The sequence below is a fragment of the Podarcis pityusensis genome (genome assembly GCF_964106645.2).
Source record: "Podarcis pityusensis genome assembly, chromosome: 1".
Lineage (NCBI taxonomy): Eukaryota > Metazoa > Chordata > Lepidosauria > Squamata > Lacertidae > Podarcis > Podarcis pityusensis.
Window position 1 is genome coordinate 47,274,779 of NC_138028.1, and position 288,358 is coordinate 47,563,136.

General features: G+C 43.5%; 3 protein-coding genes across 8 annotated transcripts in view; 2 read left to right on the forward strand and 1 right to left on the reverse strand.

Annotated features, from left to right (window-relative positions):
- Window positions 1-12,233: 12,233 nt before the first annotated feature.
- On the forward strand, window positions 12,234-184,920 carry SLC8A3 (solute carrier family 8 member A3). Of its 5 annotated transcripts, none has more exons than XM_080974894.1 (8): window positions 12,234-12,884; window positions 49,177-51,002; window positions 147,635-147,741; window positions 161,152-161,169; window positions 174,485-174,609; window positions 175,829-175,928; window positions 178,001-178,276; window positions 179,989-184,920. In XM_080974894.1, exons 2-8 carry the CDS (start codon window positions 49,234-49,236, stop codon window positions 180,363-180,365), a joined length of 2,772 nt encoding a protein of 923 aa, XP_080831020.1. In that variant the 5' UTR covers window positions 12,234-12,884; window positions 49,177-49,233; the 3' UTR covers window positions 180,366-184,920. The 5 variants fall into 5 exon arrangements, with proteins under 5 accessions (XP_080831020.1, XP_080831022.1, XP_080831021.1 ...); XM_080974896.1 differs by lacking the exon at window positions 147,635-147,741 and adding an exon at window positions 151,739-151,842 and having other exon boundaries at window positions 12,237-12,884; XM_080974895.1 differs by lacking the exon at window positions 12,234-12,884 and adding an exon at window positions 13,459-13,607.
- An 18,355-nt stretch (window positions 184,921-203,275) lies between these two features.
- Window positions 203,276-264,133, reverse strand: SMOC1 (SPARC related modular calcium binding 1). Of its 2 annotated transcripts, none has more exons than XM_081000678.1 (13): window positions 263,790-264,133; window positions 250,024-250,195; window positions 248,531-248,643; window positions 243,559-243,658; window positions 242,238-242,285; window positions 230,916-231,005; window positions 226,827-226,907; window positions 216,750-216,942; window positions 215,588-215,670; window positions 214,000-214,105; window positions 209,131-209,378; window positions 207,698-207,748; window positions 203,276-206,274 (listed from the first exon to the last, which is right to left on the reverse strand). In XM_081000678.1, exons 1-13 carry the CDS (start codon window positions 263,889-263,891, stop codon window positions 206,258-206,260), a joined length of 1,404 nt encoding a protein of 467 aa, XP_080856804.1. In that variant the 5' UTR covers window positions 263,892-264,133; the 3' UTR covers window positions 203,276-206,257. The 2 variants fall into 2 exon arrangements, with proteins under 2 accessions (XP_080856804.1, XP_080856805.1); XM_081000679.1 differs by having other exon boundaries at window positions 230,916-230,972; window positions 263,790-264,132.
- A 21,378-nt stretch (window positions 264,134-285,511) lies between these two features.
- Window positions 285,512-288,358, forward strand: part of SLC10A1 (solute carrier family 10 member 1) — a gene marked incomplete at its 5' end in the record, with an annotated part of 9,067 nt that continues 6,220 nt past the window's right edge. The window contains 2 exon segments of the mRNA XM_080981396.1: window positions 285,512-285,893; window positions 287,967-287,982. Coding sequence (XP_080837522.1) covers window positions 285,512-285,893; window positions 287,967-287,982 — 398 coding nt within the window.

Here is a 288,358-nt window from a genome sequence, read left to right on the forward strand (position 1 = left end):
CTGCTTGTATTCCATGTTGATCGGAATATGCTATTATTTAATTTTAAACACTGTAGTTTTACTATTTAAAAGTTAACAGAAAAACGATTTTAAAAACAAAACAAAAAAACAGACATCTTATTGTATTTGAGCAATCCTTTTGGCAGTTTTCGCCTTCCATAGGTACCCCTCTGGATGTGCTGGTTCCTGCCTGTTCTTTTGACAGCAGGACCAAAAACTGAAGCCTGCTGCTCTGGATTGCTGAGCTGACACATGATGCCAATTAATGCATGACCGGAATGCCATTTTATGGGAGATGATGTGATTTCCATTATGGTAGCTGTGCTTCTTTCTTTCTTTCTTTCTTTCTTTTTTTGAGACACTGCCACTGTGAATTTCACAGCAGCCTTGTATGAAGCATGTGTCATGTGCCGTGGCAGAACAAAAGAAAAAACTTTGAGGGTGGAGGGCACAGGAGGGGCAAAGAGCACTTTGGTTTTGAGAGACAATGGGTGCTTCCAGACATAATGACATGAGAAGACCCTGCTGGATCAGCACAGTGGCCCATCTCTTCCATCATCCTGTTCTCACAATCTCCAACTAGATGCCTGTGGGAGGTTTGCAAACTACCTGAGCCCAAGAGAACTTTTCCTTCCTGTGGTTTGCCGCAGCTGCTATTCAGAAGCATTACTGCCTCTGACCAGGTAAGTGGAGCAGAGCCGCCATGAGGCTAAATGTGACAAATGGGTCATTTAGATATCCCAAATGGATCATTGCCAACAGTTGGTTTTTTTTCTCTTTAACATAGCAGATTTTCCATGGGAAGGGTAAATCTGGATTAAATGCCAGCAGTGTCCTATGCTGCAAATGATAATAATAATGATAATAATGATAATAATAATAATAATAGTAATAGGATGCAGGTGGTACTGTGGGTCAAACCACAGAGCCTAGGACTTGCTGATCAGAAGGTCGGCGGTTCGAATCCCTGTGACGGGGTGAGCACCCGTTGCTCGGTCCCTGCTCCTGCCAACCTAGCAGTTCAAAAGCACGTCAAAGTGCAAGTAGATAAATAGGTACCACTCCGGCGGGAAGGTAAATGGCATTTCCGTGCGCTGCTCTGGTTTGCCAGAAGCAGCTTAGTCATGCTGGCCACAAGACCTGGAAGCTGTACGCCAGCTCCCTCGGCCAGTAAAGCAAGACGAGCACCGCAACCCCAGAGTCGGTCATGACTAGACCTAATGGTCAGAGGTCCCTGATAATAATAATAATAACAATAACAACAACAACAATAATGCCTGTATTCTGCATAAAGCACCTGCCTGAATGTACCCCTCCAAAAAAGAGAGAGAAAAATGTTTCTCTCTTGAAACACTAGAATTGGACAAGTGAGCCACTTAAACTGGTTAAGTTCAAACAAAAATAAGTATTTCTGCATGTACTTTACATTAAGCCTCAGCTGTAAGATGCAGTAAAAAGGCCAGTAGCTTAGATGGCTTTTTAAAAGATCAGGCCTAATTAAAACAGGAGAGCTCTACCAATAGCAATATCTCACAGCTACTGTAAATGAAATCTCCGTATTCAGAGGCTGCAGAGATGGCCATCCCTCTTGCGAGTTGTCGCTGGCATTTGAATATCCAGGGTCTGAGACAGGCTGCTGCTTGGAATAGACAGACTTTGGGTCTTATCGACTACCAGGGCAAATACAAGTTACTCTCTGCAAATACTATTTGGCTTATGCTACTTTTTAAAGTCTTTCCCACATCTTCAGCTCTGAAATAGCTACCTCATATTCTCTCTCTCTCTCTCTCTCTCTCTGGCTGGGAAGTCAGTTTCCCCTCCAGGGTACTGAAGGCAGCAGAGTGAAGATGACAAGGCTTGTGTGATCACTGTGGAGCCTGCATGTAAGCAGCTAGAGGAAAAGAAGATGGAATATTTACAAGGCACTCTATTGGTTGAGTCAAGAAGATGGTGTACTGATCTCATGGGAAGGGCTGCAGCTCAGCGGTAGATGCATGCAGAAGGCCTCCAGTTCAGTTCCTAGCATCTCCATGTACATGACTTGAAACCCCCTGGAGAGCTACTGCCAGGCTGAGTGGACAATACTGAGTTAGATAGACCAATGGTCTGATTCATCTTAAGACAGTTTCCTTTGTTCCTAGGTCCTCCTTGACTCCAGGATCAATTTCCTGTGGCCCTTCCTTGCAAATGAGTATGCTGCCTTTGTATGAGAACCAGCAGAGAAGTTATACTGGCTCCATCTCAGCCTGACTTTCCTCCTCCTCCTCGGTACTGACTCTGGGGAGCTTGTGGTCTAAAAGCAAAGCGGCAACCCTGCTTGTTTCTTACTCAGTTGTGCGTTGTGCACACAAGCTGGCATTTTGTTCAGGGAAATCTCCAAATCAACCTGTCTTCCTACTCCTGTTCTGTGGCTGAGTAACAGACATTAACAACTGATGGCAGGAAACTGAACAGGCAACCGCATGACAAAGGCCGAGGGGACTGGGATAGTGTTCACAGTCTTTCTGGTGATTTGAGGATCCTCTAAAAGACCGCACAGAGCCTTGTATCCAATTTCCTGTTCTTTTACTACTCTGTGCATGTCAGCTGAAGCCACTGCCTGTCATTATCAGACAATCCATCATATTAAAACAAGAGGGCTGGGGAAATGAATGCCTTGTAGCTTTTGAAAAGACATAGGCCCATGAAACTGTAACTCCATCTCATGCTCAGGCACGACTCCTGCCCACGGTGGGCTACTAGCTCTCTGTACACAAAGGGTGCTTCCATGCTGCCACTGTTTCCACGTGGAATTTGAATTTCACTACGAATGTCCCGGTCCTCAAACACTCTGCACTTCAATCGGGAGAAAGCTGCACTCGCAGAGCTCAGGCGATGCCGGATTTTGGCATCAATGTTGGCCCTTGTGGAAAGATAGCTGCCCAGGTAGGAGAAGTGATCAATATTTTCCAACATTACACCATTCAGTTGGATTTGTGGCGCTACAGAGGGGTTGTTTTGTGCTTGTTGATGCAGCACTTTGGCTTTCTGGATGTTGAGCGATAGGCCAAGATTTTGGTAAGCTTCTGCAAAGCTATATAGGATGGTTTGGAGGTCATCCTCTGAGTGAACACACACTATGTTGTCACCAGCATACTGAAGCTCTATGATGGAAGTTATGGTAAACTTACTCTTTGCAATTGACGGCTTCTCTCACAAGGATCATAGGAACATTCAAACCCACTCACCACAACAAGGTTATGATCCAGCGAGTGAGGTATTGGTAGTAAGCCTTCTAGAAATACTGTGGTGATGATGTGTGCGTTTAAGGTTCAGTCAGTGGACCTCCTTCATAATTTATAACAGCAATTCTTCTCTGGGAAAGAAATTCTCACCCCTCTTTGCTCAGCACCCCACAGGGTAACATACATAAAACTTGCACGTTTCCATAATGGAGGTTAGCGGAATGACTTGTCAGAGCGAGAACAAATTTGCAGCTGTGATTGCATTGACGACATTGAGGTTTTAGGTCTCCACCTTTCACGGTGAAAATTGCACTTATAAAATTAAGCAGCAATTTCACACATCTTGATATACTATGAAAATGATTAGCCACGGCAGCAGCTGGAGAGAGCGAAAGCGGGAAGGAGCCTGCCATGATAAGGTTCCCTCGAATGATTTTTGTTTTCTGTATGAATTCAATATTGCCAGGCTCTACAGAGGGAAGGTGTGTATCTGCTCACAGACGACGTCACTTTGGATGTCAAAGTCATAATTAGTGGTGGCAAGGCAGCTTTTCTGCTGCTGGGGCTAACAATTCTGACCCTGCAGATGCAAGCACTAGGGAAGAATGGAAGAATTGGTTGGGAAAATTCACATTACGATAACACGTACCTGAATTTTGGTAACACAGTCTCTGTTAAGAAAGTTTGTTTGGCAATACATTTTTTTCAGATGTGGGTCAGACATGGGTTTGTTGATACCGCCTAATAATAATAATGATACTACTAATAATAGGGGCCAGATGTCAGGCAGCAATGTTCAATGCCATGTTAGGGAGGAATGTGTGTATGTTGTCTGGGAGGAATCAAGACCTGTTTTTCTCAGGCAAAGTGTTACTCAAGAGGTATCAGAAGGAAATGTTTCAGAACTGATGAATGATGATTATAGTTAAAATAAAAGAGGATTCACTCTACTTGACTATTTTGAGGACAGGTTGTAACAAAGTATAAAAGCCATAGCAGAAACGTAATTGAACAGGTGATGTGTAGGGAGAAGGCATTTTGAAATGAAAAATGGAAAAGTTATTTTATAGGGAGCAGGCAGGAAAACAGAGGAGAAATCGGGGTGGGGGAAGTCAGCTTTTAAATTTGTATTGAATTTGTATGAAAAATCAATTAAATAATTGGAATAATAATAATAATAATAATAATAATAACAATAATAATAATATGCCGCTCATCCGAATGGGTTGACTCAGTCACTCTGGACAGCTCCCAACAAAATATTTAAAACATCAAACATTAAAAACTTCCCAATACAGGGCTGCCATCAGATATTTTCATTTATTGCATTCAGATGTCTTCTAAAAGTCAGATAGTTGTTTATTTCCTTGGCATCTGATGGAAGGGCATTCCACAGAGTGGGTACCACTACCAAGAAGGCTCTCTGCCTGGTTCCCTGTAACTTCACTTCTCACAATGAGGGAACCACCAGAAGGCCCTCAGAGCTGGATCTCACCCCAATGGGGGACCACAGAAACAAGTTGTAATGAAACAGCTTCTATTAATTGGCTGGCCAGCTTTCACACACACCCTTTTTTTCCTTGCAAAGTTCCTACTGCTTTTAATAGTTTTGAGTCAAACAGGAATTCACCAGCTGAAAGTTTTCAGAGTATGCCAGAAAACTTCTGTCTATAATGGGAGATGTCCATCTTGCACACCTCCCATTAAATAGCAGTGAGGCCAGACGCTCTCGCATGCATGCAATAAATCTGCTCTATGGCTGCCTCCACGGCTGCCTCAGAGAATAGAAATGAAAGACAATGGGTTCATATAGGCCTCACTAAGTGCCCAGCACGCTGTAAGAATCCTTCTTAATAATAACCCAACACTGAATTACTCCTGTGCCGTGTGCCAGTATCTAGTTCTAAAACTGGAAAAGGCAAGTAAGTGTCATCGTCACAGGAAACTGCTGTGCTGAGCTGAAGAGGGAGTTGGAAGAAAACAGAGAAGCGAAACTGCTCATCCCTTTAGCGCTTACATCTTAAAGATTTTTTTAAAAAAAGAAATAAGCAAAACCACAGCTGCTGCTGTTATTACCTTAGACACATCCATCAATAAAAGGCATACCGAGAGACAGGCAAAAACAGAAAAATTGGCTCTGTGCCACAGATCCACCGAAACAGTCGTATTACAAATATCTGTCATATAAATGTTTATGTCCCAACACCCAAAACGAACCATGACTCCTAGGTACCAGTTCATGGTTTAACAGGTTAGTGGATTCCATCAGAAATCTAAGAGAAAAGCAAGATAGCAGAGAAGGAAAAGGGGACTTGACCTGACATAGAGCAACAGTGAGACACCAGGATAGGAATGGGTTTCCAGCTAAGTAGTGCAGCACATCATTTGCATGCAGAAGGTCTCAGGTAGCAGTATTGGCAACTCCAGCTAGATGCATCACAGGAAGCAAGGCTGGGAAAGATCTTTGCCAGGGCCTGAACAGGCACTACCAAACACAGAAGAAAATCTAGGGCTGGATGGGCTGATAGAGGGTATGGACTGGCACATTCATATGTTCATGTTCAGATAAACATACTGAGTGTACTGTGCTCATGATCAGATGAACAGAAATAGGCTGAACAGATACACACCTGAGGAGGGAGGGGGGACAAGTTCTAATTACAATATTTGTTTTCAAATAAACTTTTGTGAGGTTTTCTGAAAAAATAGCACCCAAAATATTTCTGGAAGACAAGGAATTTCAAATGTTAATTAAAAAAAAAAATAGTCTGGGAGTACCAACTTAAAACTTTTAATTATAGTCTTGAATTATTTCTTCTCTGTGTGGATTATGTCCTGAACATTACTGTGCCCAAGACTAGCTCCTTTGCTGTAAGGTATGTTATTTGAGAGCCAAGTGTGGTATAGTGATACAGCTGTGGCCAACTCCCAAGAGACTGCGATCTACTTACAGAATTAAAAGCTGGGGGGGGGCGGTTCAGGTCAAAGTTGGTTGATCGGGAAGCCCCAATTTTAAATTGCTGGGGAAACAAACAGCCTCACTCCGTTTTCCATTCTGCAGATCATGCAAGAATGGAGGGAGGGCACGGTGAGGGGCTGGGACTGGATTCAATATTACCAACACTAAGGAAAGGAACCCAGCAATCAACCGTGATCTACCAAAACCTCCCAGGGATTGCGATTGGCCTGTTGGACATCCCTGGGTTAGAGTGTTGGACTAGGACCTGGGAAACCACGGTTGAAATCCCCACTTGGTGACCTTGGGCCTGTCACTCACTCTCAGCCTAACCTAGCCCACAGGGTTGTTGTGGGGATTATATGGGAGGAACTATGGATGCCACCTTGAGCCCCTTGGAGGAAAGGTGGGATATAATAAATAAATGAATGAATGAGCTAGCTAGCTAGCTAGACAGAAAGATAAGACTGCATCCAGGGGATTCAACAAGATGATCCTCAGGGGTTCCTTCCAACTCTACCATTCTATGAGTCTAGGTTAATTAAGATTTGATAGAGTGATTAATTCTTACCTCTTTCTATTTGTTCATCTGTTGTCAAGATTCAAAAGCTTCTTTGGGGGTTTGCAGAGATGGTGCATCAGGATGTGTCTTGATTAATGTTCTGCTCTGGTGTTTGGATGGTGGAAGATGCTGCTACCTTTGTGGGCTCAGGTAGGGCCTTAGCGTCAGCCAACTTCCTGGAAAACAGCCAACCAGCATTAGAGATGCAAAAGCCTATCAGGAGTTCTCCATTCTGTGTCACAGCAAAACACAGCATTTATCAAGGCTTGATTATGGCAAAAAAATGCATTTTAAAACTGCTTATGTAAGAGTCTCCTTTAATCATTTACACTCTGCAACTACTGGGACAGAAAGAAGATGCAATTCTAACCAGTGTGTCTGCTCTCGAGTGATATGGACTCAGACAATATTGGTGCTTTTTTTTGGCTTTGGGCCACTTTGGAAAAGTCTATTATTACGATTTGGTATGGGTGTGTTTTTGACACCCACATCAAATACAGTTGCAACTCAAAAGTAAGTCCCATGGACTGCAGTTGGACACATACTCCCTGTATGTAGGATCAAAGTATTAAGTGTCCAAAGGGCCCTTACCTGAATGTGGGGTAGTTTTACTATTATTGTGGTTGTAATAAATTGTATCAATCTTAAAAAAAAAAATCTCAGTGGCTTATCTGCATACTCAAGGTGGTTAAAGTAAAATACGTACCACCCATCAACTGCTGGCATATAGAGCGCTGTGTCTTGTGTCTGAATGTATCAACTGCTATAAATTTGGGCAGCTGGAAGAGGAGTCAGGGGAGGCAAAGAAATACAGGATCTTATGTGATCTCGTATTATTGTTCAATACAGACACACTTTGTGGATGTTGTAGCATTTTATGAAGCTGACAGGCAGGTTTTCATTTTACCTGTATTCTGCGCATAATGAACTCTTAATAATAATAATAATTTATTATTTATACCCCGCCCATCTGGCTGGGTTTCCCCAGCCACTCTGGGCGGCTTCTAACAAAGTATTAAAATACAGTGGTCTGTTAAACATTAAAATCTTCCCAAAACATTAGCTACATTTATCACTCTTTCTGGATAAGCTATGCATATACATGAGAATTAATAAAGGATGCCCTTATTTATCTATGAGTCAAGGGTTTTTATGAATTTACCCTAAAACAAATTATCTTGGTGCAGAGCCAGCAAGAGGAGAGGTGTTCTGCTTTGCTGCTCGGTTGGGGTGGTCTCCCCCCCCTCCTGGCGGTGTGACAGGGCTTTGCACCAGCTTTTCCTGAAGTGAGGAGCCAATGCAAAGCCCCACTGCTGGGGGGGGCGGCATCCAGAAAGGATCTCTGATCCTCACCTCCTGCCCAGCGGGGGAGACTCCTTAAGTACTTTGCGCCCCATAATGGGGCTTTTTTTTGCCTCAGGTGTTGAAATGCCTCAGGCCTCCTTCTAGGTACAAGGTCTCTTACAGCACATGCCTATGCACTTCTACTCAGAAGTAAACCCCACTGAATTCAGTGAGCATTTCCCCAGTTCCTACTCTCATTCCAAAGTATGACGAACTAGGCATGTGTGGGAAAGTGCTAAGGTACAACAAACAACAGGGCTGAAAATAAATTTCCCAAGAAGGTGGGAAAAATACCAACATTAAGGGAATGGCAGAACAAATTATTAGGTTACGCAGAAATGGTTCTATTGACAAATAAACTAAGGGGTAATACCAAACAATCATTTATTTAAAAATGGGATATATTCAAGAGATATTTACAAAAATGTAACAGTGATATAACATCTATGGCAGCATTTGAATGACCCTTGTGTAAAAGTAAATATTAAGAAATAAGGGGAAATGGTATGACATGTTGTAAGAAAGTATTAGAAAATATATTAAGAGGAAGGTAATTATTATAAGTACATTCAATATTGCAAACGTTAATTACATTGGGAAATGATGGGAAGTCTATTTTATTTTATTTTATTTTATTTTACTTTATTTTAGTTTAGTTAGAAAATATGTAGAAAGAGTTATTTAATATTTAAATGTAAATTTATGTAAGGTTATTTTTTTCATTGTATGTGTGGATTTAAGATACTGTATGATATCTATGAATTTCAATAAAGGATTTAAAAAGAAAGAAAGAAAATAAATCTCCCTAATCTAAGGCAAAAATATAAAACATATGATGCCCCAATCCAGACTTTCGTATGTTGTGCACATGGAACGAACGGCCTTCACTTAGGGATGCGTGACTCTTTCAATGTCTGTTTCTCATTTTTCCCAGTCTTCGGTTCTCACCCTTCCTGATGTTTCAGCACATCGTAATGGCTAGCTGATGTCCCCCTTCCATTTAGTGACTAGGAAAGTCACTGCAAGGTGGAGGAGAGCCACATGCATGCTGAGGTGAAGGACTGTAATTCAGCTCACAGCTAGATGCACTTAAGACCCATTTATTTTATTAGAAATGAGCAGCGTGCGTCTCTGAATGAAACGGCAGGCACAACTGCGGCACTCCGTAGACATCCTCTGAAGGTCTCCAGCTCCCTTTCTCATCTCTGCTGTTTCTCCCATGGCGCCCTCCCTTTATGCTTAGAACTGCCTTCCAGGAAACCTGCACATTTCTCTTCCTCCAAATCCACCTTTTCCATGACACCTTTGGCATAACCTTCTAGCTTCTGCCCAAGGGGAACCTGCAGTCCTCCAAATGCTGTTGAACTACAAAGCCCATCATCCCTGGCCACTGGCCACACTGGCTGGAATGGATGGGACTTAAGAGTGCAGCAACATTTGGGGTGGCCGCTGGTTCCCCAACACTGCTGTACTGTAACTAAGCATGACTGAAATGTGGCTGAAATAATGCACACTTCCCTTTGTCTTGCCTACCTCCACACATATCCCTTCTATGCTACACCACCAGGACTCGTAATCTGGTGAACCGGGTTCTTGTCCCTGCTCCTCCACATGCAGTTGCTGGGTGACCTTGGGCTAATCACACTTCTCTGAAGTCTCTCAGCCTCACTCACCTCACAGAGTGTTTGTTGTGGGAGAGGAAGGGAAGGGAGATTGTTAGTCGCTTTGAGACTCCTTCAGGTAGTGATAAAGCGGGATATCAAATCCAAGCTCCTCTTCCTCTTCCTCTTCTTTTTTCTGCTTCTGCTATTGTCCCCTTCTCTCTTTTCTTGTTCTGTATCCAAATATAGATGGTGAGCCCCTCAGAACCAGGACCCACTCTCTTTTCCTTGGAAACTGGACCACAGCCCAGTTTCCAGGTTGGCCTTCAAGATGGTCTGAGATCCCGGAGAGTGTTGCTCATCAGGGTAAAGCAGGCAGGCCTGAACTAACTGGCTCATGATGAGCTTCATGTTATGCAGCTCCCTAAGGCCTATGCACATTGAAGACACGCCGGCCAACTAAAACCAGCTCCATTAAAATGATTTTCAAGAGGCTGGCCTTTCACTGGTTTTCAGGGGAAGAAATTTTGGGATGCCACCAGTGCCTTTTCTCCCTGGGGGTACTTAAGGGTACGCATTACGTGCACCTACCCCCCCCCATGTTAAAAGTGTGGCACTTACTGCAACAACTTCATGGTGAATATCGGCATCTTTTTCTTTCTTTCTTTCTAAAAAAAGCACTGGATGCTGCAATGATACATATTAGCTCCTGAATCTCACACAAGGACAATGTTGCTGTTGAAGTCATTTAGGTTTGGCCAGAATAGCCTGCAACGGCCGTCAAACAGGGGAAGCCCCTGCAATGGGCTTGAGGCTCTGCAAGAGCTTCCCCTTAAGGAAAAACCCTTGCAAAGCCTTGCTGCCTGGCAGTGGGAGGCAAACTCTGCAAGGGCATCCAGAAGGCCCCCCTCTCGCTGAACCTCAGTGAGAGGGGATGTTCTGGAGAGCTTTGCCATTGGACCCCCTCCATCCCTAAAGGTGGTGGGAGACCAGTAGCAAAGCAGAGCTGCTCCAGTGACAGTGTTTGCGCAGGCAGGATGCCGCCTCTCGCTTTTCTGCCACCTGAGGCGGCTTCACCCTGCCCCATCTGTGGGCTGGCTCTGCTGTCAAAAATAACCAGTTTGGATGTGACCCAACTTTGCAGGACATTTCCTCTTATTTATGCTTTCATTTGGGTAGTAGAAGCTCAGGTTTCTGCACACACGAGAGGTCAGAGTTGGGAAACCATGAACACAAAGCCCAAGGGAATATAGTCAAGTTTCAAAGCAAGTTCTACAGCCACATGTGAGATGGGAGGAGAGGGAGGAAAGAGGAATCCTTGTAACTATTTGACACGCATTGATGTGCTTGGTTGCGGAGATGAGTTGAAATGAAACATCTGCGCACCTCAAATCACTGTCTGTCTTAGCATACTGCTGCAGCTGCAAAACACATCTGGAGTCCTGCTTCCGCCGACAAGAATTATGTATCTTTGTGCCTCAACCTACTTTCTGCTCCTGCTTGGAATTATTAAAGACACCTAGCACTGCTTACAAAGCACTAAAAATAAGAGGCTGAAACCACAGAGCATCTTCATTTAAAAACTAAAAACTGATAAACTAATGCAAGCTAAGATGGCGGTGCTTTTGCACAGCTCCCATTCATTTCTAGGGAGCCTGGGCAGGAGAACTTCCCCAGTGGATCTCTATAATGTAGCCTTTAAAGCAGGGATCGCCCCATGCCAAGCGGCAGGCCTCTTGGAACGGACTGATGCCATGCTTGCTCATGGCAAATTTAGAGGCAATTACAGGCAGCGGGGTGGAGATCTGCTCATGGTCTCCAGTTGCAAAACTCAAAAGCTATCATTCTCCTCCAGGCGGATGGAACCCACAGTTTGAAGCCTGGTCATTTGTCACTGAAGCCAAACAGCAATTTGTGAGGCAGTGGGTCATATTTTTAGCTTCCAAATGGTTGCTGCTACCTCCCAAGTAGTTATTTGACTTCGGTTAAGAAAGATGACTGGGCGCATTCCCACCAACTGCACCACGGCCACATGAACAGGCTGCATCCAACTGGTTCCCAAAAGCCAACACGGATTCTGCCTAAGCAGTTTTCAGCAGCTATATTTATTCTCTCTCAGATGTCCTTGGCAGATACTTCCAACCGAATGAAAGATTTGGGTTAGTTTGGGGGTTTTTTTCTTCTTCTTCTGAAAAAATAATATTCCAAGGGTCAGATCTTGTTCTCCCTCCTCCTTTTGCTACCCCCAATATAGAAGGTGCAAAGTCAAAGCCACATAGCTAAAAGGGGAGGAGGGGAGAATCTCTGCCCCCCCCCCGGGGGTCTCCAGTCATCTGTCCGTCCATCCACTCGTCCGTCCGTCGGAGAGAGGCAGCCCATTCATGTATTTATTTTGCACGGGGCTTGCCTGTGGTTCCCTGCGCTTCAAAGTACACAATCCAAAAAGCCCCCCCTCCCCCGCAGCGCTGCGAAGGATAAATATGCATGGCTTGTAATTCGGTTGCAGTTCTTGCTCCCAGCTGATAGGGTGACGTGGAGTTTGGAGAGGCTCGCAGATTGGCTTTTTGATTTGGCTTCTCTGCTGCAGTTGTGCACAAGGCTGGCTGGGTCTGCCTCTCATCCAGAAAGCAAACAGGCGCCGAGGTTGGCCCGCTTGCTGTCTTGCCAGGCTGCAAAGTCTCCCTCTCTCTCTTCTGAAGCACCAGGGATGGTGTGAGAAGAAGCCCACCCTGCTGTCTATTTTCTTTTGGAAGAGGCGGGGTGTGCCGCCACCACCACCTCCCTCCCAACCACCCCCGCCCTTCTCGCTCGCCCACCTTATCTTCATCTCCACTGTGCCTCCCTCCCTCCCCTCCAAATTACTCTGCACACACCACCGAGCATAAGCGAGGCCGGGCGGTGGGGAGGGGGAATCGCCCGTGTTTTTTAAACCCACGCACTTCCCCCTTTTTCAAATGCACTTCCCCACGCGCAGCGGTGGAAGAGGAGCTCGGTCCACCGGCGAGCCAGGCAAGTTGGATTGACATGCCAAGGAGGCCCCCCCTTCCCCCCTCTCCGCTCCACACCTCACCATCCTCCCGCCTGTCCTGGCAACGATCGGGCACGAGATGCAATGAGATCGCTTTAGAGAACCGGAAGGATCTGTAAACTGGGGAGCAAGGAGGACCCCGCCGCCCCCCGCGCAAAGAATCAGAAAGGTAAGTGGGCAGAGGTCCATTCCCATTTCAATGTAAACAAAATATGCAGGTTTGTGGCTGGGAAGTCCTAGTTTCGCTACTGCATGCGAATTCCCATATAGTTGCGTGTGTGTATGTGTGCGTTTAGGGAGAGGAGAGGGAAGGGTCTCTTTGCAAAAACCAAGCCCCCCATCAGGAAACTGCTGGATCAAATGTTGCAAATGCAAACAGGAGGGCCGTTTCCCTGCTTGGAGGATGGAGCTGTCGCTTGCCTGCGTGTGAGGCTGTGCATTTGTGAGTGCGCGTGTGTGTGTGTGTTGCACATGCATATGGAGATAAGCCGGGTGCTGCAGCCTCGCATCCTAGTTTTGCACGCAGACCGTTTGAAGGAGCCGGAGGAAATTGCAGGGAAGGAGGGGATCTGCTCGGGGTTTGTGCTCCGTCAGAAGGTGCATGAAAGCAGGCTGCCCCTGCTGGCTTTTGCCTGCCGCTCTCCAAACTCTCCTGCCACCCCACCCCCTCGCCGTAGCGGCTTTTGCACGGGGATCAGGAGGGAGGCTGGGTGGGGGCGGTGAGATTTTAATATAATAACAAGCCGGCAAGGGCTCCGGCGAGAAGCGTGCAGGGCGCTCCGTTTCACAGCCAAAACCCGGGGATTCCTTGATGCCTTGCTGCCGAACTTGCTGACAGCCTTTTGGAACAGATGCAGGAGGGAAGGGCGAGAGAGGTGGCTCAGTGCAGGAGGTGAGGGGAGACGAGGATTTGGGTTTTTTTCCCGGGGGGGGGAGGGAAGGGAGGCAGGAGCAATGGGCAGAATAGATGCCTTTAATGCAGTGGCCATAAATTTCTTTTTCTCTCCCCAAACGCCCTATTTGGGTCTTGTTTGGGTCTGGAGCCGTAGCTGAGAGCTTTGCACAAAAAGTGGCGCAAACGGAAACCCCATAAACGGATCGACTTGCTCCTTTAAAAAACAGCGATCGTGCTGGGATCACTCCACAGAACATCTATATGTCTGTTTTAATGGCCGAGGAGGGGTTGTTCGGGTAGAGAGAAGGACCGGCTGCAGTTCAAGGAAAAGGGATTTCCAGCCGCTGTTTGGGCTCGGGACTTATTTCAAAATGAAAGCAAAGGAAGCTCTTGCAGGCAACCCCCCCCCCAAATCCTCCCATGTGTTTGCGCGGGTCTCCCTTTCCCCCCTCGACTTGCGCGATTAATCTTAGGCAGCTGTCGTGCTCCATCCACTACCGCCGAGATCTTGTTTACCTCGGTTTTCAAATATAGCTCCTGTGCCATCCACTTTCCTAAATAGGGCAAGGAGGGCAGTTCACTTTGTAGGAACGGGAGGCAAGGGGGCGGACGGGGATCGTGGCTGCTTCCCCGGAAGGGGCTCACGCCTTGCCCCTTCCTGGCTTGTTGGGCCTACCAAGCCCATTCTCCTTTTCCTTAAAAAAAAAACCACCAAAATGTCAGGAGGGAGAACTGGAGCCAAAGAGCCCCCAAGCCTAGAGTGAAAAATCACGTGTATGCCCCCAACCCTTTTTTGAATAAGGGGTTCATCCCGTTAAAAATAAGGGACACTTGTAGATCAGGTGCTTCTCTTTGGAAGTGTAGTGCTGCTGCCTTATGCAGGAATAAATGAAAATACATACAGGTTAAGTTATTTTTTTTAAAAAAATGCTAAGGGCCAATTTTGAAAACTTAATACAGGAACAGATATTAGTTATTGTTTATCTCTTCTGAAATGTGATGTTTCCCCCTTCCTCTGCAGATTCTGAAAATGCACATTTGTCCTATCCTGACAGGACCATTTCCCTTTAACGAGAAGCATGCAAATGTGGTTCTTAGTTTGCCTGGCATAGCTCTGTCCTGTAGAACAGTCCTAAATAACACAGCTCTCAATGGAAAATGAAAGAAGAGAGATATTTGAAGAAGGGTTTTCTGGTGGGACCAAGATTGCATTGCTTGCTACTTCTTAATTCCGATGGTTATTCTATGTGGCCGTTTTTAGAATATAGTGGTTATGTGGTGGAGTCACCACAAACCTGACTTTGGCGTGGCGCCTTGGGGAGTTCTTTGGTAGATGTGTACTGAGATTGTAGATCCACACATCCTGATTCCATCTGCCTTTTGGAAAGCTTTTCAGGTAATGTGTACACTGGCTTTAACTAAACTTGCTGTGGTATTTTCTTTGGAAAGGACAAACTTCCAAAGCAGTGGAAATAAAACCAGCCTTCTCTGTATAGCCTGCACTCTGTTTGCTCGGGGTACCTGAGAACGCTTTCTGATTTCATCCATCTTCATAATTAGCCGTAATGGAAGGTCACCTGTTATCAGTTGGGAGGTAGACCAAGAAAAATGATCAAGGCTACCTACTGGCATCCAAACCCACTTCTTTTTAGTTCAACCCTCTAGTGCAGAACAACACTGGGTTTCTCTTCTGTTGTTCTCATTGGTTGCTTGCTAATAATCCATCTCTTGGATGGATTGAGACTGGAGGAACTCAAGTGGCTGAAATTCTGTGCAGTTGGAACAGGATGATCCCTCCTAGTCAGTAAAAGTTTCATTCATGAGAAGCTGGGCTATAAATATATATTTCATTTTTTTTCTGCATTGACTGGTAAAAGTATCCATTTGGTGTAACTCTGTAATTTCAGCGAACCTTTGGTGTAACACTGCAATTTCACATGGTAGCTATAACAAGCCGGTGTCCCACAATTATGGGAGTGGACCTTCTTTTCTGTGGGAAGGCTCTGTTCTTCAATTAGACACTGCTAGATGGTAGAAGATGTACATAGTGGGGATCATGTGTGTATTGCATGATTAAAGGACAAAATCTGAATTAAAGAGGAAAGCTTTGAGTTGAGCAAGTTAAAAGGAATGGTTTGTGGGATTCCACTTATGTACCCACCAATATTTTGTGACGTGACCTTGGACAAGTCACTCAAGCTTCTTCTGTGTTCTTGAGAGTAACCAGCCTGATATTTATCTGCTGCAGAGTGAAAGAGGAGGAACTGAAATCTATTCAGTAGAGGTTACATGTGTGTTTATCACAGCAGCAAAACATAAATGCTAATTTCAGAGTAAGAAAATGCCATATTCAGGTACTCCAAAAGCTGGGAGCCAAGAAAGTTCTGGTAATGGCTGGGTCAGCTCCGTGCTTGAGTGAGGTCCTCAACAATGTGGGTTCCCACTTATGTTGATGGCTGTGCTCCCTTAGGCATACTTGGAAGAAGTGGCAGCAGTGCTCCAAGACTGGCTCAGAGCTGGCATTTTAATATCTCACAGTGTCCCATGGCACCAGACATAGTGTCACGCTTGTGCTTTTATGGGAAATTGAAGTGGGGGGTCCCAAAGCACATGTCCGTTCCAGAGGACCCTGGCAGTTGCTGATGTCTAGCCAGGACAACAGCATATTAAAGCTGTTGCTATCTGTGGCGTGTGCTGGATAGGCTTTAGCAAGAGAGACATTGGTCAATTGTTTCTGTTGACAGCTCTTTTATTGGTATTGGGTGAATAATTTCATTTATTTGTAAAGAGTAATGAGCAACCCTCTGCAGCTTCCCTGAATGCTCTAACAGCAAAGACATTAGCAACCATGGAGGCAATGGAATTTTTATGTGTTTGGTAACACCACAAGACCAGCTGGATTTCTCTGGTTTTATGGCTGCTGGACAAGTTCCTGATAACATTAGATTGTGGATCACACTGTGGAAGAATAGGACACACTACCATTTTTGCATTTTTTCTGACAGCAGCAGAGTAGCACACTCAAAGCCACCCACCCCAGACATATATACCATGTTTGCATTCTCATGATATGCATCCTGTTTAGGTCATTTAAATGTACATACCTGTATAATAAACATTTGTCTCTTCACTTACCAGTGAGAATGTCCTTCCAATAGACTGAAGATCTGCCTAGTTTCTCTCAGTACATACAAAATGATTTGCTTCGCATTTCGAAGAAGAACACAGTGGGAATGCTGGCAGAGTAGCTAAGCCAGTGACATATGAATTAGGAAATCCCTTCGCCCTGAACTCACTAGTGACCTTAGGACAGGGTTAGCAGTTATGGTGCCCTCCGCTTGTTTCTGAACTACAAGTCCAGTCCCACCACCTCTGATCATTGCCCATGCCAGCTGGGGCTGGTGTTGGAATCCAAGAACACTTGAAGTGCATCATGGTGGCCACCCGTGCCATAGACAGACCTCTGCCTCTTAGACCTGCATTTGTAATACAGTCATACCTCATGTTGCGTCTGCTTCAGGTTGCTTGTTTTCGTCTTGCATCCCGCCGCAACCCGCAAGTACCGGAACAGGTTACGTCCGGGTTTTGCCACTCACGCATGCGCAGAAGCACTAAATCGCACTGTGCGCAGACACGGCACTTCATTTTACGTCAGTTCCGTGTTACGAACCATAACACGAGGTTCCACTGTAATGGATTAATGATACTGATCTACGTTACAGGATGTTTTGGTATGTGAAGTCCTTTGAACACACCAAAGTGCAATGCAAATATAAATATTATACCATGTGCACCCTATGTTTATTTGGGAGAAGCAGCTGGCCTATAATCTTCGTGAATTATGCTACCATGAAACCAGCTTCCTGGTTTTTTTTTTTTAAAAAATTGTATGGATTTCTCATCATTGGTTTTAAGGCAGCTGTGCATCTAAGATGTTATGTTATTTTTACATCTACCAAAGCATGAAAAAAGTCATTTTAAGTGGGCCTGTTCTGAGATGTCTGACATAGTACTTGTAGGCAGCAGAACTGCTTAAAACTCGATGTTGTTCATTTATGAATTCTGCTTGATAACTAGCCCTAGAGTGTGCCTAGAAATTGCCAGTGGCCCTTTGCGTCCAGGCAGAAAAATGCATCAAGAGCTTCTGGTGAAAATGCAAGCTGGAGTTGAAGCCTTTCTAATATATATTCTGAAGTTTATAAATCACAGTAACCATTACAGATAATCTGCCTGGAGACTACAGTTCTCAGTGCTGCTTCACCAGAAATGTACTCTTAACTAGGCATTCTACAAAAGTTGGGATACACTAAGAGCAAGAAGTCCAGGTTTGAGTTTATTAGTTTCTTTCAGAAACAACAATGAATGCTGCTACAATCTAGCATGACTATCCTACTAGAATTTCTTACACAGATTGTAGAGAAGTCATATAAAATAAATAAAATAAAATACTGTTTCAGCCACTTTGGGGAATTTCCTGAGTTTGAAAATGAGGCCTGCTAAATTTCCTCATTCACTAAAAGTGACACTTTTGCCGCATGGGTACTTGTTTAGTGCTGATTACTCTGTTCTAACGCTGGACTAGATGAAGATGGTGGGGGGTGATGATTTGTTTGTTTGTTTACCTATCCTTTGCCCTAAGGTTCCAGGGCAGGTTACAATATTAAAACACAGTATTTAAAAACTGTTATAAAGTGGGAACTAAAAATATACACCTCAAGTGTCAAAAGACAGGGTAAAGAGGTGCGTCATTAGCATTCGCCTGAAACTGTATAAGGAAGATACCAGACGCACCGCTGTTTGCAGCCACTTTGCTCCTCCATGGTCCCTTTGGGTGACACAACATGCTAAGCCAAGATCTGCCATAGTGTGTCATAGTTAAGCTGCCTCCAGACTAAACATGATTGGATGTAGCCAAGGTTAGAGCTTGGTTACAGCCAAGGTTCAGATAACATACTAAACCTTTGCTTAGCTCATTGAGCGGTAGCAGCAAAAAGGAGCAGAGAGGCTGCAAGATGTTCTCTGGGAGCTCACATTTTCTATCTAAAGCCACTGTTTGGCTTAGTGTGATGTGCAAAACATTGCCATGTTTGTTTTTTTCCTGCCCTCCCACACTACAGATCCCAGAGCAGGCCTTAAAAAAACCCCTCTAACTATATCCCTTTAGGATGTTTGAGTTTTCATGGCATACTGGCAGTGACTTAAATAGCAAATTTTATCTCCCTTTTTAAAAAGAAATGTTTAGATTAATACAAGCCCTCCTAAACACCTTTTCTGGAAGTAAGGTTTTGTTGCAGCTTTCTCGTAGTTAATTGGTGCTAAGGCCGGCAGCCTGATCCATCATTAGCAACCAAAAGAGCAGAAGTAGCAAGGAATAGTTTATTTTGTTTCAAAAGCTGTCATTGCCCTGTTATGATAAACTTATTTTAGACTGCAGCAGAATATCCCCATTTTGAGGAAGTTGCTGTGGAGTGTATCCTCAGTTTGCATTGCCCTAGAACATCCTCTGGTAGTTTATCCAAAGAGGGCACCCATTTGGATGAACATGGCAGGTTTGTAGAATACTCTAGGCCAGTCTTCCTTAACCTGGCATCCTCCTGATGTGGTTGGATTGCAACTCCTGTCGTAGCTGACATTGTTATGCTAGTGTCTGGAGTGATGGGAGATGTAGTCAAAGACATCTGTAGCTCATCAGGTAGAGGAAGGTGGCCATAAGCTAAGCCTACATAACATGTGACCAACCCAGCCAAATGCAGACCACCAGCCATGGGCAAATTATATTATTTGCCAGGGTGGGCAAGCTTGGAATTCAAGCAACGGCAGACAAGGAGATTAGCAGGTTGGGTTAAACTTGATGTGTTTATGCTGGGCAGGTCTGTTCAAGACCACAGAAAATTTAAAATACCCCCCCCCCCCGCAATCATCACAGTGGGTGTGAACATTTTAAATGTTTTATAGATCTCCAAACATAACTCAGTGGAATGGATTTAGGCCCACTAAAAGGCAAAATAAGTACTTAGTCATTTTAGATTAACAAAAAATCACACCATTATTACCCCTTATTGCTGTTTGTAATACTATAATACATAACTCTGTAATACTCAATACCATGAAACTGAAAGGGAGGAGGTAGTTAGGTAGTACTTGAAATCCCAAGTGCCATAGGGAGAGAACTGTTTAAAATAAGTAGCACTTATTTCCAGAGTAAGAAGTTTTAGATGCAATTGTTAGGAAATCAGCAGTTGTGGGTATTGGCCCCAATCCACTCAGTGTTAAACACTTTCAAGGTTCTATTGATCTTTTAGAAGAAACAGTCACGTGTCCCAGGGAAATCTGGAATATTAGGAAGTGCTTAAGTCTGGCTGAATTCTGTTTTGTTGTTGCATGTAGCAGATTCAGCAACCTTTTGAACAACAAGTGAGAGATCCTCAGCTAAACTGGCAATCCAGTGTGTTATTGCAGGCAATATATGATTATACAAATATAAAAATGTGCTTGTTTTCTCTGCCCCCCCCCCCCCGTAATAAGACTGTTTTTTTAAAAAACATTTCACATGAAAGCCAAATGAATGTTTTCTTTAGCTGGCCTTCTTCAGTGTGTTTTAACATGCTCCAGCTTGGGCTGCCTGCCAAATTTCATTTGTTTCTCAATCAAGCAATAATATGATCTAATTCAATATTTAAAGAAATTAAATAAACACAGGGATCGTTTTTATGTTGTGGCAGAAGCTGTAAAGTCAGGAAAATCATCCACAGATCTCCCAATTGAGAGACTCCATACTTTTGCTTCTGGCACATATTACTTATTTTGCAGAGTATTCCAATTGATTTAGCTAAGAAGAACCCTAATGTTTTGATGCAATTTGCTAACATATGGTAAATGGTTCAGAGTACCTGATGGGGATATCTAGGATCAGATGCGTTACTGGGCTTTTTTAAAGTGGCAAAGCAAGCAAGCAAGCAAGCAGGAAAACATTCTTTTAAAGTTACTGGCTCAGAAAATCAGTCCGTCTGCCCAAACATACATACATTAGACTGCAGTTCTCTACATACTTACTTGTGAACAAGCTCCGTTGAACCCAATGGGACTTACTTCTGAATAAATATGCATAGGATTTCTCTGTTAGTCATTTGCCTGAAAAAAGGAGCAGATGTAGCTCTTCCAGGTTATAGCAGTTTACTTTCATGGTCATCTGGAACAAATTCTCTCACCACAGGTGACCAGGCAAGAGGACTTTTTCACTGCTGCTTTTTGGCAGAATGTTTGTCACTGAAGCAAACATTTGTTCATTCACTTCAGTGAAGCAAGAGCATGCATTACATAAGGGCGCTGTGGCCATTTTGCTTATTAGAAAAGTCTCTTCCTCTTTTTACGCTGGAGGCGATGACTTGCGGCCTGTAGTCTTAAGACAGTGCTGTAGTTGTCGAACCACACCATTTCTCCAGAGGATCCACTAACTTGACTGTAATTCATGCTGGATAAAGAAAAGTTGTGGGTTCCAGCATAGCTGTCTTTAGAATAGTCTGTTGCTGACCGAGTCTGTGTCACAGTGGTTTCGGCAACAGCAGGTGTGAAAATGGAACAGGTATACCCTGCCACATTGTCTTCTCAGCTGAAGTTTTATTGGAGCTCCTAACTGCATTGTGTCAGATGTCAGACCCAGCCAATGGCAAGGCAAGAAGGGATATGGCACGGGCCATCTTCAGACACTACCACTCTGACAGGTGCACTGCTAACACCTGTGCTGAGGTTCTCTTTTATCTTCTTTCAGTGAGTATCCGGCAGCTGGGATCTTTGAGATACCATTATAATATCTCACGGTGCCCCCACAACATATTTCCTCCCCAGAACTCTGTGGCACAGTTGGGATCTAGGAGCTGCCGTTTTAGTTTCCCACAGAAAGTTGGTATCTGACACAGCTCCCATTACAACTCTAGTCCTCTTTACATGTTACGGTAAAGAATGATGACACACGTATATGAAATGGGATGCTGCAGACAAGCATGTCAGTCACATGGCTTTCCGACCCGTGGAAGGCGACCTTTGGGAGTCTTTCCTTTTCAAAATTAATTTACAAAATGCACAGTGTGAAAAATAATAGGAAGGACCCTTTAATATTAAAGAATATAAATAGAATGTTATGTTTATGAGGGCTGAAACCCATTAAGAGCACTTCCAAGAACAGGTCTGTCATTAGAAAAGATGCTTATCTCTGTGTTAATCTACTTAGCTAAAACTTAGAAAGCAGGACAAGAGTTACCAATGCAGGCTAGCTCCCTTGCTTCTTTTATACCTTTTAAAAAGAAGCCTGTTCTTGTTCAAACCCACTAAATCCATTCAAATCCCTGCTACCCCACAATTGCTTTACCCCACAATTGCTTTACCCATAGGGTATAGTGAAATTCCACATTTTGATGTGCCATTCTTGCAGCTGAGGAGATTGATTATTTTTCCAATACCTTAAAGTGTCCTCACCACCACAATCATAAATAACAATAATTTCTCTTTCACCTGTGAGACAACATCTTTAAAATAATTCAATAAAAGTAGTTTAGAGTCAAACTATAGTCTATATTTCAAAATCATTTGAACATTCTGAAAAATCCCCTGCCTATAATTCTTTGCCACGGGGCAGGTCCACCACCAGTGGGAAAAGTCAGTCTGCCCATTCCATATTTCCAATTATTAGAACGCTTGGTTTTATAAATCCTAAATAAACCTGATAAAGATTAGGTACCAATTTATCTACATTTTAATGCATTATCTATTAAGGTTATTGATGCTGTGTATCTGTTGATACTTAGCCAACTATATTTCCATATGCCATCAAAAACTATTCTCTAAATATTATTTCCCTTTTCATGTGTGGTATAAGTGATTTGGCTCTCTTCTTTGGATAATATAATTAAACAAATTCTAGATGGCGCATATATATATAGATATATATCCCAAATTTGTTTTTCTGAATCGATTTAACTGCTTCAGTTCACTGACATTCAATCTTAACCAATAGTTTAGAAAGTCTCATATTTGAAAATACTCAAATAATATTAAATTTGAATTTTCCAATCTATCCTCCACCTGTGTTAAAGCTACAATCAGAAATTTATTAAGACTGCCTTTTTGGCCATAAGTGAACTTACTAATAGCCCAATTTTTATAAAATTTCAGAGGCCAGTGGGGAAAATTGGGGGTTATCCCACATGTTCCATAACCTCAGGAAGATGCTGCTTGGCCCCTTGTCTTAACTTTGTTGTCGTTGTTGTCATTCATTCACAAAAGAGCATTTGGCAGAATTCCTACAAAATGTAGTTCAATATCATTTATGTAGTCTTGCCCTGCTTCTTGATGCCATTCTGATATCTGCACTAAATGGATGGCCATATGCCTTCTGTTATGTACTGAAGTTCTCACCCTGGGCCAGCAGGGGGATACTGTAGATAGTTATGCAAATGAAGGATCAAAAAGTGAAGTTCAGTGATTGGATAGTTTTAGAAAATGGCAACAGTTACATTGTTCTGGAGCTCTATATAAGCAGGCTGACTGAGCCCCTCAGCTTAGTTCTGTTCTGACATCTGAATAAAGAAGAGCTGTTTGAAGAATCGCTGTGTCGTCTGCTATGTTCACCCACACCTTCTATATTTGTGGATGCTCCCCACACATTTCAGAACCGCAGGGTAAATTGTGCATGAGTATAGAAGTCTCCCCACTTCAGAAGAAGTTGGGAGGTGTTGGAATGATGGGGGGGCAGAGCTAACAGTCTCATCTCTGCTGCTCCCCCTCATGTATTTACTCTTTACTTCAGTGCTTGAAGAAGGTTTCTTTCACATCTATAATCTCTTATTAGTTCCCATAATTCAGCTACTGGGGCCATGCTGGATATCTAAATCTAAAGAGAAATCTTTCTGCAAGTATTTTTTTTTAATGACACATTTAGGCTAGTTGCCTCAGAACTGTATTTCTTCATAACTGAACTCCAAGCAAAGTGAGATCGTGATTAATTAAAATAATAATAATAATCCCAAATTAGCCTTGTGGGTGGGTTGCTAGGCTGCCAGCAATGGGGGCAATAAACATAGATTCTTTGTGAAATTGCTCACTTCAGGGGCTTTTGTTCCTGATTTGCTGACATTTAAGGGCCATCACCATGGAACAAGATGGAAGCTTGGTAGATACAGGTGGTTACATTCACACCAGTTTTTGAGTGAAATGGTTGCTTTATCATCATCACCCCAATCCGCTTTATAGCACCCTAGATCACTTTATGAGGTGTAAGAATACCTCAGGTCTATTGGCCAGACAGGAAATCTGTTGGTGTGTTGACCAAGTTATCTCTGGGGCTTCACACAGGAGCATAAAATTATTTGACTGTTTTAAATAGCTCCTAATGTGAATGTAATCTCTGTGTAGATGAAAACCTTGACTTCAGTTTATGTTCAGTTTTTTTGAATGAGTTCTTTCCTGAAGTAATGTTATTCATATGTGAACTAACGCATGAAAAAGTGCAGGTGATGCTTTTTGGTGCCATATGTGACCTGAGTGGAATGCATCTGTGCTTACGACTTCCTTGATACTGTCAGAGGTCCCTCTGCAATGGCAATAGCATCACTCGCATCTCTAGGATCACGTCCACCCAGAATGGAGGGAGATGTAGCATTAGGAAGCGGGGATAGCTGTGATGCAGGAAACAGCTGTATTGTTGCCTGTACAGTGGTACCTCGGGCTACATATGCTTCAGGTTACAGATGCTTCAGGTTACAGACTCCGCTAACCCAGAAATAGTACCTCGGGTTAAGAACTTTGCTTCAGGATGAGAACAGAAATCATGCTCCAGCGGCAGGGCGGCAGCAGGAGGCCCCATTAGCTACAGTGGTGCTTCAGGTTAAGAACAGTTTCAGGTTAAGAACGGACCTCCGGAACGAATTAAGTACTTAACCCGAGGTACCACTGTACCTCTTAACAAAAAATCTACCTAGATCTGCTTCATAGGGTGTGAGATGGAATATTATGCATTTGAACCAAAGGACTGGGGAGGGGGTGGAGAATTAAAAATGAAGGAAAACCCAAGACAAGTTTACAAAATGGCAGGGCATCACTTTGAGACAGGGAGCCAATATGGTGCCTTATGGATGCTTCAGACTACAACAGGCTTCCTCAACCTTGGCTCTTCAGGTGTTTTCCCATCATCCCTGACCACTGGTCCTGCTAGCAAGGGATCATGGGAGTTGAAGGCCAAAAACATCTGGAGGGCCAAGGTTGAGGAAGCCTGGACTACAATTTCCATCTTCTCTGGCTATTATCCGTGGGGCTTATGGGAGTTGTAGTCCAAAACTTCTGGAGGGCTCTACACCCTGCTTTAGGGATAGGGATGGGAGGTGTCTGCTGGGGCTTAATGATGATGTGTTGGAATTGCATCCTGGGGGGGAATATATCCTTCCGATATTTTTATTTTTTTTAGGGGCAGAGCATGGGGGGGGGGGAAGGAAGAAGGGACAGTTGTGTCACATGCCATTAATTATGTGATAAGAAAAATCCGCTTCACATTCCTGATCCTTGTACAGCCACCTTCCGCACAGCAGTAAAAATTGCAATGAATGGGCTACTTGGGAGAAATAGTCCACTTTTTCAGCTGCAAATACTGTGAATTTAAGTGCTCCAAAATGTAATCCTGCTGCATCAGAGGTACGACTTGAGGGAAGGCACGCCAAATGAGAATCAAATGCACATTTATTGTAAAATAAACTGATTGTGCAGAAAGGCTCTGAGATACGGCTGCCAAACAAATGAGACCTATCTGAGAAGAGAAATCATCCTTCCTTAACTTTCACTCCATCCCTTTGAGATACCTTGTCTCATCTGATTCTCCCCAGATTTAGTTCAGCACAAATTCAGTTTATGCTGTCCTTCAGCTTGTCATGGTCCAAATATTATTTGTCACTCTTGACATTCCTGTTGATCTCAGAATTTCCCGTGAAGTTACTATTCAATACTTATAAGCAAAACGAGGACAACCAGATTCTACCTTGGGACCTGCATCCAATTGCTGTTGTCAGCCTATGACCCAGGCAAATAGGGGACTCTGGGTATCCAAACAGTGGTCTGTGCATACTTTTCTAGCTATTTCGTTCAATCCATCACCTGTTCTCCCTTGCATTGGCACCAGTGGGATGTCCCCCCAACCCCAATGCTAATTCCTAATTGCTACACAGGAGATGTGATTTTTCTGAAATTTCCACTAGTGAAGGAATGCCCAAATCTTTCCTCCATACACTGCAGTGATGATGACTATTTCCCTCCCACCAGGTATCTAACTAAGAATGACCAACAGCAGGATTGCTAAGCATGCTGTTAAGTGTCACATGTAGCTAGACCCTCACTGTTTCAGGTGTCTAGGCAAGGCAAGAGTTTCAAATATGGCTTAAACTCATAATAATTCAGGCACACACAAAAATAAAATAGCATTTCTACTATTTCTACAGGACTTTAAAATAGTCTAAAATCTGGAAAATAACCACTTTGAGATGAAAATTTTTAAAGAATGGGAAACTCTCCCTTTATTTTTTACAGAACTAAATACTTAGATCAGTGGTGTCCAAACTGTATTACTGGAGTCCTTGGATTCACCGGGACTTCCTTGATGGGAAGAATGAAAATGGCAGACCAGCTACCCATCATTATTGATCTTATAGGATGTATTATTTCAGTTGTACATTTCTATTTCAGTTGTACACTTCCATTAGCATTTTCTGCCATTGTTTATATGCAAGTTTGCCCAATATACATATTTTTTGCAGATAAATTTCCCCTAAAATAACACATTTTTTTGTGTTACTTTCACTAATGTGCGTTTTTACAGGCACTCAAACCTAGCATATCCATTTTTATACAAGTTACTTGGTTTGATAACAGCATTGTAAAATTTGGAGAATTGTAAAATTTGAAGGATAGCTTTGTTTCAGCCCCTGTTTTGTTTTAGAAAATACAAAGGAGGGGCTCTGTGTGATATGACAGATGGGTGAGACCCCCTCCCTCAACTCAGAGATAGTTAGAAGGACAAAGCCTGAATTTAGAGTTTGCAGTGATATGACCTAGAAGTAAAGCAGCTAGCTGGAGAAAGAATCGGAGGGCAATGTTTGATGTCTGTTTGAACCCATGGCTGTGGCTATCCAAGACCCTTTTGGGGTGCTAATGCTGCAAACCCCTCCATCGTAGGCTCAGGTTGCATATATGTGTAAATAAGCCATAAATCATGAAGATACCACTGTCTCTGCTGTGCCTCATTTCCAAAAGGAAACATGAACCCTGGGTAAGCGTCTGGAGCCCCTGGAATCTTGCAGAGCTCAGAGACTGGAGTGACGTGCAGCAATATTAAGACTGCATCCTAAAATGGCCTGATAGGGAGAAAGAAACACATTTTGCAAGCTAGATCTCTCATCCCCTATGAACAAGATGGTCCCTAGGTCGCCCTGTTGTAGCAGTTTGGGGAAAGAGAAGCTACCTCAGCTGGAATGTGAGGGGTTAGATAGATGGGCAGCTTGATAGGCTGTTCTGTCTTCTCCTTCCTCCCCTCTGAGAAAGGTGGTCCTTTGGCAGCCTTGTGGTAGCAGTAGTTCATTTTTAGAGAAGAAGAAACAGTTACCTGTGCATAGCCTGGCAGGAGATGCCTTTACGAACAGCTTGTGTCAATCAATTTATCTGTGAGCGATCACAAAAACGACTGAATCAGTCAAGACACACACCCCTTCTTTGTGGGCAGAACTGTCTCCAGCAAACAGGCCCATTTACATAGCCTAACACATGCAGGTGTCCTCCCAAGCTGAGGAAATTACATATTGGGATCTTGTTAAAAGATTCAAGCAGTTTGCCGTGATTACTGTGTGTCAGAAGCATTTGGGTAGAGAGATTTGAGTGACAGTGAAGAGAAGGCACAGAAGAAGAGGAGAGATACACGCTCAGGAACAATAGATAATATAGTTAGTAAAGCACAACGTTTTCATTCTGTGTAGGTTTCACAGTTGAAAGATAATTAATAATAAAAATAACAGCATGTAGCCTTGTGATGTACTTTACTTTGTTCCATCAACCGTTTCTGAAGGGTACCATCCATCTTGTGGTCTTGATCATCATTAGCACATGCATTCCTCTTTGCATGTCTCCAGTAGATCCGTTCCCCAAAAGCAGAATCGAGCCATTTCCAGAGTTGTATGAATAAAGAAGAGGATGCATCACTATGCTGCATCTTTCCCTTCCAATTCTGCCTGCCAGGGATCAGGTCACCAGGTCAGGCTTGAAACCTTGTCAGAGCCAAAGTGCTGGAGGCCGCAGATCCGCTAAGGGCAAGCCAATGTTCTGGTCAGAAAGCAGCTCTTGGTCAGAAGCCAGAGGACAAAGCTAAATGATAAACAAGGAGCTCAGAATGAGGGAAGCAGAATCTGTGCCAGGGGTTACGTGGGTGGGCAGACTGGATCAGAAGGTGAGGGGTTGGATTTCAGGGGTGGAGCTGGATTAAGGAATGCCGGAGTGAGAATTGTGCTGAGCTAGATTCTGGGACCCCATACCTCTGCCTGAACCCACTCAGAGGCCTGCAGGGTTGGTGCACGTGTTGATCACTTGATTGCCTATCACATCATCCCTTAGTACGCAAAGCTGAGTGTTTGAAACTCCACTGAAAAGCATCTTGCTTGAGATGAAGCTGATGGGTGATACGTAACTTCTCTGTGTGGGGTTGCATACATGATAGCACATTCATGTAAGCAGGTCATGAAATTCTTATTTTATCTGTAAGTTGCCTTGAGTTCCTGTTAAGGAAAAGGGTCAGAAAATAAACAAATAGATGAAGAGATAAATAATGCAGTCATCATGTGATGAGCATGCACGTGTAAACTGGTATTATTATCCTGCCCAGATGGCATGTGTGCACAGAGGTCTACATGAATCTATTTTCAAGTAACTAAAGCATGGGTAGGCAAACTAAGGCCCAGGGGCCGGATCCGGCCCAATCACCTCCTAAATCCGGCCCACGGAAGGTCCGGGAATTAGCGTATTTTTACATGAGTAGAATGTGTGCTTTTATTTAAAATGCATCTCTGGGTTAATTGTGGGGCATAAGAATTCATTCATTTCCCCCCCCAAATATAGTCCAGCCCCCCCAAGGTCTGAGGGACAGTGGACCGGCCCCCTGCTGAAAAAGTTTGCTGACTCCTGAAAGCCAAGGTGCAGTATCTCCATCCTGATAGGGTTGCATCTGGGCCACCAGCTGAAGCTGATGGAAGGCACTCTGCACTATGAGGCAACTTGTGACAGCAGTAGACCCAGAGGTATTCCCAAGCTATGCACCTACTCTTTCAGGGAGAGTGCAGCCCCATCCAGAACAAGTTGCACCCCCCATACAGTTTGAGGGACCACTAAGTGCATTAGTATATCTGGATTAAGCTTCAGTGTGTTGGTTCTCATCTAGTTCATTACCAGAACCTGGCATTAGTTAAGTACATCCTCTAGCCAGAAATAGAACTGCATACCAACAGCATATTGATGACAGTGAATTCCAAAACTCAGGATGACCCCACTCAGCAGTTCCATGTAGATGTTAGATAGCGTGGGATGTAAAATTGACCCCTGTAGCACCCCGCTTTGGATGAAGCTAAACAGCACCTCATAAGCACCAGCTTCTGGAGATGGCTATCCAAGTAGGACTGGCACCACCACAAAGTGACAATCTACTCCCAACTCAGACAGCTGCTCCAGAAGGATACCAAGGTTAATGGTATCAAAAGCCACCAAGAGATGAAGGAGAATCGATAGGGTCACACTCCCTGCTTTTTCTTTCCAGATGACTACACGGCAGTCAAGGTGGTTTCCATGCCAAAATCAGACCTAAACCTTGTTTGAAATGGATCTAGAAAATCAGTCTCATCCAAGAGAACATAGATCTGGTCAACAACCACCTGCTCAAGAACCAAGCCCAGGAAGGGGACATTAGTGACCAGGCAACAGTTATTCAGATCTTCCTGGTTCAGGTAGAATTTCTTAAGGAATGATCTTAATGCTGCCTCCTTCAGGCAGCCAGGGACTGCCCGCTCTCATATGGAAACTCATCCCTGGCTCAATGGACCATTCCTTCACTACTCAATTTTATCAGCCATAAGGGAAAGGATCAAGACTACAAGTGGAGTTTATACAAGCACCTTATTCACATCCTTGAGCTGTACCAGCTGAAACTCACCCAACAAAGAGGACCAGTGCCTCTTGAGATCTGTCTTCTATAACAGAAGAGCTAAGGTCCCGACGGATGCAAGCCACTATCCTTGAAATGCTTTGCAAACAATCACAGTGTACCACTGTGAGTTCCAAAACCCCTTTGGGCCAGCATGTAGGAAAATCCCCACTGGACAGCATAAAGAAGATGCAGTGGAGACAGCAAAGTCATTCTTGTTTGCTAGCTCACGAGGCAAGGTAAAATGGGAAGCAAACAGAAAACATTGGTGCTAAATAGATTAGCCAAATTCTAATGCACCCATCTCTTCATTTCTGGTAAATTAATCCATCTGTAAGACGTATCCCACATTACAACCCTCGTGTCTAACTTTACTGGGCATTTCAGGATTGCTACTTTTCCTCCTTTCCTCTGCTCTCCTCCTTCTCCCTTATGCAATCCATCTTCCCAAACCCATCCTGACAGATGTTGCCCTCCTGGTGACGTCCAGTGCACACAGCCTATTGCATGAAAACTAGTTTTGTGGGTGAATGCAGCATGAGCAGTGACCCTACTAGCATCCCTGCTAAAAATACAACTTGTTCCTTTTGGCAGTGCAGGGATTTGCTTTCAGATAGGTATGTAGACTCGCCCCCTGGATGCACTGTACTTTTGTACCCACTGGAGGGCATGGTGTAACCTTTTGTGCTCCTCACCGGGAAACAATTCAGAGGTGCGGGGCACCAGGTAAATCTTTTATAAACGCATAAGCAGCAAGGATCCCAGTGCCCTTGCTCCATTACTTCCCAGTAAAATACCTTTTTGGTCAACACACACAGCAATCCCTCCAGGCTTCTCCTTCTGTAGCTTATATAATTCTGCATAGGTCTACTGTAGATTTCACAAGTCTTGCTAACTGCAGCCCTTTGCCAATATAATTTGGAGATAACTACCATTGAATTCGGGACACGGGTGGCACTGTGGGTAAAACCTCAGCGCCTAGGACTTGCCGATCGCATGGTCGGCGGTTCGAATCCCCGCGGTGGGCTGCGCTCCCGTCATTCGGTACCAGTGCCTGCCAACCTAGCAGTTTGAAAGCACCTCCGGGTGCAAGTAGATAAATAGGGACCGCTTACCAGCGGGAAGGTAAACGGCATTCCGTGTGCTGCGCTGGATTGCCAGATGCAGCTTGTCACGCTGGCCACGTGACCCGGAAGTGTCTGCGGACAGCACTGGCTCCCGGCCTATAGAGTGAGATGAGCGCACAACCCTAGAGTCTGGCAAGACTGGCCCGTACGGGCAGGGGTACCTTTACCTTTACCTTTTACCATTGAATTCAGAAGGGTTTACTTGAACTACGCATGCATAGGAATGGACTGCGTGAATGGCTTTCTGTTTCTAACACACATAAAAGAAATCCAAATATCATTCATATGGCTATTTTAATTCAAATTGTCACCCCCTGAAATATGGCTGTTTAATTTGATTGCTATGGTAGAATCATACCGCTCTGCTCAAAGGTGACCACTTACACATCATATAGCTCAGTCAGTACAGCATGAGACTCTTAATCTCAGGGTTGTGGGTTGAAGCGCCATGTTGGGCAAAAGATTCTTGCATTGCAAGAGGTTGGACTAGATAATGGTCCCGTTCAGCAGTTAAGGAGGCAGTTTCTTCATGTGCTGGAGAGGGAAGTGTGGGGTAGATGGGGCCCGTCAATCTGAGAAGATAGCAAATCTAGAAGAAGAACTCTGATGCTAAACTGCTGCCTTGTGGAATATTTTTTGGGAGAAGACAAGGCTAAGGAGTAAATCCTGTACAAATCTGGAGTGGAGTCCTTGTACAGTCGTACCTCGGGTTAAGTACTTAATTCGTTCCGGAGGTCCGTTCTTAACCTGAAACTGTTCTTAACCTGAAGCACCACTTTAGCTAATGGGGCCTCCTGCTGCCGCCACGCTGCTGGAGCACGATTTCTATTCTCACCCTGAAGCAAAGCTCTTAACCCGAGGTACTGTTTCTGGGTTAGCAGAGTCCGTAACCTGAAGCATATGTAACCCGAGGTACCACTGTACAGCTCCTTCTGGCAATTCCTGCAGCCAAGCTGGTTCCAAACCTTTGGACCACATCAGCAAAGCTGAGAGGAGGATCTTGTCATCTGGGCAGCCCAGGACCTCCATACACACTGGCCAGGCTTGTGCCCTAAGGAGGTAACTTCAGTGATGCTAATTTAGAAAGCAACAATGTGGAAGGCAGCTGTTACCGGTCTCTGCAGCCACAGCAGGTGCTGTGATTCTCCAGCAGTTTGACTTCACCCCTGGAGGCACACTCCATTGTCTCTTGAGACAGATAGTTGCCAACAACTAGAATAGTGGTGGCATGGGAATATAAAAGACCTGTAAGGTTTCTAGGGTTGCCGTATGTCCAGATCTCCCCAGACATATCCGGAATACTGTAGTCGGCAGCAGTGTCCAGGTGGGAATTGGAAAAAATGTCCAGGAAAATCTGGACGTATGGCAGTCTTATGTTGGCAGTGCCGTTTTTCCATACAAATGTTCAAAAACGGCATTATTTCAAGATTTTTACCTAAAAAGCTCAACAACGTTGGGCAAAAATGAAATAAATAAATGCTCAACAACTTTTCCAGATTTTCACTGTTTGAAATATGGCAACCCTAGGTTTCCCAGCATCCTTTGATAAGACTGTAGACCAAAAGGGCATGGGTTGGTTAAACAAATGAGTAGTAGAATATTTGTCCTTCCTACTTTGCAAAATATGCAGTGTCCCCTGACCAATATTAATTGCCTGACATCTTAAAGACCAACTAAGTTAGTTCTTGGTATATTTATTTCGACTATGGCAGACCAACACGGCTACCCATCTGTAACTAATTGCCTGACACTTTTCTTTAAAAAGCTTGTCCATTTCCCACCTATTATCAGTTTCCAAGCTAAGGTATTGCAACAACTTTAAATGAGCTTGTATTTAAATAAATTAATGTTATGAGGGAGAGCAAGGGAGGACTGTCTAGGTGGGGTGGCAACTCTTAATTTTACGTGACTGCCGAACTTAATATTTTTTCTCGTGCAATCTCTTTTTTGCTAGTCGTGCATGGTTAATCTGACTTCAGTTAAATAATGGGAACCAATATTAAGAAAGAAATCCATAAGCATCTAATATATAAAAGCTATGAGCGTAAGCAGCTTGGGCTCATAAGAAATTAATCATGCTAGATGAACTACTCAATCACTAAAGAAAACTTAATTGCAAAATGAGTGTGTCGGAGAAGTTCAGCGACTGTGATGAAGTGGTGTTTAGCGAGAGTATCTGTTACCATGCGCCACAAAAGCTTACCTGAGATAGTAATTCTAATTGGCTCATATAGATGCATATTTAGAGCGTCTAAACATTGGCTAAAGGGCTGCGTTGCAACAGGCATGGCCACTGCCTTGAAATAAGGGTTGCCAAGGAGCCGCAAAGGCTGGCCCAAGCCAAGGCTGCCTTTCCACCATTAACTAGCTAAAAGAGGGAAAAATTCAATGAATTAATCTTGAAGATAATAATGTGGGAGGGGCTGCAAGCTTCAGTGAAGCTGTGGAAGCAATATGCAGGGTGTGGGATATTTTACGTAAGGAGAAGAAGGAAACAACATTAAACTAGGGAAACATACCGGCTATAGAGAAAATATCTCAAATGCTGGATATGCAAGTTCTGAATGGGTTTGGTGGAAGTTACAAAATGTCTGTGGTTAATTGTGACGGAAATGGAATGAGGATGTGACACTGGTGAACTAAAGTCAGATAAACAAATTCCTGCTCCTGCCTCTAAATTAGGATCTGTGTCTTTTTCAACTGGCCATCGCTCATCTGACCTATCCTTGTATGTTTCCATGTTCCCTCAGTCGGAGGAAGGGCTGGCCAGTTCTGTAAGAGTTTCCAGTCAGGGCTTGGCTGTTCTGTTTGCTGCACTCTCGGAACATCTGTGCTTATAATAATGAGCTCCACCCATTAACGCAGCCTTTCTATGGACTCATATATATTACTCCATGTGAAATGCCACTGGCAAGAACATTTATGAGGCCTGGTCTTCTCAAGGCAGTTCTGTAGCATGGTGTAACTCGGACTTCTCTAAAGCGTTAGGAGGATCCTATGCTGCTGCGGTTGCTGCTGTATTAACTAAGCCATGATCTGGCTTGGCATTATGTCCAAACTCAAACTTGTGGTTTGTTGCACCCCAGACAAACTATAAGCTATAACCAAGGGGAGATGAACCACAAGCCCAGATTTGCATAGAGTTGTGTAGTGTGGCTGCAGCAGAACTGGGAGAGGAGCACAGTGGAACCAGCATGTTTGCACTTAGACCTTCCCTCTGAAAACCCACTTGTTCCTTGTGAGCTGCGCCATTTTGTCCTCAGGCACCAGGGCCGAAACGACACATTGCCTTAGTTATGTATTTGTTCCTTTAAGTACAGTATTTGGTGTTGTTGTTTTTTACACAAATTGCCAGTGTAGGGCCTCTGATGTGAATTGGGATCCTGAGGCAGGGGCTTTAATCTGCCCCTCAGTATGGTCCTGATCAGGGGCTCCACATTGGCAATTTTTATTTAAAAACTCTAAACTTAAAGGCACAGCTACATAAGCTAACAGTACATGTACCCTGCCCCATAGTTTCTGAATGGCAAAACATGAGGGATGAATTAGAAAACCCTGAAAGAAGAATGATCCAGATGGCAAGGTTGCTGGCTGATAAAGTGTTATGGAAATAAGATGTTTTAGTTTGACCGAGGGATGCCCATTCCAGTTTATGACAATTCTATTCCAGAAGTATCTAGAGTGTTAAATGCCAAGTAATGAGAGACTGTCGGAAAGTACCAAGTAGGAAATAACGAGGTGGAATAAAATGCAATTGCTTACTTTCATTCTGAAGGCTGAAGTCCAAATCTCTGCGATAAATTAGATTGCGAGTTTAGTCTGCTGGGGAGGATGTGGCATTGTCCTCTTGTGGGTAATAGAAAAGTAAAAAGGACAACACATTAGAAAAATAGCGTGCTTAAGGGACAAAACAGCCCCGGCTGCTGTGAAGGGAAAGGGCAGTGGGGAAGAGGGATGGGAGCCGCAGACGCTTAATAGTTCTCTTCTGTCTCCAATTTCAGTAATTCTGCAAAATCCCCACTAATAGGGCTAAGCCACCGAGTGTTGGCTAACAATCCATAGCACTCTGCCTGCTTCACAAAGCATTCTAAAGCATTTTAATTTACAGCTGAGAATTAAATAATCAGTTCTTTCTTTTGTTTCTCTGAAAATATTCCCCCTCACCTTCTATTTCCTCACTTTCATCTATTCCCGTCATTTTCACCTCTGCTCAGACCTGTGCACATTTACTCAAAGGTAAGCAAATTAGGTACAATGAAGCTTGCTCCCAAGTAAATGAGCGTGGGGTAGGACATTTACACGGGAGTAAGAAATATGGAACGGGTGGGACTCACTTCTGAATAAATACAGATTGTGCGGTCCACCTCTTAAATATTGTATCATGTTTTAAGAATTTAAAGCTGTGTGTTCTTGAGCGGGTAACGCAGGGAGTGCGGAATTGCTGCTGCCAAAGCTTGAGATACGGCCTTCTGACCATGTTGCACATGTGTTTGCTTGGCACAGCATAAGCTTCAGCGTAAATAATTACTTTTCTTAAGAACATGACTGAGCCAAAGAAGTTCTTGCATCCTTACTCTTTAAATATTTATAAAATGACCGCATTCCCCTCTTTGCAAATGTGCGGCTCCCGCTAGTAGATTTGCCACAGTGATTAATGGGTATGTGCGTGTTTGCGCATCACTTCCTTCAGGTGCACTTTTCCCTGAGGAAAGGGGAGGGGGTAGCCTTTCTTTAAAAAAAACAACCCAAAAGAAAGCCATTATTCAAATGTCTATAGCTTTCTGAAATTGCCTCCTTCCAGTGAAATTGCCTCCTTCCAATTGCTGTCTCCTTCAAAAGGGATGGAAAACATTTTCTTATGCCCTATAATTCCTCCTGCTGCTGTTTGCTTATAAATCAGAAATGCATTTCATTGTCAACAATCCCCCCCCCAAAAAACCCAGAACTCCTATTTTGCTACTGCTAAAATGAAGAGATTGCTGGGATCTGAATCATTGTGAATTGTCAAGGTGTCTGACTCTGACTTAGCCCTCCAGCACTGCCTCTTTTTTTTAATATCTTGCTACGGCAGGCTATATGGGTGACCAGACAGCTCTTGAAATTCCATTGCCATAAACTCCAGGTCCTTGATATATTTACTTAAGAGGTACCACAAAACAGCCACAAGCTTCTGTCATGGGCTGCGAAGAGCTAATATCTGTAGAACTAATGGATGGAGTCAGATTCAGCACTGGGTCGGGACTGAGCAGTGCTGAACCGGTAGGGCATTTACAGCAGGTCTTAAAGATAGTACACAGCACAGAGAGAAGCATGGGCAGCGTCTTGCTTCGGATCTGGAGCCAACAAATTGTCTCAGAAGAAACACAAAATCTGCAAAACAGTTTGAGATATATTCCTTTACAGCCTTTGACAGGGAGATTCACATTGAGCTTTGGAATATTTATATAAAATATGTTGATGGGCCTCATTCCACTTCCTGCTGGACAAAGGTCCATTGGTTGGATTCCTCCTGTTCCATCAGCAGAAGCTCCATTGGACAAGTACTTACACTTGTGCAGTGGGACTTCCCATCTCCTCCTCCCTCTGGGTTGTCTCTGCAGCTCCAGAATTGGCTCTGCGGGATTGGGAGAACCCCCCAGAACAGAGCATGGGGGAGGAGAGGAAGGATTGTTTTGTTTGGCAAGCGAAATTTAACATTTGTTGAACTCCACCTCAAGTTTTTACACACAAACACATAAATACAAGGTGTGACCAGAAAGTTCAGTGAATGGTCACTGAAATCAGACAGTGGGAAATATATGAACATACATACCTTACAGGCCTTCAGAGTAGGCCCCCTATGATACAATGCACCATTGACAACGTTTGTAGAACTGTTGGAAACATCTGGAGAAGTTCTTTTTTCGTATTGCGTTCAGTTCCCGTGTCACAGCAGCTTGGATGCGTGAAATGTTGGAAAATCTGTGCCCTTTCAGGGCAAATTTCAGTTTTGGAAAAAGAAAGAAATCTGGTGGGGCCAGATCAGGAGAATACAGAGGGTGGGACAACTCATTAACCTCAGTAATGATTTCATGCAGAATATGCAGTTCTTCCACCATCATTCGGACAAACAAACGCCAATCTCACATCAATAACTCACGAACTCTGTTGACATCTGCAGCCATTCTGCTCGTCAGTGGTCTGCCAGACCAAAGGTCGTCATTGATGGTTTGCCACCCTTAATGGAAATGCTATAAACCACTCATACACTGTCTTTCGAGTTACAGCTTCATCTCCATACACAATTGTGAGCATTTCGTGGGTTTCCAAAGCCGATTGTATGTTTGAATATTTCTCGCTGTCCGATTTCTGTGACCATTCACCAAACTTTCCGGTCACACCTTGTATGTTCAGAAGGGTATCCGTTTAACTAAATCTGCTCACCTGGAAGCTGGTTCAACCAGGGCTCCTCAAATGTTCTGAAGCGAGACCCACTTTGAGATCTGCGGAAAATTTACTCATCCTTATGGGACTCGCTTGTAAACTGAACCTCATCTTTCAAACCCTGCTTTCCAGCTGCAAATCGGAGTGCCTTTTCTAATAGCAATTTGCCTGTTCACTGAGATTATTGGGCTCGCCTCAAGGTGCTCCTACTTGCAAAGGCTAGTTGACTGGCAACTCAGGCTAAGCTTTCTCTGCTGGCTCCGTGATCACGGAATAACCTTTCTAGAAATAGTAACTCAGCATCTCCTCTTCTGCCTTCTAGGTGTCGAGATAAAGCTGTTTTCTTTTCCTGAACATTTAGTGAATGACATTATGACAGTATCCTACTCTATTGCCGCTGCAACATTTAATTGGATCTTTTTATGTGGATTATATTGTGAAATGGTTTTTATTGATTTTGTAAGCCACCTTGAAGGCTTGGTATTGGAAAGGCAGGATATAAATGTTTTGAACAAATATATAAATCAACCCATTTCTGTACCTTTTTTTCTCCTTTTAAGAAGAATAAAACAGTTCCATGAAGGAAGTAAAGCAGGAAGTAAAGGCTTTCAAGCTTTCTGATGGGAGTTCATGAGGACTAGTCAGCTTGCTTCCAGGTGCTCTTTCTTCCCTGGAGAGTCTATTCTGCAAGGAGTGCCACAGGGTCACGCTGAGGGAAAGACAACCACTTCATCTTTTATACTTAACAATTGGCTCCTGCTGTTAGGCTGTGGAAAGCGGCTAGTATACACCTCTTATCAAGCAGACAAATAAATTGATCTTCCCAACCCGGCCCCCGTGTGTCAATAAAATTCTGACTAGGTCTGCCCAGCATTTGGGATGTTTTACATGAAAGCAAATGTGAAGCAAGACACTCGGCAAAGTAAGGATGTGGAGTACATTGGAGTGAGATTACTCTTCTTAAATGCTGTTGCAGTGGGGAGGATGTGCAAATAACTATAGTCTTCTGTCACTCGTCTGCTTTATAAATACCTGTGGCTGCCGTATGTGTGTGTGTAGTGGCTTGTGTGATGTGGCAGGGCTGCAGGGTGGTGGCAAAGTTGGGGCAACTGGATCTCCTAGTGTCTTCCTTCCCCCATGTATCTTCCAATCACAAGCATCATCCCAGATTGCAATCCAGAAACCCATAGTCAACAGCACCTTGGCGAATAGCAGTTTGAGGAAATCTCTTCTTCCCCCACCCTAGGAAACAAAAACCCAGTGGCAAGCGTTTCACGAACCAAACAATTTAGAAAATCCAGTCATGGTTCTCCTGTGTAATGTGTAGTTTTGACCCTGGAAGCACAACCACCCTTTTTGTTTTAGACCCCTACAATAAATTAAAAGGATTAGAATCCCCAATTTCAGCCAGAAGCAGGGGCTGAAAGGGCAGTGAATATCCTCCTTTATATGTACAGCCTTGATTGCAAATATGAAAAAAGTGATGGAAAGTGTGTGAAAGGGTAACAAATCCATGTCAAGTGATCCTTAAGTTTGCATATTTCTATTTATAAAAATGTTTCAGGAAGAAAGAGAAACACAAAGCCAGAGAAAGTATAAATACCATGGGGGTGTACACACTGTCGATCAATTGTGATAAAATCAGTCAAGTCTAGTCTTTCAAAGTTATACCCAGCTGTGCTCCTCCACTGATGGAAGCCTCTTGGATCCAGTGGAGGAATGAAAGGGCGGGTGATTCTCCCTTCCCTCTACAGTGGTGCCTCGCAAGACGAACTTAATCCGTTCCGCGAGTGTCTTCGTCTAGCGGTTTTTTTGTCTTGCGAAGCAACCCTATTAGCGGATTAGCGCTATTAGCGGTTTAGCGGCTATTAAAGGCTTAGCGGCTTAGCTGCTAAAAGGCTATTAGCGGCTTAGCGGCTTAGAAAAAGGGGGGGGAAAGCGGAAAAAAACCTCAAGACTCGCAAGACATTTTTGTCTTGCAAAGCAAGCCCATAGAGAAATTCGTCCTGCGAAGCAACTCAGAAACGGAAAACCCTTTTGTCTAGCGGGTTTTCCGTCTTGCAAGGCATTCGTCTTGCAGGGCACCACTGTATATCCTTCTGCATCTCAAAATTTACTTCAGAGGGTGGGAGGCATCTGGAGGTAGGAGAAAGGGGGAATTTGCAAAGATTGCCTCCCTCTTTCCGTTCATGGAAACAAAGAGCCTTTCACCAGTGGAGGGACACAACTGGATACAACCCTCAATATGTACATCTAGTTTGTTGCAGAAATCAACAGAACCTTTCTTTCTCCTTTTGGAGGCGGTTGTTCTTTTCTCTCTCTTGTGAGTGCTGTGTTTATCCATTCTTTGAAATAACAATTCTATGCCATTCCCTTGGTTGCTCGGCCAGTGATTCACAATTGAGGGGACAGAACTGTGTGTTGACTCAGCACACACAACCCAAGCATTGTTTGCCACTTAACAGCGATGAGGAGGCAGGGGAGATTTGGGGGCAGAAGTTGCTTAACCTCCCTCTCCTACTAATAATATTCCTACACATCCCCTCCCCTAAGTGACTTTTCCTTCTCAGCTGGGCTGCTATTTCTGGTCTGAGAGCTGACTGGCAGAAAATGGGGAAATACAGTTGGGAAGGGAGCGGTTTCAGAGAATTGTTATTGATAAAGAAATACTTATGTACTCCCTACCCATGGGTCAATGCTTCTTTGTAAACATCTCCTTTCCTTGCATTAGTCTTACAAGGCAAAGATGGGGGTTGCCTTTCAGCAGAGAGTTCTGAAGGTGCTTTTAAGTAGAGACCTCTAAGAACTTGAAAAGAGCCTGCTGGTTCAGGCCACTGGCTCCTCTAGTCCAGCATCCAGAAGTCTGGGGGAAACCAGCAAGCAGCTTCTAGCCATATTCACAAAATTAACTGAATAGCCTTGATAAAATCTGTGTCTCTCCTGCCATTTCCTCCAACTGGTATTCAGAAGCATTACATTGGTACCTCGGGTTAAGAACTTAATTCGTTCCAGAGGTCTGTTCTTAACCTGAAACTGTTCTTAACCTGAGGTACCACTTTAGCTAATGGGGCCTCTCGCTGCCACCGCCACCCAATTTCTGTTCTCATCCTGAGGTAAAGTTCTTAACCCAAGGTACTATTTCTGGGTTAGCAGAGTCTGTAACCTGAAGCATCTGTAACCTGAAGTGTCTGAAACCTGAGGTACCACTGTACTGCCTCTGACTGTGGAGGCAGGGCAGAGCTATGGTGGTTAGTAGCCATTAATAGTATTCTCCTCCATTAATTTGTCTAATCCTCTTTTATAGCCACCCTAGTTAGTTGGTTGGTAAGGGAGTGGGGGGTGCTGTGGTCTAAACCACCAAGCCTCTTGGGCTTGCCAATCTCAAGATTAGCAGTTCAAGTCCCCATGATGGGGTGAGCTCTTGTTGCTCTGTCTCAACTCCTGCCAACTGAGCAGTTCAAAAGCACACCAGTGCAAGTAGATAAATAGGTACCGCTGCAGCGGGAAGGTAAACAGCGTTTCCATGCTGTCTGGCACTTGTCACAGTGTCCTATTGCACCAGAAGCTGGCCACATGACCAGAAAGCTCCAGGTTGGAGAAGCCTGCTTTTAAGAAGTCAGCAGTCCTTAGTACTTCGCATGTGCCATGTTTCTACGTGGAGAAAATCTCCTTTGAAGGAGGGGAGAAGCCCAGTGTATCCCCCACAATTGGATATGTTTCGAAGATGTAGCACTCACAACAGTTTCTAAATAGGACAAAAAGGACATGGTGATGTTTAGATTTGTGATGCTGGACATTTCCTACATCCAAGCAGCATTTTTTAAACAAATAAATTTCAGGTTTTAGTTTTCCTGGAGAAAAAGCAGGATCCCTTTCTGCCTTTAGCTATTTATGCTACACTGGTGTCTCCAGCCCAGCTAGTCCTCTATCCACTGCAGGCATGGTGGAAAGATTATTTCCTACAGCAACCAGAGCCGAGGCTGGTGGTGAAGAGAGCAGCAGACCTGCTAGACTTCTTTCTGCCGTGAACTTCTTTAGGAATCCATCCGAGTGAGCATCTGGCAGTGCTGTTTTTAAATTCATGTCCTGCTTCAGGCTTAAAATGACACAATCCCTTTTTGAGCACTGTCCACAATCTGAGCTATGTCCTAAAATATTTTTTTTAAGAACTGAGCTGAAAGATATTTGTAAGTGATATGATTGTGACAGCAAATGAACAAGATAAACTCTTGGCTCCACCTTCTTCCTGATGTCAGAGGTTGTTGAAAACAGTTGCGGAGATTCAGGCTTCAATCTCGTGTGCATTTACAAGGGAGTATAAGCTTAATTGAAGTCAGTAGGACTTTTAGATGCTAGAGCTGCTTTACTCATTTGTAATATAGGGAGGTTGGATTACTTTAGCTGCTTTTTATTTTGATTAGCATTTTTGCACATTATTATTATTATTATTTTACAAGTGAGACCTGTAACAAACTGTTGCAGTGTGGAGTTTCCATATTCAGGGTGCCAGCCAGCCAGGCATACCTGGTTTTCCTGAATACTCCATTGCATTCTCCCCATTTCACCTGCAATACCTCAAGGACTACATCTATAAACCAACTCAGACTCTGCATTCATCACCTGAGGCACTTCTTTGTGTGCCTCCTCCACGTGAGGTCCAAAGGGTGGAAACAGGAGAATGGGTGTTTTCTGCACTAGCTTCCCATTTGTGGAATGCTATCCCCAGGGAGGTGCCTTCTTTATATATATTTAGGTGCCAGGCAAAAACATTCCTCTTCAACCAGGCGTTTGGCTGATTAATATTCTACAGCCTTTTAAATGTGCTTATGGGAGGGGAGAGGGCTATTGTTTTGTTGTGTTTGTTTTAATTGCTTTTTTGTGTTTTTATCTTGCAATTTTCTCTTCTGAACTCCCCTGAGATCTTTTGATTAAAGGTGGTATATAAAGCTAATTAATAATAATAATAATAATAATAATAATAGCCAGCAATTGTTGACCACTGAGCATGCTCAATCCTCATTAGATTCTACCCCCTTATTTTTTTTGCAAACATTGTGATCCCCCGCCCCTCCAAGCCTATTGACACCTTCCATTTCGGCTGCATAAATATCTATGCTTGAAGAATGAGTCTGCCATTTGTTTATAGGTTGACATTCTCAAGAATACTGGTATGTTAAATGGAAATGTTAGTGTAATAGTCAGTGTTGAAGACTACAGGCTGGATCGTGCATATTTAACAATTCTATGCGCGCCTAACAGTCAGTTCATCTTCCCAGGGAACTTTGTGGAAGTGTAATTCTGTGAAGGGAATAGAGGTCTCCTAACAACTCTCAGTGCCCTTAACAAACTACAGTTCCCAGGATTCTTTGGGAGAAGGCGCAACTGATTATAGGGGTATGACACTGCTTCAATTGTTTAGGGTCGATGGGGATCTATGGAGGATGCAAAATGATGGCCAGCAGGAGTGCCAACTTGAATATAATAATGGGGGGGGGGGGAGAGTAAGCCCCACACCGTAGCATTGATCACATGATGTGATGCATGCACGCCATTTGAATGGCAAAATGGCAATGCCCATCAACTTGGGGGGGGGTTAGGGTATTTTATTGAGGGGGTGAAGGGAGTTGGCTCCTATGATGGCCAGGCAGCTAACACTGGTGCTGGAGTGGGGGGGAGAAGTTAGGAAAAAAGAAATAAGCTGTGCAACTGCCACTGGTAATAGCGAGTCCCATCTTTTGGATGATTTCTCCTCCCCCTGGAGAAATCTGATGAAAAAATTCCCTGCAGGTTTCCTTCCCTCAAATAGCATAAGACAATTTTGAGAGTTGTGCATAGCTCAGCTGTTCTTGATCCTTTCCACACATTGGCCTGGTAGGAGCTCATGGACCACAAAATGAGAACCTCGGCTCTAAACTCACATTCTTTCTTAGAAATCCTGTTGCAACTCACACCCTTAGAGTGGCATCCCCATACCTGGTATTTCATACTGCCAACTCTAATTAGCCCTGGTCAGCATGGCCAATGGTTAGGGGTGATGGGTGTTGTAGTCCAAAAGTCTGGTGGACACCAGGTTGGGAAAGGCTGCTCTAGAGATCCAGGTTGTAACATGTAACTAGTTGTGATCACGACTGCTGTAACTTTGTGAAAAAGGATATGTAGAAATTCAAAACTTTTGTTTTCTTTTAGTCACTGGTTACTAGTTGTTTAGCAGAACATTCTAGAAATCCTCTCTTTAGGGCTCTTTTCAACACACAAAAATTTTCTCTAGGGTTTAGAGCCAGTGTGGTGTAATGGCTAGAATGTTGGGCTATCTCTTGGGAAACTAGGGTTCGGATATCCACTCAGCTTACTGGGTAACCTCAGGCCAGTTACTTTCTCTCAGCCCAACCTGCCTCACAGGAATGTTGTGGGCATAAAACGTGGAGGAGAGAACCATGTGTGCCTCTTTAAGCTCCTTGGAGGAAAAGATGGCATAAAAATGTAGTAAGTAAGTTCATAATAAATTTCTGGTGACAATTTGGATTACAAATTGTAATGCATTTTTTTTTTTAAAAAAAACTTGCCTCTCCCTTAAGAATTTTTGTTGGTTCATTTGCAGAAAAGTACAGATACCATTGCCAAAATCCAAGCCTAGGTTTTTTAAGTGGTTTGGGTTTTTTTGCAGGTACAATCTGTATGTGCATAATCATGCAATGTGCAGCGCAATCAAAGTAATTGCACATGCAAATTATGCATAAGAAGAACTCTCCTAATGTGGGCTTTAATATCCACATACTGTTAACAAGAGAACTGAGCTGTGTGAAAGCAGCTTTTCTTATTTAATTTACATATTTATTTTCAGCTGTTGGCAATACATTCACAATGTGGTTTTTATTGAAAAAAATTGCTCTCTGGTGAGTCTTTCTGCACAGGGTACACAAAACACACCCGATCTTTTGATCTTGCTCTCTTGCTTTGAACAAAGCCCACGAAAACAGGAGGCTCTGCTGCTTCTACCTCTCAGCTTAGAAACAGAAGCCGGTAATTAATTCCGCAGTATATTGTTAATGCAAAGACTCTCAAACTCATACAGCTGCCTTCTAACCAGAAGGACAATTTTCGTATGAGGTCAGTTTTAAAAGCAGGCCAACAAGATAGACATTTCTCTTCTGATGCAGTGTTTTTGAATCAATGGGAGAGAGGATCCCCTGTTCCCATGAATAGCACGATTTGGGTGGCACCTACGCAAGTGACAGCTTACCCCTTCAACTTTTCCTCTTCCATCTCTTTGCCCTGATCTGTGGGAAACAAATTCTCCTGGCCAATTAAAACATTGCTATTTCTCTCTTTCCAAATCCATTTAAAAACAACTGAAACCGTTGAGAAGCGGGATCACGTATGCATTCACATAACTGTTTTAGACATAAGAGGAACATGTGAACTGTAAATTAACACGTGAACTGTTTTTGTATCTGAGATGCAAGTTCTGCTTGTGGTGTTAAACCTGTGCTGGCCATGAGATTGTAACTTTCCTGGAGTCCTTTCTCTACCGAGCAGCACCTCTTCAGTTCACACATGCATGTGAGCTGATCGATTCCTCCCCCGCCCCACTTGATTAGTTGACACTGGATAACACGCAGCTTGAATGTGTAAACTCACACCACTGAAAACCCTTCTGCTTGTGGTGATGTGATAAAGAAGACCCATCTGTGGTGTTAGATCGGACAGTTCACACATGCAGGTCACCATCACATCAGGTGACAAGCATGTTATTAAGTAGATTTTTCTTTGCTCAGCTACATTTGTATATTCACTACAGACCACCTCAAAGGCAAGTCTTGGGGTGGGGATTAAAATCAATAATCAGTGTGGGGATTAAAATCAATAAAAAGTGTAAAAATGGAATGGGGAAAGGCTGGGGTTTTTTGGTTTAAAAACCCCAGCCCTTTTGGTATCATGGTATCACAGCAGGTGACCTGTAGGACAACACACACACACAAAAATAATGACAATTTTTGAGAGGTTTGCGGGTTATAAAAAAACCTATTGGATGTGGCCCGTAGGATAGTTCCCCCATGTGGAACGCTGCGTATCTATGCAGCCACATATTTTTCTGCCTCAGGAAGAAGAAGAAGAGTTTGGATTTGATATCCCACTTTATCACTATCCTAAGGAGTCTCAAAGCAGCTAACATTCTCCTTTCCCTTCCTCCCCCACAACAAACACTCTGTGAGGTGAGTGGGGCTGAGGGGCTTCAGAGAAGTGTGACTAGCCCAAGGTCACCCAGCAGCTGCATGTGGAGGAGCGGAGACGCAAACCCGGTTCACAAGATTACGAGTCCACTGCTCTTAACCACTACACCACATTGGCTTAGGAGGACAATGATCTTCAAGCCTCCCCCCCCCCCGCCAGGCGCTGTATTCTACATGAATACAGAAAAGGATATGCCTGTCTTAAAAGCTGGTCGTCATGGAACCTTGCACCAACATTTATCTTCAGTGATTAATTTGAGTCAGGGCTTGCAGAATTGGCCCCAGAATCCGCTTTACAACCTTAGCTTCTCTCTGCCTAGACTAACACCAAAAGTCAGGTCCAAATTAGAAAAGGAAATAAATAACTAGGCTTTCAGAGAGCCAGGCAGAAAGAATATGTCATGTCTGAATTAATCTGTGTAATGCCAAGGAGATGTGTTACTTCTTTCTGTCCTCATCTATCCCAAGGATGTCTGATATGGATTTGTGATTCTGATACCACAAAATCAATTCTCTCCATTTTTCAGGCCTGGTGGGTCTTTTTGTTGTTGTTCATTTGCAGCCGCTGTTCGTTCTTTTCTTCCTGTTTTGCTTGTCATTATATATACTTATCTGAAAGCTTATAAAAAAATTATTGGTCGTTGCTGATACTGGACAGATTATGCCTGCTTGGGGGTAGAAGCGAATGACACAACATGATGATAAACCTGCCATTTATGATGCATCTGTTCACACTGATAACATTCAAACGATTCCTGGAATATACTCAGCACTGCAAATTCTTTAGTCATTTGAGACATTTCTGGTCTATGATTATGCATATAAACTATTTAACTCTGGCCATGTGCGCAGGGTTCTTGGAATCTCTTCTAACCGCGCTAGTGAGAGGTTCAGAATGCATGACATGTGCCACTAGAGCCTGCAGGTGGGCTTATTCAGATTTATGTGTCAGCAAATTATAGATACAGCTTTGCAGCAATGAGTAGCTCACAGCAGAAGTAATAAGAACTAGGCTTTGAGTCAGCTTCTCAGATTGTTCAGAGAAGTGTAAGTTCTTTCTGTTTGCTCCCTCACCTCTGTTTTGTGGACTGGACTGGACTCTGTTTTGTGGACTGTTATGTGGACTGGACTGAGAGGCAGAGGTTGGGCTCTGTAGCCCACCGCCATGCCAAAGTCTCTTTATGAGTGATCAGCTTCATGCTATTGCAGGTCCTTTCCTTTCCCCAGGGATCCTTTCCCGCTTGACACTGAAAATATAGGCAAAGTGATTTTTAAGAGTTTTGGTGGTCGTCGGAACACGCAGAGGATCCATGTACAGTGGTACCTCGGTTTACGAACTTAATCCGTTACGGAAGCTTAATCCGTTCTGAACTTAATCCATTCTTAGACCGAGGTAAGTTCGCAAACCAAGACACTATTTCTGGTTTTGGGAGTTCGTAAACCAAATTGTTCTTAAACTGAGGTACCACTGTATACTGGTTGGACTGGGTAGTTTCCTAAAGGTGCTAGCTTAGCCATATACTGGCCATAGAATCAAAGAACTTTAGAGTTGGAAGGGACACTGAGGATCCCAGTGTTCCCCAAACTTGGGTCTCTAGCTGTTTTTGGACTACAATTCCCATCATCTCTGACCACTGGTCCTGTTTGCTAGGGATGATGGGAGTTGTAGTCCAAAAACAGCTAGAGACCCAAGTTTGGGGAACACTGATTAGTCCAATTCCCTGCAGTGCAGGAATATACAGTTGTCCCTCGCAGGGGGTCAAACCTGCTACCTTGGCGTTATCAGCACCATGCTCTAACTAGCTGAGCTACCCGTTACACTCTTCTTTTTTATGTTGTACTCTACTTACCTCTCTCCCACTTCCTTGATCATTACTTGTTTAAAATAAGCTGTGTAGTTGAGAATGCTGTAGGCTGGCTGGTTGCTTTAGAGCACTGTGGCTTAACTCCCACGAAACAGACAGCTCTGGCAACACACAGGGCTTGTACATACAGGGAATCTGGAGAAGATGGGTTGACTCTTGTGTCCAGCAGTGACGGGCAGTTTCCCAGGCCCCAGAACAAAAACTGGAAGGTTGTCTCCCCAGTAGGATCTGGGGTTCCTAAGCACAGTGGGGGAACTCCTGAGTAGTGGTTCGATCAGAGAGTAGTGCTGTGCCATCTCACGGGGTGAGTGTGCTTGGAAACTTATTGTGACAAGGCCATTTTGGGTGTGGAGAGACTCTGAGCTTTCATTTCATTTTCATTTTTATGTCTCTAGCCCTTATAGAGTGAGAATTAGAAAGCAAAATGTGCAGGAACCCCTCTAACCAATTGCTTTATGAGAAATGAGCGTGTCCTCACCTTCCAGTGTTGATAGTCAATGAATAAATTCAGAACAGTGATTGACAAGTGATATAGAGAAATCTGAGAACTCTCACAAACACATGAGGAAAATCCCCAAATAGCTTCAAAATAAACCAGGAAGTTTAGTTCTGTGGCGGCAAAGAAGTAGTATTCCTGGTGTGTGCCCATAGAAGTGGGAGATTTGCATCCAGTCCTATACAGACTTACCTAGGAGTAAGTCTCACTGAACTTAATAGATATGGATAGGATTGGGTTGCACATAGCTGCAATTTTTTCATCTCTATCTGCATCGTGGTAGGACTGACTCTTGTGGTAGAGTTTCCTTGATAATAATTCAATTTCCATTTGGGAACTGTTTTCATCCTGAAATAAAAAAATTAAGGTCTTATATATATAAAATAAATGTTTATAAATGTACCAACAAAGCATGTACATAGCTATGTGGACCACATGTCTGGAGCAGCACAGGAAGACCGCCCTGAAACCATTTTGACTCCCAAACTGACCAAATGTTTTCTCTGCAAGGAGGGAGGGGGTGAGGGAACCTTCCAATTGTCTCAGGAATTGGGAAATCACCATCTCAAAGGAATGGCCAGACTACCAGGAAAGGCAATCAAATAAGGCATTACCAGATAACCTGACAGAAAGGAAAAACAGCAACATTCAAATTTCTGTTGTAGACCACCTATGATGTTTGGGGGGGGTGGTCTTGAGCTCCAGGGAAGGCAATTTAAAATGTCTATATAAAGGCAGGCACACCTTTGTTCTGGGTCCTCCTCCTTTCCTGCGTGTGAGGGGAGCACCCTGTTGCAACAGTTCAATAAAGATCAGGCTTACTAGCTACTTTGCTTCTCAATATTCTCTGGTTGGCCTCTGTTATTTTCTCCTACCGATGGAGAACCTACAAAGGACTTTATAAGGGCTTGTGTCCCCCATAAGGGAATAAGAGCAGATTTTGTTTATTATAATCCAGAGACGGGTATCTAAATTAACTATACTGTTAGTGACTGTGGGATCTGTGTAAACATTTGGCCTCTGAATTTTTTGCTCATCAGTGCTACAATTTTGCCTGTGCTGCATAAACACCTCCAGATATTGTTGCTGTTTCCCTGTATACTTAATAAGTAGATGTGACTTGAGGTGAATAACAGTGAAGCACTTTGTTTATGTACGAAACAGCTTTCTTTTGTTTTCTTTCATCTCATACTTCTCATTCTTTTCTGTTGCAGGTTCTTAACCTGGAAAGAAGACTGTTGCCTCTGTACAGTAGAAGCTAAATCTTGTGTATGGCGTGGTTAAGGTTGCAACCTGTCAGCTCAGCCTTCCTCCGTTTTGGGCTCATTACTTTTGTCCTTTTTTTACATGGTCTGCAGGTGGACGCTGGCACGGGGGCAGATCCAGCCAGCATAGGACAAAACAGTACATGCTCAGGTTCCTCGGTGTGCAAGGAGGGTGTTATCTTGCCAATATGGTACCCAGAAAACCCATCTCTGGGGGACAAAATTGCCAGGGTTATTGTTTACTTTGTGGCGCTGATCTATATGTTCCTCGGTGTCTCTATCATTGCTGACCGCTTCATGGCATCCATAGAGGTCATTACTTCGCAAGAAAAAGAGGTCACCATCAGGAAACCCAATGGAGAAACCACCACCACCACCATCCGAGTTTGGAATGAAACTGTTTCCAATTTGACCCTCATGGCTCTTGGTTCCTCTGCTCCTGAGATCCTCCTGTCATTGATAGAGGTCTGTGGCCATGGATTCATTGCTGGCGATCTGGGACCTTCAACCATAGTTGGCAGTGCAGCTTTCAATATGTTTATTATCATAGCCATCTGTGTCTATGTCATTCCTGATGGCGAGGTGAGGAAGATAAAGCATTTGAGGGTCTTCTTTGTCACTGCAGCTTGGAGCATCTTCGCCTATATCTGGTTGTACATGATCCTTGCGGTTTTCTCTCCAGGCGTGGTCCAGGTATGGGAAGGCCTCCTCACTCTGTTCTTCTTCCCTGTTTGTGTCCTCCTGGCTTGGATAGCAGACAGAAGGCTGTTCTTCTACAAGTATATGCACAAAAAGTACCGTACTGACAAGCACAGAGGTATTATCATTGAGACTGAGGGGGAGCACCCCAAAGGGATTGAAATGGACGGTAAGATGATGAACTCTCACTTTCTGGATGGAAACCTAGTGCCTATGGAGGGGAAAGAGGTGGACGAGTCTCGCAAAGAGATGATCCGGATTCTCAAGGATCTGAAGCAAAAACACCCAGAGAAAGACTTAGACCAGCTGGTGGAAATGGCCAATTACTATGCCTTATCTCATCAGCAAAAGAGCAGAGCGTTCTATCGGATTCAGGCCACCAGGATGATGACTGGAGCAGGAAATATCCTTAAAAAGCATGCAGCTGAGCAAGCCAAGAGGAGTGCTAGCTTGCATGAGGTGCGGCCAGAGGAACCAGAGGACTTTATCTCAAAAATTTGTTTTGATCCTTGCTCCTACCAGTGTCTGGAGAACTGTGGTGCTGTCCTCCTAACCGTCGTTCGGAAAGGAGGAGACATATCCAAGACAATCTATGTGGACTACAAAACGGAGGATGGCTCTGCCAATGCGGGGGCTGACTATGAGTTTACAGAAGGGACGGTTGTCTTGAAGTCAGGGGAGACCCAGAAAGAGTTCTCTATAGGGATCATTGATGATGACATCTTTGAGGAAGATGAGCATTTCTTCGTGCGCCTCAGCAACCTGCGGGTGGTTGAGACAGACGAACCTCCTCCGGAGCTCAATAACTTGCCATACCCCAAGGCCATGCTGGCCTCTCCTTATGTGGCTACTGTGACTATCTTAGATGATGACCATGCGGGCATCTTCACCTTTGAGTGTGACGTGATACATGTCAGTGAGAGCATTGGGGTAATGGAGGTGAAAGTCCTTAGGACATCTGGTGCCCGAGGTACAGTCATAGTCCCTTTTAGAACAGTAGAAGGAACAGCAAAAGGAGGTGGAGAGGACTTTGAAGATGCGTATGGGGAGCTGGAGTTCAAGAACGATGAAACTGTGTAAGTACCTTGCTTTAATTTCTTCAGAGGTCAACTATTTATTTAACTCCAGAATTTTCTTCCATCACAGGTAAACAAGGGCAACATGTAATGGACTGTCCTCTTTCCCTTCCCTCTAGTCTCCATACTTATCTCCCCCCAGGCAAGAACCCTACAGCAGGATCTGGGCTTTTCTGCTCTCCTCCTAGGAATGAATAAATAGGGCTGCATTTTTCTTTAATGGCCTAATGGGAATACCTTTGAAACTTTACTTGAGTATTGTTAAAATTGTGACAAGATTAAATTCCAAAATAAAATTGGGGTCTTGGTCTAGATGAATATTCCCCAAATTAATTGTCATTGACTCATGCTATTATCAAATTGAATGAGTTATGGTTGTAGGACTAGATCCTTGGTCATCATACCCTGATCTTACTGGTTCATCTAATCAGTTACAAGATTCGGGTAGGTAGCCGTGTTGGTCTGGCGCAATCAAAATAAATTTTAAAATTGTCCAGTAGCACCTTAGAGACCAACTAAGTTTGTTCTGGGTATAAGCTTTTGTGTGCATGCACACTTCTTCAGATACAATTTTTAAATTTTTTTTTATCTAATCAGTTACTTTCTCCTCTGCTTCTTTCCAGCCCACAAATTAATCACTATTCCCTGCAATAATGATAGTTCAGTTTGAGTCTGAGTAACACATTGGTCGCTTCAAGAGAGAGATAAAAGCTTCTAATTAGGTTTTAAGAAATATGGTAGGAAACCCAAGCAGTTTTCATGTGCTCCCCTGCAAATAAAATTCCTTTACATACCAAGGGATTTCTACCATCTTTGATGATGCACATTGCAATTATTCCTGGGAACAAAATCTTCTGCTAGCCAAGTCTACAGCAATGTACATTCCTCAATAAGGTTTGGTAGCATGACCACCTCTGATCTACAGTTTAAATTAGCAAGATATTTTAGATAAAGTTGGAAGGTGGAAAAATCTGTAAGATGCCTTCAGTGTAATCATCTCTTTTAGCTTGAAGCTTAAAACAGACACAGCTTTATTAATCACACATTTAATTTGTTATACCTTCCTCTTAATAAAATACATATTAAGGCACCCTCTCTAGTAGATCTATTATGCTGCTCTACTTGCCCTGCCTCTGTTGATTCCTCTGTCACTGTGAGGGTTTGTTAGTGAATGCAAGAGGAACAGACCATACTGAGCTAGGTGCTCCAATGGTCTGACTTGGTCTCAGGAAGCTTCCTATGTTCCCCTGGGCAGAGGCATTTTTCTCTTTCACTCGCAATCATATAATTGCATTTTCTGTGACTGTCCCATGACATTGCAGCAAAATGCACTAGACATGTTAACATTTTCATGCTTAATTAATAGTTCTCTAATTTCCATTATGGAAAAAGCCGATCCTTCAGGAGGAGATTCTGGATGCTGTGCCATATTAAAAAAAAATGGCAAATGGCAACCTGTCATATGCAACCTAAAGGTCACCTCTATTTACAAGAAAAGAGTGGTAAAGCGAAACAGCTACAACTGCAAGTTGTTTTCCTTTAGAATTCTAAGTTGCTCTTTTCCAAGTCAGCACTAGGTTAGCTGCATTCACAAATGCCCCCCCCCCCCCCAATTGTTCTCAATCAAATAGGTATACAGGAAAAAATTAAGAGTCAGGAAATGGAGTTTGCTCTGTCCTGGAGATATTGCCTGCCACTTAGGAGACAATGACCAGAGATGATTGCATGGGATGCTTTTCCTTAAGTGGCAAAAGTTTGTGTATCATTAAAATATTTAAAAAGAAAAGAAACCATCCTGAATCCTTAAAAATGTTTATCTTGGGCAGAATATAGGGATAAAAAGACCCCTGAATCAAACTTCAATTCTCTGGGAAGCAGACGGATCCTGCTGCTGGGTCTTGCTTATTGCTTCTGTAATTCCAGTATGGTCAAAGTTTCCTCACCCATATTTAGGGAGGTGGGTTGGGAGAAATTATTTCTCTGTTGTTGGTGGAAAGGTGATCTTCTGTGTAACTCTCTTGTTGAAGGAGTGTGGAATTGAGGGGAGTTCTAATTTCTGTGACTCTGCAAGCAATCCAAATCCCACAACCCAGCTGTTCTACACAGGTGGGCTGGTACTGCCACCGGTGCCAACCCATTGATGGTGTGCAGCTTATATCACTGTTGCTCTACCTCTGCAGGCTTCCTCTTAGTAAGCATGGAACTGAGTTCATTTTGGCCAACACAGACTAGTGTTGACTTGTGTGGTGGTGGTGGACACAGTGGTATCCTCCTGTCAGCAGTGTCTCCAAGCTCATTGGATGGGATGGGGCAAGTTGAGGTGGCAATGAGGTCACAACTATGCACAGACCTGTGAGGTCTGCACCCTGGTGCTCCCCCCTTAAGCAGTCCCATCCACCATATTGGGTTGGGGCCTATGGAAGATCAACTAGCCTCATCCAACAGCTATAATTCTGCTGCCACCTGCTCTGCTCTATCAGCTTCAGAGCTGATTGGCAGGTAGCTGTGAGGTCTAGGACAGCAGTGCTCAAGCCTCTACAGATCCTATGTGCTTTATCCTTTCTCAGAGAATCCTGCCTTCTGGTGAGGAGTGCTAGGCCACTGGAGAGCACCCAGGCCACTGGAACCATTTCCCTCTGCCCCTGCTCCTTGTTGACGTGGGCCTCAGGCAGCCCTTCTCATATCCCTCTTATTCCATCCCCATCATTAGTCCAGGTTAATGCACTGAAGTGCCTTTTGGGAAAGTAGCATGCTCAAACACATTAGACATTTGGATCTTCTTCTTCTTCTTTTTTTACGTAATCCATTTAATAGTTCAAGAGCCAATTCTGCAACATTGAATAGCTGCCACGTTGCCCCAAGTAATGCCGCAAAGGGCAAATGTGAGAACTACATATATTTAGCAGGACTTGTGCTGTCACTGCGATGCCTGTGAACCTGCTAGATGAAGTTCCATTTTCTCCAGTAATTGATTTTAAAATTCAAGCCGCTGTTTTGGAGGACACATACATCACGGCTTTCCAGCATGGCAGATTTCCAAACATAGCAACTAGTACAGAAGAAGCACCCATAGATTGGGCTGATTTATTTTTCTCTTTTTTTAATCATAGAATATGAGCAAGGATTTGGGGTGCAAATCAAACTGGATGCCCCTTGTTGTCCCTTCCAACTCTACAATTCTATTACTTTTTAGCCCACTGGATGAAGTGACCACCACTGAAACTTTTCATCAAATCTGTGTACCAGTTCTATGGATTTGATATCCCACTTTATCACTACCTGAAGGAGTCTCAAAGCAGCTAACATTCTCCTTTCCCTTCCTCCCCCACAACAAACACTCTGTGAGGTGAGTGGGGCTGAGGGGCTTCAGAGAAGTGTGACTGGCCCAAGGTCACCCAGCAGCTGCATGTGGAGGAGCGGGGATGCGAACCCGGTTCACCAGATTACGAGTCTACCGCTCTTAACCACTACACCACATGGGCTCACATGCATGCTCTATATTCAAACGGTCCCATTTATAATTGGGGAGGAGCCCTTCAGAGATTATTTCTGAAGAGTGTAGAGTAATCCACAGATATTTGATTCAGTGCAGATGCCTGCCTACTTTAAGACATAACGTCATTGTGGTTTAGTAAGGGAATATGGTGGCAGATAAGTTACCAGTTTTGAGAGGCTGCCATGACTTTAGAGCAAGGACAGTAAGTCTGTATCTAATTATTGAGGACAGTAAGTCTTTATCTAATTATTGATAGAGATGCCTAAGTAGAAGTTACATGGTTTTAAAGAATATTTTAAAGAATTTCGTAATTGCAGACAGCATTGTCTAGCAGGGTGTTTGTAACTTCTGAATGTTGACAATACTAGATGCTTTCTCTCCATTCACTGCCTTACATCCTTGCCACTTATTTGCTGCTGCTGCCGACCTCCCAACTTCCCATCAGATTCTATCTTATAGGGATTGTGGGCCGCCCATTGTCAGCTGAGCTATTTAAGAATCATCTCTCATGCTTCTCTTGGGAATTCTCTGATTACCACAGTCAGTGCCCTGGAATTAATAATGTTAAGAAGGCACATTTCCCTCTTATGAGTTTACTGACGTACCAAGTTTAAATTACAGCTTCTGTAACTTTTTGTAAGCAGGCTGAGGTCTGCTTCCCTTAGCCAGTATTTCTCCTCTATAATTTTTTGTTTCACAAAACGACCCTTTTCAATTAAATAGTTCCAGAGAGGAGATTGCAATCATTTGAAGACAAGCCATTTAAATAATTCATCCAAAACATTGAGATACTTGCATGGTTTTATCAAGGAGTTTGTTTTGTGTTTATGAGAGACAGGATACACACAGGTCCTAAATATCAGTGTCATGTACCCACATATATAGATGTTTGAAGGTTTGTATAATAGGGGCTCCACAATGGTGGAAGCTTTTTTTGGTGGGGGGGGGTAAATGTTGGATTTATTCTTATGTCCTGCTCCTTGGATATGTGTCAAAGGTTGTAGATAAGCTCCCCTTCTTTCAGGATTTAATAATCACTAAGAAAAAAATCTATTTTCCCTTTGACATGCAGTGCTTATGGTACATACTTATGGTATGAAACACCATACTTATGGTATGAAACACTTCAGCGTGAATGTTGGCTGTGCATTGGCTGGCATGACTTGGGGAGATTATCCGTGGTGTTTTCATGTTGACTGGCTGAGGAGCAGTGTGTGTTGTGTGCGGCTTTCTAGAGATTAGGATCAGGTGATTGTGGTGGCGTTTCAGGAATGCATGAAATCAGTCTTCTGAAATGGGACACCCTGACAATTGCTTAAACAGGAGAAGCATTGGGTTGATCTTTACCCTCTTACAGCCTTTGCTGACAGGTGCTGATGGGGATTACATGCCAACTGTCCATGTGAAGGACAAATGGCATCCTGTCAGGGGTGGGTGGGTGGAAGGGAATGGAATGGCGTGTGAACGGATTTGTATGACAACTTCAAATGAGGGAAACTCCCAGAGTCCCAAATCGCCCATAGCTTGAGTGAAATACATTGACAGTGAAGATAATAGGTGAAGAGGATTCTTAGCAGCCCATGGTAGAAGGGCTGTAAGATTAATTCACGGGCCATGTGTTTGCATAATCTTAGAGGGAACTTATCCCAAAGTGGATTAAAAATGGCATTTTTCAGGTCAAACAACTAATTGGTGGTTGGTTTCAGAGTTCTGCTACTCTTGCTCACTGTGGTAAGGAAGTAACTTGTTATATCCTGTGTCTTAGTGACATGGAACAGAGATGAGATCTATCCATCGATGTTTAGAAATGCAGGCAAAAAGTCGCTTCCCATCTGCTTTTGCTATACTGGTTCATTCATGGTCTTGCCCATATTTCTTTATATACATAACTGTAGGTTGAACTTCAGCCTAGAGGTGATGGTGTTGCTTGATGATCTCATGGTTAGAAGAAGGTAAGGTTGGCCATTGTTGAAAAGGTGTCCTTGCCCCATTAAAAATAGATGTGTTGGGGTTAGAGTCCAGATCCAACCTTGTTCCTGCAGGTGGCTGGCTTTCCATTTCACTGGATTTGCAGAGTGCATACTTTTTTTGATCAGACAAAAAGCATCCATGTGATATGAGCCCTTCCATTCATTCAGGTCTGCAAAAGGCCTTTGTTTAGGATCCCTTTGCTACAAAGCTAGAAGGATTCAATTATCGGCCCTCCTTTACTGTGGCCTTGCAGCCTAAATAAATCCATCTCAACCATTCCCTCCAGATTTTGTAGGGAAAGATCTATTTTTATTTCACTGGCTTTCAATCAGATAAACACAGAGAGAGAGAGAAATCTGCTGCTGGGAGGAAAATCCCTAAAATTCCTTTATATAGAATTAGATATTTCTACAGCCCCATTTACTATCACATGCATGCATGCATGCGTGTGTGTGTGTGTGTGTGTGTGTGTGTGTGTCTGACTGTCTGTCTGTCTGATCAAAGACTAAATAATTTGAAAAGGTTACCCGGAGCTTCACAATCTTCTTTGAATGTGCTTTAGTAGACAAGTCCATATTCCTCAAGGCACTTAAATTATATTAACATGAATGGACCAGTCTGAATCCCGTGAGCAGTTGCACCAAGCCAAACAAGGCATAGACTGAAGGTTATATATCACAATATTGTGCCTTTACACCAAATCTTGCATTTGATCTCAAGTGCTCCTTCCAGATGAGCCGCACCAAGGGCTTGTGCTGCTTCAAAAGTGACGGGAAGGAGGCAGCAACAACTCTTTGCGCAGCGTCCCAAAGAGTGTCCCAAGATGATCTGGCAATGCCCTGAGATGGCAGAGCCTCATATGTGGGTTAAAGCTGGCCAATGGATAGTGGTTAACCTTAGATTTTCACATATTGAATATATTTCTGCCAGAATGAACTTTCGTTTCCAGTATGGATCGGAATGTCCAACACCTTTTCATTTTAGGTATTAAATAAGACTCTGGAAATATTAATGGGGAGCAAACCTGTTGATCTGATTTCTCATCCAATATCGTCTGGGAAGGATGCCTGATAGCTGCCTTACATTTAAATCTCATCTTCAAAAGCTCCAGCAAAAAGGCCAGTACATATGTTAATACAGCCAGAAAATGTGCCAGAACCTCATATGCTGTGGTAGTACAAACATCGTCACTGTCATTAAATTATCCACCAACCGAGTATTGCACCCCTGAATGGGAAACGTGCCAGGACCTCCTGTTAGACTAATGTAAGACTTCATGCTGCAGTGTTAACCCTAGTTTTACAAGGATTTGAATCCAAAAGTGCCCTTACAAATGTGGAAAATGTTTACCCAAAGAGCTTGTGCAATCATGAGAACTGCTTTAGATCCTTAATATTAAAGCATTATGTAAACCTTTGCACAACCTCTTGTGCAAGCTTTTGTGAAACTAGCTATTATTTGGATCCAACTCATAGTTACTGGTAGTAGTATTGTAGGGGCATCTCTACCACTCTGGGCCATCCTCTACTGTCCCCCCTAAGCCCTGGTGCCGGACAGAGCTGTGTATGCTACATGACCTGTCCTGGACCCCCTAGATGACCTGCAGGTGCAGTGGGGGGTGCGATCCTGCCACCAGTGTTGAAATAAGATGCAACAGCCATGCCAGTTAGCTTCCACACGTGGAACAAGGAGGGGTGCAATCTTGTTCTTTGCCTCAGGCAGCAAAATATGTTTGGCTGCCCCTGACCTAGACGTGTTTGCACCCTAAGTCTGCAAGAATGTGGTTTTTGCGTGTGAGGTGCATTTTCTCTTCACCAGCTTAGATAGCTGAATTTAGCATGTGCAATGAGTAGCAGTAGTTGCTTTCCTATGTACCTGGTAGTTTGGGTTGTACTAAAGAGGGTCTCCATGCTAAAGTCAAGGTTTCAGTCCAGAGCAAATGCATTTAGCACCATGGATAGCAGCAACAATGTTCTTTTGCTCAAAAGGTGACTTCGTTGTTAAGCCATTTCCGAACTTCAGAGGAGAGGGGGTTGCGGGACATCCCCTCCCGCACACGCGGGGGCTGACCTTTTGCCCCTGCGAGAACAAGGGAATCCCCGGGCGTGCCTGCGACCCTGCCCGCCAATCGGCGGGCTGGGGAGGCGTGGCCTAGCCCATTTAAGGCCAGGCGCGCCCGGGGACCGCCCTCTTTGCCCCGTTGCAGCTGATTGGGTTTTCCCATCCCTCCCACCCTCTAGGTTAGCTAGCTATGACCTTGCTATGGACTCCGGTTGGTCGCCGCAAGGGGCCTGGTAGGAATTTTTCCAACTTGGCGCACTTCCAGCCTTTTGGTTTTTTCGCCTACCTCGTAGTAAACGTCACAACTTCCTCGGTATTGGCGGTTAGGCATTGGCGGGGGTAATTGTTATGCAAATGAAGGGGGGGAAGGAAGCGCCATCACCTTCCCCCAATGAAAAGGGTAGTCCGGTAGAGGACTCCGGGGGGCGTTGCCTTGTCCGAAACCTAGGGAGGTAAGGGCCTCCGGCACGCCCCCGAGCGGTGACACCCGTGGGATTCTAGTTGGCGTACTTCAACAGGACTCCCACGGCTTGTGGATAACCCTTCCCGGTCTCCATGCCGGGTAGTCGATAGGAGCCAATGCCTAAGGCTAATACCTTTCAATTCCTGTAATCAATAAAGTTGTGGCCTTTTTATGCCCATTAACCTTAAATAATGTGTCCGGTGTCTTCATTTCACATGGGGGAGGGGACTTGCCACGCAATAAGGATTGATGTGCCTCATACAATCACTGTATTCATGGAATAAAATTACTGTATTTTCCTGTGTATAACACGTCCCCGTGTATAACACACCCCCTATTTTGCGGGACTCCAATTTAAGAAAATGGGGGGAGATGGTCCAGAGTTGTTGAGCTTTTTTGGGGGGGGGAATGCTAAATATCACTCACCCGACTGACAAACGCTGCCAATCGCACGCGTCGCCAAAGCCAACAGCAGCCATCAATTGGACGCAGCAGCAGCCAATCCAAGCCAGCCCTTGACGCAACCACCCACCAAATCACTGCTGATAAGCTCCTGATCACAGATGCAACCAATCGCCCATCCCCCCTCTGCACTTCCCATGTATAAGATGACCCCAGATTTTTAACATTATTTTAGAGTTTAAAAACCTCGTCTTATACACGGAAAAGTACGGTATTTTTTGTTGCCATGTTCTTAAATGAGCTGACAGGCATAGCTGTCAACTTTTCCCTTTTCTTGCAAGGAATCCTATTCGGAATTAGGGAATTTCCCTTAAAAAGGGGGAAACGTTGACAGCTATGCAGATAGGACAATGCCCTAAGACTTTGAGGCTGGCTGAAAGTGTTCTAGCTTATGAAAGTGCAATAAGTCTTGCAACTGGTGTTACCTCCCTATAAGCAGGTGAATAAAAAATAGGAGCATAGTTTCATTTTGGAGGCAGCCTCAACAGGAATAAAGAAAACACAATACGAATGACAATGGGATACTCATCATGCTGACGGAGCCTGTGAAGACATATGAGGAATGCCATTCCTTTTCCTCTTTCACAGAGCCTTGTGTACATTCCCATTCTGAATTGAAACTTTATCTATTCCTTGTAAGCTGTAGAAAATCGGATCTGCCCATATATGGAAAGAACTTTAAAAAACAACAACGCACACACAAGATTAGAAGAAATTATTGTCGCTAGTTCTGGTAGTTGAGATTTAAATTAACATTAGCAATATAGGTTGATTTTTGTTGGAATATGTAAATGCTTAGAGATCACTAGTAATATAAAATGGCATACAAATTAAAATAATCATAATAAAGTGAGTTGGCAGTGAATTCCCAAGGTTGAATTCTTGAAACGTAGGTAACATCTTAAAATATGCCAGGTTCAACATTTCATGATGGGTAAAATCAATATCATGAATTTTATAATTGGTGGTGGTGATGATGATGATGATGATATTTATATTTATATCCTGCCCACTCTGGGTGGCTCCCAACATAATAATAATAATAATAATAATAATAATAATGTGATAAAATATAAAAAATATCAAATATTAAAAACTTCCCTAATCAGGGCTGCCTTCAGATATCTTCTAAAAGTCAGATAGTTGTTTATTTCTTTGACATCCGATGGGAGGGCGTTTCACAGGGCGGGCACCTCTACTGCCCTCTGCCTGGTTCCCTGTAACCTCACTTCTCACAGTGAGGGAACTGCGAGAAGGCTCTCAGAGCTGGACTTCAGTGTCCAGGCAGAACGATGAGGGTGGAGATGCTCCTATCTGTATTTTATATACCACACTTTCTATTGCAACAGAAATACACAGGGTGGCTAACAGGGAATCGTGCTGGAAAGGTTGCTAGAATTCCTGACATATGTCAGTTGACTGGTGTAATAGTCATGATGATCAGGCCTTCCTTGTTGCATCTGGCTGCCCCTGACAGGTCAGTTATTTTGAAAGGGATGGGAAGAGGCAATTTGGAGGGGATCAGGGAGGGAGACTGGATGGAAAGGTTGGGGGAGATAAGGTGAGGTGGGCTAAGCTAGGAATTACTTTCTGGCCCACAGAATATTTTGGGGGCTCATAATGATTGTCTCATCTTTTATGCAAGCATCACTGGTACCCAAAGCTCATTTCTGGGATCTCTATGCAAATAAAACGGGTTGCCAATATTCAGTGTGGTTAACACTGAACTTGAGCAAATAGCTTCATAGTACATGAAACCAGGGCACTGGCTTTTTCAATTCCAGTTTCTTTTCACAAAGCATCACAGTGAAATTTGCCATGTATGCCCAGATTCATTTATATTGCTGTTGACGTTCAGCTGTTGAGGTGCACATTGTGAAATCTTCTCCTTTCCTCTGCAGCCCTCCTCCAGAGGGTTGTTGAACTCTCAACTCCCATGAGCTCCAGCCAACATGTCCAATGGTTAGGGGTAATGGGAGCTGTAGTCCAGCAATGTATGGAGGGTCGTGCAATAACTGTCCTTGCTTTTAAGTTAACTGCAGTTCAGGCTTGTGTTAAACCAGGTCATGGCTTCCTACATATTTATAGCTGTCCTCTTGCACTGTCTCCTTTACAATGTTGCAACAGACTAACAGCTACCCCTCTGAGGCGGAGCACTGTCATGAGCCCCACAATCCCGACTGACTGGAGGCTAGGATGACAATTGCTGTCAGAGGAGGAAGAAGAGGAGGGCTTGGAAGGCACTGTCAGCAGGGATGGGCTGAGGGGAAGGACTCTGGCCTTGCTCCTTCACCTTTAGATGTCAGGGAGGAGCAGTAGTCCTGCTGTCTCCCTGTCCTGCCCCATCAACAGAGTGGAGTACAGGTTCCTTAGCATTGAGGAAGGGTGTTGACCAGCTGGAGAGAGGAGGCTGGTCAGCTGGAGGGAAGGAGGAGCCAGAGGAGCTTCCACCATTAGCAACAGACACTTGTCCCTCCAAATGCACCATATTGTAAGGTGAAAGAGTCTCCCAAGACTGCCTTTAAAAGCTGCCTGGAAGGGTGTGACCATTTGTTGAGACACCTCTGCAGCTTTTGTCTGCTGTTGGAATCTGATGCTGTTCTTGAACTCTTTAACCATGCCTTTGGAATCTGTATCCATGGCCTGACCTGTGCCATTGTAAACCTTGAATAAAGCTTTCTTACTTTTCCGTACATAAGAGCCTCTTTTCGTAGCGTTTGGGGTGGGAGCCTTGAGACAGAGGACGCTATTTTCTTTGTGTAAAACAAACTCAGCACAGCCAGTTTGATTACAGGAGAACCTCGTTTTCAATTGAAGGCATGGTGGAAAATATCAGGTAGCAGGTATGTAATTAACTGTACGTGTAGTTTAGTCATTTAAACTCCTCATCCAATATTTGCAGACAGAATATATAATCTTTGTTCCTGGGTGAAAATAGCACCTCCAGTAGTGTCATGCTTTCTGACACAATCGCGGATGGAGGAGAAAGGGAGTAGGAGAGAGCTGTGCAAAAATAGCTATAGGCTTGCTCATATCTCAGATTTAAGCAGGGGCAAGCAAGCTGAGGATATGGGAGGGGAATCTGTGAATCTTAAGATTGCTAACTAAAAAAACAACAACAATCGACGTGTTTATAACAAATGACTTCATGAGGTAAGGTCACACTCCCCGGAGGGTACTTCTAATTTAATTACGGGGTGTGTCTCTATCTTCTTCTGGGCAAGAGAACGGCTCAGCTTCCTTTAACCACTGCCCAGAATGCTTGTGAGACACCCTATAATTCAATTAGAAGTACCCTCCAGGGAGCATATAATTATATCCTATCAGTGAAACCTAATGACAAGCGCCTCATATCACATGGTGAGTAACTCTATCCTGCTGCCCAGAACCTTTCACCGGTAAAGAACTAATCTGCTTAGCGCAGATTGAACTCCGTGGTGTGCAGCACTTACCCAAATGCTTCTGAAAGGAATCCCTGCCAGCGGAATAAACCTGTTAAAGGCGCGTGCTTGCCGTCCGTTGGGCTGGCCACCTCCTGGTTCCCAAGCGGCAGGGTCATTCATCTTTCAGATGTTACAGAAAACAATCTGGAGAGCGATTCTAAACTCACTGAGCTTCAGGGAAGTGGCGGGAACGCTGCTCTGGCAGTAGAGAAAGAGAAAGACTGGTGGGATGATAAGGATGCTGCCCAAAGTCCACTGGCCTGGTCATGGGAAGTTGCATGGTCATAGGTGTCCTGCCTGTGATCTTCTGCTGGCAGGGGAGAGGGAAACTGGGCATGCCAGGAGGTATGGAGGGGTGATAGGGCAGGGGTGGATATGCCACCGCCTGAACCCCTTTGCTTCTCCAATAAGTGCCAGGAACCAGTTCAACTCTCTGCCAGCCCTGGAACTGGTGTAAGGAATTCCCTCCGATTGCAAAGTGGAACATGAAGAAATTCCTCCCTCATGTCCTACCCATGTTGAAATGGCAGAGCGTAGGATGTGGCAGTTGTTTCACCGGTGAATCTTTTCTCCCCATCACCCCACCCGGTTAATATACAGTAGGATTACATTATGGTAGCCATTGTTACATAAGATAACCAAAGATTTCCAGACACGGTAAAGGTTAAAGCTTTTGTGGATGAGTCAGAAAGCAGTGCTAAAAATGAAAACCTGACTGAAATATCTGTTCTTTATTAGTAACTTTACTGGTGTTTATGCAACAAAAGAAGCTAAATCAGATACCAAGTATGTATTACTTGGTCTAAAAGAAAAGGGTATTGCCGCAGTGTTGACTACAGGGAGGAGTGGAAATGCCAACCATAGCTGAGTGTCACCTTAGCAGCTGTTGGAGGCATGTAAATATAACTTGTGCTGTAACTTGGAACAAGAAGTTTTGATCATTCCCTTGGAGGCCAAGGTATGGTAAGAGCAAATGGAAAGGATCGCTATTGCTAGAATTTGGGATAAGCATAGAGATGTGTTAGCCTTTTCTTTCTAGCTAATACAAGTCTATACATCACAAATATTTTAGCGTGGCAGACGCACAGGTGATTTAAGTACATGGGAGAAATATGCCTTTATGTATTTTTTTTTTTTAAAAAAAAGAACATGAAAGTATTGCATTCCAATAAATAAGAGAAATCATGCAGTCTGGAAGTCTGAGCAACAAAGAGACTGACGAAAGCATTATAACATAAATTGCCGTGGCCCAGGGTCCATTGGCCCATGGAAATTTGTGCAAGTCTTCTTGTGCCTTGAGACTGTTATTTTGCTGCAACAGACTACCTATGTTTAGACAGATCATGAATTTAACTGCAGAGAGCTGACCAAGAGAATAGAAAGATAGCGGGACCTCTTAGAGTAAACTTAAGAACTTCTAAACAAGCTCTCTCAAGTACCTGTAATATATTGATGGGGGTTCAAGATATACTAATATATGGGAGGAATATCTAGAGCAGCTGGGTGAACTCCAGGTATTCTTGCACGGCAACTCCCATCATCCCTGACCATTGGCTATCCTGGCTGGGACTGATGGGATTCGAGAGTCAAAAGCATCAGAGGGCACCAGGTTGGGGAAAGCTGATCTAGCAGTTCATAATCCCAGTATCTCAATGGTTGCATTTTTTGTTGTATCTCTAAATGCAGCAGTGCTTGGACATTTTTTTTTTTAAAAAAAGGATTTGTACCAGTGGCATTATACATGTGCAAGAAAATTAAAAAGAAGTTTGGAAATACATCAGAAGAATATTGAAGGGTAAAAAGATCAACCAGACTATATGAATAAATATACTGTATAAAGATATGGCAATTTTGGAAAGCTGCTAAGGATCATTTATTGTTTTATTGAGCTTGATGAAATACAGTATTAGCCCTGAACGCTGAGAGTTGATAGGTAATTTATTGGTAGCAACAAGGATGGATGTGTGTGTGTGTGTGTGTGTGTGTGTGTAAGTAAAAATAAAATTCAGTTTTGTGGCTGGAAGGAGAAATCTAATAAACTTACAGAATATAAATAGTTGAAGGCAATGTGGAAGAAGTTGTGTTGCATTATTGGAACAGATTGGAACTCATTTATTACATTTTACGTTTGACTTTTATTTGTACATTTTAATGAAAAAGAATGAAACTATAATACACGCACACACCAGCACCTTGATCTGTGCCAGACGGAAACAAGGGACCAGTTCAGATGCTGAACTTGGGATGAATGTGTTTCCAGTGGCCTACCCTATCGGAAGACGGGCTGCTGCTTTCTGCACAGGGGGAGACCTTAAAATTCTCATCAAGGGCAGCCCCATATTCAACACGTTACTGTAGTCTACTACAAAGGCATGAAAGAGATTTGCTAGGTCTGCCCCAGACAACGCAGTTGCGGCCTTCTTGCTGGATTGAGTTGGCAGAGAGAGCTCCTGGCCTCTGCAACAGCCTGGGCTTCCAGGGATAGAAAGAAATCCATGGATCCAGAGGCATTTTTGTTAGGCATTTTAGGTACAGAGATTCTGAGGGAGCAGAAATTATTATTCATGTACGCGACGACAGCAGCAAGGATACTGTTGACCCAGAGATGGAAAGAAAACAAAGTTCCAACCAGAGAGGAATGGCTGATGAAGATGATGGACTATGCCGAAATGGCGAGACTGACTAGAAAAATCAGAAACCAGGAAGAATTTTAAGAAGGAATGGGAGAAAATTATAATGTATTTAAGAGAACACTGTAAACAACTAAAAACTTTGGCAGGATTTGAGTAATGCTTGTAATGTATGAAAAACTATGGAAAATGGACTATTAAAAAAAAAACAAATCGGAGAAAATAAGATAAACAGATGGAAAAAGAATGGCAATGGTAACCACGGAAGGGCGGAGGGAAGTCAAGGAATTCAGAGAATCCTAAATGAGGAGGTGAATGATGTGTTTGAATTAAAATTTGTTATGTAAAAATTAATAAAAAATACATTTAAAAAAAGAAGAAGAAAGAAATCCATGGATGCTCAAAACCATTTCCCCACTTACAGCAGATCACTTCAACGGTTATGTTTTTAGCATGTACCCATATAATGCATTCTGAAAACAGAATGTTTCATACCACCAAAACAGTTGTTTTTAAAAGATACATTTGATGTACTGCAGAGATTTCCCAAATGACTTCAGATCTTTATAGTGTGTTCCCATGTGGGAAACCAGTCCCCCCCCCCACAAGACAGTGTGTGAAATGGCCCAAAGTAAGCCCCTTAAAATGTGCTAATCTCTTCTGTATGCATTAGCTGGAATCGTGTGTTCATTTGTCATTTCCAAATGCTTCCCTTCCCAGCATGTCTCAAATGTCTATTATCCTGTGGGTCTATTGCTCTAATGACTAGGAAGACGGTGTTTGTTCTTTCATCCTTTGCAATTCTCGCCCAGCTGAAAAGGTATCACAGGAATGAATGTAGCTGCCACAGTTTGTAATGAATATGTTAGCATTACTGTCCTAGTCCTGAAATTCAGCATATGCCTTTAAATCATTTTAATCTGTGGGAGGTGGATGTCATCTGAATGTTATCTTTAAAAAGAAGAAGAAGAAACAAATAGATAATGGAGACAGTTTTCGTAAAAAAGATGAGCAAGGGCTGTGTGTGGATCTCCAATTCCTTTCTGGAAGGGAGAATACTGAATGAAGGGACCTTGAAGATGGCAGATCTGAATCTCAATGCCAAACTGAACTGAGGACTGAGCCACTTGAAAAGAAGGGAAAGCAAGTAGGTGGGAGTGGGGAGCCTTTGAGGATGAGTACTTGTGAAATCACCTTCCAGCTGGGCCAATTTAGCAAAATATCTAGACCCAGAATGGTGAACTTGCAGCTCTTTAGATGTTGTTGAAGTCCCAACTCCCATCAGCTCCGGTTGCCTTGGCCAATAGTCTGGGATGATGTGAGTTGTAGTCCACAGACAGCTCCTAATCTTGCTACAGGTATGCAGAACACCAAGAAGGCTGGGGCAGAATGTGCATTTGAGGCCCCCTGTCCACTTCCTCACAGCACCTCATGTAAGGGTCATATCCCCAATCAGCTGAGGGAAAAAGTACGTATGGACACAATGCTTTCTAAAAGCTATGTTTGACACCAGAATGTTAACATTTTCAACTCTCAGCCTAACCTACTTTGCAAATGTTCTCTATAAATTCCTGGCAGAGATGTGCCAGATTCCAGAAAATAGTAATTGCCAGCAATAATTCATTGAGAGGGGATCTGTGGAGTGGGTGCTCACACAAACTACAAGGCATCTCAGACCTTTTGTCCTAGAAGGCATAAACGGACCTTCTTCAGCCACCTTTCCTTCACACAAAGCCTCCACTCTATAGCCCCAGAAATAGCCCTGAGAAGAAGAAGAGTTTGGATTTGATATCCCGCCTTTCACTCCCTTTAAGGAGTCTCCTTTCCCTTCCTCCCCCACAACAAACACTCTGTGAGGTGAGTGGGGCTGAGAGACTTCAGAGAAGTGTGACTGGCCCAAGGTCACCCAGCAGCTGCATGTGGAGGAGCGGAGACGCGAACCCGGTTCCCCAGATTACGAGACTACTGCTCTTAACCACTACACCACACTGGCTCTCAGGTCACACAGCCTAGCTCTGGATGTTACACAGAATCATGTGTTTTGTTTATATTTTTCTGGAGCCATTTCCAGAGTTCCAGTTCAGAAACCTGTGTTCCTCCCTTTCCAACATGGTGAGATGGATGAGCCAGATAGGGATCTAGAGCACAAACATTCTCAGGTTTTGGAGGAGATGGTTTGTGTGTGTGGTTATTTGTCTGTCCATCCATCCATGTTAAGAGAGTAAGTGTGGGTTACTTGTGCTTTGGAGCCACTCAAGGTTCCAGGTACAATCTAAGGCAGGGGTCAGCAACCTTTTTCAGCTGTGTGCCGGTCCACCATCCCTCAGACCATGTGGTGGGCTGGACTATATTTTGGGGAAAAAATGAACAAATTCCTTTTAAAAATAATAATAATAATAATATTTATTAAGTTTCCAACAAATTAAGCACAACACTACAAAAAAGCCAAAAAAGAAAAAAACATACAATACAATACAATACAATACAATACAATATAAAAAACAAACAAACATAATAAAAGAAACAAACAAGACAAAACAGAACAAAACAAAAACCATTTAAAATTTCAATTTCAACATCTTATCTTTCTTTCCCTTATTTCCTCGACCTCCTCACACCTCCCTTTTTGTATTCCACTTCTGTTAATTGTTTCAGCAATTCCTTTCCATCTTCCTCAGTTTTCTATCCTATAATTGTCTTAACACATTCTAACCATATTTTTCCCTTTAAAGCTCAATTAATCTATTTATACTTAATTCCAATTCCTATCCATCTTCCCCTGTTTTCTATCCTATAATTATCTTAACACATTTTAACCTTATTTTCCTTTAATACTCTATTAATCTATTTATACTTAATTCCTTATAACATTTCTACTGAAGCCATATAACTTCATTCCAACGTTCTTCTAACATTCATTAATTTTACAATATTTATATACATAATCTTTAAACTTTTCCCAGTCTTCTTCCACCGACTCTTCTCCCTGGTCTCGGATCTTGCCAGTCTTTTCCGCCAATTCGATCTAGTCCATCAACTTCATCTGCCATTATCCAACACTTCTGTACTTCTAGGAGACAACCATTCTCTCAGCCAGCAAAGAGCAGATGATTCACAACAAAGTTTAGGGGTCTGGCAGGGCAGGTCCACCTCCTTCTTTAGCATCCGTCAATATCTTAAGTTTTACTCGAGGTTTCCTGCCCTGCCAAACAACTCCAAAAACATCCCTCTGCCACCTCCTGATACAGTCCATCCCATCCAAAACTTGCACTGTTTGAAACGAAAGCAACATCCCCAGCATCACAACAACCCTCATCCCCACCACAACGACTCGGCCCAACAATAGCAACTTCAGATTTGTCCATATTTCCCAATCCCCCTTCTCTTCAATCCAACGACCTTGACAGTTACCCTTAAATAAATTCACATTTTTGGCGGTCATACTGGCCCCCAAAAGCCTCTCTTTCTCAACCGATGTTAGTCCAGTCTCCTCCTGAAGCTCTGTCAGGCTTTCCTTTCCCAATTCAGGTAGGGCTCTGGTCCTCAAATTCTTCTGTTTTCCTTTAAGTTCCATCATAACAGATGTCACATCGAATTGCCTTTGAATGGATGGGGCTCTTTCACACTCCAGTTGTATTGTTTTACATTCAGCAGCAAGGGTTTTCTCCCTGACTTCATCCGCAGTTTGCCGTGTCGACGTAAATTCCTGTATCGATCTCTGAATGGTTTCTGTGTTGGTGTTCACCTTTTGTCCCAGATTGTCTATTTTCCTGTGAAGCTGTTCCAACGAATCGTTTATTTGCACCAAAGCGACCACTAAGGCCTCTTCTGTCGACATTTCACCTGTTTTTTTCCTTTCCATTTACCATAACACTTGAGAAATTCAAGGTCAATCTCAGAGTCTCACAGTTCTTATCTTGCATCTGGAAGTCCCCCTAGCCCAGCTCTTATAAAGTAACCAATTTCAGAGATTACCACTAGAGGGAAACAATGTCCCCTTTAAACACAACTCATACAATCCAAAGTTAATTTCAGATTTCAGATACTTTCTACTCCTTTTTAGAAGCAGCCGGAGACAATAGAAACAATGTATTTCTCTTCCTTTGCTAGCTGTCAAGGAACGTTCTAAGTGCTGTCAATGAACATTCCAAAACGTCAGTCCTACTGGCAGCCCGTTTCCAGGGTCAGAGCGGCTTTATTTTAACTCCCTTCACTCTCTCCTGCAGGCATACTCAGTCCACAACTTCCCCCCCTCTTCTCCTGCCTCCAAGGGGGGTTTTGTGCTCTTTACCGATGGAAATTTAGGCTTTTACAAAAGGCTTTCCAAGACTTCAGCCTACAGCCTCCTTGCCTCAGTCTGTTTACAAGTAGGGAAGGCGGACTTCCTGTTTTGAACCTCCCCGTTTCGATGCCAAATTAAACTTTTAAAATCCGATTCTCCCGTCTCAGCTCTACTCACGGGTAATTACTTTGGAGTCAAATTGTCCACAGGAAAAAGTCAATGCTCTCCGGCAACAGCTATGCGGCTTCGCTCCATGGAAGAAGCAGACGATTCGAAGCACCGCGCCGCTCACCCCACGTCGCTCTGGATCCCCGAAACTGGGTTTCCCCGTGAGTAGGGGAGGCGCAAAAGGTGCCCGCCGAATCCCACGTTCACAGGCTTCTCCAGCCTGTGATTTTTACGGGTCTCCGCCTTCGCCGCGGCGGTACAGACCCAAATTCCCACGGGGCAAGTTCCTCCCGATCAGAGGAACTCCGCCATTGCTGGAGGCACCAACCCGGAAGTCAAAAAAGAACAAATTCCTATGCCTCACAAATAACCCAGAGATGCATTTTAAATAAAAGCACACATTCTGCTCATGTAAAAACACCAGGCAGGTCCCACAAATAACCCAAATATGCATTTTAAATAAAAGGACACATTCTACTCATGTACAAACACGCTGATTCCTGGACCGTCCGCAGGCCACATTGAGAAGGCGATTGGGCCACACCTGGCCCCCGGGCCTTAGGTTGCCTACCCCTGATCTAAGGGCTAAGTAATAAGGGAACATCTCATAGTTAAAAGACTCACATTCCCACTTGGTTTTTCTTAACTTAAGAATGCAATTAAATCTGAAATTCATTTTCTTGGATCTAATAGATACAAAATAGTCATTTCTTATTCGTTGTCATTCTTTTAACTGATGCAATAAAATTTTTTTAAAAAAAGTTTTACTGAGCAGGCACCTGCAACCCACTGAGGCCACCCTATGTATAAAAAGGGGGAAAGGCTCATATTGGATTCTCATTGGTGCCATATCTTGAAATGGACTGCCTCTCATCACTGGAGCACCTAGAATTCAGAAGCTCTTGCCATTGCCCTTGAGTAGCACCTAAAATAATACAAATTTGAAGTTTGTTATCTATTTGTGGATGCTTTACATCTCATGTACCGTTTTCTTTAAAAAGAAAGGTGTGGTTTGAAACTAAAACAACGACAGCATGGTGCCATCACAGAATCTCTCCAGTGCCAGTTTCTACCACCTCCTTTGGCACAGGGCAGGCATTGCTGCTGTGTTTTCATTTATTGTTTGCTCTGCCAGTTTTTGCTTAAGGGAGCAGTTTCCTCCTCCTCCTCACATGCTTCCCACATGCTCACTTCGCCTCCCTTAGCGCTTGCTATTAATTAGGCCCTTGATCCATCAAGTGCTAATTGTCAAGGGTTTAAATAGAAAAGAGGAAGGGAAGGGGGGAGAAGCAGAGCAGAAAACTACTGCTTCACAAGCAGAAAATCTACCCACTCCAAATGGGGTCTGCCGCTCACACATATCTTAATATTTGGTTAGATGGCTGGGGAGGAGTTCAGAGGGTGTTGGTGCAGAGTCAGGCAGAAGACTTATCACAGTTGCAATTCCCTTTGTCTAGCAGAAGAGTGTGAGTGTGTGTGTGTGTTTTAGCAGTTTGCTTTTCTTAGCAGCAACATGTATAGAAACTGATTAAAAACGTGCACAGAAATTGCCAATATGTCATGTTTGGCAGCCACAAACAATGCCCCGTCTGCATGCCTTCAGTACATACTTTGATGTTTCTATTTTGCCTTTCCTGGGCGTGTGTGTGTGGGGAGAGAGATGGGGGACAAAGAACAGCAAACAGATGAAAGAACGTATTGCTCTCTTCCTCTGGCAGAGTCTACACTGGGGCAGGGGGAAGTGGTTGAATGGCAGACGATCACTGCCAGATAATAATCTGCCTTTGACCTGGGCAGCTTAAAGGTAACAATGAGCATTATTAATATGATAATAGATGATATGAGCACATCTATTTGTCTCCATAAAAGCCAGTTTCTAAAGGAGCAGAATTCTAGCATCAAAGTGAAATGTGATTAAGCGCCAGGCTATATCTTACACAAGGAGTTCTGTGATAAATTGACCTATACACCCACACACACGTGTGGTGTGTGTGGTAATTTAGAGCTGTGGTGTTTCAACCCTTTCCTTTGTGTCGTTTTCTTGCTGTTAGGTGCCAGTATCAAGCCTGTGCATTTAAAACTGTCTACGCTCCAGGGTGTAGCTAGGCAAAAAATGTCCCCTTCCTTAGACACAGGTGTTACCAGAGGCATGGGGCAGACTTAACCCCCATCCAATTAGTGTTCCTCAAGTGCATCCCTTCTGCCCATGCAAGTGAGTGCCTATCATTTATCCAAGGGGGAAATGTTAAGTGCTGCCTGGAGGCAGCCTTGCACTGGGGGAACACCGCCAGCATCTCTGACAACACATGACCAACCTGCTACCAGCAGATGCTCAAATGGGGAGGTGTGTACAAGCCCCCCTTCCAACTCTCATCCTGCCTGTCATAATTATGGGCATTTGTCTATTTAGATAAATAGCAAGCTCATTAGCACTTGTTAGGATTCCTGTGTGGCTAACTTACTGAAACAGCCGTAGTCCATTCATAAGGACAGAAAGTAAATGAGCTTTGAAAAATTGGTTTTGTGAAGAAAAAAATGTGAGGTGCTCAGTTTGAAAGTGTGACGGGCTCAGCTGTCTAGCCTGCATTGATGGCAATGATCAAGGGGTCTTGAGAGCTTTGGTTTGTTTCAACAACTCTGCATAATCGTGTTTTTTAAAAAGCAGGATAGACCGTCTTAGGGTTGGTCCCAATGATGCTCCAGTTATCGCAGGCTATGGAACATTCACCCCCTTCCTGAAAGCAGTGATCTTTGAACATTGTAAAGCAGCTACCTCACACCACCTTTGATTACCCACAGTGCATTGGGGCTCATACACTGTTAGGAAATGATGCAGATCTAAATGTCAGCGATTGCTTCAAGGCTGCTTGAGGGATGTGGTTTCTTAGCAGAGTTTTGTCGTTTAAAGCATCAACCTCAAGCTAACCTCTCTGCAGCTGTAGAACTATTTAGTATTTATCCCCAGCCCCTCTCTTTTTTCATGAAGGATATGGCCTTCTCTCTCTATCCCTCTCTTGCAGACAAACATGTATACGAAAAAAAGAGAGATAATACATTTCCTCCATTTCTCTTCTAAATAGGATTTTGCATTTCATTGTGCATCTTCTCCAATTTTAAAAATTCAATTCCACAAGGCATGCATGATGGTTTTTGAGAACTTGTGTGTGTGCTGTCAGACCTTCTAGATTGGTAGCTTTGAAAAGTCAAGTCCTCTAACTTATGCACAGCAGAATATATATGGCAATAAAAACATTCCCCCTTCCCCTTTAGCAACCGTCTGTGAAGGAGTACCACCCTTTCCCTGCTCATTCTGCTGTTCTACACATTTCATTCCTGTGTCCATTCACACCAACCATCCCCTATGAGATTTTTTTTTTCATGCTAAACACTGTTTCGAGTTTTTTCCCCCTCTACAATCAAGCAACATATAATTTTTATGAAATAAATTTACTGGGAGGGATAGCTAATGCCTCAGAAGACAGAATCAGAATTCAAAATGACCTTAACAGATTGGACAACTGGGCCCAAACTAACAATATGAATTTCAGTAGCGACAAACGTAAGGTTCTGCACTCAGGCAGGAAGAACCAGCTGCACAAATATAAGATGGGAGGCACCTGGTTTAATAGCAGTACATGTGAAGAGGAGCTAGGGGTCTTGGTGGACCACAAGCTTAACATGAGTCAACAGCAAAAAAAGGTAATGCTATTCTAGGCTGCATCAACAGCCTTAAAGACCTACATTGGCTCCCAGTATGTTTCCGAGCACAATTCAAAGTGTTGGTGCTGATCTTTAAAGACCGAAATGGCCTCAGCCCGGTATACCTGAAGGAGCGTCTCCACCCCCCTCATCCAGCCCAGACACGACACTGAGGTCCAGCGCCGAGGGCCTTCTGGTCGTTCCCTCACTGCGAGAAGTGAGGTTACAGGGAACCAGGCAGAGGGCCTTCTCGGTAGTGGCACCCGCCCTGTGGAACACCCTCCCATCAGATGTCAAGGACTTTTAGAGGACATCTGAAGGCAGCCCTGTTTAGGGAAGTTTTTAATGTTTGAAGTTTTATTCTGTTTTTAGTGTTCTATTGGAAGCCGCCCAGAGTGGCTGGGGAAACCCAGCCAGATGGGCGGGGTATAAATAATAAAATTAGTAGTAGTAGTAGTAGTAGTAGTATAGTGTCCAGATCAAGAGAAGTAATAGTCCTGCTCTACTCTGCCTTGCTCAGACTACACCTGGAGTACTGTGTCCAGTTCCGGGTGCCACCATTTAAGGAAGAATATTGACACGCTGGAATGTGTGCAGAGGAGGGCAACCAAGATGATCAAGGGTCTGGAAAACAAGCTTTATGAGGAACAATTGAGGGAACTGCATATGTTTAGCCTGAAAAAGAAACTGAGAGGAAATATGATAGCCATCTTCAAATATCTCAAAAACTGTCACATGGAAGATAGAGCAAGTATTTTCCCCCTTCTCTGGAGTGCAGGGCTCAAACCAATGGCTTTTAAGTTACAAGAAAAGAGATTCTGACATCTCACATCTTCTGTTAGTAAGAACTGTTCAACAGTGGAATAGACTCCCTTGGAAGTTTATGGACTTCCTTGGAGGTTTTTAAGCAGAGGCCATCTGTCATGGATGCTTTGCATTGCAGGAGGTTGGACTAGATGATCCTTGGGACCCCTTTCAGCTCTACAATTCTATGAATCTATGATAAAGAAAATAAATTCAGGATTGGCCAGTATTCGGTAAATCCTTAGGTCTGGACAGAACCATGGATGACCCCACCAAATGCAGTGTCTACAAAACTCTTTGTAGGTCTTTTTACCCACTCAAAAGATGTTCTATCTCACTGCTATATATCTGCTTTCTTAAAAAAAAAATAATCATGTGTGTTGCAGTCAGATGCTAATATCATTCATACCTGTTTAATTACCTTTAAAGTGTTGTGTGGTGGGTTGTGCATTTAAATGAACATCACCACCCACATTCTACCTGAAATAGTCAAGTACACATGACATGGACATAGCCAGGATTTTTGTTGGCGGGGGTGGGGGCAGAACTGAGCTATCTGTGACTTGATTGGTCAGTTAGTTAAGTATTTATTTATTTATTTATTTATTTATTTATTTACTTGATGGAGGGCAACTGCCCTCCTGCCCCCCCCCCCCAGCTACACCCATGACACATGACTGAATCAGGTGAGGGAGGTTTGGCCCAGTTGTCTTGGCATTAAGGATGCTTTCCCTCTCTCCCACCCCATCCCCGCCCCCATGTCCCTGGTCCCCCTACCAAGCCATCTGCTTGCAAAGGGTGTTACACCCTTTCAACAAGGTGTGGGGAAAGATATTGTTGCTGGAAAGAGATGCATTTTACATGGGTCAGAAAACGTGTCTAAAACATTCATTGTTTTCACCAACAAGATTGTTTTAGTAAAAGGTTATCCCCCTGTCCTTTTGTATCTCTTGACATTTGGTGCTAATGGAAATTTGTGTGCCTGCAGTGCAGTCCTGTACATGTCTACGCAGAGGTTTGTTTAATTGAGTTTAATTGGACTTACTTCCAGGTAAGTGTGTATAGATTGCAATCTAAATCATATGTGCAAGTTGGAATTTTTGCCTTCTCTTTTCAATGCAACTGTTCTTCTTTCAAAAAGATTTTGACAGATGTAAATTATGGGCTGAATGAGTTATATTGGGAACTTACTCAGTGTCCTGTAAAAGTGCAGTTGGAGTAGAATAAATTTTTGACAACAGAACTTCATGTTTGCTTCTTTTTTTTTACACAGCATGCTAGTTACACACATATGGGGTTTTATGCTACTGTTTGTAAAATGTGAGAAATAGAGTCATAGACAGAAAGTCAAACAAGGCCAAGGTGTCCCAGGAATAGCTGGTTAGGAATTGAAAGGCACCGTTCAGGGTAGGATAAATCAGGAAGATAGCTTAGTTAGGAATGGTAGAAGACAAGCAGATCACGTGTCCCTGTTTTCCAGGGGCAGTCCTGGATTTATATAAGCCATCCCAGTTTCTGATTTGATCCTGGAATGTCCTGCTTTTCCTGAGGACATCCCTATTTTCATCAGAGAAATGTTGGAGGGTATGGAGTTATGTAATCCCCGAGCCATGGAAATAAGTAACTATACAACCTTTAGAAGACATGTGAAGGCAGCCCTGTATAGGGAAGTTTTTAAATGTTTAATGTTTTATTGTGTTTTTATATATGTTGGAAGCTGTCCAGAGTGGCTGGGGCAACCCAGTCAGATGGGCAGCGTAATAATAGTAATAATAATAATAATAATAATAATAATAATAATAATGGACATCCCTGCTGGGTGCAGTTGTCCTCATTGTTCTGCATTTGTCTGAGGTCTGAGATTAGCAGTATAGCAAAATGGTTTAGAATATATGAGGGGAGTTGTGTGACTGTACTGGCTAGTCTCAAACCAGCACCATCACAGTGGTTCTCAAAGGGTGTCCATTAGGGGAAATGCACACTAAAATGCTGATGAATTTTCACGAGGAAAAAAATCAGAAACTGATGCAGAAATGTGGGGAACTGAGCTTAATAGTTTTTTTTTAAAAAAGAGAAACCGAGAAACCAAAACTGAAAGGTTTGCCCATCCATCATCCAAGTAGGGTTGTGTTTGGTGTACATGTATAAGCTAGTAAAAGATGCTTTGGCCCACCAAGGACCAAAGGTCAGTGGTTCTCAAACTTTTTTCTCTGGGTCAAACTTTCAGAATAAAAATTTCTTCGCACCACATCGAATGTATTGGATTTGTGACCATTATGCTCATTTACCTTCAGTAGTAGCAGTAAAGCTCTGCTGGATGAAATATTAATTGCCTCTGGTCTACTTTTTGGGAATCCTGCAATGTGCTATGTTTATTTTACTCTGCTAACTATATGTTGGAATCTGCTCTGGACCAATATTGAGCAGAATTTATGACAAGAACATCTTCAGAGTCCCTTCCCACTAGCTGAAATAAGGCAAGGATGGGAGGTTCACAAGGGAAGGGGCCTTTTCAGTGGTGACCCCTTGCTTATGGAATGTCTGGATAATATAATGGAGTTGATATTTCCATCCTTGGCACCTTCTTTTATTTTGCTAGCTGTTTACAGGGTGAAACTGGGGGCATGGGAGTGAGAAGTGAGCTGGGGGCAACCTACAGAAGAATAAAAGGAAACAGCAGGAGGATGCAAATCAAACCTGAGCGTTAAGAGCCAGGGATGTGACATGGCAGCTTAGGCCTGAGGTCCCACTTGGCTCCTTCCCCGAGAATGGTATCTTATCAGGCAGCAGCTCCTCTGATTTTGATTACTGTCACTCAGGGCTGCAGGAACCGAAAGCCAGAGATGGGATGGGGCTATTGATTGGCAATCAATAAGGAACAAGGCTGTTTTCATCAGACATGTAGCAGTGAAGTGTATTCACCTGCCAGTGGAAATCTCCAATTCCCTGCTGTGTTGGCGCTGATATTGTCTTGACTGCATGTTATGCCCTCTAAGTCATGCCAGAGGTGCTGAGGCATAAAACTAGTCCCGTCAGTCTTGCCCTCTTTACAGAAGGGGATTCATGTGAGAGAATTATTCTCCTTTAAGCTTCCTCCCTTCAAATGTGCTTAGAAACAAGGCTAGGAATAGCAATCGGAAATGGTACAGAATGTATGTTGTGGCAATGTACCCCTTGGTTCAGCAAGCTCCCAGGTCTTTCTGCCTAGTCTTGGTGCTCAGTCTTACAACCATGCTAGCTCCATGGTTGAGAGGCCCCGGCAAAATGCCTTGTGGTCAGCTTCCCCGACTTCCACACACACTGCCTGGTCATAGGATTATTTGGTAGGAGGAGCTGAGTCTGGAAAGCTGCCTGCCATTTTCAATTCCCACAATGCCCTGGAGCAACTCCATATCTGCCCCTTTGCAACATTCTGGTAAATACAAAATGGTGGGTGGCTTCTTAGTTGCTGCCTCCAGTTAAGCCCAAAGGGATTAGGCAGGTTGGTGGTCTGGTACCATCTAGATAGGCTTTTGTGTGATAAGTCCTTTATGCTGATATATAAAGAAAAAGCTGGATAGGTCTCCCAGATTTATTTATTTTACCAGTGCTCGCCCTCAGCTCCATTTGCAGATCTATTTCCCAACTGTACATACAGGCCAACTTGTTTTTATATTTCTCTTCTGTCAGAATGAGTTGCTCTATATCTGAAAGCAGTCCTCTGGACCTTACCAGATTTACAGGGTGAATTAATGTATATAAGTCTTGTTAGGTCAGTTTAAAACTTTCCAGGAAGTCCTCGGGGAGTGGCTTCATCTCAGTGGCAGAACACATGCCTTACATGCAGAAGGTCCCGGGTGACATCTCCTATGAAAATGGCTGGTGAGGCGAAATACCTCTGCCTGAGACCCTGGAGAGTCCTGCTTGTCAGTGCAAACAACGGTGGACTCAACAGACAAATAGTTTGCCCTCATGTAAGGCAGCTTCCTTTCTTCCTAATTCCCAAACTGCTTGTTGCGAGTTAACTTAAGAACATACAGAGAGCCCTGGTGGGACAGGCCAAAGGCCTACTCAGCACCCTCTTTTCCACAGTGGCCAGCCAGATGGCTCTGCAAAGCCCACAAGGCAATAGCCCTTTCCCACTGCATATTTTATTCCTTAAGGTCAAATCATAGTCTGTAGAGAGAGAGGGAAACGGTTTCCCAGCAGCAGTCATTTGGATGTTGTGCTCTTCCAAGGACTTGTCTAAATGTTAGGTTCCTGCTCCTGCTAAACATTACAAGTCCATCCTCCAGTTATGGGTATGTTTGGGCTGACATTTGCTTTTCTCCTTGTCATACTGACTCTACATTTCATATTTGGTCAATGTGAACTGCGTACTACTCTCACTGAGCGAGATCGTCATAAAGTATTCCTCCCCCCGCCCACCTCCTCTCTTCTGGAGAAAATTGCACATTATAATAATTAGAAAGATTGGTGCTGCAGTGACTCTGGCAGAGCACAGCATGATTGCCCTAGCTGAGGATGGCCTGCGCATATGTTATCTGAAGGATGCGCTGGCAGAGAGGGCACGGCCTTTCCCCCCATAGCGTTCCACACACACTTACATGCCATGCCAACAGGAAGGGTGCCCCAAGACACAGATGTTGATTTCCTGAGGAAGCTGTTTCTAACCCAGACCTGTCAAATATGTGCAAGCCACACACCCCTAGCCATGTGAATTAACATGTATCACAGCCTTGATAAGCATTTGATAAACTTCCCCCCTCTTCCAATTTTCAAAACCCCAGGCAAGACTCCGTACATGCATTCCTCCAAGGAAGTATGTGTTTAATGGGCTTACTCTAAGCTTTCCGGACTACTCTTAAGAAAATGACCTACATTATAGAGCTAAAGAGAAATGTCGGGGTGAATTAGTCTTAACGTGCTCTGAGGCTTGTAAAAAATAAATATAATAAAATTATCTGTAGAGTGGTGCGAATAAAGCCTTATACATTAACCATAATCTATAGCTATATCTATGACTACACCTATATTTGCAAACAATTTAAAGGCATGGTGCAAGATGTTCCCTAAAAGCCACATTATTTACTGCTATTTGCAGTCATTTGTAGCTCATGCTGCCTTATTACACGGTTTTCTTTTCCTGAGAAAGCCCAACCAAGCGGGGATCGTGCAGGGAAAGTGACATCATCATTATATTTCATACCCTATAAGCAAACAAAGCATGTATCTGCCCTCAGTCTAACATGTTGGTGAAAACATAGGAACAAAGGAAGGGCTCTTATGCCGAGTCAAACCATTGGTCCATCTAGCTGTTAGTCACACTGAGTGACAGTCGCTCTCTGGGATTTCAGACAGGCTTTCTCCTAGCTCTATCTGGAGATGATGGGGATTGAAACTGGGAGCTTTTTCATGCAGGGGCAGTAATAGTGAGCCCTGGCCCTTCCCCAAGAAACATCCTCCTACCATTTCAGGTCAACTCTACATATTTCTAATATAGGTCTAAAGTAAAGTCTTGTTTATATCTGCATGGCATAGGTTTCATTGGTACCCATTTTGGACCGAAATGCATGTTTAATAATGAATAAGTTTGATCTTGCATCCTTCTATGGATTCTTCTTGTATGGCATTTATTTTGGGAGTCTCACTGTTGTACAACTGTGGAAACAAGTGGCAATATACCGTTTCCCCGTTTTTCATGCAGGCCAAACCTCCACCCACCTTGAAGCTCAGCTGACTGTATGTTGTAGCAATTTAAGCCTGTTCTTACTTGGTTACTAAACTTCAAGTAAGCCACCAAATAAGAGTCAAATTGCTAGCCTTCTTCAGCAAAGAGATTCGGTTTGCTGGACAAGAAGCATGGAATTGGTATTGTGTTTAGGTAGCATATGACTATTTTATTATTAAAAAAAGCCTGAGATAATTGTTTTAAATAATAATAAAAACCATTAGTGCCTCTGTCTCAGTGAAGCCACTTCACAACGCAACATTTTCGCTACTTCCATTTATTTTGGTTCATTGATTTTGAATAATAATGACAATATATGAAGATCCAAAGTGGTTCTGAAATAAAAATGAAGTGATTTAGCAACAGTTTTCTGTTGCTGGTCTGTGTTTGTAAAACTGCCCAGGGCTATTAAAAAAGCAAGTGGAAATCCTCCAATATACAGCAGACAGCTTTGCAGACAGTTTACTTCCTTCTTTCTCCTTTCATCCACTTCTGTGATGGGCAGGAGTCTACAGCTACATAATATTATATGGCTCTACGAGTTATCCCATTTGAGTTCTTGGTAGACCTGCAGAAAGCACACAGCTACCTGAGATTGCCCTGAAAACTCTTCTGGGTTGTGCATCTGCAGTGGGGTTTTCAGCTTATTTCAGAGTGCAGCATCTTTACTACCAGCTGAGCTGGATAAGGAGCAGAGAAAAGCTGATTTCTATAACAGATTCCAAAAGACAGCTTGCAGGGTTAGCACTTTCAAAAAGAAGGTTCCTTTGGCTCGTAAATGGAGCATGTTTCATATGGAAGCCAAATGAGACACAGAATCATAGAACTGTAGAGTTGGATGGGACCCCAAGGATCCGACGCGCTGCAACGCAGGAATCTCAACTAAAGCATCCATGACAGATGGCCACCCAATCTCTGCTTGAAAACATTTAAGAAAGGAGATCATACAACATCCCAAGAGAAGGAGACCTTACACATTTTATCAGCTTCCTTGCAAGAATATCTTGGGGGACTTTGTCAAAAGCCTTACTGAAATCAAGATACACGATGTCCACAACATTTCCCTGGTCCACCAAGTTTGTAATTCCATCAAAAATAGAAATGAGATTCATCTGGCATGACTTGTTTTTGAGAAACCCATGCTTGGACTTAGTAATCACAGCATCCTAAATGCTCACAGTCTGACTGTTCAATTGTCTGTTCCAGGACCTTTCCTGGTATTGATGTCAAGCTCACCAGTCGGTAGTTACCTGGGTTTTCTCCCCCCCCCCCTTTGAAGATGGATACATTGCCCACCTCCAGTAAACAGGGACCTCAGCTATTCTCCAATAATTCTCAAAGGTTATTGACAGGTGCTCTGAGATTATATCCGCAAGCTCCTTTAGTACCCTTGGGCTCAGCTCATCAGGCCCTGGAGATTTAAATTAATTTAAAGTAGCTAGGTGTTCCTTACCACCTCTTTTCCTATTTTGGGCAGCAGCTCCCTCCCTAAATCATTTATTATGTTTATAAGGTGTTGGGCATTGCTTTCCTTTTGGGTGAAGACACAGTCTTCCTTCTTACTGCAGGCACATTTTAAGGAGACTAATACATCTCTCTCTCTCCCTCCTTCTGCAGCTCACAAAGCATCTCAATTGCAAAGCTAAGATGTATTTTAAAAAGATCACCACTTGCTGTGAAACAAGACATATCTTACTTGCTGGCATAAATAGCAAGGTCACTCCTTCCCAACTACTCTTGATCCCCTACCCCCAAAATGACAGACTGGCAAGCATCTGCAATCTATTTCCTCTTGCCAGGATGTGACAGGAAAGGTGCACTGAAAGGATTGATGGCAAAAGAGTCAGGTTGAATTATTGCCTGTTGCGCATAGAATGGAGGTTTGCTTTGTGGGATGCTGGATCCTCTTAAATCATCCATCTCTCCCTCACCCCCAAAGGCATGCAGAAGAACATTCAGAAAGGAAAAGAAGAAAATTAGCCATTTGTTTAAAAGCTCCTGTCAGGGCAAAACAATAAGCATGAATGAAACATTCAAAGGCATCTACTTCATGCAATTTGAGTAGGAGAATTCATTCTCAGACAGGATACTTTAATCCAGGCAAGGAGTCAAAGCAGGATTTCTGTGAAGTTCTGTTTTACTCATTACTTTGGGAGTGAGAAAACCCCAACAGAAAAAAGCTCCTAAATTCAATAATTATATTCTTAAAAATTGCCTGAATCCCAGTTGAGCAGAATTTTTAACTGCAGGAATTCCTGAGTTAGGCCTGTTTAAACATAAGGAACACAAATAGCTAATTTTCTTCCTTTCTCTTCTGAATTTTCCTCTGCATTTCTTTTGCTGGGTATTGCATTTAGTAAATGGTAAACTTCAGCAAGGGCTGTAGTGGAGAGTTGTGTGAGCAGAGAGGCTGTAATCCTCACTTTGACCACCACTAGGAAATGGCCTCTCTGCTGTGGCAGAGGGACTTGTCGGGCCTCATGGCCTCCTTCCAATGTGTGCGATGTCACACGTGTGCTCCACAGGTGACATCACACACATTCAACAAGTCCCCCAATGCCGTGCAGAACTTGGTGCCTCTGACCTTTTCTGTAGCCTGCTGGTGTGTTCGTTTCTGTTTCCCCCTGTTGATCCATTAACGCCAACTGTATCCTTGCTTGTCGTGCTAGAGAGATGGTGAGTGATTGTTTAAGGCACTGTGCAATTGCACAGGAACAGGAGTATCTCTCAAGTTTTCTGTTCTCAGTGGTCATTTATCCTTTCTCAAATGGAATTAGAGTTGTTGAGCTTGTATGAGCTATTTTGGGGGGGAATCGGCAAAAATGGCACTGCTGCCATGGGCTGCCATATGTTCGGATTTTCATGGACATTTTACCGATTTCCACCCAGACGCTGCTAGAGACAGCACTATTCTGGATGTGTCTGGGAAATTCCGGACGTATGGCAACTCTAGATTTACCATATTTTTTGCTCTATAAGACTCACTTTTTCCCTCCTAAAAAGTAAGGGGAAATGTGTGTGCGTCTTATGGAGCGAATGCAGCTATCCCAGAAGCCAGAACAGGAAGAGGGATCGCTGCTTTCACTGCGCAGCGATTCCTCTTGCTGTTCTGGCTTCTGAGATTCAGAATATTTTTTTCTTGTTTTCCTCCTCCAAAAACTAGGTGCGTCTTATGGTCTGGTGCGTCTTATATATATATATATATATATATATATATATATATATTAAAGTAATTTTTATTAAAGTTTTAAACAACAAAGAAATAAAAGAAAAACATACACAATACATCTAACAAAAACACAAAGAACAAAAAAAAGCAAAATTCAACAATAAAAATACAAGAAACATAACAATTTAAAAAACAATATCTCTGTTTCATTTCCGATTTTTAGTTGCTTATTTTCTGGACTTCCTCATACCTCCCTCTTTTGTATTCCAATCCAAATTATTTGTCCAGCAGTTTCTTTTCCACTTTTTTTAATCCCAATCTTTAATTTAATTAGATATTAAAATATATAACTTCAACTTCTTTAAACCTAATCCTTGGTCTTAATATCATATACCATTAAAATTTTCCCTCTTAATATCAAATTTCCATTTCTTTAAACATCTTTAATCTTAATCTTAATCTTTAATCTTAGTCTATCATTAACTTTAACCTGTACAGCTGGAAACCTCTTGTTTTCAGTCCAACATCACTCTAACATTCCTTAATTTTACAGTGTTTCTGAAGGTAGTCTTTGAGTTTCTTCCAGTCTTCCTCCATCAACTCTTCTCCCTGGTCACGGATTCTACCAGTCATTTCCGCCAATTCCATATAGTCCATAAGTTTCATCTGCCATTCCTCCAGCGTGGGAAGTTCTTGTGTCTTCCAATACTTTGCGATGAGTATTCTTGCTGCTGTTGTTGCATACATAAAGAAAGTTCTATCCTTTTTTAACACCATTTGGCTGACTATGCCCAGGAGAAAGGCCTCTGGTTTCTTAGGGAAGGTATACTTAAATACCTTTTTTAATTCATTATATATCATTTCCCAGAAAGCCTTAATCTTTGGGCACGTCCACCAAAGGTGAAAAAATGTACCTTCAGTTTCTTTACATTTCCAACATTTATTATCGGGCAAATGATAGATTTTTGCAAGCTTGACTGGGGTTATGTACCACCTGTATATCATTTTCATAATATTCTCTCTTAAGGCATTACATGCCGTAAATTTCATACCTGTGGTCCATAACTGTTCCCAGTCAGCAAACATAATGTTATGTCCAACGTCCTGTGCCCATTTAATCATAGCCGATTTTACCGTTTCATCTTGAGTATTCCATTTCAGCAGCAAGTTATACATTCTTGACAAATTCTTAGTCTTGGGTTCTAACAATTCTGTTTCTAATTTGGATCTTTCCACCTGGAAGCCAATTTTCCTGTCCAATTTAAATACCTCCATTATCTGATAATAATGAAGCCAGTCTCGCACTTTGTTTTTTAGTTTTTCAAAACTCTGCAATTTCAGTCTATCTCTGTCTTGTTCCAAAATTTCCCAATATTTCGGCCATTTGACCTCCATATTGACCTTTTTCAAGGCTTTCGCTTCCATTGGTGACAGCCACCTTGGGGTTTTGTTTTCTAACAAATCCTTATATCTTATCCAAACATTAAACAGCGCTTTCCTGACAATGTGGTTTTTAAATGCTTTATGTGCTTTGACCTTATCATACCATAAATATGCATGCCATCCAAATACATTGTTGAAACCTTCTAGGTCCAAAATGTCAGTGTTTTCAAGAAGTAGCCATTCTTTCAACCAGCAAAAAGCTGCTGATTCATAGTAAAGTTTGAGGTCTGGCAGGGCAAATCCACCTCTTTCCTTTGCATCCGTTAGTATTTTAAATTTTATTCTGGGTTTCTTGCCCTGCCAGACAAATTTAGAAATATCTTTCTGCCACCTCTTGAAACAATCCATTTTGTCCACGATCTGCAAAGTTTGAAACAAAAACAACATTCTAGGCAATACATTCATTTTTATCGCAGCAATACGGCCTAGCAGTGAAAGCTTCAAATTTGACCAAATTTCTAAATCTTTTTTCACTTCAGACCAACATTTTTCATAGTTATCTTTAAATAAGTTCCCATTTTTTGCTGTCATGTTAATCCCCAGGTATTTAACTTTCTTAACCACTGTTAAACCTGTCTCATTCTGAAACCTCTCTCTTTCAAACGGTGTTAAATTTTTCTCTAGAACCTTGGTTTTTGACTTGTTCAATTTAAATCCTGCCACTTGACCAAATTCTTGAATCAGTTCTAAAACCCTTTTAGTACTAGATTCTGGCTCCTGTAACGTCAATACTAAGTCATCTGCAAATGCTCTCAATTTGTACTGTTTAGTTCCGACCTGTATACCTTTAACCATCTGGTCCCTTCTAATCATATTCAGCAGAACCTCCAGGACTGAAATAAAAAGCAATGGGGAAATTGGGCAACCTTGTCGTGTCCCTTTTTCAATTTTCTGGTGCGTCTTATAGAGCGAAAAATACGGTGCTTAATTCCTGTTGCAGGGACAGCATTCATATTTTGCTAGGAGGAGAGATGTGAAAGTTCTGCTTTGGAAGTACAGAGAACAGATGGCATAATTAGTTTGTGCTTACTGTTCTCCTTCCACTCACATTACACAAACTAACAAATCTGATCAAAGGAATAAGGTGGGAATCTTCATGGGGGCAAGAGTATTGGCAAAGACGTGCTCAGGTTTGGGATCCTGAATAGGTTGCATTGCTCAAAATGGACTGGCAGGCAGTATATAAACTCAGAACAGAATAGAACAATGTATCTACACCCCTAATTGTTACCCTGCTGTATAAATTTGATTGAATTAATTCATTTACTCCATTTCTGCCCTGCCATTTATGAACCTATGATCTCAGGATGGGTTACAGAATCGCATAATAAACTTGAAAGAACAGCTACATCTTTAACTGTTGCTTAAAAATCATCGGTGTCAGGGAAAGTTGTACCTCAGAGGAAAGGGCATTCTGCATTTGGGGTGCTAGCACCAAAAAGACCCCATCCTGTGCCTTGATACTTCCCCTGCACAGATTTTTAAAGACAGGCTGGTGATACATTGATATTAAAAGCACCCTTTAAGGTTTCTGGATTCGTTTAGGATCTTCTGATGTTAACATTATCCTCTTGAATTGGACTTGATAGTATATAGGCAGCCAGTGCAGATTCTTCAAGACCAGAGTTACCTGATTCCTGTCAGGTGTACTGGTCAAAATTGGACTAAATGATCATCTTCCTTGATAGCAGTATTGTACATGGAAACTGAGCATATGGGTGCAGGTACATAGTGAGCACACAGGGACACGGGTGGCGCTGTGGGTTAAACCACAGAGCCTAGGACTTGCCGATCAGAAGGTCAGTGGTTCGAATCCCTGCGACGGGGTGAACTCCTGTTGCTCGGTCCCAGCTCCTGCCAACCTAGCAGTTTGAAAGCAGGTCAAAGTGCAAGTAGATAAATAGGTACCGCTCCAGCGGGAAGGTAAATGGCATTTCCGTGCGCTGCTCTGGTTCGCCAGAAGCGGCTTAGTCATGCTGGCCACATGACCCGGAAGCTGTCTGCGGACAAACACTGGCTCCCTCAGCCTATAGATCGAGATGAGCGCCGCAACCCCAGAGTCGGCCACGACTGGACCTAATGGTAAGGGGTTACCTTTACCTTTACATAGTGAGCACACCTGCACACAACACATAAATGTGGGTGGGACTGCTACTTGGGCCATTTCCCTTTGAGGAATCCCTGTTGACCAGCCTCCCAAGAACCTGGGCTGGCATTGTTAAGAACAGTTTGAGGAGGAGCACCTCCTCCTTCTTCCCCCTCCTTTTCCATTGTTCTTTTTTTAATTGCTGTAATAAATCTCACAAGGTCTCCGAAAGCGGGAGGGGAAAGAAGCAGGTTTCCTGTCTCATATATTTCAGGTTTTTATGGACTGTCAAAAGGGGCAGTACATTTGCAGCGAAAGGTGAGCCCAGTAGTGGTGAGTAAAACACAATATGTTTCTGCCAGTGGCAGGTGGAGAGGCATTTTGAGTGACTCACCTGTGCCACGATGGAAGTTTTTTAGTGAGGCCCAAGGCAGCATGGAGTGGGATTTTATTCCTTGGTGTTGGTTCACACACTTCACCAGTCAACTGAGCCTTTCGTCTGGCCTGCCTGAAGTTAGGCCCTGAAGAATATATGCTTCTGCACATAGTGCCCAGGCCATACCTTACATTAGGTGCCAGGCAGACAGAAGGGAAGTGAGTCTGTTTCTCCACCACAAGAGAGAATCAGGCTTTGGACCTTAAGCTTTTAAAATCCCTTACACACCTGGAAATGGATTAAAGAGCTGGACCTCTGATACATCCGTTTCAGCAGAGGGATATACTCTCTGCCATCCTCGCATCTGAGGCTCAGATTTAAGTCTGCAAAATGCAGAAGCCCATGTGCGGCCGGCCTTTTAAGCCTTGCTGCCAGGCTGAGCATGGCAACAGCTAATGCTCAGCCAGCTGGCAAGGCACCACCCTCCAAGCAGAGCCTCTGCTTGGCCCATTCAAATTTGCCCATTTTAGCGAGAAGACTGCCCCTTGATACTGCTGACCAAGGGGAATTCCCCAGCAGCAGCAGCAGCAGCCTGTGAGCAAGCACGGCCTAGTTGCTGGGGATGAAGGCGGAGCGTGAGGGAGCCGCAACCACCACCACCCCAGACATGGTGAGCAACCATTTTGTGTGCACTTGACCCTGAAGCACTTTTATACGCCAGGGACTCAGTAATAGTGAGAATTGCTAAATGTGAGGTATGTTGGGGGCTTTGCATCCATTTTGCAAGGAAATACTATTCAGACTTAACATGGTCCTTAAGACTTCCCATGAATTCAGATCCATACACATCCTAAATATTCCTATACAGCATCAAGGTTAATTTCTGGTCAAAACGAGAGATTTCTGAGACCTCCATGCAACTAACACTACAACGATGTTTCTGTGGTAACAACACCCTCTGTTGGCTCAGACAAATGGCCTGTCATAGTCACCATCTTGTTTCCCACTGTGGCCAGCCAGATGGCTGGGGGAAGCCCACAAGCAGAATGTGCCCACAGGAGCCCTCTCCCACTGTTCTTCCCCATAAATAGGTATTCAGAAGGAGGCTGAATACATCATGGAGGTAGTACATCATGACCTCTTGCCAGAACTCATGGGACCAGGAAGTTAGCTGCCATAAGAGAGGATATGATGAGACAATCCAAGTAACCAGAGTGAATTCCAAGACTTATTTGGGTTATGACTGATGAACTGAGGGTAGAAAAGACAACCACGCTGTTTCAGAAATGATCCTAACCCCACAACCCCCGGCTTCTCCTTAACCCCATCATGACACTTACTTTCTGTTTAACCACTTAGAAGCTGTTCTGGCAAATGAACAGTCTGTGTGTGTGTATGTATGTATGTATAAATAGCAAAACTGAGGGTGGTAAGGGTGTGGAGGAATTGGGGCAACATGGTTAACATGGCAAGTTTATACTTGCTTTTGGTGTTAATTACTGTATGAAAATATGAGAAAAATCAATAAAACTTATAGCAGCCACAAAAATACCGTATTCTTTAGCCTGTTCCAAGAGCTGTTATTATATCCATTCAAAGAAGCCATGGGTGTCATAATGATTGATGGTGACTGTGTAGTCTCAGGAGAAGCTTATTTTTCTTTTCTCTATTTCAGGATCAATCTATTTCTGGTCTGAATCACTTCTACTTGTGTTCATTCATAAGTCTGCTCCATCCTGTTTCAACAATCTCTCTCTCCCATATATATCTATATATCTATATGCATGAATATTCATACTTAAATTCAAAATTGTTGAAGATATTTTCTCTCCAAATACATTTCTAGATGTATTTTTATCCTGAAATACAGTACTGTATGCATTTTTTGTATGTTTTGAAGTCCAAAACTATATTGAAAAATTCAGAGAAGTGCATGTTCCAATCTGCACAGTAGTCCGGAAACTGTTAATCAGGCCAGTTCATATAGAATTTTGCAATGTGTGAATTTCTCAAGCATTCTTACTAAAGTGTAACATGATATTAAGCTAATTCTTCTTGCATGCTTCAGATAAAAAGATGGCCACTATTTTGGCTAGACTTTAAACAGACATTTTGATTTCTCTCTTTAGAATATATTTGCCTGGTGCTTCTTGGAAAATTGTATAAAATTGCATAATAACAACATTGGCCCAGATTCATCTAACCTTGTGTGCTAGTTGAAGCCAGTACAAAGACTCCTCTCTACCGCAATAGGCCTTTCCAATATCTGTCATGTGCCCCCATGCCTCACCCAAATCTGGGAGGAGAGGGGGCAGGTCATTCCATCTGAAAAGTGGAAATGTTTGTGCTGGTGGAACAATCAGGAGAGGGTGAATTATAATTCCTCCCACAGGCGGTACTCTACTTACATGTTCCACCAGCGCAAATATTTCTGCTTGTACATCACCCTCCCCCTGTGCATGCCCTGAACCCTTTCTAAATACGTTCCAGAAAGTTGGGAGGACCCCAAGAACAGATTTAGGGGGTGCACAGGGGCAGGAGAGGGGAGAACATTCTGTGGCGCAAGCCGAAATTCTTGCACTGACAGAAGGATTGCCTTAGCTCTATGCTGGATTCCACCCAAAAGTTCCAAGACTACTTTAACCTCATCTGAAAATGGGGGGTAATAGGACACGTGGGTGTTAGAAAGGGGGCTCATTTATTCCTTAGCCTGTGGCTTCAGATGGCACGGATGGGAAATAGATTTGAAGCGTCAATTCTTGGAGAGCTACAGAGACATGGAGCTGGCAGTGCTGTCACTGACAGATGGAGATCCAACTGGGGATGGAAGGCAGTCTGTGTTTGCAGTTCCTGCTTTGGTAATTGTTTCTTGTCTCCTGCACAGAGTCCTTTGATTCCATTTTTGCTCTGAGCATTTGTATGAATTAGGCATTAGGATCAGACATTTCTGTGAGTAAGAATAGCATCTGCAGTAGCATTAGCCAGCAGTCATAATTACTGTGTCTTTGAATTGTCAGGCTTCAGGGCATGAGTTTCTTACCAGCAGAGGTCAGGAAGAAATCCAGACTCAGGAAGAGTGAGCCGGGCAGCTTTCTTTCTGAAGGCATTTCCACTTTCCTACACATTGGCATCACATGCTCAGGACATTTATCCACAAAAGCGGACATAGGATTTTCAGAAAGCGGCTCCAAATGATTTTTGCACATTCCATGCAGCCTAATACCAACAACAGACTGGGCTGAACTTCAGGTTCCACAGTCAAGAGTACAGCGTAATATTGATCTGGACCATTCTTGCATGTTCCACGTGCAGTTTAACTTATTTGAGCAACAGCTTGTGCAATTAAGCCACCAGTTTTGTTGTTTATATGCAGATTCAACAAAAACATTTCCCCAAATGACTGTCTGTCCTGATGCAGCGAATATGCTGTTTCCATTTTTGGAACAGAAAACCAGGGATATTCGCAGCATTCCCATTCCTAGGCTGCAGTAGCCCCATAGGAAAAACAAGTTACTATTTCTTCCATGGTCTGATCATTCCACTGTCCTTCTCTGACCTTCTGCGCTCAAAGGTCTCTTGACTCTTCACTTTTATTAATACATTTTAAAGCGAGCGGAGTGCTGAAGTGACAGTTCTGCCAACTTGAGGCATTTACTTTGCTCCAGGACAAGTAGCACACAGGCAGCAGCAAACGCATGCTGTTTCCCCCTCACAACAATGTGTTTTGCATTCCAACGAAGGGCAGGAAGGCATTTTCTATGGGCAACAAAACGGATGGCCTGGCAAGCTAGTTCCTTCATGTAGAGGTGGCCAACTAAGTAATATTTGATCTCTCCGAGCAGGAAGGAGGGGTTCTGTTCAGTGACCATGATCAGGGCCTGAAAAGCCAACCAGTTCTGGATCCTGAAAAACTCAGTCCACAACCTCACAGGCTCCTCCTCTAACCACCACCACCCTGGCAGGTCTACCCAATTCTGCCCCAAGGAGCCATTACTTTTTTAAAATTAAAAGTTGGCAACAGGCCCTCCACAAAACTGTACATTTGTTGTTGTTATTGTTGTTGTTGTATAGTCATTTAGTCGTGTCCGACTCTTCGTGACCTCATGGACCAGAGCACGCCAGGCATTCCTGTCTTCCACTGCCTCCCGCAGTTTGGTCAGACTCATGCTGGTAGCTTCGAGAACACTGTCCAGCCATCTCGTCCTCTGTCGTCCCCTTCTCCTTGTGCCCTCAATCTTTCCCAACATCAGGGTCTTTTCCAAGGAGTCTTCTCTTCTCATGAGGTGGCCAAAGTATTGGAGCCTCAGCTTCAGGATCTGTCCTTCCAGTGAGCACTCAGGGCTGATTTCCTTCAGAATGGATAGGTTTGATCTTCTTGCAGTCCATGGGACTCTCAAGAGTCTCCTCCCAGACCATAATTCAAAAGCATCAATTCTTCAGCGATCAGCCTTCTTTATGGTCCAGCTCTCACTTCCATACATCACTACTGGGAAAACCATAGCTTTAACTATACGGACCTTTGTCGGCAAGGTGATGTCTCTGCTTTTTAAGATGCTGTCTAGGTTTGTCATTGTTTTCTCCCAAGAAGCAGGCATCTTTTAATTTCGTGACTGCTGTCACAATCTGCAGTGATCATGGAACCCAAGAAAGTAAAATCTCTCACTGCCTCCATACAATCAGACAGACAGACAGACAGACAGACAGACAGACAGTTAAAGTTGACTTATGTGGATCTGCTTATGGGATGGAACATCTCTTTATTGGCAACTGGCTTGGTTACTAAGCATTAGGTAACAGGGATGGCCTAAGGCATTTTGCTTCCTGTGTTGAAGGACAGGATTCCCACACATAGAAGCCAGCTGGACTGGTAATTGACTCAATACTAGTGATGGGATAGGGTCTGCTCCTGCGGCTGAAGCAGCTGGCTACTTTAGGGGAGGGGCAAGATGCTGCATAGCCTGCATAGACCTGCTCTCCACCAGAGGGGAATGGGCAGGGGTCTTAGGAGGGATTTGCAAGAGTCATGAATTGAATAGGAACAAAAATAGGTTGCTCTTTGTTTTCTCCCAGTCCTTTGAGGCCTAGTCAAGAGGACAGAAACAGATGCACCAACTATGCCAACAAGAGGAAAGTCACAAGCAAAGAAGGAGTTGAATCTTTCTTTCTTCTCTTGTAAATGGCAGCACCCTCCACGAGGCAGAAATGCATCTTGTTCTTGCATTTGAGAGTTGTACTTTCACTGTACAACTCAGGACTTGCTTGTCCTCAGCGTGCAGGAATTGTAATGATTGGATTCTGTACATAGTTTTACGTAAAATTCTTTATGTTGCACAGTTTTAGAAATCATTTTTGGGGACTACATATATGAATACATTGCCTTAAACATTTTGTTCATCCTTCTCAACGTATTTCGTAATCCAAATACAGTCGTACCTTGGAAGTCAAACGGAATCTGTTCTAGAACATTCACAAACCGGAACACTCACTTCTGGGTTTGTGGCATTTGGGAGCCAAGGTGTTTGACTTCTGAGGTACGACTGTAGTCTCCCATTTAAGGGGGAAAACTCTTTAAACAAAGGGGGAACCCTCTTTTCCCCATATTGTTCTGGGTCCCTCCTCCCCCATGTCTTCACATCTCTATTCTCACCAAATTGCAAAAGGAAAAGAAAATAGAAGTTCACAACTGGTGAAAAACTTACTGCCAGCTGTCATTGATCTGTGCAGTAAAATGCTTGGTAAGCCAGCAGCTGCAAAGCTGAAAAGTATACTCTTATCAGAAGCCACAGTAAGTAAAAAATAAAAATGGTGACCTTTCTGATTATCTAAAAACACAAGTTGTTCATCATATAAACCAAAGCAAGCATTTTGCAACGCAGATGAGTCAACAGATGTTCAGGCATGCTGTTCTTGCATATAGGAGGTATGTATGGGGAGAAGAAATTGCGGAAGAAAGCCAACAACAACTACAGAAAATTATATTTTCAAAGCTTTGGACAGCTTCATAATAGAAAATTCAACAATGTGGAGCAACTGTGTTTGTCTACCAGCAGCTGGTGGAACAGCCGGGACAGGAAAAAATGGACGGATCCAGCTTGTTCACAAAGTTGTTCCAAATGCAGCTTTCTCCACAGAGAAGTGCTAGCTTCTAAAAGTATGAGGGAAGTCTGCATTCTGTTCTAGAAAAATGTGCAAAAATTGTTAATTTCACCAAAGCCAGTGCTCTTAATTTAAGATGTTTTGAAGTTCTCTGCACACAAATGAGCACAAAACTATCATTACACACAGAAGTGAGGTGGTTGGAATAGTGCTCACATGCCTGTTGGATCTTCAACATAAAGTTCTGAAGATTCTGATAAATAACAAATCAAAACTTGCTTAGAATGTTACAACTCATTGTGGCTTTTTAAGGTTGGCATACCTTGCAGATCTATCCAGCTGTCTGAATTAATTAAATGCAGCTAATTAATTAAGTGCAGAGAATAATTGTTGCCATTTTTGACTGTCAAAAAATGGAGGCATTCAAAAAAAGATGCTGAAACTGATTGAGATGTATATTAGAAAATTCCAGTGACAGGTTTCTAACTGTTGCACAGTTCCTTGAGGAAGATCAAACAGTAAAATTTGCTTTTATCAAAGGAGGTGTTATGCAACAACGGCTTCTGAGCAAACATGCATGGATGGGATTTCACTGTTAATTTCTTTTCTGCATTTACTGCATTCACATGCAGCACCTATGCTTGTTAGTATCATGCAAAAATGGTCTTCAAGCAACTTTCGATCTTGTTTAAGTAGCCCTGGTTAGCAGTTTACATCTCAGTGGAATAAGGGCACTGTTGTAGCAGCAGCAGCAATGGAAGTGCTGCCCCTGTTCCCTAATCTTAGATAACCCCAGTACTATGTGTAGCTTGTGTGGTATTTCAATGGCCCCATTAGGTTTGGACAGGGGTCAGCAAACTTTTTAAGTGGGGGGCTGGTCCACTGTCCCTCAGACCTTGTGGGGGGCTGGACTATATTGGGGGGGAGAGAATGAATGAATTCCTATGCCCCACAAATAACCCAGAGATGCATTTTAAATAAAAGCACACTTTCTACTCATGTAAAAACACGCTAATTCCTGGACCATCTGCGGGCCGGATTTAGAAGGCGATTGGGCCGGATCTGGCCGCTAGGCCTTAGTTTGCCTACCTCAGGGCCTAAGTCCAGTTCCCTTCAGCCCCCAAAGCTGAAGGAAACCCAGGCAGATGGGCAGGGTGTAAATAATAAAACTATAATTATCACAAGCGTCTCTATTTTCCAGGGACCTCCCTGATTTAGAAGAGCCATCCCGGTTTCTGATTTGATCCTGGAATGTCCCACTTTACTTTAGGATGTCCCTGTTTTCATTGGAGAAATGTTGGAGGGTATGGAGTTATTCAACCCCCGAGCCGCCTGAAGACAATCCTGTATAGGGAAGTTTTAAAACATGTTTAATGTTTTATTATGTTTTTTATATATGTTGGAAGCTGCCCAGAATGCTGGGGCAACCCAATAAGATGTGTGGGGTATACATAGTAAAATTATCATTATGGAATGAGACGTCCCCATTTTCATTGGAGAAATGTTGGAGGGTATGTTATTATTAAATGACCATCAGAGGCACTGGCACCTGATGGTGGAGGAAACAGGTGCCTCATGTCTCTTCCTGATTAATGTTTTTAAAGGGAGCCTTCTTGTTCTCCACCTCTGTGTCTTAGTTTATGCGGCAGGCAGGTTAGCAAAGACTCTGGTCTTTGGAGCAGTTGGGGAGGGTACGAAAGTGCCAGAGGACCCAGATGCGGGAGGGAGAAATTGGGCAGCAGTGGATCAGTAAGGACACTGAGGGCAGTGGGGGAAGGGAGTATCCCAGGGCAATATGGGATACTTCCAGACATCACCTCAGACCTGGCAGTGCTCCTGCAGCCATTGCCAAATATACTCCCCAGTCCCTGCCTTAACTCCAGCTCATTCATTTGCCTACTTGGAGTGAGCAAGTTGAGTAACAAGAGAGAAGGGCAAAGGGTGGAATCAGAAGCAGCATGGAAAAATGGCTGGGAAAGAGACCTCAGCCGTTAGTTGAAAACACACGCAGCAGTACAGGACTATTTTAGTCTTCAAGGTAGCTTGAAAATAGCCTTTCATAACTATCTGAACCATCTCAGCTGACTTAGCGTTCTCTCTCTCTCTCTCTCTCTCTCTCTCTCTGCCTGTCTTCCTTTTCCCAATTTCCAAAAGCGCATTGCTTTTCACGTGGAGTGTTTTTCCCCTTGAGATTTCCACTGCTGTGGAGTCCTTAGCAGACACTGATGTGACATGCGAACAAAAATCAGGGCTCCGGGGTGCCTTTATCTCCTCCTTCCCGAAATGAGCTGTGACATTCTAAGTTCTGCTTCTCCACAGGCCACCACTCACAGCGCTTTCATTAACAGCTCCCTGTGAACTGAGAGACTTGGGAAGAAGAAACCACAGGGTGGTGCCAGTCTTGAGGAGGGAGAGGACATTGTGGAAGGTTATATTCCCACCCGCCCACTGACTTGGGCACAGAGGTGGTGGTGAGGGTTCTTTCTGTCTGGACAAGCAAAGGGTGACCAGTTGGACCTGGGGTCATCCAGTCAAATTCCGTGGCAGGAGAGTCAGGCTGGACAACAGAAAGTACTTCTCCAACCAACCAATGTGTAATTGGTTTATGAAAAGGCTGCCACAAGGTTACTATGGCAGTGGCCCCTCACATTACTTGAAAAGGGAATTTGATATATTAATTGAGAATATGTTTCTTAGTCATGATGAATATATGGAACAGAGTTCAGAGGCAATATGGCTGAAAAGCAAGAAGGAGCGAGGGCTCTTGTTTTTATAATTATGCCTGGACCAGAGAAACTAAGTAGAGGAAAATCTCTCCCCCCCCCCCTCTCTCTCATAACATGAAGCTGAATGTTGGAAGATTCAGCAAAGATAAAAGAAAGCACTTCTTCATGCAGTGCATAGGTAAACTATGGAACTTGCTGTCACAGGGAGCAGTGATGGCCACCCACTTGAATGGCTTTAAAAGAGGTTTGGACAAATCCATGGAGGACAAGGCTAGCCACAATGGCTATGTTCTGCCTCCAAAAGGCATCATGCCTCTGAATCTAGGAATCACAAATGGGCAGAGTGCTGTTGCACTCATGTCTTGCTTGCAGGCTTCCCACAGGTTGGCCACTGTGAGAACAGGATGTTGGACCAGATGGGCCATTGGCCTGATCCAGTAGGCTCTTCTTGTATTAGCAAAATCCATTTTCTTCCTGTCTAGTAGATGGTGTATAGTACGAGTTTCTCAACAGCATTCCCTTCATGCAGGCAATTCACCTTTGGTACCACCTCCAACCCCACAGTATTTGTTCATTAAAACTGTCTGGCTACTACTTTTGAAGTAGCCTTTGCTGACCTTGACCTTTGTCTTCTTATATCTGCTGTTAAGAGAAGGCTGCACCAGTGGTATCACTATTTCTGAGCTCTTTGTCGTGCAGCTGTCTCCCTAGCTATTAAATAGAAAATGTTTCACTTCGAAGCTCCCGAGACTGGATATTGGTTTGTTTGTAAGACATGTTTTCCAGAACACAGTGCCTGACCTCCTGGGAGGCATGAAGAGATGGCAGGGGGAATTGTTTGCAGGATGTAGCAAATGCCTGGCTTTTCTGTGGGGAAAACAACAACAGCAGTAGAACCCAGGATAAACGTTAGAGAAAATATTTAAGTGGAAACCATGATGCTGTATTGAACAGCCTTTTTGTCTGCTTGTAACTTAGCATGAATTACTGTGGAATCCTGTAGCTGTCTACTCAGCAGTAAGTCTCTTTGAGTTCAGTGGGGCTTACTCCCAGGTAAGTGGGTATAAGATTACAGCCTTAGGCTGCAATTTTATGACTGGCTGGCCCATCCAGTGCCTTTGCCAGGCTCCTTTTTGTGCTCCTCCATTCCTCCTTCCGCTTTCCGGGATTTGAGTTGAAAAAGAAAAAAGAATGAGAAAGGGGTAAGAGGACAGAAAATGAGTTTAGAAATGCTGAGAGAAGTATCTACATTTCCCTCTGGTTTGGAGGAGTGATAGGAGACTGGGTAGGTTTGGGATCCCAGCCCCAGCATATCCCTCACAAAAATTCACTGTACTGGTGCTTACTAAGAACATTTATGTTTAGACAAGCCCTCCCAAATATGGGGAAATCCGGACATATAGCAGCCCATGTCAGCAGTGCTGTTTTTCCTTTTTTGCATAGAAATAGCTTAAAAATGGCTTTTTTGGTTTTTCTGTCCGAAAAGCTCAAAAACCTTGGGCAAAACTAAAAAGTTAGAAATATGGCACTGATTTCAATATTTTTAAATGGTTGCTTTAACTATTTTTACTGATAATTTTATTGTTTTGTTCATTTTGTAAACTGTTTTGAGGGTTGTTGAGGTTTTTTTACAATCTAGTGGTGCATCAATTTTATGAAACAAACAAAACAAATCAATAAGGGCCACAGCTCAGTGGAAAAGCATCTGCTTTGCATGCAAAAGGTGGCAGGTTCAGTCTATGGCACCTCCAGGTTGGGCTGCGAGTGCCTCTGCCTGAAACCCTGGAGAGCCTCTGCTGTTCATTGCAGGCAATAAGGAGCTAGATAGAGCAGCGGTCTGATTTAGTATATGGCAACTTTCTATGTTCCTATGAGGCCCCCACATGTACTCATGTACTTTTTCCGTGTTTGACTATTGGTCCTTCTAGCAAATCATCCTCTACTTTGACTGGCAGCAGCTCTCCAGGATCCCCTGAGGTCTTTTCCTGCTGCCTGTTTCTTTTAACTGGAGACTGTGTGGATTTCAAGCTGGAGCCTCCTGCATGCGGCACATGCCACAGAGCTATACAGAACAACAAACCCGTGTTGCAAACTTAACACAACAAACAACACAAGTGACCAGTATACTCGATAGCACTGCAATTCTTATTGCATAATATACATAATTTAGTACAACAAAAACAAAATGTTTACACTTGTAAATTCTCTAATATATTTGAAATCAAATGAACACACGTCTGTCCATTTTTGAAAGTCCGTAGAAGTATAATAAGTCTATAGTTGAAACAAAGTAATAGATACTATCATGTGGGCTAAGTGGTAAAACTTTTTGGGTGTTCATGGTGCCGCAGTAGTAAGTGAATAACAACGTAGGACAGTGATCCCGGATAATCTGACTGTTTCGCTGGAATCTTCTTCAGCACAACCCATAGATTAGAAAAATGCACAAGGAGCAGTGGTCATAAGGATATGTATCCCATAAGGATATGTACCTGAAGCATCTGTAACCTGAGGTACCACTGTATACATTTTAATCATCATCATCTCAGCTCCTGCGCTTGGGCACCAGGGCTCCACTTGCATGATAGCCCACTCTCTTTAGATAGGATGGGATTGCGTCTGTGGGTCTGTTTGTTAACAAGAACACATACACGGGATCATGCTGTACAAGCAGTGGCAGGAATGGGAGGCAGGGGTGAATGGAAGGCTCCCTCCTGCACATCACTCCTTCTGCACTGGATCCGGCCCTTACCTCTGACTAGAAAGCCGCAGCACAGAAATCTCTCTCCCCCTCTTCTTTTTCTTCTCAAAACTGCTTCCCAGTTTGGCTCAGTCTGGAACATGTTTTGCTTAGCAAGGTTCTGTGGTAGTTCAGCACTGAGGTGAATTGGCAGGAGAGCAGAGGGGAACAGCAGGTGCTGATGGAGGTCACAGCAGAATTGCATTGGCAGAACCGAGCCCAGGAAGGTTGCCAGCCTCCAGAGGAATACTTTGTGCGCCCACAGTGTGATCATTACAAGCAAAATCCATAAATCATCAAACTTCCTTTAGCTTGGTTGCATCAAAATTTGGGAAAAGGGTTTTAAAACACCCCGTTACGTTTATGCAATACTGCTAGATTAGCCAACAGTTGAATCTGATGGAAAAAGAACTTAGCAATAGTTATACAGTGGTACCTCAGGTTACAGATGCTTCAGGTTACAGACTCCGCTAACCCAGAAATAGTACCTCGGGTTAAGAACTTTGCTTCAGGATGAGAACAGAAATTGGGCTCCAGCGGTGCAGCAGCAGTAGGAGGCCCCATTAGCTAAAGTGGTACCTCAGGTTAAGAACGGTTTCAGGTTAAGAATGGACCTCCAGAATGAATTAAGTTCTTAACCTGAGGTACCACTGTACATAGAATGCTTTAACAAACCATTTATCCTTTCTGGGTGTGTGGCATAAATCTCAGACCGTGGGTTTTATATTCTCTCTCTCTCTCTCTCTCTCTCTCTCTCTCACACACACACACACACACACACACACACACTTGTTTTTCTTGTACTGTCAGCTGCTTTGAGTATTTTGAGGGGAGAAATGGAGAGGGAAAGCATGGAATGCATAGGAGATGGCAGCCTGGAGAGGACATTCTTAGTGGCAGCTCCCAAATTGTGGAGCCCCCTCTCCACAGAGGTGCATCAAGCATCTTCATTATGTTGTTTCCATCATTTGCTGAAGACTGCCTTTGACAGTTAAGACTTGTCTTAGAACACTTGGCTAGTCTGCCATGTATGGAGAGCAATGGGCCGGCTCATAAAAGAGTAATCCCTAAAAGCACCTTGGGAAATAATTGACAAAGATTAGACCAGAGACAAACACCAGCCGGCTCCCTATCTCCGCGGAAATCCGACATCATTAGATATGAACAGACTCAACCCTCACTCACAAATCAAGCAAAAGCAGTTCTTTCCTTGAAAGATGCACCCAACCCATCCCAGAGCCTTAAAATTGTCTCCTGGAATGTTAACGGCTGGGCGACAAAGCAAATGGATCCTGAAGCAATGAATTTCATCTCTTCTTTCGACATTGTGTGCCCCCAAGAGACCTGGTCCCAACAAAGTATCGCTCTCCCAAACTATTGCTCCTTTAGCTCCTGTGCTCGTAAACTAACCAACAGGGGTCGCCCCCAAGTTGGCCTCGCCTGTCTTATTTCAACCAGCTTATCCCTCACTGTTTGCGAGGAAATTAAATCTTCCCCTTACTTTCTCACTATAAAGATCCATCTCCCAAAGACCAAAAGCCCATGGTTGATAACTACAGTATATCTGCCCCCAGCAATTAATGATTTCGACCGCAATGAAAGGTGGTCTGAACTTTCATCTTGGCTCCATGATCTTCAAACAACTAACCCAGGACTTCCTCAAATCCTCTTAGGCGACTTTAATGCAAGAATAGGTCCCAACGACGATGATATAGTATCTCCCGCAGCACTCCTGGACAATCCCCTGCAGCCCCCCTGGGGAAACAGATGCTCTCTTGATCCTATAACAAATGCGTCGGGGAGGCTGATGGCCCAATTGGCCATGGAAAACGATCTCTGCATCGCGAATGGTAACATTACTCCCTTGTCCTCGGAGCAATTAACGTGCATCACTTCCCGGGGAACCAGTGTTGTCGACTACATTTTACTGACGCCGGAGCTATTCTCAATTTCTACAAAAATGGAAGTGGCTGAATATTTTGGTGGTGACCACCTTCCACTGACTCTATTGTTAAACCTAATAGAGCCAATTTCAGTCCCCTCAAACTATAGAACCACGGTACAAAGCCACCCTGTATACAAAACAAAGAAATGGACAAGCCTCAGCTCCTCTCTTGCCCTGGACATACAAAAATCATTTGATATGTCTGCAGTTCCCTCTGACCCAATCCTGCCCGCTGATCAATACCGGAAATTACTTGATGCTTTCTCAACAACTTACATAACCACCGCCTCGCCTACTCACCAACGCCTCTTCTCTGAATCGCCTTGGTTTGACAAGGAATGTAAAGCCCTAAGAAGGCGAATTAGGAAAATGGTCAGAATCATCAAATTTTCCAACGACCCCCAAACCCGTGCAAAGCTCATAGATATTAAAAGGACATACAGAAACATGATTCATTGCAAGAAACAGCAGCACATCCTTGAGGCTTGGTCCACTCTTCGTTCGGCTGTAGAGAGGCATGACTCCCGCTCCTTCTGGCGCTTAGTTAGACCTTCGGCACCATTCAATCCAGCTACCCAGATTTCCGCTGATGAATGGATTGCCTACTATTCAACCAGTTTCGCTTCTCCAAATCATCTTACAGATCTCCTTCAATCCCCGTCGGACCTCTGTTCCTGCTCTCTTAGTCCCACTTCATCAATAAACTTTACTTCAACTCGCATTTTCAACATCATAATGTCAATGCGAAGGAATAAGGCCCCCGGCCCAGACATGGTCCCGTTGGACCTTTTCCTGTCTGATCCTCTTTGGTGGAGCGAACACCTGACTCCTGTATTCACCGCCATCTCCTCCACCCTAGACATCCCCGACTCCTGGAGAGAAGCTATAATAGTTCCGATCTTCAAAGGCGGCCAGCCAAACATCCCTAGGAACTATCGCCCCATCAGTTTATTATCCATCCCGGGGAAAATATTTGCCGCTGTTTTACTGGAGGAACTTCTCTCATGGGTCCAGGAGAGGAACATTCTACCGCTAGAACAGATTGGTTTCCGAAAGTCAGCATCAACCATGGACCACTGTCTAACTCTCTATCACCTTGCCAGTAAATACACTGCACCAAGGCAAGGCCACCTATTTGCCGCTTTCATGGACCTGGAGGCCGCCTTTGATTCCATTCCTAGGCAGAGATTATGGTCCAAACTTGCCCATCTGGGAATTGATCCGCACCTCCTCTCCCTAATTATTTCCCTTTATTCAAACACCACAGCTCGCGTCCGAAGTGGTCCCAACGGCTCCCTCACTACTCCATTTCCAACGGCCAAGGGCGTCCGACAAGGTTGTCTCTTGGCCCCTCTACTGTTTAATCTCTATCTTCATGATGCAATTTCCACTTTGAAGCTAGCATCTAAGTACCCTCCTCACTTAGCAGGCCACCCCGTTGCTTCCCTTTTCTATGCTGATGATGCCGTCATCTTATCCAGAACAGCTGCGGACCTAGCAAATGCAGTTAATGCATTTATCGCCTATTGTAAGGCGGAAGCTCTTAATATTAATTATAAAAAATCGAAAGTCCTCCACTTCACTCGTTCCCGCAAACTCAAGTTGGAGCCGCTTAAGATCACAGGTGGCTACTTAGAAAAGGTAAAAGCCTTTAAATATCTAGGCTTAATTTTCACTTATAATCTCTCCTGGACCACCCATCTACAATCTGCCTTTCTCGCTGCAACCACGACCTCTAACGCCATTGTCCGATTTTACCACCAGAAGGGCGGCAAACACCTTCCAGCAGCAATTCAAATATTTAATGCCAAAGTTGTCCCTAAATTATTATATGGATGCGAAGTATGGACTACAGCAATATCAGGTAACTTGGACCGCCCACTTCATATGTTTCTGAGATCTCTTTCCGGCGTCCCGAGATGTGTCTCAGGTGCAGCCCTACGACTCGAGTTCGCCCAGCCCTCAATTGTTAAACGAGCATGGAGTCGAGCCATTTCCTACAGCTTCCACCTATTAGCATCGGATGCTCGAATTAGAGGTGGTTTTTCCAATCTGATCCTAAGAGATATTCATAATTCCCCTTGGAAAACTACAATTAACCTCAAATTCCGCTCTCTTCTCAATTTGAATTGTAAAACTGTTCTTAACTTAGAGTGTATCAGCCCGGCGGCCCTACCTCCAATTAAAAAGAAACTACAGCAACTTGACTTCTCTAACACAGCTTCCTATGCAAGAGGGCCGTGTTCAGGCCTAGCCCTAGCTATTCCACCCCCTGAAGGGATCCCTCTATACTGCTTCACAATTTCTTCGGAGGCTAAGCGAAGGGCCTTTACCTGTGCCCGTCTCAACTGTTTTCCTACAGCAGTTCTGTCGGGTCGTTATTCCAGAGTTCCCATCGCAAATAGAACATGCACCTGTAACAACACGGCCCTGGAGACTATGGAACATGTAATGCTCTTCTGTCCTAACTGGACAGATGAAAGATCTCGGTTTTTAACTCCCCTCGTGAATAAGCTTCATCTCCCAATCCAGCCTTGGATAGTGTCCCTCCTTTTGCAGGATTCTGATTGTTGGATTACCGAGATGACAGCTAACTTCCTGCTTAGTGTGATGAAGAGGAAAGCGGCACTAACTTCTTCCTTAACACCACAGCTGCAGTCGATACGCCGCACAATCGAACGAAGTTCCAAGTAGTCTTATTGTACAAGGACAATGGAGTTAGGATAAATCTGAGGAGCTGAAGGACCCTTTAACGGTCCTCCTCCAGCTTCAGCAGTTTTTTTGTTTGTTTGTTTCTGTACTATCTGTCGCTCAATGTTTTAAATCCCCTGTCGCTTTAGTAACCCCCCCTTTCCCCCCCTCTTTCTTTAAGTATTCGCCCAGGAAGATATCTACCTTTACCTCCCCACCCCCATTTCATGTTGTTATTTCAATGTATATCATGCTATGGCCACACGGCTAATGCAATAAAATCTATTGATTGATTGACTTGTCTGATTCTTTGATGAACATTATTGGTTTGTTTTAAATAGTTTAACTTCAGTAGACTTTAATATTATATGACCACATCGTTCTAACCTGCCCTGGGACCTTTTGGGAAAGGGCAAGCCAGGCTCATTGATCCATCCAGCTCAGGATTGTCTACACTGTCTACACTGTCTACACAGCTCTCTGGGGTTTCAGGCAGGGTTCTCTCATGGAGAGATGCCAGGGGTTGAGCTTGAGACCTTCTGGATGCAAGACAGATGCTCTTCCACTGTTTGCCAATATGAAGAAGAAGGTCAGAAGCAACCCCTTTCCATTCTATCATATATAAGTCAGTAAAATCGTCAATATATAAACCCAACTGAAACACAAGCTCTTTTCACAAAACCTAACCAACCAGTCTGTTTTCTCTTCTGTCTTTCATCATAAAATCCAGTGTGAAAGAACAGGGTGCTTGATTAGACATGCTTTGGTCTGATCCAACAGGGCTCTTTTTATCTACTGGCGGTCCCCTTGTCCTCTGTCCAGGCAGTTTGTTTGACTGCCCAATATCTCAGTCACCCTCAGGCTTCTCACAGTGTGTGGTATCCTGAGGCTCCTTTGTCAGGCTTCAAGCCACTTCTTCAATGTACAAATGCCAAGTGTCAGTTGCCCACCATGTGAGGTATGGGAGAGGAGACTATTCTTCCAGCCGCTGAAACTGCAAGAGGAACACAAGTTTTGTGTTTTGCTTTTGGAACATTCGGTGCATTCTTCTCAGTAAGTGGAGTTTTGCAAAACTCTTTTATATTGTACCTGCCTTTGTGCTGCAAATCATTTCTCATGTTTTCCCCCGTCTCTCTTTATTCCAAAAGTATGGGCAATACACAGGGAGGTACGTGGTGTTAGGAAAGGGATAGTATCTCTAGAGGGCTCACATTATGCTTCTTCTGGGGTAGTTTTGGTCCCCACCCTGTACTCATCTCTCACCTGTGGCTCTTAGAAGCTGTCAGCATGCGGCAGTGAACACACCTCGGGAAACACCTTCGACTGGCCAGCTAAACCAGATGACAGTGGCTGATGGGTCTCAGACCCTCAGAGGGTTAGGGACTTCCCTTGCATGTGACGGCAGGCTCCAGTGGACCCAATACTGGGTCTACAAGGCAGTTTCTGCACGTGCTGGAGAGGGAAGTGAGGGGCAGAGGGGTCTTGTCAACCAGGGAAGGTAGCCCATCTAAGAGAAGGAAAACTCTGATCCTAAACATCCGCTGCCTTGTGGGATATCTTTGGGAGAAGAAAAGGCTAAGGAGCAAATCCTATACAAATCCAGAGTGGAGTCCTTAAGACAGTTGGATGGTGCCATGTATGCTTCCTTCCGGCAACTCCTGCAGCCAGCTGGTGCCAGACGTATTGCTCTGCTTTCCTTTGGACCACACCAGTGAGGCCAAGGGGTGTGTGTGTCTGTAATCTAGGCAGCTCAGCTCCTCCATACAGACTGCCCAGGCCTGCCCCTCGAGGAGGTCACTTCGGTGCTGCCAATGCAGCGGTTTGACTTCACCCCAGAGAAGCACTCCATTGTCTCTGGTGCCAGCAACAAAGGCTAATACACTTGTTTTATTCTGGTATTATTTCTCCCCCACTTTTTCTTATCCAACACATCTTTCAGGCCCCCCCCCCCCTTTTCTTTTTTGTTGTCATTACAAAAGCAGCTGCCGCCAAAGAATAGTTGCCTCGTTCCAAACCTGGTACCAGGTGAATCTTCCCATTTATCTGTGGTGACCTGCTTTGAAGATTGTTCTATCTCTTGAAATTGCATCTTATCTTGAAGAAGGAGCCATGGATTTCTAAACGGAATGTTTTGGTGCATTCATTTTTTTTTTTATCCCTTTCAACAGAATAACATTATTACACAGTTCTGTGGTTGGGATAAGGCAAGAGATCTACTTGGAAGAGCATAGCGATGGCCACCGACCTTAAATGCTTGAGAAGATGAGAGAAATCCATGGAGGAAAAGGCTTCTTACTCATTTATTTATTTGCAGATTCCACAAGAAGCTGTACAATACAATAAAATGCAGGAAACTCAATAAACCAAAAGCAATAAAGCCATTTTTGAACTGAAAAGCAATAAAGTCATTCCATCAATGGCTACTAGCCATGATGGTTAAATATCACCTCCAGTACCTCAGGAATGGATGCTTCCGAATCCCTATTACTGGCGGAAAACTCTAGGAGAGTGCTGTTGCTCTCATGCCCGCCTTGCAGAATGCTGAACTAGCAGGTGGGCTTTGGGTCTGATCCACATCTCTTCTTGTGTTATTAATAGTGTGGGACAAGCCACCGCTTTTCATTCTTCTGTGCTTTCCAAATGGCTTTGTGGAATAACAACAAAGGGGCTCTTGCAAACCCTTCTATGGCGTCCCCTTCCCCACCATCTCTTTCCTCGTACTTCCCTTGAAGTTTCTTTGCTGGCCTACCATGAAAGGGAAAAGGTGTCACTGCAGTTCCATGGGTGTGAAGGCACAATGTTTACCTGGTGCTGTTCAGAGACAAAGTTATGATTCATAGGGAAAGAGCTGTCTTTGGGAATTAGATACTCTGGGCAGCGCCAGCCAAGGGCTACAAGAAGTCAAGCGAAAGCGTAGCATGACTCCAGGGGTCTTTCTCTCCCCCACCCACTTTCTTAATAATATTCAATTTCTGGCTTTGCTGTTTGAAATCCTTACAGACATTTCAAAAACAAAAAACCAAGCCTTCTCCCACCCCTACCCCAACTCAGTTCTCAACCTCCTTTTCTTTTTTTCCCCAGGCGGTGGCTGATGCTGATCTCGTTTTTGCTTAGGCATGGATGAGTCATCCGCATGCGTACGTCAAGTTATTGGGCAGCGGTGGGGCGGGGGGGAGGGAGGAACACATGTAGAGCTGTAGAAAAAGAAAGGGCAAAGAAGGAAAGAGACTCTGTTAGCTAGCAGTGCTTGCTTCTCATGGAGACCTGTTCTCATATGCAGAGTTGGTGCTGAGGGTCTGCATGGTCAGGAAAGCGCCAAGGGGCCGCAAACCAGCAGTGAACCCATTGGACCTGCTGCTCCTGTTTGCTGTTGCAACCTCTTTGCTCACCTGCCTCTCACTTAGGCCGAGACAACAGTGGAGGTGGGCAAGATGAAAGATCTGTAGATGCTACTGGGTAGTGTTCTGGTAAGTCCCATCATCCCAAGGGTTTCCACTTGTGCAATAGGATCCCCCCCCCCCGCAGTGCACCCCACAGCCTCCCCAAATCTGCTCCAGAGGGTTGGGTGAACCCCTAGAACAGATTTAGCAAGCTGCTTTGGGAGGAGAGGTTGAGAAGGCAAGTGGAGAATTCATTGCACTGACAGAACATTTTCCTCAGTGCTCCGTTGGACTCCACTCCAGCAGTGTATATGCATGCAGCAGACAGGACTGCATGTGCGCACCTTCGGTCAAATAATTGGCAGTAGCGCCATTTATTTGTGCATGAAACCCAGTCCCTCTCTTGAATAGCTCATTAATGCAGAACTGCAGCATTTGGGTGAGATGAGACCATCCTCCCTTATTGTATTAGCTGCACTGGCTTCCAGTCTGTTTCTGGGTACCAATTCAAGGCACTGGCTATCAGCCCTAAAGCCCTAGACAGCTTGGAACCAAGTAACCTGAAGGACCATCTTCTCTCAAGCAGATCTGCCTATCCTTTAAGATTAGCTCTTGTGCCGCTCTTGTGTATGAGGTTGCCTTCTGAGGCAGAGTTGGTGGCAGTGCAAGAGAGGGCTTTCTCTGTGGTGGCACCCTCCTTCTTGGTGTGGTCTCAGACTTTGAGTTTTTGATTTGCATAATGCACACTTGCTAAGCATTTGGGTTGAGGGTGGGGCTTAAGTACCACCCTACTGCTCCATGGACTGTGAGGGTATATTATAATAATTAGCAATGGCCCTCATTTGGAGGGGCTGGAACCAACTTGTAACCCAGGTCCCCTTCCATACATATGCCCAGTGCTTTTTTTCTGGGGGGACGCATACCCCTAAACATTTTGTGAATCTAAGTTTGGCCTTATTGAGGGGCAGTATTTCAATATGAGTAGGAAAATGAGAGTACCCCTAAACATTTTTTAAGAAAAAAAGCACTGCATATGCCACACATGTTTGTCATTTTGAAATTATGTTAATGTAGGGCAGGGGGTGCATAGAGTAAATGCTGACTTAGGCCAGGCAGTTGGGCTATAGAGTGTAAATGCAGAGTAATTTCAAAGGCCTACTTCAGATTGCGGGGGGGGGCGGGGGGAGTGTTTTCAGCAAGAATTTCCCCTGCATGTAGAAAAGTAGCAAGTCAGGGGGAAAGACTAGGTTTGAACCTTTCTCCCTGACAGGTTACTTTTTTGTGTGCAGGGAGATTTTTAGCTGGCAGAGCATTCCACCATGCAGTGCCCTGCCTGTAGTCTGAACTGATATTTTCCCAGAAGGCAAAAATACATGAATTCTCCTCATGTTGAGACAACGTGCACTTCATTTGCTGGGCTGCTTCTTCCACTGCTCTAAATATGAAACATTTAGGGAGGAGCACTTTGTTAACTTCCTTCCAAAATATGTCTATCTTCTACCACTGCGTACTTTTTAAAGAAATTTTGTTAAGATGTGCATTGCTAACCAAAACAAGACTCATTTCATAAGGCGGAGTGCGAATGATGGTTTTGGCTCCCTTCCTTCTTTTCTCAAAGGATACTTCATATTGAGGTGCTCCTCTTGAAATTCTGCCCTTCAAGCCGTGAGAGAGGTGACCTTTCTAAATCATGCAGCATTCATAGTTTCTGTTCCCTGACAGTGTTGCATTTATTCGATGTTGTGCCTGTTCGAAGATATTTCCGGAATCTTGAATCCAGCTACGAGACTGACCTGCAGGACTGCGGATATCCCCCGTCTCAAACTAAGAATGAACACTGAGCGAGAGGGTGGATATTTTTAACTCTGAGACATGTGGCTCGCTTGAGAAAACTGTGTTTTGCCTCAATGAGGGAACGTGTGAGGATTCACTGAAGGGGAAGGCACACGTGTGGATATGTTTTCCAGATCTTAGCTGATGAGACCTGGGATGTAGAACAAGCTGGCTGCACGTGTCCAAACCCCAGGGGGGAATCGACTTTGTAACAGAACTCCAGTGATCCTCACATGTTTAGGGCGAGCTTTGAACTGCGGAGGGGATGCAATGTGTTGGAAGAGTACAGTCAAACTGTCAGTTGAGAGGCTGGTGCATCGAAAGGTAAATGGCCTCTCCCACGAGGGAAACAAACAAAGCCGTGTGCTTCTGGGTTATGCCACAAACAACTTCATTTTTCACTGCTTCTTCAACGTATGAACATTAATGGGGATGTGCTTGTCAACAGTAATGAGGAAGGTGGGAGTAAGAGAGGAGATTAAAAGCAAGCCCTAACCACAGCCATGGATAAATGGTGAGGGGTAGGTGGCAACGGGTACTCCAGGCAGCGAGGGTTTGTACGGGCTTTTGTAGGAGATTCCTTTCTTTTTCAAGATGGAAGGAGTGATGCACTAAGCCACCGGCAGCTGAGCTTGCAACGGTTCGCCATGCAGTTAAACCAGGGGATGGGGTGGAGAGCCAGTTCTCTCACACAGAACTCCCCGTTTTTAATCTTGAAAGGGAGGTATGCACTCTTTCCCTGCGAGAAGGTAGAGGCAGGGAAGGGAAGATCTCCCAGGCTGGGAGGCTGGGAAAAGGAAGGGAAGCTCCCAAGTGAGAGCTGGGAAGGTCCACCTCTTTTGGTGTGAGATAAGGGTTAAGATCTACCTGTGAGAGAAGAGATTATTTGCAGCTCAGATACTCTAGGATATTATAAAAGGAGAAGGAAAGGGAGCTGTTTTTTGCCTTTAGCTCTGGTGCTACTACAGTGGTACCTCAGGTTACATACACTTCAGGTTACATACACTTCAGGTTACAGACTCCGCTAACCCAGAAATAGTGCTTCAGGTTAAGAACTTTGCTTCAGGATGAGAACAGAAATCGTGCTCCGGCGGCACAGCGGCAGCGGGAGGCCCCATTAGCTAAAGTGGTGCTTCAGGTTAAGAACAGTTTCAGGTTAAGAACAGACCTCCGGAACAAAATAAGTACTTAACCCGAGGTACCACTGTACTTCCTATGATCTTTTGACATGCAGGTTGTTGGGCATCAAAAACCACCCACAGACTGGTCTCAAATCTTCGGCCAAACCTATTGCAAAACAGAAAATACTTACAGTTAATAAGATTTCCTTCTGTTCCTTGACTCCGGAAAGTCCTTGACCATTGCCCCATGCCAGGCTAAAAACCATACCTGAGAGTACTTGGAGGGAGGAAATTGGCTTGATTTTACTTGCTTCACAGTTTGTTATTTCAGTGCTTAGTACGAACCTGTCTGTATCAGAGATAGTGAATTTCTGGAACTTTTACATTTGCTGGAATTTATCTCATTTCACTTGCTAACTTTCTGGGGTTTGGGGGGGTTTGTAGCAAATTAACAACTTGTTAAACAATACATTTTCTGGATAGTAAGGATGAAAGTCTGGTGGAAAACCCATCTGATGAAACTGGTAAAGAATGCAAATCAAGGTAAATGTTTCGCATTTTCCTTCACAGAATGGAACGGAACCTAAGTTTCAAAGGAGACGTTGCCATGCATTGTGAAACGTACTTATGAATCACAAATAGCAGTGCTGATCCGCTGATGTTGCCCTTTCTCAAACATACAGTATGTTTGAAGTAAAATATGGACTGAAGAGAGAGAATGGCAGGATCCATAAATTTCTTCTGTTCTGAGAATAACTCCAAAGGAAGTTCACACACTTCCTTAGCATTTTGCTCCTTCAGCTAAGCTCAGCCACCATGTTAATCTCTTGGGGGGGGGGGGTCGCGGCAGAGAGAGAGAAAAGGATGCTTATCATTCAGTTCTACACTTCTATCCAGAAGTAAGCCCCATTGAGTTCAGTAGTGCTTACTCTCAGGTAAGTGTGCATAGGATTGCAGTATTAACAGCCTATTTCCTTATACAATACTGTACAGTGTAGTTTATTCTTCTACTCTTTCACTTTCCTAATCATAGAATCATAGAGTTGGAAGAGACCACAAGGGCCATCGAGTCCAACCCCCTGCCAAGCAGGAAACACCATCAGAGCACTCCTGACATATGGTTGTCAAGCCTCTGCTTAAAGACCTCCAAAGAAGGAGACTCCACCACACTCCTTGGCAGCAAATTCCACTGTCAAACAGCTCTTACTGTCAGGAAGTTCTTCCTAATGTTTAGGTGGAATCTTCTTTCTTGTAGTTTGGATCCATTGCTCCGTGTCCGCTTCTCTGGAGCAGCAGAAAACAACCTTTCTCCCTCCTCTATGTGACATCCTTGTGGCGGTATTTTAGGTTTTTCATAAATCACTCCCTGAGATATCTACATGTTGAAGCAGTTCATGCAAAATATTATTTCCTGCAGGGAGGCTTAGCACACATTGTACATAACATTCTTGAGGGAGAAGAGGGAAATAAATATAGCTGCATTTCTTCCAGCAGAATGTAGTTTCACTCTGAATCTCATCCTAGTCTTTTGTGTCATTTTCTTTGACTATGTATATATGCCTACCTATCTCTGTTCTCAGAATGTGGCATGTGCTTTTCATTTTACATTCTTGAGGTAATCATACTTCGCCTCTTGTGGAACCAACCAAAGATTCTCTGGATTTCATGCCTATATATTATGTGTACACAGCAACACACTGGAAGAACTAAGGTTTCTATTTGGCTCTCTAAAGAATTATTATTATTCCTTTTTAAAAAAGAAGAAGAAGAAGAGGAGGAGGAGGAGGAGGAGATATCCAAACTCCTTGGAAGTCATGTCTCCTTACCTGAAGAGCATGGCTTAATAATAATAATAATAATAATAATAATAATAATAATTTATATATTATCCTTCATCCAAAGATCACAGGGACGTTTACAACAGAAAAACAAAACAAAATAAAAGCATAAAATACATAACAAAATAGCAAAAAAGAAAAAAGAACACATAGCCCGTCACATTTTAAAGGCCATAGATTGTTTAATCAGCCAGCCAGGTTTCCCATGCAAATATGTTTCTTACAATTCAAATAATAAACATACATGATTTCTTGAATTTAGAGACAATGTCCTTGTTGCAGAACTGTGGGTTTTGCAGTTATAGCATTGTATAATTTAACCATGGTGCTTTTCAGCATGCAGTGTTTTTTTTTTTACCTTGTACCTTCCACTCCCAAATTCACTTTTCTTTTCAATGCACCGTCAGGGCATATGCAGAATTTCTAATTCACAGATGCAGAAAATGTGCAGGTTCCCAGTTAGTGTGATTTCTAAGAATGTATGTATTTTGGCCAATGTGGAGGTGTCATGATTCCTCTTAACTTTCCCACCACATTTCCTACAACCTCATCAGCTGGAGAAAAAAAGCAGTGTGGTTATATCAAACTGTCAGGAAATCATGGCATGAATAAAGTCACAGCATGAATAAAAATGCAAATGAAATTCATTTAATAACTAATTCATATGCACATTTGGGTGCTTCTGCTGCCAACAGTGTTTTTCCTGATCCCTAAAAGTAGGTGTGGCAAAATCATTGATCCTCGGTTAATGATCTTCACTTTCTCATCTATCTGCTCAGGCAAACCTCCATTGCCAGTGACCTTTCAAAAATCCCTTTAGCTGCCCGGTGTTAACTTAATATTATGTCACAGTTTAATGGAATCTATAGCACATAGCGGGACAAGTGTGGAACGAATTAACATAGCAGCAGTTTCCATGAGGAGTCACAAGATCAGATTAAGCTCTGTGCTGCTGATAGATGCTCTTTCATGTCCACAGCTGATGCGCTTACAGGTCTGGATAAAATATTGCTACTGAACCCTACAGAGCTCTTCATTTCTGGATTTAAGGCACAATCCATGGGATATTGTACAGCTATAGTTCCTGGTGGATTGCATCTGTAGGTAAATTTGTAGTGTACAGTGCTTCACTTTATTCTGATCTAGCTCTCCTGACAGAATAGCATTCAGTGGCACCTCGGGTTACAGACGCTTCAGGTTACAGACTCCGCTAACCCAGAAATAGGACCTCAGATTAAGAATTTTGCTTCAGGATGAGAACAGAAACCACACGGCGGCAGTGGGAGGCCCCATTAGCTAAAGTGGTACCTCAAGTTAAGAACAGTTTCAGGTTAAGAACGGACCTCCAGAACAAATTAAGTTCTTAACCTGAGGTTCCACTGTATTTGCTTTTGACCCTCCGTTCTTGTGAACTGGATACAGTCTCTTCTTCCATGGTAGCTTCTATATGAAGGGAGTGCAACATTGTCCTTTCCTCCTAAGATCTTCAGGGACCTGGAAAAAGACCTTTTCAGAGGTTGTGCTGCACCTAAGCAACACCCAAGCAGCTTAAAACATATTTATTAATTCAGGCTTTAGTATGGAAAAGAGTACCCGATCCCCTGCCCCAGGTTTGTGATTTATTGCATTGCATCTAAAGCACCTTAGTAGTCATGGCTTCACCCAAAGAATTCTGGGAATTGCAGTTTGTCACAGAGCTACAGCTCCTATTTCCCTTAGCCGAGTGTGTTAAATGTACGATGTGATAGTGACCATTGCTGAGATATATATGTGTGTGGTGGCTGTATCCTCCTCTGTCTGCTTGGTTTTTTCTCTGTGTGCAGCAATGACACGAGGGGCACATATGAATGTGGATCGTCATAAATCTCCCACCCCCATTTCTTCTTTCTCTTTGTAACTGCTGTACTTGCAGCTTCTCCAAACTTGCAGCCTCGTAAAAGCCATAAATTTAGATCTTCCGCATGAGTATTGGGAGCATTTCCATGATTCCAAGGATGTCAGCGCTGCTGACTCACTAGAAGTACCGGAGGCCAATATGCTGTGATACTCAGTGCTGGTGGGGAGGAGGGAATGAACATTGCAAAGATTGGTTGGTAGATAAGGTCACCCAGTGCCTCAAGTAACCAAATAAAACTATCTGGGATGTTTCCCTCATGTCATTGCTCCACACAGAGAAAAAACAAACAGCAGCACTCCACGCATGATGTGTGGCTTAAAACAGCTTTAACTTCATTCACATACCGTACCATTTCAAAAGGCTTGTATCAAAATAGTTGCTGGAGTATTTCTGGTTAGATTTCTATCTCTTATCAACATGGTTTTTTTATATGTGTGTGTGTGTGTGTGTGTGTAAATGTTAGAGCTGTATCTGCCCTCCCACCAATGATCAACCTCTCAAGTTAAAAAAGAACAACAAATATGGTTAAAGCAGAAACTCATGAGTTTATATTTATATTCTCTCTCTCTCTCTCTCTCTCTCTCTCTCTCTCTCTCTCTCTCTCTCTCTCTGCTGTGTCTGCACAGGAAAACTGCCAAAATATCTCCTGACAAAAAACATTCATGTCAAATGTTAATAACTAAGAACAAACAAGAAAATCTAAAAAATAAAATAAAATAAACTTGTTCAGTTCCATTTATCCAAGCCATCTGAAATGCCACAGAGCCCAATCCTATTATTATGTGTTGGCTGCTGTGATGTGGCCACATCTTACTCACGTTGCTTCAGCAAGTGGGTAGTGCTATCTGGAGGGGAATCTTTTGTTTAAATCTCTTTCCCAATAAATAAATATTTTCTCCACATAGAGAACTAGCATGGCATCCTAAAATAAGTTCCCCAGGCACGCTAGCTTTCTTTGTGCAGGAATAATATATGTGTGTGTGTTTGTACACATACACAAACACACTATATACAAACAAACAAACAAACAAACAAACAAACAAACAAACAAACATGTAGTTTCCCTCCTGCAACAAGGAGACTGTCACTATTTTTTCCCTTTGGGATTCATTGAATCATAAAATCACAGAAGCATAGAGTTGTAAGGTGCTCCCAACCCCCTGCAATGCAGGACTCTCAACTAAAGCATTCATTTGCATACTGGCAAATTCACATTTCATAATTAAATTTGATTTGGAGCTCTTACACAACAAACTCACGACCCCCAAAATTTGAGCTTTTGTAATAGGGAAAGTAATGAGAAAATGCACCGGATAGTATGGGATAACATTTGCTTGACACAACATCAGTCTAACCTCCCCATAAACAAATCAGAATGGGTGCTCAGTGAATAGATGGTGATGTCTAAGCTCCCCGCAAACAGACAGCAAAAGTGCCCAGTAAAGAGGTAATCTAGAATCACCAAATGCACCGCATGATTCTGTTGATCATTTACAGTTGACTCACGTCTTACACATGGGTTATGTTGCAGGGACAGCACGTAAAGCCAAAATCACATATAGTCAAAGCAACCCCTTAAAATCTGGAAAATTGCCTGTAAAAAGCACAGCTCAGCACTTACCAGCAACTTCTCTTAAGCATTCGGGCTTGCTTACTGGGCTCTGGGAAGCTCTCACGAGATCTCGCGGGGCTGTCCAAGATCTTGCAAGAGCCCCCCAAAGCCTGGTAACCAAGTCAGAGAGCTTAAAGTTCTTTATGCGCCAGTAAAACCCAGCACAGAAAGAGCTTTTAAACTCTCCAACTCCCATGTGTTTAATTTGTGTTTCAGTTGGCCATCTTTCAACTGCGTAAAGTTGAAATCGCACATGTGAAACGTGCATAAGTTGTGAATCAACTACAGGGGTACCTCGGGTTAAGAACTTAATTCGTTCTGGAGGTCTGTTCTTAACCTGAAACTGTTCTTAACCTGAGGTACCACTTTAGCTAATGGCGCCTCCTGCTGCTGCCATGCCACCGCCCCGCGATTTCTGTTCTCATCCTGAAGCAAAGTTCTTAACCCGAGGTACTATTTCTGGGTTAGTGGAGTCTGTAACCTGAAGCGTCTGTAATCTGAAGCATCTGTAATCTGAAGCGTCTGTAACCCAAAGTACCACTGTATATTTATTAATTGCATTTACATGCCACCATACAACCAAGTTCTCTACTTATGTATCTCTGCTCCTTGTATTTGTAGAAAGTGCAATTATAGTTTGTTTTCTATCGGAGAGTAGTGCAGCCACCAAGAATGAGAATGAAGGCCTTCTTTTTATATAAGTACAGTTCATCAAGCAAACAAAGGTATCCGAAAACCCTCCCGTTCTTGGTCCTGGCTAGGATGAGCAGAAGGTGTTTTGGTGTGAATCCTGACAGATGCTTCGGCGTTGTGACAGAAGCAGCTTTGTGGACCACATGCAAATACTCAGAGGGGCATCCTTGTTCTGCATCCCCTCTTTTAAGACATACTTCCTGAAATATGGAGCTTTAAATCACAGGTTCTTTGTGTCCTTTAAATCACTCAATTATTTAGAGCCCTTTTATCACTTCAGCATTGGCCATTCTAGCTCAAAATCTCTGGAGAGCAGAGTTTGGGGCAACCCACCCAGATGGGAAGGGTATAAATAAGAATAAGAATAAGAATAATATGATGATGATACTTCCTTTTCCCCCTGCCCTGAACCTTCTTCCATTTGGCTTAATGGAGTGACCCAAGGTTACAGAGAGAGAAATCTCCCTCTCTGCTTTCTCCACACTATACATAAGTTCAGATTCCACTATCATGCCTCTCCCCTTGCCCTTTACTCAACCTTTCACTAAACTAAATCATCACCCCAACAAACCTGGAAGGGATCATAACCTAGGGACCTGAAGAAACCGGGATTTAGCCCATACAGCACCTGACGGACAAAATTCAATTCCTCCCAAGACATAGTGTCTGTGTATCTAGCCATGCCTGCTAGCAGACTATCAGTCTGGCACTGTTGGCATGGTCCTCGCTAGGATGTCCTCCTGGGGCTCAGATGACAGCATAGCTACTGCAAGCCAGAACTGAATGGCATTATTGGAGGGCCGCTGGATGGCCTTGCTTGATGGATTGACAGAGCGCTGCCTACTAGGATCAGGGCAGGAGAGCAGAGTGTGAGGTAGGTCAGAACGGTGTTGACAAAACTATGCTGGAAACCTTATATCTGCTGGCTCTGTATTTCCCTATATCATTTAGGATTGCATTTCAGTGTTCACTCCCTACCAGACCCAGAAGCACATGGCAACAGTGTTTAGCTCTTTTCCCCCTATCCCATTTTTATGAATTGTCATAATTGGGGAATGCATGGGTCTGATGAGGTATACAGTGAGTGCCCTATGTTTGCCCTGACACAGTTGCTCAAAATTGTAATAGAAACTAGGGGGATTTGGTGCCAAGGAACATCTCCTTTTTCCTTCGGTACACAGCCAGTTGGCTTACTGTCCTTTTTCCTACCTCCACAGTCCTTCTGAATAAACTGCACAAGCTCCCCATCTCAACAGTGGTGGAGAGGGCAGGTGGGTGTTGAAAGTTTCTCTGCCAATGAGCAACTCCACAAAAGTATGGAATCTAAAGTAGATAAGTGTTATTATTTCCCCAACCTGCAAGTGACTGAGAGCTCACCCACACTTCTGTTTGTGCTGTGATTTCCAGGCGCAGGTCCAAGGGCTTCTTCTTTTGTCTGCCACTTTCCCCAGGAAAACCTGCAGTTTACTGCTGAATTCTGGAGCAAATGTCTGTCCAGTTTTCTACGGATCGATGATTCAGCAGTAAATTGTGGGTTTTCCTGGGGAAAGTGATGGGACAACAACAAAAACCCCTTTCCGACACATGTTTGGCTGATCCAGTTTTCATCCACCTTCATGAAGAGTGCCCTTTGAGCTGTGAAAAATTGAAGAATAGCCTAGGCACCATCTTTCTCTGAAAGATTCTGCCTCCCTACAGAGAGCTGCATCTGGTACAGTTAAAGCACGCAGTATTTTTGCCTTACCTTCCATCCTTGGATCTGCAGTGCAGTTTTCTGCCTTCAGCTTTTATGAGATCCCAGGATGCCTCTTTTTACTGCCACTTCACACACTCACCCCTCCCAGCCAGCGGAGGTGGGTACTCCCCTTGCGTGTGCACAGACTTTATTTGTGCAGCTCACCCCACCAACAAAATATGTGGGGAAAGCCTACACACATATAGGTCTATTTGCTGTGTACCCAGTTTGCATGATAGGCTATAAGAGAAGGGGGGCACCCTTGCTTTTTTAAAAACCACATGTATGAACAGCCCTTGAAAATGTATTTTACAGTTCTGGAAGAAAAGGGTTTGGACTGTAATGCTAAGGCAGATTATGAGAAGCTGAATGCCAGGGCTGACTTACCTGCGACCCTCCAGATATTGCTTGACTTCAACTCCCATCATCCCTGAGCATTGACCATGCTGGCTGGCACTGATGGAACTTGAGAGTTCAAGCAGTAGATATGGGGAGCCACGTGGTAGCCAGACTTGCTGTAGGCCAACATACAGTGATCTGCACCACACCACATGCTTCTTGTGGATTACCCGCATATCCATGTGCGACCAAGCCATGGTATGGGAGGCTGTGACCATGGCTGGAGTGATTCCCACACCAGGGCCTGCACAGCACCAGAAGGAGACTCGGTACTGGAATGTCCCATGATAACGCCATTTCTGGTTTTAGAGGTACATGGCGATCACGCGAATGTAAGCAGCCTGCCGCTGCAGAGGGATCAGAGGCCATCGAGGCAGCCTGAGCTTCTTTGCAACTGACAGCGTCCCCAGGGGAGAGACACACAGCAAGGAAGGAATAGCAATAACGTGCAAGGGGCACAGCAAGTGGGAGAGTCCAGGGACATGAAGTATTTTGAAATGCTTAGTGAGAGAAGAAGCTGTCAGAACTATTTCTTCTTCAAAGGAGAGAGAGCACTTTTTGTCCAGCAAACCCCTCCTGGAAAAGCCTTAGACAGCTGTATTCAAGTTGAAGAGATCTCCCTGTCTAGACAGATGCACGGAAAGGAACTTGCACCAGCAGCAGACCAATACATGGGGGGCCCGTGTCTTCTTTGACTTGCAACTCATTTCTCTTGTCCCATCTCTGTGCTCTACCTGAACCTTCTAACATGTGGTTTGGACCCACAGGATGGCCCTAAGACTTGATTACATTGCTGAATATGGAAAAGTGTGTTCTTCTCGAGCACTGAATTTTTGGTGTGTCTCTCCCAAAAGAATTGCCTAGCCATGGGACAAAATCTACAGGTTTTTTAAGCTATATATAGCAGTGACATGTGGAAGTCATGGACACCTTTCTCTGAGTTTTATACACATGTCTTCCAAGAGCGACAGGGAACCTATCACCCTCTGTGTATTACTGGACTCATCAGCTCCCAGCCAGCATAGCCAGCAGTGAGGGATGCTAAGACCTATAACCTATAGCTGGAAAGCCACAGACCCCCTATTCCTGTCTTATAGTATATGAAAATGCTGGAACTTTACAACCCATGCGCAACTGCATGCTCATCACTTGATGGCTGCAACACTAAATGATGGGGAAAGGGAAAGAGCCATTAGAGATCAAAGCCCTCTAATAGATATGTTTTTATCACTCCAGCAGTGTTCAGTATTCAGGTACAACTCACCATATATTAAGGTGATGGAGGATCAAGTGGCATATACGCATGTGTGAATCAGCCTAGCTCAATTATCCTGAACGCTAGACACATGTAGAGCAAGAATCTGGAAATAATCATGTATCATTTTTCCAATATAGAGGCAGCATTCATTACTGTTCCAGCATTACGCTTCCGTGTAACCTGAGTCGTGGGTGAAATTCCCAAGAGTCTTTTTTAGAAGTACTAAAGATAACTGTTCTTCACCTCTTAGAATAGATAAGGAGAAATCAAGTCTCTGGATCTGTTACAAAAAAGTATAAAGGATTAATTCCCGCTGTTTAAAGGCAGCCTATTAAGCATCAGAAAGAAGTTCTATGCGTGGCCAACCAAGTAAGCCAATGTTCAGTTGCCATTTATTTTATTGTTCAAAGTGTTCTTGAAGATAGGTGAAGATCTCCCCTTCCCTCTGTGTGTGTGTGTGTGTGAGAGAGAGAGGGGGGGGGGTGGAAGGGAGATCTCAAGGTGACCATGTGAAGCTGAGCAGATACCATGAAAGCGAAATCTCTCTCCTTATAGCAAGAAGTGCTTGTGAGCCCCTATCTTACATCCTGCTGATTCCCCCCGCCCCGACACCCTGTTACATCTTCTCTAGGCAGACTCCCCCTGTTCCTGATTATGTGCTGCTGTGTTCCTGAAGTGGTGGTAGGAAAATGTTTGATATTTTATTCCTGTAGTTAGGGGGATATCATGATGAGTGAAGTGAGTTTAAAACCACAAACTGTGCACAGTTTTATCAGGGTTGCTTTCTGCTCTAGCAGTGCAGCAGTTGCAAAGCATGGGATGGAATGCAAGGGAGAAAACCACCTTCCTTGCTTTGTGTGCCTTATTTCTCTCTGGTCTCTCATTCCCCATATATTTTTGTCTGCAAAGCTTAGAGGTTTCTTGTGCATAATTAGAGTTGTGTTTACCTTGGAGTAAACTCCACTGGACACAGTGGGAGTTGTGTGTGTGTGTGTGTGTGTGTGTGTGTGTGAATAGGACAGTAGGGTTGGGAAGAAAGGTGCTTAGAGTAATATACATTACCATACAAAGCATGGGGTGTGTGTGTAGTAGTTCTGAGACTATTAAATCCAGGTTCTGAAATTATCTAACTGCACCACTACTTTAGAGACAATGCTTGTGAGCTTTCTGCCTTGACTTACTCAGAAATATACTGAGTTCTCTGCTGGATTTATCATAGAATCATAGAGTTGGAAGAGACCACAAGGGCCATCGAGTCCAACCCCCTGCCAAGCAGGAAACACCATCAGAGCACTCCTGACATATGGTTGTCAAGCCTCTGCTTAAAGACCTCCAAAGAAGGTGACTCCATCACACTCCTTGGCAGCAAATTCCACTGTCAAACAGCTCTTACTGTCAGGAAGTTCTTCCTAATGTTTAGGTGGAATCTTCTTTCTTGTAGTTTGGATCCATTGCTCCGTGTCTGCTTCTCTGGAGCAGCAGAAAACAACCTTTCTCCCTCCTCTATGTGACATCCTTTTATATATTTGAACATGGCTATCATCTCACCCCTTAACCTCCTCTTCTCCAGGCTAAACATGCCCAGCTCCCTTAGCCGTTCCTCATAAGGCATCCTTTCCAGGCCTTTGACCATTTTGGTTGCCCTCCTCTGGACACGTTCCAGTTTGTCAGTGTCCTTCTTGAACTGTGGTGCCCAGAACTGGACACAGTACTCCAGGTGAGGTCTGACCAGAGCAGAATACAGTGGCACTATTACTTCCCTTGATCTAGATGCTATACTCCTATTGATGAGGCCCAGAATTGCATTGGCTTTTTTAGCTGCCGCGTCACACTGTTGGCTCATGTCAAGTTTGTGGTCAACCAAGACTCCTAGATCCTTTTCACATGTACTGCTCTCAAGCCAGGTGTCACCCATCTTGTATTTGTGCCTCTCATTTTTTTTGCCCAAGTGCAATACTTTACATTTCTCCCTGTTAAAATTCATCTTGTTTATTTTGGCCCAGTTCTCTAATCTGTCAAGGTCGTTTTGAAGTGTGATCCTGTCCTCTGGGGTGTTAGCCACCCTCCCAGTTTGGTGTCATCTGCAAATTTGATCAGGATGCCCTTGAGTCCAACATCCAAGTCGTTGATAAAGATGTTGAATAAGACCGGGCCCAAGACAGAACCCTGTGGCACCCCACTAGTCACTCTTCTCCAGGATGAAGAGGAACCATTGATGAGCACCCTTTGGGTTCGGTCAGTTAGCCAGTTACAAATCCACTGAGTGGTAGCATAGTCAAGACCGCATTTTACCAGCTTCTTTACAAGAATATCATGGGGCACCTTGTTAAATGCCTTGCTGAAATCAAGGTAGGCTACATCCACTGCATTCCCTTCATCTACCAGGCTTGTAATTCTGTCAAAAAACGAGATCAGGTTAGTCTGACATGACTTATTTTTCAGAAATCCATGCTGACTATTGGTGATCACAGCATTCCTTTCTAGGTGCTCACAGACTGTTTGCTTAATGATCTGCTCCAGAATCTTCCCTGGTATTGATGTCAGACTGACTGGGCGGTAATTATTTGGGTCCTCTCTTTTCCCCTTTTTGAAAATAGGGACAACATTTGCCCTCCTCCAGTCTGCCGGGACTTCGCCTGTTCTCCAGGAATTCTCAAAGATGACTGCCAGTGGTTCTGAGATCACCTCTGCCAGTTCTTTTAATACTCTTGGATGCAGTTCATCTGGCCCTGGAGACTTGAATACATCTAAACTATCCAAGTATTCTTGTACTATCTCCTTAGTTATTCTGGGCTGTGTTTCCTCTGCTGAATCATTTGCTCCAAATTCTTCAGGTCGGGCATTGTTTTCTTTATTGGAGAAGACTGAGGCAAAGAAGGCATTGAGGAGTTCAGCCCTTTCTGTGTCCCCTGTTTGCATTTCACCATCTTCTCCTCTGAGTGACCCCACTGTTTCTTTGTTCTTCCTTTTGCTACGAACATACCCATAAAAGCCTTTTTTGTTGCTTTTAACCTCTCTAGCAAGCCTGAGTTCATTCTGTGCTTTAGCTTTTCTGACTTTGTGTCTACACGTGCTGGCTATTTGTTTGAATTCCTCTTTGGTGGTTTCCCCCCTTTTCCATTTTTTGTACACATCCTTTTTAAATCTTAACTCAGTTAAAAGTTCTTTAGATAGCCACCCTGGCTTCTTTAGGCACCTTCCATGTTTCCGTCTCATTGGTATTGCCTGAAGTTGTGCTTTTACTATCTCCCTCTTAACAAACTCCCAGCCATCGTGAACTCCCTTTCCTTTTAGTATTACTGTCCATGGGATCTCACCCAGCACTTCCCTAAGTTTTATGAAGTCGGCTTTCTTAAAGTCAAGAAATTGAGTCCTAGTATGCTTGGCTGCTCCTTTCCGCTGCATAGTAAACTTCAGAAGAGCATGATCACTCGCACCTAATGATCCTTCCACTTCTACCCCACTAACCAGGTCATCAACATTGGTTAGGACCAGATCTAAAATGGCTGTTCCTCTTGTTGCTTCTCCCACTTTCTGGACAATGAAGTTGTCTGCAAGGCCAGTGAGGAATCTGTTTGACCTTATGCTCTTGGCTGAGTTTGACATCCAACAAATATCCGGGTAATTGAAGTCCCCCATTACTACTATCTCCCTTCCTTTTGCATGCTTGGCCATCTGTTCCAGGAAGGCATCATCTATGTCCTCCGTTTGGCTTGGGGATCTATAGTAAACTTCAGCCACAGGTCCATTCAGAGTGGGAACAGCAGGGTGGCTAGACTATATGTGATGATAATTTTGAATAAATAAATACACATTGTCTGCCTTGGTGGTCCCCTGTGTATGCTCCACCTCACCCCTGGAACTACAATGTGGGGTAACACTTAACTGATCTAGTGCAATGGACTATAATCCACAAAAGTTTGTGCCAGAATAAATGTGTTAGACTTTAACATGCCATGAGGCCCTTCATTGTTTCTACAGCCTCAGACAATCATGGCTGTGCTTCAGGAAATATAGACTTTCATTCACCCCCAGCTTGGGAGTTGCTCAAGTTTGCCTTCTCATCATGAACCTGAATCTTGCCTTCTCTCCATAAACTTGAACAAACAAATGGTTTGTGTGGAGAAGTGCTATTGGGTGACAGAGAAGGCAGAACTGCTCAACACCTACTTTGCTTTTGTCTTCACCCAAAAGGTAAGCAGTGCCCAACCTGGTGATAACAGAATACACCATGCAAGGAGGGAGCTGCAGTCCAATATAGGAAAACACCTAGCTACTTTAAATGAATTCAAATCTCCTGGGCCTGATGAACTACACCCAAGAGTACTAAAGGAGCTTACAGGTATAATTTCAGGTCCTCTTTCTATAATCTTTGAGAATTCTTGGACAACAGATGAGGTCCCTGCATACTGGAAGTGGGCCAAGGTTGTTCCCATCATCAAAAAGCGGGGGAAAGAAGACCCAGGTAACTACCAACTGGTGAGCTTGACATTGATACCAGGAAATGTCCAGTAACAGATAGCAGTTGGTCTGTGAGCACTTAGAAAAGGATGCTGTGATTACTAAGACCCAGCATGGGTTTCTCAAAAACAGGTCATGCCAGACAAATCTCATTTCTTTTTTTGATAGAGTTGCTGGCTTGGTGGATCAGGGGAATGTTGTGGACGTAATGTATCTTGATTTCAGTAAAGCTTTTGACAAAGTCCCTCGTGATATTCTTGTGGATAAGCTGGTAAAATGTGGGTTGGAGAGGTAACTATTAGGTGGATTTGTAGCTGGTTGACTGATGAGAACACAAAGAGTGCTCACAAATGGTTCATTGTTATCCTGGAAAAAAACCTGACAAGTGGACTGCCACAGGGTTCTGTCCTGGGTCCGTTGTAGTTCAACGTCTTTATAAACAACTTGGATGAAAGAATTGAGGGGAGGCTCATCATATTTGCAGGTGACCCAAACTGGAAAGGGCAGCAAATGCCCCTGAAGACAGAATCAGGATTCAGCATGACCTTAACAGATTGAAAACTGGGCCCAAACTATTTCAGTAGGGACAAATGCACGGTTCTGCACTTGGGCAGGAAGAGCCAGCTGCACAAATATAGGATGGGGGATGACGACACCTGGTTTCCCAGTAGTATAGGTGTAAAGGAACTAGGGGTCTTAGTGGACCACAAGCTTAACATGAGTCAACAATGTGATGCAAAGCTAATGCTATTCTAGGCTGCATCAACAGAAATACAGAGGTACCTTGGTTTAAGAACAGCTTAGTTTATGAACAACTTGGATTAAGAACCTCAAACCCGGAAGTAGGTGTTTGGTGTGTGAACTTTGCTTTGGAATAAGAATATGTTTCTCTTCCTGTTGAGTGTGTTCCATTTGTAAATTGAGTCCCCCGCTGCTATGGGAAAGCACACCTTGGTTTAAGAACGCTTTGGTTTAAGAACGGACTTCCGGAATGGATTAAGTTTGTAAGCCAAGGTACCACTGTATAGTATATAGTACCACTCTATTCCGCCTTGGTCAGACCACACCTGGAGTATTGTGTTTAGTTATGGGCACCATGATTTAAGAAAGACAAGCTGGAACATGTGCAGAGGAGGGCAGCCAAGTTGTTTAAGGGCCTGGGAACCAAGCATTAGGAAGAACAGTTGCAGGAGTTGGGTATGTTTAACCAGGAGACTGAGAGGAGATATGATAGCCTTCTTCAAATGTCTAAAGGGCTGTACATGGAAGATGGAGCAAGCTTGTTTTCTCTTGCTGCAGAGGATAGGACTCAAACCAATGGATTTGAGTTACAAGAATGGAGTTTCCAATTAAACATCAGAAATAACTTTCTGACAGTAAGAGCTGTTCAACAGTGGAAGAGACTCACACAAGAAGTGGTGGACACTCCTTCCTTGGAGGTTTTTAAACAGATGTTGGACGACCATCTGCCATTTATGATATAGTTGAGATTCCTGCATTGCAGGGAGTTGGATTAGATGATTCTATGATTGTACAATCTCCCAGGAATAGAAAAGGCAAATGCTGTATTTACAATAGAGGAGCTAGGAAGCTGTGCTTTCTCTTCTTCACAGCAAACAAACATCTGAATTGACCCTGTGGAAACCTGTGCAAAAGCGACTGTAATGTTAGCCACTGTGTAAATCAAGATTTCACAGACAGCATGGAAATTGCAAAATTGTTGTGACATCCATGAAATTGACCAATGCATAAACAGGCTATGGGTGACTGTTGAGTAGCTGTAGTAAACATCCCATGAGGAGAAGGACAGGTGTAGGTTTGGTTATAATCTAGCTTCATCTTCACATATATTCTGTGGTATATTTTGCAAGAGGGAAAAATATACATGGACAATATATTTGTGGTTGGGGGGTTTATTTGAGGCTATTTTGTACTTTGTGGTTTAATATTTGGTGTGGGTATATTGTGTGATGGCAAAGTTTGGGTAGCATTTTATGTTAGAAATCAAAGTTTTCTGGGAGTGAAATGATTCCCATAAACTGTGGAAGGCTCTGCTGACATATGCATCAAACTGATCCCAAGCTCATTTAGCTGTCTCATATGACTATACTGAATAGGAGTGGGAACTAAGTGGAATCCAATCTTTCTGAATTCTGAAAAGATGATCCCATGAGGATGGTGAATAATCATCAGTCACTGTCCTCAGGGACTACCTTGTCACCAGTGTGTGAATATGTACCATGCGATAAAGCCAAGCTGTCATTGATCAGTCGAGTGAGGGACCTTATTAAAAGTTCTGGGGGGTGGAAGCTCAGAATTGAGGAGCCCCAAAGTAAAATGTAGGGGTGTTTTCTCTCCTGTCATATCAGATATGTGCTATGTGTTGTTATTGTAGTTGTTTGCACTTATTAGTGCAACTAATCCAGAATGCGGCAGCTAGACTGGTGACTGGGGGCGGCCGCCGAGACCATATAACACCGGTCTTGAAAGACCTACATTGGCTCCCAGTACGTTTCCGAGCACAATTCAAAGTGTTGGTGCTGACCTTTAAAGCCCTAAACGGCCTCGGTCCAGTATACCTGTAGGAGCGTCTCCACCCCCATCGTTCTGCCCGGACACTGAGGTCCAGCGCCGAGGGCCTTCTGGCGGTTCCCTCATTGTGAGAAGCAAAGCTACAGGGAACCAGGCAGAGGGCCTTCTCGGTAGTGGCGCCCGCCCTGTGGAACGCCCTTCCAGCAGATGTCAAAGAGATAAATAACTACCTGACATTCAGAAGACATCTTAAGGCAGCCCTGTTCAGGGAAGTTTTTAACGTGTGATATTTTACTGTATTTTTGGTTTCTATGGAAGCCGCCCAGAGTGGCTGGGGAGGCCCAGCCAGATGGGCGGGGTATAAATAAATTATTATTATTATTATTATTATTAGTCACTTTTTTTGAAAAGTAAACTCAAAGCAACTTACAATATAATACAAAAATCAAAACCAATGCAGTAATACCTCTGGTTTCGAACTTAATTTGTTCCAGAGGTCCATTCTTAACCTGAAACCGTTCTTAACCTGAGGTACCGCTTTAGCTAATGCAGCCTCCCGCTGCTGCTGCGCCACTGTTGTGTGTTTTCTGTTCTCATCCTGAGGTAGTTCTTAACCCGAGGCACTACTTCCAGGTTAGCGGAGTCTGTAACCCAAAATGTTTGTAACCCGAGGTACAACTGTACAGATCTAAACTAAATAAAAGCTAAAAACATTCGTATACTTAAAATGTGATCTAACATATCCCCCTATTTAAGGAGGCCAGAATATCAAAAACTATCAAAATTTAAGACATAAAGCTTGGCTGAAAATAAATGTTTTGCCTGGTGGCAGAAACTAGCTTAGTTGTGGTGCCAAGTTGGGCTTCCATGGGGAGGTGGGCCTCCATAAGTGGGGAGCCACTACTGAAAAGGCCTGTTCTCATGCACTCTTCTTCATCTTCAGCTGGCCACAAGGATGGCTCCATAGCTCAAAAGTAGAACACATGTGTTGCAGGTTCAATCCCCAACATCTCCAGGTAGGACTTGCAAAGACAAGAGTCTAAAACTCTGGAAGTGTTGGCAATACTGTCCTAGATGGGGAAATGGCTGACTTGGTTGAAAGCCGTTTCCCATGTCCCCTTCACCTCCCCCTTTATGCTATATTGTTTGTGAGAACAGTAGTAGTTGTCTGGGAGAGCATGCTGGTAGGTCATGAGACCATGTCTTCCATCAGGACATGTCAGGTATGGGCTAGGATCAAGTGCAATGTAAGTTAACCTCAGACTTCATGATGGGGACAAGGCCTCAAGATTATTTGTGGAGTTGGCTGAGGGAAACGGAGAGCTTTGAAAGCTGAGGCTGCAAGTGAAGACTGCGAAACGATTTCTCCACTGAGGTCCTTCTTGGGATTGACTTTGGCTAGAGACTACTCAGAATCCTCACAGGTACTAGTATCTGGTTTTAAAGATGGCAGATTGCTCAGCTGGCTCCTGTCAAGAGTGCTATGAAACAACCAGTAGACACTTCAGTTTGGCAAGGCAATGCCTATAGAAATCCAGCCCATGTTAACAGCAGTAACCTATAGACCTTCCTTCCTTTTTGGGGGAGGGCAATGGAGGCTTGGCAGAAAGTTCCTCCACTATTAAAAGTGTAGCTTACTTCAGAACATGGTGCTGGCTGGCACATAAAATCTGACAAGATACTGTTCTTTGTAGAAGGTATATTTTTAATCTAGCTACCTCGGTGGAAACTCCCCCAATTCATCATTCATGGTGTGTGCTTATATTTAATTTAAGATCAACTTGTAAATATTTATCCTCATGCTAAAAATAAAGAGACCAACATTCACTTTTCCTTCCCGCCCCCCCCCCTAAAACCTGGCTGGACTTCACCAGAATACTCTGATCTTTCATAATAAGGCAGACTTTATGTTATATTATATATTATTTTTAATTGGGCTGGTTTCCTGCAACTTCTGCTTTGGCCAAGGAGCATCCCTGCCAGGCTCCCCACAAACAAACCCAGCCTCCCCCTTCCCTGGCTAAGTGAAGCTTGTTTCCATGGTAGCCTCATTAAATTTGCATCTTGCTCAGCTTGGGCTGCATCACGGCTGCAAGTTGTATTTTTAGCCCGTGGCAGTTACATAATGAGAGAACTGGGGGAAGCAAGGAGGGCGGTTCCAGTGAGAAGCAGTGGCTCTGTGCGGCCCACTTGGCTAACTTTGCTCACTTGGGCTCCTGAGGTAACTTCTGCAGACAGTAGACCCTCAGCTTCTCCTGTCACATATCAGCCAGTAAGGCGACTTTCTTTTTCCTTTTCATGAGCTGAACCAGACAGTAGGCGTCACTTAATCTAGGAAAGGTGATTGATGGCTGCCAGCCCCTGACGCAGGCCGAAATCTCAGAGGTCTTGAGACAGGGCTGGAAGAATTGGCATGTCTTGCCTTTTGGAGGGGATGCAGCAGCACATGTGCTTCCTGAAGGAGAGAGCTTTTCCCTTCTTCCCCACCCTTTTGCAGAAGGAAAAGAATGGAAGGAGAGCATGCCCATGTGTTGGAATGACTCAGTCCTTCACAAGTTGCAGAGGCCAGACAGTTGACCCATTTCTATCTCCAGTGCTTAATTTCTAAAATGAAAGCTCCCAGGCCTTGTGTGCCTGCCTGCAGAGAGTTCTGTCATGGAAGTCCTTCCTCAAATTCCTGAAGTGTAGGATGACTGCGGCTCTGTGATGATGAAGGAAAGGCACCCTGCCTTCATCATTTTTCATTAAGGCTTCATGCAGGGCAGTGGGGGGGGCTCCTTTACAGAGGACAGGCCCTCTATTTGAAGGAGTCCTTCTGTCTGAAAGGCTCCTTCAAATAGTTTCAAGATGAAGGTATATAAAAGGGAGATGAAGTTCTCCTTCAGTATTTAATACCTCGTCAGTCAACTGTGCTGGCACACAGGTCGCCTGGTCAGTCTTCTCCCATGTGGTGAGTTGTATTAAATTTCTATATAAATCATAGTAATTATGTCCTCATTTGCATCTGTGCATATAAACTGGATGATAAAATTTTATGGAAATCTGTGCATTCCCAATTTTGGCAATGTGAAAATTGTGAACTTAGTTCCACAATTGAGTTGTAACAGCAAAAATAGTTTTCTAACTCCCCAAAAAAACTGGGAAATGAAACTATGGAACAGAGTGGTTAAGAAGATGAGCTATGCACTGGAATGCTCCCACTTCACAGTCTTTGGCAACCCTCTATCTCTCAGTCTCTCAGCCCTCCCATCTGCAGTATGGGACAATCATATCTTGTAAACTGTCCTTATACTCTGTTAACTACATATATATCTTTTAATAAATAAAATAAATAATCCAAGCCTATTTTGACGTTGAGCAAACCCATGGATTGTGCCACTGTGGATATGTGGAGCTAAGGGCTGATGAGTGAGTCCAAAACCAACAGTTGTGCAAGCACATGGAAGCTGCTTCATGCATCAAACGTTTTACGTGCACTTCATCTAATGACTGTGCACACAACAACAACAACAATTATTTTATTTATACCCTGCCCATCTGTCTGGGTTTACCCAGCCACTCTGGGCAGCTTACAGCACATAAAAAAATTGTAAAACATCAGACATTAAAAATTTCCCAATACAGGGCTGCCTTCAAATATCTTCTAAAAGTCAGATAGTTGTTTATTTCCCTAACATCTGATGGGAGGGTGTTCCACAGGGCACACACCACTACTGAGAAGGCCCTCTCCCTGGTTCCCTGTAGCTTTACTTCTCGCAGTGAGGGAACAGCCAGAAGGCCCTCAGAGCTGGAACTCAGTATCTGGGCTGAACATTAAGGGTGGAGACGCTCCTTCAGGTATACTGGGCCGAGGTCATTTAGGTCTTTAAAGGTCAGCACCAACACTTTGAATTGTACTCGGAAATGTACGGGGAGCCAATGTAGGTCTTTCAGGACCGGTGTTATATGGTTTTGGTGGCCGCTCCCAGTCACCAGTCTAGTTGCCACATTCTGGATTAGTTGTAGTTTCCAAGTCACCTTCACAGGAAGCCCCATGTAGAGCACATTGCAGTAGTCCAAGCAGGAGATAACCAAAGCAGGCACCACTCTGGTGACACAGTCTGTGGGCAGGTAGGGTCTCAGTCTACTACCACGGTGGAGTCTACCTCTTTCCAAATCTGAGCGACTTTATCTGCAAACAACTTTGCAAAATCATTCCAGGAGATATTGCGGTCCTCACCAGGCCCTGATGGTGAAGGTGGTTCTGTTAGATTGCAAATCACCTGAAAGTCTCCTGCTGCTATTTTCTACAGATGCAATAGAGGCGGTGAAGAAGGTCCACTTTGCTGTTGCTATCACCACTTGGTTGAGCTCTAACCCGTGTCTGCTCAGTTCAGAATAAGTTTTCCACCACTGGCACTCTAGCTGTCTCAGTGATTGTTTCATCACCCTCGGCTCTGGAGAAAACCACAGGGCTGTCCAGGCTCCATGCAATCAGAGATGGCACTTCGGAGCCAGACAGTTGATAGCCCTGGTTAACTCCACATTCCAGTGGGCCACTGGGGAATCAGCTGAGAGGCCATCAACATGGGATAAAACATCCCCTACCGCTCTTTGGAAACCATCTGGATCCATTAAGTGGCGAGGGTGGACCATCCGAATTGGTTCTACTTCCCGGCAGAGGGGAAGGGTTGTGGAGAAGTCTAGTTGCACCAGGAAGTGATCTGATCATGGCACTTCTTTTGTTTCACTTTTCCTTAGTGTCAAATCACCCACATCCGTAGAGGTAAACACCAGATCTAAGGGATTTCCATGGCTATGAGTTGAGCCAGACTTATTCAGGGACAGCCCCATGGAGACCATGCTTTCTATGAAGTCCCAAGCTACCCCTTGTAAGGTTGTGCCAGCATGGATGTTATAATCCCCTAGGACAACCAAACTAGGTGTGTCCAGGAGAACATCTGCCACAACCTGAAGCAGCTCAGGCAGGGAATTCTTGGTGCAGCAAGGACATCGGTACACCAAAAGGAATCCTATACTGCCCCTTTTGCCCAGCTTCCAGAACATGCACTCAGAAAACTGGGTCTTCCCAATAGGATGCCTGGTGCAAGCTAATGGCTTCCTAAAAATCACTACAACCCCTCCCCTCCCCACACATATGACCTCGGTTGCTGTGCTTAGGAAAAACCTGGTGGACAAGCAGTGGCAAGAACAGGCCCATCTGCCTCGTCCAACCAAGTCTCTGTTACACATGCCAGGTCAGGTCCTCCATCCATGATCGAGTCATGGATGGCAGCGGTCTTGTGAATCATTGACCTGGCATTGCACAGCAGCACCTACAGGTCATGTGGGTATTCCTTCCTGATTCCAGTATCCATCCGGTCAGGACCAGATCCGGAGGCAGGGATAGTCTTCCAACAACGAGGAAACCTGCCTCCTCAGTAATGACATGGTCTGGTCCTAGCATAACTCCTTCTCTTAACTGTGATCACTGAGATCAGGTGTCCCGGTGCATCCCCCCACTGTGGAACATGCCCCAGCCATTCTGTTGGCTGGGGCCCACTCCCAGGCAGCCCTGACCCTCTCCCCTTCAAAACAGAATACAAACTGTACAAGAAACCAATTATTTAAAAAAATACATTTATACTCAAACTAATCCCCAGCCCCAACTGAATGTTTATCCCACCCCCCAACAGAGCAAAAACAAACCAAAAACCAAAATTTAAAACACCACAGATTAAAACCTATTTTAAAACATTTAAAAACATTTTGGGGGTAGGATGGAAAAAATTGCTGGAGCCATATAGCAAGTAGCACTGGCTTGTTGTATGAACCAGCCTTTGAACAGTTGCATTTTATACATGAATCAGTTCCTGGTGATTCCAGATCAAATGTGCTCTCAAATTAGAACATCGTTTTTAAAAGGTTTGCCAGCATCACATGCAGCTCTTCTACAGAACACCCACTGTCAACAGCCATAAATGTTTTGCAAACCCAGTTCCACCCTTTGTTGCCCCTGTGTGGCACATTCGCCTTTGCTTGGGCTTCAGTGTTGTCGCCACGGGCCCCGTTTATTCTGCAATGTGTTTATTACTTGAGTTGCTGTGAGAGAAAAGGTGGGGAAGGGGAACAGCTTGACTCTAAACCAATATCTCTGGGCTCTAATAAACACTATCTCTTTGTTTGCAAACTGAGAAAAAAATTGATCTGCAATCATTGGGATATAACAAACACACCACCCCATGATGGCATTTTAACAGTGAGCTGATCAGAAATGCACTACACAGCCTAAGATGTCAAGCCAATTTGTTTTGTTATTAGCTGTTGATACAGGGACATAGGTTCAAGTGTTTCCGGGGAAACTAATCTATGATGTGCCTTTATAAAATGGATGTAAGAACCCACCCACTTACCCCACTCAGCTCCATCCCTCTGCTCTATCTGAACTGGGAGAGGAGAGTTAGACCAGCATTTGGAGGCAGTGATGGGTTGGTGTGGGCCAGTAAAATGTGGGTGAATCCTGAAAGGACAGAAGTGTTAGATGTCCCATGTTGAGAAACAACCTGTCCTGAATACGGTTGCAACTCCCTTGGAGTGAGCGAGTCTGCAGCTTGGTGGTACTCCGGGATTCAACAGTGTTCTCCAGCTCCAACTGGTTAACCTGTTATGACTCCTTTTGGACACAAATGACTGGGCCACTGTCTTCCATGCTCTGGTACTTTCCAGACTGGATTATTGCAATGCGCTCTACATGGGGCTGCCTCTGAAGATAACTTGGAAACTTTAATTGGTCCGAAATGAAGCAGCAGTCAAATTACTGACTGGGCTTCCACTGAAATCCCATTACTCCTGTTTTATTGGTTGCCAGTTTGGATCCAGACCCTTGCCTTACAGCCCAAAGCAACCCAGGCCCTAAATATCTGAAAAGCTGTGTCCTTTCCTACAAATCTCTTGGGTGCTAAGAGCTGCGTAGGGGGCCCTTCTGCCACCTCAGAAGCTCGAGGAGAATGCATTCTCTGTGAGTTGTGGAACTCCCTCTACACAGATGTATGCCTGTCACCTTCATTATACAGTTTTTGGTGAATACCTTGGCCTTTGATACCCGAGATGTATGTTTTCAGGATTTACCCTATTTTTTATGATTGTGTTTTTTTAATGGTAAGCTTTGAAACTGTTTTAGTGTTGTATTTTACATATTTGTAAGGTGCCCTTTTGCCATCCCACCTTCCATTCACTCCCAACAACCCTATGAGGTGAGTTAGACTGAGAGTGAAAAACCCAAGGTTCCCCAGTGAAATTCATGGGTGAATGGTGGTTTGAATCAGGGTCTCCACAGTCCTGGTCCGCCTGGTCCTTCTCTTTGGTCCGATAGTTGATCTCCAAATTTGTGTTGCGCTTTAGGCAATATAGTGCAGCATATCTTCCATCATGAACTTGCAGTGCCAAACTGCATCTGCATAAGACAACCTTGGAACTTAGTACACAGCAGCTTCTTTTTTTTAGCATGGAAGCTTAATATATTTTGGCATAATTGCCTTTCTGTGTTTCATTCTGTGACAGTGCAATAACAGAACCTTTTGGGAGAGAATTCAGTGAATGACATAAGGAAGGATGAAGACGCCAGGAAGGCTGGCACGATATATGAGGAAAGGGTAAAGGTGCCCAAGTAAGAGAGAGGAAGGCACAGGGCAGCAGGAGACATGTGAGGTGGACCCACTTGTAGAAAGTGTCTGGATCCATTGAGCAGCCACCAGGAAGAGGGATGGGGTGTCACACTTTAATCAGCAGCCATCGTTTGCTGCTGCCAACCTCATCTCACAACCCATTGGTGCTTTGATAGATAGACAGATAGATATGGGTTCTGTGACACAAAGGAAGCTTAAGCCTTCAAAGCTGACAACTGTTCCGTGTTGCACAGAGATCCTCTCACAGAACCTTCTTTCTGACTTCTTTGAACAATCCCATCTTTGCCACCATCTCCATAGCAACAACATTCTGCTGCTGAAGGATAACCAAAAAAAAATAAAAAAAATCTCTATATATAGCTTCCAGATCTCCCTTCCTTCAGCTAAAAGCCTTAAACCAAGGGAGACAGTTTGAAGTTCTGGACACCTCATGGCAGGGCAGGACATTCAGTGGAGAGGAGATAGGGAGTGGTCTGGGGGCCCTGAGCTCATTTGCCTTCCTTTTCAGCACATGTGCAGGAAGGCATCCAAAAACCTTTCAGTCCTACCTCTAGACTTCAAAAGGATCCCTACTACACTTCAAGAGCCCATGTTTTTCAAGAGAACCAAAGGCTGTTGATTATTTCATCAGGCTATAAATCCATGATGGGGTTTGACACAAGATTTTGTTCTTAAAGTAGGTGGAGCAGAATTAGAGCAAAAAATTAAAATACATGACGGATATTGCCAAGAAGTCTTCTACCTTTCTTAAATTTATTCAGTTTAAGATTTTGCAGTGCTTACACCATCATTTGCTACCTGTGTCTTTCACTCCCCTCCCCTCCTTTCTCTTGCCCTGTTATCTTCTCATTGTCAAAAACTAGGATATATACTCCTTGGGGGCCCGACTTTTGGGTTTTGCATGTACAAAAAAACAGGGATCTCCAACCTCTCCCTTTTATACTCTTGCCAATACAGAAGACTTGAGGAAATATTATGATGTTCCCTCTTGCTTCTGATGCATTTTGGGGGAAGGGAAGAAAGAACAGGAGAAACTCCTTCTGCTGCTTCCGTTCTCCAAACTGAGGCACAAGAAGGCCTGCTGGAGGCTGCTGGGACTGCTCTTTGCCAGAGGGACAGGGGCCCTTGATCCTTTGTGAGCTAGTGTGAGAGACTGTGGATACCTGGGATTGAGGGACAAACTTGTTCCCAAAATGTGGCCCACAATTTCACTTGCTGTGCCTGTTATGGCAAGTGTTTCTGACACATGTGATTTCTGTTATGTCCGAGCACAGCCTGAGTGATGTGTAGTTGTCGTCATCACTGCCAGAGTGAATTAGGGGAAGCTGGGTTGAGTCGTGGAGCAAACCCAGTCACCGTAGACCAGTGGTAGGGAATCTGCAGCCCTCTGGATTTTGCTGGGTTCCAACTCCCATTAGGCCCAGCCAGTAGAGCCAGTTGTCAGAGAAGATGGAAACCGTAATCCAGCAACATCTGCTATAGTCAGCTTTTTCAGCCTAAACTACTGCACACACACACACACAAAAATAGTGGAAATTACGGTACCAATGTTTGCTCATTAGTCACATGTCTAGAACAGAAATCAATCCAGCGAATACAAAATTGGTATTCACAGTTGTGTTTCCTTTGCATTGAAATGAACAATGCAATGACACCATGATACGTGTAATTTACATAACTAATTATATAAGTTATGTAATTTTTCCATAGCATACAGTGAGATGAATAGTGTGGTTTTTAGTGGAAGGCGAACTACAGCAGAACAGAGAGAGTGCTGCATGTGACAAAATAGAGGCCAGAATGGTAAATGATGACTTCTTGCATGAAGGATAGGGGTGACATTGTTTTTTAATTGACTCATTAGCAGTATTTTCATGTAATTTAAATTAAAAATTAGATATTTCATGTACTCTGTTCTATCTTTCAAATGTTTCAGGCAGAGCCGGCCCTACATGACTGAGGTTACCACTTTAGGCAGCTGATTTGGGATGTCATGAAAAAACAGAAAATTGATAGTTACTTAATTTATCATTTTTGTATTTTTACTGCCAGAGAGCAGGAGAGGAGACTGGGGATTTCCTGTCGCAGTTGCCAAAATAACTTCACTGGCCTTGATTATTATGTCCCTGGACTTTGGAGAGGGGTTGGCATCATTTGCTGCTGCACCTCAGGAAGCAAAATGTCCTCCTGATGCCAGGAGGAGAGGATGATCAGTGTGTGGAAACATGGACTGAGCATGCTAAGGATTCTTTGTTCCTGGGATAAGCGCAGGATTTCACATCCCGTAAAATACAGTAATATATTCCGAAAAGGCTAAACAGGAGTTCTCTTTTTAAACAGAAACTGAAATAAAGTCTAACAGCAATAAAGATTTCACTGGGCTAAAAATGAAAAACAAAACGGCCTCTGAATTTAGAAAGGCAGGGTGGAAGGGAAGGAAAACGAGGGGGCAAAATAAGTTGAAATGGAGACTCTTTGTGCAATATTCTCCTTGTTACTTAATTTGCTAATTGCCATCTGTTAAATTGCATATGTAGTTACATCAAGAGCCTCTGATCCCGTTTGGCCTCCTTTCTCAATTAGTCACTGGCATGAGTGCAAAGTGAATGCAAAAGAATGCTCTGATGCTTTCGCTCCTGTGCCCCCTCTGGATTTTCATAAATGGCAAATCAAGATAGCATACTTGGAGAAAATGAGAGGTCCACTTACTGACTTTAACAGAAGTTAGCCCAAATGAAGTACTTTGCTTAACGTCCTTAAAGAATGTGTCTATGGTACTTAATTCCCTATATACTTTGGGCTCCCAGGAGGCTTCCACCCCAAAGTTGTCAATGTTTCCCTTTTTTAAAGGGAAATTCCCTTATTCCGAATAGGATTCCTCGCAAGAAAAGGGAAAATTTGACAGCTTTCCACCCATGTTATGAATCAGAGTCACACCCTCTTTAGTGGCTCTGCAGTAGCAAGAGCTCCAAGAGCATTCAGTGGGTCCCGTATTAGTTTAATGCAGGGGCAGCCCCAGATGTTGCTGAACAACTTCCATCAGCTCCAACCAGCATGCTCAGTGGTCAGGGATGATGGGATATGTAGTTGAAGAACATCTGGAGGGAATCATGTTGGCTATGCTTTCAGCTTTAGCTACGTATCATATTCAGGACAGTTGTGCCTTGTGGTAAAGGAATGACTTGTCATTCCTGAATGTGTAGGAGTGCAAGCAGGGCTTTTTTTCAGCCAGAACTCACCTGAACTCGATTCTGACATCTCTCAGGTGGGCACCATTGCCATTATAAGAGAACAAGGGAGGCATTCATGCTAAGTTCCAGCACCTCTTTTTCTAGAAAAATAACACTGAGTGCAAGAAAGGAAGTTACCTTTATATAAAGGCACATGTTAGCTTTTATTAAGTTTCATATGTGACATGAGTAAACCGATGTCTGGGGTTTACAATGATCATTTACACAGTGGTTGCACAGTATTTGCTTAGGAGTATTTACTTGGGGATCTGCCTGTACTTTATACACTGATGTCCTTGTCCTAATTACCGCTACTGTGTCCTTGTTATTAATATTTATTTAGTGCCATCGCTATTCATTGTGCTTTACAGCATAGGCAGGTGTCTGCTCCAGGACCTTATGTCTAAACTTTTGCAGAGAGGTAGCTTCAAGACAAGGAGAGGGAGGAAAGGGATAACAAGGTAAATATTAAACCTAGGAGGGTGCTTTCTTTCAAGTCAGAAGACTAGTCCATCTAGCACAGTGTTGTCTACAGCACCCTTCCCAACCTGGTAGCCTCCAGAAGTTGTTGGACTACAACTCCCATGACCAGGGCAGTAGTCAGGGATGATGGGAGTTGTGATCCAACAACATCTGGAAGACACCAGGTTGAGGAGGCCTAGTCTAGAGTGACTAGCAGAGGCTCTCTAGGGTTTCAGAAAGGAATCTGTTCCAGCCCCGCTGGAGATGCCAGAGATTAAACCCAGGAATGTTGCATGAAAATTGTGTGCTCTAGCACTATAAGTTATAACCCTTTCCAATGATGATGATGATGATGATGATATAGGGCATGGGCAGCTTTGGCAAAGGACTGGCTCAGTTACAGCAAGTGTGAACAGGAAGAAGGAATTTAAATTAGTAACCAGACTTGAGTAAATAATTATTTAACAGGACAGTGGGTAAATGCTAGTAAATGTTAACAATATGATGATGATGATGATGTTGATGACGTTTTCTAGTCTACTTAATTTCTAGTCTTCTCTAGGTGGTATACAGTAAGCATAACAAATACCATAGAGATAAAATCAGTTAAAAACTATTGTGGTCGATATGACTGTACTGAAGCTACCCGTAAGTCCCTTCCTGTTCACATCCTCCATGAGAGTATTCACTATTCCTGCTCTAAGGAGAATACAGCACAGTGTGACATTTGTACAGTACAGCAGTGGAAACAGCAGAGGAAGGAGGAGAAGTTGTGTCAGAGATGAACAGCGAAAGATGAAGGCTGAAAGGCACCAACTTGGATGGTTTTAAGAGAAGGTTAGAGAAATTCACAGAGGATAAGGCTCTTGGTGACTACTAGCTTCCATGGCAGTCCTGCCTTCACAACCAGAGGTTCTATCGCTTCTGAATGTCAGTTTTTGCAACATACAGGAGATGAGAGTGCTCTTAGGTCCTGCTTTTGGGCTTCCATCTGGCCACAGCGAGAGCAGGATGCTAGACTAGGTGGGCTGCTGGCCTGATAGAGACATGGGTGGCACTGTGGTTTAAACCACTGAGCCTCTTGGGCTTGCTAATTGGAAGGTCGGCTGTTTGAATCCCCGCAATGGAGTGAGCTCCTGTTGCTCTGTCCCAGCTCCTGCCAACCTAGCAGTTCAAAAGCACGCCAGTGCAAGTAGATAAATAGGTACCACTGTGGTGGGAAGGTAAATGGCATTGTGCGCTCTGTTTTCTGCCACGGTATTCCATTGCACCAGAAGTGGTTTAGTCATGCTGGCCACATGACCTGGAAAGCTGTCTGTGGACAAACGCTGGCTCCCTTGGCTTGAAATTGAGATGAGCACCGCAACCCCATATTCACCTTTGACTGGATGTAACTGTCCAGGGGTCCTTTACCTTTTACCTTACCGGCCTGATCCAGGAGGAATCTTTGTGATCTTAAGGTGTGTGTGCTCAAGCTGCAGTAGGGCATGAGAAGCAGGGGGCTGAGCCAAAGGCTTCAAAAAAAGGTGGATTTTGAGCAGGTGTCCTTGGGAGCATACAGGGTGGCAACTTACAGTAGGATGCTGTATTCCTAAGAGTAACTTCTGCCAAACCCCTCTAGTTCTTTGGCTTCTAACATCTTAAACTGGAGAGCAAGGTTCACAATGAGCTGCGGTTTCTCCCACCCCAAGAGGCCGACAAAAATTACAGCAACTATACTGCTGGTGAATAATACATTAAAGTCATTACAAATCTTTCACTATTAATATTTTAACAGAAGCAAAGATCTTTATTTTATATGTATGGCTTGGTCTTGACCATGTCCCATTAATTACTATGCATCAAGCACGAAAGCATTTCCCAATAGCTCTAATTGAAACACTGGCCAATTTACTAATTAGCTTGAGAGTACAAGGGGAATACACAAAAGGAAATTGCTTTTTGTGTCAATACTTCTTTCTCTTTCTGCCCACTGAGAGTGAAGTAGTGGCGGGAACTGTGCATGAAATAAGGAGGTTGGATGTTGTAGCTCAAAGCAGGAGAAATTTGCACAGAAACAAAGGTGGATTAACCATAAGGTCAAAGTGTTCTGTGGTGCCCTCTGAGGTCTGGGTGGGTTTATCCTGGGATCATTCAGTGACGCTGAATAGTGGGAGATTCGGGGCAGACAAATGAAAGCGCTTCTTCCCGTAGCACATAGTTAAAACTGTGGAACAAGAGTTCCAACTTGGACAGCCTAAAAAAGGAATTAAACAAATTCATGGAGGTTAAGGTGATCAGTTACTTCTGGTTAGTAGCAGCTAGTAAATGCTCTGGCTCTGCAGCCAGAGGTAGTAATGTTTCTGGATGCCAGTTGCTGGAGGCCACAGGAGGGGAGAGGGGTCTTATATGCTTGGGTCCTGCTTGCCACAGGCATCTGGTTGACCACTGTGAGAACAGGACGTTGAACCAAATGGGCCAGTGGCCTGTTCCAGAAGGTCCTTCTTATGTTCTTCTTATGACTGTATACTACTTCCAGGATCTGAGGCTGAATACTGGTTGCTGGGGGGGGTGGGGCGGGTCAAGAGGGGAGAGCAGGGGTTGCTGATTCATAAGGGTGAAAGGGTCCTCTTATGTTCCTGTTCCAAGACAAGGTTGTCTTAAGAGTTCTCTACAGCTCAGAAATGATGCAGTCATGAAGAAGAGAGATGTTGTGGTCGCAGGACTTGGAAAAGAAGGTTTTGCTTTACAAGTGGCTTACAAGAAAGATTGAGGAAAGGGCATTATGAATTGACCTGAGAAATGGGAAGGGGAAAGAGAATACAGAGGAGGGAATACCAGCAAGAAGGTGGCTTCAGGTGAAAAATGATCTGAGCACAGATTTAACAGTAAATGCAGAACAGAAAGGGTAATTTCAGGAGATCTTAAAGAGAAACAAGTGGTAGGACCACAAGATTCTGGTAAGGAAGTGAAAGAAAATTAACAGTTAGTTGGTGAGGGTTATAATTAGTCAAGTGTGAAACACAAGGAGCTGCCTTGCACTGAGCCACACCATTGTACCACCTAGCTCAGTATTAACCTGACTGGCAGTAACTCTCCAGAGTTTCGCAATACTTCCTAGAAATGCCAAGGATCAAGCCTGGGTCGCTTTGCTGTGCAAAACATATTATCCCTGCCCAAGGAACTAAGGAGTTAGCAAGACCTTCTACAATGACAGAGAAATTTGGGGAGGAACACTGGTTAGAAGCATACAGAGAAGTAGACACCCTCACTGATTGCCACAGACTTATGGGGTCAGTCCCCTCAGTGTTTTTGGAAACATTTTGTGTTAGACTCAAAGGAGGAAAGACAAAGTAGGAGAGCCAAGGGAACCTGGAGACCATCAGGAGGAAGGGAGACTGATAAGACACAAAGAACTGGCGGTTTCTGGCATCTCTCCAATTAAAACAATGGCAGGTGTGTGTGTACTCCTGGCAGGGAAGAGCCTTGAGGCTACCATCTTGATACCCCTTTGGTGCTGAACGTAGGACTAATAATGTGAGGAATGTGCCCAGACAAATAATTGCCTCCTGTGGGGTTGTGAAATGGACTCCTGAGAGTGCTGAGGAACAACTTTCATTTTAAAGTATTTGCAGTTCACTCATTGCACTTGCCAGTAAGACTTACCAAGTTTACGAGTATAAATAGAAAACTCCTTAAAATCAGCTCCCAGCCCTCCCACTGAAACCCAATTACTACTAAACCAAAACAATGTTTTGTCCACCGTTTCCCCCCTAGCTTAACACACAGTAGTACTGATTCCCAAATGGAGGTTCAAGAACCGTTAGTGGCTTCCTGAGCCTTCTTGGCCTGTAACCAGGATGCTGCTAGAAACAAACATTATTGATAAAGTTGCACAATGGCTTTGGAAAGGTTTGAAAGGATCCTAAGCAAAGCTAAACTCGGTCAGATTGGGCCACAAGTAAAAAGTTTAGGATTCCTCAGAGAAAAGGAAATTCACAAGGTACTAACCGAATTGGATATGGTGGCCATCTCTAGGCCTACAGTGAGGTAAGGAAGGCAGATGCTCAATGAGAGATCATCAGGCAAGTTGTGCTATAGAAAGTGGAGGCACGTGCCAAATATGGATCATGTGTTGTAATTCGTCAGGGAGGGGCAGATTGGGGCAAGAAGACACACTTTCCAACTCCTGAGCATGTGAAACAGGTACATCTTCTGCATTTGAAGCAAACAAAGAATTTGGTATTTAGTGTACTGTGGTGGTGCCAAATTTGTCTTTCTTGGCACACTTTTCTGGATCTCAAGCTCTTTACTAAATAGCCAGCAACTCTGTTGACAAAAACACAAAAGCAAAACATCACACTTTTCGTTGTGTTATTTTATGTATCTGTTTATTCGCTAGGGTCTTTAACACTAGACCTTTCAGGATAAGCATCTCCTCTTTTTCTCCCCAACACTTCCTGCCTATGTGCATGAAGAACATGTACCAGTGCATTTCCAGTGAAGCTCTGTGTAGAGCAGCAGGCAGCCTCTTCAGTTCTCCAAAATCTTTCCTACTGCCGTGCCCACAGTTTTTCCCAATCATGCAGCCATGCATGTTGGAAGTTCTAGACCCTGCTGGAGGCCTGGTTGTGGAATTATTACATATTCCTCTCCTAGTGCAGCTTTAGATGCAGCTCTCCGTGAGGAACAAAGCCACTACACTCAGTTTTTCTGTTGTTTTCCGCAAAGGATTGATTAAAAAGCTACCACTGATGACCAGAAGAACACACAAGTTGATACTCTTCTTCAGATGTATTTCTGTTTGCACATATTAGTTGTGGCTGCCTGGATGCAGAGAAAGGAGAGCAATCAGTGACTCCTGAAGCTTTATCTCAGTGAGGTCCCAGTGTGGCCTTGCAATGCTTTTGACTGCCATGCTAGTGTATTTGCCGCTTTAGAAGTACCCAGTTCCTGGGGGGCACCATGTCTGGTACACAACTGTCAGGTGGGGTGTGGGGAAGACAGAGAACATTACAAAAAGTGCCCACCTGAGAGGCAGCTGGAATTCAGTGTTTGTGAGTGAGAGCCGCTCAGCTGATCCAAGTGCTCTTTAGATCTCTCGCTTTTCATTCAGGAGAATGCAGCTGTCAAACCTAGGTTGAAAATTTCTCCTCTGCTAGAGTCCAGCTCAATTAATTTCAAAAGATTGTCACGACATTCTCATGGCAGAGTGTCACAGAGCCCCTTCTCTGTTGTTCTCTTATTTTTTTGGTGCCTGCTTGTCACACCTTTTATATTAACATGACATCTTCACATAACGTTGTCTCTCTTTCTGGCTCTCCATCTCTGTACGCTGCTCTTTGGAAAGGGCCAGGCATGGGTGACCATGGTCTAAGGTAGCAATGTGGTGTTTTTTTAAATCAAATCGGGTATCACCGGTTTCTTTTTCATTTGCTTTTCCTTTTAACATGAAACAATACCATTGCGATTGAAGGCTAGACACCAAAAAACCCTGAGCAACTGCAATCAGAGCTGTTGACTCCAACTTGTTAGCGGGATTCATAATAGCATAAGAACTGTCCTGCTGGGTCAGACTAAGGTCCATCTAGTCCAGTATTTCCAAGAGTTGCCAACCAGATGTCTTTGGGTATGCTGTTTTCTCCCAGCATCCAGACGCATGTTGCCCTGTATGTATGCAGAGACTGTATTTGGTTATTGTGACTAATCACTCCTAAGGATGGGCGGATTTGTCCATTCTGGTTTTTTTTCTCAGCTTCTACTTTTTCTATTCTTAGGTTCAGGTCTCTATATCTCCACATCAGTTTGCTAATTATTTAATTTTTAAAATTATAATTCCACAGGAAAATCACCGAGATGTTGGTGCAATTTTCTCCCAATTATACACATTTTTGCACAACCATTTTCAACAATGCAATGCCATTTTCTATGTTCTTTTTCAAATAACATGTTCGTTTTATGAACAGTTTGCCCTACCATATGCCTTTTTGTACACATTACATGGCTTATCAACTGCTTTGCAAAATTCGGAGAAGGGCACATTTCAATGGATGGCATGCTGTTTTGGGAAGTGTAAATTAGTTAGACTTGCCTTTGAATATGAACTGAACTGAATTTCTCTTCCATCCCTTGGGGAAAAAACCCGGGTTTGCAGAAGTACCGTATTTTTCCGTGTATAAGACTAGGTTTTTGCCCTAAAAAATAATGTCAAAAATTAGGGGGCGTCTTATACACAGATACATCTCCCCCATTTTCTTAAATCTAAGTCTCCCCCAAATAGGGGGCGTCTTATACATGGGGGCATCTTACAGACGGAAAAATACGGTACGTTAAAGAAACAGGTAAAAACACCGAAATGACTCAGTAGTCTAGATCAACTGGAAAAGAAGAGTGGAAAGTTGGTGGTGAGGAACAGAATGGCATGTTGGAGGAGCGCATGGCTGACTGGAACCCTGAAAAGGAATACTTCTATTAGGAGATAAGAATATGCTGCAGTGTTTTGTTGCAGGTCACGCTTTGCACTGAATAGTGCTGACTATAAGTGCTGAGGAGAAGTATAGAATCATAGAATTGTAGGGTTAGAAGACACCATGAGGGTCATTTAGTCCAATCCCCCGCAATACAGGAATCTCAAGTAAAGCATGCACGAGAAATTGCATAGAAAAATATGTTTATTAGGAGAAATTTTCACGAGGACTTTTTTTTAAGTTGCAAACTGATATGGAAGTATGGTGAAAGGAACTTAAGACTGGATAAATGACAAACTGAGAGCAACAGAAACTATTCACACATCCTTAAGTTATCCCCATCATCCTGATACTTTTCCTCTTGTTCCTCGGTGGTCCTGTTTTGTCTCAGCACTCACCACCCGAGTTTGGTATTAGAGGGTGATGGGGAGGGGTAGGAATCTAACCTTTCTATACTGTTTATTCATCTGTTACACAGGAAGGTCAATAAATGAGTGGAAAGAGTAGGCTGTTTTTCATTCGGTACTTTATCTTGTGCTGCAAGTTGGTGATTGCTAGCATTTAGATTAGTATTTTTTTTTACCAGTTACTCAATATAATAGACTACTGAAGCTGCCACCAAGTGATAAATCTTCACACATTCAATTTTGTTTTTCTTGATAATTGCAACAGTCTCTTGTAAATCTGAACACATGAAGCCACCATCTTTTTTGTTTTTATTCTTCTTCTGATTATCTTGGATCAGGTCTTCAGCTCATTGTATTTGATCGCAGTAACCCAACAAAAATATGAAAGATGCAATGAAATATCGCTTAAACAGAGTTGATTATCTTACCTCTGTTTTGGATTCACAACCAGTATTGTGGGAGCAAAACATTTCATAACATTCGCTTGCATTTGTTCCTTGTTACCCTTGCCTCACGTAAACCACCCCCATCTCAATTCCAACTTGAAGCTCCTTGAGGCAGAGACCAGGCTTTTGCTTATCTGTCAAGCTCCAACACTGTACACTGTGCTTTGTAAATGAGGAAATTAGAGCATTCCTGTTTCCCACAGGAGTCAGGTAAAGGGGTCCTGATGCAGGAAGTTGGGGTTCAGTAATATTTAAGGTGGCATATTCTTATTGATGTATTCTAGTCTCAATGAAATTTATTTTGAAAGTGGGAGTTTCTCAAGGGATAAATTTCAGCCCTAAGGTAGATTCCAAGACAGCACCATTCATCTGTTTACTAGCTGGCAGCATGCCACAGATAGATGATAGATTGATAGATAGATAGATAGATGATAGATAGATAGATAGATAGATAGATGATAGATAGATGATAGATAGATGATAGATAGATATGCAGTGCTTTTTTCTGGAGGTATGCATGGGTATGTATACCCCTAAACATTTTGTGAATCTAAGTTTGGCCTCAGTGAGGGGCAGTATTTCAATATGAGGAGGAAAATGAGAGTACCTCTCAACTTTTTTTAGAAAAAGAAAAAGATAAAAAAGCACTGTTTATATGTAAGGCACCTTCTGCTTCACATTGAGTGTTTGCAAATTCAACATAACATACAGGATGAGAAAATCTTGGGGTCATTAATGACTAAATAAGGTGACAGGACCTTTTTTTCTTTGCAACAAGGAGGAAACCATCCATTTCCCGGGTTTGTTATCCAATTCAAATAGTTGTTTTTCAAACAGTTTAAAACACAGTCTTCCCCAGCAGTGCTGTCTGTGACTGATGGTAGTTCTAGTTCAAAACATCTGGAAGGTACAAGACTGGGGGAGACTGATTTAGAGCTTGATGGATGAGCCTCTGCCCCTGAAGAAGGAATTCAAAGGCTCTTGGTAGCATTTCCACAGAGATTTTACTAACTTTCCTGAAGCAAATTGTTACCTTTATGTTGGACTTTAATGTTGGGAGGAACTTCTGAATATTTTGGTTATCTACCCAGATGAAAGCAGCTTTGCGTCCCCTTCCCCCCACTTTTCCTACTTCCTTAGTGGTGATTTATTTTCATATTTTGCAGCCAGGTTCTTTCCTTCCTCAGTTCCCCAGTGAAGCGCTGTCTTGTTACCATCATAATAATTTGCTTAAAGTTTGCTGTTGCAAGTTAGGAAAGCAGTTCCTTTAGAAGTCCTCAGGATAAGTTTTGGAACTGTTTCAAGACTATCAGATGTGAAGAACTAGGGTCTTTGGTTATTTGCAAAACAAGCCTGAGAATAGAAGTAGCAACAGAGCAAGGGATGGCTGACATGCAAGAGTGTGCCTTTAATATTTGAAAATAGTGGTGGTGGTTGCTTGCATGACAGATCATTTCCCCCCCTGCATGTCCTCCCCTTAATTTGTTCTGTGGTTCCCCCAAGTATCTGGAGCAGATTTGGAGAGGGCATGGGGTACACATGGGGGGGGGGTAGGAGGAAATCTACCATTATTTACTTTTACTTTATTAATGTCAAAATAAATAGCTTGCCTTCATCATTGTAGGCACTCATTAGCCCACACAGAGAACTGGAAGAGAGTGCACCAATGCAGGCTTCATCTGAAGTGCAAATGGTAGCTTTGAGGAGGACTGGTTTTTGCTGCAAAGAGAGAAAGAGTTAAAAACTTCCCCACCCACCCCATGGTTCTGAGACTACTCTGGTTTTCCTGTAATTGCTATTTTACATTATGAGAAATGTGCACATCAATTGCATTCACGCAATTAATGTCATGTCTAGTTTGGCCCTGAATCACATTCAACAGATCTAGTTAATGAAGTAACACTGTCTGCCATTACTGTCTTAACACAACATGCACTTTACAGGAGTATTAGTGTTTGCTTTTAAAATAAAGAAAAATCAAAAGTATACCGTAGTTTAAAGACCAACAATGAGGATCTATATGCCAAGGAACAGGTGTGATTTCTTGCAGATTTTTAGCGTTAATAGAGTTCTAACATTTTTTTCCTACTGACACCTTTCTTATACTGACACTTTTATACAAACAAACTTTGGTGTGGAATGCCCCGATCTTATAATATTTTCAGAATCTTTGCTTACTTGGTTTTAAAAAACAGAACAAAATTTAAAAAGTGTTAAAATGAATAGTGTTTTGTAACCTTGATACAAAATAAAATATTTTCATTTCTAGCCAAGTGAATTGTGTCATAAATTTCTGAAATGTTCCATTTTAAAAATGTAGTCGGTTATTAAAAATTACCTTTCCATTTGCGATATGCTATTTAATTTTTTAACTCAGAGTTAACAATGCATCTTAAATGTCCAGTTTGAGTTGCATAAGTTAACCCTTGTGTATAAACAGTGGTGTGCGAATGCCTTCTGATATGAATTCTATGACAACAAGGTTTTAGATGTAAACAGAGGACTTAGCATATGAATAGGTTTTGCAAAAAGAACAAATTTTAGCACTGTGTGGCCAGCGTCTGGTGCCAATGTTCTGCCAGACTAGCTAGCTGCCCAGCAAAAGGTTTAAATCTCTACTGTGTTTTGCCATTCGTAATGGGTGAGTAAGCTTTGACCATCTAAAATCTCTCTTTGGCTTCTCTCTCCCTCTCTTGACCCAGCTTGCTTCCCCGCCCCTTCTCCCCATTATGACACTTATTATTTTTCCATTCACAGCAAAACTATTCACATCAAGGTAATTGATGATGAGGAGTATGAGAAAAACAAGACTTTCTTCATTGAGCTGATGGGCCCACGCATGGTGGATATGAGTTTACAGAAAGGTGTAGTACTGGTTCTCCCAACTAACATTAACACTCTTCTTTCCTCTTTCTCTTCTCGTCTCCTTGCCTTTCTTTTCTCACTCTCTATAGTCTCTTTTTGTTTTCCAACTGCTCAATCCTTAACACTGCTGTGTATGCACAACCTGTCACATGGTACTGATGGGAGCTAGCGAGACAATGCATTCTAGGTGTGGGGAAGTGTGTGTGCCTGTGGTGTGTGTGGCTTGTGAATGTCAGCGCACATTCTTGGAATAACTAGACACTGGGGTTTTCAGCTCCATCACTGACACCACAGAATAGGCTGTGAAGCACTGTGTTCCATCATGAAGTAAAGCTGTGTATTTCTTGAAGCTCTTTCCGTGGAGCTATCCTCACAGACAGCATTTGCTCTTGGTATGCCAGGCAACACCCCAATGTCTGCAATGCACAATGCTCAGCACACCGCTTTGCAAGAGTAACTGTTTTAGTTCTTTGCAAAAGGAAAAGTTTCACTAATCATTTTTTGTCTAGCCCTTAAAAAATGGTATTTCTACTTACTGGATTTTGGGCATAATGGATAATATTGCAATCAGTGGTGATATCATGAACAAATAGAAATTCAGGCTACATACGTCCAATATTTCCACATTTCACTGTGTGCAACATCCTCTTGTGCCATTCTTGTGCACTCCTGAGCTTATGCCAATGCCACTCTCCTTGCCAATAAGGCCACAGATTCTACCCAATGGTTGCACTTTTATTTCAACTCCACGTTGGTTCCATAAACCCAAATGAAAACCTCTCTACATCTGTTGAAGTGTGATTATGCAGAGGTTGATTAGGCTGAGAGCAGGAGTGGTGTGCTTGGGGCTGTGCAAAGACGGAAGCAGAGCTAGTCCAGGGCTCCTGCCTGTGTGTACTTTCATCAGGGCCAGCCCACTCAAGAGGCAAGGTGAGGCAACCACCTCAGGCAGCAGGATCCACAGGGGCAGCAGATCTAGCCTCCAAACAATGTATATCTTGCTGCTGCACTCCTTGGAGGCAGATCTGCCACCTCCTTGGCAGCCCATCCCCAGTGCCGCCTCTACAGCAACTTCTTGATGAGTAGGAGCCACTGCTGGTCTCCTCCCACCCACAGAGAAGAAATGGCCAGGGCTGACCTCTGGGGTCTGTTGAGCTCTGCACCTGCCTGGTGTGATTCAGAGCGGGCCCCTGCTCACCCCCTCTGATTCCCACTTTAACCATCAGATAAGGTTGAGTTTATCCCCGCCCTTGTTCCCAGTGTAGATCCTCAGTCACCCCTACTTGCCTGGCAGGGGTGCCATTTTGTAGTTCAACATGCCTTAAGCTGGCCCTGCCATGCAGCCTTGACCGTGCTGTTGTCTTGCCCAAGCGTAAGCCATAGGGATGGCAATGTCTGGATGGTTGCTCCACCCCGCAGCCCACGACTGGCTGAGAAAATGATCTGGCATGATTCCCCCAATGGCAGCATAGCTGAACAGTGATTTCCTCTTGGCCTACCCATATCTGTCTGTGTGCTCTCTCACTGTCACACCCACCCACCCACCCACCCATGCACTTGCTCTTTGTTCCATTTGGCTTCTATTTCCAAGTGCACTTCTTTTACCCTCATGACTTCTTTCCAGATTAACGCAGAGGCAGTCTCAGTGTAACATTTTGCATTTTAAGAAAAGGTTAGATGCAACACCTAAATGTAGTTCCACATCTGTTTCCCCGCTGAGCCACTCAGGAGCCCAACTTCAGGGTCTCCTCCTTCACACAATTATTTTGATGTTGACCTGACATCTTTGTGACCAGGACTGTTTCTGAGCAGTGCCTTGGAGGCTGTCAACATCACCCTGGAGGCAGAAGTGTAGATGTGGGAACAGCGGCAACATACACAGCTACCTAAATCCCTTCTTCCTTAAAGGCCTTTTCAATACACATAGAGAGACTTTACCAGAAAATGGTGGCAGTCTGCTGCACCTGACTGTACTGTGGGAATTGAGAGTGTTTCAAACATGCGACCCTAAAAAACACATTTGAGCTTTTCTCACTCTTTGTGCCATGTATTAATTTGGCAGAGAATTCAGAAGAGAGTATCTGCCGCTGCCAGGGTAGATTTTTCATTTGCGTTAGGAGCCAATTTAAGCCTCATATGTGGAAATGCCCTGAGATAGGTGTCTGACAAAAGTCTTGACTGCTATTTATTTGTCTCTCAGAGTTGCTTCTGATATTCTTCACATTACAAAGGCCTGTTTCAGACGGTAGCTACTTTGTGCCACTTACCTTACCTATGTGTGGTTTCAAAATGTAAGGAATGAAATTTTCACATCTGCTTCTCCCGAACAAGTAACTAGGAGGGATTGTGTTAGAACTGGCCCAAGAGCTCTAATAGAAAGCCCCAGGGACATTACAGGGCAATCTCCAGGGGGAAAGAGAAAGTAGGAAATGATCAATTTTCTTCCTTTTGACACATTTGACACAGAATAAAAGCAACCATAGTGTTACCATTAGCCCTTTTCTGCTGCTGCCTTAGTGTTAACATAATGTACCATTAGGAAGGGAAAGAATCAAGTCAGTGAACTTTGTAAAAGTCATTTAAACTGCATTCTTACCAGTGTCTCTTTTTTGAATGAAAATGACATGCTTACCTGGTTGGATTGCATTGTGCCTTTAACCTTGTAACACTGAATTTCATGAACACTGAGTAGCACCTAGGGCTGCCATATTTCAGAAAAGTAAAAAACCAGGACAGACACCCCGAACATTGTTGAACTTTTTTTTAAACAAAAACACCAAAGAAGCTTGATTTTTTGATTGACTTTCCTAAGATCAAAGTGCCGCCTTTTGGAAATTCCCCCCGGATGTCAATTCCACCTTTGAAATCCTGGTAATGCCTAGTGGGGGGGGATCCAGACGTATGGCAGGCCTAGCAGCACCTCATTCAGCAAAAGCAAATTTCTAAGCCACAGTAGGCACTTCCAGCCCCCCCCCCCCAAAAAAAAACTATGTAAGCATATCAGATCCTGGCCTGGTTGGCATTATGATTTAAAGCTGAATGAGAAACATGCTGGTGCCCAGTGCAAAAACTGCAAGCACTTTAATCCCCTCACGCTTTTGCTGCTGCCACACTGCCAGGAACTAAGCCATGGTTTGTCTTAGCATTACATCCAAACCGAGGCTTGTATTGTCCCTCTCCAAACAAGCCACGAGCTGTAACTAAGGTTTCCTCTTGGATTCCATCGCAAGGTTTGTTTGGGGAAAACGAACGACAGGCCAGAGTTCAGGCGTAATACTGATGGATTCATTCTCAGCAAGAGCAGAGAAGGAGCCATGCAGCTGCAATTTTAGCTCCACGCACCAGTATATATGTAAACCATAGTTAAACTTAAATGGACCTGCAATTGCAGGCGTGTGTTTTTAAAGGAAAGGGGAAAAGTCAGTGTGTGTCTTCTTGGAGCAAGAGGACTACCCTAGATGGAAAGGGGTGTGCGTGTGTGTACGTGTATGTGTGTATGCTAATGTAACCATGCTCCCCGCCAAAGACCAAACCTGATATTATAAAATGTGTGTGTGAGAGAGAAATTGGCTCTTCTCCTAAAACACTTCAGGTATATGTGTGTGTGTCTAGGGCTCTCTTTTGCCTATGGACATTTTTGATTGGTTATTGTCGAGCCAGCTGACAAGCTGTTATTACCATGTGACACTCAACTAAATGTGCTGCAGAAATCACCTTCCACTAACCATCAACAAGGACCAGGTTCCCTTTCCTCGCCCCCTGCCCCTCCCAGCCCTCCTTTCCTCCTCTAACGTTCTCCGACTCACCTAAAGATCAGCTACGACCAGCGTGCCATAGAAAGCCAGTGAAAGGGCTGCCGCAGGCAGTGGCAGGAGTGGGAATGGTGCATGTGGGAATGGTGTGGCGGTGGAGGTGCTGCCGCTGCTGCTGTTTGCTGCATCTGCTCCCAACCAGGCAACCCACTGTACACACATGTCTTTCTTGTTGTCCCTACAGGAAGACCGTAAGGGTTAATATAGTAGATGAGGAGGAATACGAAAGGCAGGAGAATTTCTTCATTGCCCTTGGTGAACCGAAATGGATGGAACGAGGAATATCAGGTGTGAGATTCTTTTTGGAAAAACAAACAAAAGAAACCCAAATCCACAAAAAAGTAATCTTTTTGCTTCCCCCCCCCCACCCTTTTTTTCTCTTTAGTTTTTACACGGACCAAGTTTTATTCCTTTCCCTCCTATATTCTCGCTCTCACCCTGTTTCGGTCCCATCTCTGAGTTTTTGAGCCTAGCTTATTTCGGATCCTCCTTTCGTGCAGTGCTTGTGCCTTTCAGGCCGTGTGAGCCGCGTGTGTTTGAACCGTTTCTTCTCTTTCTATCTCTCTCTTGCTTTCTTCCCCCTTTCGGTGACATCTTTGGCCTTCTCCTGTTTCCCTCTCCCTCATGCCGAGACTGAAAGCTCTTCCCCAGCCCCCCCCCCAAAAGAATGCAACTTGCATGGCTGCCTTTTCAGCTTCCTCCCCAGTTCTGTATCTTGCACAGTCTTTCCCGCCTCCTCCGCCTCCTTGCTCCTTTTCTGTGACATAACTTGCAGTGGATGACTTTGGGTGCTGGTGAATTTTTATTTTTTAACACCTACAGCTGGAATTGTAATGAACGGGTTCTGTCATAAGCATGACAATGAGCATTTGCATTCTGTTTTGCTTCTTCGGTGCAAAAATCTGACAGCCTGGCAAGGGAAAATTATACTTTTATTAATAAAACTTCACAGCTCTAACATTAGGAACTCGCTAAACATTCTGGTTAGCTGGCAGATGAAAATGAAGCTGACTGCACATCAGCAACAGAGGAGTCTGTTGATTTTGGAAGTTAAACCATCTTCTGAGGCGTCACTCCTAGGCCTGTTTATGTGCATATGGCAGGCACCCATCTCAAAAGGGCAGGGACACGAGGATCTATCAAGGTTTTTCACATCTCCTCTTCATTTCAGTGGGTCTTGTCAAGGGGGTCCCAGTGTACCAAACCGCTGACCAAAGCGAGCAGCATCCTAGACCACTGAATGCAGAAGTCTTAAGAAGGCAGAGATAAACTCACTTTTAAAGTTTAGGTTTTTTTCTAATTTATAACAAAGCATGCATTAAATATGTTAGATCAATAAATTGTGTTTCCTAGTATAGTACATATCGTACAAACAAATCAAGTTCTCTCGGCTTTATGGTTAAATAAATTGATGCTTTTGTACATCCGTTTTTTAAAAAGTGACATTAAATAATGGTTCTCCAATATAATAATAATAATAATAATAATAATAATAATAATAATAATAATACTGAGGAGACAATTTTGTTGGCTCTTCTTAAAAAAAGGTTGCAAAATTTTAAAGCACCAATTCCTTCAAGCATAAAGCCAGAAGAGCTTGATTTGTTTGTGTATGGTAATCCTGCCCTATTCTGAGGGCTCATAATGCAATATTAAACAAAGAAATTAAAACTGTGTGATGAAACTACTCAAGTGTTTTAAATCAAGTATTTTAAGCTAATTTTTTTGAACAAAACCTCTCCAATGCTTACTCATAATCCCCTAAATCCAATCCTCCAATCCTCCCAATCCACTCCTTTGCCTCTCAGCTAAGGGAATGCCAACCTTCCATCAACGCTTCTTCTCCCTCTCGCAGGTCTGTTACCGGCACCTAATAAGCTCTACCTTTCTTCTCGCCCTCCCCAGCCCAGCCCAGCCTTTCCTAATGCACTTCAGCAATGGTATCCACAACAACCCTGTTAGCTTTTTCCTTGGTTCTACTATTTCTATACTCTTGATTTTTCCCTTCCAGTGCTTTTAGGTACAGATAAAAATCAGAGGAGGTCCAGTCCCAGATCTCCTACCATATCATCTAGTTGGCCCTAACTGTTCATCTTTAATAACAATGTGGCAGAGACTAATTCAGCAAGGACTGAAGCTCAGTGGTAGAGCACATGCTGTACATGCAGAAAATCTTGGTTCAATCTCTGCATCTCCAGGTCAGGTTGGGAAAGACTCCTGCCTGAAACTCTGGAGAGCTGCTGCCAGTCAGTGTCAACAGTGCTAAGGTAGATGGACCAATGGCCTGACTTTGTATAAGGCAGCTTTCTATGTTCCTACTGAGGCGGCCACACATGTTGCTGCTATGACCATTATTACAGGGACTGATGCCCCTTTCAGGGTTTGAGCCTAGAGAATGTACAACTACCCAGGTGGAGTCCTGGCCACACTGGAGACACCGTGTGGAAATGAGAGCAGGTGTTGATAGCTCTGTTATCCTTTGTGTGAATTTGTATTTTAATGTTTATTTCACTCTGCCAAGTTATTTGGTAGAGAAATGAGGCTGAACCAATGTGTGCCTCTTCCTTCCCCCTCTCCCGGATTAACTGTTCATCCTATTTAGATAAATTCATCCTATAAGATGTTCAATCTTTGTTACCCTCCAGGCTTCTAGTGTATTAGCTAAATTGAATTAAATTGTATTTTGTGAGCTCCTCAGCCATTTTACGTTTGAATTCCCTTCAGAATTATTGGCTGTAACTATGTTCGGCCCTCATAATCCTGTGTGTTACCAGTTTCCCGACATTTCCCTCTTTTGTAATCTCATTCTGTGACAATGCCCCCCTCCCCACAGATTAGGCCTGAGGTGGGTATCCTCTTTCTCTTTCATTTGTAGCTTGGTAAGGAACACAGGGATCAGAACCCACCAGCAAATATATCTCTTCTTGCCAATGCCCTTGTTCCATTTGTGATAACAAATGCAAAACAACAACCACCACCAAGAGTTTGTTGAACTTCTCGTTGTTAGAGCTGGAAATGGGTTGCCTTCTTCTCCCTTCCACTGATTGGCTCCAAGGCTTCCCAATCTCATTCTGCAGTCCCATGGTTCTATATGTTTCCCTTATCTGCAGTGACAGGGACCAAACCGTTGTTGGCGAAACATAACAGGGCCTAGAAGCCTTCCAGCAGATTGTGTCACCTTTCTGGTTGCCCTACTGTCAGTACCTTTTGAGTGTCCCTCCAGTAAATCCAGCCTTTTTTTTTCCTTGCTAGGAAGATGACATCTTTTCACTGGGCTGTTAACTCATTTGATGGCTTGAGTGTCACATTAGTTGACAACTGGGGTCTAGGTTTCCTTTTACTTTGTCAGCCCCCCAGGGAAATTTGGGCTGGATATTCCCTTCGCACAGCAGTTTTGACACTCCAGCATTAGAGGGGCTACAGCACCAGGTCTCCTTTTTCAGTCAGGGTGCTCCAAAGTCTAAATTATAATGGCCTCAAGGGTGTAATGCAAGGTATAATTCCATCACGGCATTTGGTTCAGAAGATGGAGAAGGAATTGCATTTCATTGGAACCTCTCCAGCTGTGCCACACAAAATTCTGCATGTGTAACAAAGGCAAAGCAAGGTTTGGTTTGCCCAGGCAGCAAACACAGCTCTCCTTTTTAGCCCCCACCCCAAGAAATGAAAGAGAAAGGGAGTTGTGTGAGACACAACTCTGTGTTTTGAAGTCCCAGAGGAAGAACTATGGGGAAACAGAGAGTTGTCAGGAAAAATCATGTTTTTCATTGGGTGCCAGCAAAACTCGCATCACTGAGAGAAAGTTTAGATCTCTTCTGGAAATGGCTTTGTGCATGTTGAGTGACTTTGGCCTTCCCAAACGCATCTGGGAAGATACAGTAGCCACTGCAGTATATCTCTAAAATAGACTGCCAACCACGTACACCTTTTGAACTTTGGCACAGAAGAGTACCTAACATGCCACACGTGCATGTACTTGGCAGTATTGCCCATGCCTGTGTACCCAAGGAGGATAGGCACAAGTTAGATTCCAGAGCAGAAGAGACTATTGTGATTGGCTATGCTCTGAGAAGCAAAGGATACGGAGCAATGGACTTGAGTACTGGGAAAGTCAGCACAAGACATGTGGTTCATTTTGATGAATAAAGGAGAGCTGACAAGATAGGAACTGTGATGGACTTTTCTGGTGAATCAGAGGAAGAAACACAAGCCCTCATAAATTTACCAGAACTGATGTATAACAGTCCAGATCTGCCTTCTACTGTCACACCACTTAGCACAGATGCTGAACAGGAAAGAGAAGCAGAGGAGCAGCACAGCCAGAGGGAAGCAGGCTAATGACGACATGTTTACATTAAAGGGTGATGAAGAAGCAGACGAGGTTCCAGAGCCAGGTGTCAGGTGCTCACCAAGACCCAGCCCCACAACTGTCCCGTCTTGCAAGGTCATCGCAACCTCTAGAACCTTCCACCTGGGAAAAGATAGAGCAGATGCTAACTGCTGAAGCTCACCTGTGAAGGGATGCTACACAGGAAGAGATTGATGCACTGCACCAGCACCAGACCTGGACAAGGAGGCAATTGGGTGCAGAAGGGGAAATTGAGTCCAGCTCTGCCAAAGGAAAGCTCCTGTACTTAAGCACAACAACCAGACCTGACATAGCAAATGCAGTGGGAATCCTAAGCAGGAAAGTTAGCTCTCCCACTGAGAAGGACTGAACTGCTGTGAAGAATTGTTAGATACTTAAAGCGAACCATGAATTGTAAACTTACGCTGACAACAATCCAAAACTATGAGGTACATGGATGCAGACTGAGCCAGAAACCCAAAGGAGTATAAGTCAACAGGTGGATTTCTCTTTATGTATGGCCTGTTTCCTGGGCCAGTTGTAAACAAAAATCTATATCTTTGTCTTCCTCAGAGTACATATCCATAGGCACAGCCACAGCATACAGAGAAATGGTCTGGATTGACCAATAACTATGGACTTCGGGTTGTGTGGGGAGAAACTTGTTTGATGGGTGTACACTCAAAGCTGCTTGAAATTATCTCAAAGCAAGAGGTTTCATGCAAGACCCAAACACATTGGGGTGAAATACTACTATGTGCATGCAGTGATACCAGATGGACTTGCTGAATTGGCGTACTGTCAAACCAAAGAAATGACAATCGACATTCTCACCAACTCCCTACCAAGAGACAGTTTTTAGAACCTCTGAATCAAGATGGGACTCTAGGTGGTTCATTAATTGTACATGCATTTGGTGTATTTGCCTGAGAAGGGGTTTGTAGTATAACCAGCCTCATCTAATCAGCATGCTTAAGTCTGATTAATGCATGAAGGGGTAAATACCATAGAATAAACTGTCCTACCAGGCTTAGCTCACCTTGAGAGGGATTGGAAGGGAAGCCTATTCCCTCATAGTCTACCATGTGAACTCCAGGTTTGGGCCAGTTGCTCCAAGCTCAGAACACATGGCCTCTTTTAAAAGCCATTCTTGAGTTCCTGTACCAATAATTTAGGAACCTTCACCACTGTAACTAACCTAAGTTTTGCTGCCTGTGTATTCTGAATGCTGTATGAAAAGCAAATGAATCTGACCTTTGGTGAGCTTGTAAGTAAACAATTTTTTAACTTACTAAATGTGTGGTCTTTTTCTATGCTAAGGGAAGAGGGGAACTTTGGAAGAAGTTGAAGGGCATATTTTAAAGATGTAACAGCCTATATTTCCACACTTTACTTTGCTGCATGTTTTGTGATTTTAAATATCTGCTTGGGTTCTCTCACCCAAGAGTTCTTGCCCCAAACCTGGATCTTGGCATCCAGGGAATTCTCCTTTTTATACCTATATTTTTCCTTGCCAACCAACATTCCTGAAATCTCATTGATAGTGTTCTTCAAATATTCATGTGTAACATTAGAAGTGAAAGAAAAACACTCCATTACTAGAGTAATGAAAGGAAAATATCCCAGATCATCAAGAAATGAATGTTTTAAGAGACATAAAGGTGCTGGTTTTATCACAGAAGTGGTTGTGTTGTTTTTAAAAAATCTAGTGTATTTATATGTCCCTTTTCCATAATTACCCATGCCCGAAGCAGTTCACAACAGCCGGTTATCAAAGTGCAAAGCATTGGGGTTGGGGAGACAAGTCAGTTTACAAAACATGCAAATAAATCCAAACAGCTCAAAATCAGCAGGGACCCTTGCACTAATAGGATGACATTGATAGATACAGGGCTCGGATTCTTAAATGGCAACAACTTTGGCAATCAAATTAAGCAGCCTTCTAGACTGGCCTTTTGTAGATAGTGCCACCCAAAAAAAAAACACCAGAAGCAGAATGTAAGAAATGGTTTGAGAGGGTTTCACCATCAACATTGTGCTCTGCAAGCTGCAGTACCATTGATGGGTGCATATGGGAGCAAGGAGAGGGGCTCATCTGTTCCTTCTGATTAGATTACAGTATGCAGGCTAAATTCGTAAAAGATCTTTTCCCAAGACATTGAAAAGATAACGCACATTAACCTGTCTCCATTTCACACTTTTATCAAAAAGGTCATATTTCTCCAGACTGTTCTTAATTACATTCTTATTTCAGAATTATATTTCCTCCTAAGGCAACCTTTCATAGAAGCAGATATAAAAATAGCAGAGACTTAGTTGTATGTGCACTACAGACTGCCAGCAATGTCCTACCCCTAGATTCATGCTTTCCACCATTAACTTTTGCAATGATTTTTAATTTATTTTCATAAATTATGTTTACCTGCATAAACAATATCAGGAACAAAAAATAAGTACATTTCTAACACATGCATATTAATGTATAGAATATAATGGTGTGCTTTAAACTGCTTTTTTGACCATCCTACTATCATATTCAAAACAATGATAAATAGCATTTTACATTGGGATGAACTTTCAGTCATTTGTTTATTTATATTTATAACCTGCTTTTGAGAAATCTTCTCCACAAAACAACGTGCACTACCGTATATCTAAAATTGTTTTACAGGATAGAAGAAGAAAAATAATCCCGCCCATTAACTTTAGAAATAAAACAGCAAAACAAAATTAAACTAAAAGGACTCACGGCATAAAATTCCCAACATGGCCTATTAAAAGCGCCCAAAAGAGGTATGTCTTCAAAGCCCTCTTAAGAGCTTTGTTAAGGATGAGACCTGCCGCATCCCCACAGGGACATATTTTCACAAGTAAGAACCTTTATTACAGGTGGCCACCAGCCCAATACTTTTAACAGGTGGGCACCTAAACAAATAGAACCTCTTTTTGTTGATTTCAGGGCATGGGCAGTCTGTTATGGGTGCAGGCAGCCTTTCAAGTAACCCAGACCCCCAGACCATTAAGGTTTTAAAGTGGACTTGGAAGCTTACTAGCTATCAGTGCAATTGGTACAGTATAAGTGCTGCATGCTCCAATCACAGTCATTTTCCAAATTGTCTTCAAAGGCAGCCCTACATTCAGCACATTACAGTGAATGTGACAAGTGTATGGATAACTCAGACAAGATCAGACCTCTCTCAGAAAGGTTGCCATTGGCATATCAGCCAAAGCTGGAAACAAGTGCACCTGGCCACTGCAGCTAGCTGGGTCTTCCCAGATAGTAATAAATCCAGGATCTCACCCAAATGATCCTTTAGGGGAGTGGAAACTCACCTAGGTCTACCTGTACCCCTCTATCCAGAGACAGCAGTTCTCCTCCACACAGAATGCCCACCTTGCCTGGGTTTAATTCTAGCTTTTTTGCTCTCGTCCAACCCAAAAGGGTCTCCAGGCATTAGTTTAGGAACTCCTTGGGATTATCAGATGAAAAAGAGGGAAACAATTGCATGTCATCTTCATGTTGGTGCACTTAAACCCAAACATTCAGGTGCCATCTCTCAACAGTTTCATATAAATGTTGAAAACCATGAAGGGTACCCCATGGTTCATTGGCCATGGGGTGATATAAAGGCCCTCCAATACTACTGTCTATTACTGGGTTTCCATTACGGACCAGGCCACCATATCACCATGTCGCCCAGGCCCAATCCGGCCAACTGATCTAGAAGGATGCTGTGGTTTATGGTATCAAAAGCCACTGAAAGGTCCAGGGGAACCAGCAGGATTGCACTTCCTCAGTCTGGTTCTTGGTACCTGAGTGAGAAAAGCCATTTCCATCCCTAAGCTTTCAGACATACTAAATTTCAAAGCATACAAGTTTTTAAATGAATTTCAAAGTAATATAGTTACAGAAACAATGGTGACTGGCTTAAAAAACCCAATTCCTGTTACAAAATTCCTATGAGTCATATTAAATCTGAAACATGAAAAAAGAAAGAGATATAATGGGATTAAATGAGGCATCTTAGCATTAAAAAGATTATTAGCTGTCTAAACCTAAATTAACAGTTCTGTGGTTAAACTACTCCTATCCATGTCAGACTACCAATTTTTTGTTGGCAGCCGTCTGTCTCACCTGGAGACTTCCAATTAGCAAATAGAAATTAAAACACTTGCATCAGAAGAGATTTCTAGCTGCATTATGAGATTGAGAAAGATATGTAATCATTTAGCCTAAGTTATTTGTTGTGGTTAGTCATTGTTAGCAGTGTTAGCATTACAGCTCCTGTTGTTTTATCAGTACTTTTATCTTGTAGTTTTATCTTGTACTTTTACAGCTGTAGGGTTCAATAGCACCTGACCTAACCAGCATCTTGATCAAGCTTTATAGAACAAAACCACAAAAAGATGATTTCAGAGCTCAAAATACAATTAGACAAATTTGTTTTGGTTCTTGGGATTGCTTTACAACTGCATTTGTAACTCTCTGTAACATTCCCCGGGAAAGTTAAGGAAGGTCTAGGCAATAGCCTTGGGGCCATCAATTATTCTTCCATCTCTGGCCATGCCATGAGCTTCACTTTGTATCTTGGAATTGTACCCAGTCCCCCTTACAGCTATAGGTGGAATATCACTGACAATTACCGTAGCTAAAGGACTTATCAAAGCGAGCATGCAAAGTAGATGGGGTGATGTTTTATTTCCCACTGTGGCAACAGTAATTTTGCTATGGAGTAAGGTGACTTAAAGGTCATTTTTAAGCGTGAATCATGACTCGGATCTTACTTTTTGAGCAAAGGCAAAGTTACAGTCGCTAAGCACCAACTATTCTAAGGGTTCTAACATGACTGAACTCCCCGTCAGAAAAAACAACTTATTTGGGTTGAGCTTTGGCTTATCCCAGATCTTGAGAAAGTGTTGCGAATAGGCACACTTTCTGACTCCAGAGACCCACCCCACCCCACCCCTTCAAGCCCCACCTCCCTGCCTCTGCTCATGAAGGAAAGGGGGGAACCTCTGGTAGCCAGAACCTTTGGTACACACCTGTTCTCTCCAGCTTCATGCTCATTTTGCTGCTACCAGGCATGTTCACAAACCTGCATCTAGCATGTGGCGGCAGAAAATTCACAGCTACATCAAGTCAAGTTCATTGCTCATTTAATACAGTCATCTGCAAAATGAAACTGCCATGCGTATGTTATTAACTGTTCCCTTTTTTCTCTTCTTTTTTATATTTCTGTTTTATATAGCACTCCTCTTGACACAAGGTAAGTTTTTTCCTCTCTTCCTTAACTGGTTTGCTCTTTGCTCTGTTCTTCTCTTTGTTGTGGCCTTGATTTCAATGCTTCCCTTTTATTTGGAGCTCCTTGACCTTTCATGTATCAAGCTGTGCATTGAGACTATATGAATTTAAGACCATTGGCATATGCCCCTTTGAAAGCATCCCAGAAGGGAAGGAGGCCCTCAGGCCAAAAAGGATACCTCAGTCTTGTTTCTGCGCATTTGTGCAGCAAAAATTTCCTTGATAACAACCTAATTTGAGAGTTCATGTCCACACACGTGATGTGAATTTCTTATCTGTTCTAAGGTAGCAAGGATTTGGGTGGGATTGTCAGAACAGGAGAGCCTTGCCATGTCCTTGCTCTTTCCCAGATCAAATAGACACAGTAATAGCAGAAGAAGAAACTCCCTCACTTTCACTGCACTTATTATTGTTGATGCAGGTTGTTGTACAGAAAGGAGCCCCTTTTGCATACTTGCTGTCTTAAGGCCCTATTCAGGCATTTGATGGTATGCTGGACAATCTGAACAGGAACCGTGATCATAGGATGAATTCTAAGAGCCTTCTGCTATGTGTACTTAGAAACCCACTTCAGACTTTCCCTCTCAGTGCCGGGAAGGTCTGAAATGGAGACAGTGCATTTGGGGGTGATGGGGGCAGGGTGTGTGTGTGTGTGTGTGAGAGAGAGAGAGAGAGAGAGAGAGAGAGAGACCTACCAAATTATTAGTATTATTTACCCACCCTTCAAGCTAAGGTCCCAGAGTGCGTTACAACAACTTTAAATAACTTACCATCACAAAATAGGATGGGGCACACACACACACACATACACACACACACAGGTGTCAAAGGTGCCCTGCTTCCAGATTCACCAAAAACTGTATGGTGAAGTTGCCAGATCACCACAAGCAGTCCCTCAGGCACAGTGCACATCAATCTCCTGGTGAGGGTGATGGAATTTTTATGGATGATCTCATGATCCCCTGCCCCATCCATCTGCCCTGCAATGGTGCTTCACCAAGTACCCAGACAGACACAGCTGGGTTAGCATAGGCTCACAAAGCTAATCTGCCCAGTGAGCCCCTCATCCATGAGAAAATCCTGGGTGATCGATGTTTTCCTGCAGACAGACCTGGCATTTAGCCACCACACCGGGGAGGGGGGTCAGCCAGCCGGTATTCCCAAATTCTGAACTGCTGCCAGGGCTCCTGTATGCATTCAGGTGAAGGCCTCAGTAGCATGGTGGCAGTGCTTCTGTTATCAGGCAAAGAGGACTGTTCTCTTCAGGTAACTCTGCTGAGACGAGTTAAGTGGTTGAAGGGCTAGAAGCTCCCCGCTCCTACCTCTGTATCAGGAATCAGGGGACACCCAGGAGCTGCCCCCACTCAGATTGCCTGTAGCCCTGACTTAAAAGACCATTTCGAGACTGAACTGTATGCTCGTTTCTGCCTGGGGCTTCCATTGGAGGTTTCAACAGAAGGGAGAAAGCACGAATTTTTACCATTTGTAAAACACCACTTTAAGACTCTAGTGGGTGTCAATGGTGACCTGTCATCATGATGTGAAGGAGGTTTGCATTTACATCCACAGCTTAATGGACAGCATTACCAAGAGGCAGGCAGGATGTAAACAAGCCTCTTGGAAAGCAGTAATTGCTGCTGTTGCTTTCCACCTCCCACTTCCCCACCTCCTGCTGCCCTCGCTTGCGATCTTTAGCTCTCTTTCATTCCCCATCTGTGCAGTTTCTAGTGGTCCTCCCCCCTCAGTGACTGACATTCTTGCCACCTTCATTCACATAGGATCAGACAGTGGCTATTGTCAGCCCCTTTGTCAGTGGCTCCAAAGTCTCCCCTTTGTGTCACCTGCACACTTAATTATGGTTCAGCTTGTGCCCTTAAAAAAAGAGTGCAAAATGATAAGAATCTGTCTCACAGCCCGGAGAATGAGGCTGGTGTTTTGCATTCAAATGTGCTTGGACCATCACCTTCCCTTTCCCTGAATCTGTCAGAGTCCTTCTGGCTGCAGCTCTCAGAAACGATCTATGTGCATGGAGATTGACAAGTGCTTCTCCGGCGTGACAGCTGCAGCTCTGTGGACCAACTCAAAGTGCCCTCTATCAAATTTTCTTAGATGGCTTTGTTGCGGAGAGGCATTTGAAATAAAGCCACGCTCAGGACATCCGAGTTACTGAGATAACGGACATATGCCAAAATCTGATGCTAATAAAGTGCATATATAATATATGAATGAGAAAGAGAGAGCCTATGGCATATTGTTATGAATTGTTATGGTCTTGGCAAAGCCTGCTGGCTAAAGTCACACAGTAGTGAGATACCCCACCAAGAGTACATTGAAACTGGCCTAAGATGCAAATAGCAAAATGGTGTCCTCCTTCCCATTCCATGTGTAGAAATTGACTAGACTGCCATTTTATTTATTAACACTGTTTGCATACCATCCAAAACTAACTTTCTCTGGGCAGTGAACCAATACAAATTAAAGTGTATAGGTGTATGTAGTGCAAACCTTCTTTTGTCTTGAATAATGGAGGGCAGCAGTGGGCAGTGGAGGGAATCCCTGGAAATAATTACTTTCTGCAGCAGCTGAATAACTGAGGAAAGGAGTTGAGTCCATTCTTAGCAGCAACCCCCTAGAAGCAGTGGCTGCTGACTGGCTAGCAGGCCAAATGCCTGTATAGGCTGCTGAGGCCCTCTAGGAAGCAGCCACACATTTCTCCAGGGACGACTGCAATGCCCTTTCCCCCACCGCTGCCTCCCCATTGTTATAGCATAGAATGCACTTTGCCACCCTTACTTTCTTCAGAGCAGCTGCCAGAAATTCCTGGCAGCAAACCACCAGACTGGTCATCACTGATAACAGGACAAAGGAGGCGAGTGTTTACATCGTAGGCAACAATGCCTTTATCATATCGCTCACATCTCTTAAAAGCTGTTCCCTGCCTCCAATCTAAAAGTTATATGGCTTCCGTCACACACCACAGAGTTCACCTAGTGTGTTCATCGGTAATGGCACCTTACCTTTGGCTCACGTTCAGTAGGTCTGCATAACATTGCATGTCAGATGACCCAATCCCTGTTAGCAGAGGAGCTTCTCAAGCAGAAAAAAGAAGTGGATGGAAGTTAGGGGGCTACTGGTCGAAGCACACAGGGGCCAAGCATGTAACGTGCCCCCAAATCTCTGTCAGCTAGGAATGATTCTCGCCATTTTTTCCCCACCCCAAAAAGAATTTATAAGTATCTGTAAAGCATATATATACCTCTGGTTGCAAACGGGATCCGTTCCAGAGGCCTGCACACGCGCGGGTTGCAATTCGCCGCTTCTGCGCAAGCACATGACATCATTTTGCACGTCTGCGCATGCACGAGCGGCAAAACCCGGAAGTAACCCTTTTCAGTACTTCCGGGTCAGCGCAGGACACAACCTGAAAAAACGTATCATGAAGCAAACGTAACATGAGGTATGACTGTATAAAGTAGAGTAAGAACGGCACATGAATATGCATACTCTCTTAGTTGTAAATGTACATTTCAATGCCAACATGCACTCAGGATTCAAGAAGCTGCTGTGATTGGTGGCTTCCTGTTATCTAGAGAGACGAAACTAAAACACCTCCAGAGACATTTCTATATTACATTCTTTGTATACACACCTGGATCCCTTGTGTACAAAGAGAGAGAGACACCAACTGGAGAATAACTGGGAAGCAAAGAGGCTCTTTCCTTCTTATAATTCGATCAGCTCTTCAGTTTCAGGAAGTCTTTCTCAGCTGTTCCCATAGTAATTTTGTTGCTCTAATTCAGTAGTGTGCTAATTTAATCAGATCTTCTGGAACCAAATAATATGTATTAAAATAATACGATTTCTGCCCTTTCTTGTGCTCAGATTTGATTGCATTTGGCAGGTAGCATTGGATAATTCACTCACTTGGCACTACTGGAAGTTGCTCTTAAGTTAATAAGGAAAGAGGCTAAATCTCTGACCATGTTAGGAAAGAAAAAAGTTGCCCAGAACACAGCACCAATTCCTCACCAGCCACATCTGCTCCAGACAGCACCCCCCTCCTTTAGATGAGCTGTTGAGTGAGCAAGGTTTATATAATGACACTTCTCCTCCACTTAACTTCTGCAGTCGGGCCCCCTTCCACGGGCTTCGTTGACATCCCTTGGACGCATGGACGATGTACTTCAAACCCTGTAAATCCTGTGGCAGATGATATCCAGAGCAACATAAAAAATGCATATGCCACTGCGCACGTAGAGTGCCACTCAGGACAGATCATGACTAATAAGTAAAGAATGGAGGTGACATTTTCACTTAGTCCATGTCATGTTAGATTTAGAAAATGCAAACATTTCAGGAGTGTTGGAAAAAATTACGTTGAAAATTACATTGAAGTCTCTTTGCCTCTAGCTTCTGCCTCCCCACCACCACAAAACTTCTATGTTGTGTAGCCTTCTTTAGGCCCAGCTCTGTGTAGAAAACTCTCCCTGTCTCTCTCACACACACTCATTCTCCGCCTCTCCTCCATCTCTCTCTCTCACTCACTTACTCTGTGACAGTGTGACACAATGGCTGTATTATTGTCCCCATGTTCATGAGTCTTCTATGTACATTACATGTTTTCTCTGCCCTTCAGAAGTTTGGTTGCTCTTGATAACCCGTTTGTTTGTTTGTTTGTTTGTTTGTCTCTCAGAACTAGGCATTACATGTTTGTAAGGTTGCCTACCTAAAACTATCCAAATTCAGAACAATTCAAATTAGGGTGTATGAAGATGTGAAGGAATGATGAAAGCATGTGGGCTTTTTAATCCTATATTCTAACATTGACCTATGCTAGGGATGGAGGACCTCTGCTCTACAAGTGTTACTTGATTACAGCTCCCATCATCGCTGACCATTGACCATGTGGGCAGAAGCTGAGGGAAGTTTGAGGAATCCAACAATATCTGGAAGGCCACTGTTGCCTGTTTCTGACCTGCACCATCAATAAGCGTCTATCTGAATGTTTGACATTCAAAATAGAATCTTCTAGAGGCACAAGGTGTACTAGGAAATATTGCTATGTTCTTAACTGTTGTGGCACCTTAACTGGGCTTTGAAGTTCCAAAAGATGTTGAGAGCCACAGGGTGAGAGACTTTGTGACTCTTCTAACCCCTTCCCTCTTTGAGAATCTTGGTCATGAGGGTTAGCTATGTAACGGCAAAGATAAGGAAGGAGTCCAGAGTTTCATATCTGGACATCGCCAAGATTCAGAGATATGGAATTCTAGTAGTCATGTAACTAGGAACTACACTTAAGTTGTGACTGAAGCTACTCCAACTCAAATTTCTGGCAGAGTGACTCATTGTTCGAATATTCTGACATGTCAGACACATGTTGAACTTATGGGTCATCAGAGCCTAGTTCATCCCAGTTTATGCAGTGAAATACTCCTACAACAGATAATTCACACAATCTGTCACTATGTAAAACAATTCACCAATGCATGATTATTTAAACTAATAGTTGTAGTATTGTTTGTTAATCACCCCATACCATAGTTTTCTGAGCAATGTACAGTAAAGTTTAAAACAAATTTTAAATGATAAATATAAATAGTGCAATTAAAAAAATGCCACAATAACACACAAATAATGTACCCAAGGGAGGCATGCCTGACACCAATATTGTGTACTTTTTGGCATGTGCTTAAAACCTTATTTGCCCAGGCATGTTATAGCATTTTTAGCTGGTTGAAGGTTTGGTTCATCCTAGTTTTATTGCACTGTTGGTTTGGCTTATAATAAATTGATAGTTTTTAAATGTCTTCTTATATCATCCTACAGTTCATTTTTATATTGAGGGTGATTCATGCAGGATGGATGGATGATAGATGATAGATAGATGATGATAGATAGATAGATAGATAGATAGATAGATAGATAGATGATAGATATAGATGATAGATAGATAGATAGATAGATAGATAGATAGATAGATAGATGATAGATAGGGAATTTGGCACAGGAGTCTCACATCTCTCTCACATCACAAGAAGTGTAATGTCCAGGATGGACGTGATCATTATCCACCTGGACATAAATACTTTGTGATGTTTTCAGTGAAGACTCACCTTCCTTCCCTCTAAAGTAAATCTCAGTATCATTTTGGAACCACTTTCACTCACTCCAGAGTGTCTGTGATTTACACCTCTTGCAATAAGGGTAGGCTTGCCCCACCGTCCTGGAAATGCACCCTCCATTTCTCCTTGTCCAGAAAGAGGGCATCTTGCCTCCCACCTGCCGTTTAGCACTTGCTTAAGTTCAGAACGAAGGGTGTTAAGGTGGAATTATTTCCTCCCAACCTTTGCCATATCTGGAAAGCAGAGATGGGAGCCGAGGAGGAACTGGCACATTCATTTCCCTGCCTGGCATCTCCAGACCTTATCAGGACTAATTGGACTTGACAGCTGGGAGTCTCGGGTGCAAGCCATGTTGAAAGCTGAGTACTGAGGCTGATGCAAACAAATCAGGGCTGGTTAATAATTAAGCTGCAGTTTGGCAGCTTTCACCTTGACAGACTTGACCTGTCAAATTAAAAACTCTTCAGCTTTTTTTGTTCCCGGACATACCTGCTGTTGGGACTCCTGCCACTTTAAGCCTGTGGGCAATTGTGCCTTCGTCGCCGATCTCTCTCTTCAATGTTCATGGCTGTGCCTTCCTTCCTATCTTTAAAGAGGACCTGAAAACCGATTTGTTTTAACTGTGCTGTGGACTTGTCAGCTGTCGATTTCTCCTTTATGGTGTCTTCCTTCCTCTTGAAAATCTTTGTGCATTTGTTTTTCTCTGTATGGCTCCTTGAGTGCCAGAAGCTGGGGAGGTGGTGCTACATGAAAAGTTGTGACTGTCGTGATCATTGTTGTGAATGGATTAGGCCAGGAACATTCAGTTCCGATGCCTCTTTTTTTTTTTAAATGGCCCCCAAAAGCATACTTCTCTGGGAGTGAGAAAGTACAGGCTGAACATACAAGAAAGGAATCATAGAATTGTAGAGTTGGAAGGGACCCCAAGGGTCATCTAGTCAAATCTCCTGCAACGCAGGAATCACAGCTAGATCATACATGACAGATGGCCATCCAACCTCTGTTTAAAAACCTCCAAGGAAGGAGAGTCCACCAGCTCTTGTGGCAGTCTGTTCTACTGTCAAACAACTCTTACTGTCAGAAAGTTCTTCCCAATGTTTAGTTGGAATCTCCTTTCTTGTAACTTGAATCCATTGGTTCAGGTCCTAGTCTATGGAGCAGGAGAAAACAAGCCTGCTCCATTTATTATTATTATTTATTTATTTTTAATTTCTATACTGCTTTATATCTTTAATAAAAATCTCAAAGCGGTTTACAGCATATTAAACTCAATAAATCAATAAAATATTAGCTGGGTGATGTTCCTCCAGCCTCATGAGGAGCCTCTTCAGTAGGGCTGGTGAGTGTGGGCCCCGCCCCCTAGGCCAGGTGGAAAGGGCCATGCAGGGAGCAGCCTTCACCCCTCACATGTCACAGCCCTTTAGATATTTGAAGATGCCTGTCATCTCTCGGTCTCCTCTCTAAGGCTCAAAGGGTTCCGTGGAGCTTTGTAACTCCCCTTATAGCCCTCAGCTGAGCACACAATGTGCTGAAAACATTGCAACATGCCCAGGCATGCGGCCCATGTACACTGTGCCCATAGCAGTAGCCAGTGACTCCTCTCCAGGAACATGCTTAGGAACAGCAGGAGAGCTCTGTGCCACACAAATTTGTCTCTTCAGTTCTAGAGGATGGCTGGGTCTGTTGCAGGAAGATGCACCCCATGATTTAAGTGAGGAATGAATAGGGCATCCCTAGCAGAGGAATGCATGCCATGGACTGCAGGCCAATGAATGACTTTCTCTGAGCAGACAGATGTTTTCAGACCACTTTTCAGTGATGTGGAGAAAAGCATTCAGTCCACCTGGTGATGCACTTATAGGTAGCTTACCCTAAAGCCACAGACATCTCACTGAGAAATTTCAAGTGGCCTGCACTAGAGATGGGAAGGCCTTTTTCAGGTTTTTTCCCAGGCCTTCCCAACTCTAGCCTGCACATAGCAGCTACAAATGGACATACCAGAAATCATTCCTCTATATCCACAAATGAACTTATTACTTACCTGTTGGTTGCTGCTAGGTTGATCGTCCCTTAAAGGTGGAAGAGGGTGCAAACTTTCATGATAGACTGTTAGGAAAACATTTTTATACCATCAGAAAAACTAACACAGCAACTGAAATTTTGCAGGGGGACAGCTGAGTCTGAGTCATTTGCCACAATTTGGTGGGACTCCATCTGTGGGCCCAAGGCAATTCCAGCAATGTGTTTCAGCCCAGGACAAATTTATCTGGGGGAAAACGTAGGATATGCCTCTCTTTGAGATGGGACATTTATCTCCACCTCTTCTCTCCTGAAACACATACCAGTTATGACAGAAATGACACAACGTATTGTTAATTCGTTGTGCATGTTTGCTTTCGTTATTTGTTATGTTTAGGGAAGTTTTTAATTTTTAATGCTGTGTTGTATTTTTAATTTTTGGTTAGGAGCCTCCCAGAGGCTGGGGAAACCCAGCCAGATGGGCGGGGTATAAAAAATAAATTATTATTATTATTAACCTATATTTTTAATTTAAAAAATGCTGCTAGGGATCATCCACAATTCTGTTTGTGCCATAATTTTTAGGTACGGGTCTGCAATTTTTAGACATGGGTCTGAAAGGGAATTTTGGTTTCTCCTGCTGCTTTCCCCGGCAAAACCCGCTGTTTAGCACTGAATTGGAACAGACAGCAATTGGGTTTTCCATGGGTTGACATTTGTTCTAATGTTCTAAACAGTGGGTTTTCCCAGGAAAGTTGCAGGATAAACAAAAAACCCTCAGACTTGTGCCTAAAAATCACAGACCTGTGGACGATCCCTTAGCGAGGTCTGGAGTTGAAGTGCATGGAAGACTTGTTAAGCCTCATAGTCCCCCCCCCCCCATGCCTGTTGCTTCAGTTCTGATAGTTTGCAGGTCCTAGCACCATTGCTATTGCCTCTGGAAATTTTAGTGTTGGGGAAAAGAAAGAAAGATGAATTCAGTTTACGGTGCTGAAAAGCGATGCCCATAATTCTGTATGGCGATGACTCAAGTGCTTGGGGATATTCCTCAGTTGAACACCTAGAAGGAGCATTAAAGGATTATGGCTCCAACATTCAGAGATGCATCTAGTTTCTGCTTCTTTTCTTTTGTGGAACTATTTCTGACTCATGCAGGGGATTCCCCATTCTGGAGCACTTGGTGGGAGCTCACAAAAGAGCCCTGACATGTCAACGTGCTACTGACTTCAAAAGGTGGATGGATTTGTCTCTGCTGCTGCTGCTGCTGCAACAGATTAATGTGGTCTCCTGAAACAGGAGTCCTTGTGTGTTCTGTAAATTGTGCTGGCCTTGCAAAGTTAATAATATTTGTAGTCCGGAAGGCTTTTTGAGTTGAGGCAAAGTTTTAATGATATATGGAGCATCTGTGCAGAGTTTTTAGCCTCTGAATAATTTCTTACGGAGAATATGAGGCCTGTGGGAGTCCATGCAGGATTTATAAGTCCTTTCACATCAGGCATCTTGTGCTCACAGAATGACCTGAAGTCTTCATAAATCCAAGTGAAAGCCTTATAACCCATGCACCTACAGGGTTTAGACTCCTGGGTTATGTTTTCTTTGCGTGCCAGTGCATAACTGAACGGCCAGGGTGTTCATCAAAGAAAGGCGAGAAGGACACTAGTTGCCATAGCTACTAACTCTACTGCTTTCCCAAAGCAGCACTGTAGGTTGTTTCATATGTGGCACAGGGCAGGGTACTTTCAATTAGATTGTGCTCCTGAGGGAGGTTGACCTGGCCTGTTGCTACTCACCTGAAGGCAGGTAGACCAACAAGACTTATTATTATTTCAGTCTTGTATCTTAATTGACAGCTGGAGGTTTTGACTACTACTGGTTTTGTGATCCTTTCTTATTAAGGGCTTTTGTTTTAAGATTAATTTTGATAGGGAACTTTCATTCTTTGCATTTTTAGGGGACCACTGTTCAGCTGCCTTGAACATTTGCAGTAGAAGGGCAGAGCATCAATTCTAGTAAGGATGATAATAACACCAACAGCAATGACTGGAAGTGATTTCCACAGGTTCATGACTGCTCTCTAAAAGCACAGCCTTATAGGTGTTTGCTTGAAAGCATGTTACACACTGAGATTTACTTTTTAGTAAGTGTGTGAAAGACTGCACCAGGAGGCTGTAATCCTTGGCTTCCCATGTCGGTCATATCATGCACAAATTCACAAAGTGTCTGACGCCCCAGGCAGACACAAACAGATCCATGTGGGAAAGACTGTAAAAAACCAAAAAACAGCATGCTACCAGTATCACATATGAAGCAGACATCTTTAAGGAAGCAGGAAGAACCACCTGCAGAGTAGGTTGGTCATCTCTCAAAATGCACACAACCTGGAAAGAAGAGTGAACCAATTACAGTTGAGGGTGGACATTATTTAACTGCAGCAGATAGAAATCAATGTATAAAACATTGGAGAGCAAACTTCACTTCGTGTTTTCAGCAGAAAACCAGTTGCTCCAGTTGAGCTTTAGAGGCAGATTTTTGTGGGGAAAGCTTTGGAGCAAAAAAGGGGGAGCCACCAGACATGGAGCTTTAAAGTGCAGGCCATGTCTGGAAAGAGTGGAGAAAAGGTAAGTGTGAAGAAGTCCTAAGTTCTGTTGCTTTTATTAATTCAATGAGCAGTGCCCATCAGCACCATGGACAAGGAAAGTTTTCAGTGAGCTGTTTCTAACATCAAAATTGCCAAAGCAGCAAAAGCAAATCCTGAAAGTTCACCCTGCACAATATAAATTATAAATTATACACCACATTGTAGATTATTTGATATATTTTTTAAAAGATTTGTTTCACTGCTTTATCTTGCTTACCTCCATCCTTTCTTACTCTTGTTGTTCAATTAACTCTCTATTTATTGTCCCCTGTTGATCAAAACCTCCTACGTGGATTGAGATTGCTCTATAGAATATTGTCACAAGCAGTTTTGGCAGAAGCATAATAGTTTTGTCAAGAAAATTCTGTTTATTATTGTTGTTGTTAATAACGCTATATATGTACTGCCTGTTAACAAAGAGATCTGTGAATGGTGTACAGGGTGGGGGAAGACTTAGTGCAGGGATGGATAACTTATGACTCTCCAGATTTTCTTGGACTACAACTTCCATTGTCTCCAACTGTTGGCTTTGCTGGCTGAGGATGATGGGAGTTGCAATCCAAAACCTCTAGAGGGCACCAAGTTAGCCAAAGATGGTCTAATGAATTCATTTACCTTGATTTGTTTTCCCTCCCCATCCTGAAGACAAGATTTTGTTCAGTGAAACGTCCTCCCAAGTCCTTCATTGCGCTATAACAGGTGTGAGGAGCCTCAGGCCCAGGAGCCAAATACAACCCCTCCAGGCCTCTATAAGCAGCTCTAGACCATGCCTGTCCATGGGTTGCACCCCTTGTCCCCAAACCATGCCTCTCCCTGGCCCTGCTCCACACACCTCCTAAGTGTTTTTGCCTGGCTGATAATGCCTCTGCTTTGTCTGGAGAGGTGTATGTGGTGTTTGGGTGTAGAAACCTCTGGTTTCTGTGTGGCTGGAATATGACCTACTTAACGACTGCATTCCATTGCTCCAGCCACTTTGCCTCTAACCCCACGCTTCATTCTCATTTAGATCTCAGAAGTTGGCCACAAGGAAGTGTGGCCCTTGGGCTCAAAAAGGTTCCCTACCCCTGCACAATGTGGCGATGAAAACCATGTAGTTCATTCATGATTTGTTTCTTCTGAACATTTAAAAGAACTCGTATGAAGTCAGCCTGGATAGCTCAGTTGGTTAGGGCATGGTCCTGATAACGCCAAGGTTGCAGGTTCAATCCCTGTAAAGGACAGCTGCATATTCCTTCATTCCAGGGGGTTGGACCAGATGATCCTCAGGGTCCCTTCCAACTCTAAGGTTCTGTGATTCTATGAATGAGATACCATCGTTGCATAGCAGTTAGTGTTGGACAAGGACATGAGAGGCCAGCCTTGGCCAAGTCACTGCCTCTCAGCCTAACCCCTGTATCACAGAGGGTATCACAGAGTTGTTGTGGGGATTAAATGAAGAGGGGGAGAACCATGTATGCCACTTTAGGAGCTCCTAGAGTAAAAAAAGGTGGGATATAAATGCAGCAAATAATGATTCATTGAAGCACAGGAAACAATAAGTGCATGTGCACACATAACTCTCTCTGTGTGTGTGTTCCACACATAACTGAACATTAGTGTATATGAGTGAGCCTTCAGTACTAAGTTGAACAAATTACTAAGTGTGATTGTGTAATCATTGGGGAAGATTCTTCTTCATTGCAAGCATAGAAACCATTGAAGTTTTCTTAAAAGAACAGAGAAAGAAATAATAGATACCTCAATCTCTCCCAAACTGAATTAGCAGCATTGAGTGCCATAGAAGGACATCTTACAGAATAATATGGCCCTCACCCCATGTAATCATTTCCTTTCCTTGATCAATTCACTTCATATTGAGTTATTGCATTTGCCTACTGAAATCTTTGTTTCCAATAAAATATTGACATCTGCTAATTTTTTCTATTCTCATTTTCAAAGGATCAATGTGTTTTTTTATATTCTCATATAATCAGGTTGTCCCAAATAAAATGCAGGCTTTCTCATTTTCATGTACTTATAGCAAGACCTCAAAGGAAATCCAGATTAAACTGACTAAAGCCACAAGACAGCGTGAATTTTTGGATGTTTGAGTCAATGTATGCAACTCTGTGTTGGATTGGGGTTCTAGAAAACTACCAGTGCAGATATAAAATTGAAAACAGTAGGGACGGAGGAAACTGTTCCAATATTTTCAACAAGTTCCCACTTTGGGCATTTGCCCAATCTGGAGTAAACTTCCATTTCCAAGAACAAAAGAAAAAAGCATAACTGACCCCCCAAAATGGATTGACTCTCTGTTTTGGCCAATATAAGACAGTTGAGGTAAGTAGTGTCAACACCTAGGCCCCACCTTCATGAGATCTGTTCTGTGGAGCTTGTGATGGAGACTGGTAGCATACAAGCCCCTTCTCTGACCAGCCCAGCTCTTTTGCCCAGTGTCCTCTCCCCTTCGTTGGAAGTGTGGAGGACATTCTCTCTGTATGTTGACATTTTCCCCACAGAAGTGGCAGAAAGGAAGCTGACAATGGAAGAGGAGGAAGCCAAGCGTATTGCAGAGATGGGGAAGCCAATACTGGGCGAGCATCCTAAGCTGGAGGTCATCATTGAAGAGTCCTATGAATTCAAGGTCAGTGTTGGGTATCAGGAGACTTTGGAGGAGGAAGTACAGGAAAGGGATTGACCAGAGAATGAATAAAGGATGAAAGGAAGGGAAGAAAGAGTGGTGTATGAAAAGGGAAACAACAGTGAAGGGCAGGGAAAGAGAGAGGTATAGGCTCTGAGGGGGGAAGAGAAGAAAATGAGAAAAATAAGTAGCAAGACCATGGAGAAAAGGATCCAACAACCCTCTCCTGACATGTGACTGCTGAAAATAAGGCCAATAAAATAGATTGTTTGAACAGCAACTTGGCCAGATATGCCCAACAATTACATGGCCATGCACAGCTAAGAAGAGTTGTTACCATTCATTCCGTTGATTAATCCAATGGCTGCCATTGAAAGACAAAATCTGGAAAAGAAGCAAATCTCCTAACCCTAAGCAGTTGGCAAATATATCACCAGAAAAAGCATTCCTTATTATGCTTCACATGAAAGAACAGATGATAGTAAATGTTGTTCTTTAGCGCCTACTCAGTCTGCGCAGTCATGTTTACAACTGTGCTTCTTAAAAAGAGAGAGATTCCTATACATTTGTCAGTAAAAACATTTGCTTGCACTGTTCCCTTTTGCCTTACTGTTTGTTGTAGCAGATGGACATAAAACCTGTTTACTGTGGTCACAGTCACAGTCAAGAGCTGAAAAGGAAGTAGAGAGCATTGGGTCACGTGCGGGATATCATTTCCATGCTGCTTCAGCCTTGGATTCCTCCGCCAGTCTCTTTCACTTCTTTGGTCTTGAAATTGGGCAGTAGAGGCAGATTTCACTCTAGGGCCACCAGCTGGCCATCAAGGGAAGCTTGCCTTCCAACTGACTGGCTTCTAAGCTTACCTCCTCTTCTTTTCTTTCCTAACATGGCAGTGGTTTGTTCTGTGGGAATATAGTTTTCTTATCATTAAGCTGTGAAATTTACCCCCTCAAGACATGGTGGTGGCCATCAGCTTGAGCCATGTTTGCAGGGGTGGGACTTGCTCCTGTGTTGGTCAACACTGGATCGGGAATTGGAGGACCACTGAGTGGCTCCTGTCCCTAACCCTGGCACAGAGAACCTTAGCGTGTACAGCTGTATTCGCAAAAGCATCACTGAAAGCTACGCTCTTTGTGCAAAGGCTAGGGGGAGGAGCTATGCAGTACATTGCTGCTCCTGTACACAAACAGGTGCCTATTCTTTGTGTTTCTGTCATTGACAGAGTACCGTGGACAAGCTCATCAAGAAGACAAACCTGGCCTTGGTTGTAGGAACGCATTCGTGGCGGGACCAGTTCCTGGAAGCCATTACTGTCAGTGCAGGTGAGATGGGGTACTGGGACCCACAGTGAGAGAGGAGGAAAAAACCATTTTGATTATCACTGTTCCCTGCACCACCTACCACTAAGGTCTCCACTCAGAGGCCTCAGATTTGCAGATCGGCCAGAGTTTTTGCAGGTTTTCCCTGCTATGTTTTGCTATCTTGTTTCACCCACACATTGGACACAGAATGACTGTTCACCAGCATCTTAAACAACAAATTTTACCTTTTTTTTATTTGCACATTTGCAAAACATAAATCTAGGTGACTCTTTATGATATTCAAGGAAATGTGAGATCAGTCATTGTTAAAAGGAGCAGCTTTTTTTACTGAACTTTCTCTCCCTCCGCCTCCAATTTCTATCACAGAGACTTGCCAAGATCAAAATAGCCTCAAAAATGAACTGCATTGCTCACTTAATTCTCAGATTCAATAATTAAAAGTAGCCCTCACCAATTAAAATGGATCCATCCTGATTAATCAACAAGATTAAACTAGTTGATTGGTCTGCTAGATTATATTAGGACACTTAATTCATCCCAGCTTCACCTACACTTTGGCAGCTCACATGAAGCATGGAAATTGCCCCCTTAGTTCTCAGTCATGAACAGTGCTTAAAAACAATTTTCTTTTGTGGTTGGGATTATGAGTGAGGAATTCACCCAGGATTAAGCATTAAAAAAAAAGCCCCACAAAGAAACTGTATAATATTTTGGCACAAAATAGAATATAAAAAGGTAGCAAATAAAACAGAAGAAATCAGCTGCTTCCCTTTTAAAGCTGTGGTACCCCATTCCGAGATGTTTCATGAGGCACCTTAGCTTGCTGGGCACGTTGCATTCTTCCTGGATGAAGGGTTAATTTCCAATCGGCCAACATAAGTAAAATGGATGGGAAGCAGGCTTAGCTATCCCGAAGGATGCCTCCAAGGACACCCCTTGTCTTTCTTCCATATAAATGACTTTGCACTTGGAGCCATTGCCGTGATGAGGGCAAAACCATCCTTCCACCCTGATGCCAGGTATCCCACGTGCGAGACCCATTTTGCTAGCTTCATTTAATAACCCCGAGTGTGTTACGGTATGGCAAACCTCACAACAAGGAGAAGCCTGTGCCCCAGTGTCTTGTCAGTGAATGTGTGGTTCAACTACTGTGTTGCGCAGGGAAGCCATTTCTTTGAATACCCTTTGAGTTCAAATGTATGCTTGCTTGCTTCGTGTGAGAAAAGATGAATAAGAATGCCTGAGTGGCCTTCAGTATTTTCATGATGCTGTTGCTATGGTAATAAATATGACCATATCCTCTGAGTCCTCATGCAAGAACAAAGTTAAGGGCATTATGAGATGATTCTCTTGTTGTTGACCCACTTTCAAAGATGCTGGTACCATTACAGGGTGTGGGGAACCCCATTGCTGTCCTTAAGCATTTCACCTTCCTAACCCTCAGTAGCCCCAGAGAAGCAGAGGAAACTAAGGTAAAGCTAACAGAAGCATTTATTTTTCCAGCTCTAATTAAGACCTCTGAGTGGAAAGAGGCTTTTAGTATGGTCAGCTTAGAGAAGAGTATATCTCCTGATTAGCTTCCCAAAGTAAGCAACTCACTACTTCTGTGTTTCTAAAGGTCATGAATGTTCTTGCTGGCAGGATTCATAGTCTAACGATTCACGGCAAGATCAGATTTTGAGGCACCTTTTGGGAGGGTCAGGCAGCAGCAAGGTAGGACGGGAACTGCAAGCAAGGAAGGCAGGCTAGGAAGAGCTATTCATGTCTGCAGGTGGAGGGGGAAGATGTAGGTCAAGGGCAGCCAATCTTTGGCCCTCCAGAAGTTGTTGGACTCCAACACCCATCAGCCCCAGCCAGCATGATCAGAGACAATGTCTAGCAACATCTGGAACATACATTCTCCACCCCTACTGCAGAAGGTCAGAGTAACAAAGCAGCTGTAGAAAGCAAGTACCAGAACTCAGCATTGTCCACAGGAACTTCCTGCAACATTGTGGAGTGGTGACGCACAATGTAGTGTGGTTCCCACAGAGACTACCAATTCAGGGTTTCCTCTTTCCTGTTTCCTGCAGCTGGTGATGAGGACGAGGATGAGTCTGGCGAAGAGCGCCTGCCCTCCTGCTTTGACTATGTCATGCACTTCCTGACGGTCTTCTGGAAGGTGCTCTTTGCCTGCGTCCCACCCACCGAGTACTGCAATGGCTGGGCTTGCTTCATCGTGTCCATCTTGATCATCGGCATGCTCACCGCCGTTATTGGAGACTTGGCTTCTCACTTTGGCTGCACCATTGGCCTCAAGGATTCAGTGACTGCTGTTATCTTTGTGGCCTTTGGGACTTCAGTTCCAGGTGAGGAGGCTCTTGGGTGAATGCTTGGCTTTCTCTATGTTTGGCCAGTCATACCAGTGGGGGGGGGGGCAGAATATGCTTGGGAGACGCAGCAGCAGAGGCTGCTCCCCCTTTCCCCTGCCTGCCATGGCCTTCCTCCACTCCTGGTGTGGCAATTCCACAACTTGTTTTCTACCCCATAATGCTGCACATTTTCTCCCAGTCTCTGAGACTGTTTGGGAGCACAAGTGCTGGAAATAGCTTGGGAGAAGGGTTGTGGGGAAAAGAAGTAATTATGTAACCATACACCAACTTATCCCCTTGACATGGTCATATCTGTTACATGAAAAACACACACTTTCCTATGATGGCTGGTTATCTGACTACCACAGTTAATAGGTTTCTTAGCGCACAATACTCAGTAATGGAGGGATAGGGGACCTGAAGTGAGTTGCTAAGAGTGGCCCTCTGGCCTCTCTCTTTGGCACTTGGGTCATTCTCCAGGCCACTCCCCTTTCTAGGCCACACCCCTCACTGGCCCTGTTCCTCAGGTGCTTTTTGCCTGGCTGAAAATCGTCCTTGATCTCTGATAATGTCTCTTGTTTGCTTGGAAGTGGTGGGGGTGGGAGATCTGATGACAGGTGGGGTATTTATCGAGAGAGAGAAAACCTCTGAATTTGTGTGGCTGGGATATAACCTCCCGAAGAAAGGTTAAGTGTCCTGTCTGTTGCTTGTTCCCTCTGGCCCAGCGCATCACTACCATGCAACCCCTAGAACATTGCTCACAAGAGAATGCATTCCCCAGGCTGAAAAAATGGAATAATGCAATAATGAAAGATGAGGAAGGTGAGGAGAAAATGAGAAGGGACGCAGGTGGCGCTGTGGTCTAAACCACTGAACCTCTTGGGCTTGCCAATCAGAAGGTCAACGGTTTAAATCCTCACAACAGAGTGAGCTCCTGTTGCTCTGTCCCAGCTCCTGCCAACCTAGCAGTTTGAAAGCACACCAGTGCAAGTAGATAAATAGGTACCACTGTGGTGTTTCCGTGCACTCTGGTTTCCTTCACGGTGTTCCATTGCACCAGAAGCAGTTTGGTCATGCTGGCCACATGACCCAGAAAGCTGTGGACAAACACCAGCTCTCTCGGCCTGAAAGCAAGATGAGCGCCACAACCCCATAGTCGCTTTTGACTGGACTTAACTGTCCAAGGGTCCTTTACCTTTTTTACCTTTTATGTTCTGAATACATTTCACTGTAATCTGGGATTTTCATATTGTGCGTTGCCATCGTATGTGAGTAGTTACGCTAAAAGGTGGCTTTTAAACCTTTTAGATTAATGCATATTACACTGATTATATGCATTGACCCTTCGGGTAAGGCCTTGATTCTTCTGAGGTGATAGTCATATCTGAACCTGGGATGCACCACTTCAGATTGCAGCTGGGGTTCACACGACTAAATGCTCCTCCTCACAACAAATAAGCAGATAGATGAAATCCCTTCGCCACTATGCGAGTTCTCATTGCAGACTGAAATGCTCTAGCTCAGACACAAGGCTGTTTACCACCTCATTGAAGTGGGGCCTATGTTTCCAGCTCTTCTCCTTGCACCCCCAAAAAGATACCTCCATCCTCTGTCTGCCAGTATCTTGCTCTAAGTTAGCATGACTGACCACCCCACCCCCCGCTGTTTTCCGTTGTTCCTCATGCCCTCGTTTCACCTCTCCCTTTCAGACACTTTTGCTAGCAAAGCAGCCGCTGTCCAGGACGTGTATGCAGATGCTTCCATTGGCAATGTCACGGGCAGCAATGCCGTCAACGTTTTCTTGGGCATTGGACTGGCGTGGTCAGTGGCCGCCATCTACTGGGCTTACCAGGGAGAGGAGTTCCACGTGTCAGCAGGCACCCTCGCCTTCTCTGTGACGCTGTTCACCATCTTCGCTTTCGTCTGCGTCAGCGTCCTGCTGTACCGGAGGCGGCCTCACCTCGGAGGGGAACTGGGGGGCCCCAAAGGGTGCAGACTTGCCACAACTTTGCTCTTTGTGAGCTTGTGGCTCCTGTACATTTTGTTTGCCACCCTGGAGGCCTATTGCTACATCAAAGGGTTCTAAGCCACGGAGCTGGAAGAAGGGAGGGCTTTCCCCCTCCTTCGTTACCTCATTGGATGCCAGTCCTCAAAGTGTTGTCAAACCAGGACTGACAGCTATCAATCAAGATTCCATAACGGCCCAGACTGAAGGACAACTGGGCTTTAAGAAGGGCAAAACTATCCTCATACAAGGGGGGAAAAACCCTGACAATTAAAATAAAGCCAACCATGTCAACCCAGCCGCTGATCCCATCCAGTCAAATCAGAAATGCCAGCAGCTTCTCAAAGTACCTATTTGTTCAAACGTTGCTGCTGACCTCAACTTTATTCCTTCCTCCGCCTTACCAAATGTCATGTATTCAGATGGAAAGCCTATAAATAATTTGGGTGGATATTTGGGTGGTTTTTTAAAAAACAAAACTGGGGGTGGCAAATCTTACTTGATCTATATTTTTCCTTTTTTAGCACTCAGTCAGGGCCTGAAAATGGTCGACACATCCAAACCTCACGCCAGTGTCAGTGCTGGAGATGAAAATGCTTTTCTTTTTCCTTCTTCTTCTTCTTCTTTTTACATTGCATAAACAATGTCTATGAAAAAGCTCGCTCTTTTCACTTTCTTTTAGAGTTACAGTGCTAGCCTGTTGCATTTGAAATGCAAACACAGACAGACAGACAGACACACAGACAGACACGTGCAGGAAATATACCATTGAAGGCTGGAGAATGTCACCTGCCTGGGCTACCAAAAAGAAAGAAAGAACAACCTGTAACATTATTGTATGTAACTTGTATATTTTGAATATGGCAATTCTCTTTGTGTAATTAACTTAAAGCTTTTGGCACTGCAGAGAACTATATATATATATATATATATATATATAGTCATTTTTGAAAGATAAATAAACCAACACAAGGGCAGGAGGGTGGGAGCCTGCAGTGTGGAAAACAGGAGTAAGGAAAAACAGCACAAGTTATTTCCCCCTTTCTATTTTTTTTTTTTTTTTCATTTTTTGATCACAATAGACTGTTTGTTCTATTCATGGGAGAAAAGAGAGAATATTTCTTTTTCTAAAGAAAAAAAAATGGAAATGAATTGATGTAAATAATTTGCTTTTTCTCACATTTGTTGGTGCATATGAAAAGAAATCTTCGAGGTCTTAAGGTGCCGCTCGAAGTCTTCCAAGCATTTTCTTCATGGGTTGGCTTTGTTCTTATAAAAACATTACAGGAGGAGGAATGAAATTCTGGTGGTCCCTCGTGGCGAGCAGTGCCAGGTGGTTGCTTCATGGATGGTGATCTGCTGGCTGCTTTAACATCCCATTTGTAAACGGAAGCGCTCAAACACTGCATTTTGATGTAATACTAGACTATGGTTTCATGTTACATGAACAAGCCTCAGGCATGTGCTCCCCCACCCCACAACTCCTTTCTCTTTTAAGGAAGACGCATAGGAGAGATTGGAAGCATCCATTTTCAGCTAAACACAGTTTGCCTTTATGCCCAAACTGAGAATTAGTTTCACAATATACAGTTGTACCTTGGTTCTCGAATGCCTTGCGACTCAAACTTTTTTGGCTCCCGAATGCAGCAAACCCAGAAGTGAGTGTTCCGGTTTGCAAACGCTTTTTGGAAGCCAAATGTCTGACACGGCTTCCACAGCTTCTGATTGAGTGCAAGAAGTTCCTGCAGTCAATCAGAAGCTGCGCCTTGGTTGTTGAACGTTTTGGGAAGTCCAGTGGACTTCCGGAATGGATTCCACTCGACAACTAAGGTACGACTGTAAGTTGTTTAGGAAGCAGGGGAACCAAGCCAAATTTAAGGTGCTGTTTTGACCCTGGCTTGTTTGGATAAAGCATGGTTAAAACTTACCCGTGTGTGCAGTTTGAATGAAAGAAGAATCCTCAGCTAGTTTAAAATAGAAGCTACTGCTTCCCATTTGCTCCTCACAGCCATGTCAGAGGAGAGGATGGGGAACAGGCTTGTGCAAAAAATGCTAAACTGTGGTTCAGTGTGTTATATCCCAGTGAGGCCAGTGTGTTTTCAAACATCTGGAGATCTACCTGATGATCATTGTTGTCTTAAACTGGCAGCAAAGCTCGTTCTATGAAGCCTCATGCTCTAGGACACAATTTCATTAACCTATTTCGGCCATTTCTTGGTGTTCCGGCCAGATGACTTCCTTACCTCTTTTGAGACAGAGTATGGTAATGCTACATGGCTGGTTACTGTAGTATACTGACATCTTGTATACACAACAAAGCGAATCCCAATCCCCTTGGGTGTGAGGGGCAGGGTTTCCGTGGTCTCCCCCCTTTTTTATGACGGAAGTACTGACAATATTTTTCCAACTCATGTGACGTTTCCCATTCTAATGGTCTGTGTTGTTTTTCTTTCATGGCCTCTGGGGGCCAGCACTTCTGGTTTCTGTTAGATTGAGGCGGGTAGTTTTAATTGTCAACATTCTTTGGGGGGGGGGTTGCATCATGTGAAGAACATTCTAAAAAAGCACCCTTTAAATTTCCAATGGTAATTTTTAAAAAGAAAAATGTTATATAAACAGTTGCAAATGAAATGTTGGGTTGGTAATAAAAGCTATACTTATATCTATACACACACACATATATTTACATATATATATATATATATATACATATTTCTTAAGTGCAAGAAATTGGGGGAGGTTACGCTTTATTTTTTTAAAAAATGAGATTTTCTTCTGTCAAAAACCTTAGGTGCTCTAACTGCGCCAATTAAAGGGGGTGCAGAGAAGTCAGTAGCTAGAAATTCAGGAAAAGGAGTGTCTTTGTTGTGTGTTATCAGAGTGGATCAGTGATAGTAAATAAGTTTTAAAAGCAGGAAAAATAGGTATGTGGGAGAGAGTGACTTGAGTGGTGTGTGCACTCCCCACCCCCACCCCACTCATGGTCAGGTGCATAAAATGGCAAGAAGAAAGCTGCCGTGGCCAAAGGAATGCATTACTAAATACGAAAATATGAAATGTTCTTAAAGAGTTATGACAACGAATGAAAAGAAAATGAAGTATTTATTTTCATATGAAACCACAGAGAATTTTCATACATGCCACACTACGATTGTAGTTCCTTATCACAAAAGATACACACAGAGAGATAGATGTAGATGTAGATATAGGCTGCAAACCCCACTGAACTTAATAGGGCTTCCTTCTAAACAGGCATTCTTAGGATTGCTCTGAAAGAAACTTAAAGACGGAAATGAGTGTGCTTTGGTCACGCAGGCAACTAGCTTAAGAGGGGGTGAGAAGGTTCACACCCCAAGAACGAAACCCTAGTTAAAGGTGGCTATATTCCAGGAAGAAATTAGGTTTCTTAAGCTACGCAAAAAGTGGATCATCCCAATGGAGATGCGCATGAGAAGAAAGGGCGCTGTGGCCTGGAGAAGGTCTCCTGTGCCCGCCCTGTGGGGCTGCCTGAGAGCTTCATCAGGGCACAAGAGTGGTGAGCTGTGCCCAAAGTCACAAAGCTGGTTCCTTTTTATGGAACCACTTGTAACCCTGTGCAGGCATCCCAGCCCAAACATCAGCCGTGCTTTTCTGACCTGGTTTTGGTTGGTTTGCTTTTGCCTGTCCTAGTGCTTCAGAGGAAGGGGGAGCTAGAAATCTAGATGAATAAATATTTTGGTGCCTGCCCTACATGGAGCTCTGTACCAAACCTTGACTTCAGAAATGGAAAGCTAGCAGTCTAATGATCAGCTCTTCTGGAATATAAAAAAAAGTAATTGGATTTTATTTTATAGACGTGGAGGGGAAATCAGAGTTTCAGGAGTTACCACAACCATATATAATCTCTGTTATTCAACACTATGTTCTTTCACACCTGCTAGGTGTTCCAATGCCTTGGTTCCAACTATCTTTCTACCACAACTGTTTTCTTAACTGCTCGCTTTCCCACCATTGCTTGTTTATATATGTGCTTGGGTTCGTCTGTCACATGGGCCTCCTGCTCTTCCCTAAAGGAGCTTTGGAGAGTGAAACTGAGATCTTATTTTATCCTCGCACTAACCTTGTGAGGTGGGCTTAAGGCTGAGCGGCGCGACCTCTGAGCTTCTCATTTCTGCCTGCCAGAAAGCTCTGCAAGGCTTGAAAGGTCATAACATTCAGTCCAGTCCAACAAAAGCGGTTATCATCTCACCTGCTTTGTCTCTCAAGTGTCTTGGTTTCCTGCTCTCGTGCCACATGATCTATGTGGCCAGTCATTAATTTATTTTCTTATTTGAGCACTGGCCTGGGCGGTTCAAGGTCATCAGGTGAGTTCTTATTTGATCCAGCCTAGCTCTGCCTTCCCATGCCTAGTTAATAAACCTAACTTGGGTACAGCAAATGCCGTTAAATTATGTCTCCTTGTGTGGTATCAGATACATTATTCCCATCCACTTCTTTCTTAAGATCACCTTGCCTGGGAGGAGTGCCATTGCCCATCTCATGGTTACTTTGCTGCCCTCAACACGCACTGAAAAGAACTGTTCTGGGCCAACTATATCAGTGGAGTGTTCCTTCCTTTTATTTTTTAAGTCATTAAATACAAGAAAAATAAACTGAACCATTGTGTTGTCTTTGTTTTGATTGATTGGTTATTTAATTTCTATACCACTTATTAAAAAGATTTCTGAGAAGGTTACAATAAAAGAAGCAACAGACAAATATTACAAAAATACATTTATATTAATATAAAGTTACTAATATATATAAAAAGCAATATAAATCAATTTTCCTTCTGACACACGCTCCCTCTCAGCCTTCAGGTCCTCACCCAGGTGCAATCAAACTCTCAACTCGCCCACAAAATTCTCATGGCTAGAGGAGTTCCTGGAAACAGCAGACAGGCTAGTCTCTCAATGTAGACTTGCTTTTTATGGGCAGGCCCAAGGTGGATGGTACCTCCTCAGGCTGTCCACATTTGTGTCTTGTTCCGCTGCACTCTCCACACCCAGTTCTAGGTGCAGCAGGTGTGCTGAGTTTCCCAGGTGGTCCAAAGGATGCGAAAAGGGCTCCCCTCACCTCACAGCTCTTTCTTCACTCTCTGTACTATTCTCCAGCTGCTTTGGTGAGCAGTACAGCCATGAATCCGCAACAGCCATGCCTGTGGCGCTAGTGCAGCAGGCCATAAGTAGGTTCCAAGCAGCTAAGAGTCAGCCTTTAACCCCGTGTTGCCATCATACCGGTTTCTAACAGTATAAAATATTTAGAAATCCACTAAGTGTACCTTTCCTTTGCTCATTCAATCCAGCAGAGGTTCTGCCGGGAAAGAGGGAGATATGCTTCTCTCTTATTCACCTTCTACTCCGGAGTCCCTCTACTACCCCTCACTGTTTCTGCAGAGCAAATGAGGGGCTGCAAGGGAGAGAGAACCCACAATAATTGCTTGCCCTCCTTCTCCTGCCCCCCCTACCCAAATAATGGCAGTGGGAGCATCCTGCAAGTGGAGCTCCACGCCACTCATGTCCCAGCCCAAGAGATTATTCCCTTTCCCACATTTAAATAACAAAATTAGAAAGGCGGGAATAACATCCTGGGGGAATTTCTGAAAGGTGGCACTTTGTCCTGAATCTTAGGGAAGTCTTCAATTTTGGGGGGTTTCCTTTAAAAATCTCAACAATTTTGGGGTGTCCTGGTTTTTACTTTTTGAAATACGGCAACCCTAGTTTGAACTGATGAAAAACCAGGGGGAGACTTCTCTGAATTGTCTGCTCCGCTTTCTGCAAGGGAAAGCTTTTGTGGCACAGTCCTCTGAAGTCAAGGGGGAAACTCCCATTGGTTCTCATGCTGCCCCAAATTGCCACTTTCAGCAGGTCCATTCCTGTTCTACATTCCTGGCTGAAGTCTTTTGGGGTTTCAGTCCACAGCCTTAGAAAGCTCAGGGAGTTATTAAAGCCATTAGTGAGATGTTAAAGGCAATGTGCCTCCATTATGTTTCATTAAAACACGGTTTACAGTGCTGAAGGGAAAGTATTTTATGTAAAGAGCCTCACTTGAGAAGCCTGCTCTGTTCGTCATGCTGAGGGAAGGATGCGCCAGCCACCCGCCAGCTTCTAACATTGACTTCTTGGTCTGTCACCTGCATTAATCCCCCCCCCCCCAACCTCTCTCTCTCTTTCCATTCATGGGCGGGGGGAGCACCATTCCAAAGAGTCATTTACTCTTTCCTGACCATTATAAGCATCAGCACACGAGGTACTTTGGGACCTAAATGATCACAACACACCAGCTGAGTTACAGATTTTGAGCGCAGCTCATCTGCTGAGTGGCTGCTAAAACACTGGATAGGCCTTGGCTCATAACACGAAACCATGGTTTATTAAACCATGATTGAAGATTCTGCATGAACCCTGTCCAGTATGATTTTTTCCGCTGTCAGTAAACCACTACCTGAAGCCATTCTTTATTGTTGGTTTACAAACCTTGGTTTGCTTTAACTATGGCTTGGTGTTATGTATAAACCCAGCACTTTCCCTTAACCATCATTTCTTGGGTCACCTCACCCCAGGTGCTCAGCTGATTACAAAAGGCACCAGGCAAAAATAGATGAGAAACAAACCCAGTGTTTGAGTAACAACTTTGGTCACCTGTGAGACAGCTGGTAGTTAGCTAGTGGTTTATTTAATAAACCACGGCTTTGCATTATGTGAGAACCAAGCCCATGTTCTTCCTCTGAGGAAGGAGATGGTGTTTAAACAGTCAGGCCTCAATTAAAACTATGTGTCAGTGAAACCCCCAGGTGCAGTAATGTGACCTTAAGGACCACCTCAGCCAAGAAGCTGAAACAGAAGGAGGAATTTTCCTGATGCAGGGCCTAATAAAGGCAGACTCTCCCTAGAATGCAGCTTCCACCTTTTCTTGTTAATTCTTTCCTGGCATGAATCTAGCCAGGAGCATTACTTCGCTTTTGTTCCTCACCTGAAATAGTTATGCCCTTTCTTCCAATGCTTGAGGAGCTCACTTGAATTAATTTAATTAGGAAATGGCAATCAGTTCACTGTGACAGAACTAACCTTTTTGACTGTATTAGCCAGCTTGAAAGAAAACAGCAGACTCTTCCTTCGGCCCCCTCCAAGCGCAGGCCTGCCATAGGGAGGCGTCCCTGCTGGGAGCCTCTTGTCACTACTAATACACAGAGATCACTACGTAGACAGGAAACTTTTTAATTACAGCCGTCATTTTTGCACCTAGTGCCAGAGGCAGCCAGCTTGCTGCAAAGCAAGGCCTCTTCTGGCTGTGGCAGCGCAGATCCAACAGAAGACCGTGTCAGGCGTTGGTTGTAGCTTGAGGAAAATGCTGTAGTTTGGAGCAAGCATTAGCATCCAAAAGAGGAGAGCTTGCTGTCACCTAAAAATGTTTCCATGCAGGTTATGTTTTTCTTTCTGGGGGCTCTTTCACCTTTAGCAATTGCAGAACAGGCAGAAATTCAACAGGCAATGCACGCTGGGAAACTGTTCAGGGTTTTTTAAAAAAATAAATAAATAAATAACCCCATGAATTTATTGAATGCTTACATCAAGAATATGTTTGGTATAATGGATATAAAAAACACATCTAACGAACAGCTTTTTGAAACTAAAAATAAATGAGCAATATGGCAGTAAATGATCAAATGTTAATCATTTGTTGTTCATGGTGTTAAACGTTTCTGCTGTTCTATGGAGGGTGCTGGAGCCCTGCCAGAAGCAGAAGCCTAAATCAATACTGTTAAAGCTTAGAAGGGTGTGAGAACAATCACTATTCCGCATTGAGAAGAGAGCGGTGAGACTTTTAAGGAATGCATGCCAATCTTGTAGTGAAGCACAGAGTTCCTCTGTCTTGTGGAATCTGAAAGTGAGATGATGTGTGGTTTAAGAAAAAAGAAAAGAGAGAGAATGGCTGATCAACTAAAAGTGGATGCACAATTCTCCTATTCAAGTTAAGGAACTGTATTTACTGAATCAGAGCTACTAAGGTTTTCATGACTCTTTGAAACCTATGGCAGCCACTGCTGGGTGGAATTCAGCATCATGCTATTGCAAATATTCCTTCTGCACAAACATTGCTGCTGGGCAGATGGAACAATAAAGTCCCTTGCACTGCATGCATTCTTGGGTTCCCTTGACTCCCCCAGAGCCAATTTCAGGGGGTGCGAGAGGAGGGAGGAAAGTCTCCTTGTGTGAGCAGAAGCACTTGAGCAGAGTTTCCGCTGACAGGGTTCACGCACATAAAATGCTGTGCGCACCTTTTAAATTTCGAAGGGAACGTTCTTCCAGGTGTGCAATGTTTGCAGAGGGAGCCGCCTAGTGGCTTCAGTGTGCAATGCCTTTTCCTTTAGTTATGGAATAGGACAAGGTGGTAGAGTGGTTAGACAAAGGGTGGCAACCATTTGGGGACCATGGGCACGGCTAGAAACCTCAGAAATAAGGCCACACATGTAGCCCCAACCCCAAGTGCAGCTGCACCACACACGGCCTGCCCCATGCTGCAACCCTCTTTGCAACCACAACCACACACACCCCAACTTCTCCCTCCCCCACTGCCATACACATGCACACTGCTGAAGCCTTAGCAGACCCCATGATGCGTAATGTGGCTGTGCAATATCAAAAATTCTGCTTGGTTACATAGCCTCCAACATCTCAGTGAGGAAAATGGGGACGCCAGGGGCGTAGGAAGGAGGGTGGGGTGTGTGGTCCGCCCGGGTGTCATCCCTGAGGTGACAAAATGGTGCACCGCAGGGGGTGGCATTTACTGCTGGGCCTGGCCTGCAGCACACCTGAGCCACACGTCTCTCCTGGGAGTGGCGCGGTGACTCAGGGCCCCACACTGCCAAAAATGGCAGCATGGGGCTTGCATCCACTAGGCGGACTCCATGGGCAGCTCGCCACGGTGCCCCCCTGGGCGGATTGCTCCACCCCTGCCGCTCCGGGTGCCAGAGCAGCTAGCTATGCCTCTGGCCCCGCCTACCCTCACTCAGCCCCACCCCCAGCTCTTGGCTCCCTCTCTCCCTCAGGGCTCACCATTCTCTTCCCCGCCAACTCACCCTCCTGCTGATGGGTCCTTGCCCACCGCCGTCCTTTCAAGGGCTGCAGCAACTCAGCTTTCCAGCTGACATACAGTGGTACCTCAGGTTAAGTACTTAATTCGTTCTGGAGGTCCGTTCTTAACCTGAAACTGTTCTTAACCTGAAGCACCACTTTAGCTAATGGGGCCTCCCGCTGCCGCTGTGCCGCCGGAGCACTATTTCTGTTCTCATCCTGAAGCAAAGTTCTTAACCCGAGGTACTATTTCTGGGTTAGCGGAGTCTGTAACCTGAAGCGTTTGTAATCTGAAGCGTATGTAACCTGAGGTACCACTGTACTTCCAGAAGCTGGCACCACTTCCGTAAAAAGGAAGAGGAGTCAGCGGTGTGCATACGCAAGGTGAGAGCGCGTCCTTTGGTCCTGCGCTCTGGTGGTATCCAGAGGACTCATGCGCAGGACCAGAAACCACACGTCTTTTAGCTGTGCGAGAGCCAAAACGGGACAACCAGGAATGGAATGGAATCAGACGCCTGGGCATCAGTCAGGACAGTTGCACAGTATGTGCTTACAGCTTACTCTCTGTGCAGCCACACTTTCAGGCCCAAATCTGCATGGGGAGGCTGGCGTGCTTGGACCATCAAAGATGCCCCAAGTCAAAAAAGGTTATTTATGTATGCCACTACTGCAGCCCGTGTTTTGTTAGCCCCAAAATGGAAAATGAGTGAGGTCCCAACCAAAGAAGAGTGGCAACTTAGGTTGACAGAATATGCGCAGGTTGCAGACTTAATTTACAGAATAAGAGAACAAGAGAAGATTGGAAAGATTAGAGAAGATTGGAAAACATTTAGTGAATATATGTGTACAGTTGAAAACGCTGGCAGCATTAAGATAAATTCAACAGTGTAAATAAGTTTTGATGGATGCAATAATGGAATACTAAATGGTATTTTTTGTAAAATATGCAGGGATTTATGATATGTAAAATGAACCATGGAAAGAGAAGAAGGGAAGTCACTGATATCTTAAGGATGTAAAAATGAGTGCTTTAAATTGTAGAACAGAATTTATATATATATATATATATACAGTGGTACCTCAGGTTACATACGCTTCAGATTACAAACGCTTCAGGTTACAGACTCCGCTAACCCAGAAATAGTACCTCGGGTTAAGAACTTTGCTTCAGGATGAGAACAGAAATCGTGCAGCGGCGGCGTGGCGCAGCAGGAGGCCCCATTAGCTAAAGTGGTGCTTCAGGTTAAGAACCGTTTCAGGTTAAGAACGGACCTGTGGAACGAATTAAGTACTTAACCCGAGGTACCACTGTATATATATACACACACGCACATGCCCCAAGTTGTCTTGAAGCATCTGAGCCTTCCAATTTTTTAGCTTTGTAGAGTTTGAGACAACATGAGAGAGCCTTAACTCTCATCTTCAACCAGCAGGGTTGTTTTTTATTAGTTATTCTTTTTGTTTTATACTTGCATGGTCTTCTGCATGTTTGTACACTGCCCTAGGAGTATGGGTGATGCAAAAATAGCACCTCTGTAGCAAATATCACCCCCTATCAGACAAGGGGACATTCCCTACCTGGAGAGACCTTCTGCTTGCAAGGATGGCACTGGAGGAAACCCATTTCACATGTGTAGGGCTAGGATGGTACACTGTTACATGAGCAGGGGACATGGGGACCAGGCCTCAAATGCAGCCTTCTAGGCCTCTTGATCTGGCCTGTGGGACATGCTCCATCCAGCTCCATGCCACATACCCAAGGCAACTCTGATAATACCTGCTGCTTGCCTGGATAGAAGATAGAGAAGGTTGTGTATATGTAGAATGTAGCCCAATGAACAAAGGTAAAATTTACATTCACTGCTCTGCCCCATCACTAGCATATGCACCCCAGAAAGTTGCCCCAAAGCGAATGTGGCCTTGGGAATGCCTGCCCCATATCTACCTGAACAAAGTCAACACAAATGACAGATCTCAGGCACCTTCATTTCAGCTGGAACTGCTTTGCTGGTTGCGTGAAGGTCTTTTGCACAACCATCAAAGCAGAAGAGAAGCAGCACATAAAAGAGGGGGAAGTGTGTGTGTGTGTGTCTTTTATCTTGCTGGAACCAAATGATAAACATGGAAAGAATTAGTAACATAAAAGCACAGTACAGTGGTTCCTCTGGTTGCAGGCGGGATCCATTCCAGAGGTCTGACCGGATCCCGAGATTTTTGCAACTGGAGGACTGCTTCTGTGCATGCATGCGGGGCAAAACCCATTAAAATACTTCCAGGTTTGCTGCTTTTGCATCCCGAAGTTTACGTAACCAGAGGGTTACATAAACTGAGGTACTACCGTACTTGGTTATATTTCCTGGAGACGGAAGAAACATTTACATTTCAGATGTGAAATTTTTGACCAAGCAACAATGCCACACAAACCAGAATCTAGAAAACAATACTGTGCTCTATGGTGTCTTCTGTGTTTAAATCAAGTTAAGTCTATTTCAATGTGACCGGGAGCTATCTTTAGTTGGCCCAGGCCTAAAATTCCTGTTAAGGGAGGATGAGGGGAGCCTCTCTCCATTCCCTTTTGAGTGACACCTTAAATGAAACATTGGCACTTCAATAAAATGGATGGCTGAAATACATTTCCTATTGATGGAAGGATCAGGATGCCAGGGCCTCTGCAGAAAATGCACCTTCCTCTCTTTCCAGTGTGCTCTCACAGGTGCGACAACAGGGAGTAGCTTCACCAAAGGCAAGTGTTAAAACCAATGTAAAATTAAAGTGCAAACAACACTCGAGCAAGAGAGAATTTACCTGTGAAGTAATAAAGCAACCAGGCTTGTCAGACAGCCTAGGCTTTAAGGACATCCCAGATTGCTTTGTACAGAAGACATCCACACAATGTGAGGAAGATAAAGTGCTCTTCACAAGCAAGGGCACTTTTAAAATGATTATTTCCAGAATTCAGTCCTGTGACTGGAAACAAATTCTGAGGCTGCATGCAGAACACAACACAACACAACTCTGGGAGAAAATGGGTGGAGAATACTAAACAAACCAATGGATTTCTTTCATTACAGGGAACTCTGTGTTTTAGGAGCCATACAAATTTGATTTTTCTGTGTACATCTTTGTGCACTTTTGTCCACACGAGTGCTTTCCATTTAACTCTGTCTTGTTGTTTCCCATTTACACAACTGGGTGGTGCTTGGTGGGACATATTTGTGCTGTGCCTTGTTGTCTCCTCCCCTTAATTACTACTTCCTCATCCTCTAGAAATGACTGAGATCCATTGTGTGCGTGCAGCCTTTTCTTTAAAACAAAAACAAAACCCAAAAAAAGTTTTTGTCCATGGAGCAGCACAATAGTTTTCACTAAAGGCAGCATTTCAAGTGGGCAAAGCAGCTATTTTGATATTTATTTTTGAAATACATGTTTTCCAATTTATTGAAAGAGCAGTTTCTAAAATAAAAATTGGGGAGGTTAGAAAAGGTTTGCTCTCCAGCTTACTGTAGTGAGAGGAAGAAGCAAAGAGGCAGGCAAGCTCAGGACCTGACTGAACTTGCACAGGTGCTTAATTTGCCTGCATCTTCACTTTTTTGCTTTGCGACTTCGTTACTACACACCCCATGTACACTCAGAGCTGTTCCTACTCTATGTAGGATTGTAGGCCTTCATACAGAGAGTTCCCAGCTTCCTTTCTGCCATGTATATAACAGATTCTGGTATTAGATGCTGTTGAACAACACCGCTAATGTCACTGAATTGTCAATATTTCCCTGTATTGTTAAATACCATGCAGAGAATGTGCTGACCAGGTCAAAGAGGAGAAACATACTTTACCAGCTTTGGAAGAGTAAATGTGTAACTGGAATGAACTGTATTTGAGATTCATGTTAGTGAATTCATTATGCCAAGAAAAAATAGTTTATAAAAGAATCTTTTATTTTTATTGAAATTCCTCCACAAAACAACCCGGAACGAGACACTGATTCTAAAGTCTTACAAGCAAAGTAAAAACATCCTCCCTGCTCTGGATCCAAAGTGAAATCTGAGCTTCCTTTGCCGCTTCCAGTCAGCATTACTCACCCAAAGTCAAAATAATTAAAAGCTCAACAGCAGAAATTAGTCCAACAGAACATGCTTCTTCCTTCACATCTAATGAGCCCTTCATTTATTATTACCTTGTTTGTTTGTTTGTTTGTTTGTTTATTGTTTGTTGTGCAAAACCATTAAGCTACAGGATGTCCCCTTTGCTTTATAATGAAAAGGTTGACTTTGCCATAGGAAAGAAAGGCAGGAATAGTATGGCTAAATAGGAAGAAACTCCCTTATTCCAGGGCCGTTTACCGCTGCTGTCCCCGATTGATGATATCCCGTAAATTTCCCGGGTTTCAAAGGAAGCAGCTCCTCTCCCTCCCTCCCTGCTGGCCAGGGAGGAGGGAGGCTCCAACTGTGTTGCTTGGCTGCGTTGCTCACCCAGTAAGGAGTCTAAGAACGACTGGGGGGGTGGAGCTTGCATGCCTTGTGCCGATCAGATCGGCCGCGTTGCCTGGGGACTCGCCTTTGCTCAGCGCTTCCCAGTGGAGAGGTGACAGTGGTTTTCCTTGCTGCATCCCCTTTGCCGGGTTGCTGCACTGTGGGAACCACCGCTTGAGGCTTCATTTGGCTGCTGGTTGACTAAAATCCCTTATTTTGGCTGCTAATCCCTTATTTTCAAGGCTGCTGGTCCCTTATTTTCAAATCTGTAAGTTGACAGCTATGCCTATGTAGCTTGCTAAAGGTTTGTTATGATGTCATACAGCACAGGCATGAAACAGCTCAAGGTAGTATCATGCTTTGCAGCAAAATGTTGAGATTTTTTGAATTTGGCATTTTTTCCTGCTGCTTTTGGCTGCAAAGCAAGAGCCAGCAGCAGAGTTAAGAGAGCTTGCTTCTGATTCCACCTTAGCAGCTGCAGCGGATTAACAGGCAGGTGGCTTCACATACCGGTCAAAATGGCTTGAGGCAGGCTGGCCACCTCTCAATCCAGCCCTCTGGTCAGATTGAGTTCCTCATCTTAGTTCATAATTGTCAGAGTTGCTTCCAGATCCTAGCTCACAGAGGATCACGCTAGCCAGCGATCATTAAATAAAAGTCTTTATTGAGTTACAGTTTCCATTCTCAAGCTGCTGCGTGCAACCCTACGTCTAATGGTTAGATCGGCGAAGCTCCATCTGAGTCTCCGCCCCTTGTACACCAACTTAATATCCTAGCCTTGCTCCACCTTTTCCGCCTGACTGTTCTTCTCTGGGTCCCTCTGCCCCCCGGGGTCTCTTCCTTCCGGGATTCCTCTGACGCTGACGCTGACCCCCCTGACTCTTCTCCCTCCTTTCGGCGGGCTTTAGGACCTGGCTCCCTTTCCGGGCTGCCTACTGCGCCACTTTCCTGTGCATTTGAACTTGGCGCGCGCGCCCAACCTTCCACCTTCCGTCTGACCGTTTCTTCGCTCCCCGATGGAGGTGTGGCCACTCCTGACTCGTGCCCTCCCCCCTGTTGTGAGCTGCCAGCGCTTGATCCCTGGCGCCCTTCCTCTTCCCTGCTCTCTGGCGGTGACGCTGGTCCCGATTTCCAACTGCTCCCCTCTGAGTCCCCTCTGGCTCTATCTTCCTGGGGTGTCCCCCTAGGCTCCCCCCTTGCCCTGGCCACTGGTGCTCCTTTCTGTGAATCTTCTGGAAAGACTCGGAGATCACTGGAAAGGGTCGTCGTCATCACTCATCTTTTCTTCTGCCTCCTCCCCCTCGCTCTCTGTTTCCTCCCTTGCCCTTGCCTCTGCTCCTGAACCCCTGACATCCATCCCCCCCTCGAAGCCCCCTCTTCCCCCCTCCCCTCCTTCCGGTGCGGGATCTGGGTGCTGCCGTGTCAGGGGGACGAATGTCGGATACAGTTCGCTTCCCGTGGCGGGCCGCCATCCGAAGTCTTCCGGTTCTTCCTCCCTGCTCTCGTTGACGACGGTCACCTCCGCTTCCATCTCTGTGCCGCCGTGCTCGAAACCCGGGTCGTCCCCGAAAACGTCCATGTCCGTCTCTCCCTCGTTGCCTTCTGGAGACGTTGCTCGTCCTGGACCCTCCAGCCACCTTCTGCGGAACTGCTCCTCTGGTCGATCATCCCACCAATACGAGGGTTCTGAAGCAGATCCCGAGGGTGACCCCTCCGGGGAACGGGCGTCTCGTGTCGGTTCCTCGTCCGAGTCGAACCCCCGGAACGTGCTGGCTGAAAGCGTGGGCGTGAAAAGCCAGTCGTCGAAAAAGTCTGCTGGCATTGGCCTATGTGGGAAGAGGGCATGAAACTCTTCTTTGAGCAGAGGTTCGTCTAAAGCGTAGCCCGGCACCCAGCTGTTGGCACTGGCCGGGGTGCCCTCCTTGGCGAGAAGGTATTCTACCCCCTCTTCCCCCCATCTGGAGTCCAAAATCTCCGTGACTTCGTTGATGCGCTCCTCCTGTGCCACTCCCCCTTGCCCGGTTCTCTCTCGGAGCGGACCCGGTGCCGTTCCTGGTTCCTGAAACCTGTGAGGTGCCTTGTAGGGAGTGAGCACCGACCTGTGGAACACCGGATGCATTCTGGAACCCTCCGGAAGAGCCAGCCTGAAAGCCACCGGGTTGACCTGTTCTTCGACTTGGTAGGGCCCCAGTTGTTTATGCCCTAGTTTCTTCTTCGCCAACGACCTGGCCGGCACCGCGTGGGCTGCTAACCAGACCCAGTCTCCCACATGGATCTCTTCGCCAACCCTTCTGTGTTTGTCCGCTTGTACCTTGTATGCGTGTTTAGCCAGCTCCAGGTGCCGCCGCAGCTGATCGTGGACCTCCTGCAACTCCGACGCGAACGCATCTGCTGTCTGCGGCTCCCCCTCCCCCATTCTTTCCAGTCCCGGGAAGGTTCTAGGGTGCCTCCCGTTGTTGGCGAAGAACGGCGTGACCCCCGTGGACACGTGCTTCGTGTTGTTGTAGGCGAACTCGGCGAGAGGCAGGTAATCCACCCACGTCGCAGGCTGTTGATTCGCATAACATCTCAGGTACTGCTGCATGATGGCATTGACCCGCTCCGCTTGCCCGTTGGTCTGCGGGTGTCTAGCCGACGCCAGGTTGATCTTGACGTTCAGGAAGCCCATCAGCCTCTGCCAGAAGTTCGAGATGAACTGTCGCCCTCGGTCGGACAGAATAGACCGCGGCAGTCCGTGAACCTTGAACACGTGGTCTATGAACAGTTTGGCGGTTTGTTCCGCCGTGGCCACCTTCGCACACGGAATGAAATGTGCCATCTTGGAGAACAAATCCACCACCACCAGCACAGCCGTCTTGCCCCTCGAGCTGGGCAGATCCGTGACAAAGTCCAGGGCCACTCTCTCCCATGGTTCGAACGGAGTTTGCAGCGGTTCCAGCAGTCCGGCCGGCGGTCTGTGCACTGGTTTGGACCTCTGGCAGGTGTCACACCTCGCCACGTAGTCCGCGACTTCCCCTCTCATTCCGGGCCACCAGAAGTCTCTGGCTACTAATTCCACCGTCTTCTCCTTGCCAAAGTGCCCGGCAGTGGGCGCGTCGTGCAGCTGCTGCAGTACCTTGGCGCGAAGTTCGTCTCCCGGCACGTAGATGGCCCCTTTACGGATGAGCAAACCATCTCGCAGCTGGAACTCGTCGGTCGCTGCCGTGCCCCTGTGCACCTCTGCCATCTTTGCTTGCGCGAAGCAGTCATCCTGCAACGCTCGTCGCACCGCATCCAGGTCAACTGTCGCCGCCGCGCACGCCCACACTGTCGGTGCGAAGATGTGCATGGCGGCCGCTGGCGTTGCCTCCTCCAGATACTGTGGCTTACGGGAGAGAGCATCCGCCATGATGTTGGTGTCCCCCGGGACATACTCTATTCGGAAGTCGAAATTCGCAAAGAACTCAGCCCAACGTATCTGCCTCTGGTTCAGGAACTGTGCCGTGCGCCAGTGCTCTAGATTCTTGTGGTCCGTGCAGACCTGCACCGTGTGCTTGGCGCCGATCAGGAAGTGCCTCCACGCTTTGAACGCTGCATGAATGGCCAGCAACTCCCTGTCCCAGATGGTGTAGTTCTGTTCGGACTTGCTGAGCTTCCTTGAGTAAAATGCTCCCGGCCTCCAAACCCCCTGCGGGTCTTTCTGCAGCAGGACTGCTCCCACGGCTCTGTCTGAAGCGTCTGTCTCCACCCTCATCGGCCTGCTGGGGTTGACATGAAGCAGCTGCTCTTCCGACGCGAAGAGACGCTTGAGTGCCTGAAAGGACTGCTCCGCCTGCTCTGTCCAGATGAACTTCTTTTTCTTGGAGCTGAGCGTGTCCGTGATGGCCGCTGTCTGCATCGCAAAGCCTTTGATAAACTTGCGATAGAAGTTCGCGAAGCCGACAAACCGTTGGACCTCCTTCCGGTTGCGTGGGCTTTTCCAATCCAACACTGCTCGGACCTTGGCGCTGTCCATGGCGAGCCCTTTATCAGACAACTTGTAGCCCAGGAAATCCACCTCCGTCACGTCGAATTGGCACTTCTCCAGCTTGGCGTAAAGCCTATGTTGCTGTAGCCTGCTCAGCACTTCCTTGACGTGTCTGTCATGCTCCTGCTGCGATTCCGAAAAGATCAGGATGTCATCCAAGAAACAGACGCACGTCTTGTAGAGGAGCCCCGCCAACACGTGATGCATGAAAGCTTGAAAAACGTGGGAGCCATTTTGCAATCCAAAAGGCATAACTCTATATTCGTAGGTGCCCAGGGGCGTGAACATGGCTGTCTTCCACTCATCTCCTTCCCGCATGCGAATGAGGTTGTATGCCCCTCGCAGGTCCAACTTGGTGAACACTCTGCCCTTCCGTACCTTTGCGAGGAGGTCGTCGATTCGGGGCATGGGGAAGTCCGATGGCTTGGTCACACTGTTCAAGATGCGAAAGTCCACTACAAGTCTTTTTTGGGGCGTGTCCCGCTTCTTAACAAAGAATACCGGACTGCCCCCCGCTGCCTTGGACTCTCGGATGAAACCGCGCTCCAAATTATGATCTATGAACTCTTTGAGTTCCTGCAGTTCGTCCTCAGACATGGAATACAGCTTCCCTTTGGGCAGCGCCGCCCCCGGCAGCAGGTCAATTTTGCAGTCATATGGTCTGTGGGGGGGTAGCCTGTCTGCCTCCTTCTCGCAGAAAACCTCCAAAAATTCTGCGTACTTGTGGGGAACCGCTTGCAGCGTGCCTAGCTGCAGCTGTGACTCCTCTTCCCCTCCTTCCTGCCTGGGCACGATGCAGTGTTCAGCGCAAAAGGAAGAGCCGAAGGTCAGCTGCCTCTGGTACCAAGCCAGCGTCGGGCTGTGCTTGTCCAGCCAACTCATGCCCAATACAATGGGCGTGTCCGATAGTTGAGTGACATTGAAGCTGATGATTTCCCTGTGATTCCCAAGTCGCATCACCATTGGTGGCGTCTGCTTCACCACTTGCCCCCCTAGCAGCTCCCTGCCATCCACCGTGACAACCTGCAGGGGCAGCGTGGCAGGCAGCAACTGTATAGCGTGCCGGTCGACAAAGTCCTGCCCTATAAAGTCCGCATTGCTTCCGGAGTCAATGGTGATTGGCACGTCCATGGTGATTCCATTGGGCAGCTGGAGCGACGCGGTGAGCCTCACTACCGGTTTAGGCGGGAGGGGGTCCATGGGCTGTAAAATCTCTGGGGACTGCTTCACTGACACGTCTGGCTGGGCCCCAGTGCCTCTTCCTCCAACCAGACTCCGTCGTTTCCCTGCTGTGGTTGTCCTTGCTGCGTTGCTGCAGTTACCATTGCTGAGGCGGCAGTGTGCTTGTGGAGCCTCTGGGGACACTCTTTCGCCATATGCTGTGGATCATCGCAGATGTAACACTTCCTGTTCCCTCTAGGAGGCTTCGCTTTCACTGCTGCCGGTGCTAGGGCTCTGGCTGCTGACTGAGCCCTTGCACCTCCAACCTCCATAGGTTCCGCTCCTCCTCCTGGCGGAGGCGTGGATTGCGCACGCGCTGCTTCTCTGGGAAGGAAGGAGGAGCCCCTGGCTGGTTCGCGCCCTCCACGCCCTTCGCCACTGCTCCACGGACGTCCTTCCAGCCGCACCCCCACCGCCAGCGCCCTCTGAACGATCTCCTGCGTGGTCCGGGGTCTCTCCCCTCTCGCAATTTCATCTTTAACCGAGCCGTGCAATCCCTCCCAAAACAGGTCTCTTACAGGAGCCGAATCTCTGTCCCATTCCAGAGCAGTGACCAAAGCGAAAAAGCGGGCATGGTACTGCCTTACGCTGGCCCTCCCTTGCTTCAGTCCATGTATCTGCTGCCGAGCAAGATCCACGTCAATGCTTGATAAAAAGCACCCATCCATCGCTTTAATAAAGGCATCCGCATTTTGGAGCGCCGGATCCTTATCTCTCCACAAATTGCGCAGCCATGCTTTAGCATCTCCATGCAAATGGGACATGATGAATCCCACCTTCTCTTGCTCATCTCTAAAGTCTTTGTTCAGCAGTTGCAGTGCACACATTACATCTGCTCTAAAGTTGGGGTACTGTTGCAAATTCCCATCGAAGTGAGAGACCAGACCGCCTGTTCGTCTCCCCAACCCAATCCCCTCCGGTTTGGGTGTCAGTTGCCCTTGCTTCGTAAGCACTTCCAACCTGACCTGGAGATCCCTGTAGGCGGCAGCTGCGTCCTCCTCTCTCTTCCTGGATGCAAGAGCCTCGGCATTCAGTCGCGACACTGCTTCTCTGAGTTCCGCTATCTGATGTTCGGCCGTCATGTTGTCTGCCGTTCGTGAGCTCGCTAGTAGGCACCCGCTTTCTCTCCTCTCCGCGAGGCTGTAGATGCCCACAATTTACTGGGATGGAGCTTACTGTCTGAGTTGCTTCCAGATCCTAGCTCACAGAGGATCACGCTAGCCAGCGATCATTAAATAAAAGTCTTTATTGAGTTACAGTTTCCATTCTCAAGCTGCTGCGTGCAACCCTACGTCTAATGGTTAGATCGGCGAAGCTCCATCTGAGTCTCCGCTCCTTGTACACCAACTTAATATCCTAGCCTTGCTCCACCTTTTCCGCCTGACTGTTCTTCTCTGGGTCCCTCTGCCCCCGGGGTCTCTTCCTTCCGGGATTCCTCTGACGCTGACGCTGACCCCCCTGACTCTTCTCCCTCCTTTCGGCGGGCTTTAGGACCTGGCTCCCTTTCCGGGCTGCCTACTGCGCCACTTTCCTGTGCATTTGAACTTGGCGCGCGCGCCCAACCTTCCACCTTCCGTCTGACCGTTTCTTCGCTCCCCGATGGAGGTGTGGCCACTCCTGACTCGTGCCCTCCCCCCTGTTGTGAGCTGCCAGCGCTTGATCCCTGGCGCCCTTCCTCTTCCCTGCTCTCTGGCGGTGACGCTGGTCCCGATTTCCAACTGCTCCCCTCTGAGTCCCCTCTGGCTCTATCTTCCTGGGGTGTCCCCCTAGGCTCCCCCCTTGCCCTGGCCACTGGTGCTCCTTTCTGTGAATCTTCTGATTCACTGGAAAGACTCGGAGATCTCGGGTCGTCGTCATCACTCATCTTTTCTTCTGCCTCCTCCCCCTCGCTCTCTGTTTCCTCCCTTGCCCTTGCCTCTGCTCCTGAACCCCTGACAATAATGCTTTAATTTCACTTGTTGATGAAAAATTGCATTTTACTGATACTATTACTCAAACATTCTATAATGGAAAGGCAATACCTAATGGACTGTAGGTAGTAAATTCCTTACCTTGTTAAACAAAGCAATAGAGCGAACAGTGGCACCTAAAGGCAATGAAGTGCATCTGCATTTCTCTTATAAAATATACCATATTTTCTGTGTATAAGACGATTTTTATTTAATATAAATAAAAGCAAAAAATATGAGGTTGTCTTATACATGGACAGTGCAGAGGTGAGCTACCGGTGTCTGTGCAGGAGATTTGTGGCTGCGGCAATTGTGTGGGCTTTTGTTGGGTGCTGGCAACCCCCCCCCCCCCGAAAAAAAGCTCAACAACTCTGGGCAATCTCCCCCCATTTCCTCAATTTGGAGTCACAAAAAATAGGGGTAGTCTTATACATGGTGGCGTGTTATACACGGAAAAATGTGGTACTTATTCTAAATGCTACTGTATTTGCTTTTCCATGTGTACAGGTTTGCTAATGGAAAGAGGCATATACTTTTACTGTATAGAAATTACACAGACCCCATTTTTTGAAATGTCTAGTTTTCCAGATTCATGCGACACCTACATAGCCTAATGCCTTTGCAACCTAGAGATGCTAGATCAAACTATTAAAATAAAAATAACAAAACTGCACAGTTCTGCCAGCTGTCCTGTGAACTTGATTGGAACTGGTATATTGAAATATGGGGTGCCAAGCAGGGCTGTGGCATTCTGGACAGAGAATAGTCCCTTGTGCAAGAAAAAAACCCAACAGCTTGTGCGAAACTTGGAGCAAATCTCTCTCCATTCAACTTTTGATTTTCTAGAGCTGGCTGTGGGTGCAGAAGGCAGACTGGGATTTACTGATAGATCTCGTGGTGATTTGAAGTAGATTGCTTTAAAGCAATATAGTGATTCTCTACCCCCATAAAAAAATTATATTGCTGAAGAAAGCATAGGGGGCACTGGGTTGAACCAGTAATGGTTGAGTGTATCTGTATTTTGGTACACATAAATAAATCTGAGCCCATGAATCTGAAAGCCTTGTCTGAGCACTGCTTGTTCCCATGTACAACACAGGAACAAGGAGATCCCAGGACAGATTCACATGTACACATGAAGGTGTCCTCCCTGAAGACCTTTGCAGCTCACATGTTGATGAAGGATTGCATGATGTCGGGGGTGGCTTTATGCAGTACAGACATACTCTCTGCTTCTGTGTTGATGTACGGGGGGGTGTGTGAATAATGCCCAAATAAGGCTTCCGTGTATGTCTTTTGCCCCCAACATTGGTTGATGCATCTTGGAGATGTTGTGAGAAACAAAGCACATCCCACAAGTCTGAAGTCTGACCAGCCTTGATCTAGAACAGTTGAGTTCACAACTGTGTCATTAAGCAATGGTCGGAGCTAATAAAAATGTGCGTAATCAGAAATGCAGAATCACTGAAGACCAACAGCCCAAAGGGGCCCACACTGGGGGGCATTGTCCAATCCATGGGGTGAACAGCTCAGGGGCAGCATGCTGTGTGAAGCAATGGTTTTGATGTCAAGTTGTGGCCAAACCAGTTTGCCTTAATCAGGCCTCATGAGAGGCTTAGAAGACTATGGCTCTCTCACACATATTATGCCTACAACCGACTCACTCAGTTTTCAAACATGATAGTGGCCTGTGGGTGTTCACATTTTTCCAGGCAAGAAAAAAGCGATATGTGAAGGAGTCGTCAGAATGGAAGCAGAAGGGTGGTGAGAAGCAATAAGGACCAAAATATCAATGCTTCTGACCTGCCATGGACCGGGATGAAAAACAAACAAACTATCCAGTGGCAATTTACCAGACAGGAAAATAAAGAGCGGAAAGAGTACGAAATACGAAAACTCCCAAAATTGCTAGCCTTGCCCACCACCATTCCAAAGCAACACTTTCGCTTTGACGGTGGAACGGACGCCCTCAGGAGGTTGTGGACTGTCCTTCCTTAGAGGTTTTTAAGCAGAGGTTGGATGGCCAGCTGTCATGGATGCTTTGCCTGAGATTCCTGCATTGCAGGGGGTTGGACTAGATGACCCTCGGGGTCCCTTCCAACTCTACGATTCTATGGGATGGTTTGCAATGCTCTTTTAAAGTACTGTCCTTCCATTGAATGTAGCCAGACATGGAAAGAAGGTGAATTTACAGTCTTAAGACAAAAATGTCCAGACACTGAGAAGCAGAAATATCCATTGTTTATTAATAGATGGCCAAGACAACCAAAAAGGGGAGGCCATCACTCCCTTATGCACAGACTCATGAGTACACCCAGAAGCATCTAGCTAGACAGAGGCAACAGAAGTCTAGGCTAGATGAGTCCTGGTCTAATTCTGCAAGACTGTTATTACAGTAGTACCTCGGGTTACAGACGCTTCAGGTTACTGACGCTTCAGGTTACAGACTCCACTAACCCAGAAATAGTACCTCGGGTTAAGAACTTTGCTTCAGGATGAGAACAAAAATCGTGCTCTGGCAGCGCGGCAGCAGTAGGAGGCCCCGTTAAGAACGGTTTCAGGTTAAGAATGGACCTCCGGAACGAATTAAGTTCTTAACCCGAGGTACCACTCTACGTCCTTCTGCTCAGGGCAAACATCCCCAAGATTAGTGTATCTGTAACACATCAAAAGGGCAGACAAGGAAAGAACAACTAGGACTATGTGCTGCTGTTAAAGTTTCCAACCAGAGGTTATTAGGCCCTTGTGGACAAGATGCTCAGCTAGAGAGACCATGGATCAGATGATGTAAGCCCTGTGTGAGAAATAAAACTGAAAAGTTGTATTGCTGGGGTGGGGTGAAAGCTGCCTCTCCAGATGAACAAGCAATGGCCATTTTGACAAGGTGAGCTAGTGAGTCACAGAAGAATTTACAGCAGTGTCTGTGCTATTGCTGTTGGGTGAGGCAGGAGGGGGGAGGCAGCATGTGAAAAGAAAGAACGCTTACAGAAAGTTCTTTACAAGTTGTTCTTCATTCCTACAACAGGGTCAAGTGGGCCACATAAGACTTTTTTACACTGTATAATAAAACTAAGTAACACAATACACATACACAATACGATCAGTTTACAAAAGAAGAGGGGAATATTCAGAGAGGAGCTTGGAGAGGGGGAAGGCACATACATTGTATGTGACATGCAAGAGAAGCCAGCAGTGGGTGCTGCTGTTCCATGAGACAAAGATTCACATTAAAATATACTTGCGAAACAATTTGGCACAGCTTTTCAAAGAGAAGCATCTAAATCTTTTACCCACAGAGAAGTCCACTAAGATTCAGAATCCAAAGAACCGTGTTACTATTTTTACAACCTTGCTTCACTTCTGCTGAACATTTAAGGAGCCAGGACCAACAAGCTTCATATGTTCCTGTCAAGTGACATATTGAGAGTTGCCAAAACAGAACCTAGGACACCATGATGGAACAACTATCTGAGAAAGACGATGCAGGGCTGCTTTTCAACCGTAGAACATGACCCCTGGTGTTTTCTATTGGGGTTTATTTCAGAGTCTAAACTATTACTACAGACTATTGATTGCTCTGCTACCAAATCCAATCAAAATAGGCATTTTAAAAAATTCCACTAAATAAAGCGGTCCTTACACACTATCTTGCATCAGCTTAAGATGAGCTTATGACTCGGCTACTTCCAATAAAAGTGTGGCTGAATGTTCTCCAGAAAGTTTCAAAGGACAGTGGCCATGCATGAAATGCATGAGCAAAAATGGAAAAGGAAAAAAAACCCCAGAAAGCATGATATTCCTCAGCTTGAGCATCCTCTATGGTAACTGAGACTCAACTATCTATACCTTAACTGAAGCCAAAATATTTAAAAAGGCGGAGGGGGAGGGCAAGGCACTGTCCTGTAAATCCACCATTGTGACTTGCTTGAAAAGCAGCCACTTTTCAATGATGTTCGAGTATTTCAGCTTGCAACAGCCCACTGCTAAAACATGGAGATGCATTGCCACACTGCTCTTGAGGAGCATTTATATGGATTCACAAATCACAGCGCAAGCAGAGGAACCCAAGGCAATCAAGTTTGCAGGACAACTTCCAACAAAAAAGGTGGAAGCACACCTATAGCACTCAGATCCCTCATTTCTCAACAGTGAGGTGTTAAGCACAAAGACCCTGCAAGCGTACATGAAAAAGGACAGCACAAATGCTGCTAGCACACACATGCTATCTTTTAAGAAGAGTTTTGCCTCCTCCTGCTCCTTTTTATTTTGACAGGAGAGCCTTTTACTTCCCCACGCCACGTTCTTTGACAAAAGTGTGGGAGACATGTGCTTTTATCGACATCCATCCAAGACCCAAACAAAATCAGGAGGTTGATTGCAGCTAGTCCAGCAGGAATAAGATTTAGCATGGGGTAGGGAAAGCTATTCTCATGCCAATGCAGCAATTAGCTTTAAACCCCATAACAGAAAATATCGGAGCAAACCCTGAAAGCACATGAAACTGTCGTACTGCTGTAGCTAAGGCGGTCTTGGCCGTGAGCACTGGCTGGGCTGAGAGATCATAGCTGAGCTATACAAAATTAGCCCTCAGATGCTCCAGAGGGAGAAACTACTCTGAGTAGGACTAGTGCTAACTAGTCCCATTTTCTGCATTTGTGTTTGTTTATGGATGGGTATGTGCGTGTGCACACACAGTGTTCAAGTAATGTGTGAGCCACCAACACTGTTGCCTTCTTTGAATCATGATGATGCTTGTGCAAGAAAGAAGTTCAATTCTGATTGGTTGTAGAAACCAATGCATCCCTGGATTCCAGAGTCCTCTGTACCCCCTTCAATCTAAACTAGCTTCAAAAAAAGTCATAGGCAGAAACCAAATAGTCACACTAAGGCCAGCACAAGACAACTGTACAATTTACATTTATATACAGTATATTAAACATCATTCTTCAAGTCCAAGCAAATCCCAAACATTTAAATCATCAGTAGCTGTTCAGTTTTCTTTATCTTTCTTTTTTCTTTGTTTACTCTTTCTTCTTCTCTAAAGTACTATATAAAATGGCATAATAAGTAGACCAACTTCCACCCCTCTTCGTTATTTTTTGTTTCCAAAAGTGCAAATGTTGTGGTGGCCACTTCTGCTACATTGGATGTTGCCAGTTCCACCTGAGTGTTTTCAAATGGCGATGTGTCCGGTTCGTCCTTCCTTCCGTCTGGTTCATGCTTTTCCATCAGCTCTTAGACAAGACGTCCGACTAAAGTTGGGGAGAGATGGAGCGGGGAACAGCAACAGTTTGAGGGAGGGAAGAAACAAAATGTGAAATCTCCAATTAGATTTTTAGTAAGTAATTAACAGATTTTCCCTGTGAAACAAACTAATAATACCTGGGAATGCAATACGCAGTAAGGCTACAAAAAAAATAGGGCTTCTCTTTCTCCCTCCCTACCTTCTGCACACCTGGGGGTTTAATGCAGATTTAAACAGATGAATTGCTGGGGTGGGGATATCTCTGCTATTGCACATACCAATTTGGTAACAACCACTAGTATACACCAAACTCATTGGTAAGGAGCACATTTTACTGGCTACACCTGTTGCCAAAGCTTTGCCCCTTTTTCAGACAGCAGAAACCTCACTATATGCAGCCAGGAGGACTGAGAGCTCTCACCCACACTTCCTCCTGTCCTGTGATTTCTAGGCACAGTTCCAAAAGGTTTCTCTTTTGTCCCATGGCTTTCCCCAGGAAAACTCGCAACACTTCTTGGACCCCATGCCTATAAAACATGGGACAAACAGAACTGTGGCTAAGTGCTGAGTAGTGTAAAGGACTTTACCTGGGTTTGCCCTTAAAACCAACTCAGAAGCTGCAGCTAATAAAAAACTATGCTGCTTCTCTCCTGACTGACATCAGGAGATGGGGATATGTTTGAATTTGCAGCAACAGCAGCGGCTGACAAGTTGCTTCTAGACCAGGCTTCCTCAACCTTGGCCCTCCAGATGTTTTTGGCCTACAACTCCCATGATCCCTAGCTAGCAGGACCAGTGGTCAGGGATGATGGGAACTGTAGTCTCAAAACATCTGGAGGACCGAGGTTGAGGAAGCCTGTTCTAGACTAACTTCCAAGCCTGGGACCCATGTATCTCAAGGACTGCTCCACTCAGCAGTAGTTGCAGTCACAGGGTGAGAGCCAGGCTCCGAATGAGTGCCCTCTTTCAGAAAGGTTGCGAATCATTTTTATTCTTGGCGACATTGGGCTAGGTGGGTTATTTTTGTGTTTTGCCTCTCCAGGAGCCCTCTCTCTCCCCCACGCATATGAATATATACTGTCTTAGGCACATTTATTGAATTTCATTGTTGTCTTAATTCTATTTCCCCTTGAGATACCTAGATATGTGAAAAGGTAGCATCCAAGTGTTTTAAATGAAGTTCAATAAATAAATACTGACAAGAGCTATCCCAGCGATTAAGGCAGCTTGCCATATGGAAGCACCCTCTTGCCTGGTTAATCGGTAATAATATCCACAGGACTAGCTCCGTTCCATTATAGTTGGCCAGGCAATGGCTAGCAGTAGGTTTAGGCAGGATTGGGGGTAGGGGGGGAACAACCCCAAAACACACAGCTGATCAAGACTGACTCGGATCAGGGGGAAGGGGAAGGAATTACAGAAGTACTTACTGAAAGGGTTAACACCTTGTCTTTTTCCATGGGGGAAACTTCCAACGCTCCCTGCAAAATATAAATCCTCTGTCCAGTGAACTTTTCCATGTATAATAAAGACTGCAGATTTAAGAAAGTAGCAAGCCTGATCTACCAGTGATGACGACTGAAGGCCCTCAAGGAAGAAGTAAAGCAGAAAGTGCGAAGGTCACATCCCTCTACAGCAAAGGTATTTTGGCTGAGTCAGAGTAGCCTGTATTTTCAAGAAGTATTTTGTTCAGTGATGAAGTAGACGTAGGAAGAATAAATCTGCCACGTGCAATGTTTCAGACCACCACCAATAAGTGTCGTTCTAATAGAATGATGATTTGTTCAAAAAAACTTGAGGATGCCGGTTTCAAGATAACCACCTCTTGCTAAAGATGCGAGTGCTTTCAGGTATAAATTTGCTAGGAGCAAAAGTGCCTTCTGGTTATAAAAGGTAATTCTTTTAGTGTCCATGGACATATAAACTGAACACATCTGGGCACCTTTGAAGCTCAGAAACATGATTTCATGTTTCTTTTTGCAAACTGACATCTTCAACAATGGCCACCAGAGGGTGCTAAACTTTAGGCTGCTTCCTAAAGCGGACTGGTTTGTTCAAGTGCTACCACAGGGGTGAGAAACCTTTGACAGCCTGGGGGCCACATTCCCTTCTGCGCAACCTTCTGGGGGCCACATGCCAGCGACAGCTGAGGCAAGAGGTAAAAGTGGGCAAAGTAATGCATGCAAATATTACTTTTATACAATAAACTGGTTTCCACACACACAACTCTTTATCCTGCATCCAGGCAAACGTTCTTGCCAGGCAAAAGCACTCAAAGTAGGGCTGTAGAGAGGTGTGATCTGGGGAGAGAGGATTTGGCTGGAGAAAATATTGAGAAAATCCCAGTATGTTTCCAAACACAATTCAAAGTGTTGGTGCTGACCTTTAAAGCCCTAAACGACCTCAGTCCAGTATACCTGAAGGAGTGTCTCCACCCCCATTATTCTGCCTGGACACTGAGGTCCAGTGCCAAGGGCCTTCTGGCAGTTCCCTCACTGCAAGAAGCCAAGTTACAGGAAGGGAGGCAGAGGGCCTTCTCAGTAGTGGCGCCAGCTCTGTGGAACACCCTCCCACCAGATGTCAAAGAGAGCAACAACTACCAGACTTTTAGAAGACATCTGAAGGCAGCCCTGTTTAGGGAAGCTTTTAATGTTTAATAGATTATTGTATTTTTATATTTTGTTAGAAGCTGCCCAGAGTGGCTGGGAAACCCAGCCAGATGGGCGGGGTATAAATAATAAATTATTATTATTATTATTATTATTATTATTATTATTATTATTGATAGTCAGACACATTACCACCCTGCCAAGCCTGAGCTTCCCCACCCGTGTCCTTTAGGTATGACAAAAGTGTTACCCACCTCCTTCCTTCCCAACGCCCAGGCAACCTTTCAGTTCTTGTAGTGAGATGGACTTGTCCTTGTTGAGGTCACAGTAGTCAATGAAGCGCCGCGTACATTTCTTGGGCTTGGCTTTCTTCTTGACATAGCGCTTGAAGGGCTTCATCTCCCTCTTGTTGATGTCATTGCTGTTATTGTTGTCCAGCTGGCTGAAATACCAATGGACCACCCGCTCTTCCAACGTGTGGCTGGGATCAGGCTCAGAGAACCTGGAAACAAGAGGAGAAGGAAGGCTCACAGGAAACGCAATCCCCAATTTTTCAATACACACACACTCTCTCTCTCTCTAAGGCAGAGCAGACTCTTGACAAAAGTTCTTATGGAGTCCTATTTTGTTTGCTTAAGTCTAGCAATAGCAAATGGTTATTAGGGAAAGCTGTGCTTTTGTTTTTTTTAGAAATCATTAAGGGGACTTCTAGAGGTCTCTTCTATCAGCTAGAAGGGCTTGGTTATAACATCTAACACATGGGGAAATTCAAACAGAAAATTAGTGTTCTAGAGCATTAATGTAATAAACAAGGAATATTGCTTATTTAAATTTCTCTTTGTAATTCAGCTCTTGGTGATGAAGCAGATCCACAACATACACCTGGCTTAGGAGGTACTTGTTTTAGTGATGCTTAGATCTATTGTTTAAAGTGTGTGTTGCCTCACTCTCAGCCAAAACCATCAGGAAAGGAAAAGACACATGAAAGATCTTCCAAAACTGCAAGTCTTGCAGAAAAGGGGCAGTAAATTTGTTCAAAAAGATAGTTTGCCTTCTGCTCCACCACACACCAAAAAAACCCCCTAAGACTTACAACAAAATAAGGAATAGCGTAGAAAGTCTCAAGAGCCTACTTTGCTTGACCACATCAGAACAAAGCCAACAGTTCTGCTAATGCTGCACACAGATCGTTTGAAGAAAGCTCCTTAGATGTAGATGCAGGAGGAAATGACATCACCTCTCCCCTCCTCCACACACCCAGTTTAACCTGACCAACAAAAACAAGTTTACCTAGGTCAGCTTTTTAAGGGAAAAGGGGGTTGGCAAACGTATGGCTGTTTCTCCCTTTTGCTGTGATAACACCACAAACACGTATAGATGCACGCAAGCACACAGCCATGTTATGGACTACAATTTCCACTACAAGGTCTTACAGTGGATCTAATGGTGAGCCACATTTTATCCACCTACAAAATGAAGGAATAAAACTATCTGCAAAGGTGCACTGCAAGACAGAGCTAACGCCTGTTAATCCATCAATAGGCTTAGATTGGTTATTAAGCTAAGGGTCAAACTAGACAGGGCATCAGCAGTTCTTCATCTTTCAATGGAGTCCTACCACAACATGTACAAAGCAAAGGCCTGGGAGAAGAGGAAGGCTTCTGCCTGGTGCCCAAGGATATGCAATGAAGGTGCCAGGTGAGTCTCCCTGGGAAGAGCATTCCACATGTGGAAAGCCACTGCTGAAAAGGCTCGCTCTCATGTTGCCACCCTTAGGATCTCTAGTGGAGAAGACACACGAAGAAGGGCCTCAGATAGTGATTGCAGGGTCTGGGCTAGTTCATATGCAGAGGTATTGCGGTCTTGAGCCATTTAAAAGGTAAGTAAATTTAGTTGCATGCTTGAATGTGCTTTTTAGATACCATGTGATGTTGTGCTGCTTCTGCTGCAGTTTTTTGTGGGGGTTTTTTTGGTACTTCCTAGCCCCTTTGAGTTGAAATGCTTGAATTCATCTGGTATAGCCTAAACCTCTGAGATGCACAATGTGAAGCACTTTGCACATTCTATAATGCAGTGGAAATCTTAAGTACTGTCATCTTCCCACAATCAGAATTCTCCCCTTGCAGTAATTAAATAAAAATAATAGTAAAGTTGGACATATGTAAAGGCATCTGCACAATAAATTCGTCTGAAAACATGTGGTATGGTATTGCAGGTACAAATTGCCTCACAGGGTTTCAAAAGGACAGCAAATTGCTGAGTGAACATCTGTAGAAAATTGAAAACATTTGCTAAGGCCCTCTGTGGGCTGGCAGTTTCTGGCCCTGCTATCAAGATGAAAACAGTTGTTCACGACAGAAAGTGAGGAATTCGAGTGACAGAACAGTGGAACCGCTGACCTCACTCAGAAACAAAGCCCACTAATGAACACCACATACTATTCTGTCTCCTGCCAGATTTATCTGAGTTTAACATCAGGGCACAATATTATGCTCCTTAGCAAATGAGGAGGAGGACACAACCAGCCCCATTGGTTCTTCTCAGCCACGACAAGCAGCACATTACTGCTTCTCAAAATAGTTGTGTCATTCATTTGCAACACATTTGTGTCCATCAAACTGAATCCAAACAAGCACCCATCTCAAACACCCACCTCTCTATAGTCACAAGCAAGGTTTAAAATCACCACCTTACAATCTGCCCCAGTTTGTCACCTCATGCTCTCCCCCAAAGGCTGGCATACAAGCAAAATGAAATAGTAAAAAATGCTGTAAAACTGCGACTTGACTGATACCTTCCATCTGACCATGCCACCCAGTTCCCACAGAAACAAATCAAGATACCGTCACACCTTTGAAGTCGACGGAATACGTTCTGGAAGTCCATTCGATCCAAAACATTCGAAAACCAAATCATGGCTTCTGATTGGCTGCAGAAAGCTCCTGCAGCCAATCAGAAGCTGTGGAAACCCCGTCAGACATTTGGGTTCCAAAATAACGTTCCCAACCCGGGACAACCACTTCCGGGTTTGTGGCATTCGGGAGCCAAAACGTCCGAGTTCCAGGGTGTTCGGGATCCAAGGTACGTACGACTGTAATGTAAACCATTAAAGTAACTGGGAATGTGTGAAGGAAGCCTAGCAATCCCTGAAATGCTGAAGGGCTAAAAAAAAACCCTCATATTGATCACAACTTCAGAAGCTTTGTCTCAAGCATATTGTCTCCTATATGCAGAGATAGTCTGGTTAGTGACACCCCCTGAGGTGCCTGAGATTTTATTTTATTTTAACAGTAAGTTTCTAGCCCTACTAGAAAGCAAGTTATGAAGAAAAATGCAATCATTAAATTTCTGGCTGCTCTCTCCTGTCAGTGTTTTCAGTCAATGAGTGTTTGGACACCAGGCAATGAGAAACCCCGGGATCTTAAAAAAGCTGCTGTTCCCCTGCCCTTTTAGCATGCTTTTCCTGCACTCAGAATGTAGTTTGTCCTTCCTTTTTAGCTAAAAACCAGGATGCAGTTTTCCTCTAGTGAGTACATCTGAGATCAGGTACTGCTAAAAAGTTATTTTCTGCAAACACTACTTCATGAAAATCAGTTATTGGCATAGTAAGGGCTTTTAAGAAATCACAGATTTTTCTATTTACATTTGCCTAGGTTCTCCAGCAAACTAACTTTGTCTCCTTTATTTTAAAGAGTGCTGCTTACAATGGCACGAAGACTGAAACTCAAACTATTAAGGATCCAGAAACTCTCTGGATTCTTCTTCACCTCTGACTCACTGTATTTGATACAACAAAATTACCGTATTTTTCGCCCTATAGGACGCATTTTTCCCCCTCCAAAAATGAAGGGGGAATGTGTGTGCGTCCTATGGGGCGAATGCAGGCTTTCGCTGAAGCCTGGAGAGCGAGAGGCGTCGGTGCGCACCAGGCACTTAAAAGCTAAACCAGGCTCCAGGAAGCTATCTGCAAGCCTTGCGCACCCGGGGGGAGTTCCCCCGGGCACGCAAGGCTTGCGGGTGGCAGCCTGCAGCACGGAGCACGGGGCGCCCTCCAGAGGACGCCCCGTGCTTCGCGCAGGTGTCGGCAAGCCTTGCGCGCCCGGGGGGAGATCCCCCCCGGGAGCGCAAGGCTTGCGGGCGGCAGCCGGCAGCGCGGAGCATGGGGCACCCTCCGGAGGACACCCCGTGTTTCGCGCAGGTGTCTGCAGCCTGCCGCCCGGCGCGTGGGGCGCCCTGAAGCAGAGCGCCCCTCACACCGGGCAGACATCGGCCAGCCCCACAAGCTCGGGGGACAACGGGGAGGCGCAGCGCCGCCATCCCACTGTTCCCCGACCTGGTTTGGGGGGGGAAGTAAAGGGAAAAAAATTTCCTTTATTTCCCCCCCAAAAAAGTAGGTGCGTCCTATGGGACGGAGCGTCCTATGGAACGAAAAATACAGTACTTAAATCTGAAAGCAAGCCATTTCTGGCTTAGAAAAGGGAAAGCATACTTCCTCTTACAGAGGTTTTTGGCTCATTTTAGTCTTAAATCCAAGGAAAATGTGTGTTTTTAAAAAAGTATCATCTGCATTTGTATTTGCATTGCATGTTGAACATACCAGCAGACTGCAGAACATCCAGTTCACAGACATTCAACCACTAATATGATTAACAAGGCAGAAATGCCAAATTAAGATATCCTTTACAAAAGCCATTAAAATTCAGTAAATAAGATATGAAATAACACTCTCAAAAATATCTGCTTCGGAAACTGAAGGTCATATTACTTTGCCCACTGCACTTTTACTTTCTAAAATATGAGAATGTGCACTGTTACGAAACCAATGGGAAATGCACAAGACTTAGGCAGACTGATTCACAGATGCATATTCATTGCAAAATTCGGAGAAGGGTGAATTTCAAAGAACGGCTGTTTCTCAGTTTGCATATTGTTTCAAAAATGACAAATTGGGTACATACACCTTCAAATGCAAACTGAATCTAATTCCTCCCCATCCTTACTTATGACTGAGTCCAGAACTTGAATTTCCCTAGTGTATTATTCAAATGAAATAGTCTCCTTTAAGGCCAGATACATCTTTAGTTCTCTTGTTTCAGTTCAACTTGAATGCCTCCCAAACTCACCTTCCGCCTCCAGCAGGTGCTGCTGAGTTAATGGCCTGTACCATGTCTGTGGTGAGAGCATCCAGTAAACTTGTAATAAATTCTACTTTCTTCCCTTCTGGGCAGCCTGCAAAGGGAATAGAAGCTTCATTTGAACAAATGGTAGTCAGAACAGGTTCTTCTTCTTCCTAAGGCCATGCCTATGCTGTATGGAGTTGTCAAATTTTGTCTGGGTGCAGTTCTAATGACTGCTGTGTCCTGAATTTTTGCAGGCAGCCTAAATCACACCTGCCCGCCCTCCTTCCAAATGTGACCCACATTTTAGTTTTCTGTCATATATGCATTCTATGGTGCTGCTCCCAAAGTCAACAAGGCAAAGGCAGAAGAATGCTTGAACTGTAAGCTCTGCATAGAAATCATTGTAAATGAGCAAACCAGAAGTCCTCCCGACACGATAGGAAATGCAGCAAAGGGAAAAGGTAAAGGAGGCGATGAGGACACAGGAACTCAAGCACACATAGTCACCAAGAGAGCAATATCAGAGGTTAACATGGATTTCAGTTCACATGGATGTTTTAAATCACAGTGTGGATGTTTGTTTACATTCATTTAAAATACAGTAGTACAACTGGATCAACACAAATCCAGTTTCTGGTGACATGGAAATCCATAAAGGATTAAAATGCAAGGTTCAGATTTAAAAAGAAATATTACCAGATGCTACAAGATTTAAAAAGAATTAAAATTACCTCCAGCAGCTCATAAATCATCAGTAAACTAGTAGCCACACATGTGTGGAAGACCATGTTTGAGTAACCAGCCAGCCACACTCTTCTGGCTTCCACCATTTTGTACCAAAGTTTGTACAAGAATTACTCTGATGAACATGGAGCCCAACAGAATGATGGGAAGTAAGTGGAAAGCCAGGAGGCAACAGGGGTGGAGTAGGATTACTTCCCACATTCAAAGCATATATTTATTTCAGACTTTACATGGAGGGGTAATTTCTTCTCTTAATTTTTCAGGGGTTTGTTTTTTTGGTCTTATTCTTATTCTGGTTGTTTCAAGTGGTTTCTAATACACCTTGTGAACTACTATAATTACTGCTCATTTGATATATTGCAAGCCACTTTGGGAGACAGTGGCATACAAATAAACATACGATGATGAAATTTCCTACCATTATCTTCAGGGTGTGTAGCAATATTTAATAAATGTATGAGCACAGATAAAAACCCAAGACAAAGCTCAACTCAGAGGTCCACTTGCTAACTGTCCCTAGAGCACTCTGAGCCATCTGACTAAACATTAGGAAGAACTTTCTGACAGTAATAGCTATTTGACAGTGGAACAGACCACCTTGGAAGGTGCTGGACTCTCCTTCATTGAAGGTTTTTAAGCAGAGGTTCTCTCTTAGGTTATCTGTCTGAGATTCTTTAGCTGTGAATCCTGCATTGCAGGAGGCTGAACCAGATGGCCCTTTGGTTCCTTTCCATTGCTACAAATCTGTGATTTTATAATTCTCATTATCTTATTTATCTTAGCTTTTAATGCTGCCATAAACAAGTGAGGTGGGAGTAGAACAGACAGAATTCTTCTCCGCTCTGACCTGGAAGTTCTCTGTCTTTGAAAGGGTCATCCGTTTCTGGGCTCTTCGATCTGGCATCACTTTCACACATGGGGGTCTCGTATCTAGAGACCAAAGAGATATAAAAAGAGTATGTCCTTAAGGTATGGACTTCAGGAGTTCTCCCACTCTTTGTCCCACCCCGTGAACAAGTGTTAACTGGAGCAGCCGCAGCACAAGAGGCAGCTGCCCCATGGCATTTATTTGCCGACTTTATATACCTGGAGCTAGTGGAAGGGAATGGATCAGAGAAACTGGACACAGGAGTATTGGGGGGGCAGAGGTAGAAAGTGCAAAATAATGGGACTGGTTGTTGCAAGAACAGGATTCTCTCCTTTGGGCTTAACGCTGCTCATCTTGACCTCCCACCCCACTCCCAGGGCCAGTCCTAGAAACTCCGAAGGGTTTAAGGAGATCACTTAGCAGACATGGCACACTGTCTTGTGGGGACTCCCCAAAACCACCCCACAACTCTCCCAGAAACCTGAGCAAACCAGAATGCAGAACTAAATAGACCTGTCTCACGCATGCCTTTTGCTTGTTGGCTTGTTTTTACACTTAAGGCATTGGTAACTTATTAATATTTTTGTGTCTGTAGTATTTGCACTAGCCTATCATCACACTGTTTTCTTTGCCTGTTTCCCAAGGTTCTACAGGACCGGGTGGGGACAGGCTGCCCTAAAGGAACAAGTGCAATGAGTGTGGGAGAGAGAAGCAAGTGAGGACAGGTTAACATATCAAGGGAGGGAGCAGCAAAGAAAATGAGGAGCTTTAATAAAATATGCAGAATCACATTAAAATACCTTTGTCTTAGTTTTCCATCTGTCTGGGGTTTAAGCCAGTTTAATGTGCAGAAGAGAAATGCACCAACATTTCTGACACATAAAATATTATTTAATTTTAAATTTGCCTCTCTTTTACATTTAATATGCCATGGCCATGGCTTTCCTTTAGGAGCAATGACAATAAATCCTCTGTCCTCTGGGCCCAACTATGCTATTCACTAACAAGGAAACAGCCTTGTAGATGAAAAAGAAAGTGTATATTGAGTGTACGTCCTGAACCCTAAAGTGGTGGCTCCTTTACCCCCAGGCCACAGTTTATTTTATTTTCTAACATGTAATTCAAAAGGAGGTATTCTTACCGGGTGGAAGTACCAGGCAGAGGACGGCCTGTGTCTACCAGAACACACCAGCAATATCCTGTGGACTGGTGACACTGCACTGGCTTGTACAGCCCTCCAGGGGCACATTCAGGGATAACAATCCCCTCGCGAGGATTCTGCCTGGCCTCCTCAAGAGCACTTTGCCTCTCGTGGTCACATGAGTTAACTTTCTCTGGAAAAGAAAAGAAAGGGAGGGTCACTATCCAGGGGATATGATGAAGCCCCACCTCCTGTTCGCACCTTGGTAATTTAGGAAACCCCAGAAATAAAGGAATTAAGCCCTATTTACCTTCTTTAAACATGACTCGGAATCTGATCCTACAGCCAGAGGCCTAAGATGCTGCCACAAAAGTCACCACTGCAGTTCAGGTTTTTACGAGACATTACTTTGCCAGATAATCTTTAGCCAGTAATCAGGTTTGTGTGGGGGTTTTTTTTGTTTCTTGTTTTAGTGCTTGATACTTAAGGTAGAAAAGATACCAACATCTGCAGCTGCTAGTACATCTCTCAATCCAGGAGTTTTTAACCTGTGTTCCATGGAATGTTGCAGTTCCTGGGAATCTTATCAAGAGGTCCTCCCTTAAGCTTTTTCACCATTCTTGCTGGTGGAACACACAGCCGTAGGGGAGGAGTGTTGACCATGTTCAAAGGTACAGCCAGTTTCCAGAGACTACATCATCACAGTTTGACAGTCCTGGCTGATGCTTTGTAAGCACTCCCAAGAATGCAACCCAGAATCCCATGCAAAATGATTCTGTAAGGCTATGAGCATGCTATCATTCTAAATCATCTTCAAAATACATTCTTTAACCCTCACAGAGTTACGATTCCCAGCCACCCTTAACAAAAGGTTTAGTGCATACACAGCCTAAGACACAGGGATACCGTGGGAGATGTGTAGCATAGATTTCTCCATAGATTTTGAAACCACTGCCTAGATTACTGATAGCCAGTGAATGATACTATACTAGAACTCCTCTCTGCCCCAGTGAGCATGGCCAATTGTCAAGGATGTTGGGCGTTTAGTCCAGCAACATCCAAAGGCCATCAATTTAGCTATCCCTGGCCTAGATGGACCACCCCATACACACACAAAATAATGTTACCACAGAAAAATCTCCGCAAATGATGCCTTTAAACAACATGTGTGTGTGTGCACGCGCACGCACAAACGCGCAACTTGGCATAACAAGAGCAACTTGATCAGGGTTGCAAAATAGAGTAGAGAGGAGGGGTAATTGTAAAAAATGAACAAAATCTGAAAAGTTCAGTCCTCAGCTGATATTTAAGGGAACTTTGCTATGCTGACAGGCTTTACTCTTTATTTTAAGGTGACTGTTTCTGTGCTGTATACAAACAGAGGAGTTATTCAGTTAGAGGCCTCTGGGCATCCTCACAAATCAATTACATCACAAGCTGCCAAATTACTCAAGCTCTCTGCCTGACAGCAATTTACACCTTTCCTGTCAAGGTGAGGTGGGTCATTCATTTATTCAGATGCAGGGAAAAGGGAGCCAAATAATCCCCTTCATGGTCTGCTCAAGTTTTCCATTTATTTGTTTTATGCAATGGAAAATGCTCCACTGAAATGAAGGGCATTCCAGACATATTTACATCTTAACTCTGCAGAGTTCTGCAATGCAGGAATTCAAAGCAAAATGTCGAGTCCTAGAGTTCACACCAGCATCAGATGAGGTAGCAAAGCAATCTTGACTACACTCCTTCAAAATATGGAGCATCTGTTCCTGGCTCACAGAAGGGGAACATGATCTTGTGCTAATGTCCTACTCATGAGTTTCCCACAGGCATCTGGTTGGCCACTATGAGAACAAGATGCTGGACTAGATGGGCCCATGACCTGATCCAGCAAGTTTTTCTTATGTTCTTAAAGACATACCATGTCCTCAAACTCTGGATAAGCAGATGACTGAAGAATTGGAGATGGCTGTGATAGACTGGGAAGATTGCAATGGTTTTTTTTTTTTATCTATTGAATGTTGGGGACATGCTGACAGCTTCTCTGTACTAGATTTTCTATTCTAGCTTCACATGTGAATCCTACTCAAGTTTACCCTTAAACATTTATTGCACAGCTGGGTAATCTGCAGCCTGGGAACCTCTTTTTATGCTACCTAACACCTCCCCATTTTTGCACCCCATTAGAATTCCTTGCTTCCTCTTTCTCCTTCATTTCCCCATGTTTTTCCTAGCTTTCAGAAGTGTTTTTCTCCCTGCTCACATGTAGTTCCAGAACAATTGAAAGAGCCATATTTTATTTGATTTTTTTCCCTGCTTAAATGGCTTGGGGAAAAATATGTTTTCCCCACATCTGTCTGAGAAAAAAATGATACATAAATTCTTTCTTTCCACGGTCCAGACCAGCATTCTCTTTTTAAAAAGTAGTTATAAACACCTATTTAGGAAAGTGAGTCAATGTCATCAAAAAGAGAAACAGAACGGAAAATAAATCCTTCTCTATGTTAAATTAGTGACTGAGCTGGGAAAAGAACAATGTCCAGCATAATGAATGGGTAGGGGAAGGAGATGCTGAGTGACAACTTGGCCAAGATAATAAAGCTGTGACCATTTTTAAAAGAATAAGACTGTCACATTATCCAACTTTTGCTGTCATAAGGGAAGCAGGCCAGCAATGCTGCCAACCTACTGCTGCTGCTACAAGAAGCGAAAGAGGGAGGGAGTCCTTTGGGGAGATTAAAATTCTAGATTTCATCTTCCAACAAGAAATGGGAGAAGTGAGGCAAGTGCTAGGAATCTCCTTTCAATCAGGGCTGCTGACCCACAAAACATTTAAGCTATATTTTGGATTAATCCCTTTGACACTCCAAACTAATTTATAAGAGCTCAGGGTAGAGCATAAATAAGTGTGGTGACATTTTTCCTGTTAAGATCTTTTGGGGAAATGTGTAATTTCATTCGGAGGCATGGATTTACACAAGTCACCTAGGCTCATACAGTCTGAAGAATACAATCATATTTCCCCATGGATGCTTTCATGACAGTGTATGGCACGAAGCCAATGATGAGGCCAACTATTAGAAAGATGGTCCAGTTTTGCCTGGAACAAGAAATGGAAGGACATGGTTCAGAGCAAGTCCATTTTTAAAAAAGTGGTGTCTGGTTTAGCTTTTAAGTTCTCGTTTGTAGAATAAAAGCCATTGCAATTTCACTCTGAACTTAATTCCAAATGAATTTCCTGAAGTCCACAGATCAGTGCAGCAGACTTACTGCATATACTAGGGTAAAGTGTGCATATATTAGTGAAAGGAACACACAAAGTGCATTATATAAGGGGGAACTATTTTGCAAAAATGTGTATAGCAGGGATAACTGCATACAAAGATGTGTATATTACAAGAAATTCGCACTAAAATCTTGAATTTTTGTGAGGCACTTAAAAAATGCAAATCGCTGCAGAAATGTGAGGAACTGAATTTAAGTTTGAAAAAATGAGAAATGAAAATAAACTAAATTGGCTGTTTCATCCTTCCCTAGTACTAAATAGGTTCTCCATAGCAGGTGAAAGGAGAATCAAGTCAACCACCAGAGGCCTTCACCATTCCAAAGCCAACAAAGCTCTTAACAGGATCACTAACAATACCAGCTAAATCCTCCAAACCTATCAGGAATCACCCCAGATTTGTTTTATTATTTTTATTTTTATTATTTATTGAATAATATACCACCCTATACCCAGATGTCTTGAGAAATATTACTGTCAACATTAGAGAGGGTGAGGTGGCCCATCTCAACAAGTAGATATGGAGTCAACTTAAATAAACGTACAAATTCCCCTTTATTATTTATGTAGTTTATTATTAAATGTTACCACCTTGTGTGGCACTGTACAGATTTTCCACCCAAGGCACAAAAATGGCTCGTCTGGCAACTGCGCATTGAGTACGAAATGCTATGGCTGGGACATTGAAAATGGAGATTTGTATCCCCAGATCAAACGCTCAGCAGAGATCGGAGGCTTTATGTTCCTTATGACACAATTTCCCCTTCCCTACCAAAGAAACAAAAAGCCATGCAATACATTCAGTAACTGACAAGTCTTCAGTGTGGGAAAGAGGCATCTCCCTCCACCCCCCGAAACAAAAGCCTGCAAGTCATGGAAACAGCAGGTAAGGAAAGGGCAAAAACTCCTCTTTCCATTTAGGAGCACAACACCAGCTGAGCAAACATTGGGAGGAGCAGATGCATAAGTGCCTCTCTATCCCCACTCCCTTTATACAAGAACACCTGCACTTCTCATGACATACCATCTAGGGTCGGATAGCAATCACTGGAGTATTTCGCTTTCCAAAAAGAAATAAGTGAGGGCTTTTTTGCCCCTTCCATAACTACAATGTCTAGAAGACCAAATGCTTTGTCTTGGCTTTCTATACCTCTACAAAAAGCACAAAGAGAAAAATTACAGTAAAACACAATACAGTGCAATTTTGTTTCTGAATTTTGTTTACAAGTGCTTTTGGTCTCTGAAGTAGATAACCTTTTAGCCTTCACCAGCTACTGAATTTCACTGTGGTTCTCCTATTTGAAATGCAGAGAAGTACATACAGAACCATATGGCAAATGTGCAGTATTGGTTCATAAACCATTAGGAGGAGTCAAGATGGAGAACAAACTGATACAGTGGAAAACTCTCCAAAATACACTTAGTAGAACTCGCCTGCAAACAACGCAGATGGCACCCTTCACTATTCTGAACTCCAGGTGCGTGTCCAGTTTAACTCCAAACCATATTAAATATAATAATCTGAAATATGTATTTGAAATATTTCCTCTCCCTTTCTGTTTTCATCACTGCCCACAAAGAAGTTATTTTTGATACACTTGGGGAGCAGTGGGTAAGATGCTTTTACCCCAGAACACCAGCTCACATCTATTTTGAGACCATGCATTCTGGCTCAAATAAATAAATAAATAAATAAATAAATAAATCATCTTTTCATTTAATTTTTTTCATTTATTTGTGCTATATTTATATACCACTTAAATTACCAGAGTTTCTAAGCAGCGTATTGCATGTGACACATTAGCAGGTAAAGGCTTAAAAACAGTAAACATCTATTATTGTTTTGCCAGTTCACCATTTTTAACCTAAATTACAGAGCTTAGCATTAGTCAGGGCTCAGCCCTCAAACCTATTTTACATTCCAGAGCTCAGCTCCACAACATCTGGAATAAGGCCAATGTCTTGGAGAACAGGGACAATGCATTTGTCTCACCACTTGAGTGCAAAGTCCACCTACGCCGCATTAAGCAGTTGGTCCCTTACCTTTCCCGCCCTGATCTGGCCACAGTGATCCACGTGATGGTCACCTCCAGGCTTGACTACTGTAATTCGCTCTATGCAGGGCTGCCCTTCAAACTCTCCCAGAAACTCCAGTGGGTGCAGAATGCTGCAGCGAGGCTCCTCACGGGGTCCCTGCCATGGGAGCATATTCACCCAGTGCTTTACCAGTTGCACTGGTGGAGTATCGGGTCAGGTTTAAGGTGCTGGTTTTGACCTTTAAAGCCCTTGGTGGCTTAGGGCCCTCATATTTACGGGACTGCCTCTCCTGGTATGCCCCACAGAGGACCTTAAGGTCCATGAATAATCATAGTTTAGAGGTCCCGGGCCCTAAGGAGTCAGCTTATCCTCCACAGGGCCAGGGCCTTCTCAGTGATGACTCCGACCTGGTGGAATGCTCTGTCCCATGAGACCAGGGCCCTGCAGGATTTAACTTTCTTCCACAGGGCCTTCCTTCCCTCCCACTCCCCTTTTTATGAAGATTAGCCTCTCTGGGATCCCACAGCTAATTCTCCCCTGGTTGTCTCGCTGGCCCAAATAGGACTAATTTAGCCAGCTAGCCCTGGTGATCATCTAATGTTTATTGGATGGATTTCCCCCCTAAATTGATTTTTTAATTCTGAATTTATTGTTATTCATGTTTTATCCTGTATTTTATGCTGTTTTTAGTTACATCAATTAAGTGTTTTAAATTTGTTGTTAGCTGCCCTGAGCCCGGTTTTCTGAACTGGGAAGGGCGGGGTATAAATAAATTAATTATTATTATTATTATTACCGACCCACACATGGAATATGGAACTAATGGCATGCTTGAGCCCCAGGACCTCTTTTTCAGGAAAGCTAACCAGCGTTTATTGGTGCCTTTCTGTTTTCATTCTAACTCCAGTGGCCAATCCATGGGCTCCCAGTCAAGCACTTTGACATTTCGTTCTAACGTCCCATGACACCTTGCTCCCCCGCCACCTTGCTTCTTTTCCTCCCCTTCTCCCTTCCTGCCCCTATGTGACTTTACAGCAGCTGTGGGGAGGTTGCTGTTATGACTTTGTGCTTGGAGTAATTTGTTTTCTTTCTTTGGAGGTAGGGGAGAGACTGAGTTCTTTGTGAGTGATTTATCACATGGCCAGCAGGAGCGAACCTCATTTATTTGTCTAGCTGCATATGGTTTTAGCACCTATGATTGCGTGCTGATTATTATACGGTGTTATTTTTCCCAGTTGTATACTTTGCACCTTTTCATAAGGTTAGATTAACTGGTTCCCAGTGGCATGTTATTCATTACTTTGTTTGCTGGCTGTCTGGAAGGGCTTAGCCTCTTCCATCACTCCTTGCCTTGCTTCAGCCATACTTGCCTCCAGACAAGCCAACTTAAAGCTTAAGTTCACCAAGGATGGATCACCCCACTTCTAATTTAAAATAAAATAAAATAAAATGGTTCAAATATATTTTTCCACCACTGCCAATAAATATTCTAACAACCATTCCAAATTCTGTCAGGCTTCCAGAAATGTGCATTTGGTATTCTAACCCTATTGCATTTGCTAGAATGCAGAGCCCTATAGACTAACTTTCTATATTTTAATCCAGGCTTCCTCAACCTCAGTGTTGGGATACTGCCAGGGAGACAAAGTCCATCATGACCCCCGAGCCGGCCTCCGGACGTCCATCGATCTCCTGTAGACACGCAGTATCAGCAATTAGTGACACGAGCTCCAGAAATAGCTTGCCACATTCCAGAGCTGATGCACGCTCTATCAGCAGATAATGCACAGCGAAAGATGTACTCAGGAGAGCATTATTTACAAGTTTATTCAGCGTTGGTCAGAACAAAGAAAACATGACTGCCAGCTTCAGTGTCTCAGATACAGAGAGAGCGAAAGCAAAGACACAACAGAAACATCCTGTGAACAGGAAATACGCAGGCTGTGACACAAACATCCTGCTCCCTTTTAAGGTGGAACGGAAATATCCTAACACTCAGCCCTCCAGATGTTTTTGGCCTACAACTCCCATGATCCCTATCTAGCAAGACCAGTGGTCAGGGATGATGGGAATTGTAGTTTCAAAACATCTAGAAGGCCGAGGTTGGGGAACCCTGTTTTAATCTCTTTGGGTTAAATAATCTGTATCCTTGTAACAGAATATCCGTTCCTCCTCACCAAATCAAAATCATTCTTGCAAACCTAGTATGTTTAAGCAGCATTTTATTTTATAATGCTTTATTTACGGCAAAACACTTGGAACATTGGAAAACAGGCAGGAGAAAGTAAGTGATGATGCAGAAATTAGAAACGAGCATTTTCATAACTGGAATCTAATATGTTAGTGATTCCTATACACACATGCACATGCACACACTGATGTTAACAAGCTATAATATTTTCATATTTCAAATCAATATTTGACTAAGTGATAATTTATACTTTCTGCACATGCACAGCCTTCATGTGAGGTTGTTTTTTTAAATAAATTTGCCATACTACAAGGTGGTTCAAGGGTTTTAAAGCCACTTTCTTGTGTCTTCTGTATCTCCTTTAACTTCCTTAAAACATAAAGGCCATCTGCTTTCAAAATGAGGCTGGGTATGTTCTGGGAAATGGCACTATGTGGTCATATCGAACAGTTTCAAGGATCTGTACAGGGGGAAAAGATGGCCACCCCATGGAATAACATGGGAACAGCCATCTTTGTTTCCATATAGCCCCTAGAAACCATGTTACATAAGCAAGTAGCAAATTCAGTTGACTGAGATTTTCAAATACCTTCAGTTGTAAACTGACACTGAAACAAAGTGGCCTTAGAGCTTTAAAAAAAATGCTTGCTAAATCTCGTAATAATAGTCAACCAAATTTATACTGAACCAGTTCACAGATGTCCTATAAAATGCATATGAAACTTTCTAACGGGTTTCAACTGCTGGTCAGTTTGCATCATATTGTAACCCATTGCAATCGGTGCCACCATCCCCTTGCCTCCCGACTAAAATAATATCATTCAGGTCCCACTTACCGCATTCCTTACATTACTTGATTGAATCAAGTAACTTTTAAACAATAGAACTATTTGAATTTTTGCTCACATTATAATAGAAAATCTCTATTGAATCTCTATTTAAAATATAAAAAGTGCCCAGATTTCTGGGTGCCAAGGCTGGCTTTTAAAAAAAAGACACACACATATGAAACCTGTCTTCAGCTGCTAACCTTAATAGATTACTCATTCTTCCTTTCAAATAACGTCATGTACAGACCACTAGTTGCTGCAAAGTATTTACTTGACTGCTACTGCTAGCTTTCCCAGAGCTGTTTATAGTTCCATTTATCCACTCATTACATCATCCTGTGGTTTTCTTGAAAGGTTGACAGTGTAGGCTGGCTGCATGGCTGGAATCCCTCTTTACCCCAAATTTTAAAACGTTGTAGTACAAAGGGTTCTGAGCAAAGCCCATACCTTGCAGTGAAGAGGCTACCCCTCAGTCCCTCTCTGAAAAGTTGTCTTCTCTGTTTGATACGTTAGCAAGGAAAACCACCAACTTTTCAGGCATTGCCTTTAAACTCCTCTTGTGACGAACGAGTAGCACCAGCAATTAACTGATGTGCTCTAGGGCAGTTAACAGACTAGCCTAGCGGAAGAAGGAAGGTGTCCCCGGTTAGTGATTAGACTTAGGCCCCAAATAACGGTGGCCTCTTGACCTGCAGACCTTCTCAGGGTCTCAGACTGGTAGCATGGGCCTGTTTGGTAATTCCACTAGCCTCAGAATTTTGGTGGTGGAGCTCCAGGACAGAGCATCAGTTTCGGTAGCAGATCCTAAACTGAAGAATTCCCTCCACACAGAGGTGCATCTGGTACCTTTATTATGTAGCTTCCACCTCATGCTGAAAACACACCTCATTACAGTGGTACCTCGGGTTACATACGCTTCAGGTTACATACTCTTCAGGTTACAGACTCCGCTAACCCAGAAATAGTGCTTCAGGTTAAGAACTTTGCTTCAGGATGAGAACAGAAATCATGCTGTGGTGGCGCGGCAGCAGCAGGAGGCCCCATTAGCTAAAGTGGTACCTCAGGTTAAGAACAGTTTCAGCTTAAGAACAGACCTTCCAGAACGAATTAAGTTCTTAACCCGAGGTACCACTGTACCTGGCACTACACAAACACACACAATCTCCTTTAATTGGTTTTGAATTGATTTTAATATTTTTTTATAATTGCTGTAACCTGGGACCTTATGGTGAAGAGTAAGAATATGAAATAGTAATCAGAATGATATTTTGAATAGCGTCCATTGCTCCTTATCCAAGGTAACCTGTAAAATATATCCACTTTTCAGCTTTTCATTCTGAATTCAGCCTTTAGAATTGTGAGTTTCTCCTAGTCTCAGATTATACAACCAGAATCAGGAGTCAAGGCAGGTAAACATACTGAGAGATTAAACATCACCATGTCGGATAATGGAAGGAAAATTGAGGAGTACGGCTTCATTTTGTGCAGAATGTATTTATTTTAGCTAAGCCCAGTCAACTGCCCATCACATGTGCCCAGAATGCCTTTCTGACTGCATGTAAAAAGAACTTCCAATAGTCAGACCACAAAGCTATCACCTAGGATAATTATTAACAGTGGGGAAATCTTTGGAAAGATACCAGGGGGAGGAAACTCTCATCAGTTTAATTAATAAAACTATGAGCAGGATTGAATTAGCCTCCATCTGCAACATGGGAAGGAAGATAAGTAAGCATTACCTGAATTTTTCATACTAGAACTGTTCAGTTTGGAATCTTTGATGACCAAATGCTTAATCCAAAGGGTGGGAGCTGTGATCTCTGGAAAACAAGAACAGATGCCTTTTAATATATATGTGTGTGTGTTTGTGTGTGATATATGTGTGTGTAACCGTTGAGACAATACTTTGATCCTCCCAGTGACTCAACAGTAACTAATGTATTAAAAAGTGTTATGGTGCTGAAAAGTAAGCTACTGAGCTAAGTTCAAGGCTGGGACCAGGATACCTAAAATATTATCTCCTACATACTCAGCTTGATCACTGCATTCTGCAGGAGAGGGCAGCAATTAAGTTGATTAAGTCTTGTGCATTATAAAGCCGTAAGAAGACATCAAATTAAAATATTCTGAAAAAATGTAAGATAAAATAATAATAATAATATTTTTTAAAGATGAAGAAGAAAAGCTACTTTTCACTGGCCAGGATTCAGCTAACTTGCCCAGCACATCTCCACAAAGCTCTTACGGTGGCAGCCCCTCACTGGGAGTCAATTCCAGAGGGCTTTCCCGCACCCTAAACATCAAAAGGTTCCGGGGGTGAAGGGTTGCTTGCTGCTTCAACTGTGGAGCTAGATGTCCTCTTCCATAAGTGGGACACAGCAGGCACTGCTTTGGATCCCAGAAAAATGACGTCTTTAAAAATTTCCTTCTCATTTTCTATGCCACATGATTTGTTACTTTCAGAAAATAAAACAAATTTGTCATTTTCTCACAGACTAGGGGCTCCAAGCTTTAATCAATTTATCTGGTAGATTGAATTAGATTAAGAGCTTTAATCAGACAACCATGACAGCAGGCCAAGCACAAGCACTTCAGAAGGGCACAGGGCTACCTCAGGTGTCATCAGCTAGGTGAGGAGCAGAGGGCGGTTATGAGTGAAGAAGGCCTTTTCAGCAGTGACATCCCACTTACTGAATATCCTCCTTGGAGAGGCTCCCCTGGCACCTAAATGTAAGTCCTTCTAGAATCAGGTAAAAGGCTTCTTAAGATCTTAGGCCTGCTAAAATGTGCTGTGGCTTTTAAAATCCATTTTAGCTCATACGTTTGCTCTCCACTTTTTCTGTTTTTGAATTTAATTCGGCATTTTCTTTCATTCTGCATCATATTTTATGATACGACTGTTTTTAAATTGTAAGCTACCCTGAGAACCTTTATTACAGTGGTACCTCGCGTTTCCGTGTGCTGCGCTGGTGCTGGCTCGCCAGAGCAGCTTCGTCACGCTGGCCACGTGACCCGGAAGTGTCTCCGGACAGCGCTGGCCCCCGGCCTCTTAAGTGAGATGGGCGCACAACCCTAGAGTCGGACACGACTGGCCCGTATGGGCAGGGGTACCTTTACCTTTTCACCTCAGGTTACAGATGCTTCAGGTTACAGACTCCGCTAACCCAGAAATAGTACCTCAGGTTAAGAACTTTGCTTCAGGATGAGAACAGAAACCGTGCTCCGGTGGTGCGGTGGCAGCAGGAGGCCCCATTAGCTAAAGTGGTGCTTCAGGTTAAGAACAGTTTCAGGTTAAGAACAGACCTCCAGAACGAATTAAGTTCTTAACCTGAGGTACCACTGTATAGGGTGGCCTATAAATATATAAACTCTAAATAATAAAAACAGCACTGCCATGATTTGTGCAGTCATGGCAGTTGTTTTCCAAGTTGCTATGTTGGGACACTGCTTGAAGGCCCAATCCTGTTGTTATACACCAATGTGTTTTAGAAAACCTCAGTGCCCATTTCCACACAGCTTGTGTTTGAGTCACTGGAGTTCTTCCAATACCATGTGACTAAGTGGTACAAGCAGTCTCAGGCAATTAATGAGGCGGGAAAGCAGGAACCTCTAAGGGCCCTGTATAAAGTGTTATATAACTATTTATAAATAAATAAAAGTCAAAAGTATTCTGACAATTTCCTGAGGTGTAACCATGTTACTCTCTCGTAACAACAAAAATCTTGCAGCATCTTAACAACTAACAAATTACTGTCTGAACAGCAAAACAAAGAGTGCAAAAAATACAATTTGTACAAAACAAAAACAAAAAATAGACGAAGTTGTGCAAGAGAAACAAAACCTTCCTTTACATTTTTTAAAAAGGAAAGTTTGAAAGCTGCAGTTTTTGGGGGGGTTAGAGAAATGGATTAGAAGAAGAAAATGCTTCGGTTTTTTCATTTGCAGAGTGAGGGAAAAACATTAAAGGAAAGGGGAGATTTCTTATTAAAACCAGAGTAGTCAGTTGTATATATTGATTTGTTTCACAACATCAAGACTCCAGTCTGTGAAACCAGGAACAAGGCACTTGATCTCAGTTTTTCAAGTGTTTGGGAGTTTAGTAGGTGTTCAAGTTCCAATAACCTGATTTTCAAAGATGTAGTTAATAATGGTAGCACAAATCTATGATACCGCAGAGCTACTTCAGTTCAGGAATTTTGCCTATTAATTCTCTTTTTCTGTGTGTTCGCAAAACAAGAACAGCATGTTTTTGCAGAACCAGTCACCATTTCAGTGCAACTAAAATTCTCAACCCATATATTACAACATTTTTTTTAAAAAATTAAAATGCAGGCTTTTGGTAGCTGCATACCTGCAAGTTTCACATATTTCTAAAGAACTGAACCCCAAACCAACATACTGGGTGTAGAAAGTGAGGTTCTCATTTTATATGCAAAGAAGAACAGGTATAGTGAGAGAAAATGCTGCACAGTCCATAGAACATGTAGCTCAGCAGAAGAAGAGTCCTAATCAGCACCTAAGCAACTAAAAGGCTCTCTCAAGTAATTCTGTAAAACACAGGAGGGATGACCAAATTGGCAGCTTTGCTCTTGTTCAGTATGGATACCTACAACTCTTTTTCATCAATATGGGGAGCAACTGCAAATCAATTTGAAAAGTCACTTTCCAGCACAGTACTATGTATGTCTACTCAGACGCCTATCTCACTGAGTTCAATGGGACTTATTCCCAGGTAAGTGGGTATAAGATTGTCCCTTAGTCCCATAAAAGGATGTAATTCCACATATAATATAATAATAAATTGTTATTTATACCCCGCCCTTCCTGGTTCAGGAAACCGGGCTCAGAGCGGCTAACAACAAATTTAAAACACTTAATTGATGCTACAAAAAACAAAACAAAAAACAGCATAAAATATGGTATAAAGCGTAAACAACAATAAAATCAAAAATCAAAAATCAATTTAGGGGGGAAATCCATCCAATAAACATTAGATGATCACCAGGGCTAGCTGGCTAAATTAGTCCCACTTGGGCCAGCGAGGAGACCAGGGGAGAACCAGCTGTGGGATCCCAGAGCGGGCAATCTTCACAAAAAGGGGAGGGGGAGGGAAGGAAGGGAAACAAAAGATCAGGCCAGGTTCAAATTGAAAGCTAGGCAGAATAGTTCTATCTTACAGGCCCTGTAAAAGGAAGTTAAATCCTGCAGGGCCCTGGTCTCATGGGACAGAGCATTCCACCAGGTCAGAGTCATCACTGAGAAGGCCGTGGCCCTGGTGGAGGATAATCTAACTCCCTTGGGGCCCAGGACCTCTAAACTATGATTATTCATGGACCTTAAGGTCCTATGCAGGGCATAGCAGGAGAGGTATGAAATATAGAGATATCTCAACTAATGAAGTGAAAGATCTGATAATGTGTTCCTATTTTGTATTTAGCAGTAGCCCTGTTTCCAAGTTGTCCACTGCCTATATTTCAAGTGGCCTATTTTTCTTAAACATGGCATCACATGCAGGAAGTAGCAGACCTTCCAAATATTTCCTCTTATCTTTTGTTGTTGTTGTGATTGAGAGGTGCAAACTTGGCTGTAAACTAATTCTACTGTCACATCGTGATTACAGAAATGGATAGTCACAGATATGGCAGTGAACCCAGTTGACACTGGCATTTGTTCCAAGCAACCCAATATCCAGGGAGAGTTATGCAAAAAAAAATTAACACCCAAATCAAATATATTGTGTGATGTTGCGGTAGGCATTTTTCTTATGGGCTAACAAAATACTAAGTTGACACATATTACGTGAGAATAAACGTCTCTGAAGTTCTTACCTTCTCCGTCAAAAACAGGCTGGGTCTCCATGGTGGGTGTTGGTTTCGAACCATCATCTGAATTGAGAGTTAAAAAGAATCGAAAAGAAACTACCATTATTGAGGTAAATACTATCTACTCTCCAGTATTGTTGAATGATTGGGATTTTTACATGGCCCGGCCAAGTCCATCAGAGAGAAAATCACAAGAATGAGAATACAAAAGGCAACGTACTTTAAGGAGTTTGCTTAAAGAATAACATAGCAGAGAATTATTAAAATCATTTTCAGAATGGTCATTTTTTGTCATCCCTCACATTCATTGCATTGACCAAAACCAAAGAACATTCTCCTTTTCGGTGTATTGTGGAAGGCTGCGTGACAAGAATGGCTGTCGTTTGGATCAAATGGGCTTAGTTTATTCATTGTGGCCCTATTTACCTATTCTTTATATGGTGGTTACCTGCTTCTTGGATGTGGTGATCACACTAACACGTGGCACAAATCACAACTTGAAGGCTTGGGAGCATGAGATGTCACGATGGGCTAGTATATGAGCAGGTGAAGTCGTACCTCACTGTGCCAAAAGGTTAATTCATAGAAGCCTGTCAGCACAAGGCCACCATGTTAAGTAATGGATATGAAAACTAGGCCTAAGATTCTGTTTGCTAAGATGGTTGGCCTTCCAAATATATTTCATCTTTATACTTTTCATGGTTGTTGAAATATCTTGTTTTCTGAATCTTATCAGCATGGAATCTGGCATCACAATTTGCTGCACAGAAATTAGGCTGCATTCACTAGTATGCCATATTATTTCTAATGCTTACTTTGGCAAATCACCAATACCAACATAGCTAAAACAGAAGAGGGTCTAGAAGAAATGTGTTCTTATTGGCCTCCCTTGTTCTGAAATTCTCCAAGTGCAAAGATAACAATGAAGCAGTTCTCATAAATTGCTTGAACCTAGTAAAATCCAAAACAAATTAAAACCATGAAGAAAAATAATCTTTTGAAAACTGGCCACAGAATGAAGCAAATGGGGACAGAGTCATGCTCTGACTGATTCAGCCCATGAATGCCTAAACTTACAACCCCATTATCTCATTTCAAGGGGGGGAAGTGTTTGAGGTCAGAAGACTTTGGATCTAGAGTTTGAGCTCTCTGGAACAGACATACATGTCATCAATAAAAGTAGCCATTGTTTATCTCCTCTACTGGTATTTGTATTACGTATGTGCTATAAGAATAAATAAAAAGTTACAACGTGCAAAAATAAAACCATAAAAAGCATTAGTTTGTCTGCTTAGCTGGGTCTTGTAAGCATATAAAAACAAGTGACATCATGAGAATTTGGGGACATTTACAGCATATTGTGGCTTTAAATACCTTGTCACATGTTCTGTGTCCTCATGTCCTGACACAAGATATACAGAAAGAAAATCTCAGTTACAAAACCATAGTATAATATGATGAAGTGCTATGCAACATTTAAAACAAAAATCCTGCCCAGTTTTGATCAACTGGTAAGCTACCACTGCTGAATTTCCAGGTGCAGTAATCCTAAAAGCAGAGTTTCCAAAAACAGGGGAAATATCATCCTTGCTCCAGCCAACATACAGAATTCCACATAAAAAGAACAGGAAGCAGATGAAGGAAGAAACATATGACCCAGTGAGGTTAATGTCAAGGTGGGAAGGGAGATGCAAGGGCAGTATTTTATTTGCCTGTGTGTTGTAACCAGGGTGTGTGATTCAACTCTTAAAAGTTTAATCACATTTTAAAAAAAAACAACTGATTACAACTTGGTAAGAAAAATAAAGCACTAACCAGTTAACTAAGAAAACAAGCTTAAAGCCGAATAGTGCTGATACAGAGGAAAGTTAGTTGCAGTTAAAATCAATTAAGATAAAGCTGTTGTTTTACAGAAGCCGATCTTAATGCTTTCCAAGTTGTTAAGCAGTGTTCCTCATTTTAATTAGTGACAAGATGACTAACTTTTTCTAATCAGAAAGTGTTCTCCAAAGATTCTCATTCATTTCAGCAGGATTTAGGTGCAACTAACTTTATCTAGTATTGGGCTGATGTTTCCCATAGCTGGATTAACAGCTGCTGATCAAAAGCCCAGAACTGTAATCCCATCAGTTTCTGCATGCTCACCAAACAGTGCTACCTGCTTCCGTAACTTCTATTAGAAATAAAAGATTTCAGGGTTTTTTCCTGCCAATAACCAAATCAGTACTGAGTAATTATTTGATGCGGAATAAAGAGAAACTAGGGCATCTGGTTTCCTCAAACGGTGCTTAAGATGAAAAGTTTTGTAATGAACTTGTAAATAGACGGGGTATAAATAAATATATAATAATGATAATGATAAATTTTTCACCCTTGTTACCTGGTAACACCAAAGACAGTTTTCACTAAATTAAAACACACATTCTTCAGCGAGATACATCTGACAGTTCCATTTTTATTTTTTATGTCTGGAACAAGTGATATTCCGGAAGACTAACAGCTGCAAAACCAGATACATTCCATTTTAGTCACAGAAAACCCTCCTACCCTTGTATTATGAATATTGCATTATTATTTTTTACTTAGTTGTAAAATGCTTTAGAGCTTTTGATTTGGAAGGGACATATATAATTAATAAACCTAATCTAAGCTAACATGATATCAAATTATTTGGCTTATATTGAAAAGTCACAGATATAATCATGGTATAATAGTGCTCTGAATGTAAAGCGCAGATGGGACCTAGGATAAAAAAGGCTTGATGGGAAATGAAGGCTTTCTATGGGCCATTTAAATGTATTTGTGAGAGAGGGCTGTTGTTATATTATGTATTTTGTCATTTTCTTTTGTATTCTTATGTCATAAACCATCCAGCTTACAGGGGTGTGGAAATTATATGTTACTTAAGACAAGGCAGTATTGATTCTAGTTTTAAAGGGCTTTCATAAAGGGGGGTCTGCTTTATAATTCACTGTAGAGATATCAGTCTAGGAAAGAAGACTATAAACACAAAAATGTTTGGTTAGAATCCAAATGCTTCAACATTCAAGGCCATCATGAACTCCAACCTGAGAGATAATTGCACACTTCTGAAATAAACGGTGCCTGCTTTTTACAAAACACTGCCAATGCTAATTGCAACAGTATGCTGAAGGAATCTTCAACCAAGCAGAAATGAGACTTTCTGGAATACATTAGTCTCCCTCCCTTTCCTCCACCGCAAATATCTCCCTTGCAGGTGCATCAGTATGAAGGAGGTTGGGGAATATTCCTCAAAGACTTTGTGATCTAATATCGCCAAGCCAGTATACTTCTGCAAAAGACAGCACAGTTCTTTGGTGTTGCACAGACAGCTGGAAGTCACTTCGACCCCTGATGACATGATTCAAAGCCCCTTCTGTTTGGCTTTTTGATTCCTGATTGACACATTCACTGCTGGCTGGAGATAAATGCCACTGAGAGGACAATGTTGATCCGCTCCAGCTATTCCTGTGAAGGACTTTTTTTTTCTTTTTTTTGAATAATAAACAAAACAAAGATGGTGTGCTTAAGTGTTTGAATAGAGCTGGGGATAGACCGAAGGAGAGTATAGTGGCTTTAAAGAGGTTGGCAAGTCACTTGAAGAGTTAATTGTCTGGGTGTACAATGCGTTTATTCTGACCACGGACAAAGCATCCCCTCTTCCTGGAAGCAGCCCTTTAAAAAGGATATGTCAAAAGGGCCCGCTGCTGCTGGGTTTTTCTTACAAGCTGCATCACTCTGGCACTGCTCTGAAAACCGTGACTCTTGAAATCTTGATACAGAGCACCCCACCCACTCTACACCACCAAGGGTACAAAACCACATCCCACTTGCAACCCTGATATTAATTTGTCCAATTGCAAACCTGCCATTAATCTGTATGGCTTTAAAGGTAAAGGTACCCCTGACCATTAGGTCCAGTCGTGGACGACTCTGGGGTTACGGCGCTCATCTTGCTCTATAGGCCAAGGGAGCCGGCATTTGTCCGCAGACAGCTTCCGGGTCATGTGGCCAGCATGACTAAGCCGCTTCTGGTGAACCAGAGCAGCGCACAGAAACTCCGTTCACCTTCCCGCTGGAGCAGTACTTATTTATCCACTTGCACTTGATGTGCTTTCGAACTGCTAGGTGGGCAGAAGCTGGGACCGAACAACGGGAGTCACGGGGATTCGAACCGCCGACCTTCTGATCGGCAAGCCCTAGGCTCTGTGGCTTAGACCACAGCACCACCCGCATCCCTTTGTATGGCTTTAGATAGCATTTAAAGAATGGCTTGGGGTGCAAACAGGTAGTTTAATAAGCATGTCTGGAAGCTTTTTCTTCTCTCCCACCCTTCGGCATGGATACCAAGGGAAGTTAAGTTTCAAATTTCATCTGGGACAAGAAAAATTATGTATCTAATTAAAAGTATGAAAGACACACTGAATGTGTCATCCAGAGATACCGTCCACCATTAAAGGAAATTTGCAAGGCATGTGTAATATCAGTTTATGCCAACTCCAAGGCTTCGGTCAATCAGCCACACTGTCACTCTAACTCACTGCACTCTCCTGTCCTCCAGTGGTGGTCCCTTGGTGTTACTGGTCTGGCATGGGACTGGTTTAGCCAACACATCTCCAAACACAGTGTCAAGAAACATTTCCTGGCCTAGATGTAGCTTCATTTGCGGAGAACAGGATCAATGAGAACACCACCTCCTCCTGAAGGTCTTTTTCAGAAATGGCAGAATAGGATCAGTTCTGGGAACTGCTCTTCCCTTTTTTCCTGTTTGTAGCTGATGGAGGATGGAAAGGAGAGGCTTGGCATTGGCAGCCTCACCTTGAAAGTATGGGCAAGTTTTCAGTTCAGTAAATGCCATCACGGTAAATCAATTTAGGCATGCTTTCTTCCATCCTTAGCCCTGTACATCTTGAAGTATGATAACCAACACAATTCTGTCTACACAGAGAGGGAGAGATGTTTGTTAGTGTTAGTGATCTAATGCAGATATACAGAACACCTGTCTGGACAATTACATGCCGCATGTGTCTTAAATCATTTGTCTCAATCAACTTCTAATACACACAATTTTATAAGCATCAATAAGTAGCATGAAAGTGTCGCCATTTAGCTGGGAATGCACCGTGAAATAGATACTCTTATCCCTGTTCTGTCTAATGGTGAAATTGCTCACCAAAGCTTTCTGTACAATTTATGACACAACCGAATGCAATAGCCATTTTGCACTACCATTCCTGGATAACCAGGCAGGTGTGTTCACAAACAAGTAACTCTCTCACACTTCTTTACTGGGACACGTTAATATATTGTTGCCTATTGAAGCAGATAGAGGACTTTCCTTTTGATAAGCACAATGACCAGTCTGGAAAGGAACTATGACCAGGGAGTCCCAGGGCCAAATCCCAGTTCAGGGTTCCTCTTTGAAAATAGTGGGAAGAGATGAAGGGAGGAAAAGGAGCCATTGATTTCATGTAAGCAAAGCCTATAATTAATGTGTCTTTTTAACATATGCCTCCTAAGTTGTTATATTTAATGCACGTTTTCAGCAGTTCAATGCAGTTAAAGGCACCTGAGAGAACACCCTGTGCCTTTAAGCTACTTTCTGCTCAGCCTAGCAATCTCTCTCTCTCTCCCGAGGAAAGTCTCTCTATAAAACCTCCCTCACATCTTCAAGGCTTCGGGTTGCAGAGTGGGGGTGGGTAATGCAGTGAGTTCCCAGATCAATGGCCATTTGAAATTCAACCATATGGTGGAAGCCCTACAGCTGCATGTGTTAATTACCACACGTGCCCCCCTGTAAAGCAGTCTGTTCGACACAAAAAGAAAAACAGAAGGGGGAGAAGAAGAAAAAGACTGCTTGAGAGGATTAAATAAATAGTCCAAATTTTTTGCCTAATTCCTCCCAGACACACAATCTGCCTTCCTTCTGAAACCTGCATGCTTAGGACCCTTAATACCCCCTTCACATATCCAGCCATGTGCAGTGAACCTAGGCAAAACTATTGCAAAGTGTACTTTTCTCTTCTCATCCCTCTCTTCCCCTCCCTCCCACCGTCGTCTTCTTTAGAGAACTAATTTCTGGCTGACAACCAGACTGAGTTTTCGGGCTTACAATATGCCTTTTCATTTCCTCAGAGAAGAGAATGGACACCTCTTCAGCTATGTCTGTATTGCATGTGAGGGGCAGAGAGAGAGTAGGGGGAGAGGGGGAGAGAGAGGGAGGGGGAGAATGGGAAGGGTGAAAATAAAGGGATGGGTGAATAACAGACTGAGAACGGCACACATATAAATAACTGTGTTATGCTCTCTTTTGACACTGCTTTTCTTCGAAGTGAAGAGTGAACAATTTCAACTAGAAGCAACAACCCAAGTTCAACAGGTATCAATCAGCTGAACAATTCCACACTCAAAAAACACTATTAAAAAAATTGTCACAATGAAGAAGTAGAGGGCCTCAGCGGGATGGAAGGAATCACCTGGAATCATCTCATGGTCCATTTCATAACAATTTCAGCGAGAAGGGTAAAAAAGAAGCAACACGCTAGCACCAGTCCAAATTTTAGATGGAATTAAGTTTAATAAGCCCACTTTCTTGCTTTAGTGCAACTGTCAGCTAATAAATGCCACATACCTCTCTGGACAGGATCACAAAAGCAGACTAGGTTTACTGCCTTTACCCCCACCCACAGCAATAGTATCAACTTCCCTAATATATAATATCTTATGATTTTTTCCTATGTAGTCATCACTGTCTGGACCAAAGATGGGGGACATAAAAGTCTCTCCCTCTAGTTGGCTAATGAACGAATGTCCGTTGCCAAAACTTAAAAGTCTTATTTTTGGGCGAATAAATAAAAACTATATCCTGAATCCTAGCAAGCTTCTACTCCCCTTTGTTGTGCCACTCTGCAGCCATCCAAGGCAGAAAAAGAAAGACAACTCATTCTCAGTGGCCATCAACGTGGCTTTAAGGAGACTTCTGACCACACACATTCTTATTTTTCTTGAATGAATGTAACCATTCTTACCTACATTCAACAAGTTAAACAAATAGTCAAAAAGCTTGATACAAAATTCCAAGAGACATACAATGTTGAGCCTTTTCAAGAATAGAACATACAGTCCCATAATTTTCAATGGAGTTCTTTTTTCTTGTCATCTCTAAGACCTGCACATCCTTTTCTTCTAAAACTCCAGCTGTATACATATCAGAATCAGTGCAAGAGGTTGTTATTCTTGTCCCAGGCTTTCTCCTCTGAAAATAGATATTCAGAATGATTCCAGTCTTTATGAACTCACACATACGAGTGACTGATCAAGAGTCTCAGGGCATCTTAAAGATCAATATTTATTGTGGCATGAATTCTCTTGTGCTTAGTGTACAAACTCTTGAGTTCCCCAGCTGCACCCACTTTTAAATTGCTGGCCTATTCACTTAACAGGGGATGGGGACGGGACCGGTGATCTTACATTGGAATTGAAGCCCTGCTGAGGAAGGAATTATCACATCACATTTCAGTTTAATAAACAATTCATTTTGTGAAAAGACTCTCCATATGCAGTCAAACGGATTACCCATTGACTCTGGAACTTCTGGAATTTGCTAACCATCACAAAGGTGGACTGCTAGATTCCCACTGAGTCAACAGTGGATGATTTAGTGCCTGAGGCATGCACCTGTTTGCCTTCCGCACTTAAAAAAAATATTCTGACTATATTGTGCTAACTCTCAACCTAGATATTCAGGAAATTCACATTTAAAGGAATGTGAGCTAACCTGGTTATAGACTGTACAATGATGCTGTTAGCCTAAACAAACTGGAACACCCTCTGCTGACTCTCTAAGGTGTGTGTGAGGGGGAGAGATCCTGGCTGCATCTTAAAGATATAAGACTTAATACTTTTGACAGGAAACTGCGAAAACCAAAAACTGATGTAAAAAACACAATTTGACAAGTCAGGTGGTGGATTCAGGTAAAGCTCAGAGAAGCAGGTATCCTGGATTATCTATGATCAGGCAAGAAATGTGACCAGAATAAAGCAGAATCAAAAAGTATGAAGTGAAGCAACATATTAGAGGAAGGAATTCAATGTAGTGCTAAGGAATATGGTACAAGCATTCCTGGAATAATCTCCCTTCTCCTCCTCCCGTGTGATGTTCTGGGGGTTCTTCTAACCCTTCCCCAATTGGGAGGGGGGTGGATTGCAGGGAGAGGAGAGAAGTGGAAAGCCCCACCGCACTAGAGGATGTCATGCAAGTTTCCACTAGCAGGGCTTGTTATTTGAATCTGGACCATGGAAGAACCAAGGGCACAAGTGGCCACCCCCTTCCTGATGCTAAGTAGGTGAGGGTCTGGTTAGTGCCTGCACAGCTGTCTTTGCAGGATCCACATGCACCGTGGGTTTCACTGACAGAATCAAGGTGGGATAAAAATGTAAGAAAATAAAGATCAGGTAAAATATAAAGCAGAAAACAAAATCACACTGTACTTTCAAAATTGGGGTATGGAGGCTAAATTGTTTTATAGACCAAAAACGAAAGAACAGTGACTACCATATTCAAAGCCAGCTCACAGAGTTCAAGGCAGTTCAACCATCTGAAGTCAAAGCCTTCACTCAAGCCAAGGGGGAAGTCATTTATGCAATTTCTAATCCATAGAATCACTATGGAAATTGTAGCACATCTATGATTTGATTGTCCTTTGGATGCTTGATACCTGCAAACGTTAGCAAGAATTTACAGAAGTTAGGCTTATTAAGGGGTGGGAGAAATTCTCTCCCACTCTCTCTACTATCCCCAAACTGCATAAAACACAGACTTGCGCACACTTTTTGGATGGTGTAGGAACATGCAAGCTTTGTTCTGCATGTATCCCTTTGAGGTTAAGGGAGAAATGTGCTCTTTCAATAATGATTTGTCAAGGGAAAAAAGTATTTTGATGACTACTGGGGATGTGTGTGTTTTTTTAAAAAAAACACCTGGCAATTTACTTTCAGGACTAATAGCAAGACAAACAAATGGGAAAGTTCAATGCAAGGGCAGTGCCAGAAGGATGGAGACACATAAAAATATTGTCAAGCTTCAGTCAATTCACCGTTCAACACATGGCAGAAAAGAGCTGATCTGATCTGCTTTGCATCAACCACATATGAGAAGGATTAAAGGTCATAAGTGGTTAATCCAAGACTGCAGATGCATGAACAAGAGGTTCTATAAACCTCAGTTGTTGTTCTCACTTTCAAGGTGACGGAAGCTGAATCACAGGGTTGAACAAACATATTTGACAAGGCAAATTGCAAAACAGCAGACAATTTAGCTTAGAATGGACAGATTTCTTATTTAAAATTTATATTCTACTTTTCACCAACAGTGTAGAAGAGCACTTTATAACAATATACAAAATTTAAAACCTAAACTTTAACATTTTAAACATCAAAAATCTAAAGTCTAAAAAAAAAGTTTTTTTTTAAAGACATTGCCCAGATCTCAGTGAGATCAACACCCCAATGCCACTATAGAAGGAGGCAAATGTTTTATCAGTTCAATAAAGAGCTTGGGAAAAGGCAGGGTGGAAAACTGAAATGAATTTTTCTCTAGTGAAAAATGGATTTCTTGCTGAAGGACGCACTAAAGAATTAGCAGATCACAGAGGAATATTAAGCCCAGTATTGCACTTTCCTCCTTAAGCGCATCACTCCCTTCCTCAAGAGCCTCTCCCTGAACCAAAAGACGATTATAATATTTTGGTTTCACATGGTATTTAATGGCATGTCTAGCAAAGGACCCAAACTCCCACTACTTCCAGCAGTCTTGGCTTGATTGTCTTGGGCATACCCACTCCCTCATGTTAACTAGTGAGGACAAGCATCAGAAGATGCATCTTACAGATGTGGAACGCAGGGAACCATCCATGTACGGAATGCCTGCAGACCTATCTTAAAGGTTTACAACTGGGCAGCCATATTCCAAAAGTATCCATTGTTTTCCTCACTCAAATTCTGGAAAGGCAGGATCACGTTTTCTAAAACTCCAGATAAAAGAACCTCAACACTATAATCAGTCATTCTAGAACAGAAGTAAAGGAATCCAAGCCAGTTTCTAGAGGTGCACTGGGAGGTGAGAGGAAAGCCCTATTGCACAAGTGGAAATCCTTGCACAGGCTTTCACCGATGGAATTTGTTAAGTGAATATTGCAGCTAAATCTGAAACATTACAGCATCTGTATCAGCCTACCGCAACTCTGTGCCCTCCAGATGCTTGACTACAACTCCCATCAGCCTCACAGGGCTCTGCTTGTTGGGCTGGAGTTCGAGGAAGGATGAATATCCCTACTAATCTATTTCAGATTTCCAGTTCTATAGTCCTTATTTTGACAGCTCATATTGCAAAAGCCGACACTTGTGTTCCATTTCTAGCTCTTCTGCCTCTTTTAGGCACGCTTGACTGTATGCAACAATTCCTATGAAATTAAATGCAGCAATAGAGTTTTTACATCTGAAGTGAAGAGGCGAAAACAGTATGGTGGTATGGGAGATTTTCCCTCAACACAAAAATGCAGAAAACAGAATGCAAAATTAATCTTCCAGCTCCCCCCGCCCTTCTGGAAGGCTAGCTGGTGTCACCTAAAATATGAGTTAACTCAAGTTATTCCTCAACATTGTGTATTCCTACAACATTTAAGTACTTTATACCAAGGTGAGAAGCTGGTGGACTGTACTAGCAAAAAGTAAAAAGTATTCAGAACGGTTCTGCCAGCTGGTGTAGAACTTTCTCATGGAAAGTGCAAGGCAGCATGAAGTTGTATAGTTCAACAGTGCTTTAGTTTTGGCCTGATTATTCCCCTGCTGAATTCAAAATAAATACATAAAACGCTTACAAGGCAATGATCTCAACATCACAGTGAGAATTTACGTTAGGCCAATGCGCAGCACCTCTGAAAATTCTACACTTGGGACCAGCTGGCCCATAATTTTAAACGCATGCTCAGCATTGCTATAGATCTGTGCTGACCATGCCAGTCTTCTGTTCTTTCAATCTTAGGATAATTCAGGAGGGCGACTCAAGATTAACACAATTCATGAGGACTACCCTGCAGCTTCTGCTTTTATGTACTCTTATCAGATGTCGTCTTCTCCTCATGAAAGCAGAACTTAAGACTCAGAACTTGATACCATGGCACCATTTGCATTATAGTAATGTTTTTGATATTATGAGAAGTTCCAACATGACTTAAGGAAAATGACTGGAAAGCCCTACATCGGAAAACAAAACAAAACCCACTTCTGTGAGCACAGAACTCCACTCACCTTTTCTCCCAGAATTACCCTGTCCTAAAGGCCTGTCAGTTACTGAACCTTAAAGAGAAGGAAACACATAATTCTGTTATTTAAGAGATGACATGGGCAAAGCAGTCGCAAATATACAATCTCAAAAAATTCAGCCAAATCCATTGGCACAAATTTGGCCCATTTGCCTTAGATGCCATGCTCTAAAAATAAAAAAATAAAAAATTACAAGCAACTGTCCCAACACATGTGTCCAAATCTTGCTGCTTCTCTAGCCACTTTTGTACTGGCTCAGTCGTTTTGTAGAATCCAGTTTGAAGGATACAAGTTTACTATCTGCAAGATAGTACAGAGGAAGGGGTTCCCCTGAAATATGAGCATTGCAATCTGGTCTGATGACGTTACAGACTGTATGGCCAGAATGAAATGTGTTGATAGGCAGGTGGTAGATACTTCATGGACAGATACAAGAGCTGGTTGATGGGGGCAGTGCCTGGACTGGCGCAGGAGACCACAGATGGCCTTCTGTCAAGATTCCTAAAAAAACACTGCCTAGTAGCTGTATTTTAGTCTCCAAGGTTTTTTGCCAGCAACAGATATTGGTTTGTCAGGCACCTGGCCCCCCCCCCATGGAATCCTATTGTGCCCACCATTTAGGATAGACAGAATGGGGTGGGGGAGAGAGAGAAAGAGAAAAGAAAGGCAAGATGCTTGCGGGAGATAGATGGTCCGGTTTGTAATATATTACAAACGTTTTCTGAAGTCTGGTTTGGCCTAAACCCATTCAGTGTATTTCATCCCTTAAAAAATCCTGTTCTAACCAACTCTTTTGACAAGTATCTATTCTAACATAAAATTTATTTTTCATGGAAAAGAAGCCACTCAGACAGCATCAAGAGGCTATTTAAAAATATATTTGGTTTGATACCCAAAGAGTTATAAAGCAATGTGTCATTGAATGGAGAATCATATGTTTACAGGTGCCCAAGCTAGAGCACATGCTGGAAACAATGAATGCCAATTATCATGACCAAAAAACGCGGAGCAAATTCAAACTGTGTTACTCTCTTCTACTCATTTCACCTGATGGTCAAAACCATTTGCAACATATAATGAAGATGAGCTGTGAATGAATGACAGCTTTCAAGCAGCACTGAAGATTGACCTGGCCACAAGATGGAGCAGCTATTAGCAGCTATTATCTCAATTCCCTGAGTGTAGGACTAATTTTGCATTGTATGAATGGGTCCAAGACCTTTGAATTAAAAGCCAAAATGCTTGTCCCTTTCTCTACCTATCTGAGCATCAAAAGCAGCAATCATTTTTTCTCAGCCCTCAGTACCTGAACATACAGGAGTTTTGTTCTGTACAGAAGAACCACTGATGGGTTTGCCGTCTGGAGTGACGCACCAGCAGTATCCGGTATAGGTATGGCACTGCACCTGTTTGGAAAAGAGGAAACTTACTGGTTACAGGGTTCCCAGAATCCACCTGCAACCCGTGCTCATCCAATAACCCAAAGTGAATGTGAATTTTTTGTACAATTAGAGACATTAAGGAACCATTAGAGTTTAAGGAATAAACGTTTTCAAGGAAAATGAGAAAAGTGTTTGTTTTGCACTTTTTAATTTAATGGTTATATCTCCCAGTCTAGACAATATCTATATGCAAACAAAGGAAGAATAACTGGTCCTTAGCAGGAAGGTAGCAACCAAAATCAGACAATTTATATAAAGCCTCTGGCCTACTCAAACAAATTAGAGACAGTTACTGCAAAAATCTGTGGAGCAAGTTTAGCACACATTGGAAGAGAAGGAAAAACAGAGAAGACACATCTTGAAGGTCACAGACCCCAGCTGCAGACCGTCCTCAATCAGCCACAATAGCAGAGAGATGAGCCCAAGAAGCTGCTGCACTGCATATCGGGCAGCACAAACCCTCACAACATGAGCCCTAGCCAGGAGGAGAAAGCAAGAACCAGCACATGCTTCAGATTAGGGTTCTGGGGATAGCTATAAATGACTCTGCTGCTCACTGCCTCTTGCAACTCCGCTCAGCTCTTTTTGGCTCTCTGGCTGGACAGCTCCACTGCTGCATCAAGAACCTTGCTGCAGACCTGCTCCCTAACCTGCTGGATAGCTCCTCAGCTTTGCCAGTAGGGCAGGGAAGTCAAGCCACAGTTACGTATTAGTGGAACAGGGCAAACCCTCCATGAAAGAAACAGTAGAGGAATTCGCACAGTAATATAATCACAAGACCAGATGCAAGACAAATGACTAGCTTTTGTCAAGATCTTAGAGATTAACATAAGTAAGCAATAAAGTTAAACGGAATAAAGTAACACAATCAGTTAAAAAGCTGAAGCAACACAGCTCCTGACTTGCTGGATTTATTTCAGACTACAAGAGGTTTATTGATCCTTTGGCAAAATGCCTGATTGCAGCAGTTCATGAAACCCATATGAATGGGATGTTGCCAAAGATCGGTAGTCATATGAACCTGGCCATATATGGAGTCAGACAATTGGTCCATCTAGCCTGGGGCCCCAATGAGCCCACAAAGGCTTTCTGTAGCCCATGCACAGTCCTCACCCCCTGCCCCAAACGCTGCTGAGAAAAGCATTCTATTGTAACTAATAGAACAGACTGCAGTACTTACCTGAATGCGGGGGGTGTGGTGCCCACAACACTTTCTCTCATTTGCAAGTGGGCTATTGGGCCCAAGAAGGTTGGTGACCCCTGTTCTAATATTGTCCACTAGGACAGGCAGCAGCTCATATCACTTGGTACCTAATCCTATCCTACTGACTGGAAATACTGGGAATTGAACCAAGGACCTTCGACATACACAGCAAGTATTCTGGCACTGAGCTATGGCACTGCCAAAACAATCAAAAACTTAGGGGAAGTGTGATGCATACTCTTAATTGACCAATTTCTTTTTTAAACTGTATTTTTTTTAAAAAAAAAAAAAGCCTAGCAAAAATGACCAATACAATCTACAATAATGTTTGAAGATCAGCTACAGGCAGCCCCTTGCTTGTGCATATAACATATAACTGAAAACCACTGAAAAAGCCTGCTCTCTCATTGTGCATGCTTGTGCACTGTGAATTCTCTTTACCTCTGCAGGATGGAGAAATACTGAAACTTGTGCTGGTGCTAGCTTTTCTCCCTCTCTCATAATAAGCTGAGTGTTGGAAGATTCAGGACAGACAAAAAGTACTTCATACAACAAACAGTTAACCTATGGAATTTGCCACCACATGTGTTGACTATTAACTTGGATGGCTTTAAAAGAGGATTGGGCAAATTAATTGAGGATAAGGCTATTGCTTGCTACTAGCCATGGTGACTATGTTCTTTCTCTGTTGATGGAGGCAGTATGCCTCTGAATCGCTGGTAACTCACAAGTGGGGAAAAGTGTTGTACTCAAGTTCTGCTTGCCACAGGCTGGCCACTGTGGGAACAGAAAGTTGGACCAGAAGGGCCTTCGATTGGATTCAGCAGGCTCTTAGCATTTCTTTGTTTTTCTAAAAGGATATTTACCGAAAGCTGCATCACACTGTCAACTTTCATTGATTGGTTATCTTCATTACAATCCCCATTTAACCTTTTCTGCCTCCCCTCAAATTCCTTTATTTCTCCATATATTCAAAATTGTCAACTATAGTAATACAGCTCAAGCACAACAGTCTTTATTTTTTATAACTAAAACTTACAAGCCTTTTTGAATCACAACCAAATGATCACCACATTAGAGATGAGGGTGGCAGAAAATGTCTTGCTTAAAGTCATCCAGAAAGTCTACAGCTGAACAAAGAATGGAACATGCCAACTGTGGACTGACCATTTCAGTTCTCCAAGTTCCTCATTTTCCCAGTTATAAATTCAGTTCTCCAAATTTTGTGAAGCAATTTGTGGTCATTTTTTAAAAAACCTGATGGAAATTCATCAGCATTTTAGTGAAAATTTCTACTAATAAACACATTTTTGTGCATTTTGATTAATATATGCATTTCTGAAATCAATTTCCCTAAATATAAAACATTTTGTGCCCATTTCCCCATATTATATGAACTTTGGGGCATAACATTTGGTTGGAGAACTGAATCACAAAATTCAGAAAACTGCACATTTCAAAGGATGGCGGTGTTTCAGTTTCCATAGTGGTTTGAGAAGTGTGAATTAAGCAGTTTCTCATTAAAATGCAAGCAACAGCCAAAATCTCCTTCATCCCTAAGCCTAACCCTAGCTCATAGCTCATGATTTTAACCACTATACCACACTCATATTTCATGTTCTTAACTCTTATGCTACACAAGCTTTTGTCTTTTTGTCAAATTTGCTTTTGTCTTTGTCAAATTTAGATAAACACGCAGCTTAAAAGCTCCCAGCTCAAATTGACCAAATAGCAGGAAATATTGCACAACAGAACTGCTCTGTCACCATTTCCCAAATTAATTAGAAATGCTGTTACGACCCTCCCACCCCTACGTCAGACACATCAATTACAGTGTGTGAAATAGAACAAAAGCCAACACTTCAACCAGTGGGCCCTTAAATAAATTCCTGCACCCATAAAAACCATTAGAATATGAAAACATTAAAACTGTAGCCACTGGCAGGCTCCTCTGGGAGAATGGGGCCTTTGTTGAGGTCTGTTCAGTTCCTCACTGAAGATGCCAGAATGAGGTTTCAAAGGACTACATAAACATTTTAACAAGCTGGCAGGATCGTCCATTATAACTTGACAGAGGCAAATCAAGGGCCGATTTGTTTCCACTCCATCTTCTGGCGAAGGGAAAACATAGAATTGTATGTGTATGGAAAATACAGGAACCGGCCAGGATTAATCATATGGCTCAGTATGCTGCCGACAGGAGCCCATGCTATAATGAAGTCTGTGCCTGCCCTTCTTCCCTCGTACTGACTCCTACATCATTTCTCAGAGCTAAAATACAGCAGCTGTTGTCCAGTAACAACTTAGGAAATCAGAGACCATGTTCAAAAAGTTCAGTGGTACAGAAATCTAATACTGGTAGCCTGAACTGCATGGGGAATGTGATGGTTTTGGGGGGGAGGTGTATTCGCTCCAAGGTGTCTGCCAAGCACTGTTCTCAGAGCCAGTGTGGTGTAGTGGTTAAGAGCGGTAGTCAAGTAATCTGGGGAACCGGGTTCGCATCTCCGCTCCTCCACATGCAGCTGCTGGGTGACCTTGGGCCAGTCACACTTCTCTGAAGTCTCTCAGCCCCACTCACCTCACAGAGTGTTTGTTGTGGGGGAGGAAGGGAAAGGAGAATGTTAGCCGCTTTGAGACTCCTTAAAGGGAGTGAAAGGCGGGATATCAAATCCAAACTCCTCCTCCTCTTCTTGTAGCAAACTTCACAGAGTAGGATTGGTGGGGCTGGTAGAACCAGGTATGTGTGTCTGCCTAAGTGTTCCTAGCATGAATGGAGGAGGCAGACTTCCAAAGGTAGAATTACAAGTAGCTAATTCTGTTTAGCTTGCGGTGTAGGCCCAATAGGATTACTCCCTTGTGAGTGCAGCAGAATGTAGAACAGTCATTTTAATTTTAGGGATGTCCTTTAAATACAGAGCTAAAACAGCTGAGACATTTCAGTTTTTCTACAAGCAAAAGCAAAAAAATAAAGGGAAAAAATCATTGCTGTTCCTAAGGCCCACTGACCCCCTTCCAAGTAGGCATTTTGATAAGGAATCACATCAAAGGACAGATAAGAAATGAAAGATAAACATTTCCCCCTGCTCTTTGAATAACAAGAAGGCAGGGGCAATAGGAAAAAAAACATTCATTTTGTACGCGGGAAAACACTTTTCCAAGAGAAAAAAAGAATCCAGTCTTGGGAGGATGCTATCGTTAAGGAATTCTCAGCACAGCCAAGTGAGTTACATGGGCACATGCATGTAAACAAACATACAGTGTCTGAAAATACAGGCATGCTAGAATGTTAAGGTTCTTATTTTTTTAAAAAGGTCACTGAGCAATAGCTTTTCTGACTAGGTAGTGAAAAAGCACAGGTGTCTGAAAATTATTTCCAAATATTGAATATAGATGTTAAATCCGACCCATATATTTTATTATACAGTGGTACCTTGGGTTACAGACGCTTCGGGTTATGCATTTTCAGGTTACGGACCGTGGGAAACCCAGAAGTACCAGAAAGGTTTTCGCCAACTGCACATGCACAGAAGCGCCAAAGTGCATCACGCGCGTGCACAGACACGGCTCTGCAGGTTATCCATTCCATGCATCTTCTCAACAAAAAGAAACAAGAGTCTTGATGAAAATCTTACTTGGGTGAATGATCCATCCTCAGTGCACTCTGGAATGAAGACTGCTTCTTGCGGCTTCTTGGCTTGATCCAGAGCTTGAGCCCTTTCTATTCTGCATTTGCTTTGACCAGCATCTGAAGGGGACAAAATCCACTAGGAATTCAAGTAGTAGCAGGCAATACAAGACATCACCCATTGGTGCTTCCACACATGGGCTATTTAGAAGCAACCAATCATTGTTGCTCTGCTTTAAACTGGAATCAGAATAGCAGCTCTGCTTCAAATGTTCTGGAACCCAAATAACATTTTGCTGCCAAGTGGAGATCCCCCTTAGCTCAGCCCCAATTGTTGGTAGTAGGAACAGAAAGAACTGTCCATTTTAGTTCTGCTTCCAGTTCTTAAATTCAGGTCTCCACATTTTTAAGCCTTTTGTGAATTAAGGAGGAAAAATCCTCATGAACATTCATCAGCATTTTAGTGCAAATTTCTCTTACCATATTTGTATAAGCAGTTTTGACTAATGTACACATTTATAAGCATTTTTGCTAATATTTATGTTTGCTAATAATTTCATTTCTCTGCCGATCAAAATATGTATTTTATCATCTGTTTGGAGAACATCACAAAATTCGAGTAAGCATGAATTTTGAAGGATATTTACATATTTGTTCACATATTCTTTCAGAAAGTGAAAATTAGATAGATTCAGGTTTAAATGCATAAAGAAGCAAATTTATCCTCTACCCCTAGATGGGAGGAATTTTTTAAAATTGAAACCATTATATGGGGGAGGGGGTTAAATACTCCACCCCCGTCACTGAACTCCAAATCATCATTGCCTCCTACACTGCAATTTGGCAGTGAGGGAAGGGCGGGAGAAGAATCTGATGGAGAGGCATTATTACGGGTAAAGGGAAGGGTTAAAGTTGATCCTCCAGAGGACCTTCAGACCATAAAAAAAGAAAATGTCTAGAGCAATCCATATAAGTGGCCAAGCTACTGAACAGTTACACAATTGGTCATCTACATCTGGGGAAATGCATAGCTTTTCCACTGAGGTGAAAAAGAAACAGCTCTAAGGGAGGAAAACAGAATCTGAAAATGGAAAAGCAGGAGGACACCTTGCAGAGGTACCAAAATGGAGTGAATGAAATACAGCCTGTAAAATAAACTCACTCACAGTGCACTTTTATCCCTTCACACTCTATTAATATAACTTTGCTATCTTATTTTATCTTTTAAGCGCCTTGAGGCTCTGTCAGGGGAAAAGGTGGGGAATGAATGAATGAATAAAGAAATGAGTATGCACCATGTGAAGAATACAGTGCAAAGCTGTATATAAATTGTTGAAATAAATAATGCTAGCCATTTCCTCCTCAACAAACTGTTATTTGAAAATACAGATAATCCTAGGAGGTACTTATCTAGTGTAATGCAAGAATCAACTTACAGTTTGAAAAAAAGACAAAAAAACCCCCATACCATTGTCAATAAAGCCACTTTCATTTCCTTACCTTTACATCTGCCTCGATGAACCACACTCAGGCTTGCATCCCTGCATTTTGCTCTCTGATAGTCACACATCGACTCGTATGTCCTGCCATCTGAAGCACAGAGGGGCTTGGTTGGGGACCTGGAGCAGTGGAGGTTACATTGCGGGTCTCTGTCACGATCACTTATTAAAAACTAAAGGTGAAAAATAGGAAGTAAAATATATGTGGTTGGTTTTTTTTAAAAAAAAATGAAGTACTGTGAATTTTAATACATTTTGTTTACTTTTTTCTAGCGTTATTAATGTCTTTGCATATATATCCTCCCTGAAGATATTCTCTCTTGCCTTGTCTGGTTCATTAGCTATGGTCACTGCTGGACAGGGATAGCCTGACCACTGTGTTGATGACTTCTAAACTGGATTTCTGCAATTCACTGTATGTGGGGCTGCCCCTCAGAAGCTCCAGCTGATGCAGAATGTGGCAGCCAGACTGCTGGTAGGGGCTCATGACTGGTGCTATGGGATGCCTCTGTTAAAACAGATGCACCGGCTGCACATCCACTACCAAGCCAGGTTCAAGGCCCTTGTATTAACATACCAAGCCCTGAACTACTTAGGCCCAGGACACCTTAGGGACCACCTGAATCCTTATATCCCAACTCAATCATAGAGATCATTTCAGGAATGTCATTGGCTGTCCCTCAAGTTTGTGAAGCCCATTTGATATCAACATGAAACAGAGCCTTTATTGTTGTTGACCAAATGCCTTCCCATTCAATCTTTAAAAACCTGCTGAAACGTCTTCTATTCCACCAGGCTTATGCAGGCCATTAAAAATACACCTTTCCATGATAGTTAGTTGATGACCTCTTATTTTGTTTTATTGTCATTCGTTTGTGGGTGTGTATAACTGCTTTCATTTTTTATGGTATATAAATACTTTTATAAAGAAATAAAATAAACAATGGATCCAGATAACTGTTGGCCTAGAAGAGCACTGCAGTATCCACTAATGCAAGCTTTCTGCGCACTTACAAAGACACAGTTCAAAAGGTGAAAGTCTCAACATTTCCTTCAGTTTACCTTATCACTTTCCCCCAAGGATCCAACCAAATTTACGTCAGAACCGTCCCAAGAGACCAGCATGCAGATAGTGGCATGCACCACAAGGAAAAGTCAGAGTCACTGCTGTAATCGCCGTTCTTACAATTGATGCAACAGTTGTGTAAACCTTTATGTATTTCTTTATTGTTACATTTATAGCCCCCTTTTCCTGAAAGTTGCTCAAGATGACATATGTGATTTCCCCACTCTTTATCTTCACAACAACTCTGAGGTGGGTTAGGCAAACAGAAGGTGTCTAGAAAAAGGTCCCCCAGCAATCTTCAAGACCAAATAGATCCGGCACAAGGTATTCCAGACCCTAGTTTGAACACTCCAATCACTACACCACATAGGCTCTCTTTCAAAAGTGAAGAGAACAGGTATATAAATCTGTTAGATGTTTTCCAAGTCCAAAGCTGCTAAAAACACACAAAGTTCCAGGCTTGCTGGCCTGGCCAAAGCAGGCATTTCTGAAGTGTGCATCTCTGCACAGTTACTTCATTTTCAAAACCAAAATCCTAAGCTCTACAGATTTAAAATCAAATTATTCTCTATGCCAACTCACTCTTGTGGAGGAAGCCTATACAAACAAGAGCTGACAGAAGACACATGAATTCTACACTTCATGCAATGTAGGCCATGGTTTCGCATTTGTTCCCCTGCCCCTTTTAATCTACGATTTTGCCTCTTGCCTAAACAAACACATTACACAAATTTCCAGGGTTTGGGGATTTTATGTTCTTTTTTGCAGTGTGTTGGTGATGGTGCAGATGTTAAATAAAAATCTGTATAAAATAGCCTATCCTGCTTTTTTTTGCCAGTGCTTTTTTGCAATAGTACTCACCAGTACATAGTACCATCACCTCTTTTCTTGCTGCCCATGGCAGCCATTTTGTGCTGGTGCCCACTGCATTTTTATCAAGGTATGAGTATCAGCGCCTCATATTTTTTTTACAAAAAAAAGAGCACTGCATACCACATTTTGAAAAGATGAGGAAGGGTCATAGCTATGTAGGTATTTTTGCAGCAGCATTTTAAAGCAGTACATGTATTTAAGGTTGGATAAAGAGTTTCTCCTTTGCCTAGGTGGGGGGGGGGTGTCAAATCATGGGTCCACATAAAATAAGCATCCTGTCTCAAACAGGCAGCCAGTTCTGAATGTGTTTAACAGCAGAATATATTTATATATCACAGTCTGTCAATTGCGGCTCATTTTCTTGAGCTACCTGTTCTGCATGTAAATCACTACTTTTAAATGGCACAGTTGCAGGTTTTGATTGTAATCTCTGGAGGTCCAATATCAAGTGTACAGAGAAAGCAAGTGCTTGTGATACTTTATGTAACCCCCACCCCCTACTACTAACACTACTACTATTTCAGGACTGGCCAATTATAGGTAATAGAAAAGTGGATTCTGTGGGGGGGGGGGATACAAGCAGGTAAAGGGCAGTGTTGAATACTGTGGGTTTACGCTCTGTACCTAAGTTTCAGGATTCAACTATCTTTTGAATCCTGCTATAATACAGCATCTGAGCCTACAACAGGATTTTGCAGGAGCCTCTCTCCTCTAAATGCACAAATTCTTGGGTGACTGCTAGAGGAAGCCTTTCTGAAGTATTCAAAAGAGGACTTAAACCCTTTACTTTTGAACATGCATTTACACAGGTGCACGTTTATAGCTGCTTCCCGGACTAACTCCAGCCTCCTCTGACCTGGGAAGGCAGCAGAAGTGAGATAAGAGAGGTCAGAAGATAGCTAAATTTGCCAAGCAAGAGCATCTGCTCTTTCTCTCCACACCTCAGCACCACCGCTGACAAAAACAACAAACACTGATTAAAGAACTTTTTATGTCTGTGAGAAAAAACAGGTTTCTTGCAGCTGCTCAGGAGCTGGAAGCACTTTTAGGATTTTGCTTGGGAAGGGTCTGTCCAGACAAAGAAAAGGAAAAAAGGTTTGGTGGTCACTCACTTAGGGCTCTCATCTGTGCACAATGCACATCATAACCTACAACTGAGCAGTTTGGGAAAGCCTTTGTGAAGCTGCAATCAGCACCCAAAGAACTTCCCTGCAGAAGAAAGAACAAATTTGGACTGATTATCATCATTCAACCAAGGAAGAGGAAGTGAGAGATAGATAACAAAGGAGCTGGGGCAGGAGAGATGCCCTCACAGCCAAACGATACTATCATCTGTGTGTATGACATGAAAAGCATGGCATCTATTCTTTTTCTTTGCTGCACAAGTTATCTTAGTATCTTTTTTCCAATCTACAAATGGAGAACTGAGACCTCATTTGCAAAGCGACCAGATGCCAAAATGTGAAGCAAACTTATATCAAAGATAGATGTATCAAAGCACACCATCTTGCTTTATTGTCACAGTCATCCTTTACAGCTGTAACTTAATCCATCATTAGCATTCATGTGTGTTTTCCTCAAGTCCTCCTAAGGCGGCATCATGACTACTTCGCTCAGTCAATTTATACACAAACAAAAATACTAATGCATTGCTTCTAAACTAAGTAAACAATGCAGATCTCCACAAACTACAGACTGTCTAAATATCAAAATGTTGCAGGTACCGTGGATTAACACAACATCAGGCTAATCCATATAAACAAAGCCGTACAGTGGCACCTCTGTTTACGAACGTAATCCATTCCGGAAGTCCGTTCTTAAACTGAAATCATTCTTAAACCAAGGCACGCTTTCCCTAATGAGGCCTCCCACCGCCGGTACCCTTCCACCGTTTGGCTTCCGTTCTCAGACCAAGGTAAAGTTTGCAAACCGGGACACTACTTCTGGTTTTGCAGAGTTCGTAAACAGAATAGTTCATAAACAGGGCTGTTCTTAAACTGAGGTACCACAGTATAGGGTTGTATCCAACAGCAGTCATAGTCAAAACAGACTGGCTGAAATTAATGGTCTTGGCTAACTTAGGTTCATTGATTTCAATGGGTCTCCTCAGGGTAGAATTTAGTCGGCTACAACCCATAAGCATTTTGACATTTCCCCCTTCAAATTCTAGGGTGCCAACTTTTCCTTATGGCTTCATCTTAAAGGTACTGCCAAGTAGTAATATTAATGGGTCAATGTTGCTTTTTTCTGTTTGATTTGCCCAGGAATCAAGCCAATTCTAGCATTGTTTCCTGGTAGATCAAAGACAAGCAGAGTTAGCATGATGATCACCGCATCACAAACACAACTAAGGCAGCACCAAGCCCCTTAACTATGCATATTATTCCATATGAGAGTTATTTTACACACAGAGACAATAATTTAGTGTGTCTGCTGATGCTTAATGAACTTGCTATTTAGCAACTGTTTTGCTTGTTTGCATGACCTGTTAAAATGTTGTCAGAAGCACCAATACATAATGAACAATTCACAATTCTAGTCCAAAACTAAAATTTTATTATGTCCTTCAAGTTTGCAGAGAGTAAATATGTGGATGTAGGTACACATGGTGCTTTAGGATGCTGCAGGGACAGGATCACTGAAACTCACTGGTTGCACAGCAGTATGTGTTGATGAAATTCACTCTGCCCAATATCACATCTCCATCTGTTGACTTAGGAGTGACTGGTTCTTAATGCTACACTTATTGCTTTAATCCATCACCTGTCTCCTAGTGGAGATAAATGCTCTGACCTGGAGATAATTTCCTATAAATACACAGCATTTAAGAAATGTACCAAGAAATATTTGCAGCCTAGAAATGAAATAAATCAAGTCTTGAATTTAGGGTAGGAGGCACAACATTTGGGTGATATAAGCTGAGCTCTTCCAATTTGCCAAGTGGTAAAATCCTCACCTTATGCTGTATGTTTCTCCTCCTCCCATAATTGGTTCCTCCCTTATAAGGAAACACTAAGATACTGATGTCAGGGCAGAAAGTAAATTGTACAACACATTACAGGGGAAGAAAGGGTAAATAAAAAGACATCTTGTGCTAAGAGAGTATCTCTGCACTTAGCAGTGGTTTTTCCATTTAACCTTCCAGCATATATTTTGAATTTCAGGATAAAGCCATTACAGCTTTCCTTGTAACAATAACCAGAGGCAACTGTAATTTAACACTAATGCAACTGGTATTTTAAACCCTCACCCCACAATGGCTTGCAACCCTGTTTCAACTGACTAGTAGACCAGGATTATTTTATGCCTCTATTCTAGCAGTTGTTAAGGAATGTGTAAAGGTTGTAACCATCTGGGGCTTTTAAAGTTATAAGCATATAGCTCAGTCGGTAGAGCACAAGACTCTTAATCTCAGGGTTGTCGGTTTGAGTCCCACGTTGGGCAAAAAGAATCCTGCATTGCAGGGGGTTGGACTAGATTACCCTAGGGATCCCATCCAACTCTTCGATTCTATGATTATAAGGTGAGTAATAGGAGGCATATAGAGGGCCATTCAATGAATCTGAATGTTTGAAGATCCAAGGCAAATAAAAAGTACTACAGTAAGCCAGTAACTTATGCACATTTAACTTGTGAACATTCAACTTTACGTGCGGGGGGGGGGATAGAAAGGGGGCAAGGTTCTGGGGAAAATGACCTTGGCAATCCTACCTGCCATTGAATCCAATGTACAGTGGTACCTCGGGTTAAGTACTTAATTCGTTCTGGAGGTCTGTTCTTAACCTGAGGTACCGCTTTAGCTAATGGGGCCTCCCGCCGCTGCCGCACAATTTCTGTTCTCATCCTGAAGCAAAGTTCTTAACCCGAGGTAGTATTTCTGGGTTAGCGGAGTCTGTAACAAAGCGTCTGTAACCTGAAGCGTCTGTAACCTGAGGTACCACTGTATTTTGACTATACACAATTTTGGCTTTAAGTGCAATCCCCTGAACATAACCTCCATGCAAACTGCCGATTTACTGCATTTCTTCACGCAGCACACTGTAAACTATAGAATTCACTCTCATAAGAGGCAGTGATGGTGACCGACTGATTTTAAAAAGAGGATTGGACAAACTCATGGAGGGCAAAGCTATCCTTGGCTACAAGCCACAATGGCTAGATCAATTGCTGGGAGTTGCAAGTGTGGAGAAGACTGTGGTGCCCCGGTCCTGCTTGTGGGCTCCCCATGCACATCTGGTTGGCCACTGAGAACAGGATGCTGGACTAGATAGGCCATTGTCCTGATCCAGCAGGACTGTTCTTATGTTCTTATTACAAGAGCATATTCATTTTACTGGACAACTTATTATACACCTTGTTCCTGCTGCATGAAATTGTTCCCTTTTTTAAAGTCTCCATTTATTATAATTGAACAGAAGTATTTCAAATCTGTGTGAGAATCCAAGTGCTTAATGAGCTCAGCTTTTAGACAGTCTCACTCTTCATGAAGTTGGTTTTTCTTGTGCTAGTTCTTCTTGCAGATCCTTGAGGACTCTCGCTTTGGAGCAGGTTCCTATAAGCTTCCTCCAGCATAAATGACTAAAGGGAGTTATCTTGTATTTCAGTGCAGCTATATTCTGTCCAAGTGTCTATTTTGTGCAGCTCCTGCTTTGGGATGCATCCAGTGTAGTCTGGGGGGTCAGAGTGCTGAGACTCAGAGAAGAGCAAACAGGCTTTACCTGAACTCCTGGTGCAAAAGGACTTTGCAATAGCAATGTATAAGATCAGTTTCAATTTGCACAACTCAAGAGACCCCATGATGTCCTCTGCCAGTTAGAGAAATGTTTTGAAATACTCCAATGGTTTGCTCACTGAACTGCACCCACGCTAATCACAGCCTATCCAAACTCACAGTAAAGGTAACAGCGCTGCACATGTTTTACATTTTACATGGGAGACCACCAACAGAATATTTATTGTTTTGTGGAGGAGACAAAAATTGAGTTTGACTGCTTGTGGTCACTGAAGTCCTTGAGTACTTTCTGGGGGAAAGCAGGGGGGAAAGTCCATGTTGTGCCCTACCCTTAGGACTCAAGGCACATGGCAATTCTATACAATATGAAGGCACCCAGTTTCCTATCTGGAGATTCACAATTTAAATTCAGGCAAGAGAGGAGGGGCAGGAAAGGGGACAAACACACATGGCCCACTGTGACTCTTTCTGGCAGTAAGCTGTTTGACATTGGAACCGACTCCCATGAGATGTGGTGGAATTTCCTTCCTTGGATGTTTTTCAGCAGATGTTGGATGACCATCATGTATATTTTAGTTGAGATTCCTGCATTTCAGGGTTCGGATTAGATGATCTTGACAGCAGCTTTCTATTATCAACTGTCACATTTATAAGGCTTTGATTGAAGCAAAGCCACAAGACGACCCAGCTGAGTTTTGTGGCTCATCTGTTGCTTGTTGTATTTAAAAGCCTCTCATAGGCTGTCCTTCAGTTTTTGTTGATTAGGTCTATGGACCCTGAGCATGAAGAAATGTGTGTCTGTGCATAGTCAAAACATTTCCTCACAAATGAGATAAAGAAGCTTGTTGAGATTATATTGGGAACATTTTTTTCATCAGCACAACCCGATTCTCAGGTCTCCTAGTTTTTTCCCAGATGGAGAAAGTACATACAGGTCCTTTCTGTTTCTCAAACATAAGCAACCAGAATAAATTTGGGAATTGTTGCTCTATGCAAGGTAATTCAGTGTACACAAACTGGTGGGCATGGGAAGGCTCATTTTGGTATGGCTTATGTGTTCATTCTGTCAGGCCACACGTGCTTTGCATTTTTGTTGACACTATATGTAAACTTCTGCTTAGAAAGGGATTAACATTAATTCTGTGAACAGAGTATTTACGCAAGGGTCTCCAGGACACATTTTGATATGTGCCAGACAGAAGACACATGTACTCCTAAATACAAACTGCATCTTAAGATACAGTCTGATGGATTCTCACATCTTTTGTTTGGGTATTATTCATATAGAGGCAACATTATATTGCAATGGGAAGAAGCCAGCTTCCTTTTTGAGAGACACCACAAGTATCTTTGGCACTCTTAATTAAGGAAACTAAGCCCTAGAGCCCTATCCCTGAACTTCTCACCACTCAACGAATGAACAGTGCTTTAACAGGAGAATTCGTATGTTTTTCAGGGCACAACACTCTCAGGCATTAAATATTTTTTAATTTGCTTATACATAATCTATGTTGGGCCCTTCCAAACACTTAAATTCTCATACAAACCTCTTAGCAGATTATCTGCAATAATTCTGATCCATACAGCATCTCTTCCACATAAGTGATGTTGCAGGGCTGGGCACAATCTTATTTACTGGTTGCTTGTGGACTTGTTATTTGCAGGGAGTTGGGCTTTAAGAAAACACTTTGGAACTTGGAAGATGTTAAAGAGCTGCGTATCATGATTCTAGAAACATGAACATTTGTTTTTGGTTTTGTACAATAAGGCCTGCAGGGAAGGAAGAGTAAGAAACTATTTACAAGCTACTTGAACACTAGTTGCATATGCCAATACATCCTAAAGTGTAGAGTTGTCACCCATGCTGGGTAATTTCTTGAGGTTGCAAAGTCAGAATCTAAAACCCACAAGCACACAGTTTAAATGTATTGCAAGCAATGGAGGCTGTATCCAGTGTTGGTAATACTCAGAACAGACCCACTGAAATTAATGCTCATGACTACCTCAAAAGCATTAATGTAAATGGGTCTACTCTGAGTTGGACCCAACCCTGAAGCAGCAACAGAATTCCAACACAAGAAATGAGAAGGAAGACTTTAGTCATCACTTCACCGCAGGAAAGGAATTTATTATGACTAACTGGCCAAGATAGTATTTAGTACTGAAACCATGAACTGCTCACATATTTAGGTATACTAGTCAATACACCACATCCAATGGAAGAACAATCACACTGAGCACATACTTTCATAAGCTATTTATAAACCTAACGAAAGTTTTAAAATTAGGATGTGCAGGCAAATATTATCTTGTGCTTTTCTCCTGAAAAGGGTTAAAACATCCCTACAGCATGAATTCAGCACTGCAGTAAGAACAGTATTTTCCTACCTGTCCCACCCAATAAAATATATTAGGCTCCTGGTAAGGAATTGGGGGGGGGGGAGAGAGAGAGAAAGAAAGACACAAGAGAACACAGGGCAATGTGAAAGGTATTACCAACCAGCATTTATACCAACCCCAATCCCACTCTTTGGCCTATCTCATACTTCCATCTCATGCTCAGATTACCTTTAAAAGCTTTCACTTATACTGTGGGAAAATACAAACAAGAAGGGCCTGATGGAAAGTATGGAAGAATTCTCCTACATATAAATGAATAGACTGATACTGTAGGTAAGTTAATCTACAGTTGGCAGCCAAGCTGACAAGGTAGGTGGGTGGGAGAAAGGGGGGGTTAATTCAAGTGTGATTAGTTATGTTTTCATCTTTTTATTGCTGACACACAGCCAGAAGTTTCTTTTATTCTTCTCTCCAGGAACTGTTAATCTTTCAAACATATACGGGACAGAAAACCCAGATGTTCCACTATCTCTACCCAATTTAGCAACATATATTTATTATCTAGTAGATTCCACATTCCAGATGGCACAAAAAGGTTGTGTTCCCTTTGAAACAGCTCACTATGTTATGAAACACTATTGTTTAAGTATTTTTTAAAAATAAAAAGGCAGTATAGTCAGGGATGAGAGTTTATTTATACAAATATATATTTGCTTTTGTAAAATGGATCAGTTACTCTTCCACAGAAGGGGCTGCAGAAAATTCTTGGAAAAGGTTCTATTTTCTAGTCAGTTTCAGTATTGTGATACTTTTGAAAAACCCAAGGTGCATCATACATTTCAAACACATTGAACGCACATCAAGAGCATAAGATTTTCCCCAAAGAATCCTAGGACGATAGTCTTTCTCACATAGCTACAATTCCCAGCCACCTTACCAAACCACAGTTCTCATGGTTCTTTGGGGGAAGACGTGCACTTTAGATGTGTGCTGGATATACAGTGGTGCCTCGCAAGACGAAATTAATCTGTTCCGCGAGTCTCTTCGTCTTGCGGTTTTTTCGTCTTGCGAAGCACGGCTATTAGCGGCTTAGTGGCTTAGCGGCTATTAACGGCTTAGCGGCTTTAAGAAAAAGGAAACAAACTCGCAAGAACTCGCAAGACATTTCGTCTTGCGAAGCAAGCCCATAGGGAAATTCGTCTTGCGGAACGACTCAAAAAACGCAAAACCCTTTCGTCTAGCGAGTTTTTTGTCTTGCGAGGCATTCGTATTGCGGGGTACCACTGTACTTTAAATGGATGGGGCTCTTTTCACTATTACAGTGGTACCTCATTTTGAGTCCGCCCCGTTTAGGGTCCATTTCGTCCAACGTCCACGGCAAACCCAGAAGTACCAGAATGGGTTACTTCCGGGTTTGCCGCTCATGCATGTGCAGAAGCGCTAAATCGCACTTCACACATGCGCGGAGAGGCGCTTTGCTGAGCGTCCCTTTCGTCGAGCATCCAGGACTCCGGAACGGATCTCAGACGGCTGTAGATGGCAGTTTCTTGAAACCATATAATAAACTAGTTATCCAGCCTGAAAGTTTAGCCTATAAGGTTATTTTCTCATAGGGAACAAACTTGTGAAGCTTCACAGGGAACGAGGAACGCATAGCCATTTAGCATGGTTTAAGAACAGCTTAGTTTATGAACAACTTGGATTAAGAACACTGCAAACCCCGAAGTAGGTGTTTTGGTTTGTGAACTTTGCCTTGGAATAAGAACATATTCCGCTTCCTGTTAAGTGTGTTCCATTTGTAAATTGAGTCCCCTGCTGCTATGGGAAAGCACACCTTGGTTTAAGAACGCTTTGGTTTAAGAACGGACTTCCAAAACAGATTAAGTTTGTAAACTAAGATACCACTGTACAAGGTGCATAATATGTATTGTGTTGGGCATTCTTCTCTAGCATCTTGTGGTGCCTGGTAAATCCTCCAGGCAAGTTTCAGGCATCAACACATCTGAATTGTGGAGCTGTCCTGTTTTCAGCATCTTCTCCATAAATACATGCATTTTTAAAGGGAGCGCTATTACCTAGCCTAATATGCTAGGGAAAGTAACTACTGCTAGAATCAATCTATGGAATGAGAGGGGAGGCAGACTTGATCTAAATCCTTTCAGTGTTTTTTGACATCTTGATAACATACGCAGAGAATAAAATAGCCTCTTTAAAAAGAAATGACACTAATTTTTTCATTTGATCAGGAGAGGAATCTTCTTATTACAATAACCATCTGCCTCCATCAACTAGGCAGTTTTAACACCCAGGGATAAAGCACTGTAAGATCTGTAGGATTCAGGGGCAGGACAATGCCATCATTTCCAATTAAACAAAATGAATTCTGTGGATTCAGATTTCCAGTAACTTTTTGCTACTCTGCATTCTCTAATTTTGGGGAAAATCAAGACTCTGATCAAGCTACAGCACTGATTTCACATGCTTGCTACTTCCCCCAAACAAGTGGAAGTAATTCCTGAAGAGGATATTATTTAGCAAGCCAGAGCTTTACATCTCCCCCCTTACTGCAGATCTCATAATAGGATTAGAGAAAACTGAGTAATATGGCTTAGCCACTATAAAGCCCTGCAATGAATTATTCAAAAAATGTTTTGTTATGCAGATGGCAGCGTAAAGCACAGCATATTTATACTAGTGACAGCTTTATTGGCAGAGCCTAATGGTCAGGGGAAAGTGTATCAGATAGGATAACCCCCTTTGACTTTCAACATGCTAACAAACGAGCAGGCAAAAATAAAAGCCCCATACTTTTCAAACAAATCACTTGGGAAGGGGGAGGAGACGGGATTTACGAGTTAAACATCCATTAAATCCACAGTTTTACACTGAAGAGGAAACAAGTAAAGAGTTTTAAAGGGCATAGATCTTCCACAACAAAGATAGGGGACGTAAGGTTCGCTGCAAACCAGGAAGAAAAAGAAGCTTTAACTCAAGCACCATTTGAAATTAAAAGTTTGTTGAACCCATGTAGCAAGAAAGTGGCAAATCAGCAGCTGCTTTTTATTGGGCTTAGGGGTCTCTTGAAATAGCTTCTATTCCTCAAAAAGATACTGTGCAGGGAGCAATTAGAGAGGCTTGTAAAGTCAAGTATATAAAAATGGTCTACGAGGATTTAGTTTGATAGACAAGCGTATGTAGTTTATACGGGCTGGCATCAGGATTAGTGTGCTTCGCTTTTCAGCTCAACTGTTCCTAATTAAAGCACTCAGATACCACAACACTGGAGCTCATGTGAATACTTTCCCAAAGAGATGCCACCATCATACCGAGTACCATGGCTTGGGGATAGAAGGGCTTTAGGTATACGCTGGAACCTTAGGTTAAAACCATGCACAGAGCAGAGACCCTGCTTTTCTGCTTTTCTGCTGCCCTTTGAATTCTTGACTTCGAAGATTTGTGACACGCAGTGGAACATTTTACCACATTTTAGCTGTTTTTGTGCTACACATCTGCTCATAAAAGGAGCTAGAAAAGGTATGACAGAAGGATGCATTTTTATTCCTCTATACTGCTTAATAGTAGGGTGCTCTTAAAACATTTTTACAGTCTAATACTAAGAGATAGTTCACCAGCAAGCTGGAGAAGAGGGTTCTTCTCACCTGCTCCTCAGTAGCAGCTTCTACTCCATAAAACTTCCAGTCTTGAACAGGGCATTAGATTTAGTGCATAAAATATATAAGTACACATACCTGACTTTCCAGCTGGAGAGGTACTGTGTAAGGACACTTTTTAGTGCTTTCCTCAGATCTACCCCCACAATATAGGAGGAGGAGGGAAATGCCTGGCTAATATAGGCTGTTTTATCATTGTTATTTGAAGTCAGCCTATTATCATTAATGGAGCTTTTTCCTCAGGTAAGTGCATATAGGACTTCAGCCATAAATGGTTAGAATCCAGAGTTACTCTGCATCAGTCTGAGGTGTGCTATTAATTTTAAAACATCAAAGAAAGCAACTGGTTCTCTCACAAAATATTTTTGGAAATTGTAAAATATTCCCTTTTTGCAGATGATTAAAACACAGTTCTCAACCCTTGTAACCTGGACTTGATGCAACATCAGTGTTCTTATGGGGCATTTAACTCGAGGGCAAACAGATTCATTTACTCCCCCTTTGAGACATAAAAAAGGGAAAGTCCTAAAGCTATGTTTGGATAGCAAGGCAATTTTGTTCAATGCAAAATTAACAAGAGAATGCTAAATTACTCCCTGACCATATGTTCGCCGCACTGCAGTTTTAGCCCTTCATGTTGCGCCTGGGCTTTTGATCCTGGGGATCAAACCACAACAGTTAAAAACAAGGCTTAAGAACCCAAGCAGGCCCCACCCCACCCCTAGAGGAGTCTGTCTCCCACTTGCCCCAGGAAACAGCTCCCCAGAATGGCTGAGCTCCATCTCCAACAACGTGGGGTCAGGAAAGGCACACTGAACCAGTAAGTTGGTGGTGACGGGGTTTTTGTGTGTGTTTTTTTAATACATTTTCCTCAGGCTGTCTTTCAAGAGCCAGTTATAGGTATGAAAGGGAAAAGCTTGCTTTAAAGGAAAAACTTTTTTCCAGCTTCAGTCAAGCCGTTTAGAAGCAACCAGCAAGCCTTATCGAGAAGGAATCTAAACCAGGCGAGGCGAGGCGCAAACTTTAACGCCCCCTCCTCTTCCTCCCACCAGAAACGGCGAGGCAAGCAAGCGAGTTCCACTCACCCGGGGCCCCGTCGCGCGGTGGGCAGAAACCAGAGGCACCACAGCCAGCAGCAGCGCCAACAGCAAGCGAGGAGCCCCGGAGCCCCAGCGTCGAGCAGGCATCGTCAGGGGTGGGAAGGAGGAGGAGGAGGAGAAGGGGAGAAAACGCAGCCACAAGACTTCCCCCTTTCGTCGCTGGTGGCTGAAGGTGTTGGCTTTGGGGTGGCTTCTTCAGCTTGCTGCTTTCCTCCGCTTTGGAAGCCGAGAGAGTCGAGCGAATTCTCCCGCCTTCTCTTCCCCACAGCGAGCGCGTTGTGCCCCCTCCAGCTGCAACAGGTTAAATGCCATTCGGAGGAAGGATTCCTATTATAAAGCGCGCGGCTGGGGCGGGGCCAGGCGAGGCCGGGCCGCTTGACGGACAGCTTCCCTGCGCGGGCAAAAGCGTGAGAAGACATATCCCCACATACATGTGCTTTATCTGTCTGTCTGCCTGTCTCTCTTTCGCTACTGCTGGTTTGGGCCAATCTTTTGAATGTTTTTACATCCCTGCTCTTAACTGGTTTCTTCTCATCGAGAGTTTTAATGTTTTGGGTTCTGTTTTTAGAAACGGCTTCGAGGTTTTCTTTCCAGTCAAGCGGTATATAAATGGCGTGAAATGAAAATTATAAAGAGCAGCGCACAGCCTTCACACTTTTCCTCTGTGCTTGTTTTGCAGCTGAAATCGGCCCATTTGTGCACTTTCTCTCTCACACACAGCTCTGCCCCGAAGATGAACCACAAAGGACAAAGAATAATAGAATGGACATTTTGTAGAGATATAAAAGTTCCACCCCAAGAAGGAATCAGAAGTTTGATTGAAGGTATGATACAGTCACAGGTTTTTTCCCCCCAGTGGGCTGGCCAATCCAAAACATTTTCTACCCAGAAGTAATACTTCAGTAATAAATAAGGTTGAACTTTTTAAAATTCCAAATAAAATAATTTAATTTTGGAGAGAACAATTGGACTAGCATCAGAAGCAACCTGCTAAAGGTTCGCACAGTCCCATCTTTCAAGCTAGGTGGTCCCTATGCCAATAGCAGTTGATGTGTATAAAAATGAAGAAACTGAGGCTTTGGCTCACCAAAAATGGTTGACATCTTGAGCACACACACCCTCCCCCCCCAAAAAAAAAACCAGGGCTGCCAGCTGAAGACATTTTGGCGCCAGCAGCAGACCCCAACATGGCTGCTCTACTCCCCACCGGGGAAATGCTACATCGGGAGCAAGGGAAGAAGGAGGTTTGACATTGGAATCTGTTGCCCAGGTGGATCCTGCTACCTGAGACAGTCACCTCACGGATGATTGTGGAATGCACATCTCCAGCTTTGCATGAAAAGTGGACATTGCTACCTTTCCAATAATAATAATAATAATAAATTTTTATTTATACCCCGCCCTCCCCGGCCAGAGCCGGGCTCAGGGCAGCTAACATCAAAAAAAAATTCAATAAAACGAAGAAAACAAACAAAAAAAAAAACCCAATTTATTAAAATACATGTTAAAATACAATTTAAGATGAAGCCTCATTTTAATAGTAGCCCATAAATCAAAACCATAAAGGGAGGGAAACATAAGAATCGGACTGAGTCCTAACCGAAGGCCAGGCGGAACAGCTCTGTCTTGCAGGCCCTGCAGAAAGATGTCAAGTCCCACAGGGCCCTAGTCTCTTGTGACAGAGCATTACACCAAGTCGGGGCCAGTACTGAAAAGGCCCTGGCCTTAGTTGAGACCAATCTAACCACCATGTGGATTGGGACCTCCAGTGTTGTTATTTGTGGACCTTAAGGTCCTCCGTGGGACATACCAGGAGAGGCGGTCCCATAGGTACGAGAGTCCTAGGCTGCACAGGGCTTTAAAGGTCAAAACCAGCACCTTAAACCTGACCCTGTACTCCACCAGGAGCCAGTGTCGCTGGTAAAGCACTGGATGAATGTGATACTGTGGCAAGGACCCCGTAAGGAGCCTTGCCGCGGCATTCTGCACCCACTGGAGTTTCTGGGTCAGCTTCAAGGGCAGCCCTGCGTAGAGTGAGTTACAATAATCAAGCCTGGAGGTGACTGTCACATGGATCACTGTGGCCAGATCAGGGCGAGAAAGGTAACTACTATGTAGTTTCATATGCTAGTGTGATTGGTCCGTCAAAGTAGAAATTATTATGCATAAATGTCAAAGCTTACGGGTATTTTTTCTACTACCTTTACTGGGCCAAAAGCTGCAGGGAGTTCAATGGGATTTATTCTGAAGCGCATGGGTATAGGCAGTGCTTTTTTTGGGGGGGGGAGGATGAAGGGGTATGCATACCCCTAAACATTTTGTGAATCTAAGTTTGGCCTCATTGGAGGGTAGAATTTCAATATGAGTAGGAAAATGAGAGTACCCCTAAGCATTTTTAAAAGAAAAAAAAGCACTGGGTATAGATGTAATAGTTCTAAGTTTGGATGGGAAGTTAAGAACCTCACACATCATCTATGGCAGAAGGAGAAGGGGCAGAAAACCCAAGCATTGTGGCTGAAGGAAAGGGGCAGTAAAAACAACTGGAGTTCATGTAGGAGCCTAAAGGGAAAGAAAGATGGGGGTTGACAAGAGTCCTAGGAGAAAGACTTCACCCTGGGAGAATTGGGTTGTTAAGGCTAGAAGGTTTCTCTGCTTTTAGGAGTTGCACTGAAGCATTTTTCATCAATGCAGCATTGGAACTTGGTGGTCCCTAAGGAGACAGGGGAAAGAACCAGGGTACTAAAATGCTGGATTTCGCATCTTGATTTGAACTAGCCAGGCAAATCTGTCTGTAGTGTTGTTATCATCATCATCATCATCATCATCATCATCATTTGCAAATGCTTCCAAGTGATTTATAGCAACAACACAGTGAGGCAATAATTAAGAAGGGTGCTGTTGAGCTTTATGTGACTGTTCAAGAAAAAATAAGTAATTTTAGTTGGAAAATGCTAAGGAAAGCAGGACAGAGGGATTCTCTAAATCTCAGTTATCAGGGGTCACTACAGAGTTTATAAATTATGGGTGCATCTCACAAGGGAAACCTGCAATAAAGCCAGGCAGAAGCACTGTTCATGGTGTCTGGTCAAGCAGGTGTCTGGTCAAGATACTAGCAACCAATACCATTTGTTTTGTGTTTCCCCCCTCCTCATTTTAGCTTCTTCTTACCATGGGTGGTATTCAGCTAAGTTTTACTCAGAGTAGATAATTATTGCCTGGGACAGAATGCATCATGACCAGGGTTAGAATGGTCAACACAAGAAAGACATAAATTCCTTGAAAATTAAGTGGGATACAAACAGTGTTAATTGTAGCAGCATTTAACCATTTATTAGGTTCGGCACACACAAATTCTGTAGTGATGTCTGTGCTTAAAATGTACACATTTACTCCATTACTAGAATTAAAAGGAGCAGATAAAGGAAAAAGTATATGAGCTAATAATGTGTGGTAGCAAGTTGTGCTAACTAAAGTCACTTTTGCAACTGATGCTGAGCAGGGAGCAGAAGTTGAAGAGAAAAGTGAAAAACGATCACTAGATTTTGCAGATTATTTGAAGAACTGGCCCTTCTACTTCCCCCTTAAGCATTTGCACCATTGCTTTTTTCAATGGCCTTTTCTTACAGTTGAAATTCACTGAGTAGATAGGCAAGATTTTTCACCCAAAGCATCACTGCTATATATTTGTATACATTACACTGCCAGCACAGCAAAGCAACAGGGGAAAGGCCTTGTTGCCTAAACTTAGTTTAAGTTTACTAGGGTTTTTTTTAAAAAAAAAAAAATCTACAGAAACTAATAAAAGTTTTAACTTGTTTGAAAAAGGCCTTAAGCCACTTGTTTCTACACCAAAATTCACATTCTTGAGGCTTTTTATAGGCTAATCATGAATAGCATTCTGAAAAACAAATATATAATACCGTAACAGACCCCAATATTAAGAAACTCCTTCATTCCTTATGGCTATTGTAGTACTTCCCCTCCTCCCCACCTACCCCCCATTTAATTAAGATTCTGATTGGTTCTGCAGTCTGCTAGCCCTTGTACAATTGTGGCTTAACTCCCTGTTTGCCAGATACCAGCCAGTAGCTTCATCTTGTATTGGAATTATGATTGACAAATTCTGTTCCGGGTGGTCTCCTGTGCTTTCAACAGCTCCATAATAGATATTCTATAGGGAAAGACTTCCTCTTGCTCTCCATAGTAGAAAAAGCTTCCTCAGTTGAATTTCTGCCCAGCATACAGCTATGAAATCCAAAACAGAATAGAAAAAACACTGTTCAAACAAGCAAATGAGACCACCAGAGGAGCACAGCTCCTCATGTCTGATTTGTAGAATTTTTTCATCTGTTCATATTCGTTTCTGTAGTACAGCAAGCTGAAGCAGAGAAATGAGTCTTTCTTCAAACTGCTCCAGTGTAATCATGGCTCACAAACTATCTAGCTTTCCTGCTGCAAGGGAGGGCAGAGATTTTTCTCAAGCAGGATCTGTGGATTCTGAAATCAGGAGAGAGAGACAGAGAAATGATTGCTCTGATTACTAGACCTTGGCCATAATGTTCCATAGTGTGAAGCAAATGCTCAGACCAAGATACTTCCAATGGCTCTGGGCTCAGAGCACACCCTCATAAGAACCTGTAAGCATATAAGATGCTTTAATCAATGTTTGATGTTTTATCGCGCTTTTAATATTCTGTTGGGAGCCGCCCAGAGTGGCTGGGAAACCCAGCCAGATGGGTGGGGTATAAATAAATTATTATTATTATTATTATTATTATTATTACTCAAGACAAAGGGAGGCTGTTTCCAGACACTAAAATAGGGTGGTGTGTTGTAAACTTTTACTTCCTGGTATAACGCTTATCAGGACAGAACCAAATTTTATTTGTGAGCTTTCCACAGACTTCTTGTTCGGTTCTGGTTAGTGCTTTGATACTACTACAGGTATGATTATGTTTGAGGTTTTAAAACTGTGTGTGTGTGTGTGTGTGTGTGTGTGTGTGTGTGTGTGTGTTAATTTTGCTGCATTTACCAGTTCCTAAAAGAACAAGCTGGTTTGCAAACAAATCAAGACACACCTTTAGTTTTGCTGTTATTTTAAAAACATATTTTCTAAAAATTACCCTCCTCTTTTGACCCCTCCTGCCACAAACAATATACAGAGAGAAACCTTTCACTAAGCAGAAATTGCCTAGAACCAGATTTCTGGAATACCCCATTGTGGTATATATTAACTTTTATCTTATGATTGATAGACACTGCCAAGGCAACTTAACAGAACAGATGTGTGTAGGGGGGGTGCTGCTGTCAAAGGACTTTTAATGCTCTCCTCCCTTGAACCCTGTACCTACAAAGCTGTTTGTAAAAGAAGCGTGAATCTAAAAGCTTGGGGGAAGGGGAGCAGGGGGGATTAGGGGACATCTGAGGAAAGCAGTATAAAATCGCACCAAAGGATAAAAGGGGTGGGGTGGGGGGCGGGATGAACCTATAACCCCTTTCCCCCACTTACTCCGTTAACAAATATGCAACCAATTAATGTAATTGCAGAGTTATTTATGGTGCACAAAAAAGACCCCAAGAGCCAAGATTGTAGAGATAAAAAAAATAAAGAACCTCACTCCCTCATCTCCTCCTTTGCAGTTACTGGCTTGTGGAGTCCAGGTGTCTTATAACCAGAAAACATGTGCACTTTGTTTGCAGGTGCAACTTTCTGGATGGAGGTCAGGCGAGGAAAGGGATGGCAGGGATGGAGGAAGGGAGCAGAGAGCAAAAGGGTCTCTCTCAGTTTCAAACTGTGACCAGACAATATGGTTTGTTTGTTGTTCAGTTAGTTCCCCTTTGGAGTCCACAATAGCCCTACTTAATCCTTCCCCCAATTACTCTTTCGGACAGCAGCAGCAACAACAACAACATTTGCACACAAGGTGGTTGTGGTGGGAATACAACTCGGCCGTAACTCCATAATTTAATTGTCTGGGATGACAGTTCGTCTACTTTTCAGCGTCCTTCAGGAGAGAGGCTTTAATTAGAACTATTGAGAGGTCCGAATTGGCGCAATTAGGGTCTGCGTTAATTATTGTTGCATGTGCTTTTTTTTGAACAGTAAGGCGTTTGTTGTTGCCGTTGCTCTTGCTGTAGCAGTAGAGGGTCAGATAGGGGTGCCAGCTAATGAACTAGGAGAGTGCAAATTACCTCTAAAACGGTAGGGCAAGTGTAACACACACTTGAGAGGAGCAAAGAAATCGCGTGGGGGGGCAGCTGATAGACACAGCCTCTGAGAAACAAATCCTTCCCTTTAAGCTCTTAGCTCCTTTAGTTCACTCTAACTCCAAGTTTATGCCTGCAAAATTTTATGATCCAACTACCTGAATGCAAGGCATCAGTCATAGATCTCCAGCAGGCACCTTGATTAAGACTCTTGTTTTTGATGGGACTGCAAGAAGAAGGGATGTAGCCAGCACCTGCAAGACCACAATACATGGCTAGTAGATTGTGCCTATTGTGCAGAATCATAAGTCTAAAAGGGAGCAGAAAGGCATTTAGATCCTAGGCCAACACCTCCCCATTTCTCCCAAACAAAGGGAAACCCATTCGCTTGCCCTCAAGAAATGAATGAATAATGAATGAATGAAATTAACTCCATTAAGATTTCTTTAAAATTACTGTTTGTAGTTTAATGTGATTATGGTCTTACACTACTCTCTCCTGTCAAAATCAGTACTTCTATTTTATTTTTCTTTTATAGTATATAATAATAACATTTGAAAACCTAGCATAGAAGGAAATCAATGCTGTATGTTGTTGTTGCTGCAATTCATAAAGCACTTCATATTCCAGCATTCACTTTGGCTGCTATCTCCCCAACTTAAGCTCACTCTAAAATGGCACACTTCCCACCCCTGGAGCTATCTGTTCTCACCCAGGAGCATCCACAATCATTCCACCACCCCCTCCCCCCACTCAGCAAAATTATATACTTCTCACCCCTGGAGCTGCTTGCTCCCAAAAGCACATGCACAGATATGCGCCTCCATAGGCACATACCTCTACATGTGGTGGGAATGTCCCAAAACCCAACAATTCTGGACAGCAACCGTAGAAGAAATATGCAAAATAACTAAGCAAATATTAGATATCACCCCAGAACTGGCCCTACTAAGCATCTTCCAAGACAATAATCCCCACTCACTGTGGACCATTGTTATCAAGTAGTATGGGAAACAGCCCTATTAGAAAAATTAACCAATAAACTGAAACTGACACAGGAACAAATAGAAAAAGACGCCTTCACCCCAGTATGGCTCCCCTTTATCACGTACACAACCCCACAAGATAAGGACTAAACTCCGCCAACAGCATACAAATCAATCTGGCTAGCCTGATTTTTTAAAAAATACACACTCACACACCCCGCTCTCGCACACAAATAAATCTCACTACAGCCACCCTAGGACAACCAACCACACCCTAGGCCACCCTCTGAGAGCCAGTGTGGTGTAGTGGTTAAGAGCGGTAGTCTTGTAATCTGGGGAACCGGGTTCGCGTCTCCGCTCCTCCACATGCAGCTGCTGGGTGACCTTGGGCCAGTCACACTTCTCTGAAGTCTCTCAGCCCCACTCACCTCACAGAGTGTTTGTTGTGGGGGAGGAAGGGAAAGGAGAATGTTAGCCGCTTTGAGACTCCTGAAGGGGAGTGATAAAGCGGGGTATCAAATCCAAACTACTCCTCCTCTTCTTCTTCTTCTTCCTCTCTCATCACCAAGGAAACACAACAAGTGAATATTAAGAAAACCCATACAAGTAATGCTGACACACATACACTAAATAGGAGAACAAAAACATAACCACCCCACCCCACCCACCACTCCCCCTCTTTTCTTCCTAGCCTAACACTGTATGTACCATTAATGTCTCACAACAAATGCAACTGAATTGTAGAATATATAGCTTCCCACACCTTTTGCATGCCTTGCCAGAAGCAGTCATCCTAGGGCACGACTCTCAGGACTCCAGTCCCTTGCTTGGTTTGGTTGCCCATGCCCACCTCTAAGATAGATGCAGCTTTAGATGGGCCAAGCAGAACCAACCCTAGTACTCTATAGGTAGTTGCACCATTGCTTTCCATAAAAGTCTTGCAATGTTATTTTCAATTGCTAGCATGAAACCAGACATCTTCACAGCTGCTGGGCCCCCTGTAGATGTTTTAATTGAACCAGGATATTGACTATGACCACATGTAAATGCACCACCATACCACTTTAACAGTCAGGAGGTCAGGTGAGCTGCAGCACCACACCATGCAGTCTGCTACTGGTATAAGCCCTATAATTTAGAGAGGGTTGTGCCTCTAAGTTCTTGGCTCCCTTATTTCACAGGCCCCAAAAGTCATCTAGTACCGGGCCAGTCTATTCTAGAAGAGTAGAGCCATGTTGCAGCAAGGGCAGCAAATACCCCTGAGCTAACTAAGGCATTTATTTATTGTGCTCTATGTTCTGTCCCTTTAACTTTCTCCTTTCACAGCCATGTTCCCGGCTGCTGCCGGCCCCTCAACACCAGCTATTAATATGTGCAAACTCCTGATACCCTGAATGGTTTCCCAGTGCCGACACTAATCACATTTTAGGGAGCAGGTCAGCAGTGAAGGGACTTAAATTCGTGTGAAAATGTCTCCAGGATGGCCCCGGTGGCTCACACCTGCACGCCCTATTCATCCGCACTGTTTACATGTTGTCATCCACAATTAATTCTTTCCCGGGTTGCTCCGTTGATTGCCCTCCCATTGCACAGGGACCCCATTCTGAGCCGTTGTGGCTGTTCAATTGAGCATGGGGCAGTGCGATTAAATTAAGTTTTGTGACACTCTCGCTTTCTCTCCCTCTCATTTTCTCCCTCCCCTCTTCTCTCTCTCCGTTCAATAATGATGCCTGTTTGAGGATGGCTGGCACTGAAGTACAAAGGTAATTACAAGCACTCAGTGTGTGGGGAAGGAAGGCTTCTGTTTGGAAGCATGAACCAAGATAGCAAAGGGAGGGAAATCTTTTCTAGACTTCTGCCGAGGATTTAAGAACAATAACTGAGGAGGAGAGGAACAACAGAGGATCATCCATCTCAGCATTATCTACACTGAGGGTTTATCCACAGTTTCTGCCCTGCGCTCTCCAGACACAGGTCCACACTTTAAAGCTCTGTGCCCAAGCACTCTTTCTTTTTGCCCCAGAGCATTCCCCGTGAAAACCATCTCTTTAAAGCTAAAGCACAACAAACAGCAATTCAGGTTTTCCACCGATTGTTTGCTCCAATTCAGTGGTAAAGAGTGGGTTTTTGCAGGGAAAGCTCCAGAGCAAAAAGAAGAAGAAGAGAGTATTTGAACACTGAGCTTTAAAGCACAGGCCATACCTGGGAAGCGCAGAGGAACAGTAAGTTTGGATAAGCCCTGATTGGCAGTGGCTCAGACATCCCCAGGCCTACCTGGATATGCCAGAGATTGTACCTGGGACCCTTGGCATGCAAAGCTGATGCTTCCCCCACTGAGCTGAGAGTCCTCCCCTGCAGACCTGATCAGGAAAGAGAGAGCTGCTATATAAATCACCTAGGTCACATCCATATCATTCAAAGTACAGTGGTACCTTGGTACTTGAACAGCTTGGCTTCTGAACAAATCAGCTCCCAAACGCCTCAAACCTGGAAGTAAGTGTTCCGGTTTGCGAATATTTTTCAGAAGCCCAATGTCCATGTAACTTCCGCTTGAGTGCAGGAAGCTTCTGCAGCCAATCAGAAGCCGCACCTTGGTTATTGAACAATTTCGGGAGTCAAACAGACTCCCAGAATGGATTAAGATCGAGAACCAAGGTACCACTATACATGGCTTTCTTGAATCCCATGAATTGTGGTTCACCCTTCACAGAGCTGCAATTCCCAACAAACTACAGTTCCCAGGATTCAGGATGGGTGTGATGACCCTAATCCGTGTGCTATACCAATGTGTACATCTCTGTCACCCATATGGCAGATGTCTGGGACCTGTAGAAAGGGAGGGCATTGCACATGTACTTATGCTGTTCTCTACCACAGAACAAAGAAGAAGCAGAAACAAACCCATTTGGGGGGGGGTGACAAACATCAGGCTCAACATCCCCCCTAGCTTGCCATGTGATAGTGGCGACCTGCAAGCCCAGTGGAGGCAGAATCAACCTATAGGCAATAAATGCCAGGATTCACTGGGAGGAGGCACCTTCCTACCTTCAGCTTGGTTTGGCCTGTTCTTTGCAACCATCCCATCCCAGTAGATGAAAACTAGATTCACCTCTCCTCTTACATGGCAGTTGGTCCCATAGACTGAGATGACAGAAAGGCTAGGACTTGGGTGAGAACTAGACCAGAAACTAGCCCTTGCTCTTCAGCAGATCAAGATCAATGTCAGTATAAGAAGGAAACGTAAGGTGGATGATAGGATCTTGCTTTGCATACAGGGACTATTGCCTCTCCCATTCCTTGCTCTTGCAGGACTTCTGAAGCACATGCACACCCTAGAGGACACTGGTGGACCCACTACATGAGAAGTTCATTGTGGCCAAGGGATAACAATTGTTTTTGCATGATCATACTTCTAGTCTGCCCTAGCCTAGAGTCACACGGAGGGCTGCAAAATCATCATGTATAATACAAAGTTAATTGCATTTCATTTGCCACAATATATGAGCTAGTTCATCAGGTTGACCTGAAAATGACACCCCACTCACAGAGGACACCTTCCAGGTTTCCTGTTTTGATATCATAAGAACATAAAAATGTAATCAAATGGCATTAACACACACACACTTGCTCCTAGGATACACCATTTATATTTTTAAAAAGAAATCTGAACTGTAACAATTAGAGCCAGACTTATATGACGCACCATTTGAAGAAAAAAAAGAATAGAAGAAGAGACAGTTAGACATTTGGTGCCTTTGTTCCCTTTTCAAGCAATGGAGGGATGATAGCTCTTTCTTACCTCCAAGGGGCAAGGGGCACTGGGATGGTAAACACAGCTCAGAGTACTTCCACATGTCCAAAGGGACCACAGGTCAAGCAGCCTGGTGTGGGAGGATGCTAGGATTCAGAGAGCCACAGGTTTCCCTGGGTAATATGAAGAATAATGATTTACTCCAGCTTTAATAACAGGAAACTCAAACCAGATTGCCATAATTTTGGACCAGCACTCTAAGCCACTGAATAGCTCATCCCCTTCAGTTCCTGAATATCTGCACTCTTATCTCTAGCAGGTTAGATATGTTAGGACCTGGGAGATGCACCTTGAGATAGTAAAGAGGCGCCCAGTTTTCTAGCAATGAATGTGTGGGGAACAGTCACACAATTAACTCATCTGTCTTGGCTCATGGTTAATCTTCATTTAAGGTGCAGTTCTAAACTTGAGATCTGCCAGCTGAAAGGCTATAGGTTTTGGACAGTATGCTGTTGAATTGCCAGATTCACCGCCACTATGGCAGATATGCCAGCAGAATACTCCAGACAGGCTTGTGGATCATACCAGCAGCCTAGCTGTTCAACTGGCAAAGATACACAGAAGAGTGGAATAGCAGAAACAGGGCAGAGTCATATCCTATACTCCAATCCATGGCCATGCCCCATCAACAGCGGACTGTTACACCAGCAAAAGAGGCCCCTCCTATTGGCTTCATGGGAGGGGTTTTTTCAAAAAATTAAAAGCAGCTGCTACCCCTGTGAAGATGAGACCTCTGCCTATGGCACCATGACACAGCACTGTGATATAACTCAGCACTCCATTACGGCACATGACTGTGTAAATATAAACCCCAAATGGGGAGAACATATCACAGATTACGGGGCATTCAGCAAGCGGCTATCTCTCTCTGCCCCATGGGCCATGCATACTTAGAGCTCTCCCGATGGGAGGTGGAGACAAAACATTTGGCCAATAAGGAAGTATCAACCAACAAACTCTGTGACTGACTCCATTGACTGCAACTATTGCTTAGTTCTCTGCATTTCTGCTGGTTGGGGATGAAGTTACTTGACGGGCATGCGTCATACACCCAGTTCAGTCACCGCAGTTTGAGTCTCTCAGTGTCTGCATTGCATGCCAGTCTTGCCACCAATGGGGTCCCTGATAGTTAGGCTACAGCAGCGCTTCCAGAGATGCTGGAGGTGTGTCTGTTGTTTGCCCAGTTTTTTGTATTTTGTGTTTGGGCATTTTTTCCTCCTCTCCCATGCTCAGCAAGCGCTGGATTGGGTACTGCAGCTGCTCCACCCAAGTAGAGGTTGCATAACTCTCTCTGCACTGTCCAGCCTTGAAGGTCTTGTGTCCAGGGCCCAAATAGGCTATCAACATCATATTACAAACCTTTTGAAGGGAAAACTTTTACAATCCTTACAACGGACGAGGAACAGTATCTTACATATGCATGTGCTTTTGTAAACAAGGAAAATCTTTAATAAAAATTATTTTTTTAAAAAACAGTATCTTACGTAGTGGTAAAATACTAGATAGATGGAGAGAAGCTAACATCATACTCATACCTAGAGAAGATCAAGATTTGATTATAGCAAACAATTACCGACTGATTTCATTAGACTATAAGTTCTTTACAATGATTTTGTAAAAAGGATTTAAAAATATTCTAGAGAATTTTATTTATTGTGATTAATGTGGATTGATGCATAAAAGACAGTTAGGAGATAACGTCTGACATGCTTTAGATAATTTGGAATATTTGATTTTTTTAAAATAATAATAATATATAATAATAATAATTTATTATTTATACCCCGCCCATCTGGCTGGGTTTCCCCAGCCACTCTGGGCGGCTTCCAAAAGAATATTAAAATACTATGATACATCAAACATTAAAAGCTTCCCTAAACAGGGCTGCCTTCAGATGTCTTCTAAAAGTCTGGTAGTTGTTGTTCTCTTTGACATCTGGTGGGAGGGCGTTCCACAGGGAGGGCGCCACTACCGAGAAGGCCCTCTGCCTGGTTCCCTGTAACTTGGCTTCTCGCAGTGAGGGAACCGCCAGAAGGCCCTCGGTGCTGGACCTCAGTGTCCGGGTAGAACGATGGAGGTGGAGACGCTCCTTCAGGTATACTGGACCGAGGCCGTTTAGGGCTTTAAAGGTCAGCACCAACACTTTGAATTGTGCTCGGAAACGTACTGGGAGCCAATGTAGGTCTTTCAATTTTATTAAGTACAAATTAGAAAACATACATATTTACAACAAAAGAAAATACAAAAGAAAAAGAAAATACATATAACCAAGGAAAAAAAATAGAGAATACTTTGTCTCTTTTCATATTTACAGTTATTTCATATTTACAGTTATTATTTATAATTTGGAATATTTGAATTACCACAGTGAGAGGCAAGAGGCATTGGGGTTTCTGGGGGCATGCAGAAAAAGTCAGAAGGAATACTGATTAAGTGAAAGTGATAGAAACCCAGCTGGATCCTTTTTCCTATCACTTTTTTTTACCCTCATACCTCCACACCTATTTCCTGGCACATTTTAGCCCCTGCCCTCCAGCTGTAGAGGGTAAGAAGCGGCTCAGCAGGGCGCTGCAGTGTGTGTGTGGAGCCTAAAGATCACCACATGATTTCTTTTAACAAGGAAAGGAAAACTTTTAAATCATCCACTGTGTCTCTCACCCATGCCCTGGTCAGCGCACCCATTAAAATACTCTGCGCAAGTGTGAGAATATGTGGCTCTGTTCTGCTTTGAACTGTGCTAAAGTAATTAAATTGGTATCCCATTGTGCCTGGGTATTAGAGGACACCTGGTGAATTTCATCCTGAACTGCTGGCATGCCACCTGGAACACCAGGCTAGCAGCACCTGCAGGAATCCCTTGCAAAAAATAATAATGTTTTATCTTAGTACAAAACGCAGTCTGGCTTTGTTCCTCTGTGTATGTACCCTTTAAGCTCCAAAGGGAACAATCCGTGCCACAGTGTACCTTGTACCCTGTTGTATAAACATCCCCTTGTTTTTGACTTTTGCTATTGCATTTTTCATCAATGCCGCTGCTATGTTGCACATGTTGGGTATATGAATTATGAATTACATCATGAGAAGTATTTAGTTAGCAAAGGCTTGTGTAGCTTGTGACTCGGGTAGGTAGATGCAAAAGAGGTTACCTTAATAATTCAGCAGCTGTAGCTTGCAATTCCCTCTTCTGTTGGTTTGTTTATATATATATTTAAAATAAAGTATTATTATTATTTATACATTTCATAATACGTTACAATAAAAAACCAACTAATATAAACAAAAACTTCAGAAAGCAAGAGAAAAGAATACAAAGTCCTCTTTTGCAGGTAAACCTTACATTGTCCCACACAGAGAAAGGTGAACCCTCCCAGCTCTCACCTGGGAATTTCCCTTGCTTTTCCCATCCTCCCACCTGAGGAGATCTTCTCTTCCCTGCCTGTCACACAGGGTCCATCAACTATTGAGCCCATTTCTCATTCATGATCACTTTTGGCTGCCTCCAGACTGGTGTGATTTGCAGGAGGGATTCAAGCTGGAGTTTCAGATTTACAGTGTTCTGTCGCCCTAGCACAACAAATCCACTTTAAAACAAACATACTTTTGCAGTTCAGAGAGGGTCAGTGAATGAATGATTAAAACGGAGGTGTAGAAAACCTTGCAAGGAAATCAGGATGATTGCTTGTTGTCCTATTCCTGCCCCACAGATAAGTGAGAACAAATGCTCAAGGAAGACCAGATATAGGATGCGTACGTACCCTTCTATGTTTAAAGCAAAATTTTACCCTCCAAGAAACCTGAGAACTGTAGTTTGTTAAAGGTGCTGAGAATTGCAGCTCCATGTGGATTCCAGGATTCTTTCAGGGTGGTAGTAGATATGTGATTTAAAGCTATGGTGTGTGCTCAGCCCTGGTTTAAACATATATGGTGATTTATTGACAGAATACTCTTCATGTCTAAGGGTTGTATACAACAAGGGCACCTGTTACATTAGTGTAACAGGGCTCCCCTCCCCAAAATCTATTTTGGGTTTCCCTCCAACCCTCCAGAACAGATGGAAGGTGCAAGTGGAATGAAGAGGGGCTGGAAGTCCCATTGCATAGGAGGAAAGTCCTTGCACTAATGAGACAAACATGCTGGATACAACCTTAAATCTGCATATATCCCCAGGCATTGTTGTAAACTTGGAAATTCCAACTGTGAGTGGGTGAAGAGGAGCAAGTTTCCCTTGACAGAGTAGGGTTTTTTAAAATGAGTGAGAGTAAGGTCAGAGTAAAGTACAAAGAGAGATCCTTCCTAGAACATTATGGAAATAAGGCCTCCTCAAGAGAAGCTCTTGCAGTAGATCCTGACATCTTGCGCTGGTTAGGGAAGGCTGAGGGAGCTGAATGGGGAGGAAGAGAAGAGAAGCAGGAGGAGTTGGTTCTTTGTTTAGAAGGGAGGCAGGAAAGGGCAGGAGGCCATCAGAAAGTGAGAACGGGGGGGGGGGGGGACGAGATGCAGAGAAGCTTGTGTTTCTTGCAGAAACAGAGCGGCATTAGGGTTTGAGAGCAATTATCCTGGGAGGATAATGGATAAAGCTTGCTGTCCACCCTTCTCAAAATAGCAATTGGGGGAATTATATGTTTTTAGTCCTAGATGGAATGAAGCAAATTATTGCTGCTTAGACAAAGCATGCCGTAGTATTGTGGTGGACTTTTAGTTTGTTTTGACTGCATTAAAAAATGTTGGGAATGTTCCAATGCTAGACTCGGGTAGCAGTTTTCAGTATGGTTTTGAAGATCTTTGCCAGCCTTGGAAACCCAGTTGCCGTGGAAAACAGGGGAAGTAACGAATGGATCCTGCATGCTTCAAGATGGAAGTGTGAAGGATATGTACCTCAGCCATTCCAATATCTCTGTGTGTGCCTTTCCCCCTGTGCTGGGTTTAATGGCAAACACCAAATGTTTGAAGTCACTTGTGTTCATGGCAGCAACACTGAGCCACATTGCTGCTGAGCGCAAGAAACCAAAGGAATAAGAAAGAGGAATGTTGCAATGATTTGACACCTGTCCCTCATTGTGCTATTCAAGCTGTTTTGGAACAGATTCATGATTGTGATGCTGACCTGCATCAAACAAGGCAGCCTTGATATTAAGGTTGATCTTGCAAAGCAATCATAGTGAGTGTCCTCAGCATCAAGAACAAACCAACCTCCCTGAACTCAGGCAAGGACACGGGATGGGGGTGGGGGAGGCGGTGGTTGGAAAACTAAAAGAATCTGTTAGCGACAGCAGGGAAGAAGAAACTCTATTAATCTATAGTGTGATATGAAGCAAAAACTTCTCTTATTAATGGTAGCAAATGGATAATTGCTGGACTAATTGGCTAGCCGGTATTACTTATGTAATTATTTCCAACATCTTAAATGGTTCTTCTGCGAGAAAAAATGTGCAAGGTTCAAAGACAGGGAAATAACAGGAAACGTTCCCTTGCCCCACTACCCACATCTAAATCATGTAAGGTGCAGAAAGGTCCTCAGTCAGGTGCAGAGAAACTCAATCCACAGGGTGTTAGAATCTGGACAGGAAATTGCTGGCCATATCTCCCGAGTGCCTGTGCAAAACTGACAGCCAGCTTCAGGAGGGAGCTAAGAGGGCTCTCAATTTGTGCCCTCCAAATGGAAACGTCAAACACTGCCTGCAAATATTAATCATGCAGGTGCAGCTACATCTTATTTCCTCCATTCCTTTTCTGGTTCTGAAAAATCCCATCGCTGCATGTGCATTCTCTGTCTTTCTGAAACCTACTATAATTTCATCAATAGTCACGAGTGCTCTGAGGGGCATTTCTCTCCCACCTCGCAGGCTGAGGAGTTGATAAGAAACTATTTTCAATGAATTTATATATATATATATATATATATATATATATATATATATATATATAAATTTACTAGCCTTGAATTTGTCTACAACTTTTTCTGACCCATACCTCAGATTATGTGGGGAAATTTGTCTCCTACAAGAAGCCGATATATTTCTGGAGACTGTACAGTTTGTAAATCTGCTTGTAAGCATTTTTCTAATTAACATAAAGATAAAAGCCCTTTACAAGTGTGATCTTGCTATAATTTCACTCCGAAGGTCCTAATTGGTCTAGACTTCTTATTGATCACTGCAGCTGACGGAATGTGCCACCACCACCCTGTCCCCCATTTACACTAATCTTGTTAGTTCTGTTTACAGTGAAACTTCCTGGAGCGCCCCCTTGGACAGATAATGGCTTCCTTTGTTCTAGGCTGCCCCTTGTTTGCCATCAGAACAAGCAGATGGGAATTAAAGCATATTTCTAACCATGGCAGCCTTCTAAGTGTAATTAAAGCAAGACAACTTCAACACACACATGCACAACCACCACACACAAATCCCCACAACCTCTTATTTTGAGGGAGCAGAGAAAGTGGGGGGTGGGAATGCACAGGCTGGATTTTCCGGAATGCTTCCAACAATTCCTGCTAGGGTGATGGTGTGTCCCGCTTTGCAGATGACTGCCTTCTGTTTGAAAGGCTGTCTGATCCAAGTCCACTTTAAAGACTGCATGCAAAAGGTCCCAAGTTCAATTTCCGGCATCTCCAGGCTCTTTCTCTAAAACAGTGGAGAGCTGTTGCCAATCAGTGATGACAACACTGAGCTAGATGGACCAATGGCCTGACTTGGTATAAGGCAGCTTCATCTCTTAACCATAAGAAAGGAGAGCTGGGGGGCGGGCCTTGCAGTTGCCCATCAACAGTTAACGCCTGGGCAGTATACCAAGCTGCCACACAGGTCACCTGGTCCCAGCCTTCCTGACTATGATGAGCTGTATCATATGCCCACCTAAATTACTTGATTATTCCTCAATTTGCTTGGATATCTATACATTAAGCATATGCAACTTTTACACAAATATGTGCCTTTTGTCCCCATCCCCCCACTTTCTCATGATATGTGTGAGGCCTAGTTCCTACTTCAATGCATACCTCTCAAATGCTCCCCATTTTGATGAGCATTTGGTTGCTTTCAGGTGGTGTTTACCTTTTGGGAGCCAGTGTGGTGTAGTGGTTAAGAGCGGTAGACTCCTAATCTGGTGAACAGGGTTCGTGTCTCCACTCGTCCACATGCAGCTGCTGGGTGACCTTGGGCCAGTCATACTTCTCTGAAGTCTCTCAGCCCCACTCACCTCACAGAGTGTTTGTTGTGGGGGAGGAAGGGAAAGGAGAATGTTAGCTGCTTTGAGACTCCTTCGGGTAGTGATAAAGCAGGATATCAAATACACACTCTTCTTCTTCTTCTTTCTCCCTCTCCTTCATAGCTCTGGGCTGCCTATCTGGTCAGGTGCCAACAGGAAGGTATGACTTGAGCTCTGTTTTCCGTTTTGACATCCTCTGTCAGAACTTTGCCTGTCATTGAATGCAAAGAGAGCCTAACTAGAGGTAGGGCAGGACAGCAGCGATGTTGGGGTTGCATGGATGCACCAGTGGAGCCAAACTGCCCCTGTATGAGGGACAGATGTACAGAGCTAATACTAGCTTCTTTTAGAGGGTCATTGTAAGGCTCAATGTGATGATAGCATGCTTTGAACATTCAAACTGCTTTTTCTCTGTAGAGCGCTGCTGTTGTTCTTCATGCCTCAGTTTCCCAACATTGAAGCTGGTTTTAGATGGTAAAGATCACTTCTATGCTCCTTGCTACAAAGCAAGAATTTATTTAAAGATATGTAAGCACAAATGAAAAGGCTGGTACTTTGCCTGAACTGGAGATAAAATAATATGGAGAAAGAAGTCCCACACTGCCATCTGGTGGTCCTTACATGCCACTCAATTGGAATTTGAGCTATTGTCACAGCTGAATTGAATCTGATAAAGCAAAAACGGACTCTGAACTCATGATGTTAATTTTAAACCCATACAACTTTCAGAAAGGGTTTCACACTTTGTAGAGTTTGGTATTACTACAAAATCTGTCAATTCCCACGGTAAGAGAAATCCCCCTTTCTTTCACAATATTCAGAAGCCATCCAAGCTGATTATCCCAAATGGAGAATTTCAGGACCAAATTACATGTGATGTTATTCACATGGTTTGGCCTTGTGTGTCTGATTAAAATAACAAAAAGCCGGGGTGTGTGTGTTGTAGAACCAGACTGGGGCTGTGGGATGGAGGGGGAGGCATCACAACATTCCCAGCCAATGATTTCATTTTATGTCATCCAGCCCATCATTGCATTGGCTCAGTCAAACTGCCAGCAATATGGGAAAACACTCTTCCTGGCTAGGTAGCTACAAAAAAGAGAAATACATCTCACATATCGCAAGATATACATGGCTCTTTGTTTTTGCAATATGCCCAAGACCTTTTGACCACAAAATCCTTTGTTAGTTGGCAAAGGCCATTTAATCGTAATAATAATATTAAGGAGCTGGAGGAGCTGATTCTTCCCCTTTTCATCCTCACAACAACCCTGTGGGGAAGCTTAGGCTAACAGACTTGACTAGCTTCGTAGCTGAATGTAGATTTCAATCCTGGTCTCCTGCATCCTGATCCAGTAGTCCAACCATGACATACCACAGGCTCTGTATGGAAATACAGAACTGCATCCAAAAGGCAAGAAATGTTAGAGGCATGGAAGCACAAGGGCATTTCAAGTAGTGGAAAGCAAACACCAGCTTGAGAAGAGTACAAGAAGGTGGTTTTTGTTCTACTCTGGATAAAGTGGGTCAAGATTGCTAAGTGCCATTGAAACCAATGGAATAAATTGCTCACAGAAATGTCCTGTTGATTTTAATAGAACCTGGCCAGGGGAGAGAGAGAGAGAGAGAGAGAGAGAGAGAGAGAGAGAGAGAGATGGTGTGGCAGCAGAACAGGAAGAGTCATGTTCAGGCCTCACATCAGAATCCATGGGGCAAGACAGGTCAGAAGTTTCAGAACCACGGATAGCTCCAAGTGAGCAACTTGCCCACTCTGCAAGTTGAGAGCAGACTACAGTGGTACCTCAGGTTAAGAACTTAATTCGTTCTGGAGGTCCGTCCTTAACCTGAAACTGTTCTTAACCTGAGGTACCACTTTAGCTAATGGGGCCTCCCGCTGCCGCCGCGCCGCCACTGCACAATTTCTGTTCTCATCCTGAAGCAAAGTTCTTAACCCGAGGTAATGTCTGTAACCTGTAACCTGAAGCATATGTAACCTGAAGCGTCTGTAACCCGAGGTACCACTGTATATGAATGGGAACTGATTCTAAACCACACTCAAGCATGGTATGGACAAGCCCTGAGCCTATAAAAATCTGTGCACTCAAATTACCTCTCCCAGGCTCAACACCCATGTTCATAACTAGGTATTTAAAGGTCCAGCCCTTGTAGTAATTCCCATTAAACCTGGTGGAACTCGCTTCTGAGAAAACATGCATTATTGAACTGTTAAAACCCTAGAAAACATTGTACCCAGTGTCAGATGACTTTGAATTAGCTCTGGGTTAGAGTGATGGAATGGTTAGTCAGCAATTGACCTAATAACTGAACAGATAACATTGTGGTCTACTGACAGACCTCAAAGTCTGGGAAGAAAATGCTCTAGTGCATTCCAGGCACTAGTTCACACTGCTTGCGTCAGCTGTCTTGGTCTTGCCCCTAATTTGAGCAAGAGTTGTCCATCCTCCAAACTTCTTCTGACCCGCTGTGGATTCAGAATTGTTTGAAACCAGCGGGAATAGGGCAAGCCAGGAAGAGAGAAAAGCTTAACACATTCCTTCCTCTTGCCAGCAGAGTCCCCGGAGCAATTTGGCTGGAAAATTGGCTTGCTGGAGTGATTCAATTTAAACAGAAAGAATTAATAATTTACCCTTGTGCTTAAAGACAGGAGCTGGGTAACTTCCTAATAAGAAAGGCACAGAAGTTCCAGAACAGAGGAAGAAAGCAGTGAAGTGAAAATCTTTATTTTCTCCCACATCCAGAATGGATCGAGGGGAGGAAGCATCAGATATCTAATCTCCAAAGGAATCAATTGGGATTGGATTATATCTCCATGGTGAATCATTGACCTTCCTCTCTTTTCTATGGTAAGAAACCAAAACAAACAAACAAAAATAGTATTAGACAGAAGAAGGATTCTCCCCGACTGAATGGTGCTTTTAAGCTTCACCTCATAGTAGAACTTGGAGCAAAATGCAACTGCCCTGCAAAGTGGTGTATGGAATCATTAGTAAATTAATTTATTGTGGTGTGTGTTTTGTGTGTGCATTCCCATAATGTCTATTATTCTGTTGGGAATGTGTCAGTAAATAGCTTCACTACAGAAATGTTCAATAAGAAGGAATGCAAATGGACCAAGATCAGTTGACATAGAGCAGGCATTGGTTCAACAGAAGATAGTGGGTGCAAAACAAACTTCAACTATGCCAGTATCACTGAAATCCTTATCCATTCCTATGATTCAAAATGGGAACATTAGAGGGAGGGGGGAACAATGGTGGAGCCAGACTGAACCCTATAACCTGCGTTCAAAACTGGCGTAAAACAAGACAAATGAACAGGTAATGCTCAAGTATTTGTAGTGCATGTGTAGAGTGTTCTACATCTTCAACAAATGACAAGAGTGGTCTTGAGTGATCAGTAGGCTCAATGAGGATTATGGCTTCAATGTTTTAACATCACCTTCTTCAACACCTTTGTCAATCCCCATAGGGAGAGCGATGACTAAGATTCCACCAGCTGACACTAGGAACACCTATGAAAACCTGGAACACTGGAGGCCAAGGCAGCTGGCCAACGCCTCTTTGGCTAATTTCACTTTTCCATTTGGGTTTGGTCAAAGGGCTGACTATGCCCTGAATGGCATCATTATTGTTGTCATCTTCATTGTTATGGTATCTCTGGGTTGCACAATGGAGATCTCCAAGATCATGGGTTATCTCCGGAAACCCAAGGAAGTAGCTGTTGCTGTGGTGGCTCAGTATGGAATCATGCCTCTGACAGCATTCGCGCTGGGCAAACTCTTCCAACTGGAATCCACTGAGGCACTGGCTGTACTCATCTGTGGCTGTTGCCCCGGTGGAAATCTTTCCAACATCCTCAGTCTGGCATCAAAAGGAGACATGGGACTTCCGGGGTGGCGCCATCGGCAATGGCGGACTCCCTCCGAATTGGAGGGACCAGCTCCTCATGAAACGGGTCTTTTCCGCTGCGGCGAAGTGGGGACCCTTCTGGAAATCACAGGCGGATGAAGCCTGTGACCGTGGGACTCGGCGGGCACCCTTAGCGCCCTCCCCAACCCGCAAAGGAACCCACAAACGGGCTCCGAAGCGAAGAGGGGGAAGTGGCGCGGTGCTGTCAGTCAATCGCTTTTCCTGCGGAGTGAAGCTGCATAGCCGTTGCCGGAGAGCGCTGCCTTTTTCCTGGGACAATTTGGCATCTAAAATAACCAACCGTGAGTACTGGAACATTGAATATCTGGACTTTAAATAAGAACTGGTGAAATAGAAAGGAATTTGGACTTAAAAATTCACCCTAATTTGGTACTGAAACGGGAAGGTTTAAACAGGAAGTCAGCCTTCCATTTCCCTGTAGCCAGAACAAAGCAAAGACAACGCAAACTAGAGCTTTAAAAATCACTCTTAAAGGATTGACTTTCATCATTTAAAATCGCTGAACCCCCCTTCAGTAGCAGGAGAAGGGGGAGCTTTTTTCGAGCTGTTTAAACCTGCAGAAGTGAATCTAAAGCAAAGTAATTTTCCACCGTCCTGATCCTGGAGCGGGGTGTCAGAATTGACGTTTGAAGCTCACTGACCAGAAACAAATGTCTTTGACAGATAGTTAAAAGAAGAGAAACATAGTGACTCCATTGCTCCCTTTCGCATCTTAAAAGAACAAATATGGACAAAATATCTTTAAAAAGAAACTTTGTTGCTATTGTTTTTAAGAGAAAGAACAATCAGAAGTTTTTCCCCCTAGAGGGGAACTGTGAAATTGTAACTAATCCCTGGGAGCTTGCAGCTGTCACTGATTACAACCGTGGGAAAGGGTTTGTGACCTTGCAGGACAATGTCTGCAGAAGCACTGTTGGGTGCTTTCTGCAAAATAAATGCCCTATTGGATCAGTTAAGCCAGAAGACGGATTTGATGACTAATGCGGCCAGAACCTTTGAACAGGTAGTGGGAAATTATATGGAGCCCACCCAGGAACTAAAACAGGAGCGTGCCATGACAGAACAGCTGAGAGATGAGGATTCTGCTGAATCTTGGGCGCCAGAGACTGAAGGAGCTGCGGCCCAGCAGGAATATAAATTTTTGGATTTGACAAATGAACTTGGAAAAGACCAGACTTGGAAAGATAAAATTTGGTTTGGTTTGAAAATGGGGGGTTGGATAGACCCCCCTATACAGGGAGATTTGGACTTTTCGAGTCTGGAAAGGGGCCGTCAGATGTCTGGAGCAGTGGGGGCTCTTAACTTTGAAGGGAATCTGGAACATGTTTTTAAATACTACATCGAGTTTAGTCTGGACTATGGAAAAGGGACTGTTTTATTGAAAAGGGTCAAAAACATTACCAAGCTGGAGTTCCCACGAATAAAAGGAAAATATGAAGAAGAGCTGTGGAAGGGACATGGAAGAGACTTGAGGGCCTCGGATATAAGATTGCCAGGTTAATGTGCTAGATTAATAGGACAAAAAGGACTGACAAAACCCGGGACCAGGAGGAAGGGACGCTGGATGAAGATTGGATTGCTTAAGTTTCTATTTCTATCATTAGGACTGTTTTACAAAATTGATGAATGTTAGGAAAATGTTGAAATGAAATTATTTGGCTCTTATAAAAATGTCTAAAGAATTAGGTAAGAATGTTATGGTTAGGAGAAGTTGGTAAAAATTAAGATTTAAGTTCTAAACTTTTTTATATATAAGATAAGATGAAAATAGATTAAGGTAATGTGAGGACAGAATATTATGAATTATGGAAAGGATTTGCTGTGATTATTATAAATCAGGATACAGGAAAAGGGAGGAGGAGGAGGTCAAGGAAAGAAGGTATTGAAAGTGGAGAATTGGAGAATGATGGTTTTACTTTTTCTTTTTCTTTTTTTTGTCTTGTTTCTTTTTTGTGTGTAATTTTAAAAAATTTCTCAATAAATATCATTTTTTAAAAAAAAGGAGACATGAACCTCAGGTAAGCAGGATGTGTGCTAGTGCTTATGAAGGCAGAACTAGATAGTTAATGGCAAAGCCGCCTTGACAGGGAGATAGTTACTGGGTTGAATACAAGGCTGGGATTTCCCCATTAGTCCAATAAATACATAGCCACATTCATCACTATTATGGAACAGTGAGAGGACAAAATGCAGGCATAGAGCACATGCCTCATATAATGTCCTGGATCCAATCCCTAGCATTTCCAGCTAAAAGGAAAGATAACAAGGAGGGATCCAGTCTAACCTCTCTTGAGAGTAAATTCCACAATATGAGAACAGCCATAGAAAAAGCTCTCTCTCGTGTTTCTACCAACCATGCCTCTGACACTGATGGGACCCAGAGAAGGTGCTCAG

Coding starts and splice junctions, on each gene's coding strand:
- SMOC1 (XM_081000678.1), bottom strand. CDS start 263,891: ATGCCTGCTCGACGCTGGGGCTCCGGGGCTCCTCGCTTGCTGTTGGCG. Junction 231,006..242,237: donor GGGTAATTCTGGGAGAAAAG/GTGAGTGGAGTT, acceptor CAATAATGGTAG/TTTCTTTTCGATTCTTTTTA. Junction 226,908..230,915: donor GCCTGTTTTTGACGGAGAAG/GTAAGAACTTCA, acceptor CTTGTTTTCCAG/AGATCACAGCTCCCACCCTT.
- SLC8A3 (XM_080974894.1), top strand. CDS start 49,234: ATGGCGTGGTTAAGGTTGCAACCTGTCAGCTCAGCCTTCCTCCGTTTT. Junction 51,003..147,634: donor TTCAAGAACGATGAAACTGT/GTAAGTACCTTG, acceptor TTCCATTCACAG/CAAAACTATTCACATCAAGG. Junction 175,929..178,000: donor AGCCATTACTGTCAGTGCAG/GTGAGATGGGGT, acceptor TGTTTCCTGCAG/CTGGTGATGAGGACGAGGAT.